The 288,358-nt window shown below is 40.3% G+C and overlaps 11 protein-coding genes across 15 annotated transcripts; 5 read left to right on the top strand and 6 right to left on the bottom strand.

Moving 5' to 3' along the window:
- Positions 1-779: 779 nt before the first annotated feature.
- On the bottom strand, positions 780-142,165 carry LOC127354529 (neuronal acetylcholine receptor subunit beta-2-like). Of its 3 annotated transcripts, XM_051384487.1 has the most exons (9): positions 14,386-15,048; positions 14,186-14,276; positions 9,483-9,628; positions 7,008-7,052; positions 6,798-6,907; positions 5,704-6,230; positions 3,888-4,378; positions 2,470-2,615; positions 780-1,742 (listed from the first exon to the last, which is right to left on the bottom strand). In XM_051384487.1, the coding sequence occupies exons 2-9, from the start codon at positions 14,229-14,231 to the stop codon at positions 1,727-1,729; spliced, it is 1,527 nt and encodes a 508-aa protein (XP_051240447.1). In that variant the 5' UTR covers positions 14,232-14,276; positions 14,386-15,048; the 3' UTR covers positions 780-1,726. The 3 variants fall into 3 exon arrangements, with proteins under 3 accessions (XP_051240447.1, XP_051240448.1, XP_051240446.1); XM_051384488.1 differs by lacking the exons at positions 14,186-14,276; positions 14,386-15,048 and adding an exon at positions 142,160-142,165; XM_051384486.1 differs by having other exon boundaries at positions 14,186-15,048.
- LOC127354532 (excitatory amino acid transporter 3-like) lies at positions 22,000-29,417 on the bottom strand. Its single transcript, XM_051384490.1, has 13 exons — positions 29,292-29,417; positions 27,763-27,903; positions 27,373-27,465; positions 27,134-27,251; positions 26,791-26,833; positions 26,643-26,705; positions 26,357-26,538; positions 26,077-26,187; positions 25,176-25,298; positions 24,853-25,044; positions 24,002-24,136; positions 23,787-23,903; positions 22,000-23,585 (listed from the first exon to the last, which is right to left on the bottom strand). Exons 1-13 carry the CDS (start codon positions 29,356-29,358, stop codon positions 23,474-23,476), a joined length of 1,497 nt encoding a protein of 498 aa, XP_051240450.1. The 5' UTR covers positions 29,359-29,417; the 3' UTR covers positions 22,000-23,473.
- Positions 33,755-57,408, bottom strand: rnf38 (ring finger protein 38). Its single transcript, XM_051384480.1, has 13 exons — positions 57,255-57,408; positions 55,522-56,223; positions 44,449-44,510; positions 39,768-39,970; positions 39,299-39,674; positions 39,033-39,197; positions 38,560-38,730; positions 37,971-38,153; positions 37,757-37,860; positions 37,539-37,623; positions 37,289-37,410; positions 37,056-37,155; positions 33,755-36,375 (listed from the first exon to the last, which is right to left on the bottom strand). Exons 2-13 carry the CDS (start codon positions 56,138-56,140, stop codon positions 36,313-36,315), a joined length of 2,253 nt encoding a protein of 750 aa, XP_051240440.1. The 5' UTR covers positions 56,141-56,223; positions 57,255-57,408; the 3' UTR covers positions 33,755-36,312.
- Positions 65,538-67,589, top strand: zgc:195282 (uncharacterized protein LOC100192223 homolog). The gene is made up of 4 exons (XM_051384498.1): positions 65,538-65,722; positions 66,903-66,997; positions 67,086-67,140; positions 67,269-67,589. The coding sequence occupies exons 1-4, from the start codon at positions 65,680-65,682 to the stop codon at positions 67,277-67,279; spliced, it is 204 nt and encodes a 67-aa protein (XP_051240458.1). The 5' UTR covers positions 65,538-65,679; the 3' UTR covers positions 67,280-67,589.
- pi4k2b (phosphatidylinositol 4-kinase type 2 beta) lies at positions 69,636-80,351 on the top strand. The gene is made up of 11 exons (XM_051384489.1): positions 69,636-70,200; positions 74,226-74,377; positions 74,906-74,986; positions 75,107-75,226; positions 75,315-75,446; positions 76,285-76,438; positions 76,722-76,783; positions 77,243-77,345; positions 78,028-78,161; positions 78,294-78,353; positions 78,982-80,351. Exons 1-11 carry the CDS (start codon positions 69,846-69,848, stop codon positions 79,150-79,152), a joined length of 1,524 nt encoding a protein of 507 aa, XP_051240449.1. The 5' UTR covers positions 69,636-69,845; the 3' UTR covers positions 79,153-80,351.
- Positions 82,629-88,384, top strand: htra3a (HtrA serine peptidase 3a). Of its 2 annotated transcripts, none has more exons than XM_051384491.1 (10): positions 82,629-83,339; positions 84,346-84,451; positions 84,788-85,010; positions 85,480-85,674; positions 85,884-85,916; positions 86,487-86,601; positions 86,741-86,791; positions 86,897-86,954; positions 87,509-87,604; positions 87,829-88,384. In XM_051384491.1, the coding sequence occupies exons 1-10, from the start codon at positions 82,916-82,918 to the stop codon at positions 87,995-87,997; spliced, it is 1,470 nt and encodes a 489-aa protein (XP_051240451.1). In that variant the 5' UTR covers positions 82,629-82,915; the 3' UTR covers positions 87,998-88,384. The 2 variants fall into 2 exon arrangements, with proteins under 2 accessions (XP_051240451.1, XP_051240452.1); XM_051384492.1 differs by having other exon boundaries at positions 83,175-83,339; positions 84,341-84,451.
- On the top strand, positions 100,071-102,807 carry gpr78a (G protein-coupled receptor 78a). The gene is made up of 3 exons (XM_051384494.1): positions 100,071-101,120; positions 101,267-101,380; positions 102,057-102,807. Exons 1-3 carry the CDS (start codon positions 100,327-100,329, stop codon positions 102,298-102,300), a joined length of 1,152 nt encoding a protein of 383 aa, XP_051240454.1. The 5' UTR covers positions 100,071-100,326; the 3' UTR covers positions 102,301-102,807.
- Positions 103,740-112,096, top strand: cpz (carboxypeptidase Z). 2 transcript variants are annotated; one of them, XM_051384483.1, is made up of 13 exons: positions 103,740-104,052; positions 104,572-104,604; positions 105,182-105,233; positions 105,419-105,741; positions 105,846-106,061; positions 106,629-106,825; positions 108,682-108,843; positions 108,951-109,109; positions 109,232-109,367; positions 109,480-109,619; positions 109,719-109,818; positions 110,502-110,647; positions 110,987-112,096. In XM_051384483.1, exons 1-13 carry the CDS (start codon positions 103,959-103,961, stop codon positions 111,188-111,190), a joined length of 1,962 nt encoding a protein of 653 aa, XP_051240443.1. In that variant the 5' UTR covers positions 103,740-103,958; the 3' UTR covers positions 111,191-112,096. The 2 variants fall into 2 exon arrangements, with proteins under 2 accessions (XP_051240443.1, XP_051240442.1); XM_051384482.1 differs by having other exon boundaries at positions 103,741-104,052; positions 106,629-106,864.
- Positions 142,166-160,130: 17,965 nt separating the features above from the next.
- On the bottom strand, positions 160,131-161,882 carry hmx4 (H6 family homeobox 4). The gene is made up of 2 exons (XM_051384497.1): positions 161,508-161,882; positions 160,131-161,346 (listed from the first exon to the last, which is right to left on the bottom strand). The coding sequence occupies exons 1-2, from the start codon at positions 161,728-161,730 to the stop codon at positions 160,778-160,780; spliced, it is 792 nt and encodes a 263-aa protein (XP_051240457.1). The 5' UTR covers positions 161,731-161,882; the 3' UTR covers positions 160,131-160,777.
- A 1,437-nt stretch (positions 161,883-163,319) lies between these two features.
- Positions 163,320-166,337, bottom strand: hmx1 (H6 family homeobox 1). The gene is made up of 2 exons (XM_051384496.1): positions 165,684-166,337; positions 163,320-164,282 (listed from the first exon to the last, which is right to left on the bottom strand). Exons 1-2 carry the CDS (start codon positions 165,982-165,984, stop codon positions 163,660-163,662), a joined length of 924 nt encoding a protein of 307 aa, XP_051240456.1. The 5' UTR covers positions 165,985-166,337; the 3' UTR covers positions 163,320-163,659.
- Positions 166,338-212,620: 46,283 nt separating this feature from the next.
- On the bottom strand, positions 212,621-217,674 carry adra2c (adrenoceptor alpha 2C). The gene has a single exon (XM_051384493.1). The coding sequence runs from the start codon at positions 217,298-217,300 to the stop codon at positions 215,948-215,950; it is 1,353 nt and encodes a 450-aa protein (XP_051240453.1). The 5' UTR covers positions 217,301-217,674; the 3' UTR covers positions 212,621-215,947.
- Between the last annotated feature and the right edge of the window lie 70,684 nt (positions 217,675-288,358).

Genomic DNA, 288,358 nt, shown 5'->3' on the forward strand with positions numbered 1-288,358 from the left:
TTTTGGAGTGATAATAAGTTTTGTTGAAATTAAAACCTGTCACAAAATCATATTGAAAGATCAAAACCTGAAATATATGAGTTCATCTCTGCATTCTTCCTGATTTCCCCTGTATGTAAAGCTCTACTCCAAGCCCATTTCTTTCTACTTAAGCCGTACATTTCTAAAGACAGCTCACCGATATATAGTCTCATTCTCTACAAAAGTCCAGTAATATTCTGAAACACTGTCGGTTTTAGCACATTACTCAAAAATAATAACAGTGAATTTGGTGGAGACTACTTTCAGCTGTGGATTGATAGACATTTGATGGACCAGTGAATATGCATGGCAGCAGGAGGGCGTATGTGGGACTGAGTCAAGATTAACTACAGTTGCCTGGTCGTGGTAACAAAGGAACATTTCACACAGTGCACCAGTGTTGCTCACTAATGTGCTTTTAATTGTTTTCAGACAACAATGGATCTTTATGGAACAGAGGAATAAGATATATCTGGCTTTGGCTACACAGGAAATACTTGTTAGTATAGGACCAATTCATTGTGGGTTTTAGTCATTTTATGGGATTTCTGGGCAATGAGAACAACAAAATATAACAGTATAATATAAGCCATATCTATTGAAGCCCTGAACAAAAAGTGAAAAGGGTTTTTAAGTACAGCTGTGAAAAGAGTTTACTGGACTGACCACTGGTGTGGACCTTTAAGTAAAAGAATCCCAGACAAAGTGGGAGTACAAAACTGGGGAACAGGACTGAGGGAACAGCATTAGCCAAACAGTTGAAATCCACAGCATTTTATTCAACATGTAATAGAATACAGTCAGTGTCATATTTATTGTTAATGCTGTATAGAATCTGGTGCTGCTACAATTGTGACGTGATATGGCAAACAAACAAAAGGAGAGAAAATAAAAGAATAACCAAACAAGTGAGAGAAAGACAGAAAGAGGAAGCAAGAGTAGAATACACATTCTTCAAAATAAGACAGAAGTGCATTAAAGATTACAACACTGCTTGGGAGGTGGATGGAGGAGCTGAGATACAAAGCTCTGAAGCAGAAATGGACAGAGCGAGAGGGATGGTGCATTAATATTTTCATGAAGAGAAAAAGTGGATAAGACAAAGTGTCTTTGCTTTGTTACCATAAAGGTTTGAAAAGTGTAGGGAAACACAACAGGATGGCCCATTCATCGTACTGTAGCAACATGAACAATTGGTATTAAGGTATTAAGTGCTGCAGAGGAGAGCAGACATCATGTGTGATGAACCTTTGTGCCTCCATTAGACAGAGCTCCTACTGTTGGTCAGCAGCACAGCCAGTCCAAAATTAAACAAAGATGACAAATTACCAGTATTTTTCACCAGTTTTGTGGTTTGTGGTTGACTTATTAAAAAAAAATAGTGACTGCACCTGTCTCGTATGTTCTTGTATCTTGGCTCCATGACAATGTCACCTAGTTAGAAAAAGTATATCAATACTGCCATGCCTGTGGTGACGGCGGAGCTTGGAAGGAAGCATAGTCTGTCAAAAATAGAAGCCATGCAGTAAAAAGTGTTCCCGTATGATTTGAGGTCCACTGTTGCAAACACAACCAATGTAGCTGGCTGCATTATTAGGCTGGTTTTGTATCAGATCCAACCAACAAAGACTGATCAGAGCCTCTCAATTATACTTTCTATGACAGACGATTATTCAACTGTTTTCTTTCACCTGTCACAGAAATCCTAGAAATCTCCATACCTATGAGAAAAACACAAAATAGTAAATGAAAATATAAATGAAGACATACTGTATTCTGCAAAAACTACCTGGTGCATGTTCTGTTTTATATTCCTGGCAGCGCCCAGTTTGTTTGAAATTAAGAGAAATTGTAAGTATTTAGCAAGAATAGAAAGAACTACTATAGGGTTGGCTATAGTTTAGACTTGGTCAGTTCTGATTTTGCATACTGGGTCTGGTTCTTATCAATTCCTGCGATTGTAAGCAAACTGAGCGAGAAAAGAAAGTGAAAAATGTCAAAGCAAAGCGAGATGTAGGCTGCCATAAACAGTTATTTTTCATAAATAACAAGATATTATGTGATGCTACCATACTGTAATTCAACTAAGTGCCCTCTAATCTCAACAATCAGAAAACAGTAGTACAGGTTTTTCTCATCCACTCTGCTTTGAGCTTTTATGAACTGCAGCTTAGATCCTGTTTAGAAAGAACACACTTTCTCTTACTGCTTCACAATTAAAGCTTTCCACTGACCAGCAAGGCTTTTATTGTGAAGCAGCTATAGCTTCATGTCGCATTAGACACAGATGTCAGCGACGGCTAATTCTGCAGTGCACAAAAATTGGTCTACGTGATATAGACATTTTTCAGTGCAATTTTTTGTCAGCAGATTATTTAAATGACATTTAAATGACAGTCTTGGCCAAGTTAAGAGGTGTGTTGTTCTGTGTTTCAGAGTGTGACTCACTCTGCGTCATCAGCAGTGGGTGTGTTATAGCTTTGGAACAGCGGCTGCATGAAGAGCCCCAGAGTTCCCACCACACACACCAGGATGAAGATCCACAGGAACAGACGGTCTATCACCATGGCTACGTACTTCCAGTCTTCTATGATCTGGAACCAAACCAACAAGTTCAGATTGTTACAGCTTGTTAAGACAGGTAAAATCGTGACTATAAAGTATGTGTGTGTGTAGGAGCAGACCTTCAGGGAAACACCATGTTTTAACTCTTGGGGTCAGAAGAACATAAGCTTTACCCTAACTAGCAGTACATTGCAAGATCATGTATGATCATGTATGTAGCCATTAAGTGTGTATTTAAAGGTCCAGTGTGTAGCATTCAGTGGCATCTAGCAGTTTAGTTGACACTCCATCTCTTCACCCTGTCCTTGCAAGCGCAAAGGAGAAAGTACAGTGTCCACGAAATTCGTGAAAAATGTCCCTATCTTAGAGTCAGTGTTTGGTTTGACCCTTCTGGGCTACTGTGAAATATGCTGGTTCAGCATGGTGGACTCCATGGAAGTCAACCCATGGTGTCTGTACAAAACGGCTCATTCTGAGGTAACAAAAACACAATGATTCCTATATTCAAGAGATTATATTCTGCCAATAGATCCTCCTAAATGTTACACACTAGACCTTTAAGACCCCTGGAACTGAAGTCAATAAAGTCAGCCGTTGACAGGGTTTCTAACCAACTCAGAGCTAAATAAGCTAACATTAGACTAACTAGGGACTGGGCTTAGAGAACTGTCAATTGCACTTGTCAGAAAGGGTATTACTAAACACAAGCTATGTTTGATGAAGTGCTGCGTTTGCCATGAAGCGTCTAGGACACCAAATGCATATCAGGGTGTAATTTTAACTGCACTGCAGTCAGGAGTGCCAAGCGGAACAGAGGCAGCCTAATGAAAAATCTGCCATGAGCAATTACAGCTGAAGAACTTGTTTGTAGTATTTATATATTAAGTGTGGAAGTTTTCTGGAAGTTTAGAATCCCAGGGCCATGAATCTGGGGTTAGGGATGGTGCTGAGTTCAGCCAGTTTGTGTTTGTAGTGTTGCAAGGTTTTATGAGGATATCTTGTGTTTTCAGAAAAAATAGATGACTGACAGGTTTGAATAATGTCACAGAAGGACAAAAGCAAATACTGAATGAACTAATACACGGCATGTTCCATTTCTCATCTGGCCCTGATAACCTTTTCATTTCCTGTGCAAATCTCCTCATTCTTCGTGCTTGTCATCGCCCATCTCCATAATCTGCTTTTATAGGTCTTTACTTCCCTCATTCTGCCTCTACAATAAAATATGCTGTCTTCCCCTTCTTTTATCCTTTGATCCAATCTTTTTAACCACGGCTTTGTCTCCGGCTTTATCTCCTTACCCCTTCATCGACGTCTTCGGTCTTCATGTGTTCAGCGATGTACCTCACTCCATCCACTGCCTCCTCCAGATCTGCATCCCACTGAACAGCCAAACGCCTCCGCAAACCTGAAAACCCGCCACCCCCATCTGGGATGTCGCCCACCTTCCAGCAAAACTTGTGTGCCAAGTCCTCATTCACGTAGAAAGAGTCGGTGTCCGTTCGGATCCCACCAAGTCTGATGTTGGAGTACTGCTTCTTCTCTAAGCCACTCTGGGAATTGCTTTTCCCAACCGTGCCCCGGTTGGCGTACTTCCGGCGGAGCTTATCGCGGACATTGGAAGAGCCTGGACGCCTCATGAGGAGGAAGGTGGGCAGGCGGACTAAGAAGAGGCGTTTGACCCAGTCAGGCATGTGGTGGGTGGATGGCGAACGGTGGTGCACATTGAGGACACAGACGCTGCTCACAGTGGAGAAAGTGACCAGCACCATGGTGAACATCAAGTATTTACCTTAGGGAGAGTGACAGACAGAGATAGCAAAGAAAAGTAATATAATATTGCTGCTGCCTTTAATCACACTGCTCTCATTTTGCCTTTGTTATTCAGTATTCTCAAATAATAACTGGTAGCATCTACAAAATGGACAGTTGTATGACATAAGTCTCAAATAAAGGCCCCGTATGGCTCACGTTTTTGAAGTTGTATATTTCCACATCACTAATTCAGCCAGTACAACACAATCATTTTGGACACAGAGTTTTAGCTCTGAGGTTTCAAATTTACCAGAAATACTGCTTTAACTTACTGAGCAATGCAAATGGCTTCTACTTTGCTGTACTTTTGATTGCTGTTGAGGGGCTGTCAATAATAGTCAGCAATTCCAACATGTTTCATATTGCTGAATACTACTTGAGGCTGTTGTACCTGGAATTATTTCTGTGGATTCATTCTGAATTTATCAAGAAAACAGGTAAACATGGAGGCGGCGTTGAGTTTGCATTAACAACAAATAGCATTAATAGCCATTTAAAATGGGAGCCAATCAGAAAATTAGAAAAGTTCTTGCTAATTTATGGCAATATGTATATACAAATGCAAAAATGTAGCGGTAAAGGTCTGTCTCTAAAATAAGCCTTTTGATGATGAAGACTCCAGGATACCACTGCACCCAGTCAAAATATAGTCCAGCACAAAATGGCACATAAAAATCACAACTTTACACTTCGGTTGTTGTAAGATTACACAGATGAGCTATAACGTGCTGGTCGGAGGACTTTGTTACCTTTGGACGTTGCCAGGCAAGCTATTTCCCACTATTTCCAGTCTCTGTACTCACCTAACTGGCTGAACAAACATGATTTATGTCTATGTATTGAGTGTATATTGACTTTCTCATCTAACTTCTCATCTAACTCCCAGCCATAGAGCAAATAAGCTTATTATATCGATCTATTCATACAAACATAAATACAGCTGAAAAATGTTGAAAATCCTTTGGACTTAAAAAGAAATTATGGAAGAAACTAAATGTGATAATTAATCTAAAGTCATAATAACAGATAAACAATCTTAATTGGCTGAAGGATATGTTTATTTAGTTTGGTTCTGGTTGACCATAGTCTTAAAAAGCATCTTCAATAAAGACAATTAAAAGTAACCGATAATTAAAATGATCATGAGATCTCGATATACCAGTAGTTAAGATTTGGCCATGGGTTTTTCCTTTTTAATTTATTCCTAATAATGCATGACTCATCTGTAGGTAATGGTTCACGTCCCCAATTTTCTCAAGGCTACACACACAGTTGCACAGAACACATATAAATATTACTGACCTATGAGTGGCACTGCGAGAGAGGTGGGTGGGACTATCTTTGATATCAGCAGCAGGAACACAGTGAGCGCAAGCAGCACTGAGATACACAGCGTCATCTTCTCCCCGCAATCTGACGGCAGGTAGAACACCAGGATAGCCAGCGACGTGATCAACACGCATGGGATGATCAGATTAATGGTGTAAAACAGCGGCTTCCTCTGGATCACAAAATCATAGGTGATATCCAGGTAGGTGATGTCATTGGGGTCCTCGTTTTTGCGTGCTGGGAGCGAGACGATGTCCCACTCTCCGCTTGGCGTGAAGTCATCACGGCTGGCAAAGTCACTCGTGAGGATGAGATCAACTTCTGTGTGGTCGTAGGTCCAGGAGCGGAACTTGAGAGTGCAGTTCTGCTGGTCGAAGGGGAAGTTCTGCACCTCGATGGCGCAGGCCGACTTGTAGATGGCCGGGGGAAGCCAGAAGATGTCTCCTGTGTTGGAGACCACAGCATTGCAATAGAAGGAAACCTCGTACACGCCATCAGCACTGTGAGAGGTCGTGGGTGAGAGGTTGTGGGTGTAAGATTAGCGAGAGTATGGATTCAGAGTCTACAATTACAATCAACACTTAAATAAGACTTATTTCAAGTCAGTGAACTCTTGAAGAAGCGCTGTTGACCTTCACTGCGATGATAATAATCAGACAAACCCAAACTCTCCCTGATGATTGGCTGGAAGTGAATTTAAAACCAGACATCGATTAAGCACATATTAATCTCTTTCACATTAAAAAAAAATGGGCTTGGAGGAGAGAGAATGCATACGATTTTAATTACCAAATCCCCATGGAAACACATGCTTATTTTAGCAGGAGCTTTTCTGCTTGAGATGTCTTGATGGTAATCTTGGAAAACCTCTTAGTACAGTAGAATGATATACTGTAACTCCATTAATACCATACTGTAATCCACCACACACATATACACACAGACTAAATTTTGTTGTGTTTTTTGTCACTACACTGACTTTAGAATATTATAACAGAACAAGATCACCTAAATCAAATGCTAACAAACTGGTCCTCTGTTTGGTGGGATGCCATGCACATACTTACTTGTTGTAGAGCACTATATCAGGTAGCCAGATGTGTTTGGATGGTATACGTAGTTTCTTGATGCCTTCATACTTTTCTGGGTCCCATCTCAGCCTATAGTCGTTCCACTCCTGCAGAGTATTTATAAACTCACAAACACACCCACATACTGTACATAATGTATATTGAACACTATATGTGCATTGGGTAGATACAAAGATTGTGTTGTACCTGACACAGCCACAAGTTGGTCGTCATTATCTGTTCTCGCTCATTCTGCAAGGAAACAATAGTCAGCTTGTCATACAATGAGCATCTTTTCCATAATGTTTCACTTTACAATATAAATGGTTTAATTGTTATAATGCTGTCTACTGTGGTTTTAACACACAAAAAGTCAACCCCAAATATCAAAGCAAAGAGAGCAAATGCAATAACATAAATATTTTGGGGCAAAATAACACCCCTTCCAACACCTTCACAAATGTCAGAAAGGCAGACTTAATTTAAGTTAAAGAATATAAACACACGATAGAATTTAGATGATTTTTTTATGTGAAATATGTCAGACTGAATGCCACCCAAGGCGTCCAAGTAGGATCTGGTTGTGACAGGACGATAAAGCATGTGTTAGCATGTGTGATTGTTGAAACCTATACGTTATGGGCTAGCTGTAGATATTAAATATGTTCAAAATGTTGGCTGGTTCTTTGTTAAACCACTGCGTGTCCTTTTTATACTTCCATTTGCTAAAGGACCAGAGTAAGATTTAGTGGCATCTTTAAAAGATTGCAACCAACTCGCCACATCCTTTCCTTCTTAGCATGTAGGACAAGCAGTGGCTGTCCTATTTAGAGCTAATGTTTGTCTGTTCTGGGGTACTGTAGAAACATGCCGGTTCAATATGGCAGCCCCCATTGTAATGAATTTTTGCAGAGATTGGCTGAGTAAGGGAAAGCAAAGTAAAAGACAATGTGACTAAATATATCTATATATCTATAGCGTAAAAAATCTATATCCAATCATGTTTAGAAACCATTATGAGATGAAGACTTAGTGACTGAGATGTGATGGATGTTTCAAACAAATGTGCGTTAGCTCAGAGTGTTTACTGCACACATTGAGATAACAGTTCATTCAATATTCCAAAAACGTAGATAATCCAGAAACGGATTATTTTTAAAAACCAAATGTCCAAAATTATCCATCTATTTAATAAGTTGCTTATCCTACTTGTATTGAGCATGAGGTGGTGCAGATCCAGCCGTGGTCCCCTGTCTATCACAGGACTAACTCAACGAGACAGACAGACAGATTCAGACTAAATCAGACCTCCAGGCAATTTAAAAGCTGCCTGATCACCTAACCAGCATGTCTTTGGACTCTGGCAGTATGATGCATTATCATAAAGATTTCATTATAACACATATAATAATGTCATATTTATTTAGTGCTGTTGTAATATTTATGTGGCTGCATCATTTATGTTTCACCTAAGGGAGGGACTAGTTAATAAACTTAAGCAGTTATAAAGTTACCACACAGTAATTATAAAAGATTACTTTAAGCAGTTAGACCCCTTGGTTACAGATTTTTATAAACAAGACTTTGAACTTTGCTGATAGAGTAGGGGGCTAGGAGACCAAAGACTGTACAGACTGAAGGACCTGCACTCAAACACAGGTGTTTTCAATTACTCTGGCTGATTAGACCTCTAATCTGGTTAAAACGGTCCATTTTCACAACAGACATTGTGACAAGTCACAACAGAAAAAGCACAGGTGTAAATAATAAAATCATTGATGCTGCTTCAGATTAAGGCTCCTGATATTTTGAATGTTGGCTCACTGTCTCACCATCACAGCTTACTGGGCCATTATTGTTGTTACATTAGTAACACCTGAGATTTTCCTGCTATGACAAATTAAAATGTCTGCTGTGAAAAAGGCCTGTTGAGTGGAGCAGTGGAGGTTTGGTGACATTAATGCCTGACTGACATCCTCTTTTGACTAATAACAATAATTTTCAGGATGTGCAAAATATGTTTTAATACATTCTACAGTTGGATGTTTGAGCTTCACTGGTTTCAATATGGCGGTCTCCATGGAAGGCAACCAGCTGCGTTAATAAAAATGGATCAGTCTAAATGTTAGACACTGGACCTTTTAAAAATCTGATTTTCAATGAGCACAGAGAAACTTTCATCACATGAATGTGAAAACATCCTAGTGTCAAACTCGGCACATACATCATTCTGCACAGTGAAACTCCAACATCCAACTGTATGAACAAGAAGAAAAACACATTTTGCAGTGGAGGGGGACTTACTACATGTCACAAGTTTGTTATCAGTGTGTACAGAGCTGTGAGGCATTTCTTTCACAGCAAAGTGCAAAGTAGGCAGCCTGCATGTAAATAAAGACTCAGTCTCCGAAAAGAAATTTAAAAAGCAGTGTGTGTAAGCTTTATAAGATATGAATCCAAGCTGTCAGGTCCAGGTGACAAAAGAAAACAAGCAAAGGTATAATTTATTCATTGTGACCAAGCTGGGGAAAAATATATGACGATATATCAAAAGGGGTTTTGGTTATATGTCCATAAAGATTTTGTCACAGTCAGGATGTCGCTGTTATCAAATATGCAAAGTAGGAATAATTAGTATTTGTGTGTGTACAAAGGTGTGTTTTTGTATATAAATGTACTTACTACACTGATGAGCTGAGACAGAGACACCTGTATGGAGATGGTGACCTGCTGGCTCTTATTGACAGCTGGTCTGATGAGTTTGTTGTAGCGCTCTGGACCCAACAGGTAGTTCACCAGCCGTTCCTCTGCATTCTCTGCCCTGCTGCCTACAGACAATTCAGAACACAGAAAGTAGAAAAACATTACACAGTGACAACTCAAGGGTGCTCCATTTAAAATCTTTATAACACAGATATACTTGTACATGTACATGTGCATGTAGTTTCTGCTTGAAACAAGTAAAGTATTTGTCTATTAATAAACCATAAACTCTGTTAGTAGGGATAGTGACTCCCTTTCATTGTAGCACTGAATAGAAAAATGTCAACACATTGTGTGTGTGTGTGTGTGTGTGTGTGTGTGTGTGTGTGTGTGTGTGTGTGTGTGTGTGTGTGTGTGTGTGTGTGTGTGTGTGTAGCACTTTCAAGCGTGATATTCTCTCTGTCACTGTATGTTTGCAGTCAAGTGTCATCATGGATGATGAACAATAAACAAGCTGGCTGTAAATGAAATAAAATTACCAAAGGGCAACCAGGCTGAATCACGTGTTCTCTTTAAAATATGTGTGTGTACGGGTGTGCGTCAGTCTCACGCGTTACTGCAGGGTTTTAGACCAAAAGAACAAACAAAAATCCAGTCATGCATCCATCACTGTGAGAGGATCCCTGAAGCTTTGTGTTTCCTCAGCCCTAAATTATTGGTTATGTAAAAGTGATCGTATGAATAAGTCAGAAGCAAAATGCTTTCGACCCACTCTCCTGACTTCCACAGCCATTATGTCTAAGTTGTCAAACAAAGTGACAACAGCGTAGAAAGCATTTAATATCTGGAATACTTCAACCCCTCTGTGCCACTGCTTTTGTAAGATTACATGCAGGGAAGGCTGAGTGAGCGCCCTGCTGTTTCAAGTTTTTATGTCACAGTGAATGCCAATGTTTTCAAAAGCAAGAGAGGAAAGGGAATCTATCTGAACGTAATGGAACTTAAGTTGACTTTACCTTCAGAGGATAAATGGTATTTATTCAAAGGTAATGAAAATATATGGGAAATTACATTCACAAAAGTTCAACAATTTGGGGAACACACTCTGTAACAATGTCAGACTCACACTGGACAGTAAAAGGTTCTGTATGTAACTTTCAGAAAACCATTCACGCTCACACGCATACACAGGCCCGAGCGAGCCTGAGGGCTTCATCCATTGACCATAAGTGACTGAACGCTGGAAAATAAATCACAGTAATATGTAGAACAATGCTACTGAGTGCTAAACTGCAACTAATGCCAGACACACATTATTGTTGGTTTAAATCAACATAATTTATCACAACACATACGCCGGTATCATGGATCACATTAGCAGGGCAAGTCACTAATATTAGCTAACTAACAAGTTAGCTAATATTAGCTTGCAAAATATAAAAAAATATCCACTTAGATAGTATTTTGCTAGCAATAATGTTAGCAAGCAAGCAGGCTATGGTTAGCCAGTCAGCTGCAAGCCAGCCACGAAGGACGCTATCCGGCGCCATCTTCCCCACAACGGACAGACAGCCAGATCTGCCCTGGGCGTCTAAATGAAGTTAGCTGACAGTAGTTTGCTACGTTAGCCAGCTAACAATTTGTCCACATTAGCAAGCAAGCTAATGTTAGCCAGCTAAAGCCACAATATCCCGTGGTATCCCACAAGCTTTGCAGTAATGTTAGCTTTGGCCTTGGATATAGACTGTGTTGTGGTTGTTTGTGGATGTTAGTGGACTCCAGTTATAAGCTGACATTAGCTGGTTGACACTGTCGTGAAGCAGAGAGAGCAGGTACACAGGAACGCACGTGAACATCATATCCTTTGCTGAAAATCCGACTGTAAACCTACATAGAAACACATATAAATCAGTCCACAGGTAAGAATGTCAAGGAAGGTCTCATTTAAGCTATGTTACAACCCATTTACTTATTGGCAATAAAAGGTGATTCATAATTTAAAAAATAATACATAAAAGGACTCTTCTTACGTATCAAAATTGATGCAGCAAAATCTGTGATATTATCTCTTTAATTCCAAGGATTCTTCTTCCTTGTCAAAACATAGCGTACATTACCAACAATGCATCCTGACTCCCTTAAGATTCAGGTGTGTTATGCTTGTAGTGGCTAATGTAGCGTCAAGCCGCCATTTCAAGCAGAGATGAGGAGCGTGCTGCAGAGGTCGGGTGAGCTCACTTCTTTCTAACTCCACATCCTCCGATTTTTTTCATTGTCAGACTTGTTTTTACATAATTTTATGCAGCAATCTTCCCCAAGACCTGAACACAGACTTGATTGTATTGTATGGGCTTTTTGGAATGGATAGAGTACCTTTAGCCTCTACCTTTAGGAAAAGGGACAGAAAAGGAGGAAGAAGCTCTCGTATTACCGTGTAAGTCCGGGGTATGTGGACTGTGAAATAAAGCAGTCCCTTGTCCACTCCTTTCACATCATAAGTGCAGTGTTCCAGTTGGTAAGTATTTACACTGAGTTTGCAGGCTGTATTATTTATGTCTGAATGCAACGTGGAATGTTAGATCCATTATGATTATTGCGTATCATGTTAGAACTAGTTTTATTTTTTATTTTTTTCTCTGTGCTTCAGTGACTGATGCTGGGATTGAGGACTGGTAGCAAACATCATTGCGTAGTACAAGGTCTGGCCAAGTCTTCAGGCCTTCAGGGAGATGCAAACACTCATAACAACATGGTGGAAGACACAGCGAAGTGCTGCATGCCTTCTTGGCGTATTACATCATTTAAATAATTTAAACCTGGATTTCAGGGTATCTTTGCCTTGATGGATGTTACAGAATAGTCCTTGAATATATTACTTGTCATAGCTGGTCTTTGTCAGAGTCCAGTTGTTTTTGTAGAGCAGATATGAACAATAATGGCTCAGATTTTTTTTTGTATTGTTGTTTTTTAAAGTCTAGCTTACAAACTAAAGCTAAAGCCTATAGCCTTCAAGTTAATACAATTTCATGGAGAAAGGATGCAAAAAGTCAACACTCCACAAAGAAAAATTAAATCAAGGTCATGTTAATAAAAGGAAGCTCTTTTTTAGGACAGTGGCGGAGACATCCAAGTGTTCTGCATAAAAGACAGGAGACGTTCTTGGCGGTAGGTATAAAACAACCCTCTGTAAATTATTCAAAGAGCCCATCTGCTTTTACTTACAAGTATTTTAAGAGTATGAAAACTGCACACATTTTTTAAAACCCTGTCTTTGTGGCAAAAGTTGCTGCAAGGAGTGTTTTGGCTGCTTTTAATCCAAAGAACTCAAAGACACAACGCATACACAGGGGTCCTCTGAGTTTTTGTCTCTTTCTTTAGTAATAAAGGACTCGGATTTATCATCAAACCCTTCCACAATAATGTAAATCAGATGGCACAGAATACAAATATTGGTAAGACAGGTTGTCTATTACCAGTGTTTTTTTAGGCAACATTAACTAAAACACACACACACACACACACACACACACACACACACACAATGCTACTTATAGAAACAATATGATAAAAGAGTACAAAGCATATAAGTTACACTCAGGGCCTTAGAGACACAGAGGTAATGTCCTCAATATTCTTTCTAGAAATTCAGTTAAATGCTACAAATATGCAAAAACTACATACAATAGCTTATTGAATGCTGATTGCGGTCAGCAGATTTGGCTGTTTCTGTCAAGTAATCAAGTAAATATAATTTCAATAAAAGAATTGTTTTTCCACAATGCTGAAGACAAATGTATTCGCCTTTTCTGATAACTACAGTCAGAATTTGTAAAAGAGGTTGTTTTCCCTGGGAGAGCTTTATATGAACCATTTGAAAGTCCAGATCTAGCTACACTGATATACAATGGAATGACACAATGCCTCTTTGGTAGTTCTAAAGTAAATAGAGGACATGAAGTTAGCACTGGTTTCCCAGGATTGGGTTGTGATTGGGGCAGATTTCCTTTAATCCTTGTAAAATATTATAAAAGAATGTTTCAAGTACTGAAACATTTTAAAACATACTATAGGCAACCTTGAACGCCCCTGTTTATTATAAGAAACATAAGTTACAGCAGTTAGTGTAAAAATGAAATGACTCATGTAAGAGGACATGGCCTGTCATGCCAAATAAGGCAGCTGTTTGTTCAGCCTGTCTGCTTGAAGATTTCTCCCAATAGGACTGAATTAACCAGCAGAAGCATGGGAGTCAATATCAAAATCTTTAGTGCCACCTGGAATGGGCATGATCATCTACAGGACACTAGATTGATTCATCTTTAGGTAACTTCTTCAGTGTGTGTGTGTGTGTGTGTGTGTGTGTGTGTGTGTGTGTGTGTGTGTGTGTGTGTGTTTGTGTGTGTGTGTGTTTTGTGTGTGGAGAGAGAGAGAGAGAGAGAGAGAGAGAGAGAGAGAGAGAGAGAGAGTGTGTGTGTTCATTTATTATCTTCATCTTTTCAAAGATATTTGCATGATAATGAAGTTGTGTGTATATCAGCACTTATACAACAGCGTCTTAAATAACTGTGAGCCCTGAGAAAACACTGTTCAAACAACATCCAAACAACAGTTTTTGCATATGAAGTTCTCATTTAAACACACACTCACACTTTGAGATATTCAAACAATATAAAAGAACTCACTTGTGAGAGAGAGGATGGAGAGCAGGAGAACAGTGTTGGTAGTCATCTCTTCTCGGCTTCCCTGGACAAACTTGTTACTTACTTGTATTGCCTTCCAAAAGAAGAAGAAGAAGAAGAAGAAGAAGAAGTGCCTTGAATGTGAATAGCGGAACAATTCAGTGTTTATATTCCGTCGTGATGTAGTAAGTCTTCTTTCTTACATCTCCCTTCTTTCCTCTGCGCCGGTCGCCACACACCTGCTCCGGCTGCTGGTCTGTTGTTGCAATGACTGAGCAGCGCAAAAAGACACAGCGAACTTGGGCTACTAAACTAAACAGATCATTTGTTGAAAACGTTTATTTAACAGAGACAACATGTTAGCCCTGTGTTTCACAGTCAGGAGCTGGGCTGCCCGTTGTGCGCCCCCGCTTAGCCACAAAGCAGCCACGGAGACATTTGAACCGCTCTCGATCCAACCCGATCCAGATTTAGGGAGTGTAAGGTTGTTGTTGTTGTTGTTGTTGTTGTTGTTGTTGTCCCACAAAAAAAAAAATCCTCATTTAGGTTCTTCTTCTATGAGTTGATGCACCATTGCTGACTTGCATTAAGTTAAGCTCTCTTCTGACGAAGCGCAGGCAAGTTCTAGTGCGTTAAGACACTGGTGCAGTTGCTGTAGGTGCAAGGCGCACAGACATCGGTTCCTCGGGGTAACTACTTGCAGTTAAAGTCAATCATTTTCCATGAAAGTCCGTGTTGCCCGGAGGAGAAAGGCATGAGGAGGAGAGCAGCAAGAGGGAGAGGGGAGGAAGGGGGAGGCTCCTGCAGCTTCGGACCGGAGTGGAAAAGATTCACGTCACGGCTTGAAGTGATGTTCAGCTGCCCTAGATGGCCTCTGTTCTGCCCTCGGTGCTTTGGTAGCCTCTGTTCTGCCCTCGGTGCTTTGGTAGCCTACTTTTAATGGCACAAAGTGAACCCAAACTTGAACAGTGCAGAGAAGAAAAGGCACAAGAGGACACAGCAGGTGAATGAACCCAGAAACTCAAGGAGTTTGTTCACCTATTGATCTGTTTGTAATTTACAGAGGCACAGGTTATTTTAAGATGATTGTGTCAGCACAGGTTTACTCGGAGTGAGCCGTCTGAAGCGCTATGATCACTATAATATGATTTGAAATGGCATAAGCAGACAGCCATAGAGTGCCAGCTGTGAGCAGATGTTGTCATAATGAGTGGATGGGGGGGTGGGGAGAGGATTTTTTTCTCCCCCCTTTGGTCAAGAAATCTCAGTGAAAAAGCCAACCTAAAGCTGTTGTTGCAGAAAAAAAAAGACAAGAACACCATGCAGAGCTACTTCTTTCAGGTCCGCCTTCACAAAGCAGTGCAATTTCCTTTAAGTGGAATATCTGGCTGATGCTCCATACCAACATCATTCCCTGCCAAAGTGTCACTAAGCAAGAGATCAAAATCCGCTCCACACACACTGCTCACTCACTCTAAACTTCTATTGGATTGTATCTGGAAAGATTATAAAGATCCCCTCCAGACATGAATGACATATAAAATACTCTGCTTTGTATAATAATATAGTCTGATTCCTCAAACAAGTTCAATTACCTCCTTACATATTTCTTATCCCTACCCTCAGTGGAAAATCTATTAACAGTCTATTAACATACAAATATTTTTATTTTTTAAGTTTAGTCGTTGGAAGATGGCTCTTCTATTTCACTGAAAAGTCTATTCTCATTTGGTGTGTACTGGAGGTTTTGAAGTTTCCACTTGGCACATGGAGGTTTAAGGGGGCACAGATAAACATTCCCTTTTCAGCAGATGAGTATGAAAACAGCCATCCAGTGTTGAACTCTGACCATACATCATCTTTTACAGTGAAGGTCAAACATCACAGTAAGCAAAACACATTCTGAGCAGAGAGGGACACTGTGAATAGTAGAAATTGCAGTAAACACAGATTGCTGTATTTAATCACCATCAGCAGGCATTCTGAATCTCTAATGTCTGAAGAATAACTAGTAATCTTCTATCATTGATAGAGTAAAAAACCATTCATTATTTTATTATTATTATTTTGAAACTTACTGTATGTTTTCTGTTAAGAGGCAGTTCATCTTACTGCCCTACATCATCTATCACAGAGCCACGATTTTTAAAAGTTGGACGGGGTGCATAGGGTTACGAGTTACCATCACACTAAAAGGAGAGGCATGTCGCAGTCCACTCAGCTGCAGAAGTCACAGTGAAAGCAGAGAAAGGCCTGGGTGTGAAAGCAATAAAGAGGAGAAAACATGAAACGACTGTGCCTCTTTTAGACATCTCTGCTTGTTGCACATGAATAAACCATTACAGATTCAGTGGCTAACACTCGCAAGCATGGATTCCTCTTGGCCAGAGGGATTAAGAGGTTCCTTTTCTTTTTTTCTTTTCTTTTTTTTTTTTTTTGTTGTTTGTTATTTATTATACAATGCAATAAAACATACTATACACAAGCAGGACATATAAAAAAAATCACACACACACACACACACACACACACACACACCAAAAAATAATCTCCTAAAACCGAAATAATGATGTGAAAACAAAAACTAACAAGAGATTTACTCCAGTGCCATTAATAACGGGTTTAGCATGTGCATAAATCCCTCACAGTCCAGGCCATATAACTAACATATTACTCCCTTACACGGCCCACTGGAGATTTCAATCTGCCATAATGGAAGTGTGTGTCTGCTTTAGCCAAGTTAACTGACACGAGCGAGCCACAGCTTACGGCAATTCATAACACCCTCCCTCTCTGACTCTGCTGCTCCATCACTACCTTTCTCTCTCATACAGGCAGGTTCAGGCTGCTTAATAAGAGTGCCAAGATGATACCTGTCATATTTATATATTTATAGTCAGGACACACTGTGTTTGCAGGGACCAATATATCAACGCATTACACAGAGGAGTTACACTGTTAGAGTGCTATACTTGTTTGGTTTTAATCTTTATTTATCCAGATAAGGTCTGCTGAGTGGACATGTTGGGAATATTGCTGAGTCTGCAGCAGCCTCCCTTCCCATTCATAAACACACTCACACTCACACACACACACACACACACACACACACACACACACACACACACACACACACACACACACACACACATACCTGTGTGATGGTGCCAGTGTTAGCCATTGAACAGCTACAGTGGGGGACCGTCATTCTCTCAGAAAAACTGAGAGACCAGCTGGGTCAGCAGCAGCCTTGTCACAGACTGAATTTTTACATTTGTTTGGTTTTTCTAATTTACAGTTTCATTTGGACGAGATGACCTTGGATACGTAAACCTCCCATTAGGTCCAAACTCACCACACATACAGAAATACAAGACTCAAAAATGGCAAGGTTGGAGAAAGAAAAATTAAAAAACTAAAATATCTCGATATGCAAATTTGTTAGGTCTGATATCCAATCACAATGTGAGGCTAACCGCTTCCAAATATGGTCTGTCTGATCCGATCCCCCAATACATTCTGCATGCTTTTACTGGCATTAACATGCATTTATCCAGATACAGATTGAATTTTAATGCCAAATGTAAATGAGGTATATGACATCATCAGGGGTTAGTCTCTCAAGTTCCTCCTTCACCAGCTGACTACTCATGAACAGTAAGTTGACCTTTATGTGTACAAAGACTGTCCCCTATTGTCAATCAAAAAGAGCTCTTCTTGCAGAGAGCATGAGCTTGCTGGTGGGCAGAGAATGAAATATGCAGCTCAATCAGAGGAGTGGGTGGGGTTGAGGGTGGATCTGATGCATGAGTATAGAAATAAAGCTGACAGCAAGGTGACAGGGAAAAACCAAGTCTGTGCATCAAAGTGTGACATGTAACAATGAGCCAGTAGACTCATACGAGTCATATGGGGAAATGTTGCAGACCAGAAACAACTGTTAGGCACTGGATGATGGTTTTCTACTTGAAAAGATCTTGGAAAGAAGTCACTATGGGTTCACGAGTGCTATATATATAAAGGTTGTGTTCAGGGCAGGCTGTTGTGGGGGAAAGAGTCACTCCATCTTCCTGAGAGTGAATCAGAGCTAGAGGTGTACAAGATATGTACACATCAGCCTGAGGGCTAGATTCTGGGGAAGAAGAGTAGATTTGAGTCTAAGTATCATAGTAATGGTAGGTGTGTGATAGGTTAAGTTAACTGGAGGGAGAAGCAGATAGAGTCCAGGACTGAAGCCTACAGGAGTCCAGTGCTCTAGTCCACATACCTGATAAGCATAGTCATACAGATTCAAACATCAGACCCAAGGACATGAGTTCACTAAATCTGCATTCTGCCAATCTGGGTATTATTTATGGTATAGTTGCAGGCCTATGCCCTACATTCAATTCTGCATTTCCAACTATTCACATCCCTGCTCTTTGAACTCATTTAAAAGATATAAGCAAAATAACAAATACTTGGACCCATATGCCGATATTATATTAATGTGTTACATCTTGTAGCAACAGGTGTAGCAGGACACTATCAGTACTGTAATTGCACAAGTCCAGGGAAAGGGCACTGACGTAGACATGCACACTTGTACACAGGAGGGAAACAGGATGTCACAGTCATCAAAACCCCAGAGCTTTTACCCTGCAGTTAGAGTTCTTCCTGTGCTCGTACATCATCACATTAACCTAGTGTGAGTGCATCCAAAATGTGGCTTCTTATGCAACATGTGCGTGTGTGTGACTCTCTGTGACTGTTTTTGCAGAAGTGCCAATTATAGTTTCATAACTGGAAAATACATTTCTTTAAAATATCTTAACACTCATATATATACATATAAAATTATATAAATCGTATATAAGCAAGGCAATATGCTGATCATACTACATTTATTTTATTTATTATTTTATTTAATTTACAGTGTATATTATGTATAGAACAGTTTCCTGTTCACTCAACATTGATCCCGCAGATAAAAAAGAATTTCTTTCTGCGGAGATGTACATGCTTTTAACTTAACTGAATGACAAAATGTAAATTTGCATCCGATGATCTACAGCTATCATTAATCTGTTTTCTTTACTGGCACGATTTACTCAGTGTAACTGATTACATTTCCCCCTGATTTGGAACTGTTTCACTCAGTTTAGGCGGATGAGTGTACTCCCAACACCTACCACTCTACTCATTGTGACAGCAGCCTGGATCTGTTTCAAACAATGAGTCAAACATGAACAGCTTATATTTGTATGCTTGAAATATGACTTCCTAAAAATGAAAGCTCATTAAAGCAGACTCAATCCTTAAAAAAAGAAGTATAGAAATGGTTGGATGGCAATTATGAGGTCATGCATGTATTGTATCATGTTCACCACTAGATGGCGACAGTAATCTAATGACCTGAAACGGTGGCTCCTATCTCAGCATCCCATTGCTCCCTGTAACACTCCTTGTGAAATAAGTTAATATATTTGATGAAATAAAATAACGATTTGTCACAGAGCCTCAAGATCACTCACTTTCAGATGATATTGTGCTTATTCCCATATTTCCATACAAAGTTATTATCTCTTTTATTACCACACTATGAATTAATTTCCATACAGTGAACCTTTGGGTGGCCCGTGTATATAATAAAAAAAACTCTACTTAACTGACAAACATTTGTAAATGTAGGTAAGACTTTATTAAGCATATATACAGAAATATATGCATTTAGTGTAATAAATGTAGTGTACTAGCAGGGGGGCTGCCGACATTATTTGGTTATTAAGCTAAACATTTCTGGCATATTTAGTCATTTGAGGTGCTTTGCTGGATGTTTTTGTGAAATTTAAAATCTGACCAACTGGCATCATTATCAACGAGCGTTGTAGCGTCAGGTCAGATAAGCAGCTCACATATTAGCAAGTTAACATAAGCTTTGATACTGGCGCTCAGTAACGTAACATTAGTTCTATGTTGTTCTCTCCTGCAGCTATATTGGTTGCTGTTGGACAGATTCAAACGAAGTGGATCTAGGGAATTAAGTTTTGATTTGCTGGGAATGAATCACGTTAATGTTAGTTAATTTAGGAAATGAACTGATAAATGGCACACCTTTTAAATTAGGGGTTTTTTTATCTCTGGGTGGGGGGAGCATTGTAGGGCAGGTACAGTTCAAGTCCAAAGTATGTGGTACTTAAAACTAACACTGACACTCCATCTTCTTAAAGGACCAAGAGATGAAGGCTGACTCTAAAATCATACTCCCCAATTATTTTCCTTCACCTGAGCCTTGAGAATGGAGACATAATGGAGCATAAATGAGAGACAGAAGGACAGCAGAGGACAACAACCAGCCCCATGTGCAAATGTGCATTTTGTGAACAGAGTCACTGGGTTGTCTGATAACAGATCAGCTCAGTAACAGTAGTAACATCTGCATTCTTAAGTTTCACTGCAACTTATCACATGTTGTCGTTTATCAAACACATTACATACCACAGCTACAGAATATGGACAGACATCAAAGAGGGACAACAAGAAGATATGAAAGTAAACTGTACGTGATGTGCGTGGTCAGACAGAGAGTTGGATCTGAAAGAAGAGAAAGAGGGAAAGAGACAACTGCTGCCTGTGAGGATGTCACAGCAGAATCATAGGGTAGAGTTGTACCAGGCCAAAAGATTTTTTACATTACTGTCATTACATTACTGCAACTGGATAACATAACCTACCAAAAAGGTGAACAGTGACAGTGAGAAACCTGTGAATAGAAAGTGCTGAAACTGTAGTTTGTATGAGTTTAGTCTCAATGAGAAATGCTGTAAAGAGACACAACTGTCTGCTGTCGTACTGACAGTAGCACGTTTATTGTATGGCCTTGACCTACAGGGACATGCTATTTTATTATTTTGGATGCAGTGATACACTAGTAGATAGGGTAGTAGGGTATTTGCTTTTGACACGAGAGTTAAATGTTTTGAGTGACTGCCTTTTAGAAGACAATTGAAGTGTTGTGCTGCTCAGAATAACGTTCTATGATTATTTGGAGAACTGTAACAGTGTTTCAGACAAAGAGCTTAAGCTCTAAACTACTATTGAACACTGTGTAACAGCAACAGTAATATAAAACAATAAAGTCGAAACATTTAAACACAGAAAAGTATGTCTCAGTACATTGATTTACACGTTAATTCTGTAAAATTCATTGGTGACTAAAAATACTCCTCCACTATCTGGTCACACCATTTCAGCCACTCAACAAATAAAACACTAAACCAAAAAGATACACTTTTTGAAAACCGTAATACCATTTAATATTTAATATATATTTATTTTCTTTATCTAAAGTCTTGAGTGAGCCTGCTGATGCTGGACCTCGACCAGGTTTACAGCTCGACCAGGTTTACAGCTGCGTCTGTGCAAGGAACTCAGTATTTCTGATTTGTGAGTACAGGGATCTTCTGTAGCAGTCAAAAACTAATCTCATATTTTTACTCCTGTCACTCAGCCCATGGAAATGGATTGTCTCCTAAATGATAAAAAGGATTCATATATGAGACTGTAATTATATATATCATCTGCTGATAAGGACCATGCGTATGGTGCGTATATATGCCCAAAAGCTACTAAGGTTGAGGTGAGACTGTCAAATGATGCATGTGTGTTTAGTTTACAGTTAATATCTTCTGACATGATCGCATCAGAAAGATAGTGAACTTCACCCAGATATATACAAAATATTCAAATTGTTTTTATATTACAATATCAAAATATTCTTATGTAACAGAGATGTAACCCTCTGGGTATTTTATTATCATTCTGACACTAACCTCCTGTTGTCAGCTTCAAAAATGTTAAAAGCAAAGAATGAAAGAATTCACATCACACTTACTGCTAACCTATGTAAACACAGTCGACTGGTTTCACATACCTATTGCATTTATTATCATTAGCCTATATTAAGAGTCATTAAAAAATATATTGTACTTCAGCTACTACGACTATGTCTACAAAAATATTAAATGGGGTTTTATTCCAAATAAATCTAACTAAAAAAGCAATACCAATGGGATTATTTAAAGGAACAGTTTCAAAATCAAAGTGCAAATATGTGACAACAAATTATAACAAATCAAAGAGATAGTTAAAGATAGTAAGTTTTGGCACTTGACATCTTCATGCTGCTGAGGCACAAACAAAACACAAAATAACTTACGTTTGATTCCAAAAAATCTAATTAACAAATAGTTTAAAGTCAATCAAAAAATCAACAATTATTTCCCAATAGGTATATTTAGAAGTACAATAACAAAATCAAAACGTGACAGTAAATAAATGACGTAGGTATAAAGGCTATAACATCCCGGCACTGCAGTCTCCAGGAGCTGGTCAGCAGGCTTGTGGTAACAGCAGGTTTGCGATGATGACAAATACTCCTTTACTATTATTACTGCTGGTACACATTTACAACAGCAGGGGGCAGAGTCTTCTCATTTAGCGGGATGTAACCTGACTCTTTCCTACTGTGAAGGCCAACTGTTTACTTTTTTCATACTATAATAGATTGCACGATATAAAGTATCTACTATAAGACATTAGCTTAAAATCATGTGTGGACACCCCTGTTTAAACTTCCCTTAAGAGCCAATCTCCAGGTAATTTCATTATAGTTTATCAAAGCAACGCGGGCTGCCAGTGAGGGGGTTACACATAATAATAGGAAAATAGAAAATAATAGGGGCAGATGTTTTGATGCTGGCTGTTCAGCCCCAGTGTATTTTAGCCTCGAGAGATACGTCTGACACTCAAGACATTTTTAAAAAGTCAGCCGTTTATGCTACTAATGTATGAAATAAAATACTTAATGAGATACATTTGATTCCAAATAAACCAAATAACAAATCAAAGTCAACAGTACAAGAGAACATTTCTAAAATATGCAATAATAACAAAATGATAGAAAAAGAGTACATTATGTGACACTCGGGAATTCTCAAAGTCAGCCATGTTTACGCTGAAATGAGGCTAAGCATTCTTTAGCTTCTGCCTTGGAGTGAATTACTTTCTGAGGTGCCTTACTGTACTGAACTCACTAGAATTACATCAACATAAACTATGAAATAGGATATAAAAAGAAAATAAATCAAATGAACAAATAATTGCCAATGGGCTTATTTCAAAGTGCACTGACAAAATCAAAAGACAGTATGATAAACGTAATAGCAAATAAACTGAATATAACATTTTTGGCACTCAGGAGATCCCTTTAAAAGTCAGCCCTGTTCAGATCCTGTTTTTGCTGAGCTGAGGCTACACATGCCTGGTCGTCCGCTGCTTCCTTAGAGGAGCTGACTTTCGGCGGTCTGCGGTGCTTCTATGGGCCTGGAAGTCCTCATTATCACTCTCAGGTATTGAACCATATCTGGATGACATGTGTTACAGTTATTGTAGTTAACTGTGAGCAGGGAGCAGAAACTTCAGCTGATTCATTCCACTCACACACTCTGATAATCTACTTGAAATAATGTGCCTCGTTCATTTGTCCGTATATTGGGTTAAAATTATTTAATATGAGCTCATATACTGTAAAAAAAAAAACCACTATGACCATCTAAATGTTTACCTTGTTGTGTCCTGTCCTCGCTTGTCGATTTCTTCTAGTTCCTTTTTTGACAGATGCTCAACAATCGCCACGCCCATGCAGTCCCCCAGGACGTTGACGGCAGTGTTGCAGCGATCTCTGAAAGACCACAGAGCGGAGAATAATGTCCTCCTCTCCCTTCATTGTGCTGTTTGACATGTTTGACAATGCTTGCCAGAAACACAGGTTAAACTTACAGCAGCCATTCTATAACCAACAAAAGGGACGCGTCCTTTGCAGGAATCCCAACAACGGTCAAAATGAAGAGAGTGGTTATTGCTCCAGTAGCTGGGATCCCTGCTTCTCCTATACTGGACACTGCTACTGTGGCACTGCAGAGGAAACACAGTGATCACCAGAGTGGACTGTTGAAGACACAATAATATGAAGCAGCACAATGTATTGTTCATACTTTTTTCATGCTGTCTATCAAATCCTTTTAGGTATATGTATAGTTTGTATATACTGTATGTGTGTTTATTTTCTAGTATCGCTCTTCCCCAGGTTTTTGGTTTGGATAGGTGCAAAGTACACCCAACATGCAACATGTGGCAATCATAGGACATGTGAAGGCTGAAGTGAGAGAGGAAGGCACTGCATATATCCAACTTTAAAGAGGAACTAAACCCCCACGCCACTTGATCAGCTGAAAACCTAATGTATACAGGTATTAGTAGGGTTGTTGATTGATTATCCTCATTCTCCATTCTGCAGTAGAATTCTGCTATTGGCGGGTTGGCTTGGTTAGCTCTGACTTCCAGCAGCTGTATTCCTGCAACCCTGAGCGGTAGTCAGTTTGTCACAATGCTCACTGTTTCCTTCTGCCACAAGGCTATATGATTCTCTCTGCTGCATTTTTTAATTGGCTGGGAGGAAGGGAGCTAGCTGAATTTAAGGGTTTAGTTACACTTTACCACATTACCAGAGCAACATGTCTAGGTTGTGAGTCCAGTGAGGGATCGACAGACTGTGTGTGCTGCTTGCATTGAACTCTTAATTACAAGAAACAGAACAGAGTTACTGAGAATGTAATATGATTGTGACTTACCCAAGTGCAATTAACTGGCTCCAGTTCAAATTCATGTTGTTGATTTGGGCGATAAAAACTGCCGCTGCCATTTCATAAAGGGCTGTTCCGTCCATGTTGACATTGATCCCAACCGGCAGCATGAAGCGTGTGATTCTTTTGTCAATCTTGTTCACTTCCTCACAGCATCGGAAAGTCATAGAGGACGCAGAGCTAGGAGACACAGTGCATAACTTAATATACTTAAATATACATCTATTTTCTATATCTATCAATCTAAATCATTTTCTGTGATACTACAGGGTTGAAGGCCAAGACAAAGATAAAGATTAAAATTCTCTTACCTGCGTGAGATAAGCATGGCCTTCATCATGGCAGGAGAAACCCCCTTAATGACAGGAAAAGGGTTTCGTCTCACACACAGAAGGTAGATCAGTGGTAGGGCTACTGCTCCATGAATGATAAGCCTGAAAAAGAGCGAAAACTACACAGTGTATACTGACTCTAAGCATAGATTGTATAATAATAATAGAAAATAGTGGACTGAGCTTCTGGGTCTGAATAGGGAAGCCAGTGCACAAGTGCATTAAACCTGCATTCTTGAAATTGCCAGCAGAGGGAGACTCCATTGGCCTGCTTGGATTTAATGTATTGGCAAAATGACCCTACTTGATTTATTAGCTCAGTGAAGTTTCCTAATGGGTTTATGGTCTTGTTTCAAATCTTCTTCCATAGAGCATGACTTTTATTTTGTAAATTATGATCCAATTTAGAGTAAAATAGACAAAAAGCAAGGTACGCTTTAGGGCGTGGCTACCTTGTGACTGACAAATCATTCTTAGTGAGTCTGTGTGTAACACACCAAACTCAGATCAAACTGTCAAACAAGGCAGTGCTGATCAAATATGAATCAAGATTCTGTTTCTGTATTGCCTGTTTCTCCATTTCTTTCAGAAACATATTTTAGTGTACTGTTTATCTGTTATACGAGTATGTTACCAGGCAAGCCGTCATCGTTTCCTACAACGGACGAGTTGAAATCAAGAACAGCCAATGAGCGCAGATGCTGCTGGATGCAAAACACCAACATTGCAACTGCCATAAGGGGCAAACTCGAGGCTTCAAAACTATACTCCACAAACCAACGAGTGACATCATGTTCACACTTCACTGTGACAAACAAAATTACTAACAGCAAAAGGACTTGGAACTGCGGCAGTTCTAAAAGTGCAAAAGAGGACATACCCACTAACAACCACTGCCATGAATTTTCCAAGTTGGAAGAAAGTCTCCCAGTTGTCCCCAACCTCAAGAATGTAGCTTGCAGTCATGAACAACACTCCCAGTGGCAAGAAGCTGGAAAGGAAGTGTACACTGTGTAAGTTTATACTGTACAATGTTTGCTGTCTTTCTGTAAATATTGCATAGTCTCAGTTTAGTCCCCACTTTTTAAATACTATATATTATATCTAACTACGCAGAGGTTGAGCCTTAATTTCAGAACACACATGCTGTTTCACCATACCCTATTGTCATTCTGACCACGTGTCTTGTGGCCTCATGCAAAGACGTAATAATGTCCACAAAGCGTTTCCCTTTTTCTCCAGTCTTCCTGAGGGCTAGTCCAAAAATGATGGACCACACAATCAAGCCCACAGTGTTGAGTCCATCAATATGTTTACCCGCCAGACGCACTTCTGTGCTTTTCTGAAACAGGACGAGAAACTCAGTGAGAACTTCATCAACAATTATCCCAGTGAACGTAAACTTCACAAAACAATCTTCATAGTGAAAAAGAGGAAGATGTTTACTGCTTCCATGGGAGAATGTTCATCGTCTTCTTCAATTTCAATCTCCACCAGCAGAGTCTTGTACTAAAGGTATTAAGGTGAAACAGAAATCATGTTAAATATTACATTGTCTTGTCCGTATATTGCATACCTGAGTAATAAAACATACCTGTTGAAAGCTAGCCTGAACCAGATTTTGTGGCACCATATTCCTATAAAGAGTAAAGAACAACCAAACATATCTACCATTATGGAACTGGCAAGTAAAAATATTAGCCTGCTTGCAAATGTTGACAAATAAGAAGAGAAATGAAACATCTCACAAAGGACAAGAAAACACTGATGGAATTCCAAAGAAAAATAAGTGTTTTGAAACATCTGGTTACATTTTCTGAAATGTTAGCGACAAACCTACGTATCTTGCTGAACTGGAAACTGAAACCTAAACATGCAGAGAAATCAGTAGTAGTAAGAATCGGGCTGGGCCGCTGGAAAAAACACTTTCTGCTCACCTTATTAGATCCAACAAGGCATCGACTGTGGAGAAGGCTTCATCGTCGTCATCTTTTGTCACATATTTACGAGTATTATCACCGGCCCCAGGCTTGATCAGCATTACTAAGATTAATCCTACAAAACATAATCCAGGGTCGAATACAGGAAGCAAAACCATGTATAACTATGGACTTCATACAACTTAATACAATCAAAAGCAAGTCACAAAACAAAGCCACAAATTAGTTCCTCTTACCTATAGTAACAGACAGAACAGTGGTGGAGACAAAGTATACCGCTGCACGTATGGAGATTTTTCTGGAGGTACCAGTACTCATACCACAAACTCCTATTAAAAATAAAAACATGAGCTGAGGTCTTAAGACTGAAGGTTAGAGCATCAGTAAAATATTTCTTACATCACTGCAATGAAATTTAAGGTTAGGGCAATGCAGTAACTGTACAGAGTTGAGCCTGGGTGTGTTATTTATAACCCTATATGAGGATCATTTCATTTTTGACTGTCAAAATGTGAGAAGCTGATGTCAGCTGTGTATATCGTTATTATTACTTTTAAATACTATATGTGTAACACGTATAACCTAATGTTACAGTTGACAGAGTGATAAATATAGCTGTTGCTTACCAGTTATCACACTTAACACAATCAGAGGAATGGTAACCAGCTGAAGCATCCGCAGGAGTATTTCTCCGGGAAAGCCGATGTACAATTTCTCTAAGTTGGACAGAATGACGAACTTCTTCAGAGTCATGCCCAAAGCAATGCCTGTGAGACATTAACGTAGAAATTTAGTAGAAAAGTTCAACCTTTGAATGAGAAGAGAGATCTAACAGGAGCAAAAAATGCAAAAATAAAGCATTATATCACAACATAACTACACTAAGCAAAATGTCAAACTAAGGTACAATACTATACAATATTAAATCATAATTCATGGCTGTTTATGTCTGTCATGAATTGTGATGTAATGATACACATTACTCTGTTTCCTAACATGCTTACTTTACAATACAATTGACTATATTTCAGACAGGACAACACAACAATAAAAGAAAAACAAATAAAACACTTATCAGCAACACCCATTTTCAAATTGATAATATATTAATTCCGTCTAATGCTATCCTTACTGCTCATCCATTTATACAAAGGCTCCTCAGCGATGCCTAACAAATGGGTACATTTATGCAGATTTATTTTATTTACAATATAAATCAATCAACAATACATCTCACTTCAATGTAAATGTGCCAGAGTTAGCTCGTTTTCATCCATAGTCCCTGGGCAGGTTATGAACATAATGACCAGCACTATAGCACACACAATAACATCCTGGTATGTGGTAGCATTATAGGCGACTGCATGCTGCTCTTTTTATAACTATACCACAAATCTTGGGTATAGCAGCACAGAGGGATATGCAGCAAGACCTCACCAGCCACACCTTCACATCAGCTGAGCACATGTGAAATATACTTGTTGCCCTGTTAGCGCAAATGCAGCGATTTAATGTGGTCGCTAGATGGTGCTGTTTAACCTGGTGTGATCAGAAGCAGTATCTCTCGTTAGGTCCGGAACCGCCATATTCAGATTCCAGGATGAGAAAGAACCTAAAGTGGTTGTTAACAGGAGCTGTTGTTGTCATTTAACTTCAGTACACAACATGACCTCAGACGTGCATTCCTCTATTACTGTGGCTATATGGACGTTATCTTTGCCTTACTTCAGCTAAATGTAAGAGGGTAACAGGACACTACACATTTTTAGTAAGCACTAGGACATTATTGTTGTTGTTATTATTATTATTACTAATAATGATAATAATAATTATTATTATTCATATATCTGCAGCATTAACCCTTTGACAGCTCACATTTGTTTCCCTAAAACGTATTTGTATTAGCTCAGTAGCAAAGGGTTTTTGTCCTATAAATGTATGTTATACTGTTTAAAGATTTAATGTTAGTTCCCTATTTAACGTTAGTGACATTAGTTTTTTTTAAAAAGCCCACAGAGAAAAATCGAGCAAATGCTGTCCAGTCAGCAAATTAAAATTAGCCTTAGCTCGCTATAGCTGGCTTTAGCAGTTAAGCTAGTTAGAGCAAGTAGCTCACCTTCCATTGATTGAAATCATTAACTCATTCATCACTTACCCAGGGCAACACCAATCAGGCTGGAGACTGTTAACATACTCCTGTTCTTGCGGCAACAAGCCTCCATTTTCGTGCAGTTAAATTAGCTAAAGTTAGCTAACCTAATATTACAGAAACACTTGAGTAAACCTTGCTAACAGCTAGGTTAGCTTAACGGCTAGCGACCAAAGTAACGTTATGTTTTGATTAGTTAAAAGTATTCAATTAAATGTCAAGAATGACGTCTATGAGAAGGCTATACGTATTATTTTGAGTCAATACTCCCAAAGATAGATAAAGAAGATTCAGTAATAGGAGTTTCTGTGCTGGTGAGTTGAGCACTCAGTTCTCCATGTTTTGGTTCAAGGTGAGTAACTCCATGGCAACGGCTGCACACGTGAACGCGGCGGCAGGTATGTGAGTGACAGGAGCTCCAGTCTGTGTGTCCAGATGTGACCTAATGATCCAGAGCACAGTGGGGTTGTAGAAACACAGAGACAGACTCAGCTATGGCAGAACAGGTCAGTCCTTCAACTCACATCAACTGAAACTACACTCATTCATTGTTTTCGTTAGTATTTCATCATTCGCATTGGGTTTGCTTTAAGAATATCTATTGCATTGATCAACATGTCAGATAAGCTGGTGGTGAAGAATCGTTTTATTTTAAACTTTAAACTATTGAGAAATACATTTTTAAAAACTCTTCAAGTATGTATGTTATCAAAGCTGAAATGTAACGTACGAAGTTATGAAGTAAGGATTGGGCCTTTTACTTATGGATAATCTTTCCAAGTCTTTTTCTTTCTAAGAAACTGTATTATATAAAGTTACAGTTTTTCATAAGTTCGTAATTTCACGACAAAGTAAATGTATTATAGTTGAAAATATCATTTTTGGATCTTAGATTTGCAATAGAGTAAATATTTCAGAGGGGAGTTTTGATATGATCGTCAAGTGTGCCAACAGTGTAACCGAGACAAAGGTGTGCCTCTAAATAACCAGAGATGAACCCATTTTCACTGAACAAGTACAATTTCTCAAAACTGAAGCTAGAATATCACATCTATCACATAACAAAAAAGCCTTCTAAGTGATTACTATGTAGTTTGTCATGTAGGTGACAGTGAACAGTAAAATAAAACCTTTCATATCTTCCACAGATTAAAATTCTCCAACATCTGCAGACTCTGGATCCAGACAGATCTTGTGAGATGGAATTACTTCGTTCTCCCATGAAAGGTTCATTTGTCTGGAGTTCGAGTCTGCTTGACTACATGCAGCAGAAATGGTTCAAGTCCATGAGTGAGATCCACCCAGTCATTTATCAGGTATGTGGAATTTTTTCTTCACTATTCTCAGAAGTATCCAATGTATCGTTTTGCTGCATACTGGAAATACATGGAAAATCAATACAAAACAATTCACATAGGATTTAAAGCCAGAAAATATAATGGTTGTGGACTGCATCAAATGAGATCAATTTGATTCCAAATAAATCTAATTGAACAAGCATACATTTTTAACAGCAAATAAATAAAGTAATAACAAATAAAAGAGATAGTCAATGTACAAATGCGGTGCTTGTAGGGAGTGACCTGGGCTGTAAGCATGCTGTGCTTTTGTAAGTTGTCCATTGCTACTAAAATAATTTAAGCAGCACAGGAAGTATACTAATGTTCAATTTTCAGTTTTGTGGAAAGGGGGTTAACTGGCTAGGTAACTGAGTAACAGGCTAAGTAATGGAGTAAATGGCTACGTAATTGAGTAAATGACTTAGTAATGACTCAGAAAACAATTGAGTAAATGGCCAAGTAATTGAGTAACATGATAAATAATGAGTAAAGGGCCAAGTAATGGAGTAATTGGCTAGGTCTAACTACACTCTATGTCCAAGTAAACAGTGGGTTATTGAGACTTAACTGAACATCCAAGGACATGATAAGACCCATCGTTGCACCACACTATCTGTTAACCTGCCTGTTTACTGAGTGACACTCCAACAGGGATAAATCGTCCCTCTTTCGAGCCTTCACATATGGTAGTGTGTGAGGGTTGCATTTATTCATGGATGACTTGAATTAACTTTGCAGAAAGACAAGATCATACGTTGTATGCTTTATGTGAAGAAATATCCCACCGGGCCAAGTAATTGGGTAAATGGCTAGGTAATTGAGTAACTGGCTCAGTAATGGCTAAGTAGTTGAGGGGGGAGTTGAAGGGGGGCAGCATTGCTCAGTAGGCAGAGCTGTGGTTCAAACCCCAGCTCCCCCAGCCTAGCAAATGGCAAAGTAATTGAGGTTAGGTAATTCACTAGGTAAATTAATGAATGGCTAAGTATCGGAGTAATTGGCTAGGTAAATTAGTAAATGGCTCGGTAATGTTTAAGATGTTGAGTGAAAAGGTGGAGGGGGGCAGCATAGCTCAGTAGGTGGAGCTATGCTCTCATACTCAGAATTCACAGTTTTTCATGAATCTTCAACTCTTAACTACTCATTCATTCTTTCAGCTAGAAACTCCATTCAAACTCTAAAATGTTCAACATCTTCCAGACATGTTAGTTATCATTTGACTTTCAAATCCCACTAAAACGTTTCAAAATATTAATTTAAAAAAATTAGAAAACCCTTCAAATCCACATCTTCAATCTCTTCCCTCGCATTCATACATCAAAATCCATTCAAATTTAAAAACGTCCACGGCAAATAGGACTTTGTCACATTAATTTAGCTATTTCATATCTTTTATACTCTTCACTCAGTCGCAGTTTAAAATTCCTGAAAATTTCAGCCCTTCTGAGACTTTTTCATTAGTGTGAATTGAGTGGGTAACATCATCACTAGAGGGAAGCCAATCGACTCTGGAACAAATCATCTATAAATCTGGTCTTCACCAGGCTCTCACATCCAGTTTTTAGTTCATATACATCATTTGCATCAAAATGTAGCAACATTTGTGCCAGTCATAGACATGTCACTACAGAAAGAAACAGACTTTTGTCTTTATAAACTTCCAACCAACAGGAGTCCCAGCCAACGGCCACATTAACAGCCTTTTTAAGTGCAAACACAAACTTAATTTCTACCTGCTGCTCATTTGGTCACATTTTTGACCCTACACACACACACACACACACACACACACACACACACACACACACACACACACACACACACACACACACACACACACACTCATCTCTTTTTTGCATAATATCCCCATTTAGGTCATTGGAGTTACAGTCTGGGCGCTAGAAGCATAATCATGAGAGGTGCGCCTCAGCTAAGATCTCTATGAAATGAAGCCTCTGACCCAGGACTCACTGAGCAGATACCATCACCATGGCAACCTTCAATTGCAGTTGGGAGCACACAGCTAATTGAGATAACTTAATTAACACAGTTTGACAGGCAGGCAAGCAGGCAGTCGGATAGAGAGAGAGAGAGACAGGCAGGCTGACACTCAAGTACTTCATATCTTAAATTCAATCATCTTGGAAGATATTATGGAATTTATTCAACTTTTTAGTCCCATTCATAGTAATTAGACTCTTTCCCACTTGTCCAACTAGAGAACTCCTTCCAGTACTTCACACAAATTAAAGCCAGCAATTCAGTTTAGTGTTAGCCTTTCAGCAGTGAGCATTCACACCTGCAATTTCTTCAGAATTTTTTTATGTTATTTTATCAATTTGATTATCTTTTTTGATGTGTGTAGCATGAAAACTTTAATTTTGTTATACAGCCTTGTGCTTGATCATGGTGGGAACTGTTGGGTCTCTAATTTTATAAGGAGTATGATCTAGACCTGCTCTATTTGAAAAGTGTCCTGAGATAACTTCTGTCATGAATTGGCGCTATACAAATAAAATTGAATTGAAATTGAATTGTTGTATAATGATGAATACATTTCATTGATTTCTTGAAGTAGACAATAGTTGAGGATAGAATCAATCAACCAACCAATCAGTTTTTATATTTAAAGTGCAAAATCACCATGCTGTTTGGTCCCAAAACACAGATTTTTGTCCACAAAGCAACCGACATGTGGCGTTTCTAATTAATAAATAAATCTCTCTCCGCAGAGAACAGCTTTCCCCGTAGTAGATTAGCACAATACTCCTCTTCTTCTGACTTAAGTATTTAAATGACATTAGATCTATTAAACTCAAACAAAAATGCATAGAAAATTGTCAAATTGCCAAATTGTTGTCAGCACTTGATTTTAACAGGTTGAAAAGAAAAGTAACAAATGAAGGATTTTGCACCAAGCAAATAAATGTCACTAGGGTCAGAAGCTGCTGTATGTGTAAGAATATGCCTCTTGGATAACAGAACTACACTGCCACCAAATGGACTTAAAACACATGATTCATCCGTGTTAAACGCCTCAGTGGAGAAGACATTTTTTAAGTCAAGAATTAGATTTGTAGAAACTGAACAGCAAAGGAGGAGGTGAGGAAACAATAACTGGAAAACACAATGTTTTAGAAGAGGATGTTATACATTTATTATTGAACCAGCTTTTGAAATCCAAAAGACGGGGTAAGGGATTAAAAAAATCATTGCACTACTTAATAAAGTATTACTAGTAATAACTCTCATACAAAATGTACAAATGTTTGTTAAAAATTTCATTATCATCATAACAGGCCTTCAAATGATTTTGGTTACAGATATAATACATAATGAAACTACTATGACACCATTTTAATGACAGTTTCATAGAGTTTAAAAGGAAAAATATTCAAACAACCCAACAACTTGCATGGAAAAGATTAGCAAAAAAAAATTTTATAAGCACTAATCATACTGGTTGCGCCATTTTCTGAAGACATAAATAGTGGGACTGAGGTAATTGCTAGTGTACCAAGCAACAAAAAAAATCTGTCCAACATAAAACAATCCTAAGACACAAAATGGATGCATACAGTCACAAATATGACCTTTGACCCCAAAAGAAAAAAAGATGACAAAATATAATTTTCCTCCATTCCCATGAATATTACATGACTTTATACAATGACAACGATGGAGAACAGTTTTTTTTTTTTCTCAGAAATTATGAATTATACACTGTTGGTTTTGTAAAATGTATTGGTGTGATGTGGTGATAGATACAAGTTTGTACCCAGAGAAAATTAAGCTTTGTAAAAGGCATCTCAGATGTAAGACACTGCAGGTGCCTGGCTGAACGTTCCACACCAAACTTTTGTCTCTAATCTCTATAAGGCCTATGCTAGGTTGTCATCTTGACACAAAACACCAATTGTGATAAATAGTGATAAATTACATTAGAAAGCCTGCTCTGTGCACGAGGTGAACATCTCGGAGTTACATTATCACATGCTGACATAGGCCTTACAGAGATAGAGTATTTTTTAAGAAACAGAACCCCCAAACCTCTGGAAATAAAAAGATGTGCAGTGAGAAGAATATAAAAAGGAACTGACATATTGGGATACTGTAAGGTGCGTTGACATGGAGTACATTTATACATTTTTAATGCATTCAAACGTTTGTTCTCATACACACATGGACTGTGGGAAACTGATCAGTGGTTTGTTCAGAATGAAAAGAGGGTGTAGGTCTTAAATCTACGTATTAAAGTGCTCAAGTGTGAAATCCACCGTGTGGTGAAACAGTAGATTTAGCTGTGACCTTCTGGCCCTTCAAACTTGTTCCTTGTCAGTGATGGAGAAAACATTGCATCTGTATCTACCAACGCTTACACAAAGCTGCTTGGGTACCTGAACATATATAGACACATGTTTTTAAAGGCCTCATTCCCATAAGAAAGCTAGTAAACTGAGCATGTATGAATGTTTTGGCGAGATTTTTAATGAATGTTTTGCATCCACCTTGTCAGCTATGTAAGATTCAACTGTATTCACATAATGTCCCCTGGGGGAGAGCTTAGTGGATATGTCAAGAAAGATTTAAATAGTCATGATCCGTCTTTTTAAGGATAGGACGTACAGTATCAAAAAAAAGTATTTCAAAAGCCTCCAGCCTTTACTAATTTGTAACGAGAGCAAGGAAGATGGGCAGACATGGAGTGGTGGAGTCAAGAGTGTAGAGCGTGATGACATGACACAAAAGCATTGTTGTTGCTTCCCTGGAGGTGTTCCTGGTCCTACACTTGGGTAGGTCTGAGTTTACCTTCAACCTCCAGTGAGTCTAAATCTATCTGAAGTATAGTGAAAACAACAGTATTGTCGAAGTCAATGCGTTGTACCACATGAACTGTATAAATACCACAGGATTAACACACACACGCACAGGCACACGCACAGGCACACAGACACGTATAGAGAAAATAAAGTATATTTTTCACTGTTCCAAAGTAGCTCACTCTTTGACTCACAGTGTACAGTATCTTTGTTTCACCCCATACAGACTGCTCTCACGCCAAGGAATGCAAGAATAAACATTATAAACAGAAATTAAAATGGACTGACACTGTTCAACTGCAATTATAATAAGTCTAGTAAAAATGAGTCTCTGTAAGCCAAGATGTGGATGCTTAATTATGACCAGAATAATAACAACAATGACATTATCATAATCTTTGGACTGCCAATTCTCCCTAAATGTTTGTTAGTACAACTATACATGAGTCTTTTTCTCTGTCCATCACCTAGAGGACTGAACAGGTCGCCTCAGTTTGGAAGGGCTCATAACAAGTTTAAAAAAATACACTTATATATGTGCACCTGCACATGACACTGGGTGTATGTGTTTCAAAGGCCATTCGTAGTAAGGAGTAACCATGGGCAGAAGGCAGAGTAGTAGGGGTGTAGTAGTCCAAAACAGAAGGCCTAGGAAGTCCAGCAATAAAGTGAGCAGGAGTCAGTAGGAAGTTGCTGATCCCAGGTGAGAATTACTGTTCAGTGTCCTGGGGGATAAAGGGGTTAAGGAATAAGGAGCACTGGTCCCAGTTATGTGTGAGCGGAGGTTTATGATAGAGGGGGAGAAGTTCACTGATCAGTTGGTGCATCCAAAAGGTAGTCAGGGATTGTGGGTGTTCGGTGTTGATGACGTCACTCAGAATCCCGCTGGACCTCAGAAGCATCAGCTCGACAGATGGGACAGGTTCTGTTAGCCTGGAAGGAATGAAAAATATGAAGATGAGGGTTAACGGGAAATGTATACTAAAAGATCAATATATGCATACACTCAAACAATTAAAAGGTCAGGGCACACCAGCATTTAAAATAGTGACATTTTGTGGAAAATCCATTAATTGCAATGGAATCGCAGCAATCGAGATTAAATACGCACAAATTTAAACTTCCAATTCTGTGAACTTTGAAATGCAAATTTCACAACGTTGACCAACAGCACACTAATATATAACTATACTGTTTACCAATAGCAATCTGGACAGTGCTGACCTTTTACAGGCTGGGGAGTTGAAAACAGAGGGAGCTATCACAGATTATATAACACGTCAGAGTGAAAACTACTCCACAAAGAGAAGAATAGTTTGGAGACAGAGACAGGAGTCAGTTGTATAAATACATCTTTTGAAAAAAATTGTGTTAAGTTATTGTCCTGTTAGCGAGCTGTCAGTTAGGAAGCTCATTAGCACAGATCTTTTTTTTCCTCCCAAAATTGTGACGGACTAGCGCTAACATGTTCCCGGCTGGCTAGTGTGTTAGCTGTTTGCTCATCAACAGTACTTCACCAAAAGGTCTAACTATTGTCACTATGCTTGACCAGGCTTAGTGGAAAACAGTTGATGAATTTACATTTAGTCAAAGAGCTGAATGTCTTTACTCACCTTAAGCCACTTGTCTACACACTTGGCATGGAACTCGTGATTACAGGGCAAGACCCTCAGGAGCTGGCGGGACTCAAAGTCACACATACACACCACACACCTGTAAGACAAAGCAAAGTGGGTGCCATTTAAAACAGAATCTTGTACAAACTCATAGCGCCTCAAAACCTACATTCACCCACAAGGCAAATTCCTCACAACACCTAGATTTATAAGAGCATAATGATACTCACAGTGTTTGCTCAGACTGGTGGTTGTTGGGGTTGAACCTGTATGATGGAAGCTGTTCTATATCTGCTTTAGTTAGACCACGGGGCTTGGCCTCTCCTAGACGTTCTGCAAGGTTCAACAGGGCCTGAAGGATTCACACAGAAAGGCAAAGTTTAGAGGACAATGCAAACAGGACATCTAAATTAAATCCTACTGTGTATCATGGGATAACATTATTCTTGGCTGAACGTTGAAGGCAGCAGTTGGTCCTACCTCATAGTTCTCCACCTCTCCATCGTCTACATCCAGCTCTAGACTGATAGTGGGGGCCACATTTGGGGGCACAGGAAGCATAGACCTGTAGGTGGTTGAAGACAAAGCACAGAAAGTTTAGTAGACAGTATTTGTTATGTCTCTGAGGCACACTCAAATCTGACGCAAATTCACCTGTACAATTCCAACATGAACTCAAAGAAGTGAAAAACACTTACAGGAAGTAAGGCAGGAAGCTGGGGTGGTAGGGGGATGGGGGTACAGCCTGCTGAGAGCGGTACCGCCGGCTTGTGAATCGGCGAGGCATAAAGTGGGGATAGGGCTGTGAGAGATATGACAGAGAAAATCAATGTTTATACCAAGAATAAAAGCATTATTTTAATAGCCGTATATTATAATCCAAACACATGATGAAGATGTTATGTAATTTACCACTGTAAAAAGCTCCTGCGACAGGGGGTCATGGTGTGAGAGGAACTGGAGTGGTGTGGATGGCGGCAGGGTGGAGGGAGGCTGGTGGTGATGGTGGTGGTGATGGTGGGCGTAGCTGAAGCCCCCACCAACTGAAAGCTGCTCTCCCAGAATGTCAACCTCATTTTCGATCCTCTGTAAGGGCTGAGAAGAAACACACTTGGTTACAGAATGTGACAAATGCATAACAAGTGTTAGGGTGGGACACTAACTGGGCCAAAGATGCCAAGTAATTCTGGAGGACACTGAAGCAAAATCTGGACAGCAGATTTTAACAGTGACATCTGTGTTTGGTGTCTTCATTTTTTTTAATTGCTCAATGATGGAATGAAAGTAATTTCATTGATTAACAATGTATAATAACAAAAACAAAACCTTAGAGAGAATAAACACATTACTCTATAACTAGGAAACACAACTACTACTAAACTTACTACAACTTGTCAAATATTAATGGCTTCTTTTAGGTATACCAAAATTCTTGTATTGATGCAAGTTACAATAGGATAAATACCAGTTAAACTATAAAAAACTGAAATCATTCACATACCGATCGTGGCTGTTGTGTCTGGAAAGGCAGGAACTGTCCGGGTGTGGGGAGGTGGGCTGGGTGATGAGAGAGGTGGGGTGGATGGGGAAGCAGGAACTGAGGGTCACTGGACAGCAGCGAGGGGAAGGCATAGGGCACTGGCAGATGTTGCATTGAACATGCCTGTAGCATCTGGCACAGGGTGAACAAGAAGAGAGAGAAATGTTTTAAATGCAAGTTTTCTCTGTGGTGATTGCAATGAGCCAAGTCTTGCCACAAGGTGGCAGCCAAGACTAGGAAGATAAAAAATCTCCTTCAAACAGGAAAATGACCTGCATGGTCTTTGCTACTTTTTACGCATTTTCCTTTTGAGTACTTTGCTTTTTCTTAGGTTGAGCCATTTGAGAGGCTGTACAGCACAAAGTGTACTTCTCTTATTAACAAACAAACCCACACACACTCCTACAAACTGTACACTGCTGTGTTCGTCTCACCGGGTGGTAGTGTTGTCCAGTGCTGAAGACCACGCTGCAGGCGGGGACTTGTTGTTGTGAAGAACAGGTAGGGGGTAGGTGCTGGCTGCTACACAAAGGTGCTGCGAGACCGTGTGGAGGGACTGGGGTCACTGTGTATGAGACTGGTACACTGGCTTGCTGCAGCTGGGGAGAAAACATAGCACAGTTAATATGCAGCCTCTCACACACACACGCAATGTCTCCTAGTGGCCTCACATGTAAACTGAAAGTATTGGCAGACCAACCTGTTCATGCAAGTCCATGACCATGGCTCCTTGCTGCTGTTGCGTCGCATGATGCTGTTGCTGATGATGATGGTGATGGTGATGGTGGTGGGCAGCCGGGTGCAATAGTCGTGGCGACAAGGTGGGGGGGTGGAAAGCTCGGGGCTCCTCCAAACCTGCCCCCCCTCCCCCAGCTGTGGGAGGCTGACCATAGGCGCTGGGTGTGTGCGTTGGGTATGTCTGGTGTGTGGAGGCATGGAGGTTGCGGTGGTAGTTTTCATCCTGGAGCTCGGATGGCGACAGGCGAGGTGTGGGACCTTGGCTGGTGGGGTGGTGATGGGGAGGCAAGTGACGGGTGGGTCTGGAGAGACGGCCGCGCTGACGCCTTGCTGGCGGGCTACAGGTGGAAAGAGGGAAAGTTTTACATTTGGGACCCTCATTTAACTTATCACAGTGAAACTTGGTCGTAGAAATCAAGAAAACACATCACCTGCGTCTGTGCCGAGCAGGAGTGAGGCATCTCTCCTGGTGGTAGTGTGTGTGGGGGTGAGGTTGTCTCCGACTTGGGGGTGCTGACTCCCAGGGCCGGATGGGGGGAGATGGGGTGGACGGTGGGGGGGCGGATGAGGTTAGCTGTTCCAAGACAGACTGACTGGACAGCCTCTGGCGCTTTGGACTGGGGCTTTCTTCACTCTGCAGAGGGAGGGGTGGAAAATGGAGGAGGAAAAAGTGGAAAGAAAAGGAGAGTGGGAGAGAGGATGGGTATTGTGGTTAGTGACCCATACCACTCGAATCAAATCAATTTCACCATGCTTTACAGTCCCTCTAGCCTACAATCCATACTACTGCACAGACACTAAGTTCCTTTGTGACTCGTGGCATTTCCTGTATGACCCAGTGTGTGTGTGTGTGTGTGTGTGTGTGTGTGTGTGTGTGTGTGTGTGTGTACTTTTATGCATTTGTGTGCATGTGTGTGTGAAAGAGAGCATATTACACCACCAGCGCTCAGAGGCCCTGAGGGTTGAAAGTCACTTCCTCTTGGAGTGAGGAAATGCAAACGCACAACAAGCACTCACAGGCCCATGCGCGAGTCATACATACACACCCTCAACTGGATAGCTTGAAAATTCTTTCTCATAGGGATGCAAAAAGTCAGTGATCCACACAAAAACTGTGACATAGCTGAACATGAAGTCATCAATGTTCAGACTGAGTAAGGAGTTATCATATACTCAACTCATCTGTGAGTCACATCACTTACAGTCAGGCAGTGACTCTCTCACTTGGCGAGGCAAGAACACACACGCTTATGTGTCAGTTCTTAGTCATTCTCCCTTACGCAGACCTTAGTTGTGCTCTGAAGAACACACCGGTTCTTTACGAGAAAACACATATACACACACACACTTTCTCATAGTTACCATCTCAACACTTTTCCCCCTCCTCTACTTACATGATCCCTGCTTCCACCTTCCCTCTTCGTGGGAGAGACACGTTGTTAAAGTGTGATAAAAATGACTCAGCGGCTGTGACTTTTCACACACACACACACACACACACACACACACACACACACACACACACACACACACACACACACACACACACACACACACACACACACACACACACACACACACACACACACACACACACACACACACACACACACACACACACACACACACACACACACACACACACACACACACACACACCTTGAGAGCAGTGTGATAGCTAACAGGAAACAGCTGGAGAGCAGGCTGCAGAAACACACACAGTTATGGAAACGCCTGCAGACATGCGCAAATTCACATTCACACATGGGCAGCTGCCACTGTTTGAGTTCTACAGCCTATAAAGAACAATACCTTCTGAAGCTCTTTAGAGGCAGAGTCTGCTGTTCTAACAAACCTGAACAAAATGTATTTTGACTACAGGACCAAACACACTGTATACACATTCAGGGCTCTATTACTCACTAGCACTGGATGTGACCTGAGCAGGACCAGCTTATGGGAGAGACAAACAATAACAATGACTTCATTTAGACTTCAACAGATTGGACTACATGACAGGAGAGGGCTAGAAAGAAGGGAGGGCAATGGAAAGAAAAGAGCAGTAGAGATGGAATTTGTGCATAAGACAGGCAGAGATGAAAGAGAGGTGAAGCTTGGTGGAGCCTCAGGGTACACCAAACCCTAAATGACAGAACAAATTTAGGTCGTAGAAAGGTTACACACCATGATTTTGAGTGCATCTGTCTGTGTCTGCCCGTGTTCTTTATGAGCCGTATAAATTACCATGCCTGAACATTTGTGTCCGAGACAACTGGTGCATCAGCAAGCCTGTCCCAACCCCTTAAAAGCTCTATTATATCTAAATGCATCCTTACCATAATTCAAGATACATTTTGTTCTCTTGTTCTTTCGGGAAGTCATAGTATAATTTCTCTGATAGTCAGCTTTTGAATTGTGTGGTAGCAAAGGGGTTTGATTTTTCAAATAATAGACATGGCTATTTGGTTTAGCTTCATATTCATAAGAAATGCCTAAAACAGTTTTCCGTTCATTCCCACAAGTCTCACTTGACAATTCTGATAAGTTTGTTACTGATGCACTTTTAATTACTTTTAGAAAGTAAATTTATGCAAAATATGAAAAACAAAAATGCAGACATACTGTTCTTGGGAATTTTAACTGACCGAAGCTATCAAACACAGTAATTCTAAGACAAATTCTACGTATTCCTTAAAATAAATGAAACATAAAAGTAATTTATGATGCTATAATACAGTGTCACTTTGTTAAAAAGAAAGAAAAGAAAGAAGCTTTTTCCATGGATTATTTCAAAAGTGACATGGAAGGCACACTATCTCTGCCCATTTCTACACAGGATTGAGGGCACCAGTGATCCACCCCCACATATCTGTTCCTCTCAACATCCCCCTCTCTTCCGACCAGACACCCCAAAACCTCTCTACCAGCCTAGCTTCAACACCCTTGGGACATCTACTGTGCCCATTTTCATATCTAAGCCAGTCTCCTCGATCCTCAGCCTGACATATTCCCTCTATACACACTCCCCAGTCCCCCCCACCCCCCCTCACCCCTCCTCACCCCCTCCTCACCCCCTCCTTCCATCAGATAAGCTGAACCCCTCCACAGTCCCCTCTTCCTCTAGCTCCCGCCCCCCTTTTTTCCTCTGTCTGTCCGAGACCCCGGCCTGAAATCTAAGGGGACAAGACAAGAAGTTCTTAGACAGGACACACACACACACACAAATATACACTCTGTCTTAACACATGCAGACTATTGCCCATTAGTATGAAAGTTTGATGGGCCTGTCTACCCGTGTTAGTGGGAGGGGAACAGTGTCAGACAAAGGAGTGTGTGTGTGTGTGTGTGTGTGTGTGTGTGTGTGTGTGTGTGTATCCTAAAGCAATATTCCTTAACGTGGCCTAATAGAGTGTTTGTTGTGTACACACACACACACAGACAGACAGACACAGACTTCCTAGCACAGCCCAGAAACATTGTGAACTGCTGCTGAATGGCTGATATTACAGCAGAATCTGCAGTGCTCACAGTGTAGGGACCACACACACACACTTCGTTCCTTTCACTGTGTCCACATTCAGTGTGTGCACACACCAGGCTAGGCAGATATCCTGAAGCACGAGTACAGACACACCCATACAACGTTCTATTTCACTATGTCCACATTCGGGATATGCATGCAGCCACTTGCACACACACTAACTCTGGCCGGCAGCTGTTGTGGTTTCGCTGTCATTGCTGAGAACCAAAATAAAGAGAGGCCCACAGAGTGCATGCAAACACACACCTTACACAACTGTGCCCAGGTCTCTCTTCTCCAGCATTCATGCCCCTAGAAATGTGCACGCTGAGCAAATATGGTCATTTGCTTTTACAGATTCATTAATATTTGCAGACATGCTCCCACTAACACTCAAACACTTCTCCCTCCCCCACTTATTTTCTTTCCATCAACAAGATTTCAAAGCCCATTTTGTTTCCTCTGCCACTGTTCCTCCCTTCCTCCCTCTCCCTCCCGCACTCCTTCCCCTCCTTTCCCTTCTCTCACTCTAACCAAGCCCCACAGCTGGAGGTGAAATCATTAGCAATACCCCCTCCCTGTTTTTGGCCTCCCCTCCCTTCCGTCTCTCCCTCCAAGCTTTCTGCAGCACCTTCCTCAGCATCCTGCCTCCCATCTTCTCCTTCAGTTTTTTTTTTTTTGCTTCATCTGCTTGCTTTTTACTCAGGCCTTTGCTTGTGATGATGAATATCATTTACTGGAGTACACTTGTATACTCTGGTGTGTTTTAAATCATGCTTATATGAACTACATGAGTGTGTTTTTTCAATACTGTCTTCACTAAGACAGCAGCATTGAATTATCAGTAATCTGTTAGTAAATATACAAGATGTTAATTCTTTACCCATGTGAATTTAAGTTTATAGTTTCTAATAAAGAATAAGCCCCCCTCAATGGAAAAGAAAAACAACATGCTGAGTCTAGACATTGCAGATATGAGTGTCATGGGTGCATGGATGTATCATCCAGTAATCAGCTGATAAACAAAAAGTTTCTACAACTGGCCATCAGCTGATTGCTGAAAAGCATGGTCAGCTCCTACATTGTCATTTCAATCAAATGAAAGAAAAGAAAAACAAAGTATATTTTGCATTACGCCATCCTTGGGAGGGGCGACTTGTCACAGCTGCTTATGCTGCTGAAGGATCTCTAAACTAAACGTACTTCAGCCTTTGTGAAATGTAAAGCAGACTTGCGATTTGCAAACTGTGTTCGAGTTTCTCAAGGAGGTAATAGTGTTACACAAAACATGATTAAGAGTCTGAGTAGTGACATAGTAAACAACAGCAAGTGCTTCTCTGCATTAAAGTTTCAAACAAAATAGCCCAAGTTCCATCATTGACAAAGACAGAAAAAAATATATATATACACTTTAAAGTTTTTATTTAGCTATTTCAGCCAAATCACTGATAAGGGTTATTTTAAAATAGATGCATGTGAATACTTTTCATTTAAATAAATGTTTCACTTAAACTTAAAAATATAGCTGTAACTCTTATGTTGGTATGAAAATAAGTACAAGTACATTCAAGGTGTGTGTGTATGTGGCTTACCTTATCACTCTCTTCTCCATATGCATGGTCTGGGTGGCAGTGGTAGGACCCGCCAGAGGCTCCTACACAGAAAGGGTAAGAGCAGAATATAACAAGGTCACACAGTGAGACAACATGGGCCTAAATCTGTAAAGCCTGCTGCTTATTACATACACTTTGATAAAATGTTACACTTCCTACATGTTCTACATTTCATTACCATTACACATTTGATTTTCATTAACTCATTCATTGTTTGGAGAAATATATATATATATATATATATATATATATATATATATATATTGTGTGTATGTGTGTGTATCTCACAACATTGGTATCAGCCGACATTCACCTTGTTGACTGATATCAACCAATCGGCAAATAAGATGGCATTCGATATCAGTGGCCAATGTTTGTTGATTGTGTCGCATTAATTTTGTGCTGGTTAAATGTTTCTGATTCAGAAATAATTACTTCCGTTTTCTAGCACTGACACAACAAGTGTGTCAGAGTTGCAACAAAGCAGATTTCATAGATTTTTTTGTTTCCTGGCACAAAAGGGCAAATAAATAACAAAAAAAACATCTGTATGGGCCCAGATTTTTAAAAAGTATAGTTACTATATATCTCGCAACAGCTAATTTCCCAAAAAGTCCGAAACAGAGGCATTGAGTAAACAATGAAATTGGTAATTGCTGAAAAGATGGGAAAGTTCAAACAGGACCATTCACCACTAGATACAACACACACTACAATTAGTCAACAATGTAATAAAATGTAGGCTTAGTCGACCTACTTTTCATCAGATGGATAGTCACAGAAAAACAAAAACAATGCCAAACTCTGTTTGTGAGTATCAGGGGATTATTGCAACGCAGACCTTTTGTAACACAGTGAATCACCTACTCCTAGTAGCTGACTGTACCTGGACTGGGAGCTCGAAGGACAGGGGGGGTTTAAGCATAACTAGCGTAGAAAGCGGGGACCCAGCAGCTCACGGCCTCAACGGCTCCAACCAGGACTATGACTTTGGGGATGAAGACACGGTGGGTTCAGGCAGGGACAGGAGAGGAATGAAACGGAGAGAGAGGAGAGCCTTTGTAGTAACTTCATAGTTGGAATTATTTTGGAGTTATTTTTACATGTGTGATACTGTGGTGAAATAAATGAACTAAATGTTCAGTCTCTTTGCTGGTTCATTCAGATTCATTACCACTTTTTCTGCTAACATGTCACAGGTGGCTTTTAAAATCTACTTATTTAAATAATTAAATTAATATAAATGTGCAACGAATAGTCAACTATTGGCTTTATCTAACGACTACTAGTCAACTACAAAAATCTTTAGTTGGGGGCAGGCTTAATAAAATGCATGTTAATACAATTCCATTTGGACCACCAACCAATGCGTTTCTGGTATAAACACACAGACCTCAACATAGTGTATTAATTACTACTGTGTTGTGTTTTATTTTGCAATACAAAATGCAAAACATGTTGGCAAAACCTTTTGTTGATACTGATAGCAACATTATACCCAGGCATTGTGGGGAGACCCCTGTTGATCTGCACACAGTACATTTAATCCTGTTGTTATTGTTCTTGCAATTTGGATTTAATACACAACAGCAAAAACAATGACAACATGTTTGTGAGGTGGGCTGCTGACTGTGTGTCCAGCACAAAAGTGACTGAAACCCATATGTTGTAGTCTCAGATCAGAGGCAGTAGATGGAGGTGGGCACACACGCACACACACACAAAATAAACACAGTAATCCTGGATTAGAGAAGCTTTCTGATGATAGCGCCGCTTGCATCACAGCTAAGACTTTTACGCTTTTGTTTTTCCACAATCCTTTCATCTTTTTATTGTCTTTTCTATTTATTCTGGCTTTTGTTTTGCCCTTTTTCCATGGCCACGTTTTTAGCTGGGGACGTCCTCACCACAGATGGTGGCAGTGGTACACACACACACACACACACACACACACACACACACCAAGGGTAAGCACTCCCAAGGGCACTCCAGACAAGGCTACCTTTACATTACGTTACACCAAAGTATAAGGGAATGGATGCAAAAAAGCCTTTTAAAGAAAAAAAAAAAACAGCATTTTTCACCTCTCGGCTGTTTGTTTGTGGGATTTTTCCTGCTCACAGCCTCCCTCTTTGAAGAAAAGCTGTGATTGACAACAAAAAGAAGAGGGGGGGAGAGAGAGAAAGAGAGAAGAGGCAGACAGAGTGAGGTTTTCACAACTGAATTCCTCAATCCTTAAAAAAAAAGCTTTTCCTCTCATACTCCAATCCCCAGAGCAGGCAAAATAAATGGATTGAAAGGGCTGAGGTAAGTAAAGCTAACATTAGTGTAGTGAAAATCGGCTAAAAGGCTATTTTCATCGAGATGATTTGGGATGGACTAGTCGTGAAGCATTCACGGGACTCGCCGGCTGCAAGACGCTCCTCTGTACGACACTCATTCACCAATCACAATAGGCAGAAATCCAGCTCCCACCCCGAATATGGTCTCACTTGCACATTGTCAGAGTCCGGTAAATTGAGTCAGAGACGAGTCATTCAGTCGGAGTCACTCTAGAGCACAATACAGAGGCTACAGAACAGGTTTAAAATGTTTCGATGACATCATGTCCAGTTAGTGTGTACTGAGCTGTGTGCAGTCTGTTACTCCATTTAGTTTCTACACACAGGGCCTGAAGGAAAGTTGAATAGTAGGATTGCATTATGAATTTTTAATGTGTGTGGACACGGCAATTTCTTCTCCTACGTCTAGGAAATTTTAGAAAATGCTAATATGAGCAATTTAATGAATAATATACACTTGAAAATATAATGTTACATATGAAAGATTGTCTCATGTAGGATTTTATTTGTGCAGTCAAGGATTCTGCGCAGCACGAGGTCTTCTTGTTTGTAATATACACAGTAAAGGAGTCACTACTCCACTGCTGAATCAACGTGGAGATTTATATGCATTATTATTGTTTGTGCATTTGTGTAGTCGAATTTTGGAGTTGACCAAAAAAAAATAACAAAGCTGGAACTTGAGACAGCAGCCCAGCTCAGGAAGCAGAACGGACACAGTGCATCACATCAATGAGGCTTGAACACAAGAAGTAGAACTGCCAGAATGAACAGTCTCTCTCTCTCTCACACAGACTTTTAGTGAAAAAAGTGAACTTTTATCTCTTTCCTAAGCATGGTGGAGAAGAAAACAAGCATAGAAGGTGTGTACATGCTTTAAGCAAATTGCTTTGACTACACCAGACTGCTACTATCTAAATGTTGGAAAAGTTGGAATAAGATGCAAGGGGGGAGTGATTGTGAGCAGGAAGCAGGCATAGGTAATGATAGATTAGTGTGCATTTGATTTAACATTTCTTTTGACATTAAAAATATTATTGTGGTTCGCAAGAAGAAAAAAAGATTTTCTACTTGATGGCACTACACTTTAATCACTGCAAGAGTAATCAACAGACTGCATCATGATTGAGAATTTTATTTAATTATGTCCTTTCTTTTTTTTTCTTCTGTATTACCAGACAAAATTAAATATGTTTACTTAAAAAAATAGTAAAAAAACAAAAACATAGTAAAGTACAAGCTGCACAAAAATAGCACAACACAATCCTCCATCTCGACTATGAAAGTTGAATCCTGTACAGAAGTGTCAAAGTTAGGGATACAAGCGTAGACAGAGAGACTGTATTCACTGCTGCCCAATCAGCATTGCCTGCTGTGTGAGTTTAAATGTAAAAGGTGGAGCATTATACAAATGTAGAAAAAAGATTAACAGTCAATTTGCTTAGTAACAATGTCAAAAAGTGAGAGTTTTCAGACCACATTCAACCATTCCTTTGAATTTAATTTTCACACCCAACCACACCTTCCCAGTCCATGATGCCCGTTGTTCCATCTGAAGCATACCAGCAGCTTGTAGAAGAAAAGAGGATGTCTTGGAAAAAGGGTGAAAGACAAGGCCGGCACAACAGTGATGGGAGGTGAGGATGAAGAGGGGGCGTGAAGGAGAGAAATGACTGCGGGAGAGAATGTGGGGGACAAGACGAAGGCAAAGTGGCAGTACAGAGGAAGAGGACAAGGTTGGAAATGCACATGAAAGGGGTGAGAGCACTGAGGAGGAAAAGGGGAAAGGGAGGTGGGAGAAGATAAAGAGTGGAGGAAAAAACACAAGGAAGACAACTGGAGGGGGAGTGAGCAGTAGTGGGTGAGGGAGCAGTCATAGAAGGAGAGAGAGAGAAAGAGAGAGAGAGCGCAGGGTGGGGGTTGTGGCTTCCCCTCTTGACTGCTATTGATTTTCTGTAAGCCTCAGAGTGCATCAGCTATTTCTATCCATTTCCTCCACCTCTCCCTCCCTTTCTCATCCCCCCCTCTCTACACTCAGCTCAGACACCCTCCTCGCACATCCTCCTCCTCCTCACACTCTCCATCACTTCATCACCATCCCTCCCTGCCACCGATCTATTTCCCTATCTGCCGGCCTGTCTCTCTCCCATATATTCCTGCTGCTTTATCTAACAGCATCCACATTTCCTTGCTTTCCTGAGATCGCACCATCTCTGCCCGTGATCTCCATCACCCTCTCTCTTCGAGTCTTTTCTCTATTAAACTACCTCTTCCTTTCCCGTGTCAAAACAGAGAAAGACCCGCGAAAGTGCGTCAATGGAGAGGGTTGTTGGATAGATAAGATGATAGATAAGTGACAGTCTTACTTAACAAATCACCAGCTCAACAGGAACAAATGGGGAAAATGGACAGAAACCTTGTTGACTGCTGCAGAACTTGTGCGAATTTACATAACATACAGGAAGTAAAGACAATATCAGCAGAGCATATGTGTAACGCACATATGCACGCATAATATAAACGCACCTCTCACATCACCCCGCCTCCTGAACACATGTCACAGCACACTTCACACCCTGGCGCAAAGCAGAGTCAAGTAACAAGCTGGCATACAGGCTTAAAATAGGAGTGCATGTAACGCCTGCCCAGCCATTACCTGCCTAACACTGCTTCACACAGACCTGGTGGCAAGTGTGTGTGTACATACATACGTATAAAAATAAGGGAATGATTCTTCCTCTCTCCCATTTCGTTGTCCTCCTCCATCTTTTTTTTTTTGTTCTTTCCTTCCTCATTATCTTTCTCATTATCTTCCTTTCTGTTCTGTTACTGCAGCAGTCCTTGAGGTTGCTCCTCCATCCTGCACTTCATCTCAAGTCTGAAAACCAATTCTACATCCCACAGAACATACAATAGTTTATGTGCCATCTACCTTTGCTCATGATCTCACTTTCACTTCTCTAAACTTCAGTGCAGTTAAGTTTCATGTCTTTTTGACAGTCCTGTTCCCACTAACTGACCCACCCAGGCAGCAACTAAACAAGGCATGTGCACATACACAGTCAGCAGAGGTACATGAACACAGACAGAGCAAACCACTCCTTCACACTCCTTATGTCCTCACAATCTCCTTCTCCTCCCTATCCCCCAATGAAAGACAGAAGCCAGCTGAGAGTGAGTGTTAGATGAGAAAAAGTGATGGACAGAAAGGCAGAGAGAGATGACAGTCTTAATTCTTTTCTTCCATCATAAATCTCAACACTATATCCACAAACCGAGCTATCAACTCATTAAAACGACATTCTGAGCAACTAAATGGAAATAGCTTGTAAGAAATGTACTTGTTCTGTGTCTTTGATGGACAAATTATAGCCCAGAATCAATGGCAGTACATAGAAAATGGGCAAGTTTTGAACTGAAATTCATTCATTCATCATTTATTCTTAATTAGGGTTCTTAGGTATTCTTTAATTTTGCCTCAGTAAGTGACTAAACCAAACTTTACCATATGGCTGTAAGATTCTAACAAAAATGGTAGGTATCACTTTATTTAGATGTAGGAAATACCATAGTGACGGCACACAAACATGCACACTCAAATCATTAAATCTGAAAACAAGAAGACATGCACACCAACACATTTGATTTCTTGGGTGAAAATAACAAATGCATACATAGTAGGTAATAATACCACAGTAATAATACATGTGCAAGCTCCATAGACAATATCTTAAGCCTGATTTGAAATGCAAAAAGCATATGACAATTTCATAAACTGAGAGGTGTTAGTCTAAGTCCAAATAGAGCCAATGGCTAAATAATTACATTAATTTACATTCCAACAAAAACAACTACTTATTCCACCCAAAATATTATCTAAGACCCTGTAGAAACTTTTGTTTACATACTTCTCAAAGCATTCCTGCGGCATGTTCAACCCCTCTGCACCCCGTCTGTATTGTCAGTATGCTGTGTGCTCGTTTTGCCAAAATACCACAAACAAAAGATTTTCTCTTATAAATATAAAAGTCTACAAAACAACCAAAACAAAACTTATTTACTACTTCAAATCAGCATCTACACAGACTTGCAGTGGGGTGCTCAGTCCATGTATATGTGCAGTGCCAACTCAATTTGCATAATAGTTAAAACAGAGGCAGAAACAGGACAACAAGAGATGGAAATAACGGAAGGACACAGACAGTGGTTGTGCTGAAACAGCAAGCAAAAGCTGAAGATGCTAACTGTTGAGACATAGAATTACTTCAAAAGCAGCTGGAAGTTAAAATACAACTGAGAGCCGAAGAAATGGTAAAAATCACTCCTATCCGTGGCAAGTGAGAACTGACTCATCTTTAAGCTGGCTTTCAGGTTTATTTTTTCAAGTTGTTTAAGAGGATCTATTGGTAGAAATGGAAAATAATATGCTTAAGTATGTTTTCATTAATGTATCATAAACATTTTTTTTTTTTAAGAATGAGACGTTTTTAATCTACAGACACTGCGGATCGCCTCCCCTCCCCCATGTTGAACCGCCATGTTTCTACAGTAGCCCAGAAAGGACCAACCAAGATGAAGAAGAACACTAGATAGGATGCCTTTTTAAGTGTGTGGTGTGGCCACCGTAGTTTCTTATTTGCGCTTGGGCAGGGTGACGCAAGTGAGTTGCAATCTGCAACCACAACAATAGACACTAAATCTTACACACTTGTCCTTTAAAACTTAATTACTTGGTTAATGGAAGTCCCACCATAGATACCTAGGATGTACATTTTGACATAATGATATAAGAGTAACATGAAGTTTCTAGTCCAGTCAGTGAGACTGAGAGCTACAAAACAGCACAAACCCAGCTGCCTTAAGACATACTCTGGAACTACATCGAGTGGACTTGGTAACCACAGATTTGCACCCATGACACAACCTAGCCACATCCGCTGGACATTCCCAGTTATATCAACAGGACAGGAGGCTAACATGCAAACAGCAGAAGCAAACAACCCCTCCCTCCCTTCCCCAAATCACTCAACATTCATTCATGCCTTCCTCACACATACCTTTACCTAAACTCAGACTTACTGCCTCTGGTCTTGGCTCCAGCCTTCTCTCCTGCCCTCTACCATGCCTCAATCTGCCTCCAGCCAATCCTTTTTTTCCCTTTATCTTTTCAGTCACCAAATCCACAACCTTCTCCTAAGCTGCACACTCAACTGCTGTCTGCAAGGCATGCTTCCTCTCCCTGCTGTTCTTACGATAATACTCATGACGGCTTGTGTCTTCTCCACAGTCCATCCCGTTCCATGAAACTTGTTCACATCCTGCTTTTGCCATTTCCCCTGTGCTTCAGTCTAATCATCTCTGTCTTTCCTTCCTCATCCTCCCTCTGCACCTGACCTTCTGAAACCTCATTCACGGCACTTCCACCCTATATCAACTCCTGTACCTCCCTATTCCAACCCACGACTTGTTTTTGGCCTGACTCTCTCTTCCTCCTCTCTTTGCCAGTTCAGTTTTTGCACTTACTGGCCTCCCTCTTCTACTCTCCATATATTGACCTCACTTAAGGCTTTTTAGTGACCTTTGACATTCTCTCTCCCACTCCCTCCTAGAAGCAACATCGTTTTTCCATACCAGAGCCGAGCCTATCCCTTGGATTTAAAGCTAATTTAAAGTCACAGTCCTCTAACCCCAGGATGTTCTCTTGCTGACCAAAGTGACTGCTTTGTTGTTTATTTGGAGTGACTGAGTAAGCAGGGAACCCCTGCTATTTGGTCAATCCAAGTGAAAGTTTCTATTCAAACTGGTGGGGGTTGCCTGGGCAATAAGACAAAGGAAAGTTAAAACAGAGTGCATGTTTCCACTTCTGTAGTAGACAGAAAGATGGAAAGGATAGGAGTGGAGTGGAGGGGTAAAGGTAGAGTGGCAGCAGCGTCTGCCCCTCTGCTGCTTTGGGCAGTCCATTAAAACGATCCCTCCATTAGACAAATGTGGGGGAGGAGGCCAGAGAAAATGGACCGGAGGGGTACAGAAAGGGTTGACTGATCCAAAGGGGAGGGAGAAATGAATGTGACTAAGAGGACAGGCTGTGACAGAGGTGGGTCAGAATCAGGATAGGATATCAGCTGCCACAGAGCATGTTTTTATCCACTTGGACCAATTTGGCAGCAGTTTTAAGCATTTGGTGGGCACTTTTTCCTAAGTACTTCTACATTTTCTCTGCTTCTCCTTTGCACCTTGAGTCTCAATTTTGCAGACATGGGCTCTCAGGAGTCTTTTCCCCTGCTAACACATGTTAATTTCCTTCCACAGTAGGCAAAGTCATGTGAACAGTACATGGGATAGAATGTCAAAAGGAGGTAAGAAAAAAATGTGATCACTACAGAATCTACAAAACCAGCATGAAAGAACAAGGCACAAAGGGGGGGGGGCAAAAGAGTTAGAATGGACTACAAGGAGAAGAGAAGGAGGGAGGGATTGAAGAGTACAGGATATCATTAGCTTTCATGCCCAACGCAGGTGACTAGCATGGGAAGAATGGACTAAGTATCTCTTCTTGTCTCTCACTCTCTCCCAACAAGCAGGGTCCATTCTGGGAATGGAAAGGGTCTAATAAAAGGTGTGTAGTGTTGGGAAAGGTCCAGCTAGCCAGCTGCTTCACTTGTGTGTGAGAATATTCAAGTATAAATTAGCCCTAGGGCTTCCTCTGGCTAAATTAACAATGTAAATAGCACTCAAAAATAACAAAAGGTGCACATTTTTTATACCAAAATAAAACAACTGTTACTTTGGAAGCGCTTCATAGCTCCAAGTTGAAACATTTTGATTCTACACTACAACCACACTTTATTATTTTTTCCAAATTACTGCTCCTTTGTGTGCTTTGCATTTCAGGTCTAAATTAAATGAATCCAAATAATGAGTGTGTGTCTATAGAATTTCTAGCTGGTGCCTCTCCCTCTAGATCGAAATCCATTTGGATGGAAATACAATACAGTCAGTCATTCTATCCATTGATTTGTGCTATCCTACATGTCATAGCCAAGCTTCTGTGACAGAGTATGGGTCGTAGGTCACAGCAGACCCATAATCTCTGAGGATGACTGGTTCACCTTCTGAGGCAATGCAGAGTGACTTGGCTCAGTGATCTGTATTTTTCTGAATTTTTTAATCCTTTGTCTTAGCTCTTCTTCGTCACTCTTAATAGCACAAGATACACAAACAGAGCTTGATTTTCTTCTAACCCTGCAAGCCTACTAGACATATAACACACACACACACCCACACACCCACACAGCTCAACAACCTATAGGGCTTTTGTTTCTTCATGTGTGTTCAGCTGTTTTTTGTTGTTGTTTTTCTTACCCTCACTCTCTCAGACAGGTAATTCCAGTCTACATTGGCTCAGTCTCTCATGTACACACATATGAAGTCAAGAAAGATACAGACTCCGGGCACTGTATGGTTATCATTTTGACTGGCAGAGTATTGTGTTGTGCCTTAATATAAAAATTTGATTCATTTTCAGACCAAACCATTCATTGCAAGGTTTTGGATGAGCAACCATATAAATTCCCCTTAAACCTCTTTCTTTCATTTAGCCCTGTTTTAATGTTTATAAAGAATATGAGGACATGTATTTTTTTTATATCAATGATTTCCTTTAGATTTTCAGTTTGTTTCAATAAGAAATTACCACTCATAAAATATTCCCCAAAGCACTGTGAGACCTGAGTAGCCTGTTAGGTGTGCTGAAAGAAAAGCTTTCCCATAGCCCCGCTGAATGTGAAACTCTAGCTGTGCTGTCTCTGTTCTGTGGTTCACTGCACTGCATTCGCTGTGAGAGAGTGCCCTCACATGTATTCTACACCCAGCACCAGTCCATGCACACAAGTTTTGCTTTGCAGTGAAGCACAAATATCAAAGCACAGCTTACCTGGATAGTCACTATAGAAAACCGCCTACCTACCTGTTATTATTTCAGAATGCATGGCCATCCTCCTTCATACAATATGACACATCCTATTTAGTAATTTAGCTGTATTCTATTATCCAAAGCACTGCACCAGTGAGGGATTAGTAGATTTTAGTATATAAAAACAAACCTGTTAGTGCCATTGACCCAGTGAGCTATACAAGATCGTACTTAAATTGAACACTACACCACATAAATGGGGCCAACGTGTACCTGTGAGAGTCTTTGAGAATAGATCATGCCTAGTTTAGGCAAAGATTAGTAGTCTGTACAGTACACCCCGAAAGGCTTGTTACCTAGCTACATCAATATTTGTGTAGTTGACTAAAAGTGGACATGCCACAGTGCCTTAAGAAACACAGTGTGGGTAACTAAGTATGCACAGCATTTCACCAAGACTGCTGCTGTTCATTTACCTACTGTATGTACTAACTGTGCACCACATTCACAATGCAGCTCTGTGCCAAGCACATAAAACACCCTGTCTAATTAGAATACAACAAATGTGTTCACACATGCACCGACACTTTAGTCATGCCAACCCCAGGACAGTCCCCTCCTTCTCTGTATTTGCCTGTAAAAACCTCCCCGGGGTATTAAGCACATCGACTTTTATCGCTTCAACTTGCCTTCAACGTGCTCACAAGTCGAATAAAATGTGTGATTCCTCCGATTATCCTGATAGAGGGTACACTACTACATACACAGTCAGTGACAATGACAAGTGGGGACATTTACCTGCCGCCGGGATGCGGTGCGCTCCGGGAACCGAAGAAAGCCTCTGAATGCCGGGAGAGGGGTTACTTCCTGGGGCTCGCGGCTGGTTCTCCGAGTGGTTGCCGTGAGCTCCAAGTGGTGCGCAACCGGCACCGAGCTGCTGCTGTGGATGTAGTTGCTGCTGCTGAAGGTGGTGGTGGTGGGGGTGGTGGTGTGGATGGTGGTGGTGATGGTTAGATCCCATGACTCCGCTGCCGGTAATCCCATTGCCATTTCCACCACCATACTGCTGGTAATATCCAGACCGAGAACGCGATCGAGTCCGTGGGGGCTCCATGGCCATTTGGTGGGGGTGAAGGGGGTGGAAGAGAAAGGAGGAGGACGCGGCTGGGGACTGCGGCGGAGAGCCGTTGATGGATCCGGGTTGTACAAAGCCCCTAGCGCCGCTCTGGCTGTAACTATAGCCCCCGAGTCCTCTGCCCCCCTCTGCGCCCCCGTACTCTGTTCGCTCCGCCGACTCCGCCGCCCCCGCCTCGTCGAATAAATCAGCCCCTTTAGGGACAGGCTCCGGGGTGGAGGGCAGCCGGGAGCAAACTCTAGGCTCCTGAGTCGTTGGCTGTCCAGCGGCTGCGATTGGCATTTCCTTTCGGGGGATTTCCTCTGTTTCTTTTTTTTCTGTGTTTTTTTTCTCTCGTTTCCTCTCACAGAAGAAGCTTTTAGTCACTGTTTAAAAATACAAAGTTGGAAAGTGGTTAACAGGGAAACTGAGCTACGGGGCACGCTGTGTTTTGACTGTTTACACAAACACTTAATGATAACCGCCACTGCTTGTTTAACAAGCATGGTTGTCGTAACTTACTTCCCCTCAAGTTTGTCTAAGTAACGTTACTAAACACAGCTTGATTCCCCAAACTGGTTCAACAACTACTGCCTAAAACAACGTCGGTCTATTCGGGATATTATCGATATCTCGTGTTTATGGAGACACACACACACACACAACTGTGGCCAGGGGGTGGCAACTTAATTTTTTTTTAAAATATGAAGCCACTTCCACAATACAGTAACGTTAAATCTCGTGGCTCACCGGCACCGTTTAGTCCACAACAACCGCAGCGGGGCCGCAGTCAGAGCACCGAGTACGGCCGTGGCTCGCTAGCTCACAGGAGGCTAACGTTGGGGGGGGCATGCTAACGTTCGTGCGCATAGCATACCGGGGTAAACACGTTATTGCGTTTATTCTAATCGTACAACAACCGTGTTAGCGTACACGTCCGCTTTCTTATAACCGTACTTACCACCAAATTGAGTTTAAGGCAACTTTGTCCACTTTAACGACCATTTAAACTTGTTTAGCCAGTCTGCGTAATGTCGTTCGCTAGCTTGGCAAGCCATACCAACCCCTCCTCCTCCGCCGACCAACACAGAGAAAAATCCCGTCAGCTAGCCACCCACGCCTCGAATCCCTTTAAATTCCCTGGTTAATAGTAACAAAGCTAAAACGCTTTAAAAGAAAAACTTATTCGCTGTGGTTTCATTAAGTTAGGGTGACCCGGTAAGGTCTTCCCAACTGGAAAGAGGCAAACAGCAAAGCGCACAGAGAAAGATAAAAAAGTGGTCAACCTAAAATTACAAAGAAAGAACCACGGCTAAAATTAACACGATCTTAAAGAATGACCCCGCCTCTGAGTCTACCGCTGAAACCCGGTCTAATTTTCCTGCTCTGAGTAGTTGTTTTTTTAAAAATAACTTACCTTCAATGTGTTCTCCTCGACTGTACTCCTGACTCGGATCTGTCGATAATATGGTGAGCCCTGCGTGTGAGTGTATGTGAGTGTGTGTGTATGCGCCCACTGTTCGCTTGGTGTCAGCGTGAAATGTGACAGACCGTCAACGCTCAAGTCGGATTTCACCAGGCCTGCCCAATCGATACCGGAAAACTATCAGCGTTTGTAGTTTTATTTTTAGCATACACCTTTCCCCGCACATTCACAGAGAACAAAATAAGACGGCACCATTTTTAAAAGCGTTTCACTGCGGTTTGCTTTCATTCACTTCACTTTTGAACCACGGGTTTACTAGTAATACGAATGTGATCAGGGTCGGTAATCGACTATGTCTCCTGTTAAATCAGAAGCCGTAGATAGCAGAGAGGCAGGCAAAAGGGGGCTTTAAATTATTTATTTACAAATACCAAGCCTACCCATTGCAGCTGTTTCCTCTAGAGCCGCAAGTTCGCTTTAAAAATAAGTAATAGCTGTGTTTGCAAAAGTTGCATACCACTTTACAGTCGCCGGAAAACAAGATAGGGAGATAGAAATTAAATAAAGAGTGACAAATATAGAAGATATTAGGGTTATTTAGCCCACGTCTGAAATAAATGAGCCTTATTCAGTTTCAACCATCAAGCCTAAAGAAGAAGGCGAGTCTGCTTGTGTGACCTGAGCCACATTTCTCACGGATAGAACAGGTTTGTGCATGTGTCACCATCCCTACACAGACAGACTGAGCTCCGTGTGTTCTTACAAGTATAGTAAAATGTGATGGAGTATGGCAGTGTATCCTTTTTTACCCACAGCAATTCGTGAATCTAGAGAAGGCAGTAGTGTTTTCTGTGGAAACATTTAATCACTGTTGTGTTAAAGGTCAAGGATATTGTCTTCATATGAAGCATTTCTGACATAAATAGGTGTAAATAATGTGTAGTGTTGATATTCTATGCATATGTGTCTGGAGTGGGGGGGTGATGGATGGCATGTGAGGGGGAAAAATTAATGTGATCTCTGTCTGTCTGTCTGACCTCTCACACACTTGCACACACACACCTATACCCATCCCAGTCCATCTCACCTCCCATACACTGTTCCCTTGGTCTTGTTCTCTCATTTCACACACACTCAACCCCAACCCATCAACACCACTCCTAATACACACATAACACCCAACACACACACATTCTCTCCTCATTACACTCCCTTTCCCTACTTTGATGATATGCAAATATCCCTCCCACCCTCCTTCCCTCACTCCTCCTCCCCTCCCTCCCGCAAGCAGCAAGCCTCCACACACACACACATAACACACACTCACACGCAGGCTAATGCGCTGTGGCAGCGTCCACAGACAGGCGGGGAGGATCAATTTTTCACCCAGTGTGCTACCGATATTCATAAGATAAGGCCACAGAAGAGAGAGGAGAGGGGGGAGAAAGGTGGGGGAAGGAAGGGGAGCGGCAGAGATGGGGATAAGGAAAATGGCGAGTGGGTGTAATGAAGGGGAGGGAGTTTGAAGAAAGGGTGTCCAGGAAAAAGGGTGAGTGGGAAGCAGAGTGAGAGGAAAGGGGGAAGAAGACTGGGGAGCAGTTAGTAGGGAGGGTAAGCAAGGGTGAGAAAGTAGAGAGGGGTGGGGAAGTCTCGTGGGTGTGTGGGAGGGTGGAGGCAAGATGAGTAAGTGGGTTAGGGGTGGTAGGAAAGGGGGATGGGGTGTAGAGAGGACTCTGGGGGATGGGGTTGGGAATGGATGGGGTGGTAAGGGAGAGAGGGATGGTGTGTGGAGGGGGGGTTATTTTGCTGACGTGCTCTCTTATTGGCTTGTTCAAATGCTGGGGGAGGGGCAGCCACAAACCATACTCTCACCAGCTGTAGGGAAGAGCAAAGAAACAAAGAGAGAGAGGAGGGGGGGCAGATATGTGTTTTAATGTTGATATTCTGGTCTAATTAGATTCCTGTCTAAGTGGCGGAATGAATGGTGCTGATCAGATAGAAATGGGCGTAGCAGAAGAGGGAGCAGGCTTTGTTTGAGTTGGAGATTTCTGTTTTTAGTGCACACAAGGGGTTCTTGATCTATAATTCAATTTCACTTGAGAGACGGAGAGGAGCAAATTGCCAACACTGTCTCTTATGGATACATTCAAACTCACATTTGTTCTTTTTTATGTCGAAAAGACATGTCTTCTGAGGAGCAGCTGAATTTTAGAAGACACATCATTGCTTTAATACCTCCAGCGTTACCTAATCGTTATGCAATATGTTTTTTGGAGGTTATATGTGACAATGAAGACATTTCAAATTATCCAAATGGGTTAAAATGTGTCTAAATACAAAGTTCACTACAAAAAAGAAACACATATGGCCATACACAGTATGATGTCTGCCTCGTGCCATATGTATAAGAGCAAAAATATTTAACTTTCTCTAAACGTGTCCATAAAATCAAAGGAAGATGAAATAGAAAGCATACACAGCACAGAAAAAGAAATACCATTCCAGCACACACAAGAAGGCAGATTGAGAGCCATGTGTTTGTGGAGCCCAGCTGAACCCCGCCTGCTAAACCAGTCCGCTGGCTGTGACAGACTGACAAGCAGGGAAATAGAGAGGGTGGTGTGTGTGTTTGTTAGAAGAGAACAAGAGAAAAAGAAAAGAGAAATTGAGACAAAGAGGCAGATTGGCCAATGTAGACAGATACAAAAAATAAAACAGAAAGGAAGGAGACAAATAGGAGGGACAGCGACATAGAGAAACATACAAAGAGAAAGAGAGAGAGAGACGCATACTGTAGTCATACATGGAGAAAGAGAGAGAGAGAGAAAGAGAGAGCAGAGTGTAGTGGAAGCCAAGCTTTCTGTGGCTTAGCCAGACTGGAGCGGTGGGACTTGGCTGGCTGTGGACCCTTGGCTTCACTATTAAGGCAAGGGAGAAAAAAAAATCACAGTCAAAAAATGAAAAGGGCAAAGAGCTATGCCAAGAATGCACAGGCAAGAAGCAACACATTAGGTTCTTTCCTTCTGCCTGCCTTTCTGTTTCCCCAAGCAGATCTAAACAATAGGTGGGACCAGCCTTGAGAACTGAGCGCTATACACTCAGAACCCTGCTGAGTGACTGAGGCCGACTGGAAGTTTGCAGTTGTGTATAATGAGCATATCATCCCCTCAATACACAGTTTAAACCTTTTTTTGTTTCCTCTTAAGTACCTTTAAGATTGTTAAAATCGTCTTATTTTACAGTCTGACTGTGTGATATCACTTATTCTTCATTGAAGCTATATAATGTTCACACTAGATAAAATATTTAAATCAAACAAAGACATGTTTTCTATGGCTGCAATCAAAATGGAAATATTTTAAATGTCTTGTGTGTCACACATGCGACACATTTTAACCAAATTTAGTTTGAGCTAATGCTAACATGAGCGTGCTAACATGCTCACTATAACACTATAACAACGCTAACATGCTGATGTTAGGCAGGTACTATGTTGATTGCGTTTACCATCTTAGTTTAGCGCCTTAGCATGCTAACATGTCTTGTGGGAATGTCATTAGATTTTCATGTATTTAGTCATAAACCAAAGTACTGCACACATAAGAAACTTAACTGATGATGGAGCTAGAGGAAAATTCAGGAAATCTCCAAAGTATGTTATTGTAATTCATCCTGAGGGGGACATGAATATCTGTATCAAAATTGGTGCCAGTCTATGTGACCATCTGGTGGCACTAGATGAACAGTCCCTGATTTCATGGCAGTCCATCCAATAGTTGTCGAGACATTTCACTAAAAGCTATAGAAGCACTAGAGTGAAATGCAGGATGTCACCAAAGTAGGCTCCATCCTCTGGAGACCGTGAGTGTATACAACATTTTAAGGCCATCCATCCAATAGTATCCAACACCAAAATGTTGGACCAACCAATGTTTCCTAGCTGGGCTCAAAATGTATTAGAAATCTCATCTTGGCCTTTACTATGTTTACTCTCTTTTGGTAAGCAGCTCTTGGACTTAATGGCATCACAAAAACAAATGGATGGCAAAATTTAGTTCTTGGTATTTATGGCATGGTGTGTGTTAGTCTCTGTTGCGTGTGTGTGTTTATGATAGGCTATTTCAAGTTTGGTGTTTGGTATTGCATATCAGCCCTATAGAGAATTGAAAGGATGAGTGGCATCAACACCTGTGTAATTTATGCTACTGGCACACACACACACACACACACACACACAAACACATAAACACATAAACACATAAACAAAGAACTTTCCTCCAGCAGCTTCTGTACAGACCATACAACAGAATATCCCATAATGCAATCTGACTGACCCAGCTACTCACAGCTACTAATCATGTAGTAATAGTTGCCATGCCATAATCATATCACTACATAGAGGCATGAGGGGGACTTATAGGCTTTGCCAGATTAATAGTGAAAAACAAGGACTTATTTTCCTGACTTTTCCAACCGTTGATACCCTAAGTAGAGGATTATAGCTTTTAGATCGTCTGACTCCAGAAAGGCAGTCACAGAGGGGGATAGTTGTGGAAAACACACCCCAAAAATGGCTCGCCACACCATGGTGCACAGCACATACCAAAATATCCCACCGGCTGTTCCAAAATGAGCACCAGAATGACTGTGAAACGGTAAAGGGTGAGAGGTTTCTTTGGCTTGGTTAAAAAAATATTAAACTGTTTCCCTTTCGTTGACAGCCTGAGGATTTGAAAGAAGCAAGGAAAAGTGATGAAAACTGATATTTTTAACATCGACAAAATGAAAATATCAGAGGAAAGTTTCTTCTCCGTACCTCAGACAGGTACCGCAAAGTAAATCACCATGTGGTCCTTTGGTTATCTTCGTCTGTCAAATGTTTGAAATGCTGCTTGATTTTGTTTGCCATATGTCTTGTACTGTGAGGCTGATTGTGTGTATGCAGCTGAGATGCAACCCCAAAGCCATGTCATATTCTGGGCTCGGAGGAGAAAGGAGGATGCCAAGAACTGAAACGTGATGACGAGTGGGTGTGTGAGAGTGAGTGGGGGAAAAGGAAGCCTTCCAAAGGCTTCTTATTCGCTCTGTGTGTGTGTCTATGTGTGTGAGTGTACTTTCATGTGTACGCACATGTGATCAAGAGTGCATTTATGTGTGGGAAGAAGGAATCCTTCCAGCCGTTTTCTTTCTTGAGCCTCTTCCTGTGCCCCCCCGCACACAAATCTCAAAGCCGGCGTCGGAGGGTTTGGCCTCAGTAAGATCCAACCCACCAGAGGAGACGGAGGAGAGGAGCCAATGCTTCTCTCCCTCTCTCTCTTTCCTCCGAGCTCTGTCTGTATCCACCACTCACTAAATGTTACTATAAATCCTGTTCACACACACACACACACACACACAAATATTCCCACGTCCCTCTATCCAGTGTGTGTTGGTGTATCTCATATGACTTGGCAGAAGTCAACCATGCATATGTGCGTGCCAGTGCGGGAATGTGTGTGTTAAGAGTTTTGGCAGTTTTCTCAACGCAGCCTTACCAAAAGATCCTCTGGGAAATGTGGTTTTAACGCCCCCTCTCTTCTCTCCTCTTGTTCCCTTTCTCTCTCCATTTCACAATTACATCGCCTCTGTTTCTCCATGCTCCGCTCCCCTCTTTTTAATTTCCTTTACATTTTCATCTAATTCAACCTGTGGAAATCTTCTCGCTCTATTGACTCCAATATGTGCTTTTTGTGCACATTCACTATCTGCTGTCTGTTCAACTCATGACATCATCATTTGCATTCAAATACATTGTAAGCTGCGCATGCATATAGGCCTCAGATTCAGGATGTAACTCTCCTAGCGCTGTCCACACACAATGAATGCTGATGGAGAGACATGATAGGTTATCCTGTAGGGAAGGCTGGTCAGATGAAATAGCTACTTGGTATTCCATCCCTCTGCAAAGCATGACACACAGGAGAGGGATGCTAGCAAATATGCAAATGATGAAATACTTCATATATATCATAGCCCTCTGAAGTTCATCAGCAACAGAAATGATACGCAGATGTTTTTGTGATGCGTGAGGGCTGAGAAAATCACAAAGCATGACAAATGTTGTAAGGTACATGTATATATATGCATGTGTTTTCTCAGCGGTGGAAAGAAACTAAGTACATTTACTCAAGTACTGTGCATAAGTTCAGGGGTAAATATTGTATTTTTTAACTCCACTATATAACAGTTGCAAGTTAATTTGCACATCACAGGTTTAAATACTTGTTCTGTTTTTTAAAATATGATGCATTGTTATAGATTAAACCATAGCAGTATATAAATTCATTATATAAAATGTATTTTTTTTTTTTATATATATATATATATATATATATACTGGATTTGTGCTGTTGTGCTGTGAGACTTACATTTACAGTGCGTTCTTGATAAGTAGTTCTTTTGGAGTCTTAGTTCTCTTTTGAAGTATAAGATTGTATTTGTATTTGTTTCATATGTGTTTCCACACACTTAATACATGATGTATGGAAGTATAAGTGACCAAGAAGCTTGATTTAAGTCCACTTTATGCAGTATTTACACACTATGACATCTACTTTCCAGCATAATCTATTGTCTATAATCATTCCCAGAAATGGATTTCACTCTTTCAATTTTAACATTACTATCATACATTTGCTTTGTAAATTTGTTACACAATTACCCGTATGAGTATGATTTTTTTTTTTTTTTTGCTTAGATTCAGAGATTGTTTTTTAACTTTTTTATTCCATGCATCATCCTTCTTTGTCAAAACAGGGTGCCTACTTTACCCACAATGCAACACAGTTTAGTTCAGCTACTAGCCTCAGGCAGAGATAAGGAGCCAGCTACAGATGTCGGGTAAATTGACTTCTTTGTAACTCTGCACCAACAGAATTTTTCTCATTTTCAAAATTAATTTTCAATCTTTTAGTCTTCAACCCCAACCAACACTGATTCAAGTGATATCACTTTAGGCAATTTATTGGATTTTTTACAACTTTTGTCAGATATAGAATAGTACTCCCCAAGACCTTTAATGTTTTGGGAACAACAAACCAGCTACAATGTGAAATGCTGAATACAGGCCTACAGTAATTTATCTGTAATCGTAATCCAAAAATGTAATTAAATTTTTCAGAACAGTTTTGAATACTTGTGCACTGTACTTCAGTAAAATGTCATATTTTGGAATTTTATTTGAGGTTTTGTTTCTTTAGCAAAAGATCTAAATTCTTCTTCCACCACTATAATTTCCTGCCTGCGATCATACAGTTGTACGTCCCTTTCAGTCACATTTATAAGCAAGAAACAAGTCCCATTGACAATGATAGGGATCGAACCACACAGACATTTGCTTGTCTTCCACACTGACTTCAGCGACCCTGTTCTGCTCTGCGAAGTTCATCAGAGTTCATCTTCTTTGTCACTGCTGAACTGAGGCCTGCTACTGTCTCCATCCTTGTCTCGGTCATCTCTCCTCACCCCTGTCCCTCCCCAGGTCTGCTTCCATCATCTATCCCGAGGGAATAAGAGCCTCCACCCCCCCATCCCCCTCCCGTCTGTCCCTCAACCAACCCGACCTCACCCTGTCTCTCCCTCTGCTCTTTGGCTGCAGCCTCTTTATGTGATGTCATTGAGGAGAAGTGCAGCCTTTTTGGTGAGTTGTGTGTGTGTGTGTGTGTGTGTGTGTGTGTGTGTGTGTGTGTGTGTGTGTGTGTGTGTGTATAGAGCTGTATGGTGAGTGTCTGTGTGAGTCAGTGAGCAGGGGTGTGCATGTGTGAGTATGTGACAGAGAGAGAGAGAGAGAGGGGATCGACAGAAAGAAGGAAAGAAAGGCACAAGTGTCAGGTTTCCCTTTTCAATTGGAAGGATCAACTCCTTGTTTTAATCTAGAAAAGAGGGTGAAAACAGCAGGAAAGGAGAGACGATAGCTGGGAATTTGAGCTGCTGACAGCTGTTTTTGTCCCTTCTATCCTCACCCCTCTTTCTTTCTTTCTTTCTTTCTTTCTTTCTTTCTTTCTTTCTTTCTTTCTTTCCAGTGTCATGACTGGGTACTCAAAGAATTGTATAAACATATACATAATTGACAATAAAATGATTCCTATTTACCTATATATCTGTTATCATATATAGAAGACGCGATTAAAGATGCTGCCTGTCTCTTTTTTTCCACAGACAGTATTTACCTCTCAAATCACATTTTCTCTCTTCCTGTGACGTCTCACTCACCACATCCTGGTTTTGACTTCACAAGACGCTGACATATCTACAGTTTAACGGCTTTCCTGTCAATTTTCAGTTCACACACACTTATGCACTCGTATGTTCTCGTAGGATATCTTTTCTCACCCCACCAGCTAGTGCACGCACCCACACTGTACAATAAATAAATATCATGGTAGGCTACTGTCCAATCTGTGGGAAGCCCGTTTACTTTGGTGAGTGTGATCTTTTTAATTTTTTACTCTATATGTCTGTCTTCCACTGTCTGTCTGGCATTCTCTCTTTGTCTTGTTCTCTATTTCTTTCAGATTTTTTTTTTGCTGTCCCTCTCTCTTTCAATGTCTTTCTTTCACTTATTTCACCTGAGCAGGAAAAAGAGAAAGAAAGAAAAATTTTATAAGAAAACTGTTTTTTTTTTTTTAAAGTGGTGCCATTATGACAGAGCTCGTCATAAAAATCTATGGGATAAAAGATGAGCAGGTGAAATATATTAAGGACAATAATAATAAGGGATCGACAGAATTACAACCTGCCAAACATAGGTGCAACTAATAACGTTAGCGGTGGCTGCATTCCATTTAGAAGTACCAGTAAGGCCCTGTTGTTGTGCTGACTCACATACACACACCTCTAAATGGAACTGAGACATTATTTTAAAACTTGTGCTTTAGCTGCTATGACAAGTTAAAATATCTTCTTTAAAAAATGGGTTTTGATATTCCATCCATCCATTCAAGTGCTGCAAAGGTTTGGGAGGTCTTTTTGCTGATATATTGGGATCTATTCCCTGTTTGGAGGATAAAAAGTAGGCTTTTCACTCTTCTTTGTCTCTGGCTTTCTCCTTCTCTTTCAAACACACACAAACGCGTGCACATGTATCCATGAGAACAACAGGATGTGGGTCTAGCCAAACAAGCTTGCATGCTGCTCTCTGGGTTTCCTCCTTACCTTCTGTCTCTTTTAGTCAAGTCCTCACCCACACTCAGACCTCATTATTAGAGTCACAACAGCACATAAACTAACTATTTCTAGCCTATTTTGTTGTGGGTTTTTTTTTATACTGCTAGTTTTACTTTCCTATTTACGTGCCCGGTAAGTACAAATTCTCTGATGTGACCTGGCCTACTTACCTCTTTTCCTCCAGCACCACACTCTCCAGTCTATGTGTACTGATGAAAGTCTGTACTCTGAACCAGATGCTTCAAAAATAAATGAAAAAAGAAAAATATTTTCATCTAATTTAAGTGATTGTGCCACATTCCAAAATAATTTAGATGTGATGTTGTAAAAATACAGAGTGTATGTGTGCAAATGAAAATTTCTTTGTGAAATATCCATTAAAAAATGTCCTGCCCTGCCTCTCAGTAACACAGTCCTCATTTTTCTTTGCTACAGGTGAGAAGAAGAGGTCCTTAGGGAGGGACTACCACCCTCTGTGCCTGAAGTGTCAAAAGTGCAACAGACAGCTCACAGCTGGTCAACATGCTGAGGTATATGTGGATTATGTATAATAAAAAAAAGTGATTGAATGAATGAGTAGGATGATGCAGTAAATATGCATTGCTGATTGTGTTTCAGTATGACGAGAAGCCATACTGTTCACACTGCTACCTGAAGATGTTTGGTCCAAGAGGTACTGCCTGCCCACAATGAAAGCACACACACACACACACACACACACACACACACACACACACACACACACACACACACAAATGCAATTTCTGAATGTCTTTTCTCTGTGTGAATCTCTCTTAACAGGTAACAGGTGACTGGTCCTGGTGACTGGTTGCCCTGGCACAGTGCAGCTCCTCAACGAACTACAGACTGAGCCAAAATGGACAAACACTGACATACAAAAGACCTGTGGGACCTGTTTATTAGCCAGAAATTAGAAAATTAATAGATAAATATGAATGATAGTTGGCTATCATTTACACTTCCACAAAATCATATATTTATAAATGTGTAATGACCATTTGATGCCAGGTGTATGTGAATGTTCACTTTTATAATGTAAATGGTTTTTGAATGTTAGTCAGTATTAATTAATAAATGCATTTTTTGGATTTGGATGTCAAACCCTGGTGTCTCTCAGTCTCTGTGCAGGAGCCCACATGCTCATATTTGGCATGGCAGGGTGTATTTGCTCACAGACACTAACAAATCACATCAAATACTCTAATCACAGACAACACACATGCACATTAAAAAAAAATGAGTTGAGCTATAGGGTTGTCCCTCTCTCCCTCAACAAGCAGCCAGGGGAAAGGAGAAGGAAGAAGGAATGGATGAGGGTGGTTGCTGTTGGCAGAGTAAACCAGACCTTATGCCAGCAGAATCTGCTGGAATGGGTGCTACAGTGAGGCAAAGATGGATCTCACACACACACATGCTTTCACGTACAGCAGTGTGCCTTGACTCCTGCAGGGGCTTGTCACCCAGTGGTGGGTGAAGTACAGCACAGGTTTGACACGCACATACACACACATAGAGAAAGAGTGAGGTGTGCTGATGTGCTTCCTTGTAAGGTGTCATGTGTCACCCGAGTGACATTTCAGGTATTTGTCCTTGAAGGACAGAGGAATAGAGAAATAAAGGGTATAGAGGATAAAGGAGACAGAGGCAGAAACAGTGTGGAGAAAGCTGATGGGCAAAGGGAGAGGGGGCTGATGGGATTATTTTAACATCTAGGAAAGAGCTGGCAGAGGGATGCCTATGTGTCTACCGCATGTCTTTGAACCTGTCTGTCTCCTTCTTATCCCCCCAGATCCCTCCTTCATCCTCCCTCCTCTTCTATCCCTGCACTCTCCCCCTCTCTCTCTTTCCATGTCTCCTTCACCCCCTAACCCCCTACCTTGACAGATCACATGACTGCTGTGATACCAGCTGGCTGACGGCTCATTTGCATGTGTTTCAGCACTCTCTTATTAGGGAGACAGTTGTTGGTGGTAGTGGAGGGGCCCAGATATAGGTGGGGAGGTGCTGAGGGTTAAAGGGGAGGTGCTCTGGGTGCTGGGTGACTGAGGGGCACTGTGAGAATTTAGAGAAAAGAGGAAGCAACTTATTGGGGAGACAGGAAGAGAGAGGGAAAAGAAAAATAAATGAACAGAAAACTACTGTATTTAGCCTAGCAAAGGTAAAGCAGGGCTTCTTCAACCTGCATTAATCCACCATGAGTCTCAGAATGGAGCGTATAAAATTGATTGATATCTTATGCTGGCCAAACATGAAGAATGATGACTTTTGACGGGATCCTACAACTTAAAACTGGTCTATATGGTGCAGCATTTAATGCACCAAAGAAAAAAAGGCATGAATAAAGTATGTTTCTCAGGAAAAGTCGTTTTGCGTGAGACTCAACACTCTGAACTAGTCTGCATTTGTGTATCACTGTCGACATCTAGTGGCCATACTGCTACATTTCAAAGGAAGGCAAGCAGCTTCATGAATGAATGGACAGTGAAGGCATCAGTACACTTTGAGAAGTGTGACGATGAGTTAAACATTCAGCTAACAGCTGTTTGTGTAACAGAGCGTCGCTTTTAAATTACACAAGTTTGACCCATAAAAAGTAAAAAAAAAAAAGTCTAACCACAGCTGAAATACATTTTATTTGCGTCAGGGTCTGGGGAAATTCTTCGGAATGAACCTGTAATGTGACCTATTCGTGCGCATATACAATGATAGGCTACTGACTCAGTTGAGCTGAATTAGACATGATGTTACTGTAGCTTTATAGATTAAGCTTTATATGGGGCTTTGTTAGTTTACAATGTAAGTTTTTCTTAAAATAAGAGGCGGAAGAGACAGAGAAAGCCGAGGGAGGATGTGTTTTTAGTGCAAAACTGGTTTCAAAGCAGGCCAAGAGGATCCGAATTAAACTTACTGACGCAACTCACATTTGCGTTATATTAATATATAATATAAATGAGCTATAATCTAAGCATGTGAAGTTGACATGTTCTATAGAACACCTTGTCAGAGAACTGTTCGCTGCCGGGTGTTGTAGTCAAGAGCGAATTTAACCGAGAAATTGCTTACGTCGTCAATTTCCGCTTTTTTCGGATTTCACAAAGAGCACTTGAAGGCAACTTAAACCAACGGTGTTCTTTTGTGCAGCGCATGCGCAGTGATCTAAAGAGGAAGCAGCGCAGACGAGCTTGGCGGATTATGTGGACATATCAGTGAGCGAAAGCAGCTGCTTTCGAATAATTTATCTGGGCTTTATGTTCTAGTGGAAAGAAAGGTTTGTTTAAAATGGAAGGCTGACAGTTTAAAGGAAATTCAATGTAATTCAACGTATGTGTAACTGTATGTATTAAAAACTGAGCGACAATGATGTCAGAATGCGACCCGACAGAGACAGAGACCGGCGAGCCCATACTGGACACCGGAGCAACAGCGGTGCCTGCTTCGGAGTGTAACTTTCACTCTTTAGACCCTCCAGCGGTATTATTTGACAGGAACAGGTTAGGTTTGGGGCTTGCGGGGAACCCTGGAGTCGCCGTCCGTATTTCGGACTCTTGTGAGAGCGTTTTGACCGAGCTGGAGACGGACGGCTCCGGCGAAGAGGCGCTGTTGTTGCCGTGCTTAGCAGGAAGCTCGTCGTCTCCGCGGGGTGTACGAGAGAAGCGGAGCAGGCGGAACAGACACAGCTCGTCGTCAGATAAAGACACCTTGGCTTCCCCAGGTAATTGCTTTGGATCAGTGCTTGTGAGATCTGATTAAAGTAAGTACTGTTGGATAAATGCCAGCTAGGGCAGCTAGTGGGGGTACGTGCCTGTTTGGGTTTTTTTGACGCATATGTTTCAGGCTGATAACTAGGTTAGGTTAAGTGCATAGATAATAGTGAATGCAACGTGGGGAAAAACATTCTTATGTTATGCAAGCCCTTTGAGGAGTGTTCACCAGTTCACTGTGGCTCACCTCTGGGAGAGGACCTTGAGGGTCTCCCTTATGTGGGGAACCAACATATATTGATAGGACAGAAACTAATAAGTTGTTGCCTCAGCACAGTGGAAGAGTACGCCTGGTCTCTAAGCATCTCTGTGAATGTTATGAAAACTATCCATACAGTCCTGCTCTACTGAAAGCATTTAGCTTGTGTTTGTGTGTTTTTCCAGTGAGCTGATGTAATAGCTGCATGTTATCGTCCATGTGGATGATATGAGCTGGCTCTTTCACCTGGTGACAGCCACGAGTACAGTTGTTAGTCATCAGTTGTAAAATGCCCTTACTATCAAACAGCCTTGAATCACACGCTCATAATGTAACATAATATGGTTTTTTTCCCCCCCTAGTGTTTTAATTCTCCTCTGTTAGTGCCAATGCAGATTAAGCAGGTTTTTAGGTTTCCATGCAGATGTCCTCCTAGGTAAAGACTCAAAAAGGAGGCTAACAGAATCTATTTTTTGTCCATGTATTGTTTAGTTGGTTATCCGTTGTAAGTCTTACACATTTTCAGCACTAGATTTGTTTTGGGCTGTAAAAAGTAAAAAAGATGGTAATGGGAAAACAAAGAAAAGGTGATCTAGTCACCATGGAAGCTGCATATATTCTGACTTGACTGCTAATTGGATTTAACACCTCTCCCCCTCACACCGCCCACCTTTTTTCTCCCTTGCAACATAGTTTTGGAGCATTTGTTTCCTTATTCACTTCTATTGGTCTGTCTATCAGGGCCAGAAATCTAGGCCGCAGGTAGACACGCTGAACCTGAAATCGCAGGCGTTAGTGTCCCATTTCCGTTGGCCTTTTAGTATAATCGTGTTCAGGTCTAGAGTTACAACACAGTTTTTATTCAGTGCATTACAAATTAGGAGCCACAAACATTCCAAAGAGCTGTGGTACTGTTTCGCTCTGTATGATATAAAATGTCACGACAATCTCCATGGCAAATTCTGACAGTTACATTCTTCCATGCTTATCACACTCAACATGACCCCAGACCATGTGAGTCCTTTCAGCTAAAATTTACATCCATATAATGCCCCATGTCCATTGTCCACGAGTACCGTTACTAGTGTGCAGCAAGCAATGAAGTATCTTATTTAAAGTTATGCAAAAAACATTTAATCTTCATACATTTGCATACATTGAAATATTTAATCATGTAACTGTCTAAGCATAGGACACTTATTGTTAATGTGTATTAAGTAGAGCAAGCAAGGTTGCAAGGACTCAACTATAAAGTTGTGTGTAAAATTCAGTGTCACCACACATCTTAGCAGTAACCCTTAGTGCAGTGCTGCGACATCTAACACACTGTGTGCTGCAGGTCAGCAGGTCTCTCAGAGGGAGCTGCACTCGGGCTGTGAAAGAGCTCTGGTGAGCCCATTAACTGACCAAGGACTGCGAGAGACCGACATTAAATATGCATAAGGCCTTTGTGCAAGCAAACACGCAGACAGACATGCAAACACTCTGTAGTCCAGTACAGTACATGATGATGATGAATTTGGGAGAGAGGAAGTGTCTGTGTGTGTTTACTTTCACCCCAGCTTTCTGCAGGGTGAGAATAATGGAAAGAGAGAGAGATATTCCTGCCTCCTGCAGTAACACTGCACAGTGACATTATCATAGACTTTCATCAACAGTACAATCCAGCACAAGCATACATCCTTCATCAGGCAAGACAGCTGAATAAACCGACTGAATCTATTGTTGGAAATTAAATGATGCAGATAAAATATTGTGTCAACTCTGTCTTACACACAAATGCATTGTGTTGTAAATCAGAGGCATGCAGCAGGACTTTATCACCATCTATCTTTAGCTCTGTGTTGACAGCATATTATTCCCACATAAAAGTCAAGATTAAGCTGTTTTTAATTTTTCTTGTTTTGTTTGTTTATTTTTGCTGGGACAGCACACAATTAAAAGTAATTGCACCAAAGTGAGCTAACAGCTAATTTGCATCTGTTGTCCCAATCAGCTTGTCTGTAGACCACCAAAAAGATCTTTTCTACTCGTATAAACTGTGACTGTGTGTCCGTTTTACAGAAAAATGGTTCATCAGGACGGCTGTCTCTGTAGGATGATCTGACCTGTTAGAGTTAAAATCATCTGGTGATTTAGGCCCCCTTTTTAAGGTGTGATTTTAATAATTTCACAGTATAAACAAGGCCTACCCAGTGCCAAATAAAGCACAAAACTCGAGCACAACCTAGCCTTGGTAGGCCCTAGCTCAATTTCGTGGTGCCCCTCAGGCACAGACCTTGAAAACATAAAAAATGCAGTAGTATGTGGCTTTTAGAGAGAGATGTTGGTGATAATATTGAGGTCGGTGGTTTTCAGGTGGATGGAAATGAACTATACATGAAGGCACTAATCAACCAACATGGGAACAGAAACAGTGTGGATGGAAGTCATTTAGAGGCCCCTGCTCAGTAAAAGGCTCAAATTGACTCCAGACTATGATAGGACATTTTAATATATTTGATCAGCTCTAAGTGGGGCACATGGTTAGCAAAACCCTGACCTGTATCTTCTTTTAAATAACCCTGGTCCCTAATGTAATTTTAGCACATCTCCATCCTTCCATTCTCTACATCCTCCTTTTTAATTAGCTTCTCTCAGCCCTCCTTCAAGTGAATTAGCTTCAAAGCCATCTTTGTTTCTCCTCATCTCTCTGTGACAAATGGCATGTTAACTGTCCTCCCGTCCCTTTGTCCACCCCCACCCCTTCCTCCCCGCCTCCATGTGTCTGTCCCTTCATCCCTCCCCGCATCCCACTGTGACTTTAGTGCGACTGATACAGAGCATATGGAGTGGAGCCTTTCTGTCTCAGCTGACTATTCTGCCCTGTGTGAGGAGGAGAAGGTAGAACATGTTACGTCACATGATTGGGCCTTCATCAAAGAAACAATTGGCACCCCATATATCAGAAAGAAGTCACGTCCAGATAATTATATTAGATCTGCAAGGCAATAGAAATGCAACTTTTGACAAATGGCAGGGTCACTCATTTAGCTTGAAGGCAAGAAGGTTTGTTTGCATTTGGTCTGTTTGTTGTCAACTTATATGGCAGGTTTGGTGAAATAGTGATCTAAAAGGGGTGTGTGTGTGTGTGTGTGTGTGTGTGTGTGTGTGTGTGTGTGTGTGTGTGTGTGTGTGTGTGTGTGTGTGTGTGTGTGTGTGTGTGTGTGTGTGTGTGTGTGTGTGTGTGTGTGTGTGTGTGTGTGTGTGTGTGATAGACTAGCCACCATCCAGGTTGTACCCCACCTCTCACCCAGTGGGTGCTGACAACATTTCCAGCCTTGCATGACCCTGAACAGGATAAGCGCTTTAGAGAATGGGTGGATGGCTCCAGTTGCCTCTCACATACAAACTGTGTGCATAATATGACACAGTGAAATGGGTTATTAGAGGAGAAACACTAGATGGAAAAGACTGACCTTTAGATAGGTGCACAAGGATAGATATATACATCATGTTGATGAGAATTATAATTTTCTGTTAATATTGTACACACACATAAATGATCAGAAGGTTTATGCAGTTTTTGTATTTTGGGAGATTTTTTAAAATCTGTATTGTTTGTTTAAAAACATTTCAGATATTTTTTTTTTGTCTTTTACCTTTAACTTTAATGTTGTATTTTGGAAGTGGTATGATGATGCTATATCATTGTTCTGTTATATTTTACCTCATCCCAGTCTGGTTGCCCACGGTGTAAATTTTATGAATGAATATTAATCTGATCTTTTGTCCTAGGTACCAACAGTGGGGACTTCAACCATTTCCCTGACGATCCCGAGTTTGCAGATATTATCCAAAGGGCGGAACAAGCTATCGAGAATGGTGTCTTTCCAGAGAGGATTTCCCAGGGTTCCAGTGGGAGCTACTTTGTCAAAGACCCAAAAGGGGTGAGACAGCTTCTTCTTTTTTTTAAAAAATTTGACATTTTAAGATTTATTCCCTTTCCCCATTCAGATTTATCCAACTTTTTTTAAAATCCTGGCTTTATAATCCGGGCCTTAATGTAAGCTCCCTGCTTCTTCATGGCTCTCGAGCAGCTGAAAGGAGTGAACAGGAGGCGAGGAGCTGGAAAGTGAACAGGAGGAAGAATCAGTGGAGGCTGGCTAAATAATGCAGCCAGTGATGCTCACATCGATAACAGATAGCCAGCATGCATGATTAGCATCACATTAACAAGTTTAATGTACGCTCCAAGGAAAGGATATTGATCCCTAACTTGTTAGCAGCATCTCTGTCACTTTACATTTGTTGCTTATAATTTTACATGTCTTGCCTGTGGTTCTTCAATCTGGTTCTCTTTTAAAGGTCCCCAAAAAATAAAAAGTTCTGTCATCATTATGTCCCTGTGTGCTGTATTTTCCCATTGTATGAATGCATTTGGATATAACACTGTTTAACATTCCCTTTTTCTATAGAAAATCATTGGTGTTTTCAAACCAAAGTCAGAGGAACCTTATGGTCACCTGAACCCCAAATGGACCAAATATTTTCACAAGGTACACTGTCAAATGTTTTATCTGTGTGTAAACCATCTGAAGGAGTATAAGCAGACGTGTCACAAAAAGCAGCTTTCTCAATGTTTCCTGCTTGCCCTCTGTCTCTTTCGCTTTCATTAGCTGTGCTGTCCGTGTTGTTTCGGTCGAGGCTGCTTGTTGCCTAACCAGGGTTACCTCTCAGAGGCTGCTGCCTCACTGGTTGATACCAAGCTGGGCCTGGGAGTGGTGCCGAGAACAAAGGTGGGGGCTCTGCACGGTATTACATTTGACAGGTTTTTGAATTTGCCATCACAGTCTAACTGAAATCAAACTAAAAATTTATTATCAGGTGGTGTATCTGGCTAGTGAGACGTTCCATTACAGCGCCATCGACAGAGCCAAATCCAGGGGGAAAAAGTATGCCTTAGAGAAAGTCCCCAAGGTGGGACGACGCTTCCACAGAGTGGGCCTCCCACCCAAGGTAACAGAGCGGCAACCCTTCACAGTCCAATGTCACCAACTTTCAGCTGTTTTGTATGAGCAATCAGTGAGACGCATCAGCAGGAAACTCTTCTTGTTCCTGTGTGATATATCCCTGCATTTTGAGAAGGCCTATATAAATGGTGTAATTAGAACAAATACTAATATATACTACTAGTAATAGTAGCATCTTTTTGTTTTTTTTAACATATTTAAACATTTTCTTTTAGTTTTTAATTTCACATACACATGGTCTGATGTCTCATCATTATGTAATAAATGAGCTGTTGTCTCATTGAGTGCAGGGCTCAGAATAGCTGCTGTTCCAACCCTGGCAAAGGACAGTAAAAGGAATAATGCCACGCTGTCTGTCCTTGTGTTCCTTCAAATGACAGGTTTATTCAAAGAAATAGGTCCGAGGAAGAATCAACGTCATCTCTGCTTTAAATCGTGGTGTTTTTTCAGGGTCTTTCAAACAGTGATTTGGGTATTCTTATCTCCTTTTATAGTGTACTATACTCACAGCCAGTGCCAGTTATAGCATTTAATAAAAAACATGTACAGCAACGTCTGAGGCAGCCTTCTTTATGATGTATAGTGCTGTAGATGCTGTGAAAAGTTGGCTGAAAAAATGTGTGACGGTAGTAGTATGAGGAAGTTGGCTTCCTATTTCATGCACTGCTGATACTTCAGCCTGTTGACGTCACAGTTTTACATGTTACATCATTGCACCACACCACATCATTACCATATAATCAAACTGCCTACAATTTTCAGAACAATATGATTTTTTTCCTATGTATCCGTGATGTGTTCCATGGTGCTGTGTTTGTTTCCAGGTGGGCTCTTTTCAGCTGTTTGTGGAGGGGTACCGTGAAGCAGATTACTGGCTGCGGCGCTTCGAGGCAGAACCTCTACCCGAGAACATCAGGAAGCAGCTGCAGTCACAGTTTGAGCGGCTTGTAGTGTTGGACTATGTTATTAGGAACACAGGTGAGGGTGTGCCTGTGTTGACATTTTAACAGTGTTGCATAACATGGTCCATCAGTCAAACTTCCTCTTCGTAGAACTTTTGGTATGAGTTTACTTTTGCCCTTCATAGCTGCTTGCAGACATTGTCAGCATATTTGCAAGTTAATTAGTGTGCTGCTTATCATAGCCAGTAGTTTTTGTGACTGTTATTGTGCTCTCTGTCCCCACCTACGTTTCTTCATATGGAAACTTCATCTTACTCTACACTCCTTTAGTTCTATTTTCTCTTTGTCTTCCTCCACAGATCGGGGGAATGATAACTGGTTGATCAAGTATGAGAAGCCCGGAGAAGGAGAGGGACAAAAGGTGAGGTTAAATCTACGTGTACTTAAGGTGTGTCCAGACTGATCATAAAGCAAATTCTGGTTCAAGCAATAGAACTGCTGATATGTTGATACATTTTCATCATAGGAAACACACAGAAAAGATTAAACAAACACTTACACACTTGTGTACTTCATGCCCTGTCACTCATTGACAGACAGGGCACACAGGGGGACACACAGGGGCCCACACAGACAAACAATAGATAGTGCAGGTCTGGAACAAACCAGCGCTCCAGGGAGTTTACTGGTTATAGCAACCAGAACCCTATCTGACTCCCCATCATCAATCATTATTTGCAGTGTATAGACAAATGAGCAAAGCTTGTCATCTGTCTGTTCAATTAATCAGGCCTTTGGACAGTGATCAATAACTGGCTATCAGTCATTAATCATTCACTCAGTCAGGTGACGTCTCCGATCCTCTCTCCCCTTGCTGCAGGATGCAGAGTGGTCAGAGAGCAGTTCAGACTCCTGCATCAAAATCGCAGCCATCGACAACGGCCTGGCCTTCCCCTTTAAACACCCGGACGAATGGAGAGCCTGTATGTTGGTCTCTTTCCTCCCTCACCTCTCTTCATTCATGATCTGTCTTAGCTACTTGCCGTCTCTGTCAGCACCACGTCCTTACTAGTAACACAACAGCTATTGACTTTCATCCAGGATTCATTACTGTTTTGTCATTTAGTCTGTAACATGACAAGTTACTAGAGCACAACATAATGAAAGTATTTAAATGACATTTCTTTGTTTTATTTTATTTTAAAGCTGTTCTCAATCAGGTCATGAAAATTTGTTAAAGGAATAGTTAGAACTGTGCTTATTTGTTTTCTTCTTGCTGAGATTTAGACGAGCAGATCAATCCACAAAAAATAAAAACATTTTGTTTTTTTTGTACGGATTAAACAAACAAGATATAACATGCTGGTGGGGGGATTTTGTTTCCTTTGGACAGAGTCAGGCTAGTGGTTATGCTAAGCTAACCAGCTGCTGGCTGTAGTTTCATGTTGACCCTACAGACATGAGGGTGGTATTGATCTTCTCGTCTGAGTTCTCAACAAGAAAGTGAGTAAAAACCTTTCTGTTTTGGCAAAATAGGAGTGTTAGTAAAGAACACAGTATGAAACGGTGTGGACAGCTGTGACTGTAGTGGCACGTAAAGGTTGTTTAAGGTCACACAGTGTGTTGTGAGAGCTTTTGATCAGCTGTATTGTTGTGTTCTATCAGACCCGTTCCACTGGGCATGGCTCCCCCAGGCTAAGGTGGCCTTCTCCCAGGAGACCAGAGACCTGGTGCTGTCCCGCCTCTCTGACATGAACTTTGTCCAGGACCTCTGTGAAGACCTCTATGAGATGTTCAAGGTACAAGACACCTCATGGCTCGGCTCTTCAATGGCCATGTAAACAAACAACTGTCTGGCAGCAAAGTAACATGGACTCTGAATGTAATGACCCAGGACACCTGCTAATGGGCGGTATTGTTTTTCTCTTCAGACGGATAAAGGCTTTGACAAAACCATGTTTGAGAGACAGATGTCTGTCATGAGGGGTCAGGTGAGTTTTTCTGACTGTTTTTCCCATCAGTCTTTGTGCACTTTCTCTTTCTCCATTGTGTCCTCTATTTTGTTCTTTCCTTTTATATCCTATCTTGCTCTCCTTTCTCTCCCGTGCCCTACTTTCAGTCGCTTCCATTGTTTGCTCTCCTTATCACCACCCATCTTAACCTAATATCTCACCCTCCGCCCCTGTCTACTGCCCTGCTCCTCTTGTCTTTCTGTTCTGCTCCTCAGCTGTTCTTTTACCTCTTTGGATTAATGACCACTGAGTGTGTTATAGCAGAATCATTACAGTGGACAACAGCAGACAGACATTTTTTTTACTATTTAGGCACCATGATGCTGTCTTCTATTGCTATTAATTAATATTAATTATTAATTGATTAGACAAAGAATCATTACCATTTTGATTAATTGTTGATGTCATTTTTCAACAGAGTAGATTATACTTTCATTATCCACGTTGCTTCAGATTTCATAGGTCGATCTCACACGCACTCAAATACAACCAATGCACCAGTACTCAGACTGAAAAGTGACCCACGCTTTATCTAACATCTCTTTTACAATGTGTGATTTCTAAATGTTTCTATATTTCATACATCATGAACCCTGTTTGTCACCAGGTGCTGAACCTGACCCAAGCTCTGAAGGATGGGAAGAGCCCCATCCAGCTTGTGCAGATGCCTCGGGTGGTAGTAGAGCGCAGCCGCTCGGGCCAGGGACGCGTGGTCACACTTGGCAACGCCTTCACACAAACTTTCCACTGCAAGCGCCCCTTTTTCTCCTCCTGGTAAAGGGCTGAAGAAGAGGAGATGTCTGCAATGGCTCTTTTTTTTGGGTCCTGAAGTCAGAAAGTGAGGGAGAAGATGTGAATATTGCACTGGAGACTGCTCGTATTTCTTTGGCAAGAAGAGAAATGAAAAGGAGCACATGGATGATATAAAGTAAGAAAGGCAAAATTGGGTTCAGGTCCATTCCTCATTTTGTGAAGAGAGTGCAGAGAATCATGGGAGCTGAAGAGATTGGCATACCAGTGTCTCTCAGAGACCTTGGGGCTGTTTGTGGTTACCATGGTGACTTGATTGGATAATCGGCTTTTTCACAGAGGTAGGCTTTGTTTATTGTTAGGAGGCAGAAAGGATTTTTTTTACCCACCGAGTACCTACTGAAGTCTCTCACAAGGTTACTTAGTGGGGCTAATGGCCAAAGAACAAGCACTTACCAACCACTAACTAACAGATCTGTGGTCCAGTAGTGTTTGGGAATCTGAAGGATTGGTTTTACAAATCTCTCCAGAAAGTGATGTTTTATAAATCTGGGACAGCGTTCCTGGTCTGGGATGAAGTCTTAAAATATTTGCTTTGCCTTGTAGGATTACTGATTAAAATATAGATGTGCATTTGCACTGCTGGAAGTGTTTGACTAGTGCTACGCAACTGGGTCAAACCACTGTTTACCCAGTGCTAGTGTTCAAAACCACATCTGTTGAACAAACACAAACCCAGTGTCTTCAACTCTCACTACTGCCAAAATCTGTTTGTGGAAGGAATATTTAAAAGCCTCAAGAAAAGACTATTGTTGAAACTTGAATATGAAATCCGGAGGAAGAGGAATAGAAATAAATGCATTGCTTGAATGTAATCTGTTTACGGTTTCTATACAGATTCTTGCTCCTAAACATTTCAATACGAGTGAATGCTGTCAAAAATCGACCTTTCTCGTAACAATGAATGTATTTGTTGTTTGACATGTATTTAATTGCTGGCAAGCAGCTTTTTCTCAAGCCACGTGGCATGGGGGGATGGCACCTCATCCCTCCCCTTTATAACACGTTATATGAAGAGGAAAAACAAAACAGAGGACAATATTTCACACTTGCTCGATGCTGTTGTGTTTTCTTATGTATGCATCTTGAAATTTTTATTCCAACTCAATGATTGTATGAGAAACATTGTATATTTAACAGATGAAAAATAAAATTTGGGAAATTTGACTATTTGTTTTGTTCAGTTGTATGTGTTACAGTTTTACAGAAAAAGCACCAGTGATGACTCAAACCAAAGGTGTGTTCAGCAGAGCTCAGATAACTTTGGTGTCACAGATCCATACCCCTGTGACCAGGCCAATAAACTAGCAGAGGGCTAGTTGATTGAAGACAGGAACAGTAATGCCCCAAGTAACAGTCATCTGTTAATAACAATGTTCAATCTGTCTGAATTATGATTTATATGCTAAACTAATACATTTGAAGTTACCGTGCATATCCATAAAACTGAGATAAGAGAAAACACACTTCACATCAGGTGATTATAATATATAACTATGAACATTAAAAAAATAAAAATAATAGAGACCAACACTCAGATGAAAACATTAAATTCTATTCTTATGGGTGATCTGATCATTGTATCTTCTGGTTCAGGGTTTTTCAGCCTGGTATGTCTTATCTAACTTACTGTACATGTAGGGCTGCAAATAAATAAATCCCAGACATTCAATTTAAAACAATACACATTTGAGTGGGGTAGCAAATCCTCACATTTGAGACACTTGAATTAAAATGTTTGGTGAGTTTTCTTTATCATTGACTTAAACAAGTCAAAAGTTTAATAATTGATTTATTGTGTAAGTCTTTCACCACTTGCTTCCTACAGGAACAAACGTGGGGATTCGGGGGGCAATGCCTGCACCATTTAGCATAGTTCATAACCAACTTTCTGGAAACCACCTGAAGAAAGTAGTGATACCAAAACCTTAAACCGACAACATTTCTGCATAGCCGTGCCTTACTTACAGTGGAACAATCCACCATCTCATCCTTGATGAGCAGATGTTGTCATGTGGACAGAAACACGTGCATTATTTACCTGCTCTCATTGAAACATCTCTACATACATGTGCAAATGGAACACGTGCACCACCACACACCCACATACTCACTTACCACAATATGCTCCTCCCCTAGCCAACCCACTGGCAAAAGTGAAGTATTTGTTAAGTGTCGCCACGCACACACTCATACGTTTGGACAAAGGCAGCACCCACACAAACTCACTGAGGTGCAACACACACCTGGAGAGCAGTGTCAGCAGGAGGAGGAAGGGGGACACGCAGCCTAACACTGCCACCATGTGTAACATATTCCCCATGCTAAACTTAAAGGCACAATTTGTGATCTCTTAAAATTCAAAATGCAATATTTGGAGACTGCCATCACTCTCAGATTGACTGACAGCTCTTCTAAAGCAGTGACTAACACTACACAACAGCCTAACAGAGGTTACTTTTTCTGATTCTGTACACTGCTCATTTACAGCAGTAGTATTTTAAGTAAGGCCAGCCTTTACCTTCAGACCTGGTTGGTTTAGGAACACACAAAATGATGATTTTTAATCTATAATTGAAACTCTTCAATTATGTATATGAATATAGAAATAAATAGCTATATATTAACAGGTGTGGGGTGAAGAAAATGTCCATTTGTTTGCATATGATCTTTCTTCTTCTTCTTGGAAATAGATAGATTTCTATTGATATATAGGAATTTGTAGATTTTACTTTTTAAATCAAAAAGTGACAAAGAGTAAGAATTACCTGTAATTCAGCTAACATTTGGTGCTAAAGGTGTCCTTTTATAGGACATATGACATTTTGATGTGTTTCAAGACCTTGAAAGTGAAGCATTCATGAGTTCTAATTTTTACAGCTGTGTCCTACTTTATACTGTAACACAAAAAAACTTTTTGCCTGCAGGGGTTGGGGCTTGGGGGGGGCATACTGACACTATTACACTGGAGCAACTGCTATTTATTTCGCCTGTAGGTGGCGGCATCAACACGTTTACAAGTGCAGGTCTAAATTACTACTGCTTTCTTTCTAGGTGGGGCATCTGATAATGACCCAGTACCCCCTTTGTGGAATGAGTGAGTTTATGAGTCCATGGACGGGCTAATGGATCACCTCAAAAGAAAGAACCCCCCTCCCTACACACAAACACACACACACACACACACACACATACAAACTGTAGGGACATTTTTAGTGGGCATGTCTGTAGAGTATCTCGTCCCTTTTATGTCCATATTTCAACATGTCATTCACCAATAACCAATATGACTTTAGTTGGTCACAAAGGCTGCTTTTAGGTTCTGTTGTCGTGTATTTTTGTCCCCACTAGATGGTGCACATTATCAGTTTCATCTCCTGAGCGGCTCCACGGCTCCAGTGCGCCTCAGGGTCTGGGATCAGTCTTTCACAAATTGAATGTAGACTTCAGTCACAAGACTGTCCAAATGTGCAGGCCCTGACGACTTGGCGGCAATGTCCGGAGCTCAATCTACAGAGAGCGTAGAGCACAAGCTTCATAGGCCCAAACATCTTTCCCAACAGCGCCACAGATCTGAGGAGTGACCAGTGGAGAGTGTAAACTTTCATTTATTTAGAGTCTGAACACAGAGAAACTGACTGACTGCTGGATGTTTGGAGAGAAACATTTTATATGATGCAGTAAGGATTAAATCCAACCAATCCGAGCTTCCTGGCGCTGTCAAGATCACAATGCAGTTACTTTTACTCGCAGCGGCGTTTCTCTTTACGCACGACCTCACCGGAGCTGTGCGCTCTGATAAGTGCGCCTTCTGGTGCGACGTCAGCTCGTGTCCGAGCCCCAGCTGTCCCGGCGGGTACGTCCCGGACAGATGTAACTGCTGCCTGGTGTGTTCCCCGCGGGAGGGAGACCCATGCGGCCGCAAGAACGACCTGCCCTGCGGGGATGGCCTGGAGTGCAAGCTGCTCGCCGCGGGGAGGCGGCGAGGCTCCAAGGGGGTCTGCCGGTGTAAGATTGAGCGTGAAGTGTGTGGAAGCGACGGGAAAACGTACGGTAATGTGTGTAAGATGAGAGCAGCCAGCCGTAAAGCTCAGCAGAAGGGGAGACCGGCAGTAAGCCAAGCGCACAAAGGACCATGTCCACCTTCAGGCGCAGGTAGGACTGCTTTGAGTGGGCAGAGAGGGCTGCAGCCTCCAGGGGTGTACTTCAGACATAAAACAGCTTTAATAGTTTACAAAGCTGCCATCTCATGAAATCACTGCACAGCAAAAGTAATGATAGGAATCGCTCTGTCTTGAATTGTACAATATTTTATTTCATTTTATTATTATACAATAGAGTGGGCACTCAATACAATATAGTGTTGTAACGAAAATAATTTCCCCCTGGGATTATTAAAGTATTTCTGATTCTGATTCTGATTCTGATATCTGGAGTAGACAGAAACTTATTGTTTATCAATTAATAGTGTCATTTTTCAAGTTGATTTCAGCTTCTTCATTATCAGGATTTGTTGCTTTTCTCAGTTCTATATTATTGTGAACTGAACATTTTTTGGGTTTTGGACTGTTGGTCAGTCATAAAAAGACAGTTGAGGATGTCACTCTATAATGGACATTTTTCATTATTTTCTGGTATTCAATTCATTGATAATGAAAATGACCCTTTGTTGCAACCTGTTTAAAAATATATATTTTAATGGAGTATCAGAATCAGAATCAGAAATACTTTAATAATCCCAGGGGGAAATTACTTTCGTTACAACTCCAAATCTACATACAACATATTTACATACCACATATAATATTATTAAGAACATATCTATATATAAACATATCTATATACACAAGGTAAAGTGTAAAATGTATAGTTTTGGATGTCCCTGTTTGAGGTCAGATTACAGAGAGGGGGTGTCTGACTCTCTGAGGGAGGTGTTGTAGAGTTTGATGACCACAGGCAGGAATGATTTCCTGTGGCGCTCTGTGGTGCATCTGGGTGAGGGGAGTCTTCTGCTGAAGGTGCTCCTCTGCTGAGCCAGTGTGTCGTAGAGAGGGTGTGACACACTAGTGATTGTATGAATCTTTAATAGTTGTGTGTGTGTGTGTGTGTGTGTGTGTGTGTGTGTTTATGTTAATGCAGTGTGTTCTTCATGTCAGTACAGGTTCTTCCCTGGTCCGTCCCGGCAGCCCTCGCTACAAGTTCAACTTTATCGCTGACGTGGTGGAGAAAATAGCACCTGCTGTTGTCCACATTGAGCTATTCGTAAGGTGTGACGCGTGTTTGTGTGTGTGTGTTTCTGTAGAGAGGTGTTGTGTAAAAGACCACCAGTCACCAGTCAGACTGTGGCATAACAGTTTGTCCCTTTTCCCTTTAAAATTTTAATTCACTGTATATTTAAATTATTCTCATGCTATTTTTTGGGAACATTCATGTGTTGTGAACTTGAGTTTTAAGAATTTACAAGCTGTGGTGTTCTCTTTCATGCCCTCCTGGTATAGAAGTCAAACCTCTTGCTGCCAGAATGCACTAAACTGCCTTTAAAAAAAAAATCTTTGTTCTATCGTTGGGCTCTTTCTCATTCTACCACTCCTCTCTGTCTCCAGACATCCTCTGTTTGGTCGCCACATGCGTCTCTCCAGCGGCTCTGGTTTTATTGTGACCCACTCAGGTATGATTGTGACCAACGCTCACGTGGTGACCACAGCTGCCATGGCAGCAGGAAGGCCCCAGCTGCGCGTGCAGCTCCACGACGGCGATGCGTACGAGGCCACGGTCAGAGATGTAGACAGGAAGGCAGACATCGCCACCATCAAGGTCAATCCTCAGGTGAGAGCATCCACACAGAACACAGGTTCATGTACATCCAGATCATAATAACTGTAATCACCATCTTCTCTCTGGCCAAAGTGATTTAAAGAGGTTTATTTTCCAGAAATATCCTTCTCCTTTGACGCTGATATAAAAGCATTCTGCACTATTGCACAAGAACCCACATCCTGACACTTCTATGTGCCAAGTTCTGACAGTTTCCTGCTAGACATTCATGAGGCTAGCAGGAATACTGTCATAAACAGCAGCTCTGTGACTCAGAGACACAGCGCGGCAGTGTGTATTCTCACACCCATATCTCAAATAGTTGGACAGTTTTGTAAGCATCAAACTCTTCTTCCTTTCTCTCTCTCTGTTTCCATGTCTTCTACCCTTCATTCTTGTGTTTTTCCCTTTGTCCAACCAGTATGTCTCTCTCTCTCTGACATGTCTGTCTGTTTGCATGTGTGTGTCCATATGGGAGCAGAAGAAGCTTCCTGTGCTATCTCTGGGCCGTTCAGCTGATCTGAGACCAGGGGAGTTCGTGGTCGCCATTGGCAGCCCTTTCGCCCTGCAGAACACCGTCACCACTGGCATCGTCAGCACCACTCAGAGGGACGGCAAAGAGCTGGGCATCAAAGACTCAGACATTGACTACATCCAGACCGACGCCATTATTAATGTGAGCTTAGACACACACACACACACACACACACACACACACACACACACACACACACACACACACACACACACATACACACACCCTTTACACCCTGATTATTCTTTTGCTCAGGACACATGCATATAGAGATTCTGACATTGCTTTTGTTTAATATCTTGTAATGATGTAATGGTCTCTGTCTAATATTTCATGTAATCCGTGAGAAGTATGGAAACTCTGGAGGGCCTCTTGTTAACTTGGTGAGTATTGTTGAGATGGTTTATGTGGTTGTGGAGGATTCAATGAGACTATAAGAAGTCCACATTGTTATAAAAAGTGTCCTGTAGCACACTTTTTAGGCTTCCAACTTCTTGACCCCGTCAATTAAAAATCTGTTGAGCTGATATGTGAAGATGTATATTTTAATTCTATTCTGAAGGGAATGGAAGAAAGCCACAACTGCACTACACAGATATTATGGTGATATATTTCAAACCAATACAATAATATATTTGTCAAATTAAACTACAAACACATTAAAATAAATCAGTCTTAGAAATATCTGAACCCCCCAATCTACATGACATGAAACTCATATGGGCTTTTAAGCCCATAAACCTCAGATTATAAAGCTCTGCAATCAGATTGGGCCTCAAATTCATACAACTGTCATTTGATGCTGATTATCATACATATAAATGTTAGCATAACAGGCAAATTATGTACATACATATGCTAATGACTCTAGTAGAACTAGCTTCTACTGACTGTTGGCCTAAATGTACACTAACTCTTGTGTATGCTCGTACGTGTGCGTGTATTTCTTTCAGGACGGCGAGGTGATAGGCATCAACACTCTGAAGGTGACAGCAGGGATCTCCTTCGCTATACCTTCAGACAGAATCAGCCGCTTCCTCACAGAGTCACAGACCAAACACAGCAAAGGTCAGGGGTCAAAGGTTGAACAGCAGAACCAAATACAACCAGTTTTTTTGTTGTTTGAGATCCTTATAGTTGTAGAAGTATTTTGCATGAAGTTGGTATTTCTTAGTAAATCCCACCCCAGTTGTTGTTGTTGTGACAGAAAAGACAAGACTGCAAGGAAGACTTACAGAAGAACTGCAGTCGGATGCAGGTAAAGCTGAAACGCAGCTAAAAATTGAGTTTTCATGACTGTTTACATATTTGAGGTGCTGTTTGTGCCAGATTTATCCAGTTTATATTTCTGTGTTGTCTTCAGAGGTGTCCGAAGTGAAGAGACGCTTTTTAGGCATCAGGATGCTTACTGTCACCAAAACGTGAGTTCTAACGCACACACATTAAACTTAATATGAATGAAGATGAAGATATATACTTTATTAATCCCCTATTGGGGAAATTCGTCTTTTCACTTCTAATTATTCTTACACACTGAAATACACACTTCATGCACTTGTGGACATGCAACAGGGAGAGAGATGGTGGAGTGATGGGCTCGCCACGTTAGCGGCGCCCATGAGCAGTTTCTTGGGGTTAGGTTGCCTTGCTCAAGGGCACCTCGGCAGTGCACAGGAGGTGAAACTGGCACCTCTCCAGCTACCAGTTCACACTCCATATTGTGGTCTGTGGGATTTTAACCGGCAACCCTCCGGTTCCCAGCCAAGTCCCTACACACTGGGCTTCTGCCGCCCCAAATATTACAAACACAAATACAAATTTCATCATTTGTTCAAATGATGAGGGGCTGTTGATGATGTTGTTTGTAACAGTATTTCTATTGATATATATAGAGAGAGATATGATGTCTAAGATAAGATATATAGTGTTTGTAATAGCATTAGCATTAGCAGTGTTGTGTCTTTGTGTGTCTCAGTCTAGTGGCGGAGTTGAGACGTCAGAATCCAGACTTTCCTGAGGTCAGCTGTGGAGTTTTGGTGCAACAAGTCATACCTGACAGTGCAGCACAAAAGTATGTTCACACACACACGCAAAACCCCAAGCACATACACACACAGCACTGAAGACACCTTGCAAGGGAGACCGCGATTCATCAAAGTCTCATCAGCCGAACTTAGATGTTTGATCTTTGACTTTGAGGATTGGGGAGATTTTAAAAATCCATTTATTTTGTGTTGTTGGCATGTACACATTTTACATTGTAACTGACTGCAGTTTATTTCCTCTGTGTTTTAGTGGAGGTATTAAGGAAGGTGACGTTATAGTCAAACTAAACGGACAACCAGTCCAGACCACTGAAGACATCCTTGAGGTGTTACAACGTGATCAGCCTCTCCTGCTCGAGATTCGTCGAGGCAATGATGACTTACTGTTCAATATCCATCCTCAAGTTATTGTACGTTGAAGAACCGGACAGTTCATTAGTTTTAAGTGTGAACTAATGTTGGGCAAGACTCGGTATATTGTATTAAAGTTCCATTTGGCCATGGGCAACATCCTGCAAGGACTTATGAACAAGCCATATATGGAAATATGAACTGATCTGAAGTGATGGAGTGTCTGCAGTTCTAATTTCTGGTAAAACAAGAAAAGAATTGTGTTTTCTGTCCATGTTTACCAGCTTGATGATGTATATTTTATTTGATGGATTGTGATCAGCAGAATATTTGGGTGTCTATTATCATCCACACTTTGTTTGATACACATTACAATACTTAAAATACTGCAGAGGAAAATTGATTGCACTCTATGTTGTATGAAGCTCAAATAAGAATAAAAGCTTCCAACACAAGGAGCTGGTATGTATGTGTCTGTCCAGATCGTTCAGCAGCTGCTGTCCATCTGTGCAGACAGCAGGTTGAACTCCTTTGTTTATGTCTTCTCCTGCCTTCTCCATCCACTCTGCCTTGGAAAGACATTCTCCTAATTTAAACAAACCTAAGCCGACACCTAGACACACACTGAGCAAAATCCTGTTACTGGAAAAGTCAAGAATCCTCTCCTGTTTTGGTAATGAGAATCCTGATGCATACCATTTTCTGAACCTTAAAGCTGGGCACAGAAAATCCTTATGGGGCTGCTTTGATGGTCTTTCAGAAAACCCAAATGTCTCCTGAAGCTAATGACAAAACTCAGCTCGGCAGTGTTTATATGTTATGTTATATAACATGTTATATGTTATATGTGTTGTCCTGAGCAAACTCTCTTCTTGGTGGCATGACATGACACAGTCTTAGGTCAGGGTTAGTCTTGATTTGTTCTCCCCCCATGATGTCATTATAATGACACATACATACACATACATATAAAGATGACCCCACCTGTGTGTGTGTGTGTGTGTGTGTGTGTGTGTGTGTGTGTGTGTGTGTGTGTGTGTGTGTGTGTGTGTGGACCAGATCCAGACAGGCAACACTTCCTGCTTATTTAAATAAAGACTGTGCCATACTAGTACTGGCTGTGACGCTGTGAAAGACAGAGACGGAGGGATGATGGAAAAAAGAAAAGAGGGAAAGTGGGAAAGAGATCAAGAGGAAAGGGAAAAATGGGCTAAGAGAATAATAACAGACTGCCACAGGGGACAAATTACTACCTTATCACCCAGTAGGAGTCTTCCTTTGAGTCTAGAGTGTGTGTGTGTGTGTGTGTGCGTGCGTGCGTGCGTGCGTGTGTGCGTGCGTGTGTGTGTGTTGCTGGCCCAACTGTTTGAGTGTGTGTGGGGAGTTTACTAGTCTTGCCAAGACATATTGTCATAGCAGAGTGCCAGACTGCTTCACTGGGACAGTAGGAAGACGCTGCTGTTTGTAGTTACACAGACAAAACTTTACAACTGTCACTGTTCACACCAAATCAAAACATCATCAACAAAGACGTCTTGTTTCTATTATAAAGATGTCTGCATCTAGTACGTTTTCCCATAAGGCCTTCGTGTTTACATTGTGGAAGAGTTCAGCCCCTACTCAAGCCGTGGACCAATGAATGCATCACCATCTAGAGGCCAAATGGAGTCAAGTCTGGTTTAAATTAAACACAATTTATGATTCCCACATAGACCACTAGATGGCATGTTTGGTATAACAATTTGTTCCTGACGTGGCAACTGATGCTCAGGTCATAAGACTACTGTTTATGTGAAGTGTAGCTCTGGTTTCTAATGCTGAAGCTAAAGTAGAGGGCACTGTTAAACGTCTATAACCACATGAAGGACTAGTATGGATGTTATTCACAAGCAGTGCGCCTCCACACAGCCGTACTGTTGCAATCATCTTGTTTTTGTCAACCCTGTCTCTGTCACTATAAAAAGACTGACCATGTTATTAATTATGAGACTTCTGGTCAAAGGTTTTCTTTATTGTATAGAATCAAATGCTGCTTACAGGATAAATGATCAGAATTATACCCTTATACCTGCTGATAGAACAAATAACCTTATAGGAATACCATGGAATGACACATTCAGTGCTAAAGTGATCAGTATTTGGTATTATCCTTGCTACTCAGATTCACTGAGGCCTTTTCCACAGTGGTCGAATGTAACTACATTTACTCAAGTACTGTACTTAAAGGTGTGTAATATTTAGGAGGATCTATTATCAGAAATGGAATATTCATAGGTGTGTTTTCATTAGTGTATAATTGCCTGAAAATAAGAATTTTTGTGTTTTCTTTACCTTTTATCTTCAGAAGCGGCGGGCACTCTTCTTTGGAGTCTGCCATGTTGAACCGCCATGTTTCTACAGTTGCTCAGAACAGACAAACTAAACGCTGGCTCTAGCTAGGGGCCTCTAGTGTTATTTGCACATTTTGCATTCACTGTAGTTTATCCTTCATACTTGGTTGAGGCAAGGGGTTTCAGTTTCTTGCAATCTGCAATCTCACTGTTAGTGAGAGGTCAGTATTTAAAATGTTTATACCAAGCATACTAAAAAATACCAATCATAGGTCAGAACATTGCCAAATATGGCTGAATTCTAAAAGCCAGACGTGGTACTAAAGAGCCAACTCTTATTGCTGAGTTGACCTAAAGAGTCATAATTCCAATCATTACACACCACTAGATGCCACTAAATCCTACACACTGGTCCTTAAAGTCTTTTCTTTTCATGCAACTTTATACTTTTACTCCATGAAATAATGTGCTTTTTTACTCCACTACATTTATAAGACAGCTCTAGTTACCTTACATTATATTTTACAAATTATAAAATATAATGGTTTGTTATAAATGTTATAATAGAAAATGAATTGAATGAAAAACTATTTTGTTATATCTTTTATACAATTTTTCATACAAAAACATTTCTTGGTTCCAGCTCCACACATGTTCTACCATGGTTGGACAAAACAAGCATTGTGACCACATTTCTCATTATTTCAGAATTTCTCACTCTCAATAAAACTACTTATTTTCAGATGTTACAAAAACTAGTTTCACAACTACAGTAAAATGCTTTTACATTAATACATGAGTAATAATAATCTTATTATATAATACATAACAGTCACAGGTAACATTTTTTGTACATAATGAGTACTTTTAATAATTTAAGTAAATTGTTCTTATCATACTTACATACACACTTCGTCATGAATATTCAATGTTAAGAGAAAAACTTTTTTAAAACAAGTTTTCAGGGGCTTTAAGTACACAAACACTGAAAACTGTCTTCAGTGTTTGTCCCTGCAGTAGTCTTTCATCCTTATTTTTCATCCCACGCTTTTAACCCCCGCTCTATGGCTGATGGTTGGGAAGAGGCTGGGGTAGGGTCCAGGGACCTTAGATCCTCCAGGAAAGGCATCCATAGGGAATAATGTTCTCATGATGCTGTGTTAATCATTCAGAGAGAGAAAGAGATAAAGTCTGAGAGACATTTATTAGAGGGCACAATCATACTGCCGTAAATAATGCCACACTGTGAGTCATCTGTGACCTGACAACCTCATGACATTCTGAGCGCAATCAGCGGTGCTTGATGGATACTAATCAGAGGCTTCTCTCTGCTGTTTGCAAACACCCACGGACACACATGCATTTTATGTGTCACTCAAATTAACCTCAGGTGGAAGCGTCTGCAATTAGGGGATATAAATATTGAGCTGGTAATCTCTAATAATAAAGAAACCCCCCCTGTACTTAGGGTTAGGGTTGTAGTAATTCAATGTGTTAATGTTACGCTACTTTATACTTCTACTCCACTACATTTCAGAGAGTAACATTGAACTTTTTAGTTACTAGTTACTTTTCACATTCAGATAATTAATACATAATTATGTTGTATCATTATAGATTAAGCAACCCAGCAATATGTAAAGTAGTTGAAATTAGCCTCAGCTTTCTTAGCTGCGTTATTAGTGATGCTTACATGAATGCATCACTAATTTTAATCCAGTAATCCAATTTAAATAATTCTGAAATGAAACCTTCTGCATGATGAATACTTAAAGTCTATTTTGATGCTAATATTTTTGTGCTTTTACTCAAAAACAAATGACTGCAGTATTAATTCTACACTGCTGCTTTTATCTGAGAACTTCTTCCACCACTGGGTTTTGGACGTGTGCCTGTTCTCATGTGGTCAAGGGGGTAACAGAAAACCGGGAAATGTTCCAAGGAAAAATGTCAAAACAGGGAATTTACAGCGTGTGGCTTTCAGTCAAATCTCCAAACTCCAGAGACTACGCTCACAGCGAAGTTGTGAGTTGGAGGAACTTTGGAGGCACAGACTGCAGACTGGGGCATCTGGCATGGCAGCAGAGCTATAGACAGATTGGACTCAATTAAAAAAAAAAATCCTGTTAAAGTGTGGCATTACAGTAGTACAGGCCCTAACTACTTCCATCTGTCTGTAGTCCAACTCTCGCTGTATGACTCACAGCCTTACTGACCAAAACTACTGTGGGAAAGGTACTGTAAGAAAAGAGAGGAGAAAAGAAGACATTTGGAGAGAAAATAAGAAAGTGTGTCAACCTACACACACCCACACAACCATAGCAGTTTAATAGTGCAACATTTCTCACACAATGAGGCTCCACAACTGGACAATTAGTCTTGGAAAAAGCTGAGTAGATCCATGTGTTGTTGTGCTGAGTATCCTGCCTGCAGTCTATACTGGGCCTCCACCTCCACAAACGTGATGAAATAGGTAACGGCACATTCAAGTGCAAAGCTGTACACGCAAGGATATGAATATTTTATGACATGGAATATTTCACATTCCGAAGGCCACATAGAAGATTTAATGAGGGCTGTAATTCCAGGCATTCCTAAAATCAGTTTTAGAGTTTTTCTCTGGAAATACTCCACAGTCATTTCAAAGTTGTTGTTGGACTGAGGTGAGACAGTTGACTCCCCTCTTGTTGTGTTTCTCTCTCACCCGTTGTCCTTTCTAGGGTTGATTATACAAAAAAAAGGGGGACAATCGAGGGATGAAAGTTAAAAACAATAACTAGAACTTGAGTTTAACTTTCTTTCGCTGTAGGCTACACGCACACATGTGCCAACATAGGTGCTGAGAGAAATCTTCACACTTTTTCAGCCCCCTGCCACAGCTCTCACTGCCTGTCTCATCTTTCTTTGTTTAATTTCTTACTTCCACACCTTGTCTTTTTATAAAAAGGACGATGAGTCTCCACTGTCTGTTTTTGCAGGCTGTGCCCTTTTTCCTCGAAAGACTTCTCATTTCTTATTTCTGGGTGTGAATATGGTTGACATTAAACCTCCTGATAAGGGAGTTGTTTAATATTGCAGTAAATATTCTCTGGGCTGCCAGGTGTTGAAAGAAAATAAGTTATAACATCAGACATCTAAGCCACCAGGTGAACTTCACCAGTCCACTCTGGTTCATTTTGTTATCATTATTTTTAGTTCAAGACATTCAACAGACGATAGGCAGGACTGTTTTTACAACTACTGTAAGCATAGCATGTATTAGGCAGTAGCCCCTAACTCTACAGCTCTATCGCATCTTTCAGCTCATTGTTTTGGTTTTCTGGCCTGCAACTTCACTGTTTACTGTTTACTCTTACTGCACTTAAAGGTCCAGGGTGTAGGATTTCGCTGTAAGGTTTCATATTGCAATGCACCTCGTCCCCTTTCAAGCATATAGGAGAAACTATGGTGGCTGCAAAATACACGGAAGAGCCAGTTTTTGGTTTGTCCCTTTTGTTCTGTTGTAGAAACATGGCGGTTCAACATGGTGGATTCTGTGGAAGAGGACCCTCCATTTGAAGATAAAAATGGCTCATTCTAAGTGATTATACACTGATGAAAACCTATATATTATATCCCATTTCTGCCATACTCTGCAAATAGATCCCTAAAGTGCTATATAAATGCAGTCCATTTACCACTTGAAGCAGGGGGAAGCAGCTAGCCTGGCTCATTCCAAAGTATAAAGCTGACTAATGGATAAAATCTCATTTGTTTAATTAGTGGTTTATTTACTGTTTATTTGCGGAGGAGCAGTGACTTCCTGGAGTCTTGTAATTAAAATAATGCAATGTAAAACCTAATTTCTGCTTGTGTAGATTAACATGTTACACAATGATCTAGGCTTTATAAGACTCAAACTAGCAATTTCCCTCGGTTTCCATGGCTGTAGCTCAATACTCAGTACACAGACATGAGAGTGGTATCAATCCTCTCATCTAACTCTTGGCAAGAAAGCGAATAAACATATTTCCCAAAATGTTGAACTATTCCTTTGAGATTAAAGTATTTCCGTCATGCTCTGAGCAAAACTGTTCAGCAAAAACCTTTCAAAACAGAGACAGAAGCCAGTGCTCTGCTGTGGTTTTACACAAATTCCTCAGATTTGGATGGCCTCATATACACCTTGCCGAGGAAATGAGACAAACACACTCATACGCACGCACACACACACACACACACACACACACACACACACACACACACACACACACACACACACACACACACACACACAGTCACAGTCACAGAGTAAAGTGAGCCCAGAAATTCTTTTGTCAGGGCTCCAGTGATAGCTAAATCCTGTGAGCCCTTCCTCTGTCTCTCAACTCCCTCTTTCTGGCAGAGTGCTGACTCATACTCTCTCTCTCTCTCTCTCTCTCTCTCTCTCTCTCTCTCTCTCTCTCCCGCTTTCTCTGTCTGTCTCTCTTTATTTATAAATCCAGTCTGCAGCCTTCTTCCCTCAACTCCTTGTTTTTCTTACTGAGGTATTTCTTGGGATTTTGAATAATTCAGATGCATTTCCTCATCTTGTGACCTGTGTGTGTGTGTGTGTGTGTGTGTTTGTGTGTGTGTCTGTGCGCACGCTAACATAGGCAATATTATTTTGATTGTATGTGTTAGTTAAGTTCATGGATTGTGTGAGTGGGTGTGTTAATGTGTGTAACCGGCCCTAATCACCCCTCCTGCCTGTGCCGTTTATTTAGTGTTGGAAGAAACAGTGTAATTGCCTTACACTGTAGCTGTATAGCTGGTTAAATCTCTTAATGAGAAAAAATGCCTACTGTGTCCGAACTACAGTCCCAGTATTCTGTGGGTAACGTTGGCACACACATGAAAACCAGTGTTTTACTGTAGTTGGAAAAGGTTCCTCTTGTTTTGCATATTTTGCTTTTTGTTGGTTATGTCTTCCTGACAGAATAGAGATATTTGTTTCTTTACCCCAACAGTCATAGAGAAGTCTCTTTTTCATATTTTAAAAGCAGAAAAGGAGACGTCTGGGACACATATTTGTGAAAATAAACAACATGCCGGCCAAGCAAAGCAGAAACTGTAATCTTGGATAACTGCAAAGTACAGAACCACATGTTTTCTGATGGCCTGCTTTGGGGCCAGAATTGTCATATCTAAAAAACAAGAAGCTCCAAACTGGATTGCAATAAGACAATAGGTTAGCTAGAGGGAAATGGATTATGAACTTCAACCCTGAATATGCAAACAGTTTGAATTTACTGTAAATAACAATACAATACAATATTACAATACAATACATTTCTTTTCCCCACCAGTGGTAGTGTGTAAAGATGGGATGTGCGATCGGTTGGTTGGTCCATTAGTTTTTATTCTGTTAGTCTGTTTTCCCTATCAGGGGATATGTTAACAGTTAATTAAGTTAAAATATCCCTACAAACACTGGCCAGATTGCAGTTGTGGAGTCATACAACACCAATTCAATTCAATAGACATTATTTGTCTTTTAAGGGGCAATTTGAGGGAGTCTGTTGAAAAGTGCAACTGTATACTGTATGCACAAGGTAAAGTGACTGAGTTGATTGTACAGGCTGCTACAGCTCAAGTCTTATGTGGTAAAAGAGAACTTCCTTCTATTTGTTTTACATACAGACAATCCAAAATACATTCCTGGTGGCATAAGCTTAAAGTAGTGATACAAGCCCCTCAAAATTAACATTATGGATTTATGTTTTCCAATAAAATAGATTATTAATATTACTTAATTTACAAAAAAGCTAAAGTTAAATATCAATAGCACCATCATTAAAAGTGTGAAAAAAGTGTCTCGCCCTTTATAGCATCACAAACAAAACACTTGCACACACTCATTCCCCCCGTCAGGCTCCCATATTGTTAGCACGTGACTGAGCAAGATATAAAAGGGGAGAGAGAAGCGGGGGGAGGGAAAGAGAGAGTGACAGCGAGCATGGATGAAAGTGAGTCTATGTGTGTGTCTGGACATGTGAGTGTCTGTGTGAGTTAACGTATCTGTGCAGCGCGTTTGCTCTGTAGCTCACAGGGCTAAGACCTATTTATACACCCCAACTCCCACGCTCCAGAAACACTCACCCATGACATTTGTTTCCATTCTTTCTCTTCCTCACATCATCTTCTCATCCCTCAACTATTATCACATCTCTTATTCGTCTCTCGTCACCATCATCCCCGGACAGGTATTACACTGCAGGGGCATGCTACCGTGGCCTCGACAAAATGCCTTGCTCTCAGGTCTTACAAGTGTAGAATTGAAATGAATAGAGTGGACAGATCAGGGTCACTGCTGCCAAAAAGGTGTGATTCTCTTCTCTCAGTCGCTAAGAGCCTTTAGTAGTACTAAAGAGCTGCGCCCAGGGATGTAGACTGTTGAGGATGTATCCAAATGTGAATTCTGGTTTAAAATAGATACCTTCTTCACAAAATCCACATGCAGGGAACCAAGCCTCAGGATGGCTGAGGCTGACCCGCATGCAGTAGCAGGGACGGAGGGATGGAAGTACAGATGGACGCATGGGCTGATGGATAAACAGTAAAATCATCAAAGGGTAGGGAACAGAGGCGAAGTTAAGGTGATGAGAGAGCACCATATTGTGTTGCCGACCGTGAGAATGGTGATGTTATGTAATGGTGCACACACTCTAGACAGAGTCATGGAGCCAGGGGCAGTGGCTTTAGGGGGAAGTCGGATGGACCCCTCGCCTGCTAACGGGACTTCTTAAGTGCTTCTGCCATCAGCATTCTGTTGCTTGCGTAACCTCTCCAGCCCTGGGAACCCAGAGGAAACACGTGGCCACTAAGAGGGTTCCTTCTGGCTGAAGGGTGATTTCTCATTCCCTCTCTTCCTTCTTTTTTTCCCCATTTTCTCTCTCTCTCTCTCTCTCTCTCTCTCTCTCTCCTTCTTAGCAACAAAGGGGTTTTTCCTTCACAGCAAAAGAGCCATTAATTTACCACGCTCAGAGACAGCAGTTCCACTGAGGATAGAAGGATGGCAAGAAAAAAAAAAAAAAAAAGGGAAAGGGCAGCTTGTTAGGCATATTAATGCATATACTGTAAATGTGATCTTCTCAGAACATGTTAATCATTGAATTTAAATGGACCCATTGGGGACAGCAGGGATAAACAACATCTGGGGAGCTGTGAGGAAGGAAAGCAATGCAGCCCACCTTCATGCCCACAGACAAACATATGTAATGCGTACATGTATTAGCACATACTAGCTCACTCATGCTTGTATGCTTGCAGAGGCGATGTCTTTGGAAGATTTAAAATGCCGTAATACATTTTTTACACATTGCTATGAGACCGTCCTCCCGAGAAGAACAACAGCTACAGTCGTTTCAGGAAGTGCCTTAAAACAATATGTTTATGCTCAAGTGACAAAGCACTTTATCAGCTGTATGACAGGCGCTAAGATGATGATAATATAGAGCGACAAAGTCAGCAGATGGAGGAGGTCATGGAGTCAACAAAACATCAAACTGGAGACGGCTGTTCATTTCCTGTTTCCAACCGACAGCCAATTTTTTTTTAAAGCATGGCCACAATCATTTCCACAGCTTAAAGATTCTTTAAGCAATATTTTTTGTTAAAATAAGTGTTAAACAGATTTATATTCTGACTGTCATCACTGATATATACCCCAACTGGTCGAGGCAGACGACCACCCACCTAGAGCCGAAGGGTCTGTCCTAAGTTTCTGCCTTTTAACAGGCAGTTTTTCCTTGCCCTTGTCGCCAAGGTCTTGCTCATGGTGGTACTGTTGGGTAAATAATGTTATAAAGAGTTCGGTTTAGACCTGCTCTATTTGAAAAGTGTCCTGAGATAACCTCTGTTATGAATTGGCGCTATACAAATAAAACTGAATTGAATTGAATTGAATTGAATTGAATTGAATTGAATATAAGAGCATTCAGTTTTGGGTCCCCCAGACCTCCTTCTATGCTTTACTTCTAATGGCCAGTAGGAGACCGCTCCTTGGGCTGTGAAAACATCTGATAGAATTGGGTCTTATGGAAAAATTGTCAGATTTCTCCCTTGATTTATTACCTCAGTATAACGTTTCCAAATAAGTTTATGGTCTCAATCATTGGTTTCAAGTCTTCTTCCATGATGTTCATTTTGTAAACTATGGTCCCATTGCGAGTAAAATAGAGGATAAAGCAGGGTATGCTTTAGGGCGTAGCTACCTTGTGATTGACTTGCCATTCTCAGTGAGTCTGTCCATTGCGCACAAAACAGTACTCCACACGTCGTGGTAGGGTCACATTTGGTTCCCACTTTATCCAGTCCTCACTGCATGGTCTAGGGCAGGCAGCAGTATTTCAGTGTGGTGATGTGGGAAGGAGGGAGAGGACTGCTAACTACAAGAACGGCTTACGACACCTATACCTATTATTCTAACAACAAAGATCACCTTTAGCTTGTACTCTAACCTTATCCCTTCTAGTCATTTCAACCCTCATAATGAGGTTGCAAGGGAGCTTTTTCCTTTTTGGGTGGAAGCACATTGTCCATCAACAATCACAATCAGCTATCTAATCATGAATCATGAAAAATACCACAGTGAAAAAACATTTATTATTATCAAAGAAGAAAAAGGTAAACATTAACATATAAATAAACATATAATTGTCATTGAATTAGGAAATGCAAATGCAAACATTAAAAGACAGTGTGTATTGTATTGCACTGTAATTCTCTGTGTGCTTTGTTATAATTTAGGCACTTCAAAGCTTCCATAGTGAATCCACACATGATACACAAAAAAACCTCCTTTATCATTATTATCAAAAACCTATGAACATATTAGTTTCGATAGTATTGGGTATAGAACTAGTTTAACACCTGAAAGAGACTATAGCTGCCTGTAAGACATTCTGGAAAGGAAGGTCATCAATTTATCTATCCATCCTGCACATGTCCTTCCTCCCCCTTAATCTATTTTTTGTTCAGCCTCGGGTTCCTTTCTTCCTATCATACTTCCTTTGCTCTTTCCTCTCTCCAACCTATATTTGTAATGTATATTATGCCCAACACAGTGTCTGATATTTTCAAGAAGTGTGTTTTGATAAACACGTAGTGGCAAATGGCTTCTTAGAGGCATTTCAGGGGAGATCAACACAAATCACCACTGAAGAAGATGATGTGAAGTTCAAAGAGTTATAAAGCCACCAGAGATTTGTTGTTGCTATGGAGATGAGTGATTCTCTCTGTGTGTGTGTGTGTGTGTGTGTGTGTGTGTGTGTGTGTGTGTGTGTGTGTGTGTGTGTGTGTGTGTGCTTCACCTGATGTTTTGGGTGGGTGGACTAAATCTGTCACTGTAGCCACAGCTCAATAACTGCTTATGTGCTCATGTTGATCCACTGGAAGGTGTTTAAAGGAAATATAATGTATGTCACAGAGAGGATTGCAACACCCTCTCTCTCTCTCTCTCTCTCTCTCTCTCTCTCTCACACACACACACACACACGCGCGCGCGCACACACACACACACACACACACACACACACACACACACACAACAAATGAATAATATTTCAAATTTTAAGCAGTGCCACACACCGACATATTCCCACAGCCATCACTCGGGGCTTTTTTGCAAAAACACATATTCATATTTTAGTGAGAGACGTTAAATGTGTGTGCAAACACCATGACATCCCCATCTTTGATATTAACTCCTGCTTGCATGAATATTGTTCAAGCGTCACATGAGTCAGCGACCGACTGCACGTGCAGAGCGCACGGCACTGCCAGCAAGAGAGGAGGCGCCGGATAGTGCGCATGATCGAGAGTAAACACAGAGCACTTGGCGAACTGAAGTCATCATTTCACTTTGGACTAACCAGCAGGAGGGTAATTACTGGATAAATGAAAAGAACACTAATTGAACCACTAATTTAAGCAACATATAATGGGTTTAAAAAGTATCTCATGCCACTGACAGGAGGGCTCGTTTGGGCATTTCAGCACTGGACAGCTCTCTCCGCCTATCTCGCACTCACAAGCGCGCTTCTTGTATGTGCGCGGGGAAAGTGACCGTCCGTCACAGCCGGTGGGGGCACGAGCAGGGAGCATGGCGGCGGACTCTCCTCAGCATCATACTCCCCACAGCTGCTGCTAACGCCGAGCCTCGAGAGATGAGCATACCGGAGTTCCTACTGGAAGTGTCCATTGTGGTGATCGCTGTTGTCTCGCTGTTGACTAACTTGTCTGTGCTGCTATGTTTCACCCAGAGCGCCGAGTTAAGAGCCCACGTGCCAGGCATCTTCATCCTAAACCTCTCCCTCTCCAACATCCTCCTCACTGTCGTCAACATGCCCACCACGTTTCTCGGAGTGGCCACAAACGCGAAGCCCACCGGGGACTTCTTCTGCCAAGCTGTCAGTTTTGCTGAGACTTTTCTCACCACCAACGCCATGCTGAGCATGGCCGCGCTGAGCATGGACAGGTGGATAGCGGTGGTGTTTCCACTGAGTTACTCCAGCAAGATGCGCCACAGGGACGCTTTTCTGATGGTGGCGTACTCCTGGCTGCAGTCTCTCACCTTCTCCCTGACCCAGCTGCTGATGGACTGGGGAGGCTACAGCCACACTTACGCCTCGTGTACCGTTCACCTGGACGGAGAGGGGAGGTCGCAGCTGGCCGCTTATGCGACCTTCACGGCCCTGTTCCACTGCAGCAGCTTTGCGCTCAGCCTCCTCGTCCTGTGTTTCTCCTACCTGAAAGTTTTGAGAGTGGCCAGGTCCCACTGCAAGAGGATAGATGTCATCACAGTGCAGACTCTGCTTCTGCTGGTTGATATTCACCCCAGGTAAAGCATACAACTTTGAGGCTGTTAAATTCATGACTTGACTTGTTTTAGAATATTGTGCAAAAGCTGTTTTTTAATGCTACTGTTTTACATTATTAATGTATTATCTGTAATGACAAACATGAATGTCTCTCTGTGTCTGTCAGTGTGAAGGAGAGGTGTCTAGCTGAACAGAAGAAGAGGAGGCAGCGTGCCACTAAAAAAATCTGCATCTTCATCGGCTCCTTCCTCCTCTGCTTTTCACCCTATGTTATAACAAGGTAACACCCTGCTCTGTCTCTTTTCTTTATCACAGGCTATTATGCTAGTTGGTTTTCTTCCCACATGACTTTAGATGCTTTTACAATAATGGCCCTAAAAAAATCAAACTGTGTAACATTTCCTGTGTGTCTGATGTGTCTGTGATACAGTCATGGGTTTATATTGATTATTATGTCATTTTTGGACATGTAACATGCAAACAGACTAGACACAATATTCTGAACATACCTATTTTAAAAAAAAATTCACTCTCAAAATCAAGTTCAATCAACATCCCTGAAATACAAAATTTCAACATAACAATAAAGAGGTTAGGGTAACATTTATTCAAGGGATGTTGCAATGAATTTCATTATTCTGTGCAATTGTTCATATTTATGCATCCATTAGGTACTAGTGTCCACCCAATAGCAATGACAGATGGAACCTACTTACAATTATATTTTTAAAGTAATCAGCTCAAATGTGTTGGATTAATTTAAAATATATTAGGACAGCTAATAGAGACACCACCTACCAAGTTTCTACCCAAGTGGTTTTTTTTATGAATCATGAAACACGGGACGTGATGGTAAACTGTCCATTGTGCCAATGGATGGTATGCAGATAAATATATATAAGCATGAGAAAATAAGTCATAATAACTGACTTCTTCTGCTTGTATTCCTCCTGCAGGTTGGTGGAGTTGTTGCCTTCTGTCCACATCCCCCGATACTGGGGCATCGCAGCCAAATGTCTGTCGTATGCCAAGACCTCCAGCGACCCATTCGTCTACTGTCTGCTGCGGCAGCAGTACAGGAAGGTCCTGGTTAGTATCATCAGTCGGGTTTGGAGACAGGATCGGTACTCGCTGTCTGTCCACAGCACGAGCAGCACACTGGACACCACAGACGACAACTGTATTGCCAGAATTACCTGAGCTTGATGTGCAAATATTTAAATGGTTCAACACCTGCGTCAGGGTCAGGGTCTCTGAAGAGCAGCAGGCCCACAGATGGAAGAGAGTCGGTGCTTGTCTCAAGCTGGACACTGTCTTTAACAGGGGGGACATAATGTGTCTTCAGTGAGACCACATTGGCCTCTGATGTGTGCCAAAGGCCTTTTCAGACTCCACAGACGGCTGTTTCCACAGGGCGTGTCAGTTTGCCTGCTGAGGCATTTCCAAGGACACATTGTTTATTACTATCATTAATGTAAATGTATGGTTGAAGTAACCTTTAATTTCTTAGGAAGTGGTCTTCATGTTTCAGTAAAAATCCTGCAAAAATGTTTTATTCTGAAATCTGTTTTTGAAGCTAACATTAAAGTTTGTGTTAACAACATTTTGAACACATAGAGTGTAAAAATAGGCGTGAGGATGTGTGAAAATTGTTACATCACAGCAAAACCACAGATTAAAGAATAAACTCCATTGCCACAGCCACACTATGAGTCTATATACGAGTGAATCATTGCATTCTGGTAATATTGAGACACTGTAGGTAATTTGAAACATTGTTGTGTGTAGCAGTGGAACTTTTCTGAGCTGCAAGAGTGATTTTTACTTTTCAGATTTGTCTCATTTGAAGGATGCGTGATGAAGTTAAAGGATCCAGTATTTCTCATATATTTCACATTTCTTCAAGTAGAAAAAATAGACAAAAGTCACAACGCAATTTCTGGCAAAGGATTTAAAGGACCAGTGTGTAGGATTTAGAGGCATCTGGCAGTGAAGATGCAGATTGCAACCATTTGAATACAGCTCAGCCTTCCAAGCATGTAGGAAAAACTACGGTGGCTGAGAAAAAAAATGCAAAAGGCCCAGCTAGAGCTTTGGTTTGTCCACATGGTTGTTCAACGTGGTGGACTCCGTAGAAGACAATCCACTCCCTCTGTAGATAAAAACGGCTCTTTCTAAGGTAAAAACAAACAAAAAATAGTTCTTATTATTATTATCAGGAATTTAAACATACCTATAAATATTATATTTAATCTCTGCCATTATATCATCTTAAATGTTCCACACTGAACCTTTTATCACCTGGTGACCCCTCAGATTTATCTTGGGACCTTCTGGGGGGTCCAACCCCTATGTTGGGAACCACTGCTGTATACCCATGAAAAATTCCTATAATAGTCTAATAATAGATGATAATTGCAAGAGTGAAACAGCGAGGAACTTCAAGGTTGTAGACGTTTCAAAGACTAATGGCAGATATTCTCACACTGAACTGGTGAACGGGCTCAGCAGCAGCCCTATTCTGTCAGACAAAAACAGGCATGAACTTCCCTCACTCCCACCCCCACAAGCCACGTTTCTTCCTCATGTTCCCCACACACACACACACACACACACACACGCAGTGCTGTGCAGTGTAATATGATCGGCGCTCGCTCGTAACGCACAGCAGTGAGCCATAATCCTGGCGCGCCGTACTTTTCTCGGGTCAGGGATGCTCCGCGCAGACAAAGGAAGGAGGTTCCCGTACTGTGGGTGGTAATTATCATCCTGCCTAGAGAACGGAAAAGTTGCAGCTTCAAACACACACTGCCACATCACACACCGACGCTGTGACAAGCAGCTTACTGCACTCCAACATGCGTTTAGGACTTTCCGTGCTGTTTCTTTCCTTGACGAAAAGTTGCTGGTGCGCCCCGCAGCAGACTTGTCACCCAGGAGACGAGCTCTTAGGTAAGGTCACCTCGAAACAAATGGTTCGCAGAAGTATGGGTACTGTATGAAAGCCAGGCTGCAATGCGTGATGCGTAGAAAACTTTAAGAAGAGACTTTTTGAATAAGAAATATGGACGATTTAAGACCCCCAAAAAATGGATAGCTACTTACTTATAACAAACATTTAATTTAATTTAAATATTAACAGGGAATATGCTTTTTCATTTAAATGCTGTAAATAATGCTTGGAAATAACCAGTTTTACCGGTTTCTTATTTTCCCTCTTTATTCTCTCAGTCTTGCTTATATAGTTGTAAAAGGCCTGTAAAGTTTCTTTGTCATGAAAATTTGAGCATGACCTCATGTTGTAGACACATTGTCACCTGCTGTTTTTTTCAGCCTTGTCATAAACAGTAATAAAGCAGAGTCCCTGCTTTGGCTCGTCTCTTTGCTTTTGAAGATGTCGCCTCCTAGCGTTTTATGTGTTACCCACTAATGCTTCTTTATGTGTGTCGCTCGGCTTGTGTTCTTTCACAGGAAGATGCAGCAACAACGCTTTTGAAGAAAAACGTACGTGGCAAATTCATTTCACTTTGTGTAATTTAGGGCATCACATTATAATACATTAAATCATATCTATAGATGGATTTTGGAGACCATATTTTATACTGCAGGTACAGAAAGGGATCAGAGCTGTAAGATGGCATGTTACATAGAAAGTGGACTATGGATGAGCTTTCATGCCATGACCTGACCTTCAGGGCTAGAAAACCAAACTATTTGAAATACCAAGCGCCACTGCAAGATGCAACAGGCCTCCTTTCCTGATAGCCAGTCGTTCAGAGAAAAGTGGGCTGTTGCACTCCAGCACTCAAATCCTTAGTGGGAGGATTTATGGAGTTTCAAAATACTGTACTTTCCATTTGGAAGCACCAGGTGTAGCATTTAAAAAAAAATAGATCATAATATTTCTTCTCTTAAAGACATGACAGATCTTTCAGCATGAGCCATAAAACGATTAAGCACTTTTGAGTCCAAATTTTATTCTAGATCCAGCAGTAAAATTACAACAACCAAAGAAAATCTTTTTTTACTGACTAAACTATAAATGAAGTTACCAGCTTTCTCTGCCCTCTCTCTCCCACAGCTACCTGCTCAGAGCTGAACCTGGGCTACTGTAATGATATGGAATACTCTAGGTGGGTTGTAGAGGTTGGTAATACTGTGGACGAGGCAATCACGCCAGATTAAAACTTAAACCATACACACTGTGCATTTTAGACCATTGCTGTTAGTCTTTTGATTTCAGTTCTCTTCATAAGTTCCTCACAGCTGATTGTGGGCATTATGTTTGACAACTTCTGTTCAAATGCTGCACCTCCAGAACCATGTTTCCCAACATCCTTGGCCACCAAAATCGCTTTGAGGCAGAGTCAGGGGCAGAGTACCTCCTCCTGAGCGTCATCCATGGCCTGCTGAACGGGGAGTGCTCCCCTGAGATACGTCTCTTAGGCTGCTCGGTAGTCGCCTCGCCCTGCCAGAATGACAAGTTGATCAAACCCTGCCGCAGCACATGCGAGGCACTGAGGAAAGACTGTATCCATGCCTTTGAAGCCATCGAAATGGCGTGGCCCTACTTCCTAGATTGTGACCGCTTCTTTGCCAGCGACCAGGAGGGCTGCTTTGACCCGCTGGTAGGGCTGAGAGGTAAAAGTCACACTGTTGTGTTGTACTGTTTGGACCAATAATTCTCCATGAAACAAACACAGTATCCTTCTCTCCCTCGATAATTCCTGGTATCCCTCCTCCAGCCAGACAGGAGCTAGCAATGTCCAGCCTCTCTCCTGAAGAACCCAGCACCATCATTCAGTTCACCTACACCTCTAACACCCAGATGTACAGCTTACTGAAGAGAACAGCAGCCAAGTGCTCCCATATCGCCAATGTCTACAGCATTGGACGCAGCACAGAAGGCAGGGATCTGCTGGTTATTGAGTTCACGAACAACCCAGGACAGCATGAGCTATGTGAGTAAGGAAGAGTAGGGTATATTCATTTTGTGATCATGTTAGTATTGTGTAGCCTTGTGATTTCATTATTTGTATTATTGATCTGCATTTGGATCGGTTAGAATTACTAACACCCATTTTAAAACCTGCATCAATCAATATTTGGGGCACTGGAAACAAGCTGTAAACACAACACTGATGTAATATCACCTTAATGTTGATATGGTGAACTACAGTAGTGAGCACATCTAGCAGATACTCTACACTGTTAAAGTGTACAGTGAGCTTATCAGTGTATTTTTGCTGAGTGCTGGAAACAATGCTAATGAAAACAGTGAGAGTGAACCAAAACAGTAAAGTTGCAGGTCCAAAACAGGGCTAAAAGGAGAGTGAATGTCAGACTTACATTCATCAGGTGGACACAAACACAAAGTTGCTTTGTGTCTGCTGGATGTGCATATGTAAAAAAATGTGGTTTAAGCTTGTTCTGGTGCCCTAAGTGACCAAAAAAAAAAATCAATTGATGCAAACCATGTTTGTTTCTGTCTGTCTGTCTGTCTGTTTGTTTCTGTCTGTAAACCATAGTGGAGCCAGAGATCAAGCTGGTGGGAAACATGCATGGCAACGAGGTGCTGGGCCGCCAGCTGCTACTCTACCTGGCCCAGTACCTGTGCTCAGAGTACAATCTGGGGAACCAACGAATTCAGGCCCTAATAAACACCACCCGCATCCATATTCTGGCCTCCATGAATCCAGATGGTTATGAGCTGGCCGCCTCAGAGGTAGAGGATAACAATGACCCGGAGCTCAGCAACCAGGAAGTAAATATTGTTAACAGAAAAAAAGACAAACCGCCATTATCCGTTCTCAATCCACTATCTGTTTAACTTAAGGTGTGGAGGTGGAGGAATGAGGTACTCTGTTGAGGGAGTTTGAGGGTTTTTACAACGTTGTTTGTGGGTTGTGAAATGGGACAGCATGGAGCAACATTATGACGACGTTGTAACTGTGTATTTTATGAACATAGAGGCTTTGTTAGTTTTAAAACATCAAGAAAAATAACACATTTCTCTTTTACCACAATGTACTAAAGGATAAAGAACGGCCTTCGCTCTGCTCTAAGAATGTCCTTCATGTTGTTAGAAACTGATCATGACTGTGGGTAGGCCTACTCTGATTGTGCTATTATACAAAGAAACTTAATCAAGAAGACAAGCAGTAATAAATCAGTAATTTTGGAAAGCTGCTGGTAGATTAAATTACTGTTATGTCTCAGTCCTGGTTCAGTTGCTAAATTAGATGTAAGAAATTAGAGTACTCAAGCCTTCCACCTTCTACCTGTTACCTATTTTCTACTAACCAGGCAATTCAACACTAATCATCACTTTACTGTCATGTTTAGCTATTATAGACTTCTACATTGTCATCCCTTTGCCTGCCTTTTAATGCCCAGTATAACAACACTGACACTGACTATTAATTCACTAATATCTCAGGCTGTGTCACTGTGCCTCTAACAAACACTGCATGCATGAATGCTGTAGGCTGATTATGTGTATGTCGTACAGGTTCCATTGGGGTGTCCACTATGCAGATCATCATTGCCTGTGTATGAAATAGGCCATGTAAAATGTACTCTGTAGCCTAATATCTACTATACTATATATACTAGGCTATATAAAACTACTCAGAGAGAGACATTTTATATACAGACTGATTGCACCAGTCTTAGTGGTTCAAAATACATACATGGTTGAAACATTAAAGTTCCAGTGTGTAACATTTAGGAGGATCTTTTGGCAGAAATGGAATATCATATTCATAGGTCTGCTTTCATTAGTGTATAATCATCTGAAAATAAGAATTGTTGTGTTTTTGTTACCTCTGAATGAGCCATTTTTATGTACACGGGGAGTGGGTCCTCGTCTTCGGAGAATGTGCAAACCAAACACTGACTCTAGATAGGGCCTTTGGCTTTTAACTGTTGTTTCTCCTACACACTCTATTCAAATGGTTGCAGTCTGCAACTTCATGACACTAAATCTTATGCACTGGTCCTTTAAATAAAGTGTGCAGCATATTGTACCCTTTTATTATCACATTTAGAACTTATTATGTAGACCAAACTGCTTTTCATTTATTCATATTATGCATACTGCATGTATTATAGTATTTTTCCAATTATACTTAGTTCATCAAAGAGCAAATTTAAATCTCAAACTGTTCCTGTATTTGTACTGTATATGGCAACATATACATATTGGTCTATAATATGCAACAGTTTGCATAATCCAAAAATCCCTTTGTGATTATTTGGATGGATAGATAGATAATAAATTATATGTATTTGCTGCTCCCCTCTAATGTTAATGAACAACGGTTTACTCTTATAATTTGCTTCTCATAACGGATACATGGTCTTGTCTACATGTTAACAACAGAATAAACCTAGGTAGTCTAACATGTTCCTTCTTGTACTTGTACTTGACTAATATTCATCAAATTTGCCAAATATTTTCTTCCCATTATCACTGCTCCTACTAATGTCTACACATCATCCCCTTTATCATCGTTGTCATCAACATGAATGATGATACACTTTTTGATACTCCGAGCTGTTTGAACCTACATTTTTCAGGGTCACTTGTTGAATGGATGGACCAATGGACGGACCAACGCCCAGAATATTGACCTCAACCGCAATTTTCCGGACCTCACCTCCGTTTTCTACCGGAACCGGCGCAGCAGGCACTACCGCATTGACCACATCCCAATCCCTGACGCCTACTGGTTTGGCAAGGTGAGGGGATAGTTTTTATTAATCATATTTATGGACAATTATCCTTATTAGAGACAGCATTTCAGCTTTAAATCCCAAAACAATACAATCCTACCTTTGGGCTGTAGGTGGCACCAGAGACCTATGCAGTGATGAAGTGGATCAGGTCACTGCCCTTTGTTCAGTCTGCCAGCCTCCACGGAGGGGAGCTTGTCATCTCCTATCCCTTCGACTTCTCTAGACACCCACAAGAAGAGAGGATGTTCTCACCCACTCCAGATGAGCAGGTATGGAGGGAGGAAAGATGTCTGAATTGCTGAACAGTCATATTAATGGTTGCTGGAAAATGTGCAGCTGTATTGTCCTCCTCCCTCCCTCACCATACACTTAATAATCTCTCCGTCCTCAGGTCTTAAAGCAGCTGGCTCGTACCTACGCAGACGCCCACACTACCATGTCAAACAATGACACAGAGAGGTGTGGAGCCTCCTTTTACCGAACTAGGGGCATCATCAATGGGGCATTGTGGTACAGTTTTGCTGGTGGTGAGATACAACACTTTCCTCACTACAGAGAGAGCCATTTCTACATTATATTTTTTCCATACCTATACATATTTCTTGTGAGGGACTCATTGTGTACATGTCTTCATTGCAGGTATGTCAGACTTCAACTACTTGCACACTAATTGTCTGGAGATCACGGTGGAGCTCGGCTGTGACAAATTCCCCTCAGAGGCCGAGCTCTACCCAGAATGGAAGAGGAATAAGGAAGCTCTGCTCAGTTTTATGGAGTCTGTAAGAAACCTGAGAATGTACATATTTTTTTAAAATTTCTAATAATAATGGAAGGATAAATAATTGACGATGAAAGTGTGTCTCCTTGTCCCTGAACAGGTCCATCGAGGGATAAAAGGAGTAGTTAAGGATGTCGATGGAAATGGGATAAAAGGTGCAACTATCTCTGTCAGGGGGATTAGGAAAGATGTCACCACAGGTAAACACAATCCTGCATGGTCACATTTCCCGGTTAGTATTGTAGGACAGTAGTATGTTCATTTTTTGTTGCTGTTTATTGGAGCCCTCAGGAAGTTGGTGTGATGGTGTGGCTGTGAGGCATATTTTGCTAAAGTTAAACTTGGATATCAAACATTTTTAGCCATACTAGTAAATGTTCATGTCCCCCTTGGGATGAATTGTAATCACTTTATTGATCCCCTAGCTTTACCTTTAGCATCATCATCATCAGTTCAAATTGTTATTGTGTCCAGTACTCTGTTTGGGGTTATTCTTATGTTGCAAGGTATGTTTCCAGTTTTAGGGTTAGGGGGTTAGGGTACTTAAGGTCCTGGTGATATGCTACCATTAGGTATTTTAACCAAATACATGCAAAAATAATGATATGCCCACCATGCTGACACTTAAACTTGTAAATATGGTTAACATTTTATCTGCTAAACATCAGCATGTTAGCATCATCACTGTGAGCGTGTTAGAAATGCTAGCATTAGCATTTAGCTTAAAGAACCGCTGTGGCCAAGTTCGGCCTCACAGATTTGTTTATATGGACATTCTCCCCTTTACTACGTCCCTTCTTTCATTTATTTGACCCCCTCTCTGACATGTTTACTGTATAACCCTGTTCTCCTTCTACTCTTCCCTCTCTTCCCCTCCCACCAGCTGAAGATGGAGACTACTGGCGGCTGTTAAACCCCGGTACTCACATCATGACAGCCACAGCCAAGGGTTTCTCCAGGGTCAGTAAGAGGGTTCATCTGCCTCACAACATGAACAGAGCTGGACGTGTCGACTTTGTCTTGGAGAAGGTTGGATCTTTGTCTTCTTTATGCTGTTCAACCAATGCTATTCAAATATCCTTCTTTGATCATACTTTCTACCCATGCATGGATTAGTTTTAGTTTTTAACACATTTATTTGTCAGGGACCATGTAATGGCCAATCATATATCCAAACATACAGATTCAAACCATTACACCCAACAACTGTGCAATATATATATAATTAATCATTTTCATTACTCCAATAATTTGCAGCAGGAGTTTGTTCCACCTTAATAGTCTTACATTATAAGACAGATTGTACAAAGGGAGAGCTTCTTTTAAGGGTGCTCTCCATCTTCACCGCTTCTCTTGTCCTGCCCCCAGGTTCCTGTGGAACCCGATATTGACGACCACCTCTTCCCTACAGTAGACACATGGGATCGATTCGACCCCTACAATCAGTTTGAGCGCTACACTGAGCCAGACGTAGGTGAGGGAGCGATAGAGCGGGAGGAGAAACCATGGTGGTGGAACTACTTCTCCCAGTCTGGCATCTCTCCTCCACACTGGCTGCTGCGAAATGTCTAGAGGCATTACAGGACAATAAAGATCCCAGCATACCACTGGGAGACTGGTGATGGACAGGCCCACATCCAGTCTAACCCAGCACCGTCAGAGGCATCTACGTGGCAGGAACTGTATAACTGAAATCAGCAGTACCTAAATAGATTTCAGTGCTTCCTAGAAGGATGTGAATAGACTTTTTACCATTGGGCAACAAATTCAAATTCTGGTCTGTAAGCGGAGTTTTGGCCAATATTACTTTGCAGCTGCATTTAACTTGTAGAGTTAAGTAAAAATGGAACCACTGGGAAGTGAATGAGTTACGGATGCATATCAATGGTCTAACTTTTGTAGATTTTTTACAGTCAAAAATAATGGTATAAACTTATTTGAATATTGTGGTTACAGATTACAGTTTAACATGTGATGGCAGCTGCATAAAATGTCTTTGTGCACATTTTTAAAAATTGAGTGGAGTACAAATTTCATGCAGATTTGACTTTTATGAAAAAAAAAAAAAACTTTGAACAGGTAATTTCCCTGTATGTTTTAGCCACACTGTACGCATTACATGACGCATACGTGCTACAGTCAAAATCTTCTGAACCTGTAACAGCATCTCATATTGAGCACCACATTTAAGCTTGGATTAGCAGCAATAATGTGCCAATTGTGATCAGTAGAAATTCTTGCTTTGTTTGTTTTTCACAAGCATGAAAAATATATATTAAATATTTGTGCCATATCTTCTTTCATTTTTAAATTTAGAAATGATTAAGTAATATATTTCCGAGTTTAAGGTGAGTTGTTTTACAGCTTTTCGGTTGAACCTATATTGAGAGGTTATTGTAGCCTTTAATCATAAGAGGGCGCCCTAGAACATGCAATGACAGACTGTATTCCAACTTCATTAAAGTCAATGATGTGTAACATTAGTCTAATTAGTAATATATGGTAAAGGGCGTTTGTACTCTTCATTCATTCATTCATTCATTCATTCATGTATTTCTTCACAAACGCATTGAGTCTTGATTCACACACGCCATCAGTGAGAACTGGTCTAGTTTGTGGATTTTACAGTCACAACTTAGGTCTCAAGTGAAGGTCGAAGTAGTTCCTCATCATTAAAGAAGCTGTTTCTGCGGAACAACACGTTTTGTTTTAATTAGGCCTACGTATAGGACTACTGACCAGCCACGTGCTGTATCCTTGCGCCTTCCCGGTACGACGTGCATTTGCTTTATTGTGATTGGCACCAGTTTCTTTGAGGTTCTTTATTGTCGAGTAGTTTAACTCATAGGCTCTGTAGACAAAACATTGAAATTAAATTAATGTTACTAGCTGGTCGGCACATTGTACCCGTCCATCCTAACGGGACAATACGCTAAGTTACGGAATTTATCTAGTTTATGTGAGAAAACCCAAACGCGCCATGTTCATTTTCAGCCTCACATACAAATGAGTGACTCATGTCTTTTCTTCAGCAGGCAACCCCAAGGTAGGCTAGTTAGCAGACCTGTGTTCTTTAGAGCAGTGGGCTCTCTCTGTGCTACCGCTTACTGTATCCACTTACTGTATCCACCTGTCAGTCGGTGTGTAAAAACAGTTCCTGGGTATTCTGCCTGGCTAGCATGAAAACCAGCTGGACTCTGGGTCTTTTGCAGACCACAGAGGAGGAGATTCAGAGGAGCTCTGGACCCTTCCAGCTCCACCACACCATGTTTATCAAGTTTTATGGAGGGTTGTTTTGTTTTCCCGTTTTGCATCACTTTTATTATATTTTGGCCTGGTGAACCTCCTATTGCTGTACATATCTGCTAGTCAGTCATACACAACAAACACAGCATGTCTTGTCTCATTATTGCCCAACCTATATCAGAGACAATATGTGTGTTATCCGATATGAAAACTGTTTTTAAGCCAGGAATGCCGAAAAAAAACTTGGTAATTTGGTGGTAATTTATTTATGTCACTGCTAAATTTATCCAGCAGAGTGCGCTGCGATGTATAATAATGTGCCATGCAGCACAGAGTAAAAGAGAAGAAGCAGCTCTCTGCAACGTCAACTAGAATGGGTTGATAGTGTAGATGTTAAATTATTTAACACCTTAAGGTATATTTAACCTGAATATTCTCTAATAAAGAATAATAAAGTTATGTATTTTAGAAAGCAGCTTTCTGAGCGTGTTTGCAGACTAACATCAGTGCAAAATACACTAATTGGTGAATTTTCCCCCTCTAAAATCGGCATTGGTCTCATTCTCAAAAATCCCCCCCCGTCTGGCTGTACTTATTTAAACTAAGGAAGACTCACTTAATTTCATTTAATTTTATACCAGTAAGACATATCAGTGAGGCACAATAGGCTACTTCTTACACAGCTAAATGGATACAGCCATTATCAGTTTTATTACTTACACCTGTGTGTGCTGTGTGGAAGTGTTAGGGTTGATTTTATGACAAGCAACAAAAGTAAGCACCTTTTTTTTTAATGTTTCAAAAATCGCTGTCATCTGAATGTTATACCGCCACACCTTTTTGTGCTTTTTATTAAATTATTTATTTCAGTTTTAGGATATATTAGTTTAAATAAGTATAAATCTTGATTCAGCAATAAAAGACACACAGAATCAACAGCAGCAGTTTACGAGACTGAATGAGAAGCCTCTTGTCACATTGTTCTTTGAATTGCTGCTTTAGGCATTAGGTACTATAAATACCAATGATAATGACAGACATAAAATTAATCCATGGTGGCACTATAGTCTGTAGTGTCTGTTTATTTAGGTCTGTCTAGCATAATCCACATGCACCACCTGCATCCTCCAGCTTACCCAATTGTCACAGCTGGAGCAGAGGATTCACAGCAGTCTGTCAATAATATCTGCTGGGGACTGGATCGCGTGCAACCTCTCCTAACCTCACACTCCATCTGCATCTGCACACTGACCTGTGCTTGAACTAATGTATGTTAAGTGTATTAAGCAAGAGCACGATTCATATCCATAATCTATCACATAATTAGCTGCACTCAATGGAGCCTGTATAGTTTAGTCTATATTATGCAATTCATGCAGTTAACAAGGAAGCTGTGTAGTTATTGACCATGTAGACTGGTCATATATACTTAAGTTTTATGATGATAATGAGCTTAATGCAAGCCTGCTGTAGGTGGAGAAATCTCCTCATTATAAGATCATGTATTAGTGAACTAAATTGAATCCAACACAAATAATGTGGGCTGTACCAATAACTCTTGGACATTTCATTCCTGGTAATAAAAGTCTCATGTTGGAGGTCATAATGTTCCTAACATCCCACAAATCTGGATGTAAACCATAGATGTTATAGATTAAAAAGTTAACCATTTCATACTTAAGCCAAGGTAATGTCCCTTTGAATTAGGTTTGGGTCTGTAGCAGTAGCATAAGTGCCTCTGTGTGTTGCACTATGAAAACATTGCTAGAAGTATTTAGAGTTTGGAGTGGCAACCTTATGTTCTGATATATGACTTGATAAAAACGCACAGGTTTTCCTTTAACCTTCTAACCTTTTTGTTATAGGGAGAGGAAGCCTGGATGCGTATATGCCATACATGCAGCCATGGATGTGCGTTTCCTGTTCACTTTAAAAACTCCAGAACAAGGTATCACATACACACAACACAGTGATTACCACTACACACATAGTCTGTTTATACCAAGTGTGAGCCTATCATGAAATCACCCGTTGGTTTGTGGAGTACCGTTTTAAAATCTCAAGTTTGGCATTATGGTCATTGACCATGGTAGTTTTTCAGAGCCAGTGTCCGTGATGTAGCCCGAGTTGAGTTACACTCATTGGCTGAAGAAGAAACTGTTTACTGAGCTAATAAATCAAGTGAGCAGTAGGGTCATTTTTCCATAAGGCTCAGTTCTATTAGACTTCTTCTTTTTTTTGCACCCACCTGCTGGCCATTAGAAATAATGCAGGTTTAAGACACTTCCATGTTCAATTCAGACCCAGAAGCTTTGTCCACTAAATGTTTATTGTCAATGATTAAAACAATAGTTTTTGTTAACTGTGCGCTTTGGGCAACTGCTTTGTCTGGATTTCACTAGATGACAACAGCAATCAACTACTTCCTATGGGTGATGGGATCCTACATGAAATTTTGTCTGAACTTTCTTTACTGGGTTGAAGGGAGTGGGGTTGAGTAGGAAAATGTGATGTCATGTACTTCTCTGCACCAATAAGGATGGAGCAACATTTAAATCTAAATCTAAATCTGGGACACATTCAATCTGACAGTAGTGTGGGTTGAACAACATCTGCAATGTTTTCGCTCGTTTGGTGGGTGTGTCAGAGGTGTTATCCAATCAGCAGCAACGTACGTATATATAAACCCTGCCGTATTAAAAAGGCAGTGTGTACACAACAGGGTCTTAGAGGCACCACTGTTCCCATTTAAATAAACGTTTTGTTACGTGAAATCAGCCCTGGTGAAAGTTGGTGGGTGTTTCTGATGTTGCCTGGCAGTGGACAGACAAATTTGATCAAAACACACCCACAAAATTCTGATGAAGTGATCACGATCAAGTTTTTGACTGGTAAGGATGAGAAAAGTGTAATTGAGTTTTCTGGGACTTTAAATGCTGGCTGTCAAATAAATAAAGTCCTGGTAGCTCCATCTGCAAATTGTCTCTGATACTGTTGCTTGTTGTAAGACATCTTGTCTTGCATTGTTTTGTATAGTCTCTGTTTGTCTTAATGATGTTATTAAAACCTGCTGTAGAACAGACAGCCGCAACTTCTAATTGTTGCAAGTAGGTTGTCCCCTAATAGTCGAGTAAACTGTCAGTCAATGCTCTTTTCATTAGTTGGATATTCACAGAAACAAAAACAGCGTAAACAGGAGCTGCACCTTGTGATCCGGATGAAAGTATCAGGAGATTGTTGCACCATGGACCATTTCTCTTTTAACACAGCACTACTGCACGTGTTAACCTTACTAGCTACTGCAGCTAGCTAGTTAGCGGTCCTATGAGTGTATCTGGACTGTGGACTCCAAGTACCAGGGAGGTTCGTTTACACTATAGCACAGGAGCTTACGACTGCCGGGAAGCGGGGCCAAACTGAGCACCATAGCCAGAGACAGGCAATGGAGCCAGGCTTAGCAGACTTAGTGCAAAAGTCGGCGACCAGCCGACTAATGGCTTTAACTAACGACTACTAGTCGTCTAGGAAAATGTAGTAAAACACTGAAAGGTTGTTAAACATCCTCCATACAGTTAAACTTTGTCTCAGTAATTAAGCGAAAAATGTTGATCTAATAAGTTTAAACTAAAAGTTACTGAACATCACTTTGATGTGAGAACCTTTTCCCCTCATCTTGTAAGCAACAGAACATCATTTGTTTCCCAAGAACATCTATTGTGTGGGAGCTTGCTCTTGACTGTAGCCTTCACGCAAGCAGAATCTACAGTATGAATGGAGAGAGATTCACATGACTGAGCTGAATGACATTCCCCAAATAAATAAAATGTAACTTCATGTTGAAACTATATTTTCTCATAAAGCAAAATCTATTTCTTCTTGCCTCATCAATGAACCCTTTTGCTAATATTAAAACAACATGAACAGTTATGATGCTTTCATAGGCTTTCTTTTTCAAAAGGCCATTTTTGAATCATGCTATAATTATCTTCTTTCCAAGGCAGTGTGTTCCCAGATGTCTCCTCCTTATGTTCTTGGAGTGAGTTTCCATCTGGCAGACTTCTACTGAGGCCTCTCTCTCTCTCTCTCTTTCTTTCTCTCTCTCTCTCTCTCTCTCTCTCTCCCCCCTTGCTCTCTCTCTGGCCTCCCCAAAGTAGTCAGTTTCAATCAGACTGCATCACTTTCGCTAACATAACCCATTTTAACACTCTGTACATATAATGCAAATGCCAAACCACTTTGCTCTGAACTTCCTCCATCTTTCTATTTTCCTCTCCCTCTTTTCTCTCTCTGTTCCTCTGTGTCGGTCTGTCTTTCATTCCTGTAGCTATCTAGCTGCTATGCCCCAGGAGTAGAGGCCTGCTCAATGTGGCAGAGATGATTTGTTTGCTTTGCAATTATTTTCCGTCAGTGGAGACAAATGGATTCATACTCCATAGAAAAACCCACACAGACAGGGCCGGAGCGATGAATGCAGTGGAACAGACTAATATGTACTGCCCAAAGATAAAGATAGAGGTTGGGGAAAATGGACAATGTAGGGTAAAGAATAGATGGCTTTATAAAAAGCTCTTAGGACACAGAGTATCTTAGTAACATATGACTGCACTGTATATTAAAATCTGTGGTGGTGTGTTAATTGTTGCTTATAAAGAGCAGGTCAGTGTTTTGAAGTGACAGCCCCATAATGGTCCTCACATATCATGGACTATTTGGTGTGCAGTTGATCTAATTAATCTTTTTATTGCCCATCCAACTATGCATTGTTGCTGCTGCCTGTCCATAACTTTCAGCTGAGCACTGGCCTTTGTTTTACCAGTAACTACTTTTTATCTAACCCAGTCTCCTAAAAATTGCATTTATATTCTACTAATATACAAGTGCAAATTAAAAAAATCAATTTTTTGAAAGAAACTTGACAGTTTTTTTAATCAACATAATGATTAAATTACTTTGATGAACTTACCTGCAACCTAAAGCATTATTTACATTTTTATGATAATGTTTTCACATTATATCAGATAGAGGCCTTACTTGACTTGTGAGAGTTGATATCAGCGGACCACTCAAGACAGTTGTATGATTACAATGCTGGTTGTGTGAGGGTTAAAAATACTATGCATTGACAATATCACACTATATAAATTAAGTGTTTTTAAGCTCAAAAGTGAATATGCCGAACCTTTGAAACTGATAATTAGGGTATCTCCAGTATGATTGCAGCATTGGATGACTCAAAGCACTTGGTTGAGGACAGGGAAACTTGGTTAAATACTCAATTTCTCCAATTCAATGTTTACTTTAAGCACAAGAGCAGAGGTATTTACTTTTTTGTGGTTATTTACCCAAAACCACAAAACACATGTGAGACTCAGAACGCAAATTCCTGTCTCTGGTGTCAAAATCCTGTGTTCTGGGCACCCAGCATCCATCCTGACCACCACCTTATGAAATAATTGAGGTAGCAAGTATGTTTCTTCCAAAAAAGTGTCTTGTGAAACCATTTTGTATTGTATTTGTGAGTACAGATATATTCTTCAGGAGAAAGAGTTGCTTTACTGTTTTTTTTCATCTCATGTCAAATTTCCTTGTTTTTTTTATTGTAATGATAAATGGTAGATGCATACAATTTCTCAAACATAGTTTAGAATGGTCTGAGAGAATTTGTAGTTAGAGGACAGAATGGAATTGAAGGGTCTCCCCATTTGCCCCCAATGTGTGATGGACACAACTGGGCTGCAGACTTTTTCTGTCTCTTTTGAACTTTCAAACTATCCACGATAAAAGAGATTAACCTTTTCCTCCCAGCTCGCGTCTCCTTGATTTTTCTTTCTCCTGCCTTCTGTCTTCTTTTCCTCCTTATGACCCTGTCTCCCCTTTTCCAGTGTCTCTGTTGACTATCCCTTGTCCTGTCTCCCCCTCTTCCCCTTGTCTCCCCCTTCCCCTCCCCTCCCTCCCTTTCTACGAAGGGCAGGTTCAGGGGTCACCAATTACTCAGAGAGGGCTGAGAAAGTTGTATGGGCTCTGCCCTCGGGGCTGCCATGTTGCATTATCATCAGGGAGATTGCAGGTACGCAGCAGCCACTGGCTGCCGGCACAACAACCACAACCACAACCTCAGCCCCAGCACCGGGCCGTATAGACTCAGCTAGGTTCAAACCCTCCTCATGCCTGAGCGGCTAGCTGGCTCCGAGTCAGCCCCCCTCTCTTACTAACCTGCTGGGCAGAACTAATATGTATGTCTAGACTTCCTGGGAACTCCTCTACCTGAGAATACACAGCTGCACCGTATGTGTGCTGATTGTTCAGTTACTTTTTGACTGATAGGCTTGCATTCTGTCCTGTACTGTGGCTTTTTTTTTTTTTATAACATTGAATAAAGAAATTTTCTTTTAATGGCCCGTGAGTAACATTGAGGAGGATCTATTGGCAGAAATGCAATGTAATATTTAATAGATATGTTTTCATTACTGATATCACCTGAATATAGGAATCGTTCTGTTCTTGTTACCTTAGAATGAGCCGTTTTGATGCCGTGGGTCGCCTTCCATGGAGTCTGCCATGTTGAACTGCCATGTTTCTACAGTAGCCCAGAACGGACAGACCAAGCACTGGCTGTAGATGGGGCCTTTCGTGTTTTTTGCAAATACAGATGCCAGCAGTGTTCAGTTGGTTGCAGTCTGCAACTTTACTGCTAGATGCCATTAACTCCTACACACCTTTAAGTTTATTTACAGATAACGCTTGCAATCCTGACTTTTGTCAACCATTTAGTGCATTCAGAAATCAAGGCCATTGCTCTGAAAGAAAAAGAAGAAAGTGCTGCAAAGTGTAGTAGATATGTACGTAGAGTACTACCAGGCAGGCAATCTGCAGCTATTTTTCTGATCAGATCATCTGAAAGAGTGTAGGGGTGGGAACATTTATATACTTTAAAAGAACAATTTGACATTTAGGCAGATAATATGAAAATAAAGCCAGGACACAGTTAGCATAGCCTAGCATAAAAATCGAAAGCAGACTATGTCTTTGCCTGAAGCGGCACAGCGCCCTGTAAAAACCACAAACAGCTGTTTTAACACTTACATTTCTTTAGGTGAAGTAAGCTTAGTGAGCTTTATACTGTACTGGTTGGCAGATTTTTAGACTTTTGATGCAGTAGCTAACCGCCAGCCAGGCTTTTTCACCACTTTGCTCTTCCTGCCTCGGCCATCTTGGGGCTGCCTCTGCAAAACAAAAACATTTCAGTAGGACACCTCATTCAGATACTTTAAAAAGTGAAGACCTAATTAACTTTATTCTTTGCAACCCCCCTTTAGAACTGATGTTCAGGTTCACAGAGAGGCCCAGCCCAGCAGTGTTTAGGCTGGGGCCAACAGAAGCTGTGCAGCCAGTTGGAGTTGAAATGGCTCCTGAATAGAGAATCCCAGAGTCTGATTCAGTGTGCTCAGCCAAACCCTTGGTAATTGCAAAAACAGCACTTGGTCCACTAATAATGGGTGCGTGTCATCTCCAATCCCCAGTCCGCCTGTCTGTCCATGCCACAGAGGCAGCAATTACAGACTCGGGCCTGCCACTGGACGTGCACAAAGTAAGGGCAGAGGAACAGTAGACTGTGTGTATGTGTGTGTGGGGGCGGTAGGTTAAGGGGTGCATGAGTAACTGAATGAGGTGTGTGTGTGTGTGTGTGTGTGTGTGTGTGTGTGTGTGTGTGTGTGTGTTTTAGAGAGAGGACACTAGAAAGGGCAAATGCAGTCTTGCGGCTAAGCTTGATTTAAGAATTGAACAGGCATTCCTATTTAGCCAGGCAGCCACAACAGTACTGTGAACATGAATTATCCCAAAGTGAAAGTTGAAACGGTTTAATCTGCAGCTGGCAACTCCTCAGAGTACAATGAATGGCTACACAGCAGAGTAATGACTAGTTGACGAAGTGATCAGTAAATGATTAGTTGTTATCCACTAAATGATGATAAGTTACCATTTACTAATTCTACCAGTATTGCATAAATATGCTGCCCATTCTTTTTCCATAAAAAAAAAAACCACACCTAATAATTTCTAGCAATGATGATTAAAAAAAGCACCAGTATGAACTGGAACATCCAAAGGCTTAGAAACTATTATTGTGTCCATTTTTTCCTTGAAGATGAAACTTCCTTTCTATAGTGTTTTTGTACTGTCTAACTAAGTGTGATAACTAAGACCTTGTGTGAGCAGCACACAGTTGGACATCTCTCTGAGTCACTTCCTTTACTAAACACTCTCATGGCTACCCATCCATGACTCCTACAATGGCCATCACGAGGATTTACTAAAACACTGACTGATCTTTCCTGTTACGCTACTATTGTTTTATTTGATTTTCTCTGCAGAGGCATGACGAACTGGTGTCATAGCAGACAAAGGAACAGAGTCAGGGTCTGACCCCAAAACTAATTTGCCAGCTTAAGCTCTGTTAACAAGTGGCAGTTTCACCAGTGCTCAGTTTGTTTACCCCTCGTTCTGCTTTCCCTTTATTTGTTGTGATTTTCTTTTTTCTTTCTTGTGCACAGAGCTGTAAAGAGAAGGAAGGATAAAATAAAAAGGTTGTAGGGCTTTTCCCTCCGTCTGCTTTCACACACCCTTCTCATATCCTCTCTGGCTTGCTTTTGGAAAGTTTGAGTTAAAATCTTTTGAAGCTTTGATTGAAGCTTTATTGGTGTTTTTTCAGTCTAATGATTTGAATCCATTAAATTTACGAGATGGCACAATCCAGATGCATGAGTATCAGTATTGTGCAATCTACAATTAATAACCGTGATTTCCTTGTAAATAGCTAATTTGTCCTTCTCATAAACCTGAATTTCATTGCTCATGATTTGTTAAAAGACAGTATCTGCTTTTGATTTGGTTGGAGCGTTGTTGCCATAGCATCGTACCACAACAACCAGTGTCTTGTTGCTGAAGAGGTTAGAGGTCAGAGCAGCGTAGCCGTAAGCAGCAACAAAGCGTGTGAAATTGGACACAGCTATGCACCATTTGTGTGTGATTACGTCAATTTCCTAGGGCAACTTCTGTCTGCACCTTTTCACAGACAGATAGCATACACAATGTGGGAATCAGGAAGAAAGGCTGGTGAGCTGTTTTCAGATTGTTTTTTAACATGAGTGTGATTTTAATTTTTTTACTGTTCATGAAGATAATATTGAACATATATGATATTGTATAAGACTGGCCTTACAGAGATTGGTAGCTTTATGAGGGTACACAATTGTTGGTTTGTGGTTATGAGGTCACGAGTCAGTATGTTGTTGGTACAGCGGGGGAAACAAAATATTAGATTTCTTTTCTTTGAAAAAAATGAACACTGAACAGTGTCTCAAGGGATATTCATGCCATTAAGATAAAGGTACTCAAACATCTGGACATGGTCAGTAAGTAATCTAAAAGAAAACAAGCGCAATATGTCTCTGTTGGTCCAATTTGAATACAGAGCTATGTGCACAGGCTCATGCACTCATGCAGAGCATATTATTCTTAAATGCCACACTCTCTGAGTCACACTAAGTTGCACACAGCACTCCTGATGTTGGTCATTGTTTTAATGAGTGCTTGAACACTGTGGGGAGAAGACCTCCAGTAGGACACCCCTGTGGTACAATCGCAAATGAGTCTGCGTGTTTGATTCATCCGTTTCCTGACATACAGCAGTTTTATCTGACTTGGGTTGAATGTTGGGGTGCAATGGATCACAAAACTGATGGTTCAGATCATATCACGGTTTTGAATCATTGATGGGATCATTTTTCAGATCAGCAAAAAATATGGGTTAGGTAAGGAACAACTGGCACTGTGACAGTGCCAGGAAGTGCACAGGTAACACGTTTCTCATCATTCTAGTTTGATGGGGACCGTTGCATATACTCTCTCTGTCGCTAGTCACCGCTCTAGTCTCGCTCAGTGTCATGCCCACAGCACTGTGCGGTTGGTTACATGTCACGAGTAATAGCCTATCAACACGGATAGCTGCTGTGTCACAGACAGGCAAGCGGGGCTGTGTGCCGAAAGGAAGGCATCAGATTGCCAAAGTTGCCATGAACATCACAATCTCGTGATCTAGTTCTATGATAACTGCATGATCATCTGTCCGAATAATGGATTACCTATGTTCACCACTAGTTGAACAACTTGAACATGCATAGTCTGTAATGTCACTGTATATTTAGCCTCCTAAGCTGGTGATATACAGGAATAGAGTTCCGTCTTGCTTTTTGCTTTTGCAGTCAACAACTGATATGCTGCCAAAGCTTTGTTGGTGGAGCTCTTACATTGGTTAATTAAGAGCTCTAACCTAATTACCTTTTATAAAATTACTAACTAACTACTATAATACCTGGCTCTTTAGCTCACTAGATGCTCCATTATATTCACCCTTCAGTTGCTAGTTGTGTATGTATGTTGTTTGGTGCTGGGAAGGTAGCACCAGTTTGGTTTATTTGAGAATATTTTGAAAAGGAGCTTAAGCAGAATCTAAAGCAAGTTTTGCAGAGCAGAGATGAGCTATAATTCTCTGTGGATTCATCACCATTAATTCGCACTACAAGAAGTCATCATATACATTGTTTATAATTTAAAAAAAAGTTTGTTTGTGGAGCTTTAATGGGTCATAGACCATGCTAAATCAATTGATGTTTAAATCCAATGTACTGTTTTGAGCAGTAAGGGACAAATGCACGTACCATTACACCCCTTACAGAAAAGTCTGACCCGTGACTGCCTGTTAGGATGATGGGTGATAGAAACGTAGAGACACAACACAGTAATGCAGATGGACACTGGCACAAACACAGAAATACATAGTTTTCCAATTTTGTTCTGTCTGTTTCTCTTGCAGTGAAATGCCCTAAAGCCACATGGCCACTGAAACAAATATAAAAGCGGAGGAAGCAAAGTTATGGAAAGCTGTATTTTTAGTGTTCGTCATTATGATTCACTGGAGAAGTTAATGAAGAGAAGCAAAAAGTAAAAGGAGAATGTGATTGTGTTGTCATTGCAAACCAATTTGAGATCAAACTTTAGGTGCCTTTGGAAAAAGGCATATCGAGGTAAAATGATTTGACTGTTTACTCAGCTAATGGGATTATTTTATTTTAGAATCCTTACAGATGTCTGACATTTCCTCATGAATAGGCAGTCAGGAGATTCACCTAGGGGATTTTTTATATGTCTGATTCACTGTCTATCTGAAGTTAAATTGGGGTGATGAAGTCAAATGCTGGAGTTGAAATGTCTTTCAAAATAAATGTTTGAAATGTCAGATTTTATTTTTGGGACATATTTTTTTAACTTTATTGTCAGTTTGAGTTCAAGAGGTATAAGAGACCATGCTCTGTAGATAACTCAGAAATATCTTTTGTGTACTTACTTACAGAGAGTGCTCTGAAATGGCCTTTGCACCATTCACGTAAAACTGTTTTTATTCATTTTTTTATCTCTCATATTTTACTCAACCTCCAATCCTTTTAGTTTTTGTGGAAAGTAGCAAAGTAAAATGCAATTCAATTAGGTGGTTGTTACCCTGAGGCCTCTTATGTTCCTTCTTCTTTCTACTGCATCGCAAGTCCATCTCCCTCTCTATTCCTTATGCAATGTTAAGAAATAGACCATGCAATATTGTTATTATTACACATGCGTACTGAACAGTATCCAAGTGGGCTCAGTGAGCAAGAAGAAAAAAAATGGAAAAAAACCCAACCTGAAACTGAGAACAATATGGAGTTATGTTGTACTATAAATAAACGAACAATTTCATTAAATTATTCATGAACAGCTCATTCCTCTTACCTGAGAACAACCAATGTCAAAGCAACTTTACCTGATTACTGTATCAACATAAGAAGCAAGAGTCTCCAGTCTAACTGATGTGAAATGTGGGAGGAAAGTCGAATAAAGGACCTGCAGTGTCAGACGTGAACCAAACTCGCAGACTTCTTGTTTAGAGGTGATGGTGCCACTGAGCCAGTGTACTGTCACACCAACAAGCAGATCACTACCTAAGAGCATGCACTTCTTAATTGACACTAGAGGCTATATAGCTTCTGTTTCACATAGAAAGACTGAAAACATCATCGTCCTGACAGTTAGGAGGATTTTATGTTGTTTGTTTTAATAACATGCTGGATATGCAGTATAATTGTATAACTGAATAATTGAAGAGTATAAATTAATTTTAATCAGTCTGTTTGGTTTGGATGATACGTCTGTTTTGCAGTGTGAAAACTAAAATAATTTGTCCTGAACTTCATCATGTTAAATAGTTTTCAATAAATTTTACTGTATATCATTTTTGTAGGGCTGTACCTGACTCAGTCATTCCCCTTTTTCTTCAGATCAGCGCCACACTAAACTCAGTGGTTGAAATATGGCTACATGAGTCTCATGTTTTAGCCTACGTCACATTTTAATGTCTTTCTTTGTCCTCTGTGATGTGAGAACATAAGATTTGTGTGTATCCTGCTATTAGTTCAGTTATCAAATCCCAACGTACAACGGATTGTCTCTGCTGCTGGGCTGCTGACAGCTCTGTCAGCCCAAGAGTCAATCACAGTGGATGGCAGTTAGAGGAGGTTATACCACCGTCTGGTTCAAAAGTAACGACTTAACTGGTAGTCATCACGGAGAAGTGTCAAGGCAGCCAAATTGCACTGCCTCACCTCACATTGTCTGGCATCATGCTGTCCTCTGTTAACTATCACTCTTCTCCACTTCCATCAGTTTGTTTACTGCTTTGTGGTCATTTTGAGACTTGATTTTAAGATTTTATAGCCCTCCATGTTGCCGCACTGTGTACAATGATGCAACTGAAAACAAAAGATTTGACTGACAAAATGCGAGTCACCTTAGGGTCTTCTCGATTCTTTTATGAGTAGCATAAAGGGAACTACTACCTGACTTTAATTATACAACCTGTTGTTTTAAAATGACAATTAAATTACCTGGTGTCCTTATCCTATTTGGTTTTGCTCATGGCCAATGACTGCAAGTGTTTTCAATTTACTGTAATGTGATTGGCCCACTACCACAGCTACAACTTCATAAAATCTGTGGTGGTGAAGTTGAGAGCGGTATATTTGAGAGTTCAGTGTGCCAAGATGGAGGGCTGTACAGTTAAATGTCAAAATCACAATATGAGAGAGTGCAATATCCAAATCACAAGCTGCAGTTTTGACAAAGTTATAATGTGTGACAAAACAGCATTATAATGCAGTACTGTAGTGCTGCAGAGGTGCCCTTGTCTACAGATCTTACAGATGTAAGAAAACATGTTTGACCCCAACAAATGTCACATCATCATGATTTGAATAGTAACAAATTATAAAGCAAAAATGGAGATGTCACCAAAAATACGACTATAATGTGCTGTGCGTCTGTAGTATAAAATACATAAAATGCGGAAGGATTATTTCAGGAAAAACTGGGGAACATGAGTAGGGCTGCAGCCAACCAAAGAAAATCATTAAATTCTGCCTACTTTTCAGCCCATCGATGGGGGAGAAAAATGTGCACATTATTTGTAACTTAATTGGCCACAGTGCTCTCTGCCTGATAGCAACTGGGTGATAATTCAGTCAGACAACTCACGTTTGAAATGTTTATTAAAGCAGTATAGCATATTTAAAATTTGGCTTCTAGGCTCCGACCTCATCACTCCCCGCAGATATGTTTACATAAAGATATTGGTGAGCGATGATCAAATACCTTAACCCCTAGCTGGAGCCTACAGGTGGATGCTGTGGTGGTGGTGGGGCTTACAGTGCAGCAGGCAGCAATAGCTTACAGAGCAGCAGCAATGTGATGCAAGGCAACAGTGGCATTGACACAGCAGAGGGAGAGCTGGGAAATTGTGCAGCTTAAATAGACCGCCAGATTGGAAGGGAGCACTTGGTTAGTGATTATGGAATAAGGCATGTCATGTGTGTATTGCAGTGCAGCTCGAGTTGACTGCCTGAACTAGCTTGCAGGCTTCGGTCCATTTATACAGTGTTGCCAAGCAAATGAATTCCTAAGATTTGACCATTTGTTTTTCACAGATAGGTATATCATTATTGCAACAACATCCTCTAAGGCAAAATCTTAAGTAAACTCCAGTATATCCAGAACTCTGCCGCTCGTCTGCTCACCCGCACCCGTGACCACATTACCCCTGTCCTCCAGAACCTCCACTGGCTCCCGGTCCCACAACGAATTCAATTCAAAATCCTCCTGCTCACACACAAAGCCCTCCATAACCAGGCCCCTTCCTACCTCACTGACCTGCTCCACCGCCACAATCCATCCCGTGACCCGCTCATCCGATGCAAACTTCCTGTCTCCACCACCCAGGACCAAGCACCGAACCTGGGGCGACAGAGCCTTCTCTGTAGCTGCCCCCTCCCTCTGGAACTCTCTCCTCAAACAAATCTGTGACTGCACCGACCTTCCAGCATTCAAATCAATGACAGAAACTCACCTTTTTAAAATTCCTTTTAATGTTTAGCTTAATCTGATGTGTTTTTAGTGTTTTTACTATTTTATGTTGTTTTTGCTGCTTTTATGTTGTTTTTATGTAAAGTGTCTTTGAGTATCCAGAAAAGCGCTTACAAATAAAATGTATTATTATTATTATTATTATTATTAATATTATTATTATTATTAGTAGTAATTATAATAATAATAATAATATGTCCATTTTCATACCTTAGCACACACCGACAAGGAACGGGAAACAGAACAGGCTTCCGTACAAAAACAAAGCTAATGCAGTATAAGTAATGCACCTACAGAAAAAGCAACATGAAAAGTTAAACATTGGCATCTAACCCACTGCTCTTGTTATTTAGTTGGCTTCAAGTGAGACTTGAACTGTTCACACGGTTTCTCTTGAATGTCCCTCAGTATTACAACATTAGACCAAAATCTATCTAAGAGGCAGTAGCTACTTAGCAACACGTTAAAGCAAAGTATAGCAGGCTAAACAACAACATTAACACTAAAACAACATAAAACATGGCAAAACATACGGCTTCCAAATTTGAAGTCAGGTCACGGACAGCCTGTAACATTATTGATCCAACATTGAGTTTAAACCTTGTTAACTAGCCTGTTATTAGCCCTCATTACTCCACAGCAGTCCGTACTAAAAGGTTGCCACCCAAAATTAACTTTATCTACTCAGCTCTTCTGTCCTCTGAGGCTGGGACTGATGTAGTGATTGTTCCTGGTTATTTTGACATTATGATAAAGCACCTCATTAAGCATGGAGAAACTTTGTTGTGGGCAGCAGTACCGTGTTCGCAGGGCAAAAACTAAAAGGTATCGAATTAAGTCCTCTAGAGTTGTATGCAAAAGTTTGGGCAAAAGTTTGGGCAAGTTTGGGTATGGAACATAAAACAATATTTTTCAGCAAACATTCATGCATAGTTACTCAGAATCAGAAATTGAACAAAAAAAATAAAAAAATAAAAACATTGTGGAGTTCTGCAGTCTCGGATTAAACAGCCCTTAGACCGGAGCCATGTGAACAATTGTGATTAGGAAGTGTCAGATGGTGCCAATTTCAATCCTTTGACAATCCATGTGTTCTTCTAAGCAGCTGTGTAAGACTCTGCAAATGAAAGTTATTGATGCCCATTGATGCCCACAATGCAGAAGAAGGTTATAAGGAGATAGCAAAGCATTGTCAGCTTGCAGGTTACCCAGTGTGAAATGTTATTTAGAGATTACAGTTTAGGGGAACTGTGGAGGTCAAGATGAGCTCCAGAAAGACAAGAAAGCTCTGGGAGATAACTGCTTGTATGCTGGTCAAAAAGACAATAGGGTCACTAACTACTGGCAGTGTTCCCAAACGTTTCCATGTGCCACAATGAGTTTTTTCTTTTTTGTTCAGATAAACGTAACTATGCATGAATGTTTTCTGACTTTACTGTTTTATTTTTTGTTCCAGGTCTTTGAAATGTTGTGTTTGCGTCTTATTAATTAAGCTTTGTTAAGGGGTGTCCAAACTTTCAAATACAGCTGTATTGGTATTGGTAAGGGTAATATCTAAAGGTATTGGCATTAGTGTCGTAATAAAATTAAACAGTACTCAGCCCTTGACTTATTTTTCAGTAGCAGCTTATGTTGTCAGTCACAGCTCTTTGCGACTGTGGAAGAAGGTTTTTCAGTGTATAAGAATTGGGAATTAAGCTGTTGAGCCATAATTAGAACTGTTCTAATATGGAAATAGAACTTTTTTAGAATAGGACAATTTGTTTCATGAGATGCAGTTTTTCTTTCTGAAAATAAATGTTCCAGTCACATCTCTGTTAATTGAATAACGTCCAGTCTGCAGTTTCAAGTTCCATAATTTTATAATAGGAGTTGAGGAAGAGGCAACCTTTAACTTCACCCGCCCTCACTTCAACCTGTATTTTACTGAATGACGTGAATGATGTAAACTGGCAGGAGACTTTGGAAGGGCCATGATAACTCACTAAACAGACACTAAGATCAGTGGCCTTGCTCTCTCTAAAGCCAAAGCTTTGTTGGTCATGTTTCCTCACGGAGAAACAAAAAAACAAAAAGAAAAACAGAAGAACACTTTAAGAGTCAGTGAGGAAAAGAGAGAATGAAGGAAAGCCCTGAAGGCAAATAGCAGGGAACATCAGTCCTGTTTGACGGAGCTACTTTAGCTGTCATGCAAGAGTACATGAATGCACACAGTCAGCATCACTGAACACAGATAGCCATGGTGATGATGATGATGATGTCGAGCTACTTCTTATGTTTTGACTAGATGATTGGACGTTTAGTTAAGTCTAGTTGTTCTTATCCAGTCAGCATGAAACCACCATTAAAACCATAGCAAAACCAGAGTTAAAACAAACAATAAAAAAACACAACATGCAATATTATGTGATTGTTTTTCAGTAACCGGTAACCAGGTAAGCAGTGAGAGTGTATATGTGGATGGATGGATTTGTCACTTTACAGGTCAGACCAATTTTTAAGTCTTTCTCTCCTATTTTATTTTGTTATGAGGAGAAAAATGACTTATGATTCACTCCGATATCACGTGACTGCTGAAAAAGCCACTGACCTCAAAGCCGTGCAATCTGCTGTGTAGCTAGAAGTCAACCGACAAGTCAAACCAAGTGGCGTAAACTCTCCAGAGATATTTGGTTTGTCAGAGCTGATTAGACCCAGGGAGGCGTAAGCAGACACTCTGGGATAACACGTGGTGGCGTTGAGTTGAGTTATTGGCCTCAGCCTGTTTATTGGCCGATGTGTTAGGACAGGGAGAATGAAGCGGAGAACTCGTACGGATGGAGATGATGATGGTTGATTTCTCTCACATAAGTCTATCTCTTCCCTCATTGTATTTAATGACACTTTCTATTTGATTTCTCAGCCAAGGCTTATTGTCTGGTAATTGTGTTTGCTTGTGCATGCATGCATGAATCCCTTTTAATTCTGTGTGTACACAAGAACATTTATTATAATGGCTGTATGTTAGTAAAACATGTTTGCATGTTCAAATACAGCAAGAGAGAGAGAGTTTTTTTCCTGCATGTCTGTGAATGTGTGTGTTGTAGAGAAACACTGTCACGGCTCATCACACCAAGAGATCACACAACACGATGTGACAGTGCACAGTGCAGCTCAGCAAGTGGCGCTGGGATTTTAATTGATGTTAAAGCCACTAAGTACTCAGAGCGCTGATGGGTAACCTGTATTGAGAGAGAGGGTAAGAGACATGGTGTCGGCACTACTGGATCATTCTCAAGCAATGCAATCACCTTGAAATTTTGCAAACATGAAAATACCATGCTGACATGACAATTTTCAATGTGTAGAACACAATGTGTATGTTTAATGGGAAAGGGTGATTCTATTAGGATGGCTACAGTGATCTGTTTTGAAGGTTTTAATGCTGTCTCATGACATTTTGTCATATTTGTTGTAACAGTGCCAGTGACAGTGTTACGGTAAACTTAACTCTGTGAAAGGGTGTGCCAGTTTCAGTTTGTTAGAAATATGCCACAGGCTACAGGCTACAGGTGCCAGACTTGTCATTTAAGTGAAATTCACAAATGCCCTACCAGGCAATGTGTTTGGGAAATCTTTTAAAACAGTTTCTTGATCCTGCATGTCTAGGTTCACACCAAAGTTTGTGAGATACAATGTGTGAATGCAAAATACTGATATATGTTTTAACAAGTGTATACTGCTAGGCCTGTATGATCGTAATCATTGTTGTATGACCTGGCTCAGGTTAAACTCTGTCAGAGTCTGAATGAGAGTTGGTTGGGTGATGACTTTGCTATCGTGGGAAACAATGGCAAAGAGGACGGTGCTGGGAAGTAACAGGGTCCAATTTTGGGGTTAATAAATTGGGTGGGATCGGATCAGTGCACAGACACGCGTACTCGTCAATACCCAGTATCGGAACAAGTTGGAAAGTGTTTATTGATCTATGGGCTTACAGCTTTGTTTGGATTGGACTGTATTGCAAAACAATATTTGCCTGTTGCAGTTACTATTGCCTGGTGAAAGAGTTATGCTGAATTTTGACTGAAGATTAAGCCTCCGTGTTTTATCGTTGAAACAACTGCTGTACAATTCAGCTTGTTCAGTTGGTTAAGTAAATTTAATCCTGAAGGCAAGCAGCAACATTAAGCTGCTGAAGTCCCTACACTTCAACCTTTTCAGTCTTGTTCCCTTTGCCTCCAAACTAGTTAAATCCAAATCCTCTGCATATGACCCTCCTTAATCTTGTATTAGACCAAAGTGATCCTCTGTTAGCTCAGTGCATTGAGCTTATTACGTGATGATGAATCTCTCACACGGAGTTAAGTCAGTTGGATGGGAAATACAGAGGTGCATTTGGGTAAATTAGCATAGCTTTAGCTTAGCCTACCATAGTTTGGCTTGGCGGGCCTATTGAAAAAGGCACCTTTCGGCTGACAACAAAGCTAATATTAGCTTAGCATTAGCGTTAGCAAACAGGGGGCTTAATCAGGCTGCAGGGCTGTCAGAACGTATAACCACATGCTTCCAAGGGTCCCTTTGGAGTTATAATCCTGGGTCTCGGCAGGCGATGACCTCATGGGCTGGACTGGTGCCTGTGGGAGGATTGGGGAAACTGTGTGTGTCTAGCAGGCCGCTCACTGAGAGTGTGTGTGTGTGTGTGTGTGTGTGTGTGTGTGTGTTCTTTATGGCTGATTGTTTTATTGAGGCATACGACACAGAGAGACTCTACTGACACCGGCAAGTTGAACTTTGCAAACAGGCACAGGAATAGAATTCCAGCTGTTTTGTTTGGTCATTTTTGTGCTGTATCTCATGGAGATACAGTGTGTGTAGGCCCCAGGATATGAGCGCAATGATATTTCAATTGTCTCCGTGCCACATTGCATTAACAGTGTGCATTGTTTTTCCTCATGGCTATGAGATAATTGAAAAGGTTAACCTGTCAGTTTTATCTTACGTTATTTGTCTTTTCTCAGACTAAAATAGTGGTTAAGGACATCTGTGACTGGCAAGATGGCACACTCACTCGAGTCTACTATGACCAAAAGGCCATCTTATACACAGAAATGATGACAGTGCTGCTACAAAGTTAGATGGGAGGTTACCCGGGAGCATGGTTACGCCAACCTCCTGCAGCAGGAGAGAAAAAATTATTTCTACCAATTAAATGTATTTGTAATTGCACTTGAACTATATTTTATCTGCAAGAAAAATGAACCGCAGGGGACTTATGTTGCCTGCCTTTCCCCCTGACCCATCATTATGGGTCCGTACTATGATAATCCAAGAAGGCCTGTTGCCCAGGCAGACCACCCCTTTACAAGAGCCTAGATTCTAGAGGGGGGAATTTGGGGTTAAAATAACTCCACATCTTCACACAGAAAGCTTTAGAAACTGGAAGTCAGTTGACTTGAGTTAAATGCACACACACGTGGACACACACACACAGACGGTGAGCCTAGGGACTCTGGAGGCAGATTGCTTTGCTGTCAGTGTCGGGGACTGTCAGTAGCTCCAGCCAGCCATGGGCATCATCAGCCAGAGAGACCCAGGACTCACTGGCTCCACTGGGCTCCACAGCAGAGAGGCAACCTGTCAGCATGATGCAGAAGGCCTCAGGGTTTGGGAGTTAAGACTCTTTATGAAACATACTGTACTGAGAGAGCTTTGCCGATAGCCCCTGGGCTGGTATGCAGAGAGGGTGAAGCCAGGAGTCACAAAGACGAGACAAGGCATGGGTAGAGCAAAAGATAGCCACTAAAGCAAATGCCACAGCTGAGACTGGCCAGTGGAATGGAAGTTCAACATGGAGGGTTGATGGGTTGATACATCCTAACTATTTTTAGTTTGATATCAGAATGACCTGCAGACATCTATAAAAGTTAAATGTGGTACATGTGCTGATGATTCAACAAATATTTAAACAGCAAACTTACATTAGATGGAATAGAAAGTATCAAACCAGTCAACTTTAAATCTCTAGGCCCTATCTACAACCAGGGTTTGGTTTGTTCATTCTGGGCTACTGTAGAAACATGGCGGACTACATAGAAGGCAACCTGTGGCTCATTAACTTAAGCAGCGACATTTGTAAATAAAGAAAGAATAGCACAAAATCCATGCTTCACAAATCCACAATGAGAAAAAATGTTTTTTTGTCAGATGGAATAGTTTATGTTTAAGATACGTTATTACATTTGCTATATTAAATTCTATTAAGCAGTAGTTTAGCGTACCATGGGCTCATTTGCTAATTTGATATCTTGTGCATGTGTGCGCGCGCGCACACATGCTCTTGCCCTGTGGATGTGTGTGTCCATCCTCTCTCCATGAGAACCAGCCCTCTGGCCTTCCAGCTGAGTTCACAGATCCAAAGTCGAGTTAATCTGGTTTTACCTTTAGCCCCAAAAACAACACGGGAGTAATCCAGGAACAGCTGTAATCAACCATGAAACCACTGATGGCTGCATGCTAGCTCGGGTCATGGAGCACAACAGGAAGAGACCTCAAGAGAACACTGGGACATTGAACTAATAGTCAAAAATGATGTGGATGTGGATATGTATGTTGATAGACAATATACAGTAGATCACCACAAAACTTTAGAGTTTGTGATCTGTCTTTTGCTTGATTTTTATGATCTCTTCCTCTTTAAAACAATGGACTTTTCACAAACATTTTCAAAAGTAGTTTAGTAAATACAGGATTTGACTCAGCTTGTAATTGATATTTGTTTAACTACAAATGGTCCTTATAGTCTATGGTATTCTATATTATCCCTGTGACATCCTGTGTCATTTTACAAATTACAAATTACAAGTGTGCTAGTGTTTTCGGCAACAGGTCAAGGAATCTCTCTGGTTGATATCATCGTTCTGAAGTGAAACAGTTTGGACCACTGTCAGTGAATCTCTGTGTCATCACACTCAGAACAATTATATAAGGAGGCTCGGGACACCGAGAGACAGAGAGATGAGGACAGGATCGGAGGGGGGGAGAGGGTACAAACAGATGAATAAATGAGTTAAGTGGGGAGAAGGGAATTTGTGCTTTCATCCCCCCCGCCCCCTTACCCCCTCCCTCCTGTTGGACAGTCGAGTGTAGGCTATAAGTGCTCTCCCCCTTCTCCCTTCGCTTCACTGCTTCTACGCTCGTCTCCCAATAGAAATTGCTCCGTGGCATTAAATATGTAAAATTAGCATTTTAAGTAGAACACATTTCTGTGTCGCGCCCCGCTCTCCCCCTCTCTGCCTGCCGCCCAGCCCTGAGCGCATAAGCCACACAAACTCATGCATGCATATAATATGCATTTGGTCATCTCCATGGTAACGCCAGTGGGGGAGGGGAGGGGCTAGAAGACAGAAGGATGAAAAGGTGTAGTCATTGAAAGTAGATCAGATTGTATTTATTTTTTATTTAGTGAGTTTATTCAGGGAGTAAGTCATACTAGCACTCTGTTAATGTGAAGAGCTGAAGACCAGGACACACACATGGGATAGGAACACACACTTCCACTCTGCCTGTATACTGAGACACACATTCACCTGGACTTCTCAGGTTGTTCTTTTTGTAAATGTTTTATCATTATCTTGGTATTCAAAGTATTAAAGCTTAATGGGGAAGAAATATTTTGAAACAGAGCTAGCCTATGACGTTATTTTCCTGCTCTTTTATCCACTTTGGTGCTTTTTTGCCTCTTAAGAAACACACATTGTGGTGAGTGGAAGCAATCCGAGGGTTTACACACCCACAGATACACACACAGAATGATCCATTAACTTTTGCCCTCACAATTCTGAGTCAAAAGGGCTATAAAGTGAAATGGCAAACAGCGTCTGTGGAGACAACTGACCTTTGATACCATGACACCCAAAGTCCACCTCTAATTCTACAACACCTAGTGCAACATGCACACACAAGAACACTGACCTTCTTACTACTATATGCCCATGTGTCACATCACTTTTTATCTGTCCATTGCAAGTTCCCATAGTCCAAAGTGACATCTTTGAATACCATGTTTTGTCCAAACAACAGTTTAAACCCCAAATAGATTCATTTATAGTGACATAAAACAGAGGAAAGCAACAAATCATCACATTTGAGAAGCTCGAACTAGAGAATATTTTATATTTTTGCTTCATAAACAATTATTAAGGTTGCTGACACTGGATTTTCTCTATCTATGGATGATTCAATGTCATTCAGACTGCTTACCCAATAAATACCCAGGGCCAAAGGTATAAATGATGTGAGAGAACACAAAAGGAAATGAGGTGTTTGTATTCAGGCTTAAAGCTAGTTTAGTCAGTTTACTGTATGAAAATTACAGTTACATTAAGCTTAATGACACCACTCAGGGAGTCAGAAAGCAATGTCATTTCAAGCAATGTCAAAAAATATCATCCAGTGGGAATAGACAGAGTATGCCAGACATAACACTGGTGTTACTTGTACTGATGCAGTATGAAATATGAGACAATTGAAGAACATATTCAGAAATAACAGTGAGAAGGTAATCCCTCAGTTGGCTGTAATCAAGTAGCATTTGATTTATTTGATTTTGAGCATTTTCAGCTCCAGTTGCAGCTGTGGCTGCTGGCCAATGGATAGTAGTTAGCAGCAGCAATAGCAATTAGCTGTATTGAGTTGGGTGTTTAAATATACCAGTGTATTACAGTATATCAATGGAGTGTAGTGGGTACACAGGAAGATAGCTAACAACGCTGTGTCCTAGAAATTACATTTATATCAAACTAATTTGCAGCAGCAAATATGTTATGTATGTCATGTAATGCTGTCCGGATTACGGAGACAGGGTTGTTGGTAGTGAATGGCTTATGATCAAATAAAGTCTGTATTGTATTTTGAGGTGGCTGTGCATAATGAACTTCTTTAGCAATGTTTGATCATATTACCGGTGTAAAAGCAAAGAGAGACCATTTTACTTTCTCGCCCATGATGATGATTTGCATTAATTTATTCGCATGCAAGGTTTGGTTTGAATTGTGATATTCTTTTACTGCAAATTGTGGTTGTATGGTTGTAGGTATGTGGAATAGTGGAATATTCACATAGTTCACAATTTTGTATTGTGTGACCTGTTAATGGGGCTTTTTTCAAAGCAGACATTTTGACCTGTCATAGTAGGAAAAGCACAATCGCTACTAATAGCAGTAACAATGGTTGTGAACCAGCATGCAAAATACCCTGACTGAAGACGATAAACTGAATTCACTCATTATTAATTTACACCAGTGCTTTTCCTACCGTGACATGTCCAAATGTCAGTGAAAATGTCTTTGGTTCTTTGAAACAGTTGTCAGTTAACCACATTTAACAGAAATCAATTCATAGCTGTTTAGATGTCAGACACCCAGACTTGGTCAACTACATACAGCCCTGAGCAGAACATGTTGAACAAAAACAAGGTCTAACCAACTTGTTCAAATTTTCCAGTAAAACTTGGTAATTATGATGTTTCATAAGTGCAGCCAGTGTACATGGAACATTGATTTGAATGCAGAATTTATGTGCCTGACATGCTGCACTCATCACATCATCACATATGTGGCTTTACTAATGCCTGAGCGAGCACGGTCCAGGATATATAAGAACACTGTGAGGCATCACATATTTATTAAAATCAGGGATCCATTTTTTATTAGGCCATGAGCCAATGGACTCAAGGTCTCGAAAGAGGCAGATTTTCAAAGCCTCATGTCCCATCAGGGTGGCAACAAGATTTCATGAGGTTAGGAAGTGCTCTCAGTCAAGAAATAGTCCAGCACATATAAACCCCATAAACCCTATAAAACCGCAGTTTGTATTTACACTACTTTAAATTTTTACTTTGGGTTTGTACAGATGAACCAAATAATATATAACATGTTGATTAGTGAGCGTTACAGTTGCTGGTAAGGATAGGTTTTGTTAACTGTGGACAGAGCTAGGCTACTCGTTTCCCCGTTAACAGTCTTTGTGCGAAGCTAAGCTAACCGTCTGCTGCTTTACATTTACCAGACAGTAATGAGAGTGGTATTGATCTTGTCATCTAACTCTTGGCAAGAAAGTGAAGCTCCTTTTAGAAGAAGCCAAACATTGATGTGAGCACATCTACGTGGTGTCTAAGGGTGCTCCTATCAGCGTTTTTGACGCTGATCACCAATCACTAGAAGCAGTATCAGCCAATCCCGATCACCAATCACTGGGTCTGTTTAAAGCCTTATGTTTATAGTATATGCACACATGCACACAACTACACTTCTGTCTCACACACACCTGGTTGCCCCATCGCACCCCTCTCTGCTCCTCTCTCCATATACAGGCTGTATGTGTCTGCTCCGTTACTTTGATGGTCAGCAGTTTTAGCAAGTTTCACAATGCCGCTTCACTTGCTCCGTGCTTGTAAAACATCAACCAGATAACGTTTCTCTCTCTCTGTTTCTCTGCCAATTACTAGAATTACTGGAGTCCCTGACTGTTAATATATTGGCGGCCTGCCCAAGTAAATCTATGTGTGTCAAAGGCTGAATAACCTTCCTGTGGAATAAAAATGCGTCAGCTGATCGGGTCTTCTGATCGGTGTTTATAGAGATCACCTCTCATGCTCATTAGAGTGAATATCGGCTGATTACGATCGGTGAACGATCAATCGGAGCACTCTTAATGGTGTCCAATTCTGATGCTTTGTGTAGCCATCTACCATGATTGTTGATCCTGAAGAAGGCCAGAGAGATAAAATGTCATCAGCTGAATAAAAGAGAAATGCATATGGAGCCAGACACTTTTTTTCCTTCTTCCAGTGATCAGCACCTCGCTACAAGCCTTGGTGTGCGTTACTTTCCTATAGGCTATTATATATGGCCATCCACCACCGTCATTCATAAATGCAAATTGAAAAAACTAAAATATCAATCTGTGCATGTAAATTTGTGTGCAAGGGCAGTTTTTATGGTAAACAGAGGCAGCTGCAGTTTAGAGGCACAGAGCTCATCATAAGTACACACTGGCAACCTTTATGTCTATAGCAGGTTGTAGGTCAGCCACTTCGGTCATCTGGGTCACAGTGTTGAATTCATAGCTTGTAGTCTCAGTCTACTTGGTCTCTGTGGTGCATTCAATGTGAAAGTGCTTTGCACCAGTTTGCACCATTTTTCATGGTTGAAACATTGAAACAACATTTTGCAGCAGCTCCTGTGATATCATGTTCAGTTTGTGTGATAACTCAAAAACCACTACATCCACAGTTAAATCCCAGTAAAGCAGTGATATATGCATGGCTACAGTACAGTTACCTGAACAGTATAATGCAAAAAAAACCAACAACCCTGTAATAAATCCTATTCTGGTGATGTTTTTGTTGCCAGTCAGTGTCACTGAGAAGTGTTCACCTTCATGATAATTTTAGGTCATATTGGGTTGCATTATTTTTGAAATGTGTTTCAAATATTCTGTCCCTTCTCATGTGTGTAAATGTGGTTGGACAAAACAGCTGGGAGGCAAAGCTCCCATCAAACTGTCATTGAAGTAAACAGAGGAGGCAACTTCCTGCTGCTTAGTGTGTAAAAGCCTGAAAGGAGAAAGCAGTAGAAGAGTGAGTGGTGGGTGTGAAGTAATTTTATGCTCTGCTTTGTGTTTCCTATACACAGCAGTACACACACACACACACACACACACACACACACACACACACACTCTCACTCACACTCTCACTCACTCACGTGTACACACTCGCCATGTGTTTCTATTTTATCCTGTGTGTATGTTTGTGTGCATGTGTGATAACCTCTTGGTTGACTTAGTTGTCTCTGTATGAGAACCAGCCGCTGCAGACGAAGATCATTACAGTCTCATTCATTAGAGTCATCCTTTAACTTTGGATTTGCCCTCCATCCAGCCACTCCCAAGACCTCCATTGTCTCACATTGATACCCCCCCTCCGCCTTTGATTCTGTATGTATTTGTGTGCCTTCATGTTGTATTCCTATATTTTCTGTGTGTTCTCTAATGCTGTTCCCATTTCTCTTAAAATCCTAATATTACAAGAAACCAACTCTCATTCCAGTGCCAAAAAAAACTCAAAATAAACTTTGGCAGGCCTTTCCGTCCTAAGAGCCCACATAATCAATCATAACCAGGGCGTACAAATTCATCAGCTTGGATCCATTTTGCTGTAGTTAAAGATCAAAAGGTTGCAAGTTGACTATAGGAAGTCCAGGTACTAACCCAGCCTAATTTATCTAACATGGGAGAGATTTAGCCCCCTGAGGAGACGGGGACATGGTTTTTCTCCATCACGTCGAATATCCTCGATGGGGCTCGAGGGCACTTAGTCTTGCCGCAGCATATCCTGTATACCATTTAACATTCCATTGATCAGATTAATTGCAGTTGATTGTGTCCTGTGCGAGGAAGCCTGTGAAAGTACACATTTAACTGATATAATTTATAAGATACATCAGTTACAACATAAGACTTTATTTTATTTATTTATTTTTGGACCTTTGGTTTGGTAAAATCCAAGCATATAGTACGAGTTGTTTCCGTTCTGATGTGTTAGATTGGAAATAGTTTAATTAGGACTATTTTAAATATGACAGATTATTGTACAGTGTCTTCATTTTCTTCAGAAAACATGGCTGTTGCCACCTATTCACTCTGCTCTTGGACTGGGAACCAGTTTCAAAATGTTGTCTTTATTTGTGCCAAAACTTGCCCAAAAAAATAAACCGTTTCACCCTTCTAGTTTCTCATTAGTTGGCCAAACTTATGCCTTTCATTGAATTTGTCAGTTTGTGGGTCTCTCAACTCTCTCTTTCACTTGCACACACGTACACACCTACACACACACTCACACAAACACACAATCTACGTTTCTCTGCAATTATGAATAATTGTGACTGTTGAAATGTGTGTGTGAGTCTGGAAACCAGTCACCTCTGCTGCATTGGTTTAAAGTGTGTGCCTGCTCACAGACACACAAACACTCGCGCACACACACTTCACATGTTAAATGAAAGGGCAACATTCAGGAAGTGGCAGCACTTTGAAGACAGCATTTCATGTTTCCAAGCGTGGAACACTTATTGGAGGTCAGACTCGGGGTCTATTAGGCCTCTCATATTCATTACGGAGGGTGAGAGGCGAGAGATCCAGGGAACAACAATCCCCCCTAGTTACTGTGACCCCTGGACCCAGGATGTTTTTCTGTTGGTTTTTGGTTGTTAACTCCTAAGGCCTTGAAAGAGGATTCGGTGTATACAGGCTACAGTTTTGGGTTATGTTGGGTAAGTTTTTATTGCACTCACAGCGAGGCCAAATAGGGTTTGGGAAGAGTGATTACTCAAAATATTCATCACTGCGGTGTGTTTTCAGATCGTGATCCCTGTATGAAACCAATATTAGAAGGAGGTTTGGTATTTTAGAAACAAAAGAGAGCCAGAGGCAATGGCCAAGAACATTTGAAAGACGGTGGTGAAAATCATGGTGATGATTATTATCCAGACATCGAGGCAATTTCAATTCACTGCCTGAGGATTAATGCCAGTGAGTATTTCCTCAGCGTGCGTTGTGTGATTCTGAATGTCTTCCAGCCTGCTCAAATGTGCCATTACTATGCAGTAAAATATATCTGTAAGAGCCATTTTGTCTCTGTTACATGCGGGCAAACATGCCAAAACATGCAACGCTCCATCTCGCATAGTCACAGAAACTTAGGAATACATACAGCAGATCAAACACACACACACCTCCCGAGCCCCTTTAGGGATGATATTCTACACCACAGGCCAAAGCCCATATCCTTACTGATGCAGTATCACCTCCGAGCCCTTGTCATGCACACTGCCTGTAGTGTGTGCGTACATGTGTGTTAAGCAGACACGTCAGTTTAGACTAAGGTGATCGGCCCGCTCCGACCCAGCTCCGGCCCCGCGGGGGTATCCCGGTGTCCCGCTGTCCCGGTGTGGGAAAGCAGAGTGTTGGATGGGGTATCCCGTAGCGCCTGCCTGGCTCCTGGGCAGCAGACGGCTAAATCAGTCACAGATTGGATTATGAACGGCGAGTTATGAATACATCTTTCTTAGATTGCAGGAAAACATAAGCAGTCATGAATGTGCTGACTGAGGCTATTTATTATGACTCCCATTACAGTGTAGACATAACATGCACACCCAGATTTAAATCCACTGAAAACTTTTTTAGGTGTTTTACCTGTATTTCCCTTTTTAGTTTTTTCTCTGTTCTTGTCTTTGTTTTTTTCTTATCCAGTTTCTCTTTCTCTCTTCCTCGCTATCCATCTTGCTCTCTCTCCTCTTTTTTCTCTATCTTTACACTCTCTCTCTCTCTTTTCCTCCTTTCTTCTCCGCCCTCAGGTCACAGACTCAGTTTCAAAGTGTTGATCCTCATCTGAAATCTATTGCAATCAGCGCAGCGCTGGGCATGAAATACAGGCTTGTGAGATCCGATACGTGTGTGTGAGCATGCCTGTTTGTGTTCAGATGGTTTTTTGTTACAGTTTCAGTCCAAAATAATCAATGAGACACCTGGTAGAGCGGTTGTGAAACATGTAAGATGATGCATTTTTCACATTTGTGCGCTCTCACTGTTGTCTTGTTCATTGGATACGCTACACTGCCCTTTAATGTTACTTCACTACCAGAATAAGAACTTCTGCTATATAACAAATAAAACACAACCAACCCAAATCTTATAATTAGATTTTGACAGATTAATGTAGCCCATGAGAGACACACACTTGTCCACTTGTGAGAGAGAAGAGACTTATACATATACAGTTTATGAGATACAGCTAGAAGTGTTGCAATCTACTGCAATAGGCCTGCAATAAACTGATGACGTAACACTTGTCAGTATAACATGATAAAATTCACACCACAAACCGCTGCCTGCAAAATAACCGTAAAGGGAAATCAACATGCCTCTAAAACAGTTTAAACAAAACATTTGTCTGTTTGTCATTTTTGATTAAATTACCATTATTGTAGTTTATAGTGGACTATAACCATATTAAGCAAGTAAACACAAACTACATTTATTCATTTTAAAATATCTTCACACCAGATACAGCATTACGGGTACTAATTATATGGAGGGTTGGGGGAGTTTAGCCGCATTGATTGATTTTTAAAAAACGGTTTTACTTCCTAATAATCTTTTGTACAAATCTTTCAGAATTGTAACTAGAAGTCTAAAAACATAGCCTTAAAAAAGAAAATTGGTGCATTTAGAATGGCAAACCTAGAGAGGTTTTAAAGTTTAAATAACAGAGCCATTGTTTGGTGGATTATTTCTCAGTGGGGCTATTTTGACTGTCATCGACTTCCGTAAGTAGTTGCTCGGTCATTATTGAGATTATAGCAATATATATATGTTGTGTGTGTGTGTGTGTGTGTGTGTGTGTGTGTGTGTGTGTGTGAGAGAGAGAGAGAGAGAATGTGGCTTTTACAGATATGTATGACTTTTTTTGCGTGTGTGTGCTCCTTGTATGTGGGGCTCTGATCCCACATGCAGGGTTTTGAGTATCCGTCCTGATCACCAGGAGCTGATAAGATGAGTGTAGTTGTTGTCTTTCATCGCCCTGGATGAAACATTCCTTTCTAATAGTTTGGATCAGCCTCACAGGCTGTTAACACAGGTTAGACGAAGACACTCAGAGCAATGTTACCTCTGTCCACTGGCCGAGATAAAGAGCCCAAATAATAGTAATTTGTATGGGGAACCAGTCAATCTGCACTTTTACAAACAAAAAGAGAATTTGTTTTTTTTTTTTAAATTCAAAATTTTGAAAAATAAGTTTTAATATTTATGGCTGTAGTTATTGTCAATTGTATTTTCTTTATTTACAGAATTAGGAAATGATTATCTTCAGCGGAAAAGATATCCATTATATTGTACAACATGCTCTTTATTATCTTTTATTAGTCCCTGATCTCCTCCAAAAAAACTTAATGATAATATAATATAATGCAGTTGTTAAATGACAGTTTAATTCACGACAGCTTCTCCAAGAGTTTAGCTATCTTGTGTTTTCTAAAAGCACAAGTGTGGATTCTTTGTAGTCTTTGTCCGTGGCCCCTCGGCCCGTGTGCCGGCCAAGTTAGGAAAAGGCCAAACCAGTTCTCTGCATTGTTAACAACATTTAATCAAAGCTCAATCAAAATAGCTGCCTTTCTTCCCGTGCCTGGCCGGAGGTAAAATATGTCTGTCGGAGGGAGTCTTGTCTCTGTCTGCTGACAGACGACCAAAGAGAGGGCTCTGTATGTTCTTATCTTCATCTAACCCGCCTGTCAATTCAACCTGCACATGAAAGAGAGACAAGAAACACCCCCTAAACTAAACTGTGCGGCCCTTTAGTCTCTCAGAACTAAATAATCCCAAAGAATAGACATCAACCTCTTTTAAATTTGAGGTTTCAGATGTTTTAACAAAAATGAACAGGTTATTTCAGAAGGTTCTTTAATTCCCACATAGAGAAGCTTCAGTTTTTGACAAGTGGTTTTTAATTTTTCCTTTTTATTTCCAGCTAATTCACTTGAGCACAAACAATAGATGCACTGGTTTCAGTGCAGATAGTGTTACCCATATGGGAACGGTCAGACTTACAGCTCGAGTTCCCAGCCCATATGCTGACGACTCCAAGTATCAATCACTGCATCTAAATGACTTAAAAGAGCCATATTGATTACCAATACGGCATCATAAATCAACATGCAGACACTCTCTTTTTCTCTGGCTGTTATTCTCTCTGTCTTACACACATACACACACTGTCACGCAGACACATGGGCCTTATGAAATGATAACAATAAATCTGGTGGAGGGCTTTCACAGGACAGAGAGATGCAGATGAAGTCACTCTCGTAACCTGATAGATGATTAGAGACAAAGAAAATCAAAGTGGAAAAGTGTGATGAGGAAAGAAAGACAGAAAGATGTTAAGAAAATGTTTACTTTGGTATGTTGTAATTAAAACAGTCTATTTCCTGCAACGCTCTAGCATCTACTGTATGTTTTCAATTTTATTCTGTGTACAAAGTGATGGGTTTGTCTCCTTCATGCATTCCCACTCTGTAATGGGACACATGTTCCTCTGCTGCTTGGCCAGAGGGCATACATGGAAACTCTGCAGCAATAAGAGCATTTCAGACTCGAAATGTGTTTTATTCACTTATTTATTTATCCCCACAACACCCTTGCAATATTGATTGAATCAAGAAGTTGCAACATTTTTAAAAGCTTTTTAGAGCGCCGAAGAGGAGGAAACACCTCTTTGATCGCTTCAGGTGAAATCCACACAGTATTTAAGATAGAGCAGCATTCATTTGTGCTCCTCCTTTTTTCTTCTAGTGGCGTGTGTACTATTTCTGTTGGTTTACTTCTTTCCGTTTACTTCTTCGCCCTCTGGTTTGCTGTGTAAGTACAGGCAGCACACTTCTGAAACAACAAACACGACAAGCTCCGTGCAATAAAAGTATCCCATCAAATATTTATCAGTATAACTCTACCTAGACTCTGTGAATTGAGTTGTGTTCGGCCACTCAATTTAGTGTGAAGCTGGAGAGAGAGACGGGAGAGCGCTGAATACAGATGATATTTTTAGGTGGTAAAACTCATTCAGTGTGCTTGCTGCAAAATAGAAACACAGCCAGAGATTTAGCTTGTTCTGTTTGATTTTCACAAGGTTTGAAGCAAAAGATATACTTACAAACCAAACCGAGGATAAGGCTGATGCTTTTCTATGTTTTTCTCAACAAAGTCCATGCAAGATATAAACCTTTAAAAACACAAATATATAGTCTTCAAAAAAAAGTTCTATATTCACTTTTCGGAGAAACATAAAAGAACATTTTTGGTAGTTTTTGGCCAACAATGGATGTCTATGGCACACACAAGATACGCCACGCTTTAGCTACACAGGCAATACTTGTCAGTAAGAGCAATGCGTTGTTGGTTTTGGTCTGTTCGTGCAAATTCGTTGACAATAAGAAAAAAAAAATCATAGTAGTAGTGACACTGATACTGTTCGCCTGGATTGTTTGTGTAGAAAATGACTCACCACTCTGTTCTTCTATGAATACTTGTGCAGCTTGTTAAGATGCTGTTAGTCATGTAAGTTATAATTAAATTTGTGGCTCTTGTGATTTCTAAATTGTTTACATCATGACTTTGATATAAAAATGATCGTTCAGCCCTATTACCAGCCTTAACCTTTAAGTCAACCCACATACATAATATCTTGTCTAAAATAACTCTGAATTCATTTAATAATAATTTGACAACCTTCCTGTCTTCCTGTCCATCTCTTCTCCTCCTGTATTCATCTTTCTCTTTCTTATGGTTTTATTGCTTAGTCTAAATTGCACCATGTCTGTCCTGTCTGGCAGTTACTCTTTTTAATAGCTCCTCACTCACTCCTCGCCCTGTCAGGGATGTGAGGATTTGGCGGCACTTTTCTTCTTAAAGCAGGGCAAGTCTCCTTAAATTTGCATTAAGTTATAAGACATACACACGTACAGGCCCTTACACACAGAAACACTTAGCACTGTTTGTTAGAATATTTTTAATTCCAACACAAACACAATTCAACACCTATAATCCCCATTGGCATTTGTATTAAATGAGCAGTATGAGCCCTGATTATAATGGTCTTCACTTTAATGTGCCTGAGGAGACCAAAGAGTATATTCCAGTTAGAGACTGATGAGTGTATTCAACTTTATTGTCCCTCTTATTAACCCAGCGTCCGTTTTTCCTGTGCCTGTCTCCTGGTTTTTCTCAGTCTGGTCTCTTTCACATCTGTTGTCAACCCCCTCACTCTTTCTTCTCTCTCTCTCTCTCTCTCTCCCGTTCTCTCTGGTCATACAGTCCAGTTCTCTGCTCTCTCATGTGGAAACGTGAGACTCAGTCACTCTTCTGGCTCTCTCACTGCTCAGCGAGCCTGCATGCTACAGTAGTTATTTTCAGTATTAGCAGTGTTAGGTATTGCTCATGAAAGCTTTGATAATGGATTTGCTCTTGATTAATGAGGATAGATGGTCTGAGGTCAATTATTATCAAGCATTTCTATATATGGTTCTGACATTTGCAGCATCGTGTCCAGTTTGCTACAGCTGATATTCAGTCAGGCCTGCTCTGCTCGATCAGTTAATTCTCTGGGAAGAAATTGGAGGTGTTGCTGTAATTTTATGTGATCCCACGGGAACGATTTCCCCTTTCACTGTTTTGTTTTTTAGCTGTGCTATGCCAAGAAGAGGCGAATATTACACCCTGACGATGTGAACCTGGTTTGGAATTAGATTTGTATACTTTATTAATGTACGGAGTGATAAATGATTAATCTGGCTTTTCTAAGGGAAACATCATGAATGGTTCAGAGACTTAAGGCTGCATATAATACTGAAGTCGACAGGGGCGTGGGAGAGTGGAAGTGTGAGAAAGAGCCTCAGAGACCTGTTCCTGTGTTGTGAAAACAAAGACACACATCAGACTGGATGGTTACAGATGTCACTGCCAGAAAGAGAATGGAAAAAACAGAAACCAGGGCTTGGTCAGTGTTATTTCATCTGAAGCCAAAGGTTGGTCCCCACCAAACTGCAATTAGTGCAGCTTTTCTGCAAAATGCCATACAGTAGGTGGGGTTATCAGGATTTATTTACAGCAAAGTCGCAAGTATCAAGACAGCAACCTAAATTCAAATGTGGCCCATTCTTTGTTTGGTTGTATATTCATTAGACTGAAGCTGTGATAATCAAATTGTGATAGATTGAGAAAATGTACAGTTGAATTGTACGATAGGAGTCCACAGTCTAGCAGCTCTGTGAGGCCATACTTAGGCACATCAGTGCTCTGACCTAAACGCTAACATTAGCATGCTAACATGCTCGTGATGATGCACATTCTTTGTTTAGTAGGTATAATGTCTACCATATTCAACATCTTAGTTTAGCGTGTTAGCATGCAGACATTGACTTATTAGAACTAAACATAGAGAGCAGCTGAGGTTGATGGTCATAATTTTGACCAGATGATGGCGAAAGATGAAAAGCCTGGGAATCACCAGAATTATTACAATTCTGTGGGGAACATGAACATCTGTACCAAATTTGTAAATCATGTAAATCATCAAATAGTTGTTAAGATATTTCACTTAAAACCACAAATGTGAACCTCATGGTGGCGCTATAGAGAAAAAGTCTGGCGACCATCAAAGTCAGTAGTATTCATCCTCTGGGGACCATGAATGTCTCTAAAAAACCCTGTGGAAATCTGTGGCATGCTGCTAGCATGGCTAAAATAAAGTAGTTAAAATTCAGTTTATTAGAATTCTGGCTTGACCGAACTGTATTAATTGCTCAGAGCTGCAGATACAGTATAATCCTAAAAATGTTGCAGAACACTAAGATCATATTGGGCCTATATGTAAAGTATGCACATGCCTGTAAACAGAAAGGCACACATAGATTACAGAGCGGGATAGTATGAAGACCTGCAGTCCATTCTGTGCTCCAATTTGAGCGTCTGATCTGAGCAGAGCAGACAGGCGAGAACAGCGTGCCCTAGAGTCATGTAAAATGCAAAGGAATATACTACTCTATTAAAACCTCCTGATGGCTGAGAGAGGCTACACACACACACACACACACACACACACACACACACACACACACACACACACACACACACACACACGCACACACACTTGCATACACGTTCTTATGTTTATACACACATGAGTGGAATGCACTTACACTTATTGTTCAATCTGCAGCATCATAGCATCCAGATACCAGCACTTAGGAATTCTTGCTTATGAATGGGATACATTTGCATTAACTGCCTCAAGGATGACCCTTTGAATGTAGAAATATTACAGCTCTGTGCTTTATAGCAGTCTGTTAATCAGGTCTGCAGGAGCTGTATGATTATTTAATCTTTTCAATAACCATAAAGGGAAATCTGTTTTCTTGACCGACAGAATCGACCCAGATTCAGAGCTGCGGTTTGTTAACCATCTTCATGGCACCTCCTCATACCAACTTGTCATCTGGTGTCTCTTCCACAACACTTCTGAGTGCACTCCTAAGTGTACTTCAACTCTAGCAAGTCCACATGTTCTCGTTTCATTATTAAACCCTCCCAACAGACTATCAACTTTTTATTCTGCCTGCCGCCAGAAGTTGCCTCCTTTCAAATATTCTCCAGCACTCATCTAACTATAACCCCAAACGACGCTTTAAAACACTTAAGTTTGAAACCGCCCCTCAAACACAGGACAAAATATTTACTTCAAGACAGGAATATTTTTCTGTCTCACAACAAGCAGCCTTTATGCCTCCTTAAGTAGCGAAAGTGCCGGGAGTAGTGCAGCGCTGAAAAGAGAGATCTCCGATGACGCGTTCCTTTATCATCGCCAGAAGAGCCGGGAGACGCTTTTATGAGACATGCACATTATTATTGATAGACAATCTCACAGCTGCAGGGCAAGAGTAGTTAATGTCGACTTAGGTCTCATGTTCGTCTCTATTCTGTCCGCTTAATTGATGTACAACATAGTGATGAACATTGCATTTCAGCTGAGTTGGTGAGCCAGGGGTTAACCAGGGTTACCTGAATGCTTCCTAGTGTTCAATTGAGGCTGAATTAAAGCAGCAAGTGTACACATCTCTCTGGGTACATCCCCCATGTAAGAATGTCTACACATATACATAACATCACAAATATTCCTTTGGACAGACAACACACACACACCTCTGTGTGTATACAAACACACAGACACAAAACATCTTGAGGCTGATCCCAGGTAACGATGTAAAAGACAAACGATGAATCTCAGAGCTCTCCCGAGGCCTCAGTGTGACTATTTTTGGAGTCGGTGCTCATCTCGGCTCATCTCCTCTGACTCTCTCTTACCGCTTACAGTTTGCTCACTCTCTCTCTCTCTCTCTCTCTCTCTCTCTCTCTCTCTCTCTCTCTGTCTGTCTGTCTCTCATGCTTCCCTAAAACGCTTGCTCACCCCGAGCCACTTGTTTATCAGTCTAATGTTTGTTCTTGTCAGGGACAATATGTTCTCTCTCTGCAGCAGTCTACTCAGTTATTCTTCATCTGGCCCCTGGGCTGTTCTTAGTCAGCCCATGTCCCCAGACACCTCTCCACTGACCAACGAGGGCTTTAAGTGTTTATGGCTGTTAGGTGTAGGCTTCATACAAGCAAATTAGGTAATCAGGGTGCAGAGGGCATTTCGGGGGAAACCAAGTGTTAAGGCATTTTGTAAAGGCTGATTGGAGTGAGGCTGCTTTGTGACATCATACAGGGGCTATGAAGGAGTCATTATAAACGCAGTTTTTGTTTACGACAAGAATAGATTATGGTTCTACAATGCTACTTCAGCTAAGATTTTCTTTGTGACTCCAGAAGACATAAATAAAAAGAAAACAAAAATCATCCTGAAGGTATTTTGCTAAAAGCGTCTTTACTGAATCCCAGTTGAGGCCTCACAAAAACTTCCGTAAGAGGAATTTTTTCTTTTTTCGTTTCCATCCACTTGGGATGTGAATTCACACCATTAGCCCCCCACCCCACCTCACACCACCCCAAGCCATAAATATTTCAACTTCTCAATCTATATTCATTATAAAACACATGCCCAATGCAGTATGTGGTTGTGAGGACACAGGGCTTTTATTTATTCATCTTATTTATTTATATTTCTTTCCTGAGGGCGAGACGTTGGTTTCTATCCATCTGTGCTGATTGCTGGCTATTACAGAGCACTTAGAGCCTCTCCTGAACTGGCCAGAGGGGAGCACAATCCTCGAGAGATCCGCTTGCTTCAGGGCTAAAAGGTGTGTTTGTTGTGTGTGTTTTTTGGGGGGAAGTAACAGAGAGTTATTATGAGAGTGATAGTAAACACAAAATATTTGTAATGGAAGACAGAAAAACTTGTGTAAATAAGAATTGTGTTGTAGTTACTTACAGGATCGTGTCCTCATCACAGGATTATTCTTGTCATGTTAAATAAATTATTTTTCATGCACATTAAATGTACACTCTGCTTATAAATATATTCCTCCTGCTCCACTTATGTAGGTGTGTGAGCTTAAGATGCCCCTGCTGATGTTAAAGTTTTCTTTAAAGTTATCTACCCTCTTCTTCACCTTATCACACACTATACTCTGCCTCAGCGTAAATGTCATGAGTCCCATTTTTATACATTATCCTATTTGGATACACACGCAGACTGGACAGCACAAGTGCTCACTTGTACCAAACTTCTGTTTTCAAAAATACTGTAGACATGCAGATTTAACCCCCTTGAATTTAGCTGGGTTGTCAAATGGCTTTCAAATTTAACCTAATGTATCTGTCCTCAGGATATCCGGATATAATTCTGTTACATAATATAGCAAAATCCAAGGCCCCTGGAAGTATTCAGCCTCAAAATAGTTTTAAAAAAAAAGAGAAACAAACCAAGGGTCTGCATTGGTGTGGGTGTATTGTTTCAGGTACAGGTGAGAGGATGAAATCAAGGAAATCATACTAGGAAGTCCAGTTTGAGTAACAGACTTGTTAATATTAAGACTTATTAAATGCCAAAAACATTGAGTTGACATTTTCTGTCTACAGTATGTGCTTGGCCAACAATTTGGATTGGCAAAAGTTGAGCCAGGTTCATCTTTTTTGCTCCCAGCAGTTTCTTTTTTCCAGATCCCTGCGACCCTGTACCGGGACCTGGTGATGTTATTAAATGCTTGGACTCTTCACTTTAACTAAATATTGTAGGATACACTCTAAACTGGCTTAATTGCAAACTATAAGGTGCACATTGCAAGGACTAATATTTTCAAATTTCTATATCAATAAGGACTAATGTTTTAGCATGCTAAATTTGGAATGTTTCAGCTTAATAAACAGCACAATGTTGCATCAAAAATGGTTACTTCTTTAGCAGTCAAGAAGGGTCAGTGAACACAGTGAAGATTCATGTACCAGCTCTGCTGCCTACCTATCACTAGTAACTGTCCATATTTAGCCACCAGCCATTTTCCTCTGCCTGTTGCTGGCATTGGTTGTTTCTTGAATTTATCTTTGAACCCTCCACGCCAGCTAGCTGCCTGGTCAGCAACACCGGTAGCCAGGACATCAGAGACTGATCCTCCAGGCTTCACGGTCTGAAGCCCACTGTACTACAACAATGCTGCTGGCTGAGTGTCTTGGCTCGTTCTGCTGGAAGAGCTGTCCATCCAACTGAGAACACACCAGAGTTCAGACAGCCTTAACTTATTCTTCCTTCTCATTAAAATAGCAATAATCACTGTTACATTTCATTTAATTCACTACAGCAACAGTTCAGTAGTAGCAATACTTACTCTTTTAGTAGTGCACTAGTCTGTAAGTTTCCTTTATACATATATACATTTTTGTTTTAATGGCACAAGGGGAAATTCCCTACAATATATAGAAGCACTATTTTAACTATAACCATTGTAGCAACACCCCTGGCATGTTTCACAACAAACATTGTGTGCTTTTTTTCCCTTCAACATCCCGCTATTTTCCAGTCCGAATCTCACATCTTTGTTTTGTTGTCCAACCTCTTACCCATTGTGATTGTCCTGTTGGACAGGACTATGATAAAATGTGTAGCCCTTAATTAGATAACAGTATTGGAACAAAAACTTGCAGGACATGGAGTGTTTGGGGACTGGGTTTCACTGCAGCTATTTATTCAGCAGCATCCAGTGAAGCTGTAAATGGCAGCAGGCCAGTGTCTGTCGGGTCTCCAGGGTGCTACTGTGTGTCATGTCACTATAGAGGCATGCAGGTCAGCTCTGCTACACACATAGTACATGTTCTGCTCTGCTTAGATCTGGATGACCGCATCCTGTGGTATAGCACCATCAAGGTGTGCGTGGGAAGGTTGGGTGAGCCTTTGTAATTGAAGGTGTATGTGTGTTCAGTGTCACAAAAACAATCTGTCCAATAGTGTGTGTGTACATGCTTAAAGGAGAGGAAACTAGAGATGATCTGATACCTTTTTCTCCTTCCTGATAACGATTACAATACCCAAAGTTTGTTTGTCAGCCGATACTAAATACCGATCTGATGCATACATAACTAATATATGAAAAATAGGAACAAGCGTATACTAAGCCTGTATTACTGCTATCATTGTTGTAGGGCCTGGCTCAGTGTCAGAGCCAGAGTTAGAATAGGGCAGGTCATGACTTCGCTATTGTTGGAAAAAAAATATCAAACAGGATGCTTGGGGGGTAATAAATTACATGATATTGGACCGGTACACAGACACATGTAATCGCAGAAACCCATTTTAGGCAGCATCAGAGAAATTTCCAATACTGGTATTGGAACAACTCTACAGAAAACAAATAGCTGTATGGAGCATAGCTAGAAAATCTGTATTAATGCTGGGAACATGAATTTAGTGACATTTTAACCTGTTTAATTTCAAGACAGTTGTGATAACAATGCAAATTTACAAAACGTTTGTCTTGAATATACAGTAAATGTGATTGTGCGTGCAGCAACATTGCATTCATTGCTGGTGACCCAACAAAAATCAGATATTTCTCTGTGAATGTCACTTTAAAAATGGACGTGATGTCTTGGTACCAACAACATGGGAACTCACTGTAACAACATAACCTTTGTATTCCAGTGATAAAACAGAGATTTAACATGAGTGAATTTAGGATTTAAGCATTTAAATGAACTGCAAGCAAGTGTAAATTATGCAGGTTCGTGGAGGACAGAGAAAGATAGTGCTGGTTTAACGGATGCCGGAGGGCGTGGGGGGGAGAACAAGTTAGGACACTCTGACAACTGTATCTGTTGTTAATGGACCTATATTGACTGTCAGTATGAAACCACATTGAGTATTCCATGTCTGCAAATAGTGAAGCTCATTCTCTGGTGTTATGGATAAGTGTTGACCCCCCTCTCCCTCGCTCAAATGCTTCCCCCCAGACTTAGAGCATCCCTCCCCTGCCTCCCGTCCTCCTCCTCCTTCCTTCTCCTCTTTCCTCTTCCTTTATCCCTCCATCTTACCTATTGATTGGCCAATAATGTGTTTTCAGTGGTAGATTAATGGCACATTATCCTGACAAGGGTGTCTGAGGGGACAGGACGTAAGGGAGGGCGTGAGAGACGATGCTCTTTAATTGATACATGGGAGAGAGAGAGAGAGAGAGAGAGAGAGAGAGAGAGAGAGAGAGAGAGAGAAAGAAAGAGATGTAATGAAAAAAATAATTATATTTGGATTATTTTACATAGATTTGTTGCAACTGGGGTTAATTGTTTTGTTTATTATTGGGTTTTGTCTGTAGTTTTGACTAAAGAAACATGATAGATACTTGACCCCAAGTAGAGTGGCTGGTCAGAGGCAGAGGGGGTCGTCCACTAATCGGAAGGTGGGTTGTTCGATCACCGGCTCCTCCCGCCACGTGTCGAAGAATCCTTGAGCAAGATACTGAACCTCGAATTGGTGTGTGAATGTGTATGAGTTAGTTTCTGTTCCATAGGCTTTGCCATCACTGAGTGAATGTGTGTGAAAGGGCGAATGTGTAAAAGCGCTTTGAGTGGTCAGAAGACTAGAAAGGCTCTATACAAGTACAGTACAAGTCCATTTACCATTTACGTGTGTCAATAGGGTTACAACGTCATTGTTTGTTTGACAGTTCTACTTTAATTGATCAAACAGGAAAGCTAACTACGTCTCAAACACGTAAACACATGGCGGGCACCAGGGTTTTTTCTCTCCCGGTACTAAGGGGGAACTTGACCAATAGGGCTGCTAAAAATCATTGTCGATTTTTATGATTTTCTTTACATTTATATTAAATAATATAAATTAAATAATTAAGTGGCGCATTACTTGCGTTACTACAATTTGGTTGAATGAAGCGCAGCGGTGTCAGGCTTTGTGACAGCCACACATCAGCTGCCGGGAGAGAGCAGGGGTGGTGACACCGTTGGACACCAACTGCAAACACTCGTCTGTGCAGTGCTCATTTTGTCTGTGGTGAGTGGATGTAAATAAATTGTTAGCGAGCTAACGCTAGCTGCTCACTGTCGCTAATCGCCAAATTTAATTAAAGATGATAACGTACGAATCTTTCCAAACAGTATTAATTAAGCAATCAGTGTGAATTGGTTTATATACTGTGTCTAACAGCATGAGTCTTGCGTCAAATGTCAGTTTATCGTTTAATAAAAACGTGTTACAATATCTGGTAGAGACATCACATCAGTCATTAACGTCAGCTGAGGATATTGTTCAAGTGCTCCTAAGACTGGTGACATTAGCAAGTGGTTAGCTAATCTGTTTACACTATAACGTTGGCAGCCTAACAATTATATTTTTTGAAAGTGGCGTTTCTTTTCATGGTAGTCGAGGTGCGAAATGTTGTCTTTCGTAGCCATTTACTGTATCCATAAGGATCTGTAAATCGTAGCAAGCTAGCTAATGCTTGTCAGTACTGTCTATGCTGGTACTCGGTAGGTACTCAAGATGGCGCTAGTAAGCTTGGAAAAGAGCGGATGACGTAAAAGGTCACGTGACTGATATTCATGAATAAGCCTAATTTGACCACAAGGCAATGACAAAGGCCTCTTCTGTGCACAAAGTTGAAGGACTTCAGCACAAGCCAGCGCCTGTGCAGCCACAATTAATAACACTGCAATACATCCAATATGCGACAACCACAGAAAGTGCATTCAATCCATGTACATAATCAGACACCTCAGGCATTGGTAATAATGTTTCGGATTAAATGGCTATCACAACATCACGGCACGAGTTTTATGACAATGACGGTTGATCGGTCGCTATGGTCCACAGTGAAATATCGCAACAAATATTGAAATGGAATAAAATAGAGGGTTTGCACAGACATTCGTGTTCCCCAGATGATCTATCCTACTGACCCACAATTGACATTTGCGGTTTTGTATGAAATGTGTAGGATTTAGTGGCATCTAGCTGAATGTCGCTTGCCTTCCAAGCATGTAGGGAAAACTATGGTGGTTGTGAAACATGCCAAAGGCCCTGTATAGAGTCAGTGCTTGGTTTGTCCCTTCTGCGCTACTGACGTGGCAGTTGAACATAGTGGCCTCCTGCTCCCTCTGTGGATAAAAACAGGTCCTTCTAAGGTAAGGGACACACAGTGATTCTTATTTTTACATGATTATACATTAATGAAAACATACTTATGAATATATTACGTTACTGCAAATAGATCCTCCTAAATTTGTGGCATCTAGCGGTGTAGATAGCTACTCTCTGGATTCACACTCCCTTTCCAAGCGCGAGGGAGAAAGTACAGTGGCTGCAAAAAACGCGAATGCCCTATCTAGGGCCAGTGTTTGGTTTGTCCCTTCTGGGCTACTGTAGAAACATGGCGATTCAACATGGCGGCCTCCATGGAAGGATACCACTGCGGCAACTGTAGATAAAAGCTAATGTAACTAAAACACTGCAGTTCTTATGAAAACATACGTGAATATCATATTCCATTTCTGGTTTGCTGTCAAATTTGGTGCAAACATTAATATTCCCCTCAGGAGGACTTGTAGTAAGTGGTGATCCCCTGACTTTTCCTTAAAAGCTGTCATCAGATCAAAAGTTCAGTTTGTCCGATACTTGAATACCAGCCAAACTAATGTGGTCCCATCAGCTTCAATTGCACTTTCTGTTTAGCGCAAACATTAGCATGCTGACATGCTAATATGGTGAACATTATACCTGCTAAACATGAAACATGTTTGCATTGTCTTTGTGAGCATGTTAGCATGCTGGCTTTAGCAGCCTTATAGAGCTGTACCAAGGCTAGTTTAGTTTATTTTTGGGGGGGATAAAAGTAATATTGCCTCTTCTCCTCTATTAGTTTCCTCGTACTTTTAAACAGCTGTATGTCAGACCTTGGTTACAGTGTACTTTGCTGTATGTTGCTTGCTAAATCACAACATGCTGATTAGTAAGATAGTTTGGTGAGTGTTACGATCATCTGGTTGCCACGCATATAAATCTTCAAAATTGACTTTTAATTCCTGATTCTTACATTTCCCGCTTTTCTGGTTGAATGTACAAGTTAAACATGAACTAAAAGCATCTTACAGTCAAACTGAAATACGTTGGTCCTGTTTATATTGCATGTTCTAAATCTATAAATTAATTCATTATTTTAAATTTTTTTTTACTCTTTCACTTAGTTTACTTTGCAATTAATTTCTGGCTGCGGTCCAATCTCGTCGCTTCTTCTCTCATCCTGCACTCTCACCTCTTATCTGTGTATCACTTGCTTTTATCTGATTCCATCCCCTCTGCCGTCATTCAATTTCCTCCAGCAGTTTGCATCATGAAGAAGAGGGGGTTGACTAAATTAGCAGATCAATAGGCCATCAAACAGTCTTTAAGTGTGACACATACAGACCTCCTGTCTCAGGTTTCCCCCTCTAACTAATAGCCTTGTTGTTTACTTTACAGTGTGCTGTGTCATGTAGTTTTGGTCTCAGGTTGCCCTCCAGTGCATCGGGACACCCCTGGGGAATCCTTGGTCAGGACTGATGCTGGAGAGCACACTCACACATACTGCTTAAACATTTTAGTTTTGAATGTGTTTTGTTTTATCGGAACATTGTTGAGGCATTTTTGAACAGACTGGTTTATATGAATTTTTCCTCATATTGAGAATGTTTCTTCACCATATAGACAAATATATCTGTAAATATATATAGGCCTAAAACGAGGCGTTTGTCTGAAATTCTCAATGTGAATTCTTTAGGTGACAGTCTTGTGTTTATGCTTTAATGTCGCAGAAACATGCTCAGGGACAGTCTCTCCCATCGTCTTGACCTTTGTCAGATGACTAGGAGAGGTCAACAGAGGTTGAAGTAACAAGTGAGCTGACAGAGGGGGGCTCCCACCTAGTCATGCAGAAAGGAGCTGCCGGAGACTTTAACAGCGGCGTAATGTGCACACATACTCTGAGTCGCTCTCCAACCAACAGGAACAGGACTTCCTTGCTCCTGACCAGCCAGACTTCTGCTATAGAGAGGCGCAGACCCATGCAGAAACACAAACGTGATCGTAGCTTCTCGAACACAAACACACACTCATCAACTGGTTCTGTCCGATCCCTCCCCCCACCCCTCCAACCCCCCCTCTCTGTCTCTTTGTTACACACTCTTCTCCTCAGTCCTTCTCATTCAGTCATAATCACACAGTTGAGCTTCACTGCTCAGACTACTGTGATGAGCTATGACAAGGCAAGAGGCGGGAGGCAAGTGCAGTAAGAGTGGGAGAAGAGGATGGAGTGACAACATGAAAAGAGCACAGTGGTTGAAACAATTAGCACTTCTTATAACAAGAATTGAGGAGAATTAGTACATTTCTGTCTGAAATGTAAGCAGTAAGGTCATTCATAATAATAAATCAAATTAAAATGATTTTATCATTATTATGCCTTATTCTCAGTGCCTTAAAGATAGTATGATCTTCAATGTGTGACTCCATTAAATACAGCTAAAAGATGTTAGTAATATACCATTTGGCCACACCTCGCATTTTGTCTGCCGTCATGTCTGAGCGGGTAGCCGCCGGGGATTGTGGGTGCTGAGCAGTAGTGTGTCTCTCTAGCAGCTCTGAAACACGAGACAGCCAGCCAAAATGACGGGCCTTTGGTGAATAGACACACATGCACAAACACAAAGTCAGTGTCTGTAAATGCACACAGTGATGCATGCAAATGCCTCAGAGATTTCTTTATTAGTTGGTGCAGTGGATCGATAGTGAACAAATAGCATCCTGGTTTTTGATGTAAAATCCAATTTATATCAGAGATATTCCTTTTAAAAGTTTATTTTTCTATAGAGTCTGATTTAGGTCTACGTTAATAGAAATGTGAAGGGTAAGTGTTGTGGCAAAGTGCACCGGGTAGTGCAGTCATGTAGGGTCATTTCAGATTCGATTTTAGTTTAAACCACAAGTTGGATCCAGTTTAGTTCTGCACCACAATCAAATCAAATCCAAGTCAAGGATATTAAAGTTTGTGGCACGAGGAGGAAAACAATTCCCTGCAGGGATCAAAAAAATTAGTCTTCGGAAAGTCATGAGATTCCAAACATCACAACTTTACACTTTGTAGCTTTTACGACTGTCACAACCATTTGAATGCTTTTAAATGTGAGTCTCTTTAAACAATCACAAGAGCTCTAAAGAGTTTAGTTAAAAAACAAAACTCCAAAATATGTAGTGTAGTGGGTTGTATTTACCTCAGTATGTTCAAAAATGTGTTTGCTTTGCAACGAGAAGCAACATTAGACTCATTGTGTTGCTTATAAGCTATGCCACAATGCTTATGTATGTTGTCTCACCCTGAATATGGAGGTCACGAGTTAAAGACGCTCATTGCTTTGTACATTTTTGGTTTTTCTTTGACTTTCAGTATTATTGCAGTTGAAATGGACCTCCTGGTTATATCCAGCTGTCAGTGCTGGGTACTGACTTTTCCTCTTTTATTCCTGGACTGTTCTCCTTGACCACATTATTAAGAGTTACCCATTCCACAAAGCAGACGATGTGACAGCTTATCAGAAAAAAAAACGGAAATTAGGAAAGCAAATGACACTGTTTCTTTGTAGTTTAGTGCATTAATTCACTCTGGAGTCTGAGGTGAGTTTCCAAGGCACAAACCCAGCTCTTTAGTAATATGCCTTGAAGCTAGGCCATAAGGAATTAACCTTGGCTTGGCTTCACAGGAGTTCGAGCTCTGCTTACCATTGTGTACACTTTAAATTATGCTGAGGCTGCTGGTATAGCGGTCTATGGCTGTGGTACGACAGCAGAGTGGACTCCGTTCAGAAAGAGAGCTGTCTCACACAGAAGGAAGGGCCCAGCCTCAGCTCCTGTCTGCATCTCTCTACCACTTCCTGCATGGATCACCATTTTGCCTAAATGTTTCAGTCTCTCAACGAGGAACAAAATTAGTCTCAATGTGGTGTAGGTGGAGTCTCACCCCCCATCTGTCCACCACTCCTTGCATAGATATGTATGGATCAGTATCAGTATCCAAAATGTTTTTAGTTTTTCAAAGAGGAACTAAATTACTCTCAGATCACATTGCCAATCTGTTATACCATAATTTATCATTAATATTCTGAATATGTAGGTTATTTGACCAGTTGCAGATTTTGATATTGATGTCCATCATTTAGTATTTTTTTCCCAGACCTGCTGACATTATTACAGTCTTATAAAATGGTCTTGTTCCCTTTTCTTATAATATCAAGCTGTTAGTAATGGATTTTATACGTGATGCTGATTTTATGCATATTTTAAACCATTTATACAGACTGCCTTGCTCCCAACTTAATATACAGTACAGTGGTTCAGAGGCCTGAGTTTTTGCAGAACTAAAATAGGAGTGTGTGCCTGCAAGCAAGTGAATTAGCAAGCATTGTGCCATTTTAGATTAACTTAATGATTGGTTTGATTTAAACTTTTACTATAGCTTTTACAATACGTGTTTAATCTGTTCAATCAAGTTGTCTCATTATTTTACCTATAAAATCCATGTTTCACCTTTTACTAAACGTACCAATTTACTGCATAAACTACTGACTGGATGAATGATCGAACTAAACATTGTAAACCTGTTTGAAACAGAAAAAAGTTCAAAATAGTGAATCAATTCTGTAAAATTTTCTTAAATGAAGATGTTTTAATTACAGTTTCAGTAAGTGGTGTAATGAGCCTTTAGGCAAACGTGGAATAAAGTAAGAATAGTAGGATACTCAGAAAAAAATAGACATGCGTGAAACATAGAATAAAATGTTAATTACATTCATTTAAATACATAGATAATTTCAGTAATTCAAAATTCATTATGATACAGGAAATGCATGCAAATAGCTAGGCTATGGTAATTTCTTTGGTGGCTTAAGCTGCTGGAAATGCTGTTGTTGACAGTTGTAGTAATAATAATAACAATAATAATAATAATAATAATAATGTGATGTAAACAATAAAATGTTGGAATTGATACTGTTTTAGGCCTCCCTCAGGCTATCATTAGCTCAGTCTGTTATTTCTTAAAAACGGCTATGTGTAACTAGCAGGTTTAGTGTCAGGCCTACGAAACCCATAGCTTTGACTGAAAAATAAATAATACCGAATCAGCTTATTTTGTAAGTGATATGTAACTACTCCTCAGTCCTTGTACTTGCAGAACACTAAGGCCGCAGGTCCGGCCCCCCACCTTAAACACCCTAAACTCCTTAAATGCTTGAAACTTGGCAACAGACCACCAAAAAGTGTCTCTTTCACGTGGGGAATGAATGAAAGCATCATACGTCCCCGTCATACAGGCTGAAGTACTTGCTGGCGTTTGAGAAGCAGAGGTAAGGCGTGCTACTGCCCGGGTATACAACGGGCAGAGGCATGGGCAGAAGGCATCTCCCCAGCAGGTTGCTCTCTTTGTACAAGGCCGGGAGCTGGCCCACCACCACGGGCTTTCCAGTCTCGGGGAAATCGGTAACAGGTCCGTCGATTTCAGTCGAGATTTGCCGTTTTAATTTATTCCTGCGGTTCTGAAACCATATTTTCACCTGGGTCTCCGTGAGCTGAAGGGAACTGGCGAGGCAGGCGCGCTCTGCGCTGCTCAGATAGCGTTTCATGTCGAAGGTAGACTCCAACTGGAAAATCTGTCTCTTGGAAAAAATAGTGCGCGTTTTCTTTTTCGTTATAATTTTGCTCTTCTTGGCAGGGCTGCCTCCTTTGTGGGGGGCCGTGGTGGTGGAGCTGCTGTCGTCGCAGCTACTGTCCCCGCTCTCGAAGCGCACCTCCGTCGCCTTCTTCGGGTCTCCGCGGCTGATGATGACCGATTCCGTTGCTCCGTTGCAGTCTGTTGTCAGCTCTGCGAACAATATGACACTTGGTTTAACCCGCTGTGGTTCAAGTTTTAACTGTTACATTGACCTTAAACTTCACGTAAAATCACCGGATGGGAGTCGTGCGTAACGGTGAAAACAAATGACAGAATAAAACACAGCCACAAATACACCAAACCCGTCTTACCACTTTGGTTAAGCCTGCTGCCCGGGTCCTGCCTCTGCTGGGCTACGTGCTCCTCGTGGTGACTCTGGAAACCGTCTTTACGCATCGCCGTGGCCGAGTCATCCTGCAACCCGGCGGGGTGACAGCTGTCACGGTTCCTCCCGCTTGTCTTGAGATTGAGGATATTGTCAATAGTGAATTTCAGAGAGGCGGCGGGTCGACATGTTGCGTCCACTTTGTTCATATTCTCCAATGCGTAAGTCCGTTCTTTTGTTTACTTCCGCGACTCTACTAAGTCTAAACTGGGACGTTAATCTGACCACTAACGTCTCGATACTCCGCGCACCATAGCAGCAGCCACTGAGCAGACACTGCTGGGCTGGCGATGCTCTGCATGCACAGTTACTGCACACACCGGATGGAGCACGCATTGTCCTCGTTGATTGGTCCAGAGGAGCGTGCAGTGCGGTCCAATAACAGCGAGGGGATGGGAGGAGAAGGAGGGCAGGAGAGTGTTGTTGTGCCATCCCTCCACTCCCCTCTGCCTTCCCCCCTCATCCTCATACATCTGTTGTAAGGAGAGCCGGGGTCCGCAGCCCTGCAGGCGTCCCCCAGGAAAATCGAGAATAGTTTAATTTCGCTGTTATTTTACAATGTAATGTTCCGCAGTGAGACCATTCACAAATGATGGTGGTTTCGATCGTAGCCCGCACTCTCTTCCAGCTGTATCTGCCAGGCAATTGATTCATTAGATTCAGATTTTGGTGTCCCAAACATGGGGGAAAAAAAGTTGGCCAACTGGTTTTAACCTAAAAGTAAATCGAATCATTATTATTGCATTGTGTGGCGATGTCTGTGAATTTATATTATTGTTTTTTGTTTTTTTTCTCAATAGAGTAATGATTTGTCACTATGATTTGGGCATGCTGTGTTTTAATTAGGCTTCTTGTAAAAAATATAAATAAGATACAAACAAGAACTGTTGCTTTTCACATTAATTCAATTTTGCATTCACAAAAATTAACGTTTCATTTATGGGATCATTTACTGTATTTATATATAGTCATTACCTAGTTAGTCACATAGGCTACAATTAAGGCTCATTTGAAGCGGTGCAATAAAAACGTTTGAGCTTTAGATCACTGTCTTACCTCGTGATTTTGTTAAAAATGTAGCCCGTAGGCCTTTTTCTTTCCGCAGCATGTGTTAATCTTTGCGTTTTGTTTTTTAAAACCCACAACAGGTTGAAACGCATTTTTTTATGGACAAAGTTGTATGCATGCATTTAGTGGGACTCATAAACAGCAGTTCCCATGTGGCGTTTTGACTTATTTTTGTCAAATAGATTCTTTATCTCCTCCAAAGTCATGGTGCAAGGACACAACTTGCTGACTGCCAGCTAGGTAGCATATTTGTTAAAAAAAAGAAAAGGTCAACAAACTGGTAATTAGACTGGTAAACTGGTAGGACTAAAATGGGATGTCTTCCCTGTCCAGTGCATGTTTTTGTATCCTGATCATTTTTTAAACATCCAATGTAAATTATTGTACACGCATTAATAGATTGTTTTATGAACTAGATTCTCAGCTGTTGTGGACGCCAATGAGAAAAGCTTGAATGAGAAAGGCCTACTTGTAGCAGAAACTTCAACAAGTGTATAAAAAGTAAACTTCCGAAAAGACACACAGGTTCCTGCTCGGTCGTTGTGTCACTACACATATGGATTCAGTGCAGTCTCTGTTAACCATTGTCAGTGTGGCTCTGCTTGTGACTGACAGGAAGGAAGACACATTTGACGACAGTGAGTATTTATAAAGAACAGAAATCAGACAGTTTTGTGCTTCATTTTTTTATTTATCTATTATGTGAAAAAGTGACAAAGTTGGAAAGATTTGTGGCTTTTAAATATAAATGTTTGCAAAAATATGTGTGTATTTAAACATACAGTACAGTACATGAACAGCTTCCGGCCTTGCCATGCGTGTCTGTTATTCTCTTGTAGAAGCTCATGAACAGATTTATAAAAAAGGATATAATCACGGTCTCTGCGGCTCTTATCTTTGGATGCAGTCAACACTTTTCTGCGGCATTGTGGGTTATTGCACGATTCAGTATTAACAGGGTGAATTAACGTTATTAACAAACACTTTGATGTATCAGTCTCCATCAGTTATTATACCAAGCCGGTCATCTGCGACCTTAGCATGCTCATGGAGTGAGCAAACGAGGACAGAGGGTAGTTGATGGAGCTGGAGAAGCCCCCGACGGGTGGAGACACTGGATGTCCGTTCAGGTTGAAACCCAGTGCGGCAGTGGGTGCGGGTCCCGGGCCCTCGTGATACAGAATGGGGACCCGGACAATCCGCTGGGTCGAGTGTGAGATATGTGCAGCCTCAAGGTCCGCCGCCAGTTGTCTCTTCCATTTATTCCTCCGGTTCTGGAACCAGATTTTGACCTGGGTCTCTGTGAGGTGTAGAGACGCTGCCAGGCCCGCTCTCTCCGAGCTGCTGAGGTACCGTTTCATGTCGAATGTGGACTCCAGCTGAAACACCTGACTGCGGCTGAATACGGTCCGGGTCTTCTTCTTTCGGTTGTGGCTCGGGTCCGAGGTTGCGTCTTGCTCTGACTGTGCGTCAAAAGCGTTGTGCGCGTCCTCGCTGTCGTCTGTCAGGTTGCTGTCACCGGTTTTCCGGTCGGTTTCGTCGCTGCCCTCGGTTATCGGCTCAGAGACGGCGGGGGAGCATCTGTCACTGGTCGATATGGAGCAGCAGTGGTCGTCTGTGTTCTCCCTTGGACCTCAAAGGAGACAGAACAAGAGCATGACTGTGCTTTAAAGATAATTGAGGAAAACACCAGCATTTGCTCAATAGTTTTATTTCTCAGCCCATCTTTCTGGTATATTGTTGACCTTAAAACAAATAAAAACTTTCACCCTTCTTCTTCTGCATGGCGGAATAAAGACATAAAAAATGGTGCACCAGAAGAAAATGACGGAAACGAATTGGAAGAGAGAAAACGTTCCTGAAATGTTTCACTTAGCCAATGTAAATATTTTCTTTTTACATAAAATACAAGTTTTGTGTTTTGCAGTTCATCGGTTACCAGAAAGTTTGGGTGCGCATGGGCAAAGCAAAAGTGTTTTTTGGGGTTGCATAATGATACATGTGAGGAAGTTGTCAGGCTCAATTATGACACAGATAATAGTATAATGAAGAGATAACAGTCTACCAGAGGGAAACCAACTAAATCTGTGCAGTTTATAATTTAATAACATCCAACACGTTTATATTTACTGTTAATACGTTGGTACTGGTATTGAATCGTAAACATAGGGCTGGTAATAATGGAATATTACAATCAAAGAATGTGACTGTACACACTAAAGGGAGGGGCACTTTGTTTTGATGTGATGGTGCGTGTGAGGGGCACAAATGCCACGGGATCTGCGTAAAAGCGTCCTATTGACGTGCAGTGCTTGGCCTCTGTTTTGGGTTGTATTCTGGCAGATGCGCGTAATCCATGTGCGTAATCTTCAGATTGGGATACAGATCTCTGGATGACAAGCAACCACGAAATATCATCTGGTTTAATACAGTCGAGTTAAATTGCTCTTAGGGTGAGCTGACATGAAAAACATTTTGTCTTACACGTGTTTACAACCGATTCCATGCGAGAAAACAGACCAAGTGCACGGTAGCATTTAAACCAGTTTAAGAAGCTCGGTGGGGTAAACGGAGAGAAGAGCCACGACTGCAACGGTCAGACTCCACACTCGACTCGCCCTGACTTTGTTGGTTTTACTTACTAAAGCGAGAAGAGTTTCCATACACTGGCTCGACTCCATATGCTTCTAATAAAGCCACCGTAATAAATGTCCAGCAAATAAACGACCTGCTGCGCGAATAATGGCATCAAACAATCCGTGATGTGGTTGTTACTATAAAGCTGCATCAACTGATCTGGGACCGAAGACCGTAAACAAGAAGCACCTACTGCTGTTCTTTTTTTTTAACTTTAAGACTCTGACATGAGATCTGGATCTGATACTCCACTTTCACAGTTTATTTTTATATCAGTTAGTGTAATAGTCACCCTGCTAACATTACCGCAATAGCTGCCTTTTGGGTATGATGATGCGCCCACCGCTTAATTCGTTGCATACAGTTTCAGGACGCATAGAGGCTCATCTGTACTCACTCTGTGGTGTTCCCAAACCTCTGAAGTTTAAGGCAGTCCCCCCGCGGTGCCACTGCAGCGGCGAGTTTCTGTACGGGGACCTAGCCGTGGAGCCGGAGCCATCGGGCGCTGGAGCGCTCCTGTCGGCGGGATGTGCGTTCGGGACCCGGCCGGTGGAGACCGTCTCCACACTGGCTTCCCCGCGACCGCCGTCCGACATAGACTCCTGCTCATTCCGTCCTTTGCCCAGGAGGTTCTCGATGAAAAACGACGACGCCCTCGATGAGGTGGGAGTCTGCTTTTCGGTTAGCTTCTCCGGCATGTTTTCTTCCCCCGATTTCACGGCGCTTTTACCCCAAAACTGAGCGGCTCCTGTCTTGACTGTGCGTTACGGCAACCAGGAGTCCAAGCAGTCATTTCAAGCGTTGCTGCTTTTGCGCTGTGAACGGACGAGGACTCATGGCAGAGACGGGACGGGGATCTCCTCGGTGCCAGAGGGAGACAGGGAGACGGAAGCAGTAGTACAGTGAAACGTCAAGTCAAACACTTAACGAACCGAGGCCATCCAGCGATTGGACGAGCACAATAGCAAATGGGGGTTTTCCAAGGAAAGGAGAAAAACTGTCTCCCTGCGTCAGCCGCTGCTGCCCTGTGCGCGCGCGCGTGTCTGTGTGTGTGTATATATGTGTTCACGTGCAGGCCCGTCCCCTCGAGGCCACGCAGCCGGGAGAAAACCTCTGTTCGCGGTACAGCACTCTTTATTTGGGTCAATTAGAGTGCAAATCAAAACAGAGATCCGCCGGGGCAGCAGCCATCCCCGGGGTCGAGCCCCCCCTCGGTCCACTTTGACATAGGAAGGCTCACAGTCAGCAATTAACTGTAAGGGAACGACAGTGTGGAGCCTGTCAATTCTAAGGGGGTGTGTGTGTGTGTGTGTGTGTGTGTGTGTGTGTGTGTGTGTGCGCTGAAGTAGTTCATTTGCTCCTTTATATTATACCATCATTATAGGAATGCAGTAAAAAAACAAATCTACCTGTGTTTCATCATTTTAGAGGCCTTTAGTTTGGATAACCTTTGACAACGTTTGACAGCATCTGTAGGGCGCTGACGGTTCCGTTTTCAGTAGTATATGCACCGAGGGCCTAAAGCCTCTAACCGTATATATGTGGTTGTTTGTGGTGGTTTGCAGTGGCATGATGACCTCACAGTTGTGCTTTTTGAACGCATGTGCGTACTGAACCACGCATGGCTTGGCAATGGCACGTGAGACGCTGCGTCCTGGAGATGCGGCTGCTGTCAGAGGTTATCCAAACTTTGCGTAATGGCTCAGATACTCTTGATAATAGGTCTGTTTTTCTGCGGGGTTTTATTATGTCTAATTGCATATTTTCTCCCTTTTCTTTGCCAATACAGTGTTACTGTAGTGGCCTGCTGTTTCAGTCTAATTGGGATTGTTTTGCTTTGTTTCATGGTGTATAGCATACACTAATAGAAAATTAGGAGGTTGTACTCAGAACTTAATATTTGTGGATCAGACGCTTTATTGCGTCTGTATGTTGTTTTTGTCTTTTTCAAAGAATTATTAAACTTGACATTTCCATTTGACTCGGAGCAACAGGCCTTTGGTTTCATGGGAAATTCGCCTCAAAGCAGCAAATAACCTCCTTTTAAAAGTAGTCCGTCTAACCATAAACATCCTAACCAAGTCACCTAAAGTTAATCCAGTTGCGCTGCGGGACCAAGGGTGAAACTTTTAATAAAAATCAAAGTAGCCGATTTACAGCTACTCCTGCTTATGAGGACTGTGAAGACGCAAAAGAAAAAGTTCTGATTAAGAGAAACATGTTTCCAGTGAATGCAGCCCTCATCGGGAAGATTAAGATAAGATTATCACTATTAGATCATATGAAACATTTAAATGAGTGCTGACGGGCGTCTTTACCCTTTTCGCTGAAATGGCAAGACATTTGAGCTTTTTATTTCCCTCAATGGCGCTGACCTTTAACTCTCTCTCTCTCTCTCTCTCTCTCTCTCTCTCTCTCTCCCCTCTGTCCGTCCCTCTCTCTCCCTCCCTCCTCCCCCCCCCCAAGGCCAGACTTACCCTTTGACAGAGGATCAGCGGTAATGTTGCCCTTCACCCTAACACTCAGCGCAGACAACAGTAACATGAGCCGTGCGTCGAAGAGTGGAGTCTTGCACCTGTCTTGTAATACCCGCTCAGTACAGACACTTCTCCGATGGTTTAATTCTGTCTCGTTGAAAATCCCGCTTTTCTCCCGCCAGCATAACCACAGACAGTTGCGGAAAGGCAATTTACTATTTCACGATTAAATTAAATTAAATCTGAACTATTCGCCTCAACTCCGTCTGAGGGCAGATTTATGCAAAGAAAACGTTATTTATTTTACATTTTTTAAATTCCCGTTTCATGTAAAACTATAATGTGATGAAGAAAAAGACCAGCAGCATACTCCACAATGAAATCTCAATGCAGTTATAGCCTGTGCACTTTATAACATAAAAAAAAAACCTATTAAAATAAACTCAATATATGTGAATAAAGGACAGTGGCACCAGGTTTAATGCAGCGTATCCAAATGACTCTGAGATTATACCTGATAATAAAGGACATTATCATTTGTTTTTGCAGAATTATTACTTTCCTGATCTATTGCTCATTGCCATAAACTATTGATTGTGATGTAGAAGTTGGTAAAAAAAATAAAAATAAAACTCAATGTCCTGTCATTTATATTTATTTTACTCCAGGCAGATGATGATCAAGTGTTTTGTGCTGCTGCAGATATTGGTTTTCAGATTTATTATAAATCTCTATATTTTCCCCTGTGTATTGTACAATTGGGCTAATTCAAATGCAACATGAAATGTACTTAAATTGGCGTTAAAAACAAACTTTAGGTAGCTATTCAGTGGGTACTGAGTAAAGATAATGTTGTGACTTGAAATATGTTCAGATATTCAGCTTTCTACTGCATTTACTAGTTATCACCAGTGGTGGAAGAAGTACTCTGTACTTTTACTTAAGTACGTTGTTGGGTGTTTTTACTTAGGTAAACCAATACTGCATCACAAGTAAAAGTTCTGCTTTTAAAATTGTGGTAAAAGTAAAACAACAGAAGTATTTATCAGCAAAATGTACTTGAAGTATTAAAGGTAAAAGTACTCATTCTGCAGAAGAACTGTGTGAAGCATCAGTGTGGAAGCAGCATTCAATGCTAGCTTCCACACGCTTCCGGACACCCTCCAATGGGTCAACGGATAAAGCTGAGGTTGTAAGAAGATAAATGGGGAAAGGAACAGAAAAAAGTTCTGCTACAAAAATTTGTATTCTTTTTTTTTTTTCTTCTATCTTTCAAGTAATTAGTGTCTATAGCTGTCGGATAAATGTGCAATAGAAGTCCAATATTTATCTTTAAAGTATAGTTGAGCAAAAGTATAAAGTGGCATGAAATGGAAATACTCAAGTAAAGTACAAGTACCTCCAAACTGTACTTAAGTACATCTCTTGATTAAATGTACTTACTACTTTCCACCACAGTTTCATCTTGCTAATGTGCTTATGTGTGTCAAAACTCCACATTAGATCAGGTTTCTCTGTGTACACCAGGCCGTCTGAACGATGTGGCACCCCAGCCTGTGCCCCCTGCTCTGGGGGCCGACAGACCAGACCCAGAGGCCCCTCTCTCACTTTTCGCTCTCTCCTCTCTCATCCTCCCATGATCCTTATTCAGCCTGGCATGCCCTTTGCTTTATATGGCCTGCTGGCCTGCTCCACAGTCACGGCCCCCTCCGTGCCACCACAGCTCTGAAATACAGTTTCACCACACAAAATCACATCATCAGCGTGTGCTCCAGGAGACAACTGCATCAAATTGAGCATGTCTCTCCAGTTGGCGGCAGTTAGTGTTTTCCAGCCCTTGGCGCAGCCAGGGCTGTAAGCAGCAAAGTGCGCAGTGTTACAGTTTGTGATATTAACGTCCAAGAAAAAACAGAAGTTGTCCATGAGGTAGCAGCAAGGCTAAATTGCATGGTTTTTGTAGAGCAAACTGACATAACACACATTATATGTGATGAAAGACAAAACCAGTGTAAAACATTTTCCAGTGCTCTTGTTGGCAGCCATAATCATTTTTGCTGTTCTGTTCAGATTACAGAGGACCCTTTTATTATAAAAATGACAAGAATGAGGAGTAAAAAAAGAGAAGATACTTGTAGGGAGTTGTATTTTATGTCTGCATTTCTGTTAACAGTATTTCATTTGAAATACAGCTTTAAATCACACAGATATTTCATCATTATTAACCAGTCACATTTCCTCTACGGTCTCCTGTTTTTAATTTTGAAATTACCCAGGACTAATCACCATTTTATAACCGCCATTACTCCTTCAAGTGTGATATTAATGGCCTGGGAGTCTACCGCTCTCAGTAAGGGTTTACAGTCAATGAAAGTGGAGACAGTTTGACCTAGTTCGTTACACTGGAGGCAGTGAGACAGGCAGGCAGAGACAGGAAGGCATGTATCTCCTCTGGGGCATTTCATGGCTCTTTACATTAAGAGGTCTTCATAGTGACTCAGTAGTGGAATATAGTGTCCTTAGCTGACTTTGAGGCACACACCCATGTTTATGTTTGAATAGAAACTTATATGACATTTATATTTATATTTTTGTTTATTTCTGGTATGAGAAAATTGTGGCACAAACAAATAAAATGCACCCTAACTTTGGCAAAATTGAACCACTGAGTCTTGCCTATTAACAGACACTTGCCTTGAGTTTGTGAGAGGGCCCTCTAATGGTTAACAGAGTGCAATGCACGTTCAGTTTATACATCACATATATTTCAGTTTATGCAGAAACCACCTTATGCTGGTTAGAAAGCCACAACAGCCTTCTCGCTGTTATTCCATAAGCTGTCATTACTCTCAGATCACTTTCTGCTGGCGAGCTAAGGGCATTCTGGAAGTTGAGCAAAGCATGAAGGTGCAAAGCAGACCATGTCACTAAATAACTATAAATAAAGCTAATTGGATCCTCTGTCTCTGTGTATAAATCCACAAAAATCTGATCTGTCCACCTTGGAAATATTGATTATTTTAGCTGGCTAGTTTATTGGTACAATTAAGTCTTTTCATTTCTTTTCACTATTTAGGATCTGGCCAAATCTTGCAGTGTTTAACTATTCAGCTTTCTAACAAAACCTCATTGCGTACTTGCTTTACTTAACTGGCAAGCCAGCTTAGCTGTACCGTGTTAGCTCTGGCATTAATAATTCACTGTACATAAGAAGTTGATGCTGCAGAGTTTGTTCTCATTGATAGTATTAGCCGAGGTGAGCATTCTTGGCCAGACTTTGTGACGCCAGCAGACCGGCATAAAGTGGGCTTTAATTGCCCATAATCTCTGTCGTTCTCTTTCCTCTCAGTGCAAGTCAACAGCGTATAGCCTACACATGCCAGACCTTAGCAAGGCATTTTTAGCTCCATATCAGCGCAAGCTTCACAACGAGGAATGCTTGGAAGAGATTTTCAACTCAGGACTCAAAGGACTTTAGAGGGTTTTGGGATTTTCACTCTCTGTCTTAATGTACTGGGATTTCAAATCGGCACATCCATATTTGTATCCGAAAGCAAAACAGGAGCTTTACACCTCAGGCACATTGTTCTTCCTTAGTAAGACAAACTTTGTTAATGTTGCTACACCTGAGAAACACATTTCTACTAAGTAAAACAGAAAGAAACAAGGAAACATACTTTAGGTTCTATCCTTACAATGCTTTCCTTCCACATGTTTGCTGTAATGTGCATGTTTATCTCTTTCATTATTAAGAATGCATTCAGAGCCTGCTGTAACCTAGTTTCTTGATCATTCTGCCTCGTGGATTTGTGTCAGTGGGCCACTCATTTGAAAAATTGTTTTATATGGTACAATACACCTAATATAAACTCCCTAAATTGAAGGGGCAGACCTTTTTTTATCTCCAGTCAAATGTTCAAGTTCAAGGATTTTGACCACAGACAGGATTACACCGAATAGTCAGTGGCATAAGCACACATCAAACTATGTCCAAATGGCTTTGATGGGAAGGAAATGTTAATTATAACTAAGCTGGGCTGCTGCACCTAGCTCTATTTGGGCAGTAGAGTCCAACATTAGTATTTATTTTCTTCTTTGTCTGATAAAACATTTAAATATTCTGCAACTCTCAATGACATATTACCAATGCCTATCAGCAGGAAAATGTACTAATCTAATATTTATTATTTATTTATGATTTCATTCATGTTTATTACTGTTAATCCTGACAAAATAATGTTAAAACTTACAAATAATCATTTTAAGTTTAAACAGGTATAATGAGAAAAAAAATAAATAATAAAATAAAAATAAACATATAAAATCCTTAGTGTCTCTTCATTTTGCATGTAAAGATTTTAGACTTATGTTAGTTGTTATGTCCAGCAGCTCAGTGGCAGATACACCAAACAATTCTGAACATCTGCGTAGGTCAAACTCCGTATACAATTAATAATTTAATAATAAATAAATAGGCTACATAAATGTCCTCTTGTTAACGAATATCACCGTGTATCAAAAACCTAAAATCTAGCTGAAATAACAATAAAAAACCTGCAGTAGTGCAGTATTATTATTATTATTATTATTATTCAAATGCTGAATTTCTTAACAAAATTGAGTCTATAAAAAGGTCAGCCTTTAAAATGAACCAGGCAAGTTTAGCCTCCCATCCGACACCACCACTTCCAATTTCTCCACTTATAAGGCCGTACGTGTCTGGAGGATTTCTAACGGGAATGTCCGTTTGTTTAACCTCTTTACGGCACGTTAACCCCTGTCAGGACGGACTCGTCAGCCCAGCACAAAGGGGCTGAAAAGCGGAGACCTTTCCCCTTCGGCCGACCCTGTGCTCATATCCAAGCCTGCTTTCCTCAAAAGTTCCCAGTCTGCTCCCAGAGATCACCTTCACATAGCTGCGGGAAACGTAAAGCAACGGGACAATTGAAATGTGGCATGGTTATAAACTCGCTAATAATAGACACTAATAGGACAAATAGTGGACATAAACTCATCAGAACCAACTTTCATTCCACTGCATATTTTAGTGAGGGAACATAAGGCACATAGGTTGTCTAAAATTAAATGGTACCTCCATGAAGTGAAATATATCTCCTCTCTCTCTCTCTCTCTCTCTCTCTCTCTCTCTGGGGTTTGCCTCTGTAGAGGGACACGCTAATGCCTTCTAAGCGAGGTGTAATATTTCTTCATAATTTCTTACTATAGTTGAAAACACGTGGCCGAGGAGGGCTTGCTGACCTCGGGTAATGAGCTTATGGCAAAATAGATCCGTGTGCGTAAAGGAGCCGAGACCTGCCCATAGTGTTCAATCAACACGTAATCTGGTCACATGGCAGATAAAATAGGAGACCTCCAGTTGAACTGGACTATTAAGTGTTCAATCAGAGTGTAAAAGTCCGAGCACAAACAGATCAATCAGGGACACCCGATATATCCGGCTAGTGACCGCACACTGAATGGAAAGGAAATGTACCTTTTGAACTGTTTGCACTTTTTTGGGGTGAAAATGATCGGCCCTCATTAGAGTGCTCCTAACAGTCCTGTAAGGCTGTGACATCTCTCTCACCCCACTCCACAACTATCTCCTCTGAGGATGGGATATTCACCAGCACTGGTACAAACACCCCTCTGTTCATTTAGGAGGTTACAGTCCTTTTACACTCACACTGTCAGTCAGTAGTCGTTCAGTAGAAAGCAGATTAGCAGCATATTGGGTTGAGCACAATTACAAATCCCGTTTCATTTGTACCACAATAAAGAACCCAATCCATCGAGGCAGATCACGTGAGTTTTTCCTCTCTATCAGTTTGACTTTGAGCCTGTTTATTCAGCCGCGCGCAGTATTTCAGCCGGTGGTACTTCCAACAATGAAAATGGCTTTTACTATAATTGGAGCTCCTTCAGCTATAAAAGAGCCGAGGAGCAGTACACCGCCTCTCTCTTCACTCCCTCTCATGCTCAGATGAGCACCTGTCATATTAAACGATCGCGTGAGAAAGAAGAGGAGGGCACGATACGAGAAGCGCGCGCAGAGGGGACGGGGTCGGGGTCAGGGTCGAGCGCGCGAGCTATAGGCCCTCTCCTCTGTAGCTCTCAATTAGCTCGAGCGGAGGAAACGGGGGCAGGCTATCTGACCGTCAGCACACTGTTCAGTTCACTTCATTCCTGACACCTCGCCTGGTCCTATACTGCAGGTACCTTAACAGAGCAGCGAGTGTCACACTCCTAGTGAACTGCTGTGTATTAGCAGAGTCCCACATTACACCGTTAGAAAGCAGGGTGGAGCTTACATCTGGGTTACTCAGCACTGAGTTTATCACAGCTCTAGCAGGACTTAAAGACGCATATCTACTATTTATGGTCAACGTTTTTGCGTTATTACCAAACATATTGAAATATTTTTTCCTGAATAAATGGACACCGTTTTTTTTTTTTACAATTTTCGATACACATTTCCGCTTTGCTTGACTGCTCTGCGGCTCAGATGTTGTCAACGCAAGACAAACATTATAAACATTATATGTCACCGTTCTTGTACCTGATTACTCTTTTATTCTTCCCTTCCTTCTGTTCATGCAGAAAAATGCTAAATGACTTGTGTAAAAGAACTAACTAAAAGGCTGTGATTTACAATTTGTTGTATTAGTTCTATTTTTATTTATTTTTGGTGAAATTAAATTATACAAAATATATTATAAAACATATATAATTCAGTTTTGGTAAGGGAGATGTCTTTCAAATGATTAATGTCAAACTGTCAAAACAATGCAATACATTACATTATAAAGGTGATGCTGTTAAGTAATTATATGTATCAACGTTTCCCTCCTTTGGCACAAGTACTGTCAGTTGTTTATGTGCTTCTTTCTATTTGACCTGGCTTAATGTTATTTCAGTTTACATTTTGCAGCTGAGTGAGAACAAAGAAGTACAAAAGGTAAAATGAAACGCAGGAAGAAGGTTTTAACAACTGGACTCAGTATGTTAGGTAATGTGTAAAGTGTGTGAATGTACTGTGTGAACATAATGTGAACCCCTCCCAGCCAACTGTCCAGCAGTATGACAGCTATCATCTCAGTGTGAAACATGTTTCAGTTCAGCATGAAATCAAGGTTGTGTTTACATGGCCTGTGTCTCAATGCAACAGTATCCTCACATTTTGCTTAGTAATTGCTAGGCATAGCAAAAAATCAATAAAACACAAAGAGAGAAAAAGGGCTTTGTTTTTAAAAGAAACAGTGACAGGGAAAGCCAGTTGGACGAGATAAAACAACTCAACAACAAAACACACAAAATAAAAATGCATACATACAATAATTAAGCAAAATACAAATGATTTACATTAAATAATGATGTTCAAGCAAAAACTAAAGTAATAATAAAGTAAATAAAATTAAAGTTAAAATACAACCTGTACAAAGCATCTAGTGGTGATGGATTCCTTAAGTGTTCAACTTGTATTAAATGTCTCATATATTTGGAAAATGGGAATTGTATTCTTTATTAGTAAAAATTAACTTTTTAACAAATTCATAACAACAACAACAACAACAAAAAAGAAAAGAAGTTGCTAGAAAAAAAGAGTGTAAAATAAATCCCGGCTTCAGTCAGGAATATATTCTAGTTAACCTCATGTAAGACCTGAACTTGAAAGCCACAGTATTATTATCAGATTATTTTTTATATCTACAATAATTGTGTGTGTTTGGTCTTAATATTAAAGATTTCACTCATGAATATAGAATTTGGCTGTCTGCTCTTGGGTCTCAGGCAAATGTTTGACAGAAATTTCTCTTCTGTCAAACAATAAATGAGTTTGGAAAAGAAAAAAACAACTTTGCTTTTACCTTCGTATTTTATCCCATTAATGAGTAGCTGATATCTTAGCAACATTATGAGAAAATTATTATAAACTATTGCAGATTAAACAGTCCAGACAACACTGACATGCAGAGGGGATCAAAGAAAATACAGATTTCTGAGTCTGAGATATTAGAAAAAGGGAAAAAGCAGCAGAAGTGGAGTAAAGATACTGAAGGTGGGGAGGAGAGTCAACCAAAGAGTAAAGAAAAGGCAGGGCAGCTAGTCTAACCTGAAGCGACATAAAAGAGTAAAGTGTGTGTGTGCGTGTGTGTGTGTGTGTGTGTGTGTGTGTGTGTGTGTGTGTGTGTGTGTGTGGATGGGGGTCTGAGTGGACATGTGTACGTGTGTTAGTGAGACACCAGGCTGCACTCTGTTTTCTTCGGTCTTGTCACGCAACGTTCCTCGGAGCCCCGCCTTTCTTCCACTAGTACACTTCCTAAATGTGTGTGTGGAGTCCTTCTGACCTACAACCACCCTAGACACACACACACACACACACACACACACACACACACACACACACACACACACACACACACAAGAAATGGTCAGGCTAAAGTGAATATGATATAGTGTCCATAGTTTGCAGGGGTTGGGGCCTTTGATATGCTCTCAGTGAATCAGTGAATACAGGGATCGCCTTAATCTGACCCTCCCCCTCCTGAGCTAAGGCGTCCATGTGGGCACACAGTACCACTGATGCAAGAATCAATGCCCTTAATCTCTATCACAACCTAATGGGGGTATTTGTAGTGTGGATCACCAGTGAGATGCTAAATGACAGGACAGTGAAATCAAGGGGCCACATCAGTCTGATCTAGTGTCGGTAGTGATTGTCTTCGAGAATCTAAATCAGATCAAGTTGCTTTTGAGTTCGTTATCTTAACACTGAAAAACTGTTGAAATATTTCAGCCGAAAACATAATGTTTTTCTAGGGTTGCACAATATGGTAATTAATCACATTGCTATTGCGATATGATTCACAGTTAGTGTGGGAATGATCATATTTGCATCACAAATTGGATTTTCACTAAAAACCATTAAAATCATGATTATATGAAACTTGTTGAGGTCTCTACCAAACAAACATGTTTTCTTTTGTAGGCCAGGGCTTCCCTGCAGCACTACAGTACTTCATTATGATGCTGTTTAACCTTTTATCAAAAGATTGCAACTTCTGTGATTTGGGTATTGCACTCATTTTGCAATATTGCAATTTCGATAATATTTCGATTAATTGTGCGGCCCTGTGTTTGGACTCATAGCAACCTAAAAACAAAAAAATAAAAATAAACATTGTAAAATATTCCTTGAATATATCTTTTACTTGACGTTTTTACACAAACTTTATTCAATTTACCAGATTTTTTTTTTTTAGAGTTTTCTTTGTTTAAATGTCTGCCAGTTTGTTCTCTTTCTGTCGTAAATTGTGTTCTTTTTTTCCGTGTTCACAGTGAGAAATTACTATAAAAAAAACACAGCAAGTTTTACATTTTGAGAATAAAAATAATAATTTTGCAGAATTGTCTTTGTGTTTATGTAGTTATTGATGTAATATTTTAGTAATAAGAGAATACGAGAATAAAATCAGTTCATCAGATTCAGAAAAAAAAAATCCAAATAACTGAAAAAGTTCAGAAAAGTTTGGTGAAGAGTAATTTTCACATATGTAGTTTACCTACTTATGTGTTATCCACCATAAAAACTTTGTTTAGTACAGTTGCGTTAAAACAACATGAGAGCGCATGCGTATTTTCAAGTTACTGATATTCTACTGATAGTTATTTAGCGATTTTTAAATTTCATCTGGAAGGTATAGCTGGTAAGTGCTGTTAGCACAAATACTATATTTTTGTTTAAACCATCATTAAAACCTCCTCTGTAATAGAAAGCTTGATTTCCTTCACCTCTCACCTTATGTGTTTTCCTGTATTTTTCCAACGCTTCCCCAGTGCTGAAGTTTTCTCAACAGTTTACCAGAGTGATGCCGTGAAGCGAATCTGTGGTAAGAATCTCACACTTCCACAAGATCCTACATTTCGCAGGGTACTATGAGTGAACACTGCGCGTGTGTGTATATGTATGTGTGAGTGTGAGGCATGATTAGATACATGGAGGCCTACTGCAGAGTTCTTCCTGGAGTATTCCGGCTGATGATTGGATGGAACTACACAGTTTCCTCTCTCTCCACAGGTCTCTGGCCTTTGTCAAGACCCATACTGTCAGAACCCATTTGCACACAACGCAGTCAAGAACACACACACCCACACATGCACACACACTCACACAATTACACACATATATGCGTACTCTGAACTCTTAATTCTGATTATCCCTCAATCAAAGTGTTTGAAGAGGCCAATACACTTTGAAAAATAAATACCAGTGATAATCAGAAGGGTATTTCTTTAGTAGAATCTATTAAATATGTTACACACACACACACACACACACACACACAAAGCAACACACACAACATCACCTAGTGGCACCAAGGTGCATGTTATCAGTAGCTCCCTCTGCAGCTGACACCCACCTTACCTTCTGTCACTCACCTTCTCTTGTGTCATGAAAAGTAATTTCCCTTAAATGAACAGAAACTGAAATGATCATACGTCCAAACATATACTCTTTTGTAGTCAGTGATTGTACCTGAGGACCTTTCTGCTCTCTCTATGATGATTGTGTTAATTCATCTTCTTTCTGGTTTGTTGTGATTCTTAATAAAAGTCAAACTAAAAACCTGAAAGTAGCAATCTAAAAATGTTTAATGTGAACTGCAACCATAAGATGGCACTAGAGTCAAGCTAATGCAGCCTTCAGTTCTTTTCAGTGGTTGTCATGGCAACAGGTATGCTTTTCTACTCCTCTTGAAGGGTTTTACTTTCCAAGGTCCTTCACTCTACCTGTTTGGGCAGGCTAATGGCTTGAGCACCGCTCAGAGAAAATCATCCCGCGTTCTCTCTCACACTGAGCAGAGGAGCAACGGAGTGCTGAATTGAGCTGTTGATCTAACACGCTTCTTTAGGACATATCACGACTTGCTGGATTTGACTGGCACAAAAACGGTTTTGCTGAGTGAAATGTAATAGCATAGTAGACTCCGATGATTTTTTTCACCTGTGTGATTCTTTGATGCTGCCTGACATAGAACATTTTTGTGATGGGAATTTAATCTGAAATATTTACTGATTAATAAGAAATTGAGTAAAAGTAATTGGTCTCATTCCTTTTTTATTATGCCTGTCACTTGTTCAGCCTCTCCACTTCATGAATAATGTAAGGTTAAAATTATTCCACTACAAATGGCACCAACTCCATTAGCCTCGTAATTACTTATGTGATTTAAGTCGGTGGTTCCCGGTCCCACATTACAGCTGAATTTCATTCCAGCCATCTGATAAGGACTATTTTAAACCTGGGATGGCAGGTGAACGGTGTGGTGCAGTAAGGTTAGAAAACCAGACATTTTTGGTTACTGAGAACTGAAATGTGACACATATAAGAATAATATGAACTAAAAGTTCAACACACAATGAGCTGTACCAGACAGACAACAGCAAGGTGTGCAGTACAGGGTGATGTGTTGGTGGACAGGTGAGGCAAGACTGGCTCTGAAAAGCAAACACATACAAGGGACAGAGGGAGACAGAGGTGGAGAAAGAGGAAAGTGGTGCTGATGTTGCAATGACAGAAGGTCCTGATTCAAACTGCTGCTTTTGCTGGACAGAATGTCTCAGGTCTGACTTAACTTAAAGACTGACGTTGATTAGCAACTATGTCTGTGGTGGTCTTGGACAAGGCTCTGGATTCATAAGGTGCCCTGGATGCACAGTGGGCTGGCATGCGGAGGTCTTTTTTACAAACTTATGTGAATATAAACAGCAATCCAGCAGCTGAGGAGCCCATTTTGAGTCTCATTTGCAGCCTTCAGGGCTCAATGAAAGGACCGATTAGATTTTTACCAGCTTTTACCAGCAAACCAAAAGAAAAGTAGAAGAATGTGAGCTGTGGTTGGTTTATTAATTGATAATGGCCCTACAAAAAGCAGCCCTCTAATAGGGTTATTTCACTCAGATCCATGGTCGTGTTTTTCTCTCTCCATTATTATGTGTAAATGATTTGATCCCTTTCCCTTTTCTTTCTAGTCTTTCTTTTTTCCATTGAGTGAAATTGGAAACACACATTACCTCTAACCACCTGCCTTGTTGTAGATTTTGTCAGCTCATTGAAGGTCTCAGGCTGCCAGTATGCTCCCCCCCTCCACCTCTCCGACGTAAGACTTATGTAACTCCAATGATGATGACATTCAAACCTACTTCATACCGTGATTGATCGGCTGTTGATTTGTGAGGTGGTCAGAAAACTGATTGAATTTTGTTTGAGCAGAACCTAACCCTTAATGTATCAGTATACTTCAGAAGAAGTGCCCTCATCTTACACCTTTTCTGAAGTTGGGATTGAGGCGGCTGAGTCTTTCCGATGTCAAAAAGGTTGGATAGGTCCAAAAGTGACAATCATGAATGTCAGGCACGCCCACCTCACCTCAGTGTTTGGAGGTGAGAAAGTAGACAGGGTTTAAACTTCTTTCTCAAGCACTTTTCTTTCATTCTTCACTTCAACTACTAAGTATGTGCCCTCCCTCCCTCCCTCCCTCGCTTTATGACTGGAGGCTTTTTTGTCCAGCCTTCAAATGAGGCTATTCAGAAAAGAACAAATGTGTTTTGCCTGTGAACAACTTTGTTTGAAGCATACTGAAGCCTTTAATACAGTGTCCAGCCTCTTCTTCTCTTCAACAACACCAGCAATCCTTTCCTCTCAGAACAATGTGTTACATTATTAATAAAGAAAAAAATGTAATACACTGGAGAAGTGCCTGAAGTGTCTGAATAATGTTTTATATTCAGTGTCCTTATACTGCATCCACAATGATGTCCAATCTGCTGTGGTGACACAAGGCATTAACGATCACATGTACCTCTTCGCAGATGTGTGTGTTTGTGCGTGAGAAACATTACGAAAATGCCTGTTTATGCTCGCGTGCGTCTTTCTGTAACAGCTGCAGAAATAAGGACATGCAATTTCTTCTTATTTCTTCCCATCCGTTACAGACTCACCAACTTTTCCTTTCCCTCAGGGATGTGAGTGATTAAAGGCCTGGGATATTTCAGCCACATTACAATGATTTAGAAATGGGCAAAATGTCAAATGGTACAGCATTAGACTGACTGCCCCAGACTGGATCAGCAGACAGGCTATTTGTCAGCGTCTCTTTGCAGGAGTGGAGGAAGTTTAACTACAGAGCTAATAAGAGTGGTCACACAGGCATAGAGATTCATGGACAAGGTGATACCCACAGTCTTGATGCATGGTGTGGGTGTGCACAAACGCCCACAGGATCTCCTCTGCTTTCTTGCCCTATCCTCTCTTCTCCTTCTTCTCTTCAGTCAGTCAGACAGTGACTGGAGGTCCACAGAGGAGATATTTGAGTCAATATTCAATTAAAAGGCTCAGATGTTGAGGAATGGATATTTTATGTGTCCTTCTCAGATTGAGAGATTGATTTACAGTTAGCACCTGGGTTTATGTGTCTCTTATTACAGTTGTGATTGTTATTTAAAGGCTTTTGATCTAGTTTGATCATACACATATAGAGAGTGAGTAATGTGGAGTGTTCAGTTGTCGAGAGAGGTGTTTCTGGTCAGTGAGTTTTTTTACAACAGGATTATTCCTTTTACGATACGTGCGGGTTTCTTGCGAACAGAATTAGTTTCTGTTTACATTCCGTGTTACTCATATTGTGTTTGTCCTTGAGGTATCACAAATCTGTTGAATGCATTTCATTTCTCATAAAACATTTTTAAAATTATATTTGGTATTTAAAATGCTGTATTTACTCACATGTTTACTTGCGAGCAGTCTTTTTCTTACCATCACCTGTGCATCAGTGGAATAGTGTAAAATGTTTTGAGCTAAATGCTAATGTCAGCATGCTAACATTCTTTATATACATTAAATAATTAGCATTAAGCACAGAGTACAGCTGAGATGGATGGAAATGTCATCAGTTTTGCAGGTATTTGGTCATAAACTCACAAATGAAAGTTTTAACCTGATGATGGCATTGAATTAAAAGTCAGGGGATCATCAGAGTCCCTTCTACCTCTGAGCAATATGGATATGCATAAAAATTTCATAGATAGATAGATAGATAGATAGATACTTTACTAATCCCCTATTGGGGAAATTCTTCTTTTCACTCTTTTTTATTCTAACACACACACACAGGCTGAAATGCACACTTCACACTGGATATGCGACAGGGAGAGAGATACTGCACTGCTGCCGTGGTGGAGAAGGGTAAAGGTGTTAGTTTGATCTACTCTACCATGTTGCTGATAAAAGTGACCAGAATGAATTTTCTTCTCAGGCTGGCTGGGTGCAGTACTGTATATGTTCCCAAATGCAAATGAATATCTCATGTTTATGTTATGTAAGACTAGGCCATTTGATAACCTGCCTTGTTATTCAAACAACTTGCGGATGACTTTATTGCACAGACATACAGGGATAACACCAAAGAACAGGTAACCCCAAAGTCGTCTGATTGCGTCTGTTTTTATCCACCATTTAGGGGATGTCAGTGATATTGTGCAGTTTAATTCACTCCGGCTAGGGTTAGGGTTATTAGACCTTTAACGTCAAATAAATTAGTAAATGTATTGAAAAAGTATTGAAATTAGCTTTCAGCTGAAGTTGATTAGACTTCACATTAGCTCATTTTGAAGTATTTCCTTTCACTACCTTTTTTGTTTTGAGACAGAAACTTTATATTTAGAGAGAAAAAACAAGAAAAAACTAAATAGACCTTGACCAGGGGAAGAGAAATATATGAAATATTTCTGCTTGAAACTACATTGAATAAAAGTTACTTCAATAGAAGAGTCTGTTGCTAACACATAAGGTTAAAGGATGGGGGGGGGGTGGGGGTGGGGGGGGGTGGTTGTTTGGTGAAAATTAAAAGGAAATTAGGTCAATGCTAAGTTGATTAGACTTTTGCTTAGTTTCTTTGTTTTGAGCAGAAACTTTATATTTAGAGAGAAAAACAAACAAGGGTCATTAATGTAATGAAACTCATCTGTCATTGAGCACCCTTAAAGCTTTTGTTCTTGCATAGGCTAATTGCATCGGTGATAAAGCTGTCTCTAATGGAGGCGTTTCATGGTTAACTGAGATGTGATTTAAGCCCTGACCTCTAACACAGTCATTTAGAATCTTTATTAAAGTAAAGATATTTATGTTTCCCCCACATATTGAATAATTGTTGCAGTTAGTTTTTTGTTAAATTAGCACACATCTTTCAATGTTTCGACAACTTCAATGTTTTTCTTACACCATTGTCCTCCTGTGTTAAACCAGCTGACTTGATATCCTCAGGCTTGATCACTAGAGATCTCCTCTCCAGAAGCAGGAATAGTTAACACGTCACTCTACCAGCTTCTTCTGGCCTTTAGAAATTTCCCCACAGTGTTACTCATACCAACTGTGTTGACTGTGACTTCCATTTCGCCTGTCCAGAGTGATTTAGTCAGGACTGCAGAAGAGCCTCCTACATTTTGTCACTGTGAAGCATCTCTTATTTAACACAGGGCTGATTAGGCTTCAAACCCACTGAGCTTTACCAGAGTTTATATGTTGGTAAAAGCTAGTTTCTGTGTCTCTAGTAGTTAAACTTGAAACTTACTTCAGCATTTTGGGAAATGAATTATTATTTGCTTATTTGCCTTTAGAAAATGAGATGAGAATATAGACATGTGCAAAGTACAAAGCTGGATCCAGGATTTATTGAGCCAAGCTTAGAATAAAAATGGGAACGGGAAAACCCATACCAACACCCCAAAAGTTCACCAAATTTATCCCAGTGCTTCTGTGCAGTATCTCTGGCTACAGAGTGGGTTGCCAGATACTGTCAGTGAGTACAGGTTTGGGTCTGGATCAACTTCCAGTCTTTATGCTAAGCTAGGCTAAACATGTCCTGGCTTCAACTCCATACTCCTTAAGTGCAGTTTATTACAGGTTGGATTGTACTTTTGTAGTTTGGGCCATCAATACCACTGGTTATGTCACTGGTTACCCTGCTGTACTTACCATGGTTGTGGTCACACACAGTTTTGCTGCAGTTAGAGATTATAAGCGACGTAACGGGGGTGATAACTTTAATTGTTACCTCCAAATACATTTGTAGCTAATTTGGCTATACAGTTAGCTTGTTTACAACCGGTATTCGTCTGTCTTACCTTTGACAATTTTTAGTAGGCCTTACCCGAATGTTTCAATACTTTAGAAGCTTCATCCATTTCCATGGCAGTTGATGCGTCTTCAGATACTGCATGTTTTTTTAAAGACAGGGTGAAACCTGATCCCGCAGGGTTTCCCACATACACTTTACTTGGTCGGCCACCCAGAGGGTATGTTTTTCTCATGTGAACTTCGACCGGAGTTTTCCTTCAATGCACAGACACAAGATTGATATTGATTTTCTCATCTCATTCTCAGAAAGGAAGAAACTAACCGTATTTCAGCTATTTTGTTAAGGACTATGATCGGCAACTGTGATGAATGAATCAGAGACACACAAACACGTAACAGTCTGACTGACATAGAACATGCCAGAATAGTGTAAAAAGGGGCTTTCTGCTCTCAATGTTCAGGTGCTGGAGAAACTGGGCCACAGCGCTATATTCTTAATTACATAAACGCATCACACTCTGTCTTAAAGTGTTGACACTGGAGTTCACCCTGTAAGCTGCGTGCTTCCACCTGAGCGGTTCCTCTGCATTGATGCAGCCTCGTGGGAGCCGAGACACAACTCCAGGTGAGATGAGACGGATCTCTAAATTTAGTTGCTCGTTTGTTTGAGGCTCACACTTTGGTCTGCGGGATGTAGGAAGAACACAAATGCTCCTGAATGCATACCAAGAACAAACTCATAAACATGCACACTTACACATGCGGTAAACATTACAGACTGTGTTACAACCTTTCCTCCTCAAGGGTAAGGACACATGCACGTTTTCCACCAGGGAACAGCAGGCTCATGTGTCTTTGTCTTTGAGAAGTTTTCATCGTTGTGTGTCGATTCTCACCCCTGGCTCCCTGTAAATCTCTGTTGGAACACAACGGTTGTTTTGTGGGGCTATGGAGATTAAACAACCGACAGCTATCGTGGTTAATTAGGTTGCTAGGGCTTTACTGTCACCAGGGCTGGGCTGATAAATGAAGTGAGCAAGGATGCTGCTGTCCCTCTGGCATTGCTCTGAAGGGGATTATCATTGACGTTCTCATTTCAATTCAGCCTGCAGGACGATGGACTGACAGAGACATGAGACAAGCTCACCTACAGAGACACACACAAATGCACATATCTGCAACATCTTCATCTTTATGTAGTCTGAATTTAGAGAGATGTACATTAAGTTATAGTCCCTTTACAGAATTCACACCTTGATAAGCCCTCCAACCATACAAAATATCTTATTTTCCTTCATACATCGTTGCATTGTAACAGCTGTCTGCATCATCTTATCCTGCAGTGCACACAAACTCTTCTTTTCTTCTCTACTTTTCACACGTACACAGTCACACAGTCAAATCATGTCTAGACTGGCTGTCACCCAAATGACAGCTCACTGTAAGGCATTTTGTTGTTTTTCTTTTCTCTTCTTTGTTGTTGTTTTTCTTGGAAACTCAGACACCCAGGTTTTCTAAAGTAAAAAGTTTTTCCATAACTTGGGGTCAAGCTAGATGCTACAAAAGAAAATAAGTACAGATTTGAGCAAAACGTGCCATTAAGTAACCTATTTACCCTCCAATATTTACAGTTTCATCCGCAGTGCTGTAGCAATGTTGTAATGTCCAGTGTGTATAGCAGGTAATACTGACTGGAACTGACACCGGTCAATATTTATCTCTCTATCACTGTCAACAAGCTCCTCTCCACCTGCCACTAACCTTCACTTTCAGTCAACCAGCAGCTTTAATCTTTGATATGTACAGGCGCACTTCCCCTACGTCTTCTGTGTGTATGTGTGACACACACTCACACATGCATGCACACTCTTATGGCCAAACCACTAGTGTTGAATGATTCATCTTATCCTCATGCCCCATGAGACAACCCTGTTGTGGTATGTGAGAGACGCTCACAGTAAGGAGAGAGCTCATACTTAAATTACACTGTGTTTGCAAATGATTGTGGAATGTTTCTTCAAACAAACTGGTGCTCCGACTTTGCTCATATCTATTTTTTTCTTTCGGTAGAAGAGATGCAAAATTTAATCCTTCTCTTTTTGGTAGACACATTCAAACTTTGAACCGAGAGTGGAAAGGGATATATCTGCAGAGCCTGTCCAAACATGATACTGGATTTCTAATTTCTGCTCGCTGAGATTGAGATGGAGTGTCTGGAAATACTTTATTTACCATGAAACCTCTGTGTGATAAAAGAAAACACTTTGCCACATGCAGTATACCCCTCATTCTCATTTCTCACCGCTTGCTAGATAGCATATTGGCAGGTTCTTGTTGCCATGGTTACATCACACACAGATATAGCCATATCCTTACTATTATGGCTTTGCTTTAGCCATTTGCAGCATGATGTCCATGTGAGCAAATAAACACTCAAGGGAGAGTGTGAGATGGAAAAATATATGGGGGGTTAATAGAGTTATTGGTGCACATTATCATCTAGGCCTTGTGTTCATTTTAAAAGCATATACAATATCATTCTATATGGATCTTCTATCATAGAGCACTTCATGTCTTTAATGCATTCTTCCTGTTGTTCCTTGTAGTGTGAGGCAGGGAGTTGGAGAAGTGATTGTCAGACGGGGAATGTGTGGGCGGTTGGCTTGATTTATGAAAAATGCCCATTTTGGTGGAATATTCGAGAGCGACTGAGAGATTGATGCGTGTCCTCATCCAAGCATCTTGATTTATGAGAGCCCTATTTAACCTATTTGCATGATACATGGGTGATTAGTATACCCCTGTAAAAACTAGTTCTGATTTTGCTTTCCAGGGCTCGCCAGAGAGCACGTCTGTCACTTTTACATTCAGAAACTCCAATTATAGGCTTTGACTCATAATCTAGTCTAATTTATGAGTTCCAAAGGCTGGTTCTCCGCCTGTGATTCCCTCTGTGAAACATTTAAAGCAGCAGATGGGGAAATAATGAACTTTTCTTGCAGAAAGCAGCTGACAGAAGCTTATGAAACCCAGCGCTATTGACTGAGATCGCAATTAAGTGGACCATGACATATTTACAGAAAAGTCCCAGGTTGTTTCAGAGGTTTCGGAGGTGTTTTATTAAGAAAAATGCTCTCAGGAGAGTCAGCTTGTGATCACCATCAACGTGGCATTCTATTGATCCCTCGACAGTAAAACCCCAAATTTCCAGCCATTACCTTGGGAGCAGATACACAGTTATGATAACATCGTTGTTACCATGGTGTTGTTACGCTTACCAAATGAGGGTAGACGACTGAGTGCCAAGTAAGACTGTCACGCTGAACAGCCGAGGCTGCTGTAAGATTTAATCTTGTCAACATCTTTGAGTGGAGAAAGGAGGATGGTGAGAAAAAAACAGGAAGATGGGAGTGAAAGTAAAAAGGGGGCAGAGTGACAGAAATAGCCGCGGTGGAAACAACAGAGTAATGGAAGAAACAAGAAAGGAAAGTGCTACAAATGGAATAAGGAGATTGTGAAAGAGGTAGAGGGTGTAAACAGAGGAGATGAAAATGAATAAGGCACGGGACATGATGGGAACGGAAGCCAAAATGGTATATGGAGATAAAAAGGCAAAACATATCACAAGGATTCAGTGGTGGAGTACAGTGCTTACTTAGCTCTCTGCAGTGTGACTGTCTGACCCCGAGTTCTTTTATCCATCCAAGATCAAAGCACCGAAAAGGCTTGTGAAAAAACCCAGGGGAAGCGATAACACATTAGTGTAGAAGTTCCTCTCTGAGTGGATGAAGGACTCTCTATCTCATTCTGGCCACCGTCATTATGATTATCATTAACACATGCCCTCCTCTGCTCTTGCACATATTTTACACATTAAGTCGGTTATCTAAACATTGTTAAGAACTTTGCAAGCTGTTGTTTGCTTTAAACACTATTGAGAATAAAGTCATCCACTGAGACATTTACCTGACACAAAGCCACAGTTTTAGTCATTAAAGTACAGGAAAATATGCAAATAAAGAGTAAACCCTGTACAGGGGGAAACAGAGGGGGTTTCACAACATTTCACAGTGTGTTCTTTTATATTTTTATTTTTTTGTACAGCAGATTTCAGGCACAGAGGCAATTAAAAAGTGCTTTGTATAAGGCAGAGAAATGCATTAGACCAACATCTAGAAGAAAATATAATCTTATTAAACTAATTATAAGCACAGGAAGAAGGTTCAAACCCCAAAGGCTGAATGTGGTCATTTTGTGTGAAGTACCAGGTGTTTATACATGTTCCAAATGGCCACACTCAGAGAAGAGGTGAAATCCTGCCATCACAGCCTCCTCTTGGCTGCATCACGCTGCCTCCCTGATCTCTCTCCAAGGGATCCATTTCTTTCCCATGTGTTTGCAGGGTCAACGCACTGAATCAGCTTACTCACCTCCGCACACCTGGCCAATTGCTGTGTGAAGAAGGCGTGCTTGTTAGACTGTCCGTTTCGGTGGAGGGATTTGGTTTCAGACAGTGACAATCCAACGAGCACTTGTTAGCTTCAACCACCACTGTCTACTCGCAGGAGGAAGGATTACTCGGGACAAGGAATATAACGTTTATCTTCCTTTTATTGTGGAGGATGTCAGCATTTGGACAGTCTGTAGAACACTCATGAGCAATCACAACAATAACCTGTACCAACTGGATCTAGAAACTAACCCTAACTACAAGGTAACATTACCATAACAAATTTAAAGTGATGCTGTCATTATCTAAACATGACATATTAAATAACATGGGGCATATAAAGTACTAATACCACAACACTGACGTCTTTAAGGTACAGTATAATTACTCATTGATCCTGCTAATATTTTCCCCACCTTCTATTCAACAAATTCAAGCGTGTCTTTTTTTTTCGTGCAGTTTTCTGGCCAGCTACGGCAGACTTGCAGGTCTGAATTCACCATCACCTTTATGGTTCAGCTGTGTAGATGTGAATGATTAGCAAATATATACATTAAGTTAGGATTCAGACCCAAAACCCGCCAAAGGAGCTTCCTGTGTTGTTTTACCACAGGAGCCGGTGTGTTGTTTTGAAATACAGATGAGACAATAAAGAACGATCCAGGGAGCCTAATTGGAGTAAGGCTTAGCAGACACCAAAGCCTGCACAATGGTTATTAAGACTCAGATAGGATTTTAGGAGTCTGGTATGATTTCACTGCAGCAACAATTCGAAAGCAGTAAACAGTAGAAATATAGCGGTCGTATTACAAAGTACCATAACTGTGCGCTTGCATGCATTTGATTAGCCATATGTGGTCATGTTGCGTTGCAGCTAAAATTGAGCCCTGCTTTGTTTTGCCACAGCACAGCCTGGGGTTGGAACTCCCGCTGTGCCGCTGCACAGGCTCCATTCAAATGAGTGAGAGGGCGAGAGTTTTTCATGCAAGTCGTGTTCAACTCGTTCTAATGTACTGTGTTTTGAAATGGAGAATTCATTATTCCAGTGTGTGTCATCACCCCGTGAAGGGAAGGTGACAGAATGAAATGTGTGCGCCCTCACTCTGTCCTCTCTCTCTCTCTGGGTGCATTTGCCTGGACTTGGTGGTTGTGGATCAATACCTGTCAGTCTCCTCCCCTCATAGTAGCAAAGGCTGGGTAATGGGCCGTAACAGACTCTGCACATCTCTGAGCGTGTGTGTGTTGAGTGTTAAAGTATAGTCCAAGCTGTCACTGCTCAGCCTTGTCTCAGCTGCCTTGTAGGTAGGTTCCATTCTTCCTCCTAACAAGAAGAACCTTTCATTAGTGGGAACAAGCTTGAGTGATGTCCTTTTTTCAGAACAGCCTTTTGTCCTGCACAGTTAGATCTGTGAAAAAACTTGGAATGTGGTTATCCAGATGGAAAGAATAATAATAATTAAAGATAGTAGGTCTGGAAAAGCATCAAATTTCATATATTTGTATTATGTTTTGCCCAGTGTTGACTCTCAGAGTACAATTTTGTGCTCTAAAGTTTCACTTATCATTTTCTGTCTGATTATAGAAAATTGTACATGGTGCAGTGATAATGGCCTTGGTGGAACCTCACATCAGGTACTGCTGTGTTCACTGGGAACAGAAGTATGTACAATGGACTGGATGAAGGTGGAAGTCATTATGCTCCATATTCCAGTTATAGCCCATGCATTGTACAGCACAGTGCGCTTATAGTACCTGCAGAAATCCACGCAATTCACTTGTTACACTGCAGTTGAAACGCATTTAACATTTCTTACATTTCTTATTGAAATTGATGTCCAAGGGCCTTATGCCACAATTTGGTCTGCATTCACAATCTTCTGCCTTTCACAGTACAGGTTTTCAGAAATCTAAAAAGGAAAGCCTGTTATTTTTTAATCAGGATTTGTGCCTGCATGAATGTGTTCACGGCGCAAAAATAAAGTAACCTTTATAATCCGCTTCAATGTTTTTGTAACTGTTTAATAATTTAAAGCTATAAAAATGTTCATATTTTATAAAAGAAACAATACACATTACTAGTTATCCCTATGTGCTTGACAAATAGGTAAAACCTGATGCTTAGCTTTGATTTATGAGCAAAATAAATGCTCCTAACAGCAGTGACCTTATATCAACTTAAATATTCATCAAAACATCACCAATAATACTACAGGCCACTGCATCCAAAATTTTAAATGTATGCACGCCCTCATAAATTAGACTTATATATTAATAAATGTCATGCACTTCCACAAGTGCAGTTCAGTTTTAACTTTGGGAACACTTTGGTCTTGGATGATTTTACAATCAAGAATAAAAAGGACGAACCAAGAACAAAAATGTCTTTCTCCAGATGATGAATTTTCTGATATTTTATTAAATTAGGAGCACAGGTGTAAAACTGTACTCATTCAAATGTAACAAATGTCCTTGAATCAAAATATGCGTGTGAAAGCTACAGAGTTGCATCCCGAAAATCTGATATTTCCCGTCCAACCATGCCAACACAAACCAATGACATTGTGGTTCTGTGGAGCAATATGAGCACTTAATGTTACAGTTTGTTAATTTCATTGTTTCTCTGTACAGCCTGAAAGCTCTTAAAGAACATTGTTTCTTACTTCAATATGTGCATGGATGTCACATAAATGATTACACCACAACCACATATGCTCACTGCAGTATCACATTTCATTTTGTTCCCTCCAGTGTTGTTAAGTTGCAGTTAGCCTCATACTGGATGTCATTGCTGCTATAACTTAGGTGCACTACTGGTTTTATTTTCATTTTGTGGCTACAGATTCATGGAAGAAAGGCTACTCAGCAAACTGAGTAAGTGTGCTGTTATGTAGCACTGCATCACTCTGACCTTGTCAATGGCACAGTAAATCTCAGGTTGCGCAACCTCACTGGCATTTCCGTGTCTTTTTCTCATATGGTGGTTGTTAGGTTGCTTGCTTATTGTTTTCTTTCATCCTTGTATCTTATCCAAGCCTAATTTTGGCTTGTTCTATGACAAGTCCAGCTGAGTCACTCTGTTTTAACAATGCAAATGTCGAGAAAATACATTGGTTACCAGCTTTATGTGAATACACACTAAGCTGAAGCAGGTGTACAGTATATCTACACAGTGAATTCATCCCAAACATGATTAAGTCTTAATTTGAGTTGTAAATACTTTAAGACTAACAAAACAAATGTGCAGCTTTTTAAGGAAAAACTTTTGGCAGAAATCTATCTTCTTAAGCTCATAATTCTTTGTTTTGGTCCAGCATGCAGTGTTCTAAAATGGTCCAGACCAAGAAATGCTTTTTTTAATTAAAAACTATTTTTCAGGGATGTCTTAGACAGACAGTCAGCTTGCTTTGCACTATTTTACACCAGCAATGAATAGCTTACAAAGGTCATTAAACATGTTCATTGTCAATGCATGGCATGGCTTTTAACTCAAATAAAATGTAAGGTGAAGAAGTTACCACTATGAATGCAAAACACAGCCTCCCAGTACAGTTCAGACCTCTCCTGTCATTTTGGAGATGAACCTATAGACTGATGTTGGCAGTGTTTTAATGGGATTCTCAGCAGGGAGAGGTCATTACAGTGTTCATCATTATGCTACCTTTGTCCCAAATGGATACCTTCATATACTGTAAGCACGCACACAGATTCAGCTCACGTTCTCTGCTAGAGAATTATTTTTTATGTAAAAAGACAGGTGTGACCTGCTCCAAACGGTATAATTAACTTGTCTATAACACAGCAGGTGGCCTTGTGTTTAAATCTATTGCATCAAAACTCTTTTTCCACAGAACTCAAATTGGATCATAAATCATTTTAAACTTAAGTTAAAAGTTCAGTTCTCTTCAAATCTTTATTTGCCTCTTTATAGTTTTGAGTAAACATTTTTTGCCACAAGATAAACATAAAATACATAGAAAACCTAAACATAATGAAACAATAAATAAAAATCCAAAATATTACAAGTGCCGGTACTATACACGCAAAACAGTATACAATAAATGACTCTAAACTGTGCAGGGAACCTGCAACGTATCATCTCATTTTTAAGGGGGCATATGGGACAGAGAATAACTTTTTTTTTGAGACTATGAAATTAAAGAGGATGATCAGGTCTTTCATTAGGTTTTTAAGTTGTGCTGTGTATATTAGCAAAAATGTCCATCAGGGAACAGGTGCTACAGATTAGTTTAGGCTATAATGCCCTGGTATGCTGCACTGGTTGAATGTGCCTCTCCCTGTTTCGTCATTTCCACTGCATGGTACGGCTCGGCCTGACTCACTTGAAACTGTTCCTTTTTGGTTTTCCACTGGCAAAAGATGTGGATCGTACCTGGTAATTTCGCATTGGCCGATCTTCCAAGCAAGCTGGGGTGATACTAAAAGGTGGAGTGAAAGCACTGCAGAACACTGATTGGTCAGAGAGAATTGTTAATTGGAGTAACCAGAGTTGTCTCATTGTGATATGGGATTTCCCAGACTGCTTTGTCTTCTTGCTGTGACGAGAACCATCTGGGAAGTCATCGTTAGAAACATTTGTATAGTCTGTAGAACGCTCCAGTCCACACCAGAGACCGCGTAACTTCTAGCGTTTACTCCTCATTCAGTGAAGGCATGTTCTCTAGTTCTGATATAACTGATGCTAGCAGCATTTCCGCTAACCTGTACGGGAGGCACCCTTGTTATTTTAACAAACACATCTTCTTTCTGCGTGACATTTAGCACCCACCCCCGTAGCTGCCAGTACATCCTCAGACGCCACTTATTGATCCTGTACCACATAGATTGAAGCCTAGCAAGATGGATTCTTGTGTGACTGCTTCAGCTGAACGCCACAGACAGCCCGGGGAAGTCGCATTGACTTTAAGACAAGGGTTAGAAAATATCACAAACCTTATCGTGCTGTTTTGTTGTGCTTTTTTCTTTTTTATACATAACATGTAAAAACCAAAGTTAATCAAGGTATCTGGGTTAAGGTTCATTAGTTGCCATATTTACTGATTTAAGAGCACCACTCTCTTCATTTTGCACTCTCTCCTGAGCCCTGCCAAATGAATATCAGAGGCTAAAAGCAGACACTTTGATCTCTAATAGCCCAGCAGGGAACACAGAGACAACTGAGACAAGATGAACAGGAGTGAAAGGAAAAATCATAACTCACATCAATCGGTGTTTCCCTCATCTTGTTTACTGCGTTAGTGGAGGGGTTGAGTATGTCGGCTAAAAGTTAATCAGGGGGAAATTCGATCAGTCTCCCATCCAGCAGCAGCAGCAGCAGCAGCGGTGGGCATGTTGTCAGTCACGCAGAGATAGCATGTCCTCATGTCCTCTTACCTGCCCTGCTCGTCTGTGTGTGTTTCTGTGTGTGTCTGTGTGCGAGTGGGCGCATGAACTTCCTTTGTCCTTGCAACCTAATAAGTGTCTGGGTTTCCTGAGTTCACTGGTAAATCATTACATTAAAGAGGCAGAGGAAGAAAGAGAGGAGGAGAAAGAAAGTGATGCCAACTAGAAGTAGACAGGGAGGGAGTGCAGTGGAGGATGTGGTTTGGCAGACCTCTATCAACCCTTCCTTTTCCTTATCCTTATCCCTCCTTTGCTACACTAACAGCATGATCATACACTCCATGCCAGTGGTGGAATGTAACTAGGTACATTCGAGTACTGTACTGTGAGGTACTTGTACTTTACTTCGTTATATCCTATGTATGCTACTTTCAATTCTACATTTAAAAGGGAAATATTGTACTTTTTTATCCACTACATTTATTTGACAGCTGACTTTGTCTTTTTGGGCTGTGACGTCTTCCATAAAACCTTGGGGATATCTTTGAGTTGGATTTTAATGCAAAACATTTCCCCTCTAACTTCTCAGATGGTTTCACAACCCCTGAGATTTATCTTGTGACCGTTTACAGGGGCCCAATCCCTAGGTCAGGAACCACTGGACTAAACTACCCAACTAGTCAGTTGTGGAAAAAGTACTCAAATCTTGTACTTTAAAAGTAACAATACCACAGTGTAAAAATACAAGTAAAGTAAGTAGAAGTCCTGCATTTGAAATTCAAAAGTGTAAAAGTACACAAGTATTACCAAAAGTAAAAGTACTCACTATGCAACATTTCAAAAGTTTAAAAAGTTGGATTATGGAGCCTTCAAGGTTCTAAAAGATGATCTGTTTAATTGTAAACACACGAGATCAGAGTTATCAGAAACGGTTCTTATAGTGTGCAACAACATAAAAAAAACCTCAACATTTTAGGAGCTGTCCAGGGTTATTGTGGGACAATTTACAACATTGTGACTAAATGTAATGATATAAATCCTCTAACTAGGTCTAGGTATAACAGAAAACACCTGTTGTGTTTGATGAATAAAACAATGTATTGTCCTTATTGAAATTTTTGCCTGATGTTGGCACTAGAGGAAAGGTCAGGGGATTGACAAAGTTCACAAAGACCATGAATGTGTGCACTCAATTGCATGGTAATCCATCCATCAGCTGTTATGACATCTCACTCTGAACCACAAATATCAACCTCATGGTGGTGCTAGAGGAAAACGCGATTACTTTCCCGATTCCGTTCCATTTAGTGTAGCAGAGCCTTTCCAGTGAGCCAATGTGCTGCACAGTCCGTTTCATGGACTAGCTGTTTCTGGACTTCGAACCCACTGTGTGGAATTCCAGGATGGATAATCATAACCCAGAATTACCCAGGTAGGAAAATTAGGGACTTTCCTCGATTGTGCATTTTTACCATGTGAACAGCCTTTTAATGTTTTTATTTATCAAAAAGTTCCATTATTTAAACTTTTTTAAGTAATAAAAACACATTAAAACGTTTGTATCTTGTTTAAATAATAATTCATGCAATAGAGGGATAACCAAACCTTAGCCAGAGTAGAAGATCAGATTGTTAAAGGCATAAGTAAAGGTTACAAGAGACAATCAAAACAGTTTTTTTTGGTTTGTCTGCTTTGAGGTCATTGTGTTAGCATCTTTTGTTTTATTTCCTAATAGCAGGAGCATGGAATAAGTGCATTATTCATTGTAAAATTGTCTTTAGGGATTTTTGCTCATCTAGACCTACTGTTTCACATTTGCATGATAATACACCAGTGTTTCCTCTAGGTTTTTTTTTAGCAGCGGCGGCAGGCCCGTCCGAACCCCCCCCATTATGTGCTTTATGTCGGCAGGATCATTTAAAAGGCTACATTGTGCGTCTGCCCCATTTCTGATACCGTGGCAGCAGAAATTTAACAGCGGCGGGCCGCCGCTCCAAAATCAACATAGAGGAAACACTGATACACTATAGTACTGTCAGGGCTTTCTTCAATTATCTCTGTTTCTACCAATTCTGCCTCATCTAATAGAGCGCCTACTGAGAGCTTGTGAGAGCTGTGGTTTGCTTAGATGTCTAAATCAGGTGCTGATGTGCAGTGCCGTCATTTCTCGGTGGACTTTAATTTGAAAAGATGGCCCTCCCTGTTGGAGAATGTCAAGTCTAGGGTTGTTGGTGAGTTTCTACCATGCTGTGATCTTCTCCAGGTCCACATCCACAGGAAGTCAGCTTCCACTGAGAGAGTGCAATAGATTTAACCTTCAGTTGTTCCATGAAAAACCTACTCACCTCGATGAGTGTACTAGTGCAGATAATTCAATTTGTGTACATTGACTCGTATGTTCTTGGGTGTGTCCTCTAAGACTCTTTCTGTGGGACTGATTAGGTCTGATGGTCCTAAAAGGTCTGGATATTGCATGGTGTTTCTAGCCTCCCTGCGGCACAGTGACAAAGCTGGACAGACCGATGACAATGAGCTTAAAGGGCGCCTTCACACACACATATACACACTACTGTGTTGACAAGGTGGTGACTGTTGTGTTGTGTTGAAGGTCAGTGGCCCGCTGTGCAGTGCTGTGTATTGCCCCGGGCTCAGTTTCTTTTCTTCATACACTCGTGTTCACCAACATGCTGATGTGTATTTTCTTCAGCTCCCTTGGCTTTTCTTAATGATGCTATACATTATGCATCCATGCCATTATCCCTTTGTGGAAGTGAGATCCTTCAGAATGAGCTATTTATATGGATAACTGGCAACTGTAGCTGTTTGTTTTTCATAAGGACCTACAGTAAACCTATGCACAAACGGATAATATGCCAGTAAAATGAAGATTCTGTTGACAGAGGCTGCTAACAGATTCAGTGATGTACATTTCTGTTGTAATATCTGTGGTCATGTTGCAGAAACAACAGGGGAATTAGTCTCCAAAGGAACCAAAGTGATTTGTAAGCTCTACACATTCTGATGTATTTGTACGACAGGGGTTTGTGAATACAAAGATTGTCATTGAGAGTATTTGCTTCCTCAGCTGTCGCCCTAGGCATGTTTCACCATAGTACGACATGACACGTGTCAAATTAACACAAACTACCATCTCTTATTTAGTTATATATATATATAGTTCTAAGTTACAGGGACAGTACACATTAACAGACATTTTTGTGAATGTCAGCCATCTTGGCTAATTTTGAACCACAGTCCCTGGGCATTTGTAGTGACAGCTACAAAAGACAAATAAAACATATTGAAACAGGAACAGTAATACTGTACATACAGAAGAGCACACTTCACAAGAACACAAAAAATGCTTTAAAAACAAGGACAACAATATACATAAAGCAACACACGCTTCAGGTTTTTTAAATGAGTTATTGAGTATCAGTCCTTCCAGAAAAACATGGAGTTTTGTGATTGTTGCGGGCAAAAATCCTTGATTATGCGGCACGTTTTCTTAGAAAATGCGATGGAATATGCGGGATATTTATGCAATTTTATGCAATAAAAAAACTGCTGCTTCATCGCGGGGTTTGCAGCTTTTCGATGATGTTCGCGTCGCGTAATTACGTCACTTCATAATGTTCCCATGGCAACAGGGGAAAATGGCTGCTCTTGTGTGAAGTAAACGCAACATTTTTCAACTTTTATATATTCAAAGATATATGTGACTTTTTTGCAACGAAAATGCAGGGATTATGAAATCATGCAATAAATCTGCAATTTATGCGGCGAAAGTGCGGGGCATTTGAAAAAATGTGGCCCCCTCATAAATATGCAGACTTTTTTCAGACTGATTATGCATTGAATTATGCGATCCCATAATTGCGTTTTTCTGGAGGGACTGGAGTATGCTCATACACTTGATTGGCTTTTAACCATATGTGTGAGTCTCTGATAAGTATTGCTGTCCCGTGTGTAAGCTGCTCTCACTTAAAAAGCTGACTGTCAGAAAGCAGTCCTCCTCAAATCTTAAAGGTCTAGGATTTAGTGTGTAGGATTTAATGGCATCTAGCAGTGTAGTTGCACATCCCAACTCCCTTGCTTCACCCTCCCATTCCAAGTGTGAAGAGGGAACTACAGTGGCCAGTGTTTCGTTTGTCCCTTTTGGGATACTGTAGAAACATGGCGGTTCAACATGGTGGTCTTCATGGAAGGCAACCCGGCAACTAAAATAATAAATTACAGCAAATATTAGGACATTCTAGTCCTTAAAGCTACACTAGTCAATGTTTCCATATTAACAACAGTCAAATCGACTTAGCATCTTTCAGCTCATTGTTCTTATTTTATGATCCAAACCCCCTGTGTTGGTTCACTTTCACCACCCTCATTACCTTCTTTTCTATCTGCAGCTTATGGCTGTTTTCAGTGAAAAAAATCTGATTGACTGACTGAAACCCAATGTATGCTCTGTGCCTGCCCAGCACCAAACAGCAGACAACTAGCTGCTTAACATAGTGGAGCATTTTGCAACTTCAAAACAACTTCATGAGGTGACAATATGTCATTGTTGTTATTTACAGTTTATTTAAGGTGATTATAAACACAAAAAAATATATACCTATGAATATTGTATTAAATTTCAGCCAATAGACTGTCCTAAATGTTACACACTGGACCTTTTAAAAGCTGTTGTCAAACTTTAAGGACAGCATGTGTTTCTCCCAATTAGCCACTCCGGGCCTTGGTGGCACACTGAAGCACCTGCACCTTCTCCTCATGGATTTAAAAGTTAAGGAAGGCCTCTTTGATTATTTGTCTTCAAAGCCTATTGGCAACTTGGACAATTGTCTAAGGAGTAAACAACTCACCCATTTTAACCTCATTTTAAATTTACCCCACTCCGCATTATTCTCATTTGCATCTTCTTTACTGCTGAAAGCATTGCCTCCAAATAAAATCTCACTTTATGCTCTCTTTATGTTTGCTAAATTGCTGTATCACCCTCAGCTCACTTACCATTTTATATATGGTGCATATACTACATGGAAATACTTATATACTGAAGGCACATTCCAGTTTTTGTGTAGAAAGTGGTATATTCATGAATCCTTGTTCAGTCACGTTTGGTCATATGTGTTATTTGTATTGTGTTGTTATTTTTATTTACGAAACAATGTGAATTTTTGTGTGTGTGTGTGTGTGTGTGTGTGTGTGTGTGTGTGTGTGTGTGTGTGTGTGCGCACGCCAGCATCACTTAGAGCTTTTTATCCAAAGCAGGTTAATTATTTTGTTATTAGTCAAGATAACAGGGATTCGCTTCAGAGCTTTTTAATCAACGGTTTCTCATTTCCTGTACCTCATGTTCAAACATACACACATTAATTGCCAAAAACAACGCACACACCAAGTATATGATATATGGGTACGCTGCATACTTTTTCATACAGCAGGATTACATATTTATCACACATATTTTGTAAATTAATGAACATCTGGCTTGTCTTTTCTTAGGGTCCTTGCATCATTGTTGTGAATTCATGACAGCAAATTCAGTCATTTATCATGTGGTACTAGTTGAGATATGAAACTGTAAGAAACAGACAGAGCTGAATGACAGGCCTGTGGTTTAATTGGGCTCTGTGTTAGCTGAACCAGTGTGCAGTGAAGCAGAGTGATACAGACCTAATGGAACTAATGACTTTGTTTTTGTAAAGTTACATCAAGCAGAAGCATCACTTTTGCTGTTAATTCAATGGCCACTTTTTTTAGGGGAAGCACACATAACAGACATATGAACAGAGTAGTTTTTCAAAAGGATTTAAAGCAAAACAGCAATCTGATGTGGTGAGGTGTGAAACCACTTCTAATTTCATTGGTTAAATGCAGTTTATCCAGTCTCTCAAACTGATTTATATTTTCTTATTACATTTTGTTCTAACAGAGAAATATCATTTTTGGTGATAATAAACATAAGAAGTAGTTAGGTTGCTATGGAGTTCGTATTTTACCCACACTTTTACTTGCCGTCACACCAAATATAATATTCTTTGCTGTAACCTTCTCATACAATTCCATAAAACCTAACACAGTGCAGTAAAAACAGATCAGTGAACGAACCCATTATCGACTGCATCTTTTTACTTCTGATTTTGATATACAGAGACCAACGATATTCAAATGAGTTCACCCGAAACAATAGTCAGTATGCAAGCGTGGGTGTAATTTCTCTTTTTAAATGGAGGATATCTCATTTTGGGATAAAGCACTTCACTTGCCATCTACAGTGAAACCTAAGTTGAAAGAGTGGCTTGTTGGCAAGTCAGTTGTTGTCAGGAAGCTGTCTCAGTGCTAATAAGCAAAGAGACATTCTAACTTTGGAGTAGGAGTGCTATTGATCTCACTTGTAGAGCTGAAGAGGGGAGAAGGACACTTTACTCTCCTGAACAAGGAAAGTAATTGGGTGAACTGACCTTGCAGAGATGCAGGAGAGAGAGAGAGGCAGAGCCAGACAGAGAGAGGTGAGATAGTGAAAGAGATACTGAAAGGACAAAAGACAGAAGGGGTAATGGAGAAATCGGAGAAACTGTATTTTCTGTAAGTCATGTTGAGCATAATGGGCTTCATGCATGGTAGGCAAAGACACCTCTCCTCTATTTAGCCCCAGTGACACAAATGTGAAGAGGATATACAGTATACATGGGTCCCCTGCCTTTGCCCTTGTGAGCACCAAGTGGCAACCTCCATGGCTGGCAAATGAAACAAACATTTGCTCATTATTGGATTAGCCGTGAGCGAGCCGAGCGGGGACTGCCAAGATGGCGACGGCCGGAGCCGACCACACTGAGCTTCACAACGGCTCTTCAGAAACCTTTTGGGTGATGTCACGGAGACCGCGTACTTTTTTAATCATACAGTCTATGGTGAGAATGCAAGCTTGTGATGCAGTCTGGTGAGTATTGCTGTTCAGAAGAGATTACATATTGACATACCAATGAGATTAATGCACAGTGCTTAAAGTAAAGAAAAATAAGTTTCTTTTAGGATTCTGCAGCAAAAAGATCAGTGAAATACAAGATGAAGACCACTGGGTAGGATTTAGTGGCATCTATTGGTGAAGTAGTAGATTGCAACTAATTGAATACTGCTCACCTTCCAAGCGTGTAGGAGAAACTATGGTGGCCACAAGGCTCGCAAAAAAATATAACAGACCCTATTTAGGGCCAGTGTGTGGTTCAACAGGACAGACTCCATAGAAGATGGCTTGCTCTGTAGATGGTAACACAACAGTTCTTATTATCAGGTGATTATACTTTCAAATTCAACATATATTTTTTATATATATATATATATATTTTATATATTATATATTTTTTGGGACATTTGGGACAAGTACAACAAGCTGCAAACACAACTTTGACATACAGTACAGTCACTTTAAAAGGTTGATATGGCAAACAGTAGTCTTACAATGAGCTGAAAGAGGCTAGAATGCTCCGCAGAGCTGAGGGGAACTGCAAAATCTGGTGATCATTTCAAATACCTGCAACCCCTTTCACATACATGAACATAAGTAATTTGATCCATTGTTAATGTAAAAGTAGCACCTTTAATTAATTATTTGTGATTAATATATTCTGTTTTTATTTCACTATATCTTATTTTTCACAGTGTTAACATGTAATTTACTATAACCAACAAATTATTTTGTTGCTTTTAATTTAATTTTGAATAATATATTCAATAAATATTTTTTATACTGTAACAGAGGCAATGGCACAGGTATATTTGTGTAATCTATTGTGTTTAATGATTTTAACTTGTGTATGTGTTGTCTTTATTGCATTAAGATGCCTGATTATTTCCTTCTCCCGAGCCTGAGTTGTTGTCCTGTTTCTAGGGCAACCTTTGTTCCGAAAGTGCAGATAGAGGAAAGTTGTGTCAACACATAATGTTGCACTAAATCAAGTAGAAACAAGAAAGCAAGGGACTGTCAATTGTCTTGTGTACGTAGAGAAACAGACTGAGAAGAGCAGCACTGGTTGTTTATGATTGTCTTTACACACAGAAAAACACAGACAAATGTTCACTTTGGTCTCCACTCAGTCATTCATTTCACAGTATTTGCAGAGTGAAACCAATTTTTCAACTGGCTGGTCTGTGGTCACATTCAGATTTTTTCAGAAGAGTTTGAAGAATGTTTTCCTTCCAGTTCTCCCTCTTACATTTGTCCAGTAGACAGAAAAAACTGGATGAAAAACATTTCAAATGAAAAGATGTATCATGGTTCCCTATATTTTTTTCTATTTGAGAAGCTGTCTAGATCACATCACATGTTATTGGTCATCCTTGGATTGGAAATGACAAAGCAGGGGGATCTCTCTAAGCCTCAAGGTTAGAGATTAAAAACAATTTGAACAAAGAGCCTTGAGGTTACAGAAAGATATCAGCACTTTATCTTTCCTCCCTTACTTTTAAACCCAATTTTAGTCTTTTATCTTCCGTTAACTTCAGTCAGTGTTTGTGTTTTCATGCTTTTTCTCCCCTCTTTATCTGCCTTTCCTCACAACCCACACCCCTTTCATTTTCCTGTTCCCTATAAGACTTCCACTATCACAGCTCCCCTGTGTTTGCAGCAGATGCTGTTCAATTGAATGATTTAATTTGGCAGGCTATATACCTTAAAGCACACCGCTGCAGAAGGAGAAAACATTATTTTAAAAGAGGAAGCTCTAGATAGAAATAATGCCCCTTGGCTCTGTGTTGGCGCGAGACAAGGAAGTATTTATCGACAGAATCACATCATCTAATGCACATACCATAGTTTCCTTCTGGCTATCTGATGTATTTATTTATCGTATCATATTTTTATAACCGTGGAGATTCCATGTGTGATATATATAGGCACCATAAATTCATACAGGAAATGCAGTCTTTTGTGTGTAGCTTAAACAAAACTGCTACAGATATTGCAATACAGACATCACTCTGATAATATCACACAGGTTTACTCCCATGTGTGAGCCATCTCTGTGCATCCATCACCAAGGTGTAGGGCTGTACATTAGATGGATGGACCACTAAAACACTCAGACAAACAGCCAGGTTCCATTAATATTCCATTATTCCTCGTCTTGTTCCTTAGGGACATCAAAGGGGTCTCGCGTTGCAGGATTGTATACCGCGTTGTACTGGAAACCGTGCAGATCCAGCCCCATGTGGGCTCACCTGTGGCTCAGCAGATGCTAGATTTTTCTATCATTTCCATCAAAAGGCTTGAGGAACAGTTGTGTCGTTGCAGGCACCTTCAACAGCAGGATTATCTTGTTTAATCCGTAGAGAATGGTAAAGAGAGGGAGGGGTGAAGGAGACAATGCAACTTGTATTATATTGCATGCCCCAGCTGTAATTCAGAAATTTGTGCATACCAGCGCCACACTTATAATTTCACATTTCTGTTTCGCGTTCCCTCTTTTGGTTATTATGTGTCATTTGCACACACACACAAATCCACCTGTGTCTGCGTTTTTTAAGCCCTAATTCCTGCCTCGTTCCTGCCTCTCCTGGTGCATTGTACCCGGGCAGTGCGAGAAGAAAAGCACAAATGAATCTTGGGGATACATTTTCTGTGCGAGATCGGGCAGGAAATGGGGAGTCTGTGCAAACATGTCAAGACGACAGAAACAGGGCGTGCACAGACTCCCAGGAGCAAGGGTGTAGGAGAACTGGCCATCGTGCTTCTTTTTTGCCCAAAGGTCCCAGCAGTGGGGCACTTGAGCTAAACGATGGCTGCACCAGTGCCCTGCCGGTGTGACACTAGAGCAAAATGAAGCATGTAGGGTTCAGACATGACCTACACGCCGCTGCATACTGTAGAAGAAGCTATTCATTAGCTATTAAATTACCCTGCCTTCACTGACACCTGATCTGATGCCTTCATGTGCATTTGCATATTTTTCTACTCACATCCTTACTTCCACCCATGAATGATGGATATATTTAAACTGCTTGTTTACCACGAATGTAATGACTCCATAGTTGCAAAACAGCAATTCATCATGTTTATTAGAGCTGCCACTTCCTCTTATTCCTCTCTTTTTCTTTCTCTTTCGCTTCCTCTTTTTATCTCTTGAGCGCATTAATCCTTATTGCCTGGCATTCTTCAAAAGTAAATTTTATGCAATAAAGCAATAATGATGTCGTCACAACCCTCAAGTGGCCGGCCAGTGGTTAATGAGTTAGGATCCCGTAGAAGCCTCTGCATCCCGTTCTTTCTTCAATAGTTAATCCCAGTATCAGCGTTAATACCAGCGGTTCAATATGTCACCGTCTTATGTCCGCACACACACACACACACACACACACACACACACACACACACACACACACACACACACACACACACACACACACACACACACTTGGCAGTCAATAAAACAGATCATGAGGACAGTTATAGAAAGATTGCATTGGGAATCAATTGTGGCTGGGCCAACTCTGTTAAAAAAAATTATTCTTCACTGTTAATGAGACCTGACCTTTGACCTCTCATACCATTAGTGATGAATGTCTGTTGGCTTCCCCAGAAAATGTCAATGTATTTAATATGTAAAAGTTCGGTGCAATTCGATGGGATACTATATGATGCAAAACATTTGTTAAATGTAGACATTTATTTTCCATTCTAAATTAAAATAAAACTCTTTAAAAGTGACACTGCTTACCTTCAAATAGATTTAATTTTTAAAGATTTACATATACCAATATATGAACATAAATATAAAAATCCCAAGTATATTTTTTCTTTATGTAATTAGTTTTGTTGGTATTTGTTCATGATGGTGTTCGATGACGAGCCAAGGGATCCATCCATCCCTGAATATTTGAATAAATGTGTTAAACAGACATGTTAGAAAAATAAGTCAAGATTTCTCTTCTGGGGTCTATGGATATCTGTGCAGAATTTCATGGCAATCCATCTAATAGCTGAGAAGATATTTCAGGCTGGACCAAAGTGGTGGACAGACTGACTGACATTGCCATCCCTAGAGCCACGCTGCTAGCAGGGCTAAAGATATGCGAATCATTACAGCTGTAAATTCCGGTTCATGTGTTCATCCTCAGTCAGGCATTCTCTAAGCTTAGCTGTCTAAGGATTTGTATCAAAAAACACTTGTGTGTGTGCGCTTGCAGATGTGCAGTTATGGGAGTGTAAATGTGTGCACTGTGAGTGTGTTACAGCCACTCCAAGACTGTCCCTCAAGAAATTCCCTATATGCAGCTGTTTACCCAAGAGTCAAATTAATTAGGGAGATTAACAGGCTAATAAGTGCAGATTGCTTCACTTAATGACGCACTGCTACACTGCAAATGCTCCCAGGCCCATAAAACAAAGAGGGATGAAATTGCGAAGCATTGCTAATGAAAATCTTTTCCTCTGTTCCCATTAAACTTAGAGTTCATCTAGGCACACAGCCACACCATTGTAAAGAAATCCATTTACAGATAACAGGTAATGCTCTTAATACTTCAACGTATCTGCCTTAGCACAAAAGAAAGCAGAGGGCGATCTGTATCATTCACTTGACATAGATCTGAAAACTGTGTATCATGTATCATTTGTACCATTTCATAGTAAACACGGCTAACGTGCCGCAAGTGATTCGATTGTTATGGTGTTCACAGGTTGGTATATCTGATTGAACACAGTGTTTGGCACTGAGAGATAACATTGAACTGATGGAACTTTAGATATATTAGGTTTGTAATATAAAATACGAAGGTATCTGTGTGTGCGCTCTGGAAATAAAGCTCCCTTGTGAAATAGCCTTTACTAGCAACATTTCAACCTGAGATATAGAAATGAGAGATATAAATAAAAAAACAGCCACAGACATCATGATCACCAAAATGCATCATAAAGTTACCAATAAAGTGTATTTCACATGGGAGCTTTAATTCCAGTGTGAGGACGTCACTGTTATTTATGGTGTTGGACTTTGTGTCTAGCACCTGAACATGCTGAAGATTATGTGGGTGTTCCTGATGTGCTCATGCGAGGCTAGCAAATAGGAATAGGAAAACCATGGCACAGAACATTGTGCTCACATTGTTGCGGTTTCCCTCCCCTGAAATCTCCACGGTGGAATAACCCGACTTTTCAGGCTGACTTCATAATGATTCCGTCCCATCTCCAACTTTGTCACACCTGCTCCGCCGACTCCTGCTCGGCTCTGTGTGCTTCATTTAAGTGGAAAGGGCAACTGGAATGTGGCGATTGTTATTCATTTCACTTTTTGCATAATATTCATGATTCATTTCATTACTGCCTTTTTATGCAGTCTGTTTTGCATACATAATGTGGTGTTTTATATGTATAATGGTGCATGCCAACAGAATACCATTATACCATGCATTTGAGCAGTGGGCTACTGTATGACACTGGAAGTCAGGGTGGGTAGGTCACAGAAGGCAGGAGCCAATCCCAAAATGCACTACAATATCACTTCAGACATCACAGTAGTCCACTGTGCTGCAGTTCATATGAAAGTAATATTACTCGGTTATAAAAACAAATTATCCTCTTATCCTATTTTTGGTCTGACCACACAGGAGACCTCTACAGCAATCACTGCTGGAGAAATGCATGATTCCTCTGTGGCTATGGAAAAATGTTCTCACAGTACACTTTGCCTGTTATACATGTTATGTTGAATGAATTATTTTATTCAAGTGTACATCTTGGTGTGCTTATTTACTAGTTTAGAATTGTTGATGATAGAAATCTGATGCACTCTAGAGTAAGTGCTTTGAGTGCTTCAGATTTCTTCCACGATTGTGAACTAGTAGGATCCCCAAACTGAAGAGCACCAGATGGACACTTTTTTTACTATATCACATACATTATGTAATAACCTCATTATGTGTTGGTGGATTCAATTTGAGTTACTTTTTAATCTAGAATGTTAAATTAGCAATAATTGTTTATAGCTGAAATCAAACATTGAAATGGCTTAAATAAGGACTGTGGTTTTAGACATGCCTCCCTCTTGCCTGTCTGGGATACCTGGAATTGAAAATTAAGTGATTCGAACACTGTGTCTCTTTGTTATGATTCTGCTATGGTCCCAAATGTGTCATTCAAACTTCATTAAACGTTTGGGACATTTCCCCAGAGACAAACCAGTCAATATTGTGGGTCAATGAATGAAACCATTGAAGTAGATAGTGTCCTGAATACAAGTAATCTATTTTAATGCGTCATTTAGAATTATTATTGTAATACACTATCAGGAAAGAACCACCTGCTTAGCTGCTATACACTGTAAATTGTATGTGTACCAACTGATTTAGCACCAAATTTGTTTGCCTCATTAAAAGTGAAAGACTGCTGATGTTTCTCTAGTACAAATGGAGTCAAAGATCTTAAGACTTCATCACAGTAGCAGATGGTAAAAGAATTTTCAGCACATACATCCTCTTTAGTAATGCAAAAGGAACAAATCAGGTAAACCAGTGAAATAGAAATGTCAATTTTTTGACAGGAAGCAGCAGGTTTCAACTGAAGAATTGGTAATTTTAATAAACACACTATGATAATTTGGAGGCTAATGATCTAGTGAATACTACCGTCTCATTTGTTTACGGTAATTACACCAATGGTTCACGATTCATATGCAAATGACGTGTTCTTTAAAAAGCGACAAATTTGGTATTGAGTAAAAACTGACTTTCTGTGTGTGTGAGTGTATTTAATTCACCATGTAGAGCTGCCAACAGCCAAAAGAAAAGATTACAGTACAAAAGCACATTCTGCTATATTTTCCCTCGAAGTCACATCAAGACAAATCTCAGTCTAGATTCTGATAAAGTGTGCGTATGAAATAAAGGGTGAATTAAGGGAGTAGTCCCCATTCGTCAGGTCTTATTTTGATTCGTCTGACAGTGCTTGTTCTTGCGAGACCAAACCTCCATCATATGCAATGGACAACGTTCCTTCTGTTGCTTTGTTTGAGGAAATTTAAGTCATTTTTCATTTTCTGCATCGTTTTGTCTCACAGACGGAGAGGTATGTTGTCAGAGGGGGATGAGATGGATGGATAGAGCAGAATAGAAAGCAGGAGCAGGAAATGAACTTCTGACCCTGAGGGTGTACGGCTGCTAGATGGAGGCAGCTTAACTGGACACAGGAGCATGAGAAAGACATTTCTAAACACAATATGGAGCCATGAGCAGCCCATTATAAGGCCCATGTCTTTGGACAAGGATACATACTGTAGACTGTATACCCAGCTTTTGTCTAAAGAGAAATTTGTCCTTGGGAGAAATATTTGAGCTACCATACATTCTCAGTTAACATGTTTTGTTTAACCATGCTAGAGGCACTGCATTTTGGTCGACCAGACCAGATACATGGATGGAAATTCTTCATTTTGACGTTCATGGTTCCCAGATGATGAATTGAATTGAATGAATTACGTTGCTGATGTTTTCATGTAGCGCCATCATGAGATCCACATTTCTGATTTTATGTATTACAGTATTATGTGTATTGTAGGTGTTAATGTACAGTATGTCACCCTCAGACAAAATTTTAGTAACTTTGCTCTAGCGGCATCATGGGGTCAGAATTTTAATTTGCCCGATACTTTGGTTTATGATTAGATACTTGCAAAACCAATGACATTCCCATTGGCCTCAACTGTGCTTTTTGTAAGTTACAATTAGCAGATGTTGAAACTAAGACGGTGAACATCTACAGCTTAAAACTAGCATGTTAGCATTGTCATTGTGAGCATGTTATCATGCAGACGTTAGAAATTAGCTAAAAGCACCACTGTGCCTGTAAGTACAGCCTCACAGAGCCACTAACGTGGCTACAAGACTCAATCTTTTAAGACTCTGAAACAAAAATGCAGGTTGAAACAAGAATGAAGCATTTGGAGCTCTAAATAAATGATTGCCCCTCGTTCACATCCTCCACCAGCCCTTCCACTCTTTCATAATGTACCACTAGTTAGTTTGAGACGCCATACTTTTCCTCCACACTTTTACTTTGTTTTCTTTCAAAAAGAAGCCAGATACATTTACTTTTGGGCATTAAGGTGGAAAAGATATCTTGAAAGTTTTTACATGTCCACTCAATAAAATAGAATGTCTATTTAAGTTTTCCTTTAGTTATGGGTAGAGCATGAAACTTGTTGCCCTTAAGGCTGGTTGTAGGTTATGAGTGAGCAGCAGCTTGTGAATACTTAAACAACAGGGGGAAAAACAATCAGAGTTTGACCATCTGGCAGCGCTGTTAGAAAGTACAAGGTGCTAGTCCCCTGTGAAATAGCCATCAATAGCTCTACTGTTTAAAGGCAATCCACAGAGACTACTTCTCTTTATTTTGAATTAAAGCATTTAATTAAACCAACAAGCACTGATTCATCTAAAGAAAATGTTATTAAGAGTGGCTTTATTGTAAGGATAAAAGGCAATCACCCATGTACTAACTAACAAACTAACGACAGTAGAAACTGGAGGTGTATTTACTCCAGCCTGTGTGTGTGTGTACTCCACTCCTGCTCTATCGTGCAAGTGGAGCAGAAGCTCACAGAATAGATAGCTGCTGTCAGACTGAGGAGAACGCATAGACTGATAGGGGAAGAGAGAGAAAGAGGGTGAAAGACAGAGGTTGAGATAGCATGAGGAGTGCAAGACTGATGGCAGATGGTGTGTGAGAGATGGAGTCCTCTGCTTTTCCATCCTTGCTGGGAGGAGAGAAGAGACGCAAACAACCCTGAAGAAATAAAAAGACACTGTGATTGATTATATAACTGGTTTCCCCTGTGCGATTGAGTCGCCTGTGTTCCAGATCTACCTTCTGACTTATCTTCTCACTGCTGTGTCCTTTCTGGACTTTGTTTTATTAATCAGATACTTTCGTACGCACATCCAGTTTCTCATTTGTATTTACCTGCCAGCAACTGCACCTCTGGTGTTACAACACGGCCGCAACACTGATAGGAAGCATGACAAATTACAATGTGTTAGTCACACATTCGTTGCTTGAAGGCATAAACATGACATTCAATGAAATCCATTACAGAAACCTTTATCCTTCCCTGACAGAACTCTGTATGGTAGACAATAGAGAGAGAGAGAGGTGGTCGTCTGTGTTTTAATTCTCTGTCACATCTTTATTGTACATCTTTCAGCCGTGTGTGTGTGTGTGTGTGTGTGTGTGTGTGTGTGTGTGTGTGTGTGTGTGTGTGTGTGTGTGTGTGTGTGTGTGCCTGTGTGCACCTGTAGGTCCATGATTGTGTGCGTGTGTGTGTGTGTGCCTGTAGGTCCATGATTGTGCGTATATGTGTGTGTATGTGTTTTTAAGTTTTATCTAAGAGAAGCAGTTTCAGGGGAACTGTTTTTTAAAACAATAGTAGGGAATAGGGAAATGTGCTTATTTGCTCATATCCGTCCATTAAGTATGGAGCTATAGCCAGGAGTCAATTAGCTTAGCATAAAGACTGGAAGCAGGGATAAACAGCTCCCCAGGCTCCCCTGGCTCTTCACCAAAGGTCAAGTATACACCTACACCTCTAAAGCTCATTAAAACATTACTTTAAAAGTCAAAAGTAAATGTAAAAATGACAAGTCAAAGTCGAGTCAAACCATGTTGCACTGATTTGCATTTCCATTACCAGTTTAAACGTGCTTAGTTGGGCCCAAGCCGCACCTAAGATGGACCTTCTCAAGAGTAGGGCCAAAGTCCACCTGACCTGCCTAAAAGCAGGTTGTGGTTTTCATCTTACTCTCACCAAAAATAAGAATTAAGCGTATTTCCCCAAACTGCCAAGCTATTCCTTAAACTATACAGAGCTGTAACCTGAGGTGGTTAGCCCAGCTTTGCATAAATCTGGATGCAGTGGGAAAGTGGGAGCCTGGCTCTCAAAAATATACCTATTAGTCTCTGTAAAGCTCACCAGTTAACACATACATTTCATTTGACTGCACAAACAGAAATGATAAAATGATAAGTTTAGGTTACATGCTATAACCTTTTGGTTCGCAATACTTTTTTCATCCGGCCAGCACTTGCACTGTGCAGCATCTTCACGGTTTGCCTCATGGTGATGAGAAGATCCGTGGAACAGTGGGCGCTGCTGTTGTTCACTGGCCACCGTTTGTGTACAATTAGTGAGCTTTGGAAGTGTTGGTAGCAGTATTTTTGAACGTTATAGAAAGCCAGCTATGCTTTTTCCTTCTGTTTCCAGTCTTTTTGCTAAGCTAATCACCTCCTGGCTCCAGCTCTATAAAATGAGAGTAGTACCAATCTTCTTACCTGAGACTGAAGATTGATAAGAAACATATTATTCAAATCGTGTAACTGTTCCTTTAACGCTGGTAGTTTATTACAGGCAGCAGACGGTCCTAAAAGTAGTTGCATACATTTGGCTAAAAGTGGCTACTTACTGTATGTATGTATTTGTGTTTTAGTGTCTGTGTGTGCCTTCTTTGTAAGTTATGTTGTTTCTCTGGTTGCTGCGCCTTAAGATGTTAATGGATAAACACTGAGCCAGATGGAAAACTCAGGTAGAGGTTACAGGTTACAGGCAGAGGAGATTAAGATAAGGTTTGAGTGGGATGAGGCGCAGAGGTGAGCAGAGAAAAGCTTGTGCAGTTCAAATTGTACGGGATGTGTGATAAGACACAGGAAAATCTGTGGTAGGATACAATGTGAAGTCAAAGACAAAGACATTTGGGCAGAGAAAGTCAGAGTGTGTGTGTGAGAGAGTGAGAGTGAGAGAGAGAGAGAGTGAAAGTCAGATTATTCATTCATAAGACTTAGGTCCTTGAATCTATACCCTAGGCCCCTTCAAATCCCCCAGGAAAGAAAAATACTATCCGTTCAAGTGAAAGCTATTCTCTGCCACTTTCAAAATTGTAGCACCATATCTCAGGGTATTTAGCTTTAAATCCTCCTGTGAGTATTTACCACAACATAATGTACAAACATGAGATACTTTACAATCTGGCCTGTCTTGATTTGCCACTTCCCGCCCACTGAGCACTCATGCAGATCTGCTGAAATCAGTCATGACATGTGTGAGGGAGGCAGAGAAGACGGGAGGTCAGGCTGAGTTGAAGACAGTGCCAAGGAAGAATACACAGTTAAGGACTTAAAAGATTTATGGAATGATGCTGTTGAAGCTCAGTTCATGAATATATATATACCTTTTGTTGTTAAAATCGTTGTGTGGTCTGATCTTAGCAGCACAATCTTCAACCTCAAGTATAGTCAGGTGAGCAAGAGTGTGCGTTTGGCTTTCAGATGATAAAACACTCTTAAATAAATAAGTAAAATTCAATTAGTACATATGCTGATGATGAAGAAAACATGTATTTAGTTCTCCTGTTTGCCCCTTGAGCCAGGGAGCATCTTCAAAGACTTGAGTTAAAAGGAGACACGATGTAGGAATAGCCAATCTCCGTCTGTGCATTTTTCAGGATCGTTTGATGGATTCTGCTTCAGATCTGCAGCACAGGAGCAAACCACCGGCAGCGTGAGGATGTGACCCGCTGACACAGCAAGCCATAAACACTTTGACGTGAGAGGGGCAGCGATGACAGAATCCATTCTGCTTGGTCATGGGGGCGACTCTAGTCAGCTTTCAGGGGATAAATAAATAACCATGAGGCAGGCAGACAGAGGAGGTGTGCGTTATATATCTCCTCTGGGTCCAGGTTTCCTGGTAAACTCTAACCCAAATCTGACCTCTGATTAGTTTGGAAGGTCTCCAGTGAAAAGTGTTTCCCAGCACACATAAATACACAATTACACACAAGTGAAAAGCTGAGGCAGCTGACCTCTGCCTATGGATCGGCCAGAGTTGTGGTGCAGTGAGCCCCAGAAACAACTTTTATTTCAAGAGGATAGAAGGATTTTCTATGAAATATTACTTCTCCAGTAACTTTTATTGATGCTTGTAGAAGGACACAGGTGTAGAAGTTGCACGATAAAGAAAAATGAAACAGCGGCATTGACTTAATTTGATGCTACCACACAGTCTGGTCTTAACCACCCATCAGGCTTTGTGAAAGCACTCCTGGGTACTACACAGTGTACAAATGTAGTGTGGTTAATATACAGTTAACAGTTACATCTCTGGAGGATATACTAAATAATGCTCTAGTGGAAAAGGCGAATATTGTTTACACCTACGGCTACAGGGTCTCAGACACAGTGGGTGAGCCAGAACTGTCTGCGAACAGACACAAACTGTTCCTACCATATCATTCAAATAACAGCTTACATCTTTGGTAAACCAAATCAAAGTTTTCAGAACCATTTTTGTGTGACGTATAAGAAGTGAAGGAGGGAGAGCAAAAATCCTACAGAAGCCTTTGTTATGATTCTGACTTTGATGACATTAGTGTGTAATCTGTGATGTCTCATTTTGTCTGTTCAGTGTTTGGAGGAAGCAGCTTAGCAATGTTAATCCGGGTAGTTTTTCTTGTGAGCCTCATTTACAAAAGATTCTCACAAGTTCAAAACTTTGCATGTACAGTCAAACCCAAGCTCTTGTGTTGATGTCCTGCCCATCATCAGCATGGAGTCAGTTAAGACTGCAATGTTATTGGTCATAGACCTTACTATATTATACTATACTATACTATAGAACCACTGGCTGCAACAACAAATCAAAAAGCAAATACTTGATGGGATCAAGATGAAACATTCACATAGTGGAGAGAGACAGAAAGTAGGAAGACAACAACCAGTTCACTTTGTCTATTGTGTTCTCTGATGTTAAAGTAAAATTAATTGTCTCATTCTGGAGATGTTTTTATTAATTGTATGCTGTAATTCCCAGTTCTAGCCCAATAATAGCTTAACTACCCCTTCTTCCACCACGTGACATTTACCAAATGTGTTAATTTAAACAGACTTTAAACAGCATCTTATTAAACACTAATGATCAGGTAAAAGTGGATATTGTTGATTATTCTGTCATACAAAATATTTTTTATATGTTGATGTTTTGGCTTGGTCTAACTGACTCAGGTCAGTCAGCTTATCATCACTCGAGGCTCACTGGTTTTTGTGACAAATACACTGAAGATTGCTACTAAATCATAATTTTATTCAATGATCTACTCCACAAGCTAGATTTGACTACTGTTTTGATTGGTTGTTGCAGTTTTGACACCAATACAGAGGAGTTGTTGTTTCATAGAGGAACAAAATGTTGCAGTTTTGATAAACATAGCATTGACATTGTTTGTGAATTCAGAGCATCATTTCAGTTTCCCTCTCAACTTTCTATGAGCTGTGTACTCTGAAACATTTCAAGTCTGATTTATTACAGATCACAAACATAACGTAGAATTTTGATGATGAATGTCAATGATGTTAATTTCCATTTTTAATCTCACTGATGCTCTCAAGTCTGAATAATAGCAGCTTACCACAGAGGCTACCTGAAAATGATTGCACTTAAAAACAAATCATTCCGCATATGTTCTGAGTCACACCACTGACAGCGTCAATGTAAATAATAAATAAACAGTTTCACAACGGTAAAAAAAATCTATAAATAACAGTGATGAAGAATGCCGTCCTGCACTCTTTTAGTTTTCAAAAGACAGTCGAAGTAATCTCTTTATTTGATCTTTTTCAATGTGCTCAAAGCAGATAAGTAAACACTTGTTCTTTTAGAAAAGGACAGAGGTCGGTGTGACATTAAAACCTTTTAGAGCGAAAAAACAATACATTTTTATAATATAGATACATGTGTGATTATGAGGCACCACACCAAAGTACTGTACTGTCTTCAATTATTTACATGAGGGGGAAAAAAACCTTAGTCCTTCTGGCTATAAATGCTTGAAATGTAAAGATGATGAAAATATCTTTGTGTATATAATAATAATTTGTGTGTGTGTGTGTGCGCGTGTGTGTGTGCATTCATATGTCAGTGTAAGCAGCAGACATGACAGCAGAGTGATACGGTGTTTGTTTTTTACTGTGGGTTAGTGCTTTTGTGGCTGCAAGGCAGAGAAAACACATTTGACAGAAAATAGGATGGACAAGGATAGAAAGACACTTTTTTGATTTTGACCACACACACACACACACACACACACACACACACACACACACACACACACACACACACACACACACACACACACACACACACACACACACACACACACAGACACAGACAATCACTAACTGGCAGTTGGGTTAAGATGCTGTAAACTCTGTGGCTCACCTTATCACAACAAAATTCCACATGTTATATAGTCCTCTTTCTTGTTCTCTCTCTCTCACACACACACACTCTCTCCACACACACACACACACACACACACACACACACACACACACAGTGACAGCCTCATTGGGCGCCTATCTGCCCCAACAGTACTGATGTATTCCATATATTTCTCAGAGGGTACAAACACTTGCCTGGGAGAGACGCACCATACCCAGACAGTGTCCAAGCCACATGTACAAGATCACACAAAAAAACACACGTCCTGATAGAAAGTTTCCACTGCAGTTCCCAGTTTGGACACACACAGAACACTGAAGCAGAAGTGGGACTTTAGTTTTTATGGATGAGTCTTTTTTTTGTTGTTTTGTTTTTAGTGAAACGGTTTTGCTTCTGAAACAGTAAGCAAGGAGCCCCTTCGTCCCATTGGTCCTCATGTTGAGAGTGTTACGTAATAGGAAGGTAGAGAAAGAAACATAGCAAGAGACAGAGAGAGAAGATAGGTAACACTGTCTAACGTCACAAACAACGCTTGTGTGGAGATTGTCGAGGCCTTCGCATTATATTCAGTGAATGAGGTCACATTGTAAATAAAGTGTCTCTGAAAACCCTTCGCCTCCTGTGCAGTTCATGCAAGTTTAGCCACTGTGGCGTGCATGCATCACAGTAACTGTTATGAGTCAGTTTATTGTATTTAAATGAAGGGAGAAGAAGTCAAGTGAGGAGGGGGAATGAGCCAAAGCCCACATCAGAGTCCAAAAGCAGCCTGGATGGAGCTGAATGAAAGCCTCCTCAATCAGCTTACTCTTGTATCTTAAACCCCCTTTCTACACCTTAGTTCAATCCTTTGATCCCTTCAGCATCCTTTCATTTCTAGTCCAATCCCTGAAAGTAAATTTGTGACAGCCCCCCAGGCCAGCACTTTAACCTACAGCTCAGAACACTTCAAATTTGTGTCTGCAAGGTAAAATGTCTATTACAGCCCATCCATGCAGGGAGCATTCAGAAAGAACGTTTCCATGACTTACAGAGGATCTTCTGGAAGGCTCTGCGGAAGTCCTGATTGAAGATGGTGTAGATGACTGGGTTTAGAGAGCTGTTACAGTAGCCAATCCAGAAAAAGAACTTGAAAAGCGTCTCAGGGATCTGGCACGGCTCCCGGCAGATTCCGTACAGGCTGTAGGAAAAGAAGAACGGGAACCAGCAGACGACGAAAACGCCCATGACAACGGCGAGGACGAAGGTGAAACGCTTCTCCCGAGCAGCAGAGACTTTCTTCCGATTGACGGTGCTCCTGCGTTTGCGTCGAGATGAGAACAGCTCCATAGACTTGGAGCTGGTGCGCGACTTCCTGCTGGAGTATTTAGAGGCGGAGCTACTTTTCCGACTGGACTTCCTATCTTTTCTGTTGTCATGATGATGTTTGGAGGAACTGGAACTTTTTTTAGGTTTCTCGTCTGACGAGCTGCTGTCATCGAAATCGTCGTCGTGATCTGTCGGTGGATGTTTCGGCTCGTTTGGTAGAGGGGATCGAACCACCTGCTCTTGGCAGTGCCCATTCTCACGTTCCTGGTCTTTCATGCTCCCGCCCCTGTTGGACTTTAATGACCCGCCTTTGCCTGGTTCGGCTTGGTCCATCCCATTCTCCAGTGGCGAGTCCACGTCCCTCTTCTTCTCTGACATTGTTCTGGTCCTCGTCTTTGCCACTTGGTAGATCCGAATATAGACCAGGATCATGATGACACAGGGGGCAAAGAATGAGCCAATACTGGAGTAGAGGATATACCAGGTCTCATCATTCAGGATACACTGGGGACTGGCCTCATTGCTGCTCCTGTCCATTGAAATCAGCGGGGGGAAGGAGATAACCGCTGAGATCAACCATACCACCACAATCATCCCTTTAACTCTTTTAGGTGTTCTCTTTAAGTTATACTCTACCGCCTGTGTCACTGACCAGTACCTGTCCAAACTGATAGCGCACAGGTGAACAATAGAAGAGGTGCAGAATAAAACGTCCAGGGCCAGGTAGATGTCACACCATATTTTGCCAAAAAACCAGTAGCCCATGAGTTCATTTGCCAGAGAAAAGGGCATGACAAGCGTGGCCACCAGTACGTCCGCACTGGCTAGGGAGACGAGAAAAAGGTTCTGGGGTGGTTTCAGAGCTCTGCTCGTTAAAACAGCGATAACAACCAAGACGTTCCCGACTATTGTAAACAAAATCAGAAAGCTGACAAGTCCGGCCAGACCCCAGATAGCGAGCTGCGTGTACTGGCTCTGAGAGGTGGAATTAGAGGAGATATTATCTGCCTCTATGCCGACCTCTAGACTGGAGCTATTAAAGAAATCCATTCTTCTTGGAGTCTTTCTTTTATAGTCAAGATATGACTTTTAAAAAATGAAAATTCACGGAAATAATGTGTAGAGATATCCCATTAGGACTTGGGTATTTTACTACATAAATCTACAGCAAATGGCAATTTTCTTCTCTCCTCACCTGCGATCTGCCACATCCTGCATATAAGTCTCTTCTGTGGTAAAGGGAAAAAAAGGAAAAAAGAAAGAGAACGCAATATGCAAAGTGTTTTAAGTCCTTATTCCAAAAACGTGCAGGCTGCTCAGCAGCAGAATGTCCATGGTTAGAGAGCGGGCTCCCTCCTCAACGCGTCCTCTCCCATCCCGACTGCGCCCGTATCTCTCCACCTCCGCCTCCCCGCTGTGTCCTGAGAGAGGTTTGTAACAACCACGTGTCTTTTTCTTTTCTTTTTTTTTTTTTTTTTTACATTAGAAAAACTAGCAGGGACCGGCTCTGGCACGGAGAAGAGATGTGAACGATTACTGAAGGACAAGAGACGAAAACAGTGAAATAAGGAAGCAAAATATAGTCGATTGTTTATATTTGGAATAATCAGATCAGTGTGGGCTGCTGCAGGAGCAGCGGTTGTTTAATGTGTGCCCTGTTTATCTGCAATGCCAGTGCAAACTGGCGGACAGTCACAAATCGGACAAATGATCACTGAATCTCTGTCTTGATTTGACTTTTGAAGGTCTGTGTCAGAATATTGAGCGTTTTAATAGATAAAGTGAGTTTGGGGGGAGGTCACATTGCTGTCAGAGCGCACAGACTGACAGACATAAGAACGTGCTCTGCTCTCCGTCCTTCTGTGCGCACACTGGAGGTCAGTATTGTAACAGCCAGCCCCGGAGGGACAAACAGACGAACACACACACACACCATATGAGCAAAATTACAAAGGCAACATGATATTATTATTAACATATATCCACACAGCCATTAGGTGAATACATCCCCCCCCATGTATTGATTATCGTTCGCCCTGTTGGAGGAACGTAGAAAGAGACCGTGTGTGACCTTGCACTTGTAACTTTTATCATCTCCCTGCACTCTCTTGCCATTATTAGCTCGTGTGTTTGCGGTGTAGTAATTGTATTGATAAGAAGATTACAGGATTACATGGTGCCGTTGACATGTTCTGATGGAGCTGAGAAACACTCTTTCTCACGCTTTTGGCTATAACAAAGGCACTAAATCATCTGCACGGGAGGCGTTTGTGAAGGCTTACAGAGCAGAAACGGACTTGTTATATGATTAATGAGTATAGCCTACACCTTAAAGTCATGGGTGCGTCTGGGGGGTGGGCTTTATCAGAGGCAATAAAGGGCTGAATCTATCATGATTATGACTTTCAGGTTATCTTGTCTGGAGTTATTTATTTTGTGTGTTTTCCCACGAGGACACACATGTGCATGCACATGTGCCACACAAACAAAGTTTTTGGTTGGCTTTTTTTTTTTGCTTTCTGCTCCTATCAAACCCCCCTTTGATCTGGGTGGTGCATAGAGAAAGCCTGTCTCCCCTTTGGCATATAGCCTGGTATTAAGTTCCTGGACCAGTGCGTTTATTGACCGGTCTCCCAGCTAAGTACCTGTCATTAATCACAGAGCACCCAGCAATACTGAATTAAAGAGCACCCACAGCTGCAAGAAATGCTCAAGTCGAAATTGATCCTCATCAAGGCTATGAGGTGGAATGAGGAGAGCTCAGGGCGTCGTGGTCCATCTGCCTGAGAAACAGTCAGGACGTTCCCCCACCCATCCCCAAAAGCTCCTTCTCATGCTGCCTGTTTAAATTGAACTAAGGCTAGAGTGATGCTGTAGGTCAGCGTGGATGCACTCTAAGCTGATTTTGAACAGACAGACAGGCCTTATTATGGTCATTAAGTCGTGTCCTGGGGCCACAGCTCTGTCTATATAATTGGGGCACCAGTGAGCGATCTCAGCTGTTAGCAAGCCCTTTTCTTGTTTCCAACATTGTGCTCTGCTCTGAGGGAATACGTTGGCTCTTCCTGCTACAGTACCAGCCAGAAGTCAGCTTTTGGGTGTCAAGGAGATGTTGATTACTTTTATCTCTTTAAATTAATGCTTTGTACTTTTTTACTCTCTTCAAACTAGTGAAATACAAAATTATCCTCCTTTTGGTGCTGTTTTGTTCCTTGTTATTCTTGTTCAGTCACTCCAGTTGAACAAAATGTGACCCTTGTTTGCTCCTTTGCAGTCATCTGCACTTTTTATTTAAACGTTACACTGCAGCATTTGTGGAACTGAAAATGAAAGAGAAACCCAGAGCTTTCTGTTAAAGGGGGAAGCGAGAAGCAATATGACTCTAATAGGATTCACCTAATAGAGCTTCAAACACCTGATGTGTTCTCACAAGGTAACATGACCAGCCCGTTGAAAACCAATACAGTGACCACTTTGGTGATTGTGCTTTATCACACCATCAGCTCCTAATAATAGGTAGTGGACAAATTGCCACAGGCGTCCACATCCTGCTTATAAACACTTATCTTCTACTTGTACATGGTGTGCACGAATGTACAGCATGAGCAAAGAATCAGCTACATGACAAAAAAAGCTGTTCCCTGAAGAAATCAAGTTTGTTATTAGTAAGGACAGTAATGACTTCTACTTTTCCCACCCTCCCTAATGTGGAGTACTTTCACATATAGCGCCCTCCCCATAAGGGAAGGTATGGTACCAGCTGTTGACAATGACAAATGGCAGTGCTACCTGGGCAGACAACTATAGAACCAAGAACAAATAGTTCAGGGGAGCAACATCTAGCCCAGGAGAGTCGTTCTCTTGCTAGCATCACCTCACAGAACAGGGCCTGCCTCTTATTTACTGCCTCGCATTTCTGTGACAAATTACCTTGTAGGAAAAACAGTAAAATAAGATCAATGGAATTGCTGATATGAATTTGTTTCACTGTTTTAAAATCCAGGACATTTCCAGTTTTTGTAACCTTATTCCTGAATCTATCACAATGAAAAATAAAGTCAGTACCATCTGTGTTTCTTAGCTCACCAAATCTCCTAAAATGATCTTATATCTCTCCAACTGATCCAAATCATTCAATCACTCCCAGTTGCTTCTTCATGTATAGTTGTGTGTCGGCTACTAGAGGCCAGAGTGATTAAAAAAAGCCACAGTGAGCTATAGTTCAAGTGAGAGCTATATCTTACGCTGTTGTCTTTTTTTGCCAGCACATCCACAGTGACCTTGGAGTAGTTGTCCCTGGATGCATTTTAAAACACAAGAGGTAAGACATTTCTTGGCTTTTCTGGTTTAACTTTGGAAAGAAAGATATGTGGGTTGCATTTTAATTGCGCTAATTGCCCTTGATGTAAACTTGAAAAGGATCCTTAATGGAGCCACACAAACATGCAGACTGTGTTGACGACTGAGTTGTTGTAAACTCTGAATGAGAATGCAAGATCTTATAATCTTCCAGTCATGAAAATTGGCTTTTTAAGTTTAAGAATTAACTTCTGCTGAGTTTTCTACTCTTTTAATGAAGAAAATATAATCAATAGTCCATATTTCAATATTTTGAGATTATTATGTATTACAATAATTACTATTATTACTCTTATGAATGGAATAACTTTGTAATATCAAGTAAGACCAAATCATAATAGTAATTTCCTTTTAACAAGTTCTTTTCATTTCTGTTATTCTTTTTTTTTCTCCACATTTTTGTTGTTTTTCTATCCATAGTAGTCAATACAGAACTAATTTTGCTTTGTTAAATTCCAAATTAATTAGCACAAGTATGCTGAAAGTGAAGTGACATTTTGAGAATAATTTTATGAATAGTTTTGTATGCTATTTTGGACATTTGGCTGATATTCCGTGCAAAAATAAAGTATAAACAATCTATAGCACATATTGTACATAGTACTGTACATTTTGGCATTTCATCACTTCAGACTAATACAACAGTCCTTTTCAAGGTCTTCTGCAGTATGTCATCTCTGTTATTCAGGTTAGTATCTTTTCCAAAGAAGTATAAGTGACTCTTGTGTAAACGCAAATCAAATAGCTTTTCTATAAATGATGACCCAGAATGGCATTAGTTCTGTATGAAAGTGTCAGCCTCGTAAAAATTATATCAGCTTTAGCACAACAGACTGTTAGAGTGCAGAGAAACAATTTTAGATTATGCAACTGTCCCGTGAAAAGGTTGACTCTCCAATTGACTCTCTGTGCACTGTCTGGCCAGGCAAAGTCAGTGCTTTTCATCTGAGGGACAGTTGGGCCAAACTGGTGGAGTTGCAGGCAAGTTGAGCGTTAGGCACAGCAGAAATGTGTTGAAAACGTGACGTCCCAGAGATAGACTGACATCAATCGACTAGGTGTTGCATCATGATCTGCACACCAGATTGACTTGCCATTTGTGAAAAATGGCCATCTGTGAAGTGTCACTCCGTGAGAGGTCACAGATTGGCCGAGAGAGGAGAGACCAATTGTTATAGCAATCAAATGTGAGGCTGGAGACAGGAGAGAGTGATGGATTGGCTATGATAAGTCATTATTAGTTCAGGTTTGCCAATGAAGTCAAGACTAAGAGTTAAATGCATCATGTGTGCCTAACAATATACTAAAATAAATCTGGAGATGTTGACACACGGTACGTTATCCAGTGAGTCAATGCTCCTCTACTGCAGGCTACCTAGAAGAAAAACTACCTAATGTGGACATGAAAATGAATCCAAGTCAAGACATTCAGCTGTAAATTACGTGCAGGCTCCCCCTCATAAACAACACAGAGCTCAGCAATGCCAAACGCGTCAGCTGGTAAAGTAAACCATCCCAGTGGGGATCACTTTGACATCCAGTCAAACATGGAACCACACAGTAATGCACAATCTGCAGAAAATCCCACTAAAGCTTTTTTGCATTACATTACCTCTTCCATCTATACCCTGATCGATAGATCATTTCACAGCCTTCAGTAACCACAAAAAATGTTTTCAAGTGCTGTGGGTTTTTCCAAGATGTCGACTCTCTAGCGTTATTCCACTACTGATGCCTCTGACTGAGACCACAGCCTTTTAAAGCTGAAAACCTCAATAACCCAGTGAGGAAAGGGCAAAGTTTAGTAGTGAAGAGAGTAAAAAGGGATACTGGAAAAAGCAAACAGGAGGCAAGAGAGGGAGAAACACTAGAGCTGAAGACCAAGATGACAAGGAGAGGCAGGAGCAGAGCTATGTCTTAAGGGAAAAAAGAAGCTTAGTTACCTAAATCCCTCCATCAGATTGTATAGAGAGGTAGAAACCTCTCCTAATCAGTTAATTAGCAGTAGGGTTGAAAGGTGTTATTCATGCTTCGGGAATTGTGTGGCAAATCGTATTGCATCTTATTTGTATTCATGTTTCTCACAGTATATCATTGTATCTGGGGGGTTGGGTGATTTCTTTGGTCAAACACAAATGCCTTTATGTGCATAGTGCAGCCCATATTAAGCCAATTAATTGACCTAATTGGGCCATTGTGACAAGTGGTAACATAAAGTGGATCTATATTGTAAGTGACTTGATTGGGAAGTTGATTGCATGTGATGTACATGAATATAGAAAACTTATCATTTATTTTATTAAGGAGTATTTTGGACCATCAATCAGTTATCAGTTACAGACTCAAAAACTCTTTCGTCCCTACTCAAGGCAGGACAATAGGACAATTTCTACCTCCTGCACTTCCATTTCTTCATCTGTACTGTTTACTTCCATTTGCACTTCATTTGCACTGTTTACTGTTTTTCACTGTTTACTGTGGCTGTGTTATAAGTTACTTTATTTAAATTTTAAATTTTATGTTAATGTAGGTTTAATTTATGTTTAATGTATGTATGTTTTGTATGCTACTGGATACTTGAATTTCCCTCGGGATAAAGTATCTTATCTTATCTTATCTTATCTTATCTTATCTTATCTTATCTTATCACAACGTTGCTATTTCTTTAGTAGAGAATAGACCAACCTACAGTATCCTCATTCTGTATTCCCATTTAAACAGTATCCTCAATGTTACCTAACAGAAACACAGCACTCTCCCTGATGATTTAACAAGCCTATAGGTTTATGTTGGTCAGCAGTTTTATTTATTTCAACCTTGTTTCTGAGAAATTATGTTTTGTCCATCATGAGCATTGGCCACCATTGCCATGGAGAAGAAGCCAGTCAGAGGCACAAATCAAACCAGTAGTGAGTTACTTCTGGAACCTGGGGCAGCCAAGATACCTCCTAGCACTTCACAACTCTATTATCACTCAGCAACACAATCCACTTTTCATTAAGATGGAGTTTTGATGCTGCTGGCGGGGGGAAGGTGATTGTTAAATGCTGGCATCGGGATTAGGAGCTTGAAGCAAATTTGCATATCCATGATGGTGTGGCAGTACTGATTTGCGGCCGTAGTGGACATGTGGCTGCCACAGCAAGCAAAGTCTGAATCAATGACCTCAGTGAAAATTGCATTGATGTCCAATCACACCTTTAGTGTATTTAATCATAATTAATGTAAATTACAGCAAGCTGTTTTACTGCTGAAATAAAATTCCAATCCCGCTGCATCACTCTATTCCACCTAACTGCAACAACCCTTAAAGGCAAGCTGTAAAGTGCATTTTAACTGATAAGACAATAGATCGACCCATGAGCAGCAATTTCTGTGTGGTGTCAGCAGCTCCAGAGCTTAAGGCATCAGTGTGCTTAAAATCTGACAAGCTCACACACTTCATATAGCAATTAGCAAGGTGTATGGACATTAGAGTGTAGTCAGGATTTGAACTTCTCTTTTTCTTATCCCTCTCTATGAGAGGAGGCTAGTTTTTCTCTAATAACACTGAGATCTCAAAAACAGTTAACTGTAAACTTTGACTTGCCCCCTTGATGTCTTACCTACCTCTGTGTGCTCTCTTTATCAAAAATTCCCTGATATCTGGTCATGTCCCTGCTTCTTTCAAACAAGCTGTTATTAAAAAAAAAATCTAATCTCTGGTTGGCCCTGCAGTGGTTTTCCTCCTCTCTCTCTGAATTAAGTTTCTCAGTTGCTGTTGGCAACCTTGCCTCATCTGAAAGTTTTTTTTGGTGTGCCCCATGGTTCTGTCCTTGGTCCCATTCTGTTTGCCTCGTTTATGCTTCCACCTGGACAGATAATAACTGGTATCTCCTATGACTGTTACAGAGGCAATGTTCACTTATATCATATATAAGTCTCAACATGTTCCACAATTGTTTTAAATAGCTGGCTAAATTTTATACAATTTGGAATGTAGATAATTGTCTACAGCTTAATGACGACAAAATAGATGTTCTTATTTCTGCTTCACCCATTTTTGTCCCTATGGAAAGTCTTGGTTTTCTTTCCTCTTCTCCTTCCCATTGAATTTAGGTGCCATCAAGGACCAGGCTCTGACTCTGAACCAACAGTTTTTGATGCACTCCTGTTTATTCCGTCTGACAGACATTGTAAAACTCAGGCCCATTGTGTCTCAAGCAGAGATGTAAATGATACACGTCCCCTCTCGACTATTGCAACTCTCCCTTCACCTGTCTTAGCAAAGCATCACTGAATCTTTTACAGGTGATCCCAAATTCTGCTAAGCCTTTGACCAGGTCCTTCAGAAGATCTCATGTGACACTTTTCTGGACTTGTTTTACTGTCTCCCCATCAAATTCAGTATCCAAGTTTGAGCACTTATACAGTAGAGCTCTGCATGGCCAGGCAACTGCCTGCATAAGAAATCTTCCACAGCCCTATATTATAGTACCAGACTGTACATCCTCTGATCAGGGTTTGTTGGTTGTGTGTGTCCTTGATCTTGGCTTAAAACTAAAAAAAGATTGCCCTTTTGAGGTTGTGGTTCCTGAACTTTGGAGCTCTCTCCCTTTGGACTTAAAACTTGAATTGTTGACACATTTTAAAAAGCAGCTTATGTCCTACCTTTTTAGACATGCCTTTGTGTAATTTGCTACCGTGATTTTATTCTTATTAAGTCTGTATTTATGCCCATTTCCTTATTTCTTTTTGTAAAAGCACTGAAAAGTGCTCTATAAATAACGTTACCTACTTACAACTATAAAAGCACTTTTACTTTAGATGTAGTTGGACAACACTTGCCATGACATTTAGGTCACATTCAGACTAAAAATAAAAGATCTTTAATTGGTGTCGCTACAGGTACATGTCCAGGACCTGACAAGAGCTTGCACTGAAACAGGAAAAGCATTTCTGAATTCATCCACCTCACAGGTTTCAATTGAAGTAAATGAGTGATGGAACATTAACAGAGATTGCTGCCATGTCCTCTAGCAGACTTGCAAGTAAAAACTCATCTTTGTTCAGTTTCTACCTGCAAAATGAATAGTAGAAGCAGTGAAGCATTATAATTCCAGTTATCTGCCATCACCATGTTTTTTTTTACAATATTACACTATTAGACTACAAGCTGCATCATTGCTTTCATAGACTACAATTCATTATCGCTCCGCTCATTAATTCTTACATTAGACCCATTATATCACATCCTTTTTTTTGAAGTTGCTATCCTGATTGAACTTTCACTAAGCTTTATTCCTCTTGGTATCTCCAGCAGTTTATCTTTCACTGTGAAATAGTAACTATGTTTACATTTGATGAGGACTTAAGAAATTATTCTGACATATTGTCACACTGTCTTTTTTTTGCCATTTCTCTCGTATCCTACAAGCTGGGCATAGCATGATGAAACCATTTTGTCCAGCCTTGTCTGTCTCTTTCCTGGGCTTGCATCTTTATCATTTCTCTTTTCCCCAATTTTTGTATTTGCAGCTAAGACTGTAGCATCTTTCACCCTGTGAAAGTTTGGCATCACTTTTGTTTCAGTGTGTGTATGTGTGTGTTTGTCTTTTGCTGGATTTGCATGTTTGTGCACTGTTCTCTGCTAACCTTGCCTTTATCCCAGTCTCATAGGAAACACGCTTTATTTAATAGAAAATCTAAGCAGTTGGATCTTCTTTAAGTTTAGAAAAAACTCTGCATCTGCGGACTGTCTGCTTCTAAGCCCTTTTAAGTCTGCGCTGTGGACATGCAGTGACAGTGCCAGCTGATTTGAATACAGACTTTGTCTTTTTGGTGTCAGTGTGGTTTTTCAGCTGGAGTAGTGACATCTCAGCCTCTGAGCTCCATCATGCCTACTGCCCTCCACTGTGAATAATGGATGGTGTACGTGTGTGTGTGTGTGTGTAACACTTTGCATTGTGCAGTTGAATGATACCACAGAGTGAAAGAGACAAGTGTTAAACAGCTTGTGTCAAAGCAAATTCCTGTTGGTTTCATCTTTTTTATGGGGCTTTCTTCTTCTATCCCCGTCAACAGTATGTTTGCACGTTTGGACTTTGGTGTGTGTGTGTGTGTGTGTGTGTGTGTGTCCATGTCCATGCTTAATTTGGCCTGACTGGATTCAATTATGCTGAGCTTGGTGTGATGGGAGGAGAATTGGGAAGTTTAGATGAACTAGATTATACAGATTGGACTCAAGTGAACTGAGTTTAATGAAACAGGATTGCATTAGAATTGGATGTATTTAATGGTTAATCCTTTTTTTTTTACAACCTTGATTTTATTTTAATCATTTTCCTTCATTCCTAGTGGTTCTGAACAAGCATTATGCAGTGCTACAGTATAAATACTTGTTTTGGATGTGGTGACAATAGCATGTAATAGCTGTTTATGCTTTCTTCTGTTGCTCTACTTTTTGCCCACACTGCTCCTCTTACTATTCTTCTCTCTTTTTCCCTCTCTGTAGTGTTTTTCATTCATTAATGTCTCAAACAGGAGCTCTGCTATTTTTTGTAACTGTGATTTGTTGTCATGACTAACTCTAGATTTAAGTTAAGCATTTTGAATGGCAGTCATTTCTGTGTGAACACAAGAGCAAACTGTGATTTACTATTTCAGTCTTGGTGAAATGCCGAGAATGTTCTGGTTCTTGTTTTCTAAATTGATTCAATAACTAGCTAAATCCTTGCAAGCAAAGCAATGTTGTGCTTCTGTTGATATATGTGATTGTTTTATTTTTTATGGATCAGAAGCATCACAATATCCTCAAGAAACAACAGCAGAAAACTACATGGGAAGGTCTGCAGTCTCTGTCATAAGAGATAAATTTAATAGATTTCTCTAATGGTCTTCCCCCGGAGTTTTTTTTTTTTTGCTCAATTACAGAACATTGTCCGAAAAGGAGTCCACCCTAGACTATAATTTGGGTTTAGTCCTGCAGTCCTAATCTCACAATTGTCACTCACTTTTTTTTTGTCCCATCACCATGGCAACTGATGCAAGCTTGGAAGAAAACTACCCTTAAACATTGTTAAACCAGTGTGTATCAATATTTTTGTACACAAAGGGTAAATCACTCTGTACATCTGTGGAGCATTTCAGGTCACGACATCTTGCCTTGGGGAGCAGCTAACAGCCATAAGTAGACATTTCCAACCAAAAAGCTTTGATAAAACAAATGTTCCAAATTTTCCCAACACCAAACCGTATACAGACAAAGTTAGTGTCTTTGAAGAAAGGCTGCAAGAAGCTAAAGAGACGGATATTTCTGTCAGGAGTTGGTGTAGACTAAAACAGAACTTAAAGGACAGTGAAACTGGACTTACACATCAATATTACATTATATTAGAATCTTTTTCTGAGTCAAGTGTGAGTAGTTAATTGTTTGTTAACAGCCGTAACATTTTCATGAATGAGATAATATCTAATTGCTGTGCGTTTTGCCCCCTAGTGGCCAACAAAATTGCTTCTTTAAAATACCTAAATGCTTAAATATTTGGTCCAACAACAAACTGTGTACTTGCTGGCTAGAGAAATCTAATTTATTAGTCATTAATGATCATTATGGATGCATCTTTACCTACTTTTGAATAGATGGTGGCACTCAACAAGCTCTCATTTTGCTTTCAGTTTGCCAGGGTCACACCTTTAATCTTGCTCCTGAGCAATGAAGCAGCCCATGCTATAGCAGTATCCAAGGTTCATTAATCACTCATGGACCAGACCCAGCTGAACTGCACAGTTTTTTCTTTAGAAATGACTCAAATAGAGAAAAAGAGCAATACTAAAACATTCTTCATAAAGGGGAAGTGGAAATACTACAACAACTATTACATGTACATATAGATGTAACTGGATCTGTGGGTGGACAAAGCCAAATAGGCATGATCAGTGTTATTTAGCTTTTTGTGCCCACCAGTTATGCAGTTACACTGACCTTATGTTAATGTTCTTGAACGGTACCAGAGTATAAAAAAATCTCGTAACCCCGTCATGATCCCTCCACGCACGATGAAAAACTGACGCACATACAATCATTTCCTACAGTTGACTTCCTCACAGAGTTGAACAGCGGTGGCAGCCTGCTGCCAATGCTGGGGATTGAATTACAGTTGCACATAATGAAATGAAAATTATAGAAAACACACATGCACAGGCACAGCCATGCTCAATCACATCCACATACACAGAGTGCGCTTTTTTCCCCCCTCATGCATTCATCCTGATTTCAGCAAGCAAAACCAACCTCACACAGTCTGATAACTCTGCACACACAAACACTGGCTGCAGCTCAAGCAAACAGAAAGCCATTTGTGCCCAATTACTGGCATTGATGACAGTAGTGCACACTGTAAACACCTAATGGACAGTAGGTTAGAACTGACACATATCAATTATAAATATGAATGGGCAATAATTATAACAATGCTTAACACAAAGCTTTTAAGCTTCTGTGTGAAAGAAGATAACCAAAATCTCTCTCACCCACTGTCTTTCTATTTCTCTAACCACACACACACTACATATATATATATATATATATGTGTATATATATATTTTTTATATATATATATATATATATATGTATATATAGTATATAGCCAAGCTGCCAGTTAGTTAGCTAAAAGCCATAATTAGGAAGGTTACTGCGAGTATACCAGCTTTTATAATGTATGTGCCGTTAATTGACAGTGTTTTTCTATTTGACCATGGTAAACTTGAGTGTGTGTGTGTGTGTGTGTGTGTGTGTGTGTGTGTGTATGTATGTATGTGCGTGCGTGCGCGCGTGCGAGTGAGAGAGACAGTTGGAGAAGTGTGTCTTTTTAATGAGCCTTGTGTTCAGGGCCGTTAAAGCAAGGACCAGATGTGACTCCTTGTTAAGTGAAGTGCAGCGCTATGAATCAGGTAAATGCATAAATACAGAATTTCAAGATGGTTTGAATTAGGTGCTTAATTCATTAGCTGACAGTTCTTATGTTTATGTTTATTTAGTTACATCCTCTCTTAACTGAATCTCTGCAGGACATCATACCAAACAACAGATGGCCTTTGTTGGGAAGTTGCAAATGATTGACAGCTACCATCCTTACGTCAAAGGCCTCCCCACTGACTTATATGACTTATGCGCATTACATTACAGCTGTCATATACATCGGCTTAAGAAGATCTATATCAGAGGTGTCCCATGGGGTTTTCTTGTATACAGATTTTCTACTTTCAGTGTTTCTCACCAAAATGCACCGTGTGTATAAATAGTGAAATGGATTTTACTTAAACTATAGGGCTATATTGCATGTCCTAAATGTCAGAAAGAACTGAAGTGCAAGTCTCTTTTGGAATAATTTGATTGTGAAAGCTGTAAGCTTTTTAACCTCTCTTGGACTGAAGATAAAGGCAATGGAAAGGGGAAAATAAACCATTTTCACACACGCGCCTATATTTTAGATGTGGGGATTGTTTGGTAGGTTATTGCTTCTTTGATCCTTAATGGTGTAGAAATGGTCCATCTGCTGCCTTATAAACCCTGTGAGTTCTCTGAGCTCCTTCCACTGTGGATGTCCATGTTTTCATTGCTCCCTCTATCACTTTCTCTTTTTTTCACTTTTATGATCTCTTTTTGTGTATCTCATTCATTCACAGTCACACACTGATGCCCAGTCTCTCTCTCTCTCACTCACACACACACACACACACACATTTCAAGCCTTATGTGAAGAGGTCATTGTTATGCTGCTCGTGTTAGGGTGTATTCGTGCCTCTGGTTCGTTTGTCCCCAGTAATCGGAATCGAAAATCCCAGCTCAACCAGGTCCCATATCACCAACCTACTGCAGCCCCATACATCTTTGTGCATGTGTATGGATCAGGATGTGTCTGTCTGTGTCTCTGTGTGCTGGCATTGTGTTGTTTGCCTAAAAAATGGATAAAAAAAGCTTTGCTTTATGTTCTTGTCACATTAAAATGAGTGTGTGGTTTCTGGCAAACCCTTCAAACTATACCCACATATTGAGAAATATGGTATATGACTCAGGAAAATCAGCATCACCATATCCAAACAACTACAACCATTTTTACATAAGCATGTATTCTATTAGGTCACCATAATGTGAAGAAAAATGCAAATGAAAAGGTTTTTTTGGATTCTGTCCCTGTCTTCCCACCTGACCCCGTGTATGTGTGATTTTACATTGAACTTGTCATTTAATAACTCCCCTTGTAAGCCTTTTGCTAATTAGAGTCAGCACTGACATGTCATTGTGAGAGTCAGTGTGTGTGTATGTGTGTGTGTGTCTGAGTGTGTTAGTTAATCTCTCTGTGTCCTGTCCGTGAAGATAGTGGCCATGGGACAATTGTTTCCACAGCAGGTCGGTTGGAAAATCATAGTTTTGCTTCCAGTTCTGAATTCATTATTGGCTTTTGGTCTTTAGCTGAGGACAAAACAGGTTGCTAATGGCAACAGACAGACAAACAACCAGAGCCTTGGAGAGATATAACCCTTGCACCATGCAATTTAATGCATCTGTGCGTTTATGGTTCTCAGATATAGTAGACGATTTTATGGTGACCACAGAGTATGCATGTGAAGCTAAAAATAATGATGTTTTGGAGATGAAGAGATTTTGATTTTGCCATCATAGTTTTTTAACATAGTACTATGGTAACACTAGGCACTTTCATTCATGTGATGCACCTTTACTTGTACTTGGCTCTCTCTCTTTATGCCTCTCTTTTCCTACTTTTACTTCATCCACTTAATTAATTTGGTTCTATTCTATATAAGTATACACAGTATGTTGAAGTGTAGATTTATCTTAAGAAGAACGTTTACTACTTTTTAAGAAGATGGGCATTATACTGCTATAAAACTGTGGATCATATCAACACCACAGGTTAGTTTCCACTTATCAGCAGCAGACTAAACCAATAACTCAAAGTGCACTAAACCCTGCTACTGTTTGAACAAGTGTAACCTACAGCCTTTGGTTCATTTTGGGCACAAAATACAGTAGCTGCTGAGATGTTTGCAGCAATACAGCAATTATTTGTGATAACATCAGCATGCTAACATGATGTTGTTAACTATGTGAGGTTAGCATGTTAGATTGTTAACATTTTCTAATTAGCACAAAGTACAGCTGAGGTGATGGGAATGCAACTAGGTCATAAATCAAAGTATTGGACAAAGTAACATTTTAACCAGATGGTGGCGTTAGATGAAAGGTTTAACTTGTCAAACGTATAACTCATCCCGAGGGGAACATGAATGTCTGTACTATGTGGACTTTGGGTTGCCTTTGGTATGAAATGTCCTATGCAAATAAATGTTTATTGCCTTTCCTAATGTGAACCTCAAAGTAACACTAGGGGGGGAAAGTCAGAGCATCACCAAAGTCTGTGAGATTCATCCTTTGAGGACCATGCATCTCAGTAAAAAATACCACAGTAATCCATCCAATTGCTGCTGCGATATCTCTGTCTAGATGTGGTGGACCATGGGCTCAAAACAGTTTAACCCACAGATTACAATTCTCTACTTGGTTATACTGTGATGTGTATTGCATTCCAGGTTTTTGCGAGACAGATTTGTGTTGTATCTTTGTTGTTTCCACTGTCCTTCACCCTGTCCTGTTTACTTCCACTTCAGTCAGTCATCTCCTAAATGACTTTCAGCAAACCCTGGGGAGCTTGTCTGGACTTGTATCCAGCTGGGCTTTTACATGCAGGCTCACAGAGCAACAATAATAGCAACAGTAAGAGCAAGAAAGTGAGGATCCAGAAGAGAGAAAACAAGCCCATCCTCCAGAACACAACATATCTTGGAGCAGTGTTGCATAATAATATCATGAGTCTATCGAGACTGTTGTCAGTGGAAAAATTGGTATCTTATTCTCCCTGAATGACTGCTGAATGTCAGTGCGGAATGTTGCAGCAAGAAAGAAGTCCTTGCTCTTTAGACCTGACACCAAATCCTGAAATTTACTCTTCTTGTTTTATGCTCTCGAACTTTCTTTTCCTATTAAATCTTTTTGTTTATAGTTACTGCATATCTAACGTGGTGCCCTATTTCAAACTCTTGGCCACATTACCATGTGTCCTGGAATTGTTTTGGTGACACCGACTTTAAATCATCTGCAGTGCGTTTGTACCGAGCACCAAAATGGACGTCACTAAAAGCTGTCTTGTCACAATCATTTAATGGGGATTTTCCCTTTAACATGATTAATCATTCCCACAGACTGTGCAGTATATTCTCCTGAGAAGATATCTGGATTTGAATCTGTTTCAGCTGGCTAGACTGACGGCTCTGTTGTTGTACATAGAGTACTGTCAGTTTGTGCCTCTCATTCCTGGCTCCCATGGAGAGGCTCTGAGAGTGACATGGAACATTAACACCTCCGTTACAGTGTTGTTCCCACACATCTCTCTGCAGTGTGAAACCAGATGGATGGCTTCTCATTGGGCGAGTACTGCATTGTTGCTGTTTTTCGCTCCTGCACCCCATGAGCAGTAGATGTTATCCAACCTCGCAGGTTAGGAGCGCACTGAGTAAAATAACAATAAATGTGCTACTCCTCTTTGAGGCATGTGTGCATTTGTGTGTGTGCGCGTGTGTCATGGGCGTATTACTCCTTAGTCTTTATGAGACAATCAATGTTAATGTGTGTGAGGGGAAAAGATTATAAAGCGACACTTGGGAGGTATTGATTAGCGGAATGGGCTTCTCTCTCCACCTATTCTGTCTTGGTTCAGTCCTCTACTGCTGCTGCTCTTTTATCAATTCCTATTACGAACGGATGGACTGGACTGATGCTCTGCAGTACATCTTCCTAGAACCTGCCAATAAATGTTTAAAGCGGCGTAAGGGAATCAAGACATTTATCCAACTGCCTTTGCCAACCAGGGAATTGCAACTTCATGGAAGCATAGAACAGAAGTCAGATTCAGCAATCCAACATGTCTTGCGAACATGATGTATTCATCAATAATCTTTTGATTATATTTTGATAATCAAAATATGATTTTATAATTTTTATGTCTTTGATTGATAGTTTTGTCCATAAAATATCATATTGCATTTAACAGATTGTCACATCTGATAAGCTACCAAAATGATTAATCCCTCATCACAAATGTTTTTTATTACTTTTCTGTTGATGGACTTATCAGTTGATTAGTCTAATCAGCACTTAACCTTTCAATGAAAAACACTTCAAAATCACACTTTGTTGTCATGTACTTTCTTGAATTTGCTTGTCTGTGGGAGCAGAGAGGATGCGCATTATAATCTGAACCGGATGAGTTCCTGCTGGCTCCCTGCACACAAGCAAGGGAAGAAAATAAGGATACATACATTTTTAAATGTTAATGGACATAACGACTCAAAGAGCCATTTTGGGTTGTTTTTTTCCATTCAGTCTTTGGAAAGTCAACAATGCCTGTATGATTAAATTTTTCCCCCCCATTCATGAATGTGGGGAGCCAGCAGGAAGCCAGCAGAAGTCTCAGACCTGCAGACCTTCAAACAGCTCACACATGGTCTGTGTGCCCAAACATGTGGAAGCGTGAAAAAGGCTGTTGAGCCCTTTAACATATAGGCTCAGTGACATAATATTGAATGAGGTGCCATCTTTGAATGCAGCATCCAGTTTTCTTCAAAATATCCACGATAAGACCTCCAGCTTCTGTTGTAGTGGTTATGGCTTTCCCATGGATCAGTCATCTTTACTTAAGAGCAATCTCTCCACCACCTCAGTTCTCATAGCACAGTGTATAAAACTGGGATTGGACTTTTGTGAAGATAGAAATACAGCAAAAGCCTTCTCAAGCAAGCTGATTGCTTGATCCAACTCCTGTTGGGAGCCGGGTTCAAAGCAGAGAAGACATAAAACTTGTAGCACATAAAAGTATGAAATAAAACACATCTCTGGAGGACTCCTGTGCATATTCGCCTAAATGCAGCATGTGAGAAGCGATTTTCATCCTTTACAGTGTCAATAAATGACCCCACAAAACTTTTACTGTTCACCTCTGGGAAAACATCTGCCTTTCAGCCATGCATGAGGCTGCTGCTGACCAGAGGCTTTTTTCCTCTTCCTCTCAACAGACTTATACATGCAGTCTTCGCAATGCAATGCTCCTAATAAGCATGTGGGATCCCAGACTTCATTTAGCTACGTGTCCATCCAGGTCTCCCAGCAACACTCTTGGGTTGCTGATGAAGCTTCTCTTGCTGCTTAATCTGATACCACAGCAAGAACTGCAAGCAGTGCAATAATAATAGCACATCTCTGTTATGTTTATTTATGGAAATGTTTTGCAAAAATGTGAGTGGGAGGCAACTGGAGTGTCCTGAAATGACAATGTACGTGCAGTTTTGTGCCAATACAGAGCACATGTTAGAAAATGAGGTTTGAAAACCAGAACTTACAGCACCTTTTCAAGTATTCACTGAGGTACTGGTATTGATCAACGACCCTATCAACCCCCCACAAATGTGTGATAGTCACCGGTGCAGTAAGATGCTAAAATGTTCATTACTGCACCTGTAGTGTACTCTGTGTTAGTGTGGCAGTTCTTAAGTTATCATGAATGCTTGTGTTTCCCATATAACAGTAACCATTATGCTTAATCGTACATCTTATCTGTTATTTCTCAAATATGTCTGAAAAGACATCATTAGGCTTGGAATAGTGCTGTATATAAATCAGTATTTTTGGAAGGCAGTGCTTCCTGGCTGCCAGATATTCCTTTGTGCTTTCTGCTGTCTGAAAAGAAAATCTCCTAAATCTTCCTAACAAATCTGCGTGGATGAAATGTACTGCAGCTGTGTTGCACATAACGTACTGCATCTACACATATCCCTCCCTAGTAACAAATGAATTATTATACCCATGGGCCTGATAGTGGGAATAAGACGATATAATGTGAGGTGCTCGATGTGGTAAGTAAGTCATTTGCAGTTACTTTACTCATGAATTCTTTAAGATGAGGCGATAGGAAAAGAAAATGGGTGCAGATGTGCACTAACATGGATTTTCACATGTGCTTCTGAACACACAAACATGCCCACACAATGGGATGGATCCAGTCCTCCCCAGTGACCAAAGTCATCTCGTGCAAACAGACGTGTAATCATTAGTTAAAGGTCATGCTAATATATACACAGCCTCTTGCAGCACACCCACTCTAACATGTACATACAAATGTGTATAAAGTAGATGTGTATATATATACTTTATCTCACTCCTTTTGCAGTTTTCTGTTTCAACATTGAATGCTAAAGACAGTAACGGTGTAATGACTTCTGCAATGTTTGATTGGCGAGTGCTTTAAGCCTTGATATAGTTTAAACAGGTGAGTTAAGACGAAGATGAAGAAATTTAGCTATAGAGACCAAAATCATGCTGTATCAAGCTGTAAACATGTTTATCTCGGCTGTAAAGTTGGGCATTTTAATATGGGGGCTTACGGAGATTGACTCTGTTCTCTAGCCAGCCTCAAGTGTTTGTTTGGGTAACTATGGTTTGCCATCCATGGAGGTTGCTGCTTGGCGAAATGTCACAAGTGAAACTGGATGGTTCCTAAGCGATGTATGTATCCTAATGCATTTGGTGATCCTCTGACTATTTATCTAGCTACATAGACTTTTTATGGGGTAGATTTTTTTGGTTTTTGAATCTCAATTATTAGATGGACAGACATTTAATCCAAAGGATGAATAACTTTGGTGATCCATTATTTTTTCATCTAGCGTCATCCTCAGGTCACAATTTCAACATTGAAATTACTCACAATCCAATTGTATGTAATCCAAGCTGTATTTTAGGTTTATGCTAGTTCACATGTTAGTATTCACATTAGTCGGTTGTGGTTGATCCAGTTCCGCTTCATGCCAGTTTTCCCAAATGGTGCTCATTTCTTTCTTTCTTCAATTGCTTCTTACTCCCTTCAACTTAAGGGGTAAGGAAGAGATGAAAAGAGGGAGGAAATGAGTAAGGACTTTTATTTTAGGAAATTAGGCATCCTCCCTTCAGAAGTGACATTTTAAGCAGCCTTGGTTACTGATGACAGCTGCACAGCTGGATCAGCAGTCAGACTTCAAACTGTTCTGCGCTACCACATCGCCCTACAGTTTTTAATTTAAAGGTTATGTTCAAGTTTCTTGGGAGGCGTCTGTCATAAAACAACTCTCCCATGTCCATATTTATATAAGAACAGTTTTTGGTTGTTGTAAATGTTCCTCCTGTCCATGATGGCGGTTAAGATAACCCCTATTAATGTGTAGCCAAAGTAAGTTATGGGCAATAATATCCACAGTATACATTTATGCGGGTAGGTTTATCTGAAACTAACCAGGTGCTTCAACAGTCTACAACAACAGACAAATCAAGGGGACATCTATCTGTTTCCTTTTTAGAATATTTTTAGAATATTCCTTTTTCTTGAAGAGAGGCTTTCTCAGGGCAAAAACTAAAAGCACCAAAACTTACTTACTTAAGATACCCTTTTTATTTGTTTAACTCAGACTCTTGAAGCCTCATATTAGCTGATGTTAGAGCATATTTTTACATTGAACAAAGACTTGCTGTAAAAGACAAGGCATTCCTCACGTTAAGATGGAATCTCTTTACAGCCAGTGTAGAAAGGGGTTATAGAGACCAAAACTGAGTCTTTAATGCACAGTGTGCTGTACTGTCCAAAGAATGAGGGAACACAATTAACACTGCTAACACTGATATTTGTTGTCTGTGTACTTTGACATCACCCTCTATTGTACTTCAACTTTTGCCCATCTTACAATTGATTTTCTTTAAAGTGACCAGTGCAGCCTCACAGAGCCATTGTACAGCCACTGTAGACTCAAGTTTTCTTTTTTTTAACACCGTCGGATCCTTAAAAATGTGCGATTTGCAGATTTAGTTTCTATAAACAGTGTGAGTGTCGGTCTGTCTCTGCTTCAGCACGTGCAACTATGTGGTTGCATATTCGTGGGCGTGTGCTTGGCTGCATGTTTGTCTTGATGTGTTAGCGGTGAATAGCAGCTCCGTATCGGAGCTGTGAATTCCCTCTCCTTTGTGGGCCTGTTTTCATGTTGTTTTTCTCAGCAGGAAATGCAATATTGCCAGTGCCTAGGGCTATGGGGCTTCTAATGTAGTTACTATTGTCTTTTCTCCAACATCCACCCACATCTCTCTATCTCTCCATCTCATTCTGTCCTGGTTCATTCTTGTCTCCCAGGCTTCTTTTTCCTCTTTACACGATTAAAGTAGATGCACTCATAGCCGCAGACATCTCTTTATTTTACTTTACTGCCCCCCCTTTTTTTCTGGCTTCCACCCTCCATCTCTCTAGATCTTATTATACTTTCTATATTAGGTCAGACTACTTTCATAGAAAGGTTTTGTTATTTTCCTAATTTGTTGAAATATAGCAAATTTGTGAGAGCATGTTAACTAGGGATTTCACTTTTGTGCAGTTGATTAATAGCCGTTTTTTTGTTTGAGCAAAGTTCAGGCTGCTTAGTATAGAAAGAGAGCAAAGTCGAGAGCAGCGAAAGCCAGATGAAATGGAATGGAAGGGGGTATATGATAATGAAGCAGATGACGGAGGGGAGGAATAGAGAGACCAGAGGTGTTAGGGCTCAGTGTGGTTATAAAACAACCATTGGACTACAACCCTCCCTCTGCTCTCCCTGTCAATCACGTTATAGTCCATCAACAAGTCGGCAAACACTGAGGTGCCACATGGTCTCAGCATACAAACATGCACAGCCATCCCTGTCCACTCCATCCCCATCAGACACACACTTGCACACATGCCCATAAATCACAGGGTTAACCATGCTCTAGCAGAAACACTGGATCAGGATGAGCTGCTTCCCCGCACCGCCGGCATCCTGATTTGTTAATTTATGGCCTGAGCTCACCTGAGTAGCTCACAAACACACAAACACACACACACACACACACACAGATATACACCTCAGCGGCTTGCAGCATTACCGCATCTGTCCTTCTGGTCCTACAGTATGGACCACCGGAGCATTTGATAAGCCAGGATGAGAGAGGACAGGACTAAATGCAGGGAAAGGAGCAAAGGAGAGAGGTCGGAGTCTGGCATATTTTCATTCCTTTCGTATCCGTCAGGTGTTATCAATGGGCATAGACCACCAGAGCATATGATAGGGGGAGGCCAAAGGATGGAAGATGAGGGAGAAAGAGGTGGAGGGATTGACTGAAAGGGGGAGAGTAATAGGAAAGTGAAAGGTGATCCCTATAAGGTTTCACACAGGCAGAGAGACACCAGTGAGTAAGGAAAGGCACGAGATTGCACTAGAGACAAAGGTATCATCCTTCTCCCATGTAGGTACTGAAAGGAAATAGAGTAATGGGAGAAGGACAGTGAAAAAAGGGTCCTCTTGAGTTCTGTCGGTGGAGATGGACCAGCAAATCAAGTTATGTCGAGATACAAACGGGGAATTTAGGCAGAATGGACTGAGAGGCACATGGGATGGAAGAGAAATGGAGAGAAATGGATTGAAATGCTTATCCCACGCTTCTATCTATGAGATAGATATAAAGTACGGGAGTGAAGGACAGAGAAGATAGATGGAAGGTGGCTGGGTTAAGTGTCTCAGGGTGTGTATGTGTGTGTGTGTGTGTGTGTGTGTGTGTGTGTGGGTGTGTGAACTGTCTAAAAGCCCTCTTCTCAAGGCAACTTTACAATGGTGTTGCCTGTTATTGTAGAGCAAGCGCAGCCTCAGGCGCTGTCCGTGGTGCTGAATCAGAGGCAGTGCGGCGCATGCAATAGGAGTGAAATACTAGAAAAGATAGATCATCTAAATCAGCACCGCAATGGCAACATAGGAATGGGTTTGCAGTTTATATAGGAATGCTCTTCATACCTTCAGTAGACTTGCTGAATCCATGCCAACAATGCCAACTAGCTGTTCTAGAGGCTTGTTGTGGTTAAGTTGCTTTTTTCTTTAAAGCCCCTAAAAACGTGGTTCTAAATCTTAAAGCAGCTGAAAACAAAGACTAATTTTCCTCAACGTTAAACACACTACAAGGACTGTTTGTGAAACAGTCTCAATTTATTGCTGATAAATATCCTACATAAACGGACAAGACAATCAGCAAGAACAATGGTTATTTCTATATAGTTCTATGCAGGACTTTCTTATTGCCTTTCAATGGGCCAGGTCAGATTCCCCCTGAAATTAGACCAAACACTACCTCTTTTGTCTACAGGAGCCACCAGATCTATCTTTGCAGATCATTATGTGTTGGAATCTGTTGCTCATGGTAAGAGGCTGCTAAAGAAAAAAATATTTTCAGAGCCTTTAATTTATTACATTACAGTATTACATTGTCCATTTCATTATCGTAGTGTGTACTCTAAATAGGGGAACCAAGGATTTTAGAACATGTTTCCATAGCAGCCACACAGTAGTAGTCTATATTAATTGCAGATATACAATTCTAAGGCATGTTTCAAAATTTGATCACAATTCATTTCAAAATGGTATTATGTATCACTGATCCTCTTAGGAATTTGTTCCATGCCAAGATGAATATTTTGGCTTAGAGATTACTCTTACCTTAGCTGTGCAGCCCTGTATCCTAGCAAGAGCCTTTAATTTTTCGGCCATCCCCAGATACTATAGGTAGGTCAATAAATCAAGACAGAAGTGAAAAAAGAGTAATGATGAATGGATGGGGATGGATGAGTGGGAGATCGGCCTCCCACTGTAATTTGCACAAATACACTTGCAAAAAGCTTATGCAAGGCCAAGATTGTGTGGTGATCAAGGCTGACCAACCACAAATACAAAGTTCCCTGATACAAAGAGCTTTCTGCTCTGACCTGATCTGGTGTTAAACTTGCAGCAAACCTTTAGAATATATTTTCTCTTGAATACAGATAATTTCAGTAGAATGTCATTGTGCATTACACCCACGACAATGAGAACAGGTTGGTCTTTATGGAGCCGACAGCTCATTCTGCTATTATTAATCGTGCTCCGTGTGGGAGGGAGAACCAAAAGTTGTTGATATAAAATAATGTGTTATATGAGCTCTTGGCATGTTTTGGCACAAAATTAAAACAACTGACAAACAATAAACAAGTCAACAAGTTTTGTTTTTCAACAAGAGTCTGCAGACATGCTTATGGCTCCACAAGGATGAACTTACAGTATGAACAGTGATCATGATCACCAAAATAATTGTGACTCATCCTGATGCGGACGTGAAGGTGTGTACCGAATTCCACGACAATCCATTCAATAGTTGTTGAGACATTTCACTTAATACCACAAATGTCAACCTTATGGTGGCGCTAGAGGAAAAGTCAGAGCATCACCAAAGTCATTTGGTTCTTTAGATTCATCCTCTGGGTGTAATGGATACCTGGACTCAATTTCCATCCAATTGCTGTGAAGACATGCTGGAGGAGCTAGAGGAATACTGTGCAGACTGGCCTACTGACCGACCTACAGACAGATATCCCCATTAAGTGAGATATTAATGCTGAGAATCAAGTTTCTCAGGAATGTGTAACTGAAGATTAGCTGTCTACAGCAATTCACCGGGTTGCCGAGCAGTACAAGAACGGAGGGTAGATGAGGGGATTGAGACTTGGTAACAGTATGAATGATCAAACACACCCTCCACAAGGATGCCTGCTGAATTAGCTTTTTGTAATGTTTGATTATGGTAATAAAGACATGGCCGTGAGTTTGTTCTAGTCATAGTTTGACTGAAATAATTTAATTTACCAGCCCCCAATCTTCCATAGTGAGGACCCATGTTTGTAGTGAGTGAAAAAGTAGTACACAAGGACACCTAGCAAAGTAATAACCGTAGTGGTGGGTTTCACAATGTCTCCTCAGAAAGGCTCAAAACAATGAAGGGTTGAGGAGTTTCTTATGTTTTCATCTCTTTTTAATGAACACAATGTGCCAGTGTGACATCTCATCAACAGCTGTTTTACCTCACTGCTTCCTCTATGGGCTTTCTCCACCTCTTCTTTTACGGGAAATACAGCATGCTGCTGGAAATGATAAGTTGACGATGGGATTGTTGATTGGTATAATGACATGAGATTAATTATTGTTGGAGATAACACAACTGTGTGTATTGCATTTTGATTTGCATCTCATTCTGAAAATACCTTAAAAGCTATACGTGTACACTTTTCAGCTTGACAGTGTTTTGTTTAATGCAAACAAGCAGAAGCTGGTGAATTACCAGGACAAGTACAGAATAAAAGAAAAAAATAGTTTTCCTGCCTTCAGATTTTCTCTGAATGTTGAAAGTAATATTGTTCAAGCCCCTCAGTACTGATCTATGGTTGTGACAGACTTATCCTTGGCTATGGTATTCTTTATTATGAGAGTGACTGAAATGATTGTAGGCCATGCTGTTTACTAGACAAGAGTACAAGAGACGAGACAATAGATCTTTTTTAATGGACTGCTGTGTGTAGCTTGATAAATGCACATAACGTGATCCAGTTCTGGTTATTTTTCTGCATGCAGTCATAGTTCTTTCCCCACTTTCTTTTTATTGCTGCTCCAAAGCTGGTAGGGGTCTACAGGAGGTACACTACCTACAAATAAAGTTTGATTATATTAACAGCTTCTAGCCCCACTGCAAAAGGATAATACTGTTTTGATTATTTTTCATACTGTGTAATGAGGAAAAGACATGTAAAATGAAGTGATGATAAACGGCCTCATTCTCTGACTGATGCCAGTGCACGTTTGGAAATTAGATAACGGACATTCTTTGGGTTTCATGAGCACTTTCTTCATATACAAGGAATTTTATTAAGAGAAGAACAAAATGGTATTTTGATTTAAACTTTAATTGAAATATTTTCATACACTCTTGTAACACAAACTAACTCTGTTTTTGAAGATATAACAAAAGAGTTTAAATGTGAAATAATAGAAATAGAAAGTTTGTATGATGAAAACCATGTTACAGAGAGATGGTTACCAAAATGTTTTGTCCCTCCCCATTTGTGATTGTTGTTTATTAAAGAAACAATATTTCTGTCAAAATACAGAAGGTGACAAATAATGTTGAAGGGTCTTTTTTGTTTTTGCTTCATTTTTAGAACAATGCAGCTTTATTTCTTTTATTTTATTATAGACCAAATGTGATTTTTTCTTTTCTTTCCATGACGTGTTACTGGAGGAGCGCACAGGAGAATCTGTGCAGGAGTGAATTGTCTCAAGTGAGTGACTGCTGCCCACGGTGTTCAATATGCCAAATCACTCGAAATAAAAGGCTGATTTTGTAAAGACCATTGTTTTCTGAGCAATCAAGGTTACAAAATGAGTTTTGCTCATGGTTTTTATAATATAATTCTAAATAAATAAATAAAGTGAAATAAATAAGAAATGCTTGAAATGTTTCTCACTCCACAAATCTTGCAAATCGTGCAGGACCTAGTTATAGTGACAAGACCTATTTTATGCAACGGGTACAACTTCTAGACTATCATTCTTTGAAGCGAGTCTTGTTTGTTTTTTTATCCAGTACCTCTGTTCATCCCTGTCCATTTTTTCTATGGGAATACTTGACTGCAACTTGCATTTGGTGTCTTTAAACCAGCATTATTAGATCTTTTTGTCTGTTTAACTTGGGGTCAGCACAACTATCAGTAAACGTAACACTTAGCTTATCTTATGAAGCTGATATTAAGTTTAACATTCCAAAAAACATTTATGTGGAATCATTTTTGTTTCCGTTTAACAAATGTAAGTTTAATGCTCACTGTCCATGTATCTCCTCTCTCTGTTTACTTGCTTATTGTGCTTCACTGTATCCACCATCTGCCATTTGGTGATGGGTCAGTGGCATACTACAGTGTGATTTTAGCTAAAAAAAACAAAAGCTTCCTGATGCTGATGAAAGCAAAGTTGTGGGATGTAAAATCAAAACAATATGTTAAAATACACTAAAACAAGAGCTGAGGGGAAGTCCAGTGTTGGGTGTTTATCCTGTCTTTGTCACTATGAGCGACCCCTTTCATATTACACATAGTCATTCGATCCATTGTTAATATCACATTTAAGATTAGAGCCGCTTTAAAAATCAACTCAACATCTTCTTTGCAATACACATTAACATCGAGCCATCTCCTAAATTGTCACAACAATAGGCTTTGTGAAAGCGAAATATCCAGACTCATGCATACAAACCTCCTGAGCAGAGTTATCGTTTCAACACTCTAGTCTAGTTTTTAGCAAAGGAACTGCTAAATTAGATTTTTAATTAGTTTTTTTGCTTGCAATGCCGCTTTCCAATAAATCAGAAAGCTATCACTGCTTAGGTATCTGGAGCATTATTTTATTTCACTGATTGTACTTAAGTTGGAGTGTCTCAGTGTGGAATGTCAGCCTGAGCTAGTACTGAGCTGGCAAACAATGAATGTGTTCAATTTAAACTAAACTGAAAAATCTGAGCTGAAGCCTTGCTTGTGTATTCTTTCAATGAGTAATTTCATTTAGACTGCTGAAATAATAGGCTTCATTCTGGTGTGTGTGTCTCTGTCTATGTGTCTGTGTATGTGCAAGTGGGTACACATGAACTTGTGCATATAATTCATACGTTTACATAAACAGTATATACTATATCAGTTATATATCAGCAGTACAATGTTGACTCTATTCGGGATCATTTACTGCAAATCCCCCCTCCTTTAATGTGGCCCTATGCAAAGACCATATACATACATTTCTATCCCTCAGTAACTCTAAGACATCCCTGTGAGGCAGAAACTAAGTTATGTGAAAGCCATTGGACTACAAACTGTTGGGAACCTTATTGTTAAAAAGTTCAGTGTGTCCACATAGACTTCATCCTTTCATGGTCTAATATTACATTTTGTCATCTTTTGTGTGGATTTTCATTCCTCTACATAGAGCTGAAAGGAATTGCAGTGAGTGTGTGTGTGTGTGTGTGTGTGTGTGTGTGTGTGTGTGTGTGTGTGTGTGTGTGTGTGTGTGTGTGTGTGTGTGTGTGTGTGTGTGTGTGTGTGTGTGTGTGAGAGCCTGTTTGATAATGGAGAGAAGCAGAAAGGAAGGTATGTAAGTTCACGATTATAGAAAACAGCTACACACACACGCCAGCTGATAGTATGTGGAATTCTACTGACCCTTTGAATACTGACTGAAAAAACTTTCTGTCATCACAAAGACTGGGCACATAAAACCAGCTTTGGCAGTGATATGAAAAGCAGTGCAAAGGGACTGTGTGCGATGAATGCAGATATGGCTGCCTCAAGGTTAACGCTCACCAAGGGGAGTCAGATGGAGATAGCTCTCAACTAGCAGCATCTACAGTATGACACAAGCTCTTCAGGGACATAAGGTTGTACATGTATGATGAAGTTGAGGAATTCTAAGTGTTTCCCCTGGCAAAGATGCCACACTTTGTCTATTTTCAGAACATGCTTTTGATTTGGTGAGCCCATCTTTAATGCCTGTGGCAGGCATCAGTGTCATGAGACTTTGAGACTGTGGTGGCCGCTTAATCCTTTGGCAGAGTGCTCTGTTGTCATTTTGATGTAATTGTCTTTTCTACAGAGACAAAATGTCACAATGTATGAGCAAATTAGATACCGCATTGTCAGATGGAGGATGTATGGTCTGTCATTTTTGTCCCAGACTCTGCATGTATTTCTCTGCTGTGTTTGAGCTTGATAGAATATACAGTTATGTAAACACTTTTGCACATCCTAGGGGGTAGGCACATAAATGGGTTTGTAGAATGTAGTAAAAAAAAAAATGTATGTAGAAAAAATCTCTAAGATGTGTTCATAATGTGAAAGCACAAAACTTCTATCACTAATAACTTTGCCACTAGTGTGTATTATTTGTGTATTACTTGTGTATGAAGGGGCACACAGACTAAGCACCAGAAGGTAATTACATTTTTATCAGCAAACAAAATAAAATTAAATAATTAAAATAAATGGAATAATTTAGTACCACCAAATGAGTTGTGAACACAACACTGTATCATCATCTTTCAAGTTGATATGCTAAACTTGTAAGCAAACAGTTGTTTATTTATACATCCAGCAGTTACAGCAAGCAACATTATCATTAATTTGGAATCATGTTGCTGGCCTCCTGATAAGCGTAAGTCCATTATTCCCTCACTTTTCACCAGCTAGTCTCTAACTGAGTCTGTAGACAGTGGGCAGTGGGCTTTTAGAGCTTTTCTGCTGAAAACAGCAGCCAGCTGCAGCCGCAAGTGACGCTATAGCTATAAGAGTGAACCAAAAGAATAAAGCTGAGGGAAGGACAGCTAAACAATGAACTCACTATTAAGCTCCTTAAAGCCAAGGGCAGCTGTAGATTTAGGTGATAATTGTTGGTTCATCACTATGAGTGAGCCCTTTCACATTGTCAGGTTGTTTTTATGTTGTCATTTAATACATTGTTATTATAAAATATCACTTATAGCCAACAAAAAGTTACTAAGCAAATGTAGCCACTGTGGGTTGTCAGCCTGTTTTTTTTCTTGCAAGCTTTCCTTATCTCCAGAACAGCGGCCATCTTTTTCCCATTTAAAACCATTAGAAGCTAAGACCAGTGATGGCCCAGTAATTGGTATGTTCATCTAATCCGCTGTAGGAAGGCTTCATGTCAATGTCTGACTACAGCCTACTTCTGTATCTGTCTCCCAGACCTCAAGGAGCAAAGGGAAAATTATGACATTGCTTATCCTACAGACTTTTACTTTTACCCATATTTATGAACCAAACCAGTAAAATACTGGTGTATCATTTGTTGAAGCTCTCATTAAGCTTTACAGGACTTCTCGTCTGTGAAATTCTTTATTGACCAGCTCTTGTGCATGAATCTGGCTTTACTTCGATGTCGACTTCACATTTCTTTATCCCTCCTCTTCTCTTTCCTATTGGCATTTATCCAACAATACATCTCTCCGTCCTCTTGCTTTCTCCACCATCCTTTCTCTCCCTACTGTTTCCCCAGTAGGAGCTGCCAATATACAGAAACTGGCTTTCCTGAGGTAATCACACATTTTGGCAGAACTACAGTGCACTTCAGGATCTGTGTGTGTGTACGTGCAGCTTTTATATTAAGCTCGCAGTAATATCAGAATGTTAAGAATCTGGTGAAAGTGTTTCAAGGTTACTTTTCTTCAGCAGCTCCTGCTCCACTCTCCCTCTATCATAGTCCTTTATCAGGTGATAACATAATCACACTCCCTCACCTACAGAAGTTGACTATGTATTTTTCAAGCAAATGTTTGACAAAAACAGATTCTTACATTACTGGTCTTACGCCTTTTTGATTTATGCTGTGTCATACTGGAACAGGAGGAAAGGTAAACCTTGCTCATCTCCTCCCCCTCTGCTAGTCTCCCCCTCCTCTCCTTTGTCACTAGCCTAAATTGCAGCATTGACCACCACAATCTATTCTGTTATGGCACAAAGGCAGGCATGACCACACATTTACTGTAAACCCTGACCAGTCTTTTAAATCAGATTGACAGTAGCAGTGCCTGCCAGGGAGGAAATCAGAGCTGTACACTGCTGCTCGACGTGTGGGAGTTCTTCTATTGTGACTGTTGGTCAATACACTATCTAGCCAACTGGTCCCATGCCCCACGTCCTCTGGGAAAGAGGACCACACAGAGGAAGAAGGAAAAAAAAAGGAGAGTAAGAAAAAAAGCACACTTTCATGTCAGCACAGACGAATGGAGACTGCCAGTCAGCTGGCAAGCAGCCACTTCAGTCCGCCCTGCATGTCTCAGCTTCTCATCTTTCTGATTAAATACCACCCTTGGTTCAAGAACCTCTTGAATTGCTGTGCTTGTAAAGCATCAACCAATTCTCTTTTCTAGGTTGTCAAATATGGATGCTTTGTCACAGCCCTCTGCATTTCGTACAGACACACAAGGTACCCTTTAGCATCTCTATGGATACTACTCATAGGTTGAATGCAATGCACAATATAAAGTCCAGTTCGATGAAATATACAAGTGTAGGGATTAAACGAGGGATGTAAAATGTGAGGTCCCCTCTGATAACCCTATCTTTATCCTGATTATGTGGCCATGGTACAAGAATCGATCAAATTTAGTGAAAAAAGCAGGTTAGGGTTAAGGAAGGGCATTGTGTTGTGGGTGGACTTGCCACATTGAACTTCTGTTTTATGTTGTCTCCTGTGGGTGGGCTTCACTCCATTTCAAATTGAAGCCAGTCAGCCACAACCCACATCCAAACACCACTATCTCTGTTAACAAATATTTTTTACAGCCTGTAAAATGGGAAGTTGCTTAATTAATTTAATATTTCCAAGAACATCAGGATGTTTAATATGAAAACCTTATTCTAAAAACATGGAATGATAGAACGAAGAGAAAAAAACATTATTGAGCCATGTCATCAAATGACACCATGTTTGTTGACAAATTTGCCAGCTTCAACCACTTAATTTGTTTGTTGACATCCAATCAAGATGTCAGATCAGATATTAGAATCCAGATGATGGATTTAGATGGAGATCACATGGTAATACCAGATGTTAACGGATACCAACTGAGTTAGGTTGGTACCAACTTATTACAAAAAAGAAGCCCATACTTGGAAGATACAATGTAGTTTCCCACTAGTTAATTATTTGTTTTGGGCCTGAGAGTCCACTATGTTTCAAAGTGAAGCTGTGAAGCATATCGTGAGCAGCTGCTCCACAGCACTGGAGAGAGACAATACTGATGGAGACATAATAAAGTCTCGAAGGTCATTGTTATAAGCCATCTGCTCAGGTTATGATGGAAACATGCCCCTAAAAGATACAATCACCTTTCAAGAGCGAGGGAGCACAAAAGACCTGCTGGTCGATCTGAAGAAACAACTGAAATTCCTTCAGCACTTGCAATCAGGAGTCGTTTTCTTGTCTTAACCCAGCAAAGCTGTCCTGCAGGTGCTGACAGTCCCTTGGGAGGATCACATGGATGAAGCCTTTCGAAAGGAAGCTCTCCAAGGAAAAGGGGCTTGTCAGTGAATGTGGAAATGGGGGCTTGGGAACAAGGACATTTCCAGTACAGACTGGTTTCAAGTGCTTTACGGCCTGATATCTTTCTGACAAGCCTTCATCTGGTTGGTGAGAGGGTGAGAAAAGCCATCAACAGCCCCGGTAAAATGGTAAAGGGCTTTAGAATGAAGTGTGGAGCATGATGAAGGACTGAGCTGGCCATCTTTGGTATCTGATAAACCTTGGCTGGTTACCTGGCAGAGGTTGTATGATGTACATGCAATGTAAGTGATGATGTGTGCAGAAGCAAGTAATGTTTCAATATCAGTTTCAACACAGCAAAATGGAAAAAAATTGCATCCCTTCTTCTGTTTTTGTTTCACCTTTCAAGTTTTCCTTTTTACTCCTCTGCTCTAATCCTTATGTTCTCCCACTGAGGCCAAAGGTTGAGCTGGAAATAGAGATATCCCCTGCCCATCACTATGCTGTGATTAGCTACTCAATTCAGCTATTAATTCACGTCATTGAGGCGGTGAGAGAGGGAGAGAAAAACAGACAGACATAGAAAGACATAAAAGAGCTGTATTTAAAATCAAAGCGAGATAAGGAGAAGCACATAGTTGAGAAGAGTGAGGTTAAACCGGTAAGAAGTTACTCCTGCTCAGCTGTATAACACGTCTCCTAGGAGGCCCATTCAGAATTCATGAAATATTAAGATCTTAGGACATTTCAGTCATGTCTGCTTTCTTCTGAATAATTTATAGGGCTCCTATCATTGTTTTTCCATGTATACAATTCCTCTAAAATCATTGCAAAAGACTCAAAGAAAAATTATAATATGCTTTAACGTATTTTTCTGTGTGAGAGAGAGACAGCAAGGTAACTGGATGCTTTCATTCATCGTATCCATTTCATTGTCGAGATGTCCATGTATGTATCTATACCCTACCACAACATGAAGTCTTCCAAATGAAAGATTAATCTTTTGAAGTGGCAGAAAAAGAAAGAGATCCAGGCTAACAAAAAAATAGAATTAGTAAGTAGATGGCTAGTGTGTCCTAGACTAATGAAATAAACTAACTGAATTACACTGGTAAGACTGTTGGTTATTAAATACACTCAGAGAGCAAAGCATGCAGGGGACAAAAGAGAACAGAGGACAGACGAGAGTGAGCCACCAAGGGAAAGAGGTGAAGAAAGGCTAAAGGGAGCAGGGCATAAAAATGGGTAGAAGACATCAAGACAGGTGGAAATAAATAGCCAAAATGACACCAGAGAGTGAGAAACACACAGAGAAGGTGTGTTTCTGATTACAAGTGAAGAGAGATTACCTTGGTGACATATTAGTTTAATCAAGCAAAGCTATTTGGGAGAGGGGGGAATCATTCAACAGGGCTGCTCAATATTGAGCTAAATTTACACTGGTCCTTCCTCATTTTCATCTCTCCCTGTGTCTCTGATATATTCTGATGTGCAGAAGGCAGCACATGGAGCAAGATCTGACCACAAATTGCCCACTTTTCAAAAGTGCACTACAGTCAGTGACTGTGTTTGTGTGCATGAATGTATGCAAACAGTTTTTATCCCATTGTGTGGATGTGTGCATGCATCTGTATTTGCAAATCTGTGTGTCTTTCCCAGAAGTGGACTGCCTGCAGCTCGTTGGCCACCTGGTCCTCTGTGATAGCTCTAACCCAATAAAGAGCAGAGAGAGACTGACTGGCAGTGGCAGTCAGGTCAAACTCTACCAGACCACATAGTCTGAAAGGAAACCCTCCCACGTGTGTGTGTGTGTGTGTGTGTGTGTGTGTGTGTGTGTGTGTGTGTGTGTGTGTGTGTGTGTGTGTGTGTGTGTGTGTGTGTGTGTGTGTGTGTGTGTCTGTGTGTTGTGTGTGTGTTGTGTGTGGTGTGTGTGTGTGTTGTGTGTGTGTGAGTGTGTGTGTGTCAGGTGAGCTCAGGCCATAAATTAACATGTGTGTGTAGTTTGTCTGGCTTACTTTTTATGCCTTATTCTGCCTTTACACTACTACTTATATATGTGGGAAGGACTCTGCACTCTTCTGATTTTTTTTTCAATGTGTGTCATATTGTGCACAAGATGAAAAGTTGCATTTGAGTGCACTGTAAATCCAGACGTGAGATGAGAACAAAGGACAAAACGGCAACACTTGTCATACTTGTCTTTTATCCTAACACTGCTGACAGGACACGACAGAATGACAGCTTGCGTTAGCAGACAGATGATATGCATGTTAAAACGCCTTTTGTCCGTAATTATATAAGAGAATTGATGTTACACACAGAAATCGGTTATGTACATCTGGGGGAGTGGATGGGAGTATAGACTGTGAAAAGCTGTCTGTGACATAACCCAAGAGGTAGTTTGAAGCCAAGATTTGCATCTTTGCTGGTTACTGGAGGCAGAAAATGTGCACAAGTGCGAAGAACTCTGGGCAGAGGTGAGGTAGTTCTTCATCTTTAAAGCCTCCGAGAGTCTTAGTCATGCTTATATTACAGCCAAAAATATAACAAATAAAATAATAAATGTCAGATTTTCTCAGCCTCTTAAGGGGTGTGTCTGGCTCAGCTTGCAGGCTGAATGGAGGTTAAATGTATATAATAAAGAAGGTGTGATTTCGGATACAGCCATAGAAGATAACGACTTTAAACAATTATATGTGGATGCACCCACACACTTAGATTATCAGCACAAGAGCGCTTTTGATATCATATTGAGTTACTGTCTGACAGAAAAAATGCCAGGCATTTGCACACACAAACATACACACACGTGGGGATCTACCATTTCTCTTGGGTTAATGGCAGTCTGTGTGTAGAAGGGAAATAAGGCAGCCAGAAATTATATTACCTGTTGCAGTGTGTGCACATTTGTGTGTGTGCATGTGTGTAAGAGAGACAGACAGACAGACAGAGAAAATGTAATATAATAGATTTGTTTCCATGAGGAAAGCGATTGAGAGATAAGGAGCAAGAGCCTCTGGTTATTGTTTCATCAGAGCAGGTAGACTGCAGTCCACTCTCTGTCTCATCTTTATGGTCAAACCCCCTATGGGCACTCACATACAAAACACAAACTATCAACTAAGCTGTCACACATGCTCTGCGCACCTACATATATATCCAGTTAGGTAGAAGCATAGTCTCCTTAATACCCACTTAATCTTAATTACTTACATGTCAGTCAGGTAATGAGGTAATCGAACTGTTCTAAGGATGTGTCTGGGAAAATCCAACACACACACACAAAACAACACTGCATTTGTCTGCATTAGTTGTTTCAAGTTTTATGTGGTGTGTGGCAGCCAATCTGCTACACTCATTTCTAAATTAAGGCTGAATTACCCGTAAGCCACAGGCTGCTTTTCAGTGCCACCGACAGCACCACTGCAACACTACGTTCACCCTGAAACATCCACCTTTCTTAAGTTGCACACTTGATAATGTCCTTGATAGTGTGAGGTTAGTTTGCCTTCTTGAAACCACAAACAACTATGTCCTAGTGGCAAGGCTATAATTTCCCAATTTGCCATTTCAGGGGCAAACAGCATTTATCAGTGGACTCAGCCACTTGGTATTTTCCAAATGTTTCAGCTAAAAAGCTCTCATATGGGGCTAGAGGTTAGATTCACAGAAGTTAGACTACAGGCCTCCCAGAGATACATTTTCTGATTGCTTAAACTGATTCATTTGTTGTTATACTTGAAGCTTTTTATAAGTAAACATTCCTCCTTTTTTGTTTTTCACTTACAAACTCTCCTCTCAAGTTCTTCCTGGTAGTTAAAAATATTTTTTTAGATAATTATATGATAGGGTTTTTAATTTTGCTTGACAGATGACTCCGTCCCTGATCTGAATCTAAGACATTAGGAGGCGATCTCCTCTGCTCTCCGCTTATAACAAATTGATTTCCTTAATGGCAGCAAACACCAAATTTTTCACAACACAGCATCTCATAAGGTGAGAAAGCTTGTATTAACTGATGATTAATATAAAATTGATGGAACTTGTCAACTTGTGTCTCCATGGAAACAAGTGTTGGCCTCCCAATTAACAGTGCTGGAAAAGCTGGCTCATAGGTAAAACTAATTGCCAGCCCTGATATAAAAGCTATTCTTTGATGTTAAGTTGAATCTTGTTGCAATTATAGAACAACCCTGATGGAACCAGAAGAGTATCCATTGTTGTTTGTTTTATTAGCACAGAATACTGTATACTGTACCTCAGAAAAGAAATGCTTGTATATTGTATAGGAATGTGTAAAGAAGTTGTTATTACCCCTTCAACTATGCTCAATTTCCATAATAACTGCTTGTTATGTCATACTTCTGGTAACCATGGAAATAGGACTCTGAAATGCAGTATACAGCAGTCCCTGTGGGTTTCTCTCTCTGGGATTTCTTTACTGTATCTATGAATAGTACTATTGCCACAATGACATTATAAGATGTCTCTTGGGTGTTATTGCTGTTAGACATCCATATTGACTAACCAGCTCTTGTCAGCAGGCTGTGCTTACACTTGCGAACGTGATACCAACCATCAAAGTTGATTGGAGCAAAGACAAATAAGATTTTTATACATACAACCAACTTCTATAGGTCTATAAATGATGTTTAAGCAGCGGATCATTGTTTTTCTCCATGACTCATTAGTGCTTTCCACTGTCCTCTCTTCTCTCTTCGCATCAATTCAGCCTAGACTCCTTCAATTACAGGCTATTGATTAGCTGACACGACTTCTACAAACAGATACTGTCTAAGTCTGTGTATAAGTGCATGTGTGTGTGTGTCCCTGTGTGAGATAATGAATCGGTCTACAAGTGTATCGGTTTATCAACCTAGCACTTAGCCTCTATCTTGTGCGATAAGTGCTATAATTTATTTCCATGCTTTATTCAATTTGTGATAGAAGGCTCCACTTTTAAAAGAGTTATATATGGACGAATTTGCAACCTGTTGAATTTCTAATATAAAACATTTGTGTGAAACATTTCACCAGGAGGTTGGGCTGTCCACACCTATCATAAGAAACAAGGAAATTTCTTGTCTTGTTTTGCTTCTATTTCTATCACTTCTTTCTTTGCTGCCCAACCTGTTTTCTTGCCCTCTGGGAAGCGTTACTTCATCCTACCATATTGGACTGAGAACAGTCTGGATGCTACAGTGACTCACTGTCGCCCCTTGAGATACAAAGTGTCTACACTACACAAGTATACATCAGTAGATATCTCTGCAACACAATAGATGTTATTTATTCACATTTTGTTGATAATTTCAGTTTAGTTTTAAACTAAAAGTATTACATATAACCTTTAATAAATGTTTTTTGGATTGAAACTTTCAGGAACTTCTGTGCTGTGTCTCCTGAGTCACCATGCTGCTAAGCTTTAACCTCAATGTTTTACCACAGTTGTGTTTAGATGTTTTCCCCCTGTTCTTAAAGATTATTTTATTATTTTGTCCACCCCATTTACATCAAGTAAGAGGGTAGGCTATATGGCAGAATCACTATAATACAATACTGTTGTTGTTACAGTTCTGATAAGGACTCAAACTCAGGACTTTTCATTGTAGGGGGAATATGATGAAGGGAATATAGCTGGTGTGGAGATCCAAGGCAGAGAAGCATGCAGTGATCCTGAAGCACAGGAAACAGAGGTTAGTCAAAAGGCAAACACGAGCCATCAAAATGCCAACAAACAAAAGGTAAGAGCAGCGTGGTTGCACGGCCAGGGTAGATATATACTGCAGGTTGATGGCATGATGAGAGGCAGGTGAGCTGACGGGAGGGATGATGAGCTGATTGTGAAATTGTTCCAGCAAAAAACTGAACATATAACCTTCATGAAGGTAAAAATCTATTGTAGGAAGTATAAGACTGTAGCACTGGCAAATTAGTGCAGATGTGCAATCTGTCAACTGTTTGTTAACAAGTGTGACTTTATGCAACTTTATAAGGCGATAACATGTCATGTTGTATTCAAAGCCTGTTTCTGCTGCCCCCAAGTGGCCCAAAAGTTTGTTATTGCACTTTGCATTTACATTTCTTCTAAACAATTAATGAGTTGGTTTTTTTCTGTATCATGTAGCATATAAAGTTCTGCAAAGATAAATAAATATTAGTAATAATATTGTAACTTAAGCTCAGACATATATTACATGAAAGGAAATGTATCCACATGTCTTATTATTTCGAGCTCAGTCTCACATTCGTCAATGTGAATTGTTATCTTTCAGAATGTTTAAAAACAAGATCAAAATGTAGAGATTTTAAAATATGCTAGGGTTGTTATTTTATTGATCTTTCTCACTGCGCCTCAGATAACAAAGAAACATGCATGTCTTTTAACTTCCCACCCTCCCAAGTCATGGACGCTGTTTATCATTCAGAGACTGAGGTTAGTTAAATCTTTCTTAGTCTCCTCTTCTTCCTCCACACTGACCTCTGATCTGCCTAAAAGGTACAGTCTCCTCCATGAGACAAAGGCTGCGTCATCCCCCTGTGACAGATGTTCGAGTGTGTGTGTGTGTGTGTGTGTGTGTGTGTGTGTGTGTGTGTGTGTTAGAGAAAGAGAGACAGTCAGACAGAGATAATGTGTCTGTGTCGGGGCAGGAAGGTTGTCACCAGCACCCTCATCATTAAGAAATGAGTAATGAGTGAAACGTTTTAACTGAAGAATCAATTTGAGAAGTTTAAGAAGGTCCAGAAATGGTTGTGTGCTTCAGACTTACATGCTCTGGAAGGGAGTATTTTGCCTTTAATTGTCATCCCTTATGCTGTATTGAGTTATATAATATATATTTGTCTCCAATCAGTTGGTGATCACAATTCTAATGATTTTTGACATGACAGAGCTAATGGTCTGAGTAAAGTCTTCTGCAAATAAAAATTGGGTAACTTGGATTGATCTACACACTGCAATACTATAAAATGCATCAATTCTTTCCATAAGTGTTATTTCCCATGTTCATGAGAGGTCTCTGTGATGAGCCACTCAGTATTGATTTTCTTGACATTTTAAGAGGATGTTAGTAACTACATAAGTATTGACAGTAATTATTTTTGCGTAACTGCTATTTTATGTTATGTGGGTGAAAAGCTTGAAAGACAAACAATATTCCTTTTCATATTTTGTCTTTCCGTGGACGTCCTGTCTTTCTCATTCAGACTAGTGGGACTAAGGAGAATTGTAAGGTAAAAAGGTTAACCACGCACAGCATTTGTATAGCTGCAGTACACCTAGGTTGAATGGCGATCGACTTAGATCCTGTTGAATCTTAATAGGGTTTGACATTTTCTTTCCCATAAGCAGAGCAGAGAAACTTCTACATAACTTCTAAACAAACAGACAATTACAGACTGTCCCTTGTGTCTTCCATAAATAATTCAATGCAGACACTTTGAAAGCAAAGATAGATACTCAAAATAACATGGCAAGAATACAGTTATATTTTAGTAATGGAAATATGCCATAATGGCTTACTAAACATACATATTTGTTTCTGACCAGCATCTGTAATCCACTATTTCTTTCCACTAGGCCTTTCCTTTGAGCTGATTTACTCCCTATGACTTTTTTTAGGGCTGCAACTAACTACTATTTTAGTTATTGATTAATCCTTAGATAATTTTCTTGATTAATTGATTCGTTTTTTAGCTCAGAAAATGCTGAAAAATGTTGATCACTGTTTACCAAAGCCCAAAGTGACATCCTCAAATGTCTTGTCCACAACCCAGGTTTACTGTCATAGAGGAATAAGGAAACAGAATTTTTTCATATATGAAAAGCTGAAATCAGAAATTTTTTTCTTTTTAAAAAATTATTCAAAACAAGAAATAGCTGGCTATTAATTAAATTGACAGCTAATCAATTAAACCACCAATCATTGCAGCTCTACTATTTTTTGGGCTGTGTCTAGTGCATGTAGCAAGAAATTCTGAGCATCTGCCATGAGCTTACTGGACATGTTCAGTCGCCCCAAAATGTATTGTGTCTCCACAGATTGTCCAATGGCGGACTGAACGAAACGGAACAAGCCTCTTATACTAACCTCACAATAGACACCTGTAACCATGGTAACTGTACACAACAAAGATTATGATTGCTGTAGCCTCAATATGCCTAGAAGAAAAATGTATGTCCAAAAATAATGACTAAAATATCTTGAAACATAATTCAAATGACTAAAAATGTTTGCCAAAAGACTAAAACCAAATCAAAATCAGGTGCCAAAATTAAGACCGCATGTAGAGTTATATTTTGGTTGCTGCATACGGTATTCCAGCCTTCTGACTGTGCAAATATCAAACAAGAATATTTGTTTTCCTCCCACTAGAAGTGGTCTGGACTTACTTTATGCCCCCATAAACTTCCACCCACTCAGTCCCTTTGCTAGAAGACAACAGAGGCTGATAGATCAAGCCCATCCCTGGTATGGCGCCATTTTAACAGGACAGACTGCACAGGCGTAGAGGAAGGTGGGCATTATGATTTACTTGCACTTAAATCACAGAATCATGATTGTAACCCTGCGTGTGAGTGCATGTGTTCATTCATCAACAGTGCCTGACTCAGAATTATATCACCACTAGAAACTGTGAAGAATATAAATTATATTTATCCTTTAACTTACGAACAGTGATGGGTGAACAAGAAGGTGACTGCTTTGGAGTAACAGTGAAGCTGGCAGCTGAGTATGACGTGGACATCACAATAATGTGAGCGTGAATCACTTTTTCTGCAGTGAATTCAGAGCATTTAACAATTGCTCAGCCTGACACACACTCATATTTAAGTCACACAATTCTTGTAGCTGAGAGAGGTTCATGTCTTGCTCCCGGCAGATGTTTGCTGACACGAGAGCTTGAATTGAATACCTCCTCCCTACATCACCCTGTGCACACAAATGAGCAGCAGAATATACTGTAGGTCATGTGCACTGTATCTGTAATTGGTTATGTAATGTCCTCTCTGTATGTAACCCAGCTCATTGATTCTTGGGTAACAGGGAGGGATGCTTTCGACGCCAGTGTCTCTGAAACAATGCGCCCAGGAGCCCGCTAGCATGATTGATGGCTGCATTATCGATTGAGCTTATTCAAACACACTCCTGTTCATGCTTAGGAAATAGGTTTCCTCCCTAAATGTAGCTGTGAAGGTAGTGCATTTTATTCAATAGAATGTGTATTGGCGAGTTCTGTACACTAAAGAAATGTACTGAATCTATCCGTCTAAAATACGGAGGCTGGTGTTTGGAGATGAAAAGAAGGAAATCGCCTCACTAGGGGCAGTAGCAATTGTTCATGACTCACTGACCACACACAGAAACACATAGAATGAGAGAAAACGCTTTGATTTCACTCTTAATTAGTTCACTCTGCTGATAGCACTGCAGTTGAAGCGGTGCCTTTGTGAACCCAGATAAGCAATGGGCCAATAACTTAACAAAAAAGACTTTTAGGTGATTTAAGATTGTGCTGACACTGTGGAAGCAGACACTAAACTAAAGCTATGCAGAGTAATTGCACTGAATCACCAAATCACAGGCTCTGGAAGGAGTACAGTTTAATGTTGTGAGCGATAATAATTTTGGGCTCTGAACTCTAACAACCTCCTGCCCTAGCTAAGCTCCCTTGATTACCTCTACGCCAGCTTTCCAAACACACATCTATTCTCTGCCCTCCCTCTCCCTGACAGTTTCTTCACTTTCCAGTCTGTGATGGATTTGTCTATTCAAGAAAAAAACACCCTCTCCTCCATTGTGAGGGATCACCTGTCAACAAGGTTTCTCGCTGTGTGTTTGTTTGCGTGTGCGTGTGCACCTGCTGCCAGTGTACTCAGCGTAAATGAGCTTGGAGGGGACTCAAAAGAAGCATTGTGATGAACCCGAGTTGCTCGCTAACGCAGCAGAATTTCACCACAGTAAGCACAGCTCAAAGAGTTCAAGCTGGCCAGAGAGGACAGATGAAGGCAGACGGGTGGTGAGACACAGAGAAAGACAGAGTGGAGGCTAAAAAAACAAGAGCTGTGTGAGTATCATATTTGAGTGAATAGACATCAATAAGTGCTGAAACAATTGTAATAATCAGTTAGTTGAATGAAAATGAATGTACCATTTTGGTAATTTATCAAGCTCAAACACCAAATATTTGCTAATTTCAGCAATTTATGTCTAAGGATTTTTTCTGTGTTATTTTAAATTAAATACTTTATAAATGTTGTCAAACTAAACAAACTATTTGAAAATGTCACTTGGGCTCTAAAAATGGGATGGCATTTTTCTACTACAAACTAACACGAGTAGAAATTGCAAAAGTTTCAAGAGCAAATGTAGAGCTGAATATTTTCTTGTTGTCATCATTTAGTAGGTTAAAAGTAGTTAAAGAAAATCCTTTAGACAAACCTACAGTACACATTACATCATCTGGGGTGTATTGTTATAGGTCCTGCACAACAATATCCACAACTTTTACAGTAGGTCATTAAACTGAATTCCAATGTCCCTCTTATTTTGCTATGAGTGTATAGCCAGGTTACAGTGCCACTATTACTTCCACTAGCAGCGTTGGCCATGGGTTCAGTACCTATTTTCCCTGTCTTTCCCTCTGTTTAGTTTATCTCTTACTTGGAAATCTTAAAAAGTTGAATTAATTTGCTGAAAACTTTGTGGAAAACATTGTTATGGGGAATTTGGGGGGACTAATATATTAACCAACTGTCCAAAGGAGACTGGGGCCATGGCTTCTCACAAAAAGCCATAAAACTTTAAATCATATTAACATCAACTTGTGTGCCTGTCACTTATATATTGGAATATATAGAGTCCATTATTCAAATAAGAATCTCAGCAGACTTTTCAAACCTCAACTGGGAGACACTCTTTGTATTTAAATAGGATGAGCAATTTAAAGAATGATGGATATGAAACATGACAACAACAAGTTCCACTGATTGTATTCCAGGCAAATCAATCCCTGGAAAGTTTGGTGAGCCTACAGGAGCACATGGTTAAAAAAACAAGCACCCCTCACCCCAATTCATTCAAGAAAAACAGTGCTTGCACCTTCACCATTTCTCCTTGTCTCTGGTCTGCCGCAAGACCTTCACTTCTGTTGTTGACCCTATCAAACCACTGATTTGCTCAAAATTGTACTGAAGTGGTAAGTGGTAAATTCACAGTCCAGTGAACAAATAAAGCATCCCAGAAGCTCATTTATACAATTTGTGCATCATAAAAAGTTCGATGGGGGTTGAAAAACAACTCTTGATGTAACAAAGCAGCAAAATATCTTGTAGATCCATGTTCTCCAGAATGACACATATAAGTGTTTTCTAATGCCACTATGGTTAAGTTTGGTTAGGTTTAGGCACAAAAACAACAACTTAGTTTGTGTTAAGGACAAACTTTTGACCAAGCAGTAATTTTACTTTGCAGAACACAAGAGTTTCTGGTCCACCACTGCCTCCATCTATTAGTCTGTGTTATTGTGTGACTTTGGTGTTTTAGTTGCTGTGGATCCAGGCAGCGGTAGACCAGCAACTCCTGTGTGCTGAGAGCTAGATTTCTTTAGGTGGCTAAAATACGTTTATTGCTGGCCCCGTCCACAGCAGTGCATCACTTAGCACAGTCCAGTGAACAAATAGAGCATCCCAGAAGCTCATTTATACAATTTGAGCATCATAAAAAGTTCGATGGGGGTTGAAAAACAACTCTTGATGTAACAAAGCAGCAAAATATCTTGTAGATCCATGTTCTCCAGAATGGTGCTTTCAAACTGGTGGATTCTTGCAAATACCATTAGTAGCACCAGGACGAGCCAGAGGAACCCAATCAATTCACAGATTATCTGTCTCATGGACCACTAACAGGATATAGGGAAAGTTTCAGCAAATATGACAAAAAGTTAATATTACAAAAGTTACCTGCTACAGCTTTAAACAATATCCTCAATGTTATGTAGCATGGAAAGATGGGACTCTCCTGTACAGTGTAACAATCCTATAGGTTTTACATTATGACCATCAGTTTAAATTAACTCTGAGAAATCCCAATTTTGCCATCATTTTGGCATGGCAGACAGCTCGAAATATTCCATAACCATGAGCATCAGCCACCTTTGGCAAAATTCAAAACACTACCTTACTTTTCCCAATTTGACAACAGCCCAAATTTGTAATAATGAAAATATCCAGTTAAGCAATGAATCATTACACTGAGTCAAGGCGAGGAAGTTAAAATGGCATTTTTGTCTGACGAAGATTGATGGTTGCAGATCGCGTGGGAGAGGGGGAAGAATGATAAATACAATGTCAAGATTAAACTGAAAAAGTGCTCAATAATTCTTGCATTTGATACCAATTTGAGGTACAAGCATGTAGTAAAAGACAGAATGCTATTCTACATTTTCCAATTCACATAGTGGGATTTATTATTGTGTTATTACTGTGTGGAAAAGGTGTTCAGACTTAGGAAAGGTTGGTATTTGTGTTTGGCTGACCTAATGGCTCCACCTGTCAATCTTGCAAAGACCCTTGTGACCCTGCTCTTAGCCTGTGGCGTCCCTCAACGGCTCCAGTAATTGCTCTGTATAATCCACCCAGGGCTGTTTTACCTAAACTGGCTGTGTGCAAGAGGCCACGAGAGTTCAGAGAGACAGTAGTTGGTGGCAAGTTTTTACTGTGTTTCAGGACACTTCTCAGCTCATCCTCGTGCCTTCATAGACTACTTGACTTAAACCAAATGTATAACTATTTGAGCATCAAACTGTCTTTGTGTAGATGGACAGGCTGTGTGTTATTTAGTCTCCTAACTCGACTGATTGACTGTGATCAGGAAGGTATTTTAGTCAGATTTGTTGATTTATTCCTGGTTTGAAAATGCATTGCAAATACAGAGCCAATTATCAAGCACTTTTAGTTCAGTTTGGTAGAGGAAGTGGTTCTTCTCATGGAAATGTCACAAAAAATGGCAAAATGACTCTTGGAGATTCAGTGAAACACTGTGAGAGCATTCTTATGATTATCTTCAAGAGTGTAAAATGCAAACTCAGCAGCTATAAATGTCAACAAAGCATACTTCCTGTAGTGTTATTGTGCATTAATGTCTCTTGTGTATGGCTTATGTAACTAGCTGCTACAGAGAAGCATAAAAATTACAGCACTTTTATGCATCATGCTGCATAACCATAATCAGGCTTTAAAACACCCAAATGGACAGGATGGCTGTGGGTAAAGGTCTGCAGGAAAGGTTGGGGAGACAGAAAGAGAAGAGGGTGGGAAGATTAAAGTCAGAGTTGGCTGCTTTACAAGATCAGAAGCTTATGTTGAGTCCAGAACGCACACCATGGAGTTAACTTTCCCCGAAGTTGGATAATATTTTGATAAAGGCAAAATATGGAGCTGCTAATTAAGAGTTATTAGGTGTTTACTGTGAAGGTGGTACAATGTGAGTTTTATCCTCACACCTCCATAATCACAGCCCCATACCATTATAGCATGCACCCACACTGCTTGGAGACAGGAACACAGATCTAAACAGCAGAGCCTTGATGATACCACACATTCAGACTATGAATATATGCCTGCTCTTACCACGCAGGCAAACTCACCGTTTCTTTTGAAGATGACACATTACAGCTGTTGGTTATGGTTCCAATACCCCTGCTATTGTTTTTGTTAGGCTTTTTTACAGCTTTTCTCCTCCTGCTTTCAAGCCATCAAGATCCAGCAAATAGCCGGAGCTGAATTCAGTGGATAGATTTCAGATTTCCACCCCAATTTCAAACACAGCTGCTCTAAACAGCCAGATGGTGGTTATAATGTGCAACTTTATCTTTTAGGCAATCACTCTAGACTCACATGGCATTGAATTAAACTTGTATTTGTTATTTACTCTATCACAGTATTACAATCGTATACAATCCCTTTGTTTTCTTTCTCCATAATGCTGATCAAGTCTACTGGTTGGGGTGGCCAGTGGAGTACATCACACCATACTGTATTTGGTCATGCTCCAGAGGGCAACCTAACAACTTTTTTCCACCCACAGAGTTGACTCAGTTCCCAGCAAATGTCAGCATATTTCAGCTGCTTCAATATTTTTCAGAGTTCTCTTAAAACTTTTTACTAAACTACTCTTTTACTTTATCTCTTAAATTTGATGCATTGACAAAGTTGCTTATTCTGATATACAATATGAAGGGCACAATTAAATGATGAGATGAAAGACATTTGGTGGAAATGTTTAAAATCTTATCTACCCTATACACTATATTTTGACATCCTATGGCTTCTACAAAGAATAACCAAACTTGGCTTTATGGTTTGTTATGGACCAAAAATACCACAATAAAACTACACAGAAGACTGACTCTCCTTTAAACTTAGCCCAAAAGTAAACTGCTTCCATCACAAGTTTTCCAGACAAACAACAAGAAGAATCATGAATAATCAATAATGAAAACTCACAAATAAAGAGGGAGCAAAGAGCCAACAGCTTCAACATTTACAGCACTCAACATCCCATGCATATTTCTGCAGTGCCTCCAATGTCTGTCAGGTCACATTTAGTCATGCTGTGTAGTGACAAACTGGCAATCTTCCAAATTTAAAAATTCCAGGAATCTGTGTGTACGTGTGACTCATGAGCTTGGACCACACTAAAGGAAACTTGCAGCTATTCTTAGTCAGAAGAGCCCACAGGATACACTGCCCCTCTGCATGCTCGGAAATAAAAGTGATACTGCAGAGTTGGCTGGTCCAAACCAATGTAACAATAGCCAAAGTTTAGATCTTCACTATTTATTAAAATGTCAAATATTTTATATCATGAGTGGAAATATTAATTAATGATGTTTTTTTCGTTATTTTACAAACAAACTCAATATGCCACAACAGAATACACATGCACGCATGTATTCTAGCTAATTTATATACAGTGACTCTCTTAAATTGTTATTTCATTATTAGGGACCAAGCCAGTATCAACTGGAAGGTCCCTATTGTTTTTGCTCAAATTATTATTTTTCAGAACATTGACTGCATTTTTGACCCCCTGAACATATACGAAAAGTCAGTTTTATTTGGCAGACTTGTCAGGCCTGGTGGCACTTAGAAATTCTATGTGTTGCTTTCGGGTTGGCCACTAGGCGGCGCTACTACCAAAAAAAATGTGTTTAGGCTAATAACTCCCGCTTAGTTTGTCGCACATTCAAAAACCTCATATCCCCGCGTTCGGTGAATGGAGCTGCACCTTTCCATAAAGGCCACGCCCCCTTCCACCTATAATTTTTTTTCCGCTAGAGAGCGAAATTTCCATAGACAACTTTTTCGTGTTTCTCCTATGTGCTTTGTCCTATTTGCACAAAACTTTTCATGTAGCATCTGGGGACCGTCCTAATAAAAAAGTGATTTAAAGAATTTTGATATTTCAAAAAATAAGCACGCTATAAAATTAGCACTTCCTGTTGATTTTTCGTCAAAAAAGGAAGCGGACCATATCTCCACATTGGTACAGCCAATTGACACCAAGCGTGGGTTCATAGTTCCCCATGTCTTCCTTAGGCATCGTGCACAATTTCAGACCATCGCCACAAAGTGGCACTCTTTAAGATGAAGAAGTTTATATCTCTGCATTGGCAAGTGTGATTAAAACGAAACTTAGTACAATGATTCCCCATGGCTCCCTGAGGTCCACTAAAAAATGTGTCAACAATCAACCACTAGGTGGCGTTCTGGTGGCAGGGTAAATCACTCTGCGGAGACCGTAATAGTTATGAATATGAAATTCACAGGACACGTGTAGACTGGTGCCTGTAGCTCACATACCAAAAATTGTGTTTGTCCTGTTTGTAGCGCCCCCCATAATGCCTTAACAAAGCAGCCCCAGCGCCACGTTTCACCGGTATTTATGAAACTCGGTAGGCATATGTAACGTGCCAAGACCTACAGAAAAGCCTCTTGGACCCATGCCCCAAACCCCACAGGAAGTCTGCCATTTTCATTTTCATTTTCACTTTGCGTTGTTTGAACGAACTCGTTCAAATTGACTCATTGGATTTGGTTCAAAATTGGTCGCTACAGTTAAAAAACATTCTTGATTAAATGTTGTGATATTTGTGCATGTACGTTGAAGGGCGTGTCCGTGGCGTTGCGTCAAAGTTGGCCATTTTTAATTCCGTGGTCATTTTCGGTGAATTTTTCGCACGTGTGATTAAAACGAAACTTGGCACAATGATTGCCCATGGCTGCCTGATACTTGCTTAAAAATGTGTCAATGATCTGCCACTAGGGGGCGCTCTGGTGGCATGGTAAATCACAGTGCGGAGACCGTAATACTTATGGACATGAAATTCACAGGGCACGTGTAGACTGTTGCCTGTAGCTCACATACCAAAAATCATGTTGCGCCCCCTACAGTATTTCAAAAAAGCAGCCCCGGTGCCACATTTCACCGATATGTATGAAACTAGGTAGGCACGTGTAACGTGCCCAGACCTACAGAAGAGCCTCTTGGACCAATACCCCCAAGCCCACGGGAAGTCGGCCATTTTGATTTCAAAATTGGTCAGTACAATCAAAACAAACTGTAGATGAAAAGTTGTGCAATTTGCGACTGAACGTCGAACCGCGTGCCAGTGTCGACTTGTCGAATTCAGCCGATTTGCCATATGACAGTACTCATAACTCTAGCACAACTTTAACGTTACTTTGCAATGTCCAATCTCCAGTAAACTTCATATATTCTGTAACAGTCTCGCCCTGAACACGTCCTCATAACTTCAGCGTATGTGGTCCAATCTCAATGAAACTTCACGTGTTGTCCCGCCCTGAACATGTCTACATGACAATATTAAGACATAGTGATAGCGGCACCTACCGGCAACAGGAAGTAAGCACTGCATGGTGATTTTGAGCTGATTTACGCAAGATTTTCATGTTGTGGTGTGTTACGACAGCACATGACGCGGCCGCAGCACACCCCGAGTTGCGTGGAGTGCGAGGTCCCGCCCAAAGCTGCTTGCAGCTTTAATTTAAATTATAATGTTAAGAGCACAGCCATTTCCTTCCTCACAGCAGATATGTTGTTTATAATGACTGAACTGTTTCACAGATTGAGTTCTCAAGGGTTTTAACCTGCTGTATCCAAACATCTTATCAGCATAAAAAGAAACACCCCACTTACCAGTCTATTGCACTCCTAATGGTCTTTTTAATGACAAAATATATAAACACAGGAAAACATATTTGAAGAACTGTGTGATTATCATTACAGATGTCTGAGAGGACGTCGGTACTCAACAGTCCAAATAAGAAAAACAAACAGACGGTTTTGTTGGAGTCTCGGTTCAGTGGGTCATTACTCTGAGAGCGCTCTTGATTCCAACACAACAGCTTAACAGAATGAGAAAACAACACGGCAAACTACCGAGTCACCAACAGGGAGGCAGATGTGGCAGTGCTCTCCTTGTCTGTTTGACGAACACAGCAATAATGAGCATCAGTGTAAATAATAATAAAACAGCAATACAGACGAGCGAAAGTCGCCCACAGGGAACTGTAATGACTAAATACACAAGAGGAATGAGGAAAGATAAGCAAACAGCTACCATTGGAATAAGATTGGGTGGCTGTATGTGTGTCTCATATATTTTATGTATATTAAGTATTTTTACCCATGTGTGCAGAGACATATGTCTACAGCATTATCTATACATTTGAGTTAACAATGATATGGGTCAGAGTACAATACCAGTAAGCAGAGGCCCACACTGTTGGGCATTAGTATGCAAAGTAGCATTACTATACTTAATTATTCTCATATATAACTGAAAACAGGCTGTAAATTGACATTTCTGTGACCTTTAAGATAGAAAGCAACTGGGAAGAAAATTATTGCTCAATTTGTTATTTCTAATTGTGAGCATTTTAACTGGCAATAGGTAAGTGGTGATGTGTGGGCATTTTTTCCTAAAGATAAGGCAGGTATTTATTGTGTGATGAAAGCAGTGCCTATATTAAAAAATAGGGCTGTCAATCATTGACTCAATAAGTTGCATGATATTGGTTTTTGGGAACCTTCTAAGTCTCTGTTATTTTTTCTGTTTACCTGTTGACTCTTCTGTGGCATCCCTCAGCAGTACAATCTGTCTCTCTCCCTCCCACACTCCTTCCCTGTGTCTTTCACTCATACGCAGTTATTCACTCACAGGTTTTAGAGGTGAGGCGTCACAATCACTCACTGATGAAAGGCCATTATATTGAAAACTGTAAATGGCCTTGAAGAGTGACTCATTTAATGTAAACTATTGTACTGTTCAACTTATTTTGTTTGATTTCCCAGCATGAAATCTTCACTGTTTTTACCGAAGTGATATTGTAGGTTATAAATTACAAAGCAGTGTTTTTACAAACGTTGCCTGATACTATTGTCCCAGTTTAGCCAAAGTGGCTAATGTTTGTTTTTCATGTCAAATTATTGAAAGTTTTGTGCTGTTTGATTTTCTTAGCAATTTCCCTCCATATTATCAGTCAACTGTAGCTTGAAAAGCAAATCATTGAATACAGTGCAATAGCCCATTTGTAAGGATTCTAATTTGTGTTACTGTGTGGCGTACTAATATTTTGCCATGTCTGTGGCATAAAGAGAAACACTGTGGAGATGCATATTTACTTATGTCTTATTCTTCACTGCCTTTTTCTGGCGCATTGCTGCATAGTGTGGGTGACCCTCATACTGTAAAAACATTACCTTATAGCACTACTAGTGATCAAAACCTCCATATGAAACAAAATACATGTTTTCAAAATGCTACTCTTGCATTATGAAATTAAAAAAGACTATAATGAATTTTGTCAAAAAATCAAGTGATATAATAACATTGCATCTCATGTTTCCTGCAAGTGATCTCTAACTCTGGAAAACAAACTCCAGGAAACACATTTTGTCTGGAACAACACAGCGCTGTTTTTGATTAGTCTGGTTTGATGAATGTGTCTGGCTAACATACTGCATAAATACCACAGATTAATCACTGCACATCTGTGAACAGGTTGTGCGGCAATGTGCTAACCATTCTTATGGCGTGTGTTCACACAGAATATAAATTCAGATACAAAGTCGATGCAAAGACTCAAGTATCTAAAAGTAATGAGTTAGTATCTCAAAACAGTGACTTAGCATCTCAGAATAATGACTTGCTATCTTAAAACAATGAGGAATCTTCTGAGAATAATAGAAATGGGAGTTTTGTCACATCTATGTCATTATTTTGACTTAGGAAAAGAGGACTGTTGAAAGATGAGAAGTCTACAAATCGTCTTTACAAACAAATGTCACATAGTACATGTACCTAACACACTAATACAAATCCAATTTTCATTCCAACAGACCTTTTTCACAGCATAGTAGAAAAAGCACAGGTCTAACATTAACGATTGCTCTGTTCCATTTAAGTGTCCAAGTAATCCATATCAGTGAGCCAGCATGTGCAATGCCAGGTTGCTAGATCAAGCACTGAAATTAATTACAGTATCATTAACATTCTTAATTACACCCATGCTTCTCTTGCTGTGACACATGAAAATTGGAAAAAGGTCTTGCCAAATTGCAGCTATCTATCGCATCTCTTCTGTCTATGCTTCAACAAACTGTAAAAACAAGAACTATTATACCTGCAATAATTGTATTTTATTTAGACACTTTGTTGGCCTCTACCAACCCTGAAAAGCTAATTAAAACAAATGCCAACTAGTTCCGTGTTGGCAGATCAGGTATTCAGGCAGATATGGCATGGCTGAGGGGGTAATGTTGGTCCGTCAGTCAATCAGTACACGACTTTGGTCCAGGTCTTCAGAAGATGAATTCTACTGACTTTGGTGTAAGAGTTAAGTTAAAATTGTAATATGTGTAATACTTTGCTAACCAAATACTTGCAAAGATAATGACATGGCCACCAGCCTCCACTGTACTTTGTGTTTATTGCCCATTACCAAATGTTGATAAATACTAACATGCTAAACTAAGATGGTTAACATAGTAAACATCATACCTTCTTAACATCTGCATACATTAGATCTGCATCACATTGTTAAGCACCAAAGCCCCCCCAAGGAAAGAATAGCGCTTTCACATAGAGAAACATATAATAACAAAAGCTTTCACAGTGAGATTTGAGGCACATAGGACATATTTACGGTCAGTGTGGTAAATAGCTAACCCTAACATGCTGGTGACACTACTGATGGATAGAGTTTGAGTGGGAGGCTGCTGAGTACAGTCATACAGTAGCCTTTAGCAGCAGCAGTAAACATGACTGTCGTCAAGGATGAACCTGAATTTATCAAACTCTCAGGTTTGGGCAAGGTTATAAAATAATTATCAGACATGACTTTAAAAAGGCTTGTGTGATACTAAGGGAATATGTGCAAACTTATAAATTGCAATTGCCAGCGATAGCATTTAGCATTCCATCACAGCCTCAGAGTCACTAGTACAGCTATAGAGGCTTTCTATTCTTGTACAGATTTTGTGCTGAAACTCCTCAATGTTTTAGGAGTTTTAACATACTGTATGAAAGCATAACATAGGACAGAACAGTGCACCTGTCTCGCACAGCTGCTACAGTGCTCTCAGCTACCCTTTAGCATTTATTTATAAAGCATCACGGTCTATTACCTAGAGGGAATTGAACCGATGTCCTTTTCAGTCACAACCGATGTGCTCCAGCATTCCAACCTATAGGACACTGACTCAAACCTCCAGGGAGAAAAGGTAAAGATCACTTCAAGGGCAACAACCTCCAGCTCCTCTCAGTCTCATGAAATTGTCATGGCTTATCCCTTATCTTTGTCTTTTAATGTTCTCCACTAGTCATCTCCTTTCCTGCCTTTGGCACTTTGTGTTTGTGTCTTCACTTCTTTTTCCTGTTCTGTACCTTGCTCTTGTATTTAACATGCATTGTCTAAAAGAGAGGCTCATTCTATAAGTAAGGTCTTCCTTTTGTTAACCCAAATGAGAAGCTGTGTAACTTGCATCAGTGTCCATGAGACAAATGCATGTATAATGACTGTACCTGGTGCCCAAAGTAATTCAGATTCTCTCTCATAGATCAAACTAAAGCAGATTAAAGCAGCCTGGTGTTGAGATCAGACATCAGGAGACCTCATTAACATCTTATCAAGGTTAAATAATCCAACAGAATCAAATGACAGCTCAACAACCCTGTCAAATTAGTTCACCAAATGTCACCCCTGAGAAATTCATTAAGTGAATTTACAGGGGCACGCTTTGATTGAAATGTTTAATGGTCACAGGAGGAAATAATTGGAAATAATTAAGGCAGACCTTTTGTCTTTACATTACATGGAACCAGTTTGTAAAATAGATTGACTTGCTATTCACTCATTTATGGCAAAAGTAGAAATACAGTATTGTCGAGTTGCATAATGGCATCTACTTAAAGATGATGGTACTGTTGATGTTTGGATAACTCTTATACTCCTCTCCATTCTTTATTATTTTTCTCTTTTCTGGTGATTGGATTTTAAAGTAAACAGTCAGCCTTCACTTCACATCCTGAATTCCTGTTATCACACACACACTCAAAAAAACATGGAGATGTCAGCAGTTGACACATGCCTGAGTGCTTATTAGATCTGTGTTGGTGTGTGTTGAGCTGCACTGTAAATGTTAATTCCTACTGAGATGAGAATCCAACCAACCTCCGTCAGCTTATTTAAAGTTTACACGCCGCACTGCACTGTATGTCCTGAGGCCAGATATTAGACAAGAATAATGCATACATGACTGTCTTTACACATAGGCTTGTGAGTATGTCCACACAAGATTACTCCTCATGATGATGCTTGTGTGTGTATTAGACATGGTGAACAAGACAAATGGTGTGTCAAAAAATGGGTGTGTGTACGAGATAGAGAGTGATGTATGTTGATGTTCATGTAAGCAAGACATTTTGGGGAAATAAAGGATTCACAATGATGACACTGACTAGCCATCATACGGTATTATTAATCATATGACATCAATGAAAAATTACACATTAAAAAATGTCTCTCCTAATAGTTGACGTAATGAGGGAGCAGGTGTTAAACATATTCTGCTTCTCTGAGGATCCTACTCGCCCTTGCTTAAAATTGACAGCACTGGTGAAGTGAACCTTAATAAATGAAGAAATGATTCAAATCCCTGACAAGATGTGTTAAAAAATCTGAACTCCACCAAGCTCTTTTTAATAATCCATTTCCTCTTAAATTTATATGTCAAGCATTTAAATGGTCCTTATTCAGAACATCCAAAACTTTTTTTTTTTCACTGAAAGTACTTAATCCAGTAATTTATTAACTTCCTCAAGAACTCGGGAACTTCACTTGCATTTCTCTTTGAGCAACCTCATTCTGATTTTGTTTTCTTGGCAAGTCCAAAAACGTTGATTCCACCACGGTGCCTTTTAAGGAAACTGTTGGGACACTGTCCTCACCAGAGAAATTAGTAATAGTTATTTTTTTTAAAGACTTACAACAACCTATTTACCAAATTACCTCTTGTACTTAAATAATGTGTTCTCACAGAAGCAAAGGAGGAGATATTATAGCACAAGATCAGGGTGGGTGGCTGGTCGCACAAAGTGTCTAACTTTGATGATGAACGTTCACATCTCTGACCACAATCTTAAGGAGGCCTTGTTGACCACTGGTGTAGAGTTTGTAGAACTGAACCTTAATGACTGGTCAAACACAAGCTACACAATAAACCTTTTGAAGAGAAGATACAGAAACCCAGGGGATCCTTACGGAACGACAGATAACAACAATAAATAACAGTCACAGCACTTATTTTATTCTTGAGTAGAACAAGAGCCACAGACTCGCGGTGAGCTCTGACACAAAAGTGAGTTCATCAGGCCTCATTATCATTGCCGGTAAATCAATCAATCATGTCATGTCTGAATTAGGCAGTGAATGTGTGTGTAGATCTGTATTCAATTATGTGGCTTGCTTGTAGACTTAGCTTAGAATTAGCTTTCTAGGAATTATTGAATCCATCCAGTTCTCATTACATGGTACATGTCCTTATTTTTGCGGTGTGAAAAGGTTTTCCTCTGTGCTTAAAGATAATTCCAGTGGTAGATTCTGCTATCTTTTTTCCAATATTTGATACACATGGGCAGCTGACTGTTGCAGAGATCTAACATATGACCTCACTATTGCATAACAAACCTCTCTGGCCACTCACTCACCCAGAAACCCCAATTGTCAATCATTCCCTAAATGTGTCTTGATTGGCAGCAGTGCTTGAAAAAGTGGCAGGGATCTAGTTTTGTTGCTGTCAGCGCAACCTGTGAAGACTGACATCAGTGACCCTGAATCAGACAGCTCCTTCTTTTTGCAAGCTGGAAGACTGTGCAGGGCCACATTTGGGGCTGGACTATACGTGCTTTTCAGCATGCCTGAGTGCCCCCGCAGCTGGAAGAAACGTATTGTTACACACTCAAATTATTTTGTTTTATATTGTTGGTTGTAATAAAATAAAATCTAAAATGTTAACGAGTTTGAGTAAATGCACTTAATGCAACAAAATCAGGCAGTGGTTCCCAACCTTTTTAGTGTTAAGGACCCTCAATTGCATAGCCTGTGGTGTTTTATGAGATGTGTCTCGGGATCCCGGCTGATAAGATTTAGTTATTCATAACTGTCTATACTGTGATTGGTGATTGACGTGGAGTAAACACCTATTCCTATACATTCTAATTGGACTACTTTTGTCAATTATTTTTTGTGGACCTCTGAAGTCTGGCCCCTTGGGGTCCTTCGGCTGAGAACCAATGGTGTAAGGCATAGTTTGTTATTCTGAGAAATCTGCTTGAATGTGTATTTTCTTTCTTGCAGGGAGTCAGATGAGGAAAAAAAATCCACTATCTCTTCCCTAACTATGAAGCTACAGCCAGGAGCAGGTTAGCCAATTTCCAAATATATTCAACTAATCTTTTGGTATTATAAAGGTATACAAGTATATAAAAGACTCTGGTTTATTAACTGACTAACTGTACGTTGCAGGAATCTGCATAACATTAAAATAGTAATCTTTTACATTAACATCTTCTTTCCTGCACTTGCCTCTGTACTGTTACCAGGGCTGTCACCTTTTATTTTTCCCATGAAGTGCAATTCATGGGAAAAATGTTATATCTGTTCTATAATGATCTTTTGGAATTCAAAATTCAGAGGCTGTGCCTTTTACTCCAGTGGAAGCGTTCCTAAAATTAGTTTACTTGTATGACCCTTTGCATGCCCTGCTGCCCTGTCAGTTAAACTAGGATGTTGTTGTTTTCTTTGCTAACGCAAAATGGAGGACACTAGCAAGCCATGCTAAACTGATAATCGTGACACCAAACAATCTGAGAGGTAATTTAAGGAAGTATTTTGGATTCAACGCCATAGATATAAAAAAAAATCAAGATAAATAAGGCTGAAGTTGTAAAATGCTTACAGAAATGGAGGCATTGCGAATGAACAACATAAATTCCACACCAATAAATCATTTTAGGAGAGGACATGTGGTTGACAGCCAGCCGTTACTGTAGCTTTTAGCTGCAAACAGCAAACGGTCTGGCTATAGGCACAGCTCTGCCCAACACACAGCTCCACCTTTACCTCTACTTGGGCTTCTGCACACAACAGGGGAGCAACAAGAAAAACACAGTACATGGACAGCAGGGAGATCAATTCTTGCTGCCTGTAACATACAGTAAATGAACACAAATCCTTTTTTACAGTAAGTGCATCAAAGTTTTTTAGTGAGTCTCAGTGAATGGCAGACCCTCACTAACCCATCAGTGACCCTCTATTTATCAGCACAGTCACACACATTGACCTTTTCACTCAATCAAAGCTCTTCCTCCTCCATTCCCCTCTCAGCTTCCATCTCCTCTTCCTCTTCCTTTTGCAGGCACATTCAACACTAGAGAGGCACTCCTGAAATTGCCAGAATAATGTTTGAGGATGAATATTTTACAGCATGGAGTTTTTGAGAAGCACAGCCTGCAAACCATTTCTCTTTTTTTCCTCACTATATGAATCTCATGGAGTGCACAACTGCGTATATAATTTAGTCATGGGGGAAATAAAGATATAGGTGTTTTCTGTGGAGAAGCCACACATGGACTTGTGCACTGCATTGCTCTTTCCTCTGAATTTAATATGTAAAAATAGGGGGGAAAACCTAAAATTACCATTTTCTAGTTCTATTTGACCAATTAATTCTCTAAAAAAAAGTAATGAATGCAGTGAATTCCAAACTTGGGTTTGGTTTGAGGGCTTGTTTTTTTTAATAATGTCTTAATTTGAAGTCCAGTATTCATCCCTGTGATGTGATTCTGTTAAGATGCTTTCATTGCAAATGCATATGATTACATAATTTGCTCAGGGAATAGCGAGGATGGGAACGTGCATAGTACAACTCACAGTGGAGCTGTTTGATATGCTGCACTTGCAAATTTATTCCCAGATTCAGACATACAGATACCCACAAAGGAGATTACAGGTGTTATGTGAAATGACGAAGGACCGAAGACAATAAAGAAGTGTGACTTGACACACACACACACACACACACACACACACAAATGTGCATACATAATGTTGAATTCAGCCGAGAGTTGACAAAACAAGGTAGGGTTGATTGCTGTAAATGAGCTGAGAATGAAAAGCGTTAAATCAATTTTGTGTCATCTACACCCAAGGGAGTTGGAGATGAGAAACGGAAGGAGAAAACGGTTAAAGGTGGAGAGCTGCAGCAATCAAACATGTCTCCTTCTGCCACTTGTGCTCCTTCGTTTCTCTTGCAGTTTATTCTCTTCTTTCATTTCAAATCCATTCCTCCGTTTCTCCAGCCCCTCGTTCCATCCCAGAAATTCAGTCATTTCTGCTTTCATGCTTCTTGATCTCAGTGTCAGAGATCCATTCATCCATCACTCACTCATGCACAATTACACACACAAACCACATAACTGTAGCGGATCAGCATACACTTTCTGTGTACTCAGCACGAATAAAGTTCAGTAGAGACTGGGGAGAGAGGAAGAGGAAATCTCAGAGCTGAGAAATAAGAGACAGGCACACTGAGCCACATTTTGATTGGTATTAAAATGCACAGAGAATACTGTATGTTTGTCAATTCCAAGATATATTGGAGTCATCATTTTCCATCATTTCATGGCTGTTATATTTATCAGTGCAATCTTATGCAAAGAAAACAAGCTTAAATCGGCTTTCAAACATGATATTTTAGTCCGGAAAATGTCCACTGAGCTCAGCAGCTGAACACTGATTAACTGGTGTCAATAAAAAAGATTATAATCAATATTTTCCTATTAGCAATGGATCACATGAAAACCCAGAGATAACTATCACCTAACTCTGCAGTTCCTTTCTACTCTATGGAGCTTTACATGTGTACTTTTTGTTTTCTGGCCCCTAACTTTACTGTTGACTCCAGTCGTCAAACACAACAGCATGACCAGTGGACCTACACTTCAAACAAGGACGTAATGTTTGATGTACAAAGAGGAAGAAGGGCCACATATGGAGGCGGTTGGGGTGGATTGAACCAACTATTTCCCTGAGGAGTTGTTGGGGACAAAAACAGAACTAAAAGAGAGTGAATATTGGACATAATTGGTGTAAGCTGGTTACATATACTAGACTTACTGGCTCTGCTGCTATTAATCACACCACTTCACCTCGTACTTTGTCTTAAATTGCTCTTGTTTCTATTCTTATTTCTATTCTTATTCTAGTTTTATATACCTCCTATTATTTATTTTTTACTTTCTCTGTTTATCTGTACTTATTTCTGTTCTTGTGCTGCTGCAACAAACAATTTCCCCTTTGAGTATCAACAAAGGCTTATCTTATTTTAAATTCATCACAAGAAACATGAATGCTAATGTTGCTTCATACTGTATCTGCCGGATGTGTAAATAGGCAGCTGTTTATCTAGTTCATCCATATCAACGTAAAATCAGTTATTGCATGTTTCAACTAGGCTTATATAAAACAGCAATTGATTCTGCCACTGCACAGCCTGAGTCATGATGATTCACCACCATGTTTAAAAATCAGACCAAAAGACCACTGACAGCCCAGTGAGTCGTGCACTGGTCCTGTCAGGTGCACAACACGCTCATCATAACATCTCACTGAAGGAGAGCAGCTGCCATTTGTACAACCTACATGACATGCCACCTGCCTCAAGCAAATACCAGCTAAACCTTGACAGACCACAATGAGCAAGAGTGAAAATGTAAGCTGGTGCTTTGACGAGACTGAAAAATAGTCAGGCCATTAAAAGCACATTCAGAAATCAGCATTTGTTGTTGATTAAATGTAATGTCAATGCTCACCAAAAATGTGTGTGTGCAAATGTGTGTGTTTCTGTGGACAAGCACAGCTCAGTCAGGTAACCATGTTGGGTTGGCAACTGTAGAGGTGGTTACCATATTGTACCTGTATGGACCAGAGACAGCGAACAGCAGGTACAGATGGTCAGTGGGAGTACATGGCACGCTGCTGCAGATACACACAAATGCATGCATGCACACAAACCATAGGGCCAGATTCAGATGTCAGGCTCCAGACAATAATTCTCCTCGATTAATTTCTCAAATCACAGCTCTATAAGTACACTATGCACACAGATTCATGCAGCTAGAGGTAATAAACATGTAAATCATGGTGTGTCCACCTTGCATATCATATTGTGACACAGGCCAATATGTGTGCTTGTGTCCTCATATGTCCTGGATAGTGCAATATGTTGAATTTCCTGGTCTAAAACAAGACATATGCATACTAATAAATGCCAAAGACACCAGTAAGATATGAACTGCTGAGTCACAAAAAATATAGCGTAATAACTGGTGCTTTACAGTTGCATGAATGTTAAAAGAGAATCATAATGATCTGAGTCCTCCAAACCCTGAGCTTTTACACCCAGGCTGTCTCCTCCCACCCACAGTCATCTTCTTCATCTCACGCAAGTCAAGTGATTTTTTAAGTCCGCATCAAAGGGGGTGGCACTTTTACGCCACACACACTGTGCCAAGAAATCATGTAAATGGGGGGAGGCGGCATTGCATCCAGCCTTCTTGCATTGATGGGTGTGAAAATTGAGGAAGAGAAACAGACCTCTGTAGCCTGCTCCTCATCTCTGCTTGAAGCTAGAGGCTCTTGGCTACATTATCTGCCATGCTATACTGTAGGAGTACAATGCTAAATTGGGAGAGTACTCTTTTGAGGGCTTTCCAAAGGCGTAATTTATTTATCAATAAAAAGCCCTAATCTCGTTATTGTGTCCCCCAAACTCCAAGACTTAACATGCTACTTCGGTTATTTTGTTAAAAAAATCTTTCAGCTTGTCGGAGGCAAAAGCTCTGAATAGCCACAGTAGAAAAACTGAAGACTGTCTTATTTAATTACCATAATTATTCATTATTTCCTCCTGTGACCATTAAACCGCTTAATCAAAGCACGACCCGGTGAATTCACTGAATGAATTACTCAGGGATGACATTTGGTGATCTAATTTGACATGGTTGTTTTGCAATGTGAGCTGCAATTTGATTTTGTTGGATTATTTACCCTGGATAAGATGTTAATGAGGTCTCCTGTTGTCTGATCTCAGGCAGCTTTAATCTGCTTTAATTTGATCTCTGGACAGAATATGAAAAACTTTTGGCAGAAGTTACAATCATAATTAAGTGCAGTAATAAAACAGGAATCTGTATATTGGACATTTATTTACAGTACAGACATACTTACTTATTAAGGTAGAGGACAGGAGAATATCAGAGCGAACCAATCCATACTGTGATATTAAATCATGTATATATCTATGTATGTGATTCAAAAGTCTTTACAAAGAAAAAAGAAGAGAAAGTTGAGATCTATGGAAATTTGTTCTCAGTATTCACTTATGCTTACTTGTTTACTTCCTCAATCTGTAATGCAGACAGTTTTCTACTCTGACCTTTGACAGAGTATCATCTCCTCTTTACAAGGTAGCAGGCAGTCTCATATTTATGAGCTTCAGAACACCAAATGGCAGATTTAAAGGTACCCGAGCCTTGGTGAAATATTTAATTCATCTAAATATGAAACGACCTCATACCTCACACCCTGTCTGACATCAGTGCATGCAAGTACACATCTATTTTTTCCTGTCCTTCACTTTCCCCACGCCCTTTCTCTGTCACCCTGTTTATAACATTGTCAGTTTACACTATTTTACTATTTTTCTATAAGACAATGAATGGGAAAAGCCAGGAAAACGAAAGGTGGTGTAGCCCTCCCCGATACGTATATTCAATGTGTAGTAACCAAGACAGAAAACATGGTACAGATGAAAACATTACAATCAGTAATGGGAGCATAATGGCATGATGCAACAATATGCGATGCAATGGATACGAAACATTGGTGTTCTTGATATTGGGCCAAAGCTATATTTTACTGGAGAGACCTCTTGAAGTAATCAATCATAAAAATATTTAAATTTAAATGTTTCTGAAGCAGGAAGGTTAACATGGCTTAGACAGAAAAAGTCAAATTTATCTGTATTGTCTGGTGTCAGTGACTAATATGAACATAAAATTAGCCATCCCTAAATCTATGTGCAAAACAAAGCTGTCCATTATCACACAAGGACACACGAACACACTCAGATACATATTAAACCACATTCATGCCTGCAAAAATAAACTCTCACACGCATGCACCGTCAGTTGTGCATAACAATAAAACTGAGCCGGCTGTTTGTGTTAATGTGACCAAAGCGTTTCATTTCCAAACACGTCAGATAAAATCGGTATTTTTAAAAAAATGAATATTTCATCTTTATCAGTATTACTTCTTTTTCAAAATACCTTAAAATGACTTATGTAACTGAAGTGTTCTTTTGCTTTCAAACTACTAATCACATTGTAGGAGAAGATGTCAGACGTTTCTAATGGTACAGAAGAGAGTCTGTATCCTTGCACCATAGATAGAAAGTCTTCTCATTGGAAGCAAAATAAAGAATGCTTGACAGGAATAGAATTTTTTGTTTCTCCTTGAATATGACTGGAAATTTATCTTGAAGGACATCGCACTCTGAAATACTGGGTGACAACTGAAACTACTGAACCACAGCCTGATTGCACAGCAGCAAAACTATCTTACAATAACAACAACATTATGATCTTATTGCCTACCACTACGTATTTTAATGTTTGACTAACATGTGGTGGGTGTATTCTACTCTGTGACTGATGCTTGTATTTGGAATATTTGCTTTTATTTTGAAGAAAGCTAAATGTGCCTAAAAACCTACATGCATAACATCTTAAATCGCAGTGGACAGCTTGCAACAAACATGCACACTTTCAATTAAATCAGGATTATTTATGACAGACATTAACCATTTATTGCATCAATAGTGTACACGTGTTCTGTGGTGTGGCATGGCTCCAAAAAAAAACTAATTTGCACATAAATTACAGATTTGTCTTTGCACTTGCAACAGAGCCTGGGATTGAAAAGAGCTTGAATTCATACTGAAATAACAAACATGCTGAAGAGCTGGTTGTAAAGGTTGTTTGAAACATCTTTATTTTAGTGACCCTTTCTCCAGTGGTGCCATAAAATCTTTCCATTTTTAATTGAACATAGCCTGTGACCAAGATTAAACACACTTAATTTGTTGTGCACATTTGTGCTCCCAACAAGAACTAACCAAATGGAAAGTTTTGAGCTGAGCCTGACAAGCTGTTTTATATGTGATAGCACTCGTGTGTGGGTTTGGATAGAGTCTACAAACTTGCTAGCAGTTCAGTGAAGCTCAAGCAGCAACCTCCATGGCTGGCAAATGAAGCTAACGCGGAGGTAACAAAAACTGCAGTTCTTCAAACGGCCACTTGAGGCTGGCTATGGGACTGAGTCAAACTGAGTTAAAATGTCCAACTTCACGTCAAAAATAAATATTTTTACAGCCTTTAACTATGGTGAGGCTATATTTACCATAGAATCAGTTTGGACTCAATGTTAAAATCAGCATGCTGACACCCTCACAGTGGCAATGTTAACATGCTGATGTTTAGCAGGTATAATTTTTATTATACTCACCCTCTTTGGCATGTTAGCATGCTAACATTAGCACAAAAACTAAGTAATGTTGAGGCTTATAGGAATATAGTATATAGTTTTGCTAAAGCACTGAACAAATTTAAAGTTCTACCAGATGGTGGCTTTAAGGAATCACCAAAGTCAGTACGATAACTGAGTGTTGGTACAAAATTTCATGGCAGTCCATCCAGTAGTTGCTGAGATATTTCTGCCTGGACTAAAGTGATGGGCCAACTGACTAACATTGCCACCCCTAGAGCTGATGCTGTTTAAAATCTGTATTTACTATATAGTTGGACGAAGACACAAGATATGATTAATTCACATATGTAGATGATCAAGATCAATGATGATGTTTTGTCAGAATTCTTTGGGGTAACTTAAAAGAAAATCAATAGTCACTACATTATGTAAATTATGTCAGTTGTCTCTTAATATTACTTCTAGTTAAGCAAATGAGCCCTGCATGAATATTTTCGAAGATAAGGTTTGTTTAATTCTGTGTTGCTCCTTCTCTTCTCATATTAGAAAATATTTGAGTTTAAAAACCATGTCAGACCAACATGACCCTGCTGGCTACTAATAAAATAATAAGAAATCACAAGACAGAATTAATTAAATATGCATTCTTATCAGAACAATCCTGCAACAACATGTTGTTCTTTGCTATGAATGTAGGGTCTGAACTAGTTCAAAAGGTTTTCAAAGATATTTGAACCACAATAATTCCGTCATTTGTTTTGAATTTGCTAAAACTTGATCGTTCATAACTTTTGAGGAAATAAAACACAATAGAAACAAAGTCTCTGGATTTTCCATTTAAATCATGTTACATATTCCGCATTCCTAAACCACATTCCCACTATTATTTCTTATGTTTTTACGTACTGTGTGTGACTGGCGTGAAAAGTTATAGTAAGCTAAAGAAGAGATCTTTCTAATATTACTAATTATTAGATGTTTTGTTGTCACTTTTTCATTTGACAATTAAAGCCAAAATCCAGTTATTGCAATATACATAGAAAAAGAGAGCCTTTTTAGTTTCTTTTTTGTGTTAGGATTACCTGGCTCTATTATACCTCTTGCAGTTTTGGTCACACACTGGAATAATGAATGAATGATTGCTGCCAGACGTCTGTCCTCAGTTGATTTGATGGTGTCGTCCTGCTCATAAATATTGAGCGCCATTAAAAGCTGAGTGTCTGCCAACTGTCATAAATGTAGATGTTAATATATAAATCTATTTGTGACTTAATGTCACATTAATGTTTTTCTCCACAGAGGATATTTGCAAATTAATTTATAATCATATAAACCTAAGACACAGAATCTCTAACCTGATTCAGTCTTCTCTCATGCAGTAGATATTTGGTGTAGTATATGGTGATGGTGATGTGTTTTTCTAAGGGTTTAAGACTTGAGGGAATGAAGTGTGAATGAGTCACTACCCGAGACAAAGGTTACATAAAACAGAGCAGAAGAGTACAATAATGAGACATTATAGGGGAGCCTGAAGAGAACAAATTGGGTTTGTCTGCTTTTATTGTCGAACATATCAGTTTGCTTATGGAATGAGGCTGAATCCAACTGTGTACTTTTATGTAATTCGCAGAAGGCTCTTCATAGCTTCAGGGCTGACACATGGCTTCATTACAGAACATTGGTTACACAGTGCCATGTTAGTTATACTCAGCATGCATACTTGCAGAGATTTAACAAGAAAGAATGCAAATGATTACAGACACAAGCTGTGGTTGGAATATTGTCGTGTTGTCCCTTATTGCTCCGCAGTAGATATGTACAGGCAGAAACACAAATCAGGCTGAACATTTGTTTGTATTTGTCACAAAACCCACGTGAGTACAAATGACACATTAACAATATTTTGTGATTCGATTTCTCTTAAAAACAAAAAATATATAAAGATTTTTCATCTATTTGCATCTTACTTAAAGGATACTTCAGCATTTTTTTCCCATACGATTGGGGGACACACAAAAGACACATTTGAGAAAGATTGAGTTAGCAGAGACCGAGATATTAAAAAGTTTCTTCCCTAGATTAAGTAAAACTTCAAAAGACACTACACGTCCCATAATGCAACTTGGTAACATCTTTTGTTAGACCCCCCTGCCTGGTAAATTACCACATTTTTCAAACTCCATGCCACCAGTTTGTAACACTGACTATCTATTATACATTTTTAGTCTCTAAAAATAGCGAGATAACCCTGATGACATAATGATGACATCATCAGAGTCATTTTTTCACTTAGTAATTAATTAATTTAGAGCCATAAAAGACATTATGAGCCTACAACTGTTTTCAGGTCAAGAAGCGCTCCTCATGACAAGAAACTGATCTTTATGTGTAAATTTGGTGGAGTGCCCCTTTAAACCATGAAAGCATTCTGATATAAATGGGAAAATGTGTGTATACTGCACAGGTACAACTGCACCCTGGAGGAAACCAACACATGACAAGCCTACCTGTACTCTCTTTGAGCTAGGTCACCCACTACTGAGCTGTTTTCATTTTCTCGTCCTTTACTTCCCTTTGCCCTTGTTGTTGGTCTCTCTCAGTCTCTGTCTCTTTGAAACATTATGTTCAGTGATGGCCCTGCTCCTTATGAATTAAATATAACAGCTTCACCTCCCTCCAACTGCAGTCCGTTTGCTCTTTGACATCTCCCACAAACTTTTACGAGAACTCTTTCACGCACTCAAACGTTCAATAAAACTGCAATTCTCTCGACACCTTTGCATCTAAATGATAATTTCCTCTACCGCCGTCAGTAGATGGGTAACTGAAATAGCACCTAATGTTCATTGAGATGACATCTACAAGAATAAACTGGGAAATTGAATAGTGTACGCTTTATAAAGTGCTTGGTTTTAAAAAGGCAGTGTGCATTAGCAGAGCAGATGAATGAGGTAGATGCATACTTTGAGCTTGACTTCAAAATTGTATGCCGTGATAAGTTTTCTAATAAGGTCTGTTTTCAGACTGAAGCACGTTTGCTGCATTTCTAAACAGACAACTCTCTCTCTCTCGCGCTCTCTCTCTCTTTCTCTTTTGCTCTTTCCATCTCTTTCAGCTTTCCCTTCATTCTCTCCATTCTTGTGTTATCCAGAGACATTTATCTCATTCATAACGAGGTTACATCTCAACAGCAATTTATGATTAATGTAGAGAGAGAAAAGACTGGTTGCTGTATAATCTCCTCCCCTCTTCATCTCTCCAGAAATTTGTTCCAAATCAAATACTGCCCCCATTCAATTCCTGCTGTCATGTTTGGCGGCTGTATGACATATGCAGTATGTTTTGTGTTGTAATATAAAGCGTATTCTTTTTATTTTTCCCAATTCCAAGCCCACCTTGGATCTCACAGTCTTTGGTTCTCAGTGACAGACTCCCCAGAGAAACACTTCACAGCTTCAATCCTTTGCTTATCTGGCACCTGGTGGCTCACCAGGACCCAGGGGCTTTCATTCTTTATTCTCTTCTTTTTAAAATTCCAAGGGCAGGCGTATGGCAGGACTGCATTCATTCATTCATTCATTACTTGGGTAAATAGGGCTGTATGCTTTTGCACATGAGATCCGTGGTTTATCGTGATACCTGAGGCTTTTACTGTCAGAAAAATTTAAAAGGTACCGTATGTTAGGTGCACCATGCTGGGAACAGATCACAACATTGATTCAGTGAGGGCTGCTGCTTGTATTTATTTCTAGAAGGCTCATCTGACAAAACCTCCTTTCAGATTCCAGATGTGTGGCTGATTATAATTTTGGTCCTTACATCTCACATTAAATCGATATTTTGATATTCTACAGGCCCCTGTCTGCTGAATATGTCATTATAAACACATCTCACAGGTGCCTCAAGCACCTGGAAGCAGGCTTAAGAAGAGCTTGTTCAATTATTCATTCATTATAATTAAATTAATATTTGACTTGGTATTTTTGTCTAATTTATGTAATTTTCCAATGGCACTCTTTAAGTAGTTTATTAAAGTTAACATTTAGCCAACTACCATTCTGAAGCACAAGATATTGCAGGGAATTTATGTGATTTGTTACCTTGAGGCTGCCAGGAATGATAAATTATTTAAACATGCTAAAAGTTCCAGGTAACTCTCAGTAGGACCATTTATAATTGAAAATCGTGTTGCAAAAATCAAAAATTACCTTTGGCATACCAATCCTCAAGAGTTCAGTCTGGCAAAAATGTGATTATCCCTGAATTTACTACAGTTACATCTTTAATGAAAGAGGAAGAAACAGAAATTAAAACTCATAATAGCTGTCCAATACAATACTTCATATTGTGAGTTGTTTTGACATTTTTTCATAGTGTTTTGGTGCAGACCATGACTCCATGGTGCAGATCCTGGCAGGGTGCTCTACAGAAGGGTGTCTAAGCCTGCCCTAGTAAGAAGTCCTGAGTCTTCTGCTGGAAGGTGGAAATGGATGAGTGTGGGTGCCTATGTGATGAGCAAGACAGAGATTGAGGGAAAGGGCTTGTTTATCAATAGAAATAGGTGCAATAGAAAGACCGAACACATGCAGTGACGGGCAAAATGAGATGAAGCGCAGAGAGGACAGGCTAGACCAGAGAGAAAGGTACAGATGAAACTGGCTCAGTCTCTTGAACTACAGTAAATTTCCAAAACAACATAACTGTATAGCAACTGGATTTGCTTAAACACATCTCTTATACATTCTCAGAAACATCTATAAGCTACAAAGAAGTAGCTACAAAGACTTTAGGAGATCATTATCAGATAGTGGTAACCCAGTCGACACTGAATCAATCATGTTAAAATTTCCATTTTTTTCTGAGCACTTTCAAATTATATATATAGAAGACTTTCGTGAAATCAAACCATATTTTAACTATTTATGGCAAGTATTTTTTACCAATTGCCATTCAGTGTGTTTATATTCTGAAATTACCTCTCTATACACTGATTAATGTTAGTGGTGTGGTCCGCCATTCTTGTGCTGGATTCACATTAGGGATACACAGGAAGCAATGCATAATCCAGTATTACTGTTTTATCTCACTCTCCCACAGCTTTATCAGATCTGTATGATCACTGCTAATGTTTACAGAAGCAGTCATAGGAGTTTGTTTGTCACCAAGGTTAGCATTAGCCGCAGTCGTTCGTAAAGAACATCCATAAAGATCAGAGCTGCAGGGAACAGGCTGCACTCTTTCAATTTTTTAGTACCGTAGCTTGAAATCAGTTTGTGGTTGCTTACTGCATGATAGAAAAAGGCCAATTATTGACTACATCCTTTATTACAATATTAGTTTGATTGATCACTGTAAGCAGATACACTATTACTTTTTCTGACAAAGTAGCTGCTCATTGAGTGTTTGCTGTCCCCAGAATCCCTGGACCTGTAGTATTACACAACACTTGCTGTTACCATGGTAACTATGGGTGTCACCAAATTAACCAGGACTGAAATCTTCAAAGATGATGTTGGCTTATACAAAAGTAGCTACCACATTTGATTATATGCGTGTTCATGCAGCTCAGTCTCACACACCAGGGGGCTGTGAAAACCAAGTCAACGTTGACTTTTTAAGTATGTAACATGACTTACAATCTTTTCCTAACCCTAATCAAGTAGTTTTTGGTGCCTAACCAAGTTGCCCTTTGTTTAGAAAGTGTTACTGCACTTTGCATATTTATTACTGCTAACTTGACTGTGGACGGAGCATGTGTTGAAATCAACACTACCATGCCTAAGCAAGGTAAAACGTGGCAGAGTGTTTTACAAGCTTCGGCGAAATACCGGGTTGGTTCATGATAGCCATCCTATCTGTATCTGTATGACAAATTAAATAAATCAATAAACACTAAATATATGTTGCAGTAGGTGCCGTTGTAGTCTGTCTTGCCCACAACAGTCTGTCTGCAACAGGAACACACTGATGAACAGAAATAAATCCCAGATGCCCACCTGTGTCTGTGCTGGTTTCAGGTCAACACAAGCAGCAGGGTCTGCGAGGTAACAAGAGAAACCAGATTTTTGCTGTTGGGTCCGTGGAGCCAGCCCCAGGCCTCAGCTGGCCTTTGAGAAATAGATTTTTCTGGACAATGATGCTCTTTTGGAGAAATGGTCACGCTGTGTTTGTCTTTTCTTGCTTCCTTTGTTGTGTCAGCTCTGAATATAGCCTTCTACCCACGGCAGTCAAGACATTTGGCTCTGGTCAGTGGGCATCTCGGCCTTTCGTTATGAGCAAAGTACAAATGCACACGCACACAGCCCCATTTTCTCTTTATAAAACTTACAATACAATCGTAAACCAAAATCAACAGCTGCTAAATACTCTTAGAGTTATCTGTCTTTGTCAGTTAATCCATAAAGATCTCTCACCACATTAACATTTGAATGCCTCAGTCAAATTACAGCCTTACAGTTTTCACTCTGATGCATTTTATCACACTTCTTATTGCATGAGTGAATTTGTGTCTCATATTAATAAATGAAAGAGAATCTACTTTGACATTAACCTGTCCTCAAAGTACTGTATATAAATCATTCCTGCCAGTAAACACCGCTGACAGCTGTTGATTGCTTTTTTTATTTTGCCATCCCAGGTAAGCCATAAGGTGAATTTTGACGACTGCGTACTCATGGATTAATGTTCCATTTCGATTGTCTCAGTAAAACAACTATATCACAATCCTCCAATCACATCCAAGGATGTTCTTAAAACTTTGCCTACTTTCCAGCTCTTATAAATATCTTCAGTATAGTTGAAAAAATGAATTGGTACACCTGCGTAGAGTCAGGGATCATGTCAGAGCACAAATTGCTGGTATTTTTTCCTTCTCCCACTCTTGAAATGAGAGGTTGAAAATAGCCCTGCTGTAAAAAAAACAGGTTATTTCGCCACCCCTTTTGCCTTTTCTTTCCCCAGTCCATCTTCATCCTTCTCCTCCTAGCTGATCTATATTATTCCTTCTCCTTCCTTTCCTCTCTGTACACAAAGAAATATCCCCAGGGAATAAATCTGTAAGTCAAGGTTTGCTTTGAAAATTAACGTCTCTTATTGAATCAAATGAAGCATGGACTCAGAGAGGGAGGTAGGAAAAGGTCAGCAGACTGAGAACATTTAATGAATATTGAATCCACCACCGCCACTCTCTCTCTTTCAGACACACACGTACACACACACACACACACACACACACACACACACACACACACACACACACACACACACACACACACACACAGAGCAGATGTTTCAATCAAAAATAATTCCCCTATATCTCACGAGTAAGTCTGTAAAAATATACACATAAAAGCAATAATAATAGCCATAAAGAAATTTACTTACACGATTTTCCCACTGGGATTGGACAGATCAGGAATATTTACAACTCTTGTGCAGTAGAAAGTGGAATTATTGATTTTATTTTTTGCCTATAGGCTACATGATTATGATCTGTTTTAGCTGAATGCGTCTGCAAACAATTTCAGTATGTGAATACACACTCTTTCTCTCCTTGAAAGGAAACTATTATTTCTTTGTGTAAGTTGTGACAAGTTGAGACGGAGAGCTATTAACATGTGTTCACAGTGTATTTTTTTTACATTTCATCTGGCCTGAATTAGTACATTAATGATCTTAAGTCTAAAAACTGCTGTAAAGATTATCTTTTTCATTAATAATGGAATGACTACTTGTTTGCTAAAGGGGTCACTCATAGTCATGAACCCACAGAGAATTATCTGGTGATACTGCAGTTATTCTCAGCTCTAAAGAGCATTTTAGTGTCTTTCAGCTCGTTGTTTTGGTTTGCCAGCCTGCAGCTTTTTTATTTTCACTTTCACTGCTCTCATCCGTTTCTCATCAGCTTATTTCAGTGAAAAAGCTCTAAAACCCACTTACTCTTTGCACCAAACAGCTGACAGACACAGTTAGCAGATAAAAAGCCAGATATTTTCCTCAGTACTGTTGGTAGAGACCAAAAAAGAGAGCTAAAGTAGAGTGAATATTTGACCTAAAAGCTGTTAATATGTCAGTGTGGTGCCCACAACTAGCTAGAAATCAGTTATTTCAAGTTTAACTGGTAAACTATTTAAATTGTTCGCTATGATTTGGTTGGTTGTAGAATATTATCTTGTGTTTTCAATGTTGTTGGAAAGTTACAAAGTAGTTTAATTCGATAGCATATTCTGTCCCTACACATTTTCTGGGATACAAAATGCAAAGCAACCTAACTTCCCATTGTCCTTGACATTTAATGAAATTACCAGGATATCTGTAAATACCAATAATGTTCTCTGTGCACAGTAAGTAAGACAGTCAGAAAGCAAACTACATTTCCCCACTGCGAAAGCCTTAAGAGGAGGAGACATGAAAACAGGCCATACTTTGACATTTAGGTAGCATCCAATGTTTTGCTTATTTACATTGACTTAAACTTTACCATGACCTTCACTAAATGATTTTATCTGCCATTACCC

The sequence above is a fragment of the Dicentrarchus labrax genome, unplaced genomic scaffold, assembly GCF_905237075.1.
Source record: "Dicentrarchus labrax unplaced genomic scaffold, dlabrax2021, whole genome shotgun sequence".
Taxonomy (NCBI): Eukaryota; Metazoa; Chordata; class Actinopteri; family Moronidae; genus Dicentrarchus; species Dicentrarchus labrax.

Coding starts and splice junctions, on each gene's coding strand:
- gpr78a (XM_051384494.1), top strand. CDS start 100,327: ATGTGCGCGGGGAAAGTGACCGTCCGTCACAGCCGGTGGGGGCACGAG. Junction 101,121..101,266: donor CTGGTTGATATTCACCCCAG/GTAAAGCATACA, acceptor TGTGTCTGTCAG/TGTGAAGGAGAGGTGTCTAG. Junction 101,381..102,056: donor TCACCCTATGTTATAACAAG/GTAACACCCTGC, acceptor TTCCTCCTGCAG/GTTGGTGGAGTTGTTGCCTT.
- pi4k2b (XM_051384489.1), top strand. CDS start 69,846: ATGATGTCAGAATGCGACCCGACAGAGACAGAGACCGGCGAGCCCATA. Junction 76,784..77,242: donor GAGAAGGAGAGGGACAAAAG/GTGAGGTTAAAT, acceptor CCCTTGCTGCAG/GATGCAGAGTGGTCAGAGAG. Junction 78,162..78,293: donor ACCTCTATGAGATGTTCAAG/GTACAAGACACC, acceptor TTTTCTCTTCAG/ACGGATAAAGGCTTTGACAA.
- adra2c (XM_051384493.1), bottom strand. CDS start 217,300: ATGGATTTCTTTAATAGCTCCAGTCTAGAGGTCGGCATAGAGGCAGAT.
- hmx1 (XM_051384496.1), bottom strand. CDS start 165,984: ATGCCGGAGAAGCTAACCGAAAAGCAGACTCCCACCTCATCGAGGGCG. Junction 164,283..165,683: donor AGGTTTGGGAACACCACAGA/GTGAGTACAGAT, acceptor GTCTCCTTTGAG/GTCCAAGGGAGAACACAGAC.
- hmx4 (XM_051384497.1), bottom strand. CDS start 161,730: ATGAACAAAGTGGACGCAACATGTCGACCCGCCGCCTCTCTGAAATTC. Junction 161,347..161,507: donor CAGCAGGCTTAACCAAAGTG/GTAAGACGGGTT, acceptor TATTGTTCGCAG/AGCTGACAACAGACTGCAAC.
- zgc:195282 (XM_051384498.1), top strand. CDS start 65,680: ATGGTAGGCTACTGTCCAATCTGTGGGAAGCCCGTTTACTTTG. Junction 65,723..66,902: donor TGGGAAGCCCGTTTACTTTG/GTGAGTGTGATC, acceptor TCTTTGCTACAG/GTGAGAAGAAGAGGTCCTTA. Junction 66,998..67,085: donor CAGCTGGTCAACATGCTGAG/GTATATGTGGAT, acceptor ATTGTGTTTCAG/TATGACGAGAAGCCATACTG.
- rnf38 (XM_051384480.1), bottom strand. CDS start 56,140: ATGCCAATCGCAGCCGCTGGACAGCCAACGACTCAGGAGCCTAGAGTT. Junction 39,198..39,298: donor TCATGGACTTGCATGAACAG/GTTGGTCTGCCA, acceptor TTTTCTCCCCAG/CTGCAGCAAGCCAGTGTACC. Junction 37,624..37,756: donor AGCTTCCTGCCTTACTTCCT/GTAAGTGTTTTT, acceptor AACCACCTACAG/GTCTATGCTTCCTGTGCCCC.
- LOC127354532 (XM_051384490.1), bottom strand. CDS start 29,358: ATGGAGGCTTGTTGCCGCAAGAACAGGAGTATGTTAACAGTCTCCAGC. Junction 26,188..26,356: donor GTGGTCAGAATGACAATAGG/GTATGGTGAAAC, acceptor CTTCCTTTCCAG/CTTCTTGCCACTGGGAGTGT. Junction 25,299..26,076: donor ATGGCAGTGGTTGTTAGTGG/GTATGTCCTCTT, acceptor GCTCTTTTTCAG/GCTTATCATTCATGGAGCAG.
- LOC127354529 (XM_051384487.1), bottom strand. CDS start 14,231: ATGACTACCAACACTGTTCTCCTGCTCTCCATCCTCTCTCTCACAA. Junction 6,908..7,007: donor CCAACTTGTGGCTGTGTCAG/GTACAACACAAT, acceptor AATACTCTGCAG/GAGTGGAACGACTATAGGCT. Junction 6,231..6,797: donor GATATAGTGCTCTACAACAA/GTAAGTATGTGC, acceptor GACCTCTCACAG/TGCTGATGGCGTGTACGAGG.
- htra3a (XM_051384491.1), top strand. CDS start 82,916: ATGCAGTTACTTTTACTCGCAGCGGCGTTTCTCTTTACGCACGACCTC. Junction 85,011..85,479: donor CCATCAAGGTCAATCCTCAG/GTGAGAGCATCC, acceptor ATATGGGAGCAG/AAGAAGCTTCCTGTGCTATC. Junction 85,675..85,883: donor AGACCGACGCCATTATTAAT/GTGAGCTTAGAC, acceptor ATCCGTGAGAAG/TATGGAAACTCTGGAGGGCC.
- cpz (XM_051384482.1), top strand. CDS start 103,959: ATGCGTTTAGGACTTTCCGTGCTGTTTCTTTCCTTGACGAAAAGTTGC. Junction 105,234..105,418: donor AATGATATGGAATACTCTAG/GTGGGTTGTAGA, acceptor CTGCACCTCCAG/AACCATGTTTCCCAACATCC. Junction 109,368..109,479: donor GTGGTACAGTTTTGCTGGTG/GTGAGATACAAC, acceptor TCTTCATTGCAG/GTATGTCAGACTTCAACTAC.